The sequence below is a fragment of the Euleptes europaea genome, chromosome 5, assembly GCF_029931775.1.
Source record: "Euleptes europaea isolate rEulEur1 chromosome 5, rEulEur1.hap1, whole genome shotgun sequence".
Classification (NCBI taxonomy): Eukaryota; Metazoa; Chordata; class Lepidosauria; order Squamata; family Sphaerodactylidae; genus Euleptes; species Euleptes europaea.
This window is the reverse complement of record NC_079316.1, coordinates 112,533,116-112,820,672: the sequence shown is the minus strand read 5'-3', so window position 1 is coordinate 112,820,672 and position 287,557 is coordinate 112,533,116. Positions and strand designations below refer to the sequence as shown.

The window sequence follows — 287,557 nt, the reverse complement described above, 5'->3', positions numbered from 1 at the left end:
GTTAATAATCTCCTTCCCTTCCCCTCCCCACAACAGACACCCTGTGAGGTAGGTGGGGCTGAGAGAACTGTGACTAGCCCAAGGTCACCCAGCTGGCTTCGTGGGGAGGAGTGGGGAAACATATCCAGTTCACCAGATTAGCCTCTGCTGCTCATGTGTAGGAGTGGGGAATCAAACCCGGTTCTCCAGATCAGACTCCACCACTCCAAACCACTGCTCTTAACCACTACACCACGCTGACTGAAGTCCTAGAGTGACATTACATCTCCACTGAACTACACCCCCCCCCCGTCCCTAAACTCCGCCTTCCTCAGGCACTGTCCATAACCTCCAGGAATTTCCAAAACCAGAGTTGGCAGCCCTAGATTATTGGAGGGGGGTTAGCAAATGTTATCTTTTCCTCCTCCCCAGATGTCATTAGGCAATTGCTGCACAATCTTAGTCACTAAATTAGATGAGGTGCGGAAAATCAATGATGAGGAACCACCTTAACATTTTTTATTACTTTAATGTGAGGGCCTGATGGAGGGTTAATCTCGGGTTGCCAACCACCAGGTGGGGCCTGGAGATATCCCAGGATTAAAACTGATCTCCAGACTACAGACATAATTTTCCCTGGAGAAAATGACTGCTTTGGGGATAGGGGTTGGGTGGGCTCTAGGGCATTATACCCTACTGAGGTCCCTCCCCTCCCCAAGCCCCACCATCCCCAGAGTCCAGCACCAAATCTCCAGGACTTTCCCAACCCAGGGCTGACAACCCTAGATTATATTCCTAACAAGTACAGTGTCCTGTTTTACAGATTTATTTCATGTTTCAGGGAGGTAAATGACATGGAACAACCATTTCAAAACTATTTTCTCTGATATTTAAACTAATAATAAAACTAACCCAGTTTTAAACAGGTGAAGCCATATATCAGAAGGAAGAGGAAGAAGAGGAGGAGGAGGAAGATGGTTTTTACACCCTGATTTTCTCTACCTTTAAGGAGTCTCAAACTGGCTTACAATCACCGTCCCTTCCTCTCCCCACAACAGACACCTTGTGAGATAGGTGAGGCTGAGAGAGCTCGAAGAGAACTGTGACTAGCCCAAGGTCACCCAGCAGGCTTCATGTGGAGAACCAACTCGGTTCTCCAGATTAGAGTCTGCCGCTTATGTGGAGGAGTTGGGAATTGCATCTGATTCTCCAGACTGGAGTCTGTCGCTCCTAACCACTACACCTTGATGGTGCATCACATCTTTCTGCCATAATATACTATATGAACATTATGCTATTACAATGAAAATGTGAGTACAGTTTCATAATTTTTGAAAAACTATGATTCTGGAAAAAGTTACTAACAATTTTGAAAGAGTTTTCTTTCCTGATGTTTCGCCCACAGCTGTGGCAGGCATCTTCGGAGGAGTAACACTGAAGGACAGTGTCTCTCTGACACTGTCCTTCAGTGTTACTCCTCTGAAGATGCCTGCCACAGCTGCTGGCGAAACGTCAGGAAAGAAAATACTAAGACCACGGTCACACAACCCGGATAATCTACAAGAACCGATGAACTCTGACCGTGAAAGCCTTCGACAATATTCTGAAAGAGTTTATGACCAACTTTTCAAAAGCTGCAGGATTCCCAAGAACCTGGCAATATTCTTTAGGAAAAATAGGAAGCAGAGAGTAGGAATCAATGGTCAGTTCTCCCAATGGAGGGATGTGAGCAGTGGGGTCCCTCAGGGATCTGTGTTGGGACCGGTGCTTTTCAACCTGTTCATCAGTGACCTGGAGTTGGGGGTAAACAGCAAGGAGGCCAAGTTTGCAGATGATACCAAATTATTTAGGGTGGTTAAAACAAAATTGGACTGTGAAGGGCTACAAACTGGAGGAATGAGCATTAAAATGGTAAATGAGATTCAATGTGAGCAAGTGTAAAGTGATGCATACTGGGGCAAAAAATCCCAACTTCACATATCCACTGATGGGATCTATGCTGGCATCGACAGAACAAGAAAGGGATCTTGGGGTGGTAGTGGATAGCTCAATGAAGATGTCAACCCAGTGTGCGGCTGCTATGAAAAAGGCAAATTCCATGCTGGCCATAATTAGATGAGAAATAGAGAATAAGACTGCTGCTATCATACTGCCCTTGTACAAATCTATGGTGAGACCACACTGTCTTGGAATACTGTGCACAGTTCTGGTCACCACACCTAAAAAAGGATATTGCAGAGCTGGATAAGGTGCAGAAAAGAGCAACCAAAATGACCCGGGGGCTAGAGCAACTGCCCTATGAGGAGTGGTTGAAACGCTTAGGGCTGCTTAGCCTGGAAAGAAGGCGGTTAACAGCCCATTCCTGAGAATGGGGCTGAAAGCCGATAGGAGGCGGCATGACCTGGCCGCCGGAGTAAATGCATGTAATCACACGATTACACGCATACACGCCGGCGGCAAGGCCAGTCCCGACAGTGGTCAAGCTCCACAGGACCGCACCTCCCTCCTCCGCTGGCACGGCCTCTCCGTGGCCCGGCAACGATGTGGAGAGGCCACACTGGCGCAGGGGGGTGTTCCGGGGGCGTTCCGGGGGGACTAGACGGCAGTTAGGCGGCTCCCTATCCCCTTTCAGCCACATCCGCCGGAGACAGGAATGGTGGTGCTGCCCCTGCTTTTTAGCAGGCGCAGCCTCGCTGTTCCCTATGGGGCGAAAGGCCCTAGTTAAACAGAAAAAAGCCGTTTTTTTTTTTGTTTAATGGCGTACGGGGATCAGCTTAGGAAGAGGCGCCACTGTGCCTCTTCCCCGCCGTCCCCATAAGCCTCAGCTCAGGAATGGGCTGTTAGGGGAGACATGGTAGAAGTCTATAAAATTATGCAGGGTATGGAGAGGGTGGACAGGAAGAAGCTTTTCTCCCTCTCTCATAATATCAAAACGCGGGGTCATCTGCTGAAGCTGGAGGGTGAGAGATTCAAAACTGATAAAAGGAAGTATTTCTTTACACAACAGATAGTTAAATTGTGGAACCCTGCCCCATGATGTGGTGATGGCTGCCAACTTGTTAAAAATTATTTAGAGATCCCAAAAAAGAGGAGTGTTTTCAGTGTCTGTTTGGGAAGCAATGGGATAGGGTACTACTTGGTTAAAAAAAATCTTAATAAGTGTTTTCTTTATAGTGTTTTCCCCAGCAGTTAAAATGTCTAGGTTAAACTATCACAATCAAAATTTAATTAAAATCTGGATCTCGGGACTACTAATGCAAGCAGAGAGATAATGTTTGATACTAAAAGTATCCCAAATATTCAATACAGAATAATAACCTCATATTTTGAACTTTTAAAATCCATAATAAAAATTTTAATGGCACTTAACTTGGATATGTCCATACAATTGCAAGGGGGAGAGAACCGGCTACCTGTTAACTATTCTCTGGCCCCAAACAAATTTTGCAGCGTGAAAGTACTGCACTGTCTTTGACAACTCTATAACTTCCAGAACTCTATAACTTTCCAGAACTTTTGTTCTGAAGTGAACTGTCTTCCGGTTAACTTATTGTCAGTTCGTTAAAAATCATAGATTCAGCTTTGTCCTTCTTTCAGGAACTTTAAAAGGTATGTGCTGCCCCAGCAGAAAGTGAAATGTTACATAGAAAAATGTTTGTAGTAGTTAGCCCTTTAAGACTTAGAATCGTGGGGAATGTAGTCCAGACCAACACTAGGTCAGATGTGTCTGAACTGCACGCTAATTGGCTATCAGAGCTTCTTCTTCCCACAATTCCCTCCGGCCCGGGTAAATTGAAATCCTTTGTTCTACCGTGACCGAGACAGAAGAGAAAATAGGCTCCCAATTCATCTGTTTTTTCACGGACTCTAGACATGTTCTGCATCTACCTCTCCTGTTCAGTGATGCGTGAGTTGAGAGATTAATCCTTATGCATTTGTGTGAAGAAATATTAAAGATGTAATCTTGTGGACATTAAGAGTTCTGTTGTCACTGCTCAAAAAGGGTTTGGAGTGCCGAGCTCCAGGAGCTGGACGAGACAGTGAAAAAACAGTGACTATTAAGAGCCTACGGATATTTTGGGTTTATACAGACAGACTGTATCAACAAACTTTATAAACTTGCATGCCTGCTCTGCAAACTGCTTCAGCCCATGCAAGCGGCTTGGATTTTAAAAGGACATTTTTCGTGTGTTTGAAGCTGGTCTAGTCTGCATGTGAATTGCAAGGAGATTGCCTATTTGCATTTGTATATGTCTCCAGCTTACTCTCTCCAACTAGCTGAAGAAAGGGCGGGGGAAACAGATCTCCCTGCAGTTTGAACAGTTTAAAAGGTTTTTAGTCTGCATGCTCCTGTTTGCAATGTCTACAGCATTCAGCTCACTTCTCCTCTAAGCAACCCCTGGCCTTTAACCTAGCCCACAAAGACATTAAGGCAGGAAGTCTCTGGCTCCCTGAAAGCAAAGCACGCCCCGGTCACTGGAGCCCCATACAGCTCAGACAGCTAACGAGGTCCAAGCACCAGATGGCTACCCCTTTGCAAATCAGGAAAAGCTCCCTGTTGTAAGTTGGATTCTAAGAGGCCAAAAGAGAACCAGGGAGTGGGGAATCAGGATCCCAACATCAGCATAGAAGGAAAGCTTAGGATCATCGCCGCCTAGTGCCAGCCAAGAGCAACTGAAGCCCGGCAACCCACTCACCCAAGCAGACCAGAACAGCTCGACCTGGTGGACGGCAACGGTACTGCGCCCCCAGAGAGGACAGCACCACCTGGAGGACAGGATGTCCACCAACATTGCAGCCATGGGAGATCAGTCTAGTGATGACACACTCCACTTGGGAGCTGACAATCCCCGACCAGGAGCTGAAAGCCTGATCGTGGCTCCAGACGGAGCAGACAGCAACCTGTCCACCTCTGCAGCAGCAACAGATCAAACGCACGGAACGACCTCAGTGCATTGGGTGCCAGTGCTCACAGCCAAGATGAGAGACTATCTGTAGAGCCAAAAGGACAAGCTTCGCGATAAGGCGGAACGCACATGGCAGAAGGCGCAACGAGAACTACAGAAAGACACTACTAGCTGCAGCGTAGAGGAACTGCGCGGCCTTCGGGCCCGTCGTGTACAGCTGTACTCACAGTGAGGGGGGGAACGAGGATCGAATTTCTATTATCCTGGCCCAATTGGGCTCAGAGGAGGCACCACAGTTCAAGGACAAACGGGAGACCCGAGATAGATTCTTCGAAGGGGCTGCACGAGACCTAGACATCCGCATTAAGGCAGCAGAAAGGGGAACTCGACCACACAGCTCCCCTCTCCACCATCACACCTGGCATCGGTGAAAGACGTGCCTTCGACAGCCCACTCCCTTGTTTCTTCAAAACGGCAGTCTTCCAAGGCCCTCTCCCACGTTTCCGGAGGTACCCGCAAGTCCGGGGCCTCTATTGCCTCGAAGGTTTCTTCCCACGCTGCTAAGGGCTCCCACAGGTCAAGACCTGCCACCTCGAAGGCCCGTTCTCATGTTTCTGGGAGCTCCTATAGGTCAGGATCAGATACTAGCCTGGCATCCATAGCGCTGGAAGCCAAAGCTGATACGGCGGCAGCAGCCAAACGAGCAGTTTGCCAGGAAGGAAGAAGGCATGAGAAGGGAAGCAGCATTACAACAAGCTGAATATGAGGTTCAGCAAGCCAAACAACAAGCAGAGCAAGCCAAACTCCGTGCGGAGTCTCCAGAAGCGAGACTACGGACGTTTGCTCGGGAAGGTGAGGCCGCAGAATTGGAGGCCCGGGCTCGGACCTTCGATTTGGCAGCGCGGCTGGATCTGGGTTTCCGGCCTGAGGAGCTAGAAGAAGAGGATGCACAGCACCGCTTGCTGTCCTTCGTACAGGAACAGATCTCTCTCATCGGCGTACCAGTGGACATCAGCCAACTCGCTGCTCCTGCACCCCAGCCATCTGCTGTTCCTGCAGCTCAGCCACTCAAATCACCTGTCACTCCTTCAGCCGCTCCAGTCCCCTGCAGAACAGAACGCTCTCATCGGCGTACCAGTGGAGGGTGGGTCCGAACGCAAAGTGGACATCAGCCAACGGGCTTTGAATCCAAATACTGCAACGTTTGCTCCCACTGTTCTTGCACCCCAACCATCTGCTGTGCCCGCAGCTCAGCCACTCCAGTCACCTGCCTTTCCTGTGACTAGGCTCACTGCTCAGTATCCCACACCACTCGTGCATGCCGTTCCGCTCCCAGCCCCTACCCACCTCGCCCAGTACAGTGGCAGCTACCTGGATCATGCAATCTCAGGAAGAATTTGTCCGAGCAGGGTGTACAGAAGTTCACGGATCGCGTGGAGGACTACTTCTTGTGGAAGGTCATCTACCAGAGGGTCACGGGGGAGATGGGACTGCGGGCGGATGAGGAGTTAACGCTCTTGATCGCATGGCTGGGGCCAGCTTCTTCAGATGCAGCCAAGCGACTCTATGCAGCGCACGTCGAGAACCCTGAAACGGCACTCAGGACAGTGTGGCAAAGGCTTGACGAACGCTATGGCAGACCTACAGACATCGAAAACGTTTTCATGTGGAAACTGGAGGACTTCCCTAAACTGACCTTGAAAGACACTCCCAAACTATGGGACCTACTGGATCAAGCTGCCTCTCTTGCTGCGAGAGAAGTGGGGCACAGAAGTGGCTACCTTCAAGGTGAACAACAATAATGCCTACCCCCCTTTTCGTTTCTCGCTGACTTCATTAGGGGGACAGCTAGAGACAGGACCGACCCTCACATTGGTTTGGATAAACTCTACGGCGGAGCTCATGAAGAGAAGTTGTCGCCTAGAGACATGAAAGTCAAGGCCACTATCTCTGTGCAGAAGACGGAAGTCTCAGCTGCCACGCTGCGACCTAAGATGGAGAGGCCTATGGGAGCTTTCTGCCCACTGCACAAGAAGCCGCACTCGCTCAATAAGTGCAGAGAGTTCGGGCAGAAAGGGCTGGACGAGTGGAAGGCTCTGGTGAAGGAATACAGATTGTGTTACAAGTGCTGCGAGTCTAAGGACCACTTGCCTAGGGATTGTCCAATCAGAGTTCTGTGTTCGGCCTGTGGCAGCGACAAGCATCCCACAGCTCTTCATGCTGACCTCATCTTGTCACAACACCCTACGATGGGCGCCACCACACAGACGTTACTGGAGCCTGCAACGAGCCTCCCTGCAATGGCGGCGGCAGTGACTACTGCCCCAACTCAGGACAATGCTGTTAGCACCCAGTGTACTCGTATCTGTGGTGCTCCGACGAAGCAGAGAACCTGTCATCAAGTGTGCCTGGCTAGGGTTTTCCCTATGGAATGCCCTGACGAGGCTGTGAAGATGTATGTGGTGCTCGATGTGCAAAGTAATCATTCGCTAGCCAGTCCTGCATTCTTCCAGCTCTTCCACCTGGATGGTGACGAGATACAGTACACCCTCAAAACGTGTGCTGGTGTCCAGCTCACGGCGGGGAGGATTAGCTTAGGTGGCAGAGATCTTAGATTAACCAAGATAGTTTCACAAGGTAGCCATGTATGCCTGCAGTACAACAGCTAGATTTGAGTCCACTATCACCTTAGAGACCAATAAGATTTTCAGGATAGAAGCTTTTGAGAGTCTGGTTTAATATTTGTGTTCAAACTCTCAAAATTGCTCTGCTCAGGGTCTTAATTTTCCTGCATTATAAAAATACATACATATTTAGGTGGGTAAATTTTTCAGTTACGTTTGCACATGAAATTATTTTGTCTAATTTGATTATTTCTGAAATTGATCCCAGTTAAGTTATTTCCCCCTCAAGACTATTTTTGTAACCTGAAATTCATTGATATGTTCCTCTAAATTATCACTTCATCTTTCAACATTAGTTAATATACTATTATATCATCAGCAAATAAACTGAATTAAAACTGGTTCTGGCTATTTGTATCCCTTTAATACCTTTTGATCAGCTAATGAATACTGCAAAGTATTCAGCTGGAAAAAAACATGTTGACCAAAAGACTTGGGTATGTTGGACTTTACCAATATCCTGGCTGCAAGATAAACATCGATAGCTCTGATGTGCCTTAAAAATTCCCTCCAAAATTGAACAATATTTGCTATAGTATAACCAAGCAGTTCAGAACATTTGGTTAAGACGTTGACAGTGCAATCCTAAACACAGTTACACCTTTCTAAGTCCCTTGAAGTCAATGGCATTAGAAGGGTGTAACTCTGCATATGATTGCAATGTGAATTGTCTAAGATAAACCGAAAGCATCCTTTTGGCTCAAACAAGATTTTACAGAAATCTCTGTAGAAGTCTTATTTTGGATTGGAATTTTTTTTTAAAGGGAAAGGTGTTTTTAGGACATACATCAGTACAAAAACAATTATTATCTTAATGGGATATGTAGATTCTAAGTCCTCCTAACATAGCTAAAAAGGCAAATGCAACTTTGGGTTGTAGCCTGTATCAACAGAAGCTACATATGCCCAGATCATATGAAGAGATGGTATCGTTTTACTCTGCTCTGCTTAGACCTCACTTGGAGTACTGTGTTCAGTTTTGGACACCACAATTTAAGAAGGATGTAGACAAGCTGGAACGTGTCTGGAGGAGGTCACCAAAGATGGTGAGGGGTCTGGAGACCAAGTCCTATGAGGAAAGGTTGAAGGAGCTGGGTACGTTTAGCATGAAGAGGAGAAGACTGAGAGGTAATATGATAACCGTCTTTAAGTACTTGAAGGGGTGTCATAGAGAGGATGGTGTGGAGTTGTTTTCTGTTGCCCCAGAAGGTCAGACCAGAACCAATGGGTTGAAATTAATTCAAAAGGGTTGTGGTGGAGGGGTAGTGCTAGAAAAAAATGCATGAAACAGAATCCCCGGGAAGACATTTCAATTGCCATACCAAAATATAACAAATGCACATTAATTGCACATACATCGCTTGGGACTTGGATGCAATTGCAATTGTCCAGGGTGAACAGACAAACACTGGTTAAAGCATCTTGTGCTCAGAAGTGGCTTGATATGGCCTAGACCAGAAGTTGGGACCAGCGGTAGAGGAAATGGGCGGCTGGGTCAGTGGGAGAAGTTCTACCTTGCATTTACAAAGCCCCAGGTTCAGTCTCTTGACATCTTCATTTTAAAAGGATCAGGTGGTGTAAAACACTTGTACCTGAGACCCTACATAGCACCATCAGAGTAGACCACGGGTCCCCATAGCCCCGGCCTACACCTTTCCTGGCACCTGCTTCATGTTTTTAGAAAGTTGGCAGGGCCAGGTGGAGCTGTTACCCAGCAGGATTTCTGATTGGCCTTTCGAAACTGATTGGCTGTGCAGATTTTTTTTAAAAAGGTTGATTGAGCAGCAGCTGCTACCACAACACAAGGATCTTTACTGAATGACAGAAGGTAAGCAAGAAAATATATTTTAAAACTGTAGGTTTTTTAAAAAGTATCCTGTTAAACAGAACTTCTGCCTGAAAAAGTAAGTTACTATTGGCATTATGCATGAAATCACTCCCTGACATTTTGTGGTTGGTGTAGCCAGCATGATGTAGTGGTTAGGAGCAGTGGACTCTGGAGAACTGGGTTTGATTCCCCATTCCTCCACATGAGCGGAACTCTAGTCTGGAGAACCGGGTTGGTTTCCCCGCTGAAGCCAGCTGGGTGACCTTGGGCTAGTCTCATTCTCTCAGCCCGTCCTACCTCACAGGGTGCCTGTTGTGGGGAGGGGAAGGGAAGGTGATTGTAAAGACAGTGTGATTCTTCCTTAAGTGGTAGAGAAAGTCGGCATATAAAAACCAACTCTTCTTCTTCTGGCTTCCACCTCCTGTGACGGCCATTGTGTGTCTGCCCCCACCACAATGTGTCAAAATTCCAAAGGTGCCCCCAAGTTCAAATAGACCAGGGACTCCTGAAGAAGACAGTTCTGACCTTGATAAACCAATGGTCTGATCTGGTATGAAGCCGATCCATGTGTAGGGAAGTAGCTTTGCAGGGTGGGGGTCAATGGCCGAAGGTCACAGGTTTGATCCCCGGCATCTCCAGTTTAAAGTAACGTGAAAGACCTCTGCCTGAAATCCTGGAGATCCGCTGCCAGTCAGAGCAGACAGGTCAATACTGACCTTGATAGACCAGCAGTCAGACTCAGGATAAGGCAGCTTTGTGGATTCCTGTATACCACGACCAGGCAACTAACCTTTCTGGCTGATTCACTCACTTTCTCCTCTCTAGCAATTTGTCACAATTTCTGACAAACCAAGCCAATTAATCATGTTTTCAAAAAATGAGATGCCGCAAAAGTAGAATATTTGTCTCTGCCAAAGAAGGGATAATTCAATTAGCTCCCTTTTACAAACACTTATCAACTAGTTTTGGTAAATGATCCTTTCTTTTTTTTAAAAAAAGTAGCTTTACTCTTAGCAGATTTGCTGTATCATTATGCTCACACAGTCATTTATTAAGCCCAAAATTGTCATTGTCATAGGGACATTTAGGGCCAGATCTAGGGGGAGCGAGGGGTGACAGCGGCCCCCCCAGTGGCATGCAGAGGGGGCAGCAGAACATCATCTCCTGCCCTGCACAGATGTGCCCTGCCCCTCACTGGAACGCCCTTCCTTCCTTGACCCTTCTTGCTAGCAAGCAACTTGATAGATGCTGGGGAAGGAAGAGAGCTGCCCAGGTTGCTCTCCGCTGCTGCCCAAAACTTAATCACCAGGATCTCCCCCCCTTCTCATTACCTCCTCAGATTTTGCATGTCCTTGGCTCATGTGCAAAAACCCACTCAGACGTGCTTCACTTTTCTGTTCACTTGGTCTTTGTTTGGGCACAACTCCTACTAAGTTCCATGACGCTCACTCCCAGCAAACGAGCTTTAAACTGCAAGTCCTTGTTTTAGAGTTTTAGGCCTTTTATTCGTGGGTTCTTTCCGTTGAATATGCTGCTGTCTCGATGCACAGTATTTGAACTCATATTCTCAAATCACTATGCACAGGGGCTCCCCCCCCCAAGAAATTTCTGGAGTATTTGGGGTTAAATGTATGCATCACCAGTGAAAATGTGGAGCTTCAGGACTTCTCACTAGCATTCTCACTAGTTGCAAACAATCAAACACCCCCCCCCCATGTGCTATCAGACCGAGGTCTGAAACTGACGACACACACTGTGAAACTGACCAAATAAGCAGCCGCATAGGTCGTTTGTGATTATTTCAGCGTTTTTGCTACTCGCAAACAAAAAAATGTTGGATCAGGCTGAGGTCTGAAACTGACGACACACACTGTGAAACTGACCAAATAAGCAGCCGCATAGGTCATTTGTGATTATTTCAGCCTTCTGGCTACTCACAAAAAACAACAACTGTTGGATCAGGTTGAGGTCTGAAACTGACCACACTCACTGTGAAACTGACCAAATAAGCAGCCTCATAGTATTCCAGTTTTATGGGGAGGGGTTGGATGAGGGAAAAGACAAGTGGGAGGGAGAAGCAAGAATGGGCATGGGGAGAAAACCTTAAATTGACACGTATGCACAGGACCAGCTTTTGATTTGGGATCAAGGCAGACATTAAACTTGGGGTAAAACAGCATCCACAAAACACAGAGAAAACATGAGGGGAGAGTGAGGTGACTTCTAAAGGTTTGGAAATACATGCATAATGAAAACAAAGCCCCAAAGTACTCGGGGCTTGATGGTGACAGAAACAATTTGTGCATAAAAGGCCATTTTAATGTGATATGTACTGAGTACTGTGAATGATGTTCAGGATGCTGCTGCAGTTGTCTTGTTTGTGGGCTTCCTAGAGGCATCTGGTTGGCCACTGTGTGAACAGACTGCTGGGCCTTGGTCTGATCCAGCAGGGCTTTTCTGATGTTCTTATGTTTGATGTGAGCCGCTCTTAGCCTGGCCTTGGCTGGGATAGAGTGGGATAGACATTTATATATATATATATATATATATTTAAAATACTTTAAAAATGAACACCAAGCCTGATTCCAGAACAAAATAACCCACAAATGCATAATCCAGATACATGCATGACCTTATGGTGTTCAGCAGCCTGCAGCTGTTAAAGCTGAAAATGCCTTTCTTAATATTTGGAAGGAGATTTGATGGAGAAGTCGACCACACTGCATCGACATGGATGGAGCTGCTCGAGAGAATCCCCATTCCTTGTTCCAGCTGGAGGACCTTCTGAGCCAGAGCGTCACTTGCCAGAAGACAGGGCCCGGGTGTGAGTCAGTGTTTTAAGTATGGGGTGGACTGGAATTCCAATCCTAAATTTAATGCTGGAAACGGAAAGCACAGCCTCGGTCTGTTCACAGATCAAATGGGGGGTGGGGAGACAGAGAGCCTCCCTACATGATGAAAAGCATGTGTTTTCACAAGAGGAATGTGCAGTTCCCCAACCAAACATTATGTTTAGCAGCCAGGCATTGCTCAAACGGCTCCTCTGCCCAGCATTTCCCTATCCTGAAGCTGCACCAGAGAATTTCTAAGTTTAGAGCATGTTCTGTGGTGTAGTGGTGTTGCAAAGAAAAGAAAAAGAGGGGAGAGGAAGCTCTATTTGCGCAAATGCGCCCGTGACGAACACATGTGACTATATTGCTCTGCTTGCAAGAGGCAGAAAGCAGTGGTTAACTACAGTTAAGTGGGCTGTTAGCCCAAACGGAGCAGCCAGAGCTGTGGAGGAGATTTGCTTCATATAAAAGGGCCCTGATCGGCTTGCCAACTCCAGGTTGGGACATCCCTGGAGATCTGGGGGTATAGTTAGGGGAGGGCAGCTTCTGAGAAGGGAAGGGAACTCAGTGACGATGCGATGCTATAGAGTTCACTCTCCAAAAGCACCATGTGGTTTTAGGAAATGGATCTCTTTCCTTTGGAGATCAGTTGCAATCCCAGAGATTAGAGTTTAGGGCTGTTTAGTTTAGAAAGAAGGCAGTTAAGGGGAAATATGATAGAGGTCTATAAGATTATGCATGGTATGGAGAGTTTGGACAGGGAGACACTTTTCTCCCTCTCATAATACCAGAGCGCAGGGTCATCTGCTGAAGCTGGAAGGTGAGAGATTCAAAACATTTCTTCACATATCACAGAATTAAAATGTGGAACTCCCTGCCCCAGGATGTGGTGATGGCTGCCAACTTGGAAGGCTTGAAGAGGGGAATGGACATGTTCGTGGAGGGCTATTCATGGCTACTAGTAAAAATGGATACTAGTCATGATGCATACCTATTCTCTCCCGTATTGGAGGAGCATGCCTATTATATGAGGTGCTGTGGAACACAGGGAGGATAATGCTGCTGCAGTCGTCTTGTTTGTAGACTTCCTAGAGCCACCTGGTTGGCCACAGTGTGAGCAGACTGCTGGACTTGGTGGGCCTGGGTCTGATCCAGCAGGGCTTTTCTTATGTTCTTATGAGATTTCCAGGCTCCACCTGGAGGTTGACAACCGTGTGTGTGTGTGTAAAGTGCTATCAAGTCGCAGCCGACTCATGGCAACCTCTTTTGGGGTTTTCATGGCAAGAGACTAACAGAGGTGGTTTGCCAGTGCCTTCCTCTGCACAGCAACCCTGGTATTCCTTGGTGGTCTCCCATCCAAATACTAACCAGGGCTGACCCTGCTTAGCTTCTGAGATCTGATGAGATCAGGCTAGCCTGGGCCATAGGCCCTGAGAAATGTCAGTCACCAGTCATGTGTGGAACAAACCTCAGGTAGACATCAAGCGCTGATTTTCAGATCAAGTGCTGGCGTGCTTACCTGCCCAAGGAAAGGCGTGCATTGTCTGACCGGTCCCCTAAGTTGTGGAACCTGATATAAATGGTCCTGTCATGGGGGGTGGGGAGCAGGAATCAGGAGGTGATATGAAAGACCTCAGAACTAAGACCTGGAGAGATGCTGCCAGTCTGACTAGGAAATACTGCCCCTGACGGCCCAGGGGTCCAACTCAGCATCAGGGTGCTTCATGTGCATCATGTGAATTGCAGCATTCTTGCTGAATCACATTTTTGGGAGGGGGGCCGTGGCTTAGAGGAAGAACCTCTGGTTTGTATGCAGAAGGTCCCAGGTTCGATCGGGAGGTGACGTGAATGACCTTCTGGAGATCAGTTGAAATGGCAGGAGATCTCCAGCCACTACCTGGAAGTTGAATAAACTTACAACTCTTGGTGTATTTCCAATTTTATGTGGGCATTTAACATTCATGCCCCATTTTTGGGGGTGCAGATCCCAAACTTTGAACGGAGCTTCAGACAAGCCTTCTTAAGAGACCACCCAAGTTTTGTAAACATTGGGTCAGGGGGTCCTGAGATATGGGCTTTCCCCTTTTCCCTATTGGGATGAATGGGATCCTGTATGCATCTCCTTCAGAGCAAAACGTCCGGTGCCTAAATAGAAACGTCTTGGATTACCCAGTCCTCCCCAGCCCCTCCTGATGGAACAGAAGACAGCCACAGTAAGACCCCTTTGGGGGCTTTAATCTATAATTTTTCTCGTGTGTGTGTGTGTGGGGGGAAGCAGAGTCTGTGTGTGTGTGGGGAGGGAGCAGTTTCTGTGGGTGGTGGTGGGGAAGCCAAAGGGGGCTTTTGCCGGTTCTGCCTGGGGTGTGTGTTCCCCCTCGAGTCTCTCTCTCCCTGGTTTGAGGGGGGGTTTCAGTTGTGTCTTCAGGTTTTCCCTCATTCATAAAAAACTTCTCAGCTGTTTGTCCGGGCTGGGAGCTTTGTGCGTGGGCGGCAAGCTCTGCTCAGAGATGCACATTAAGGGTGGGGGGGACCCCTTTCGGGGCCCATATCTCAGCCCCCCCGACCCAATCTTTACAAAACTTGGGGGGTCTTTCAAGAAACGTCCTTTGAAGCTCTGCTGAAAGTTTGGGACCTCTACCCCAAAAAATGCCCCCCCCAGAGCTGTGGAAAGGCACTGTTGTGTTTTTAATGGCTTTATTCGGCCGAATTTTTTTCCGAACTTTGAATTGCACGGACCCGAAGTGGGGGAGTTTGGACTTCGGCATATGCCGAATCTAAACGGGCTGAATTCAGCCGAATCCAAACTATACCGAATTTTTTTTTTAATTCAACAGCCCTAGGCCCAGGGGTCTGACTCAGCATTGCACAGGTTCCTGTGTGGATGCATTTATTCCTTTGCCCAATTTCGGAGCCACTTTTCCGGTCGCTACAAGCAGTGTACAAAGCAGCCAGCATGGTGTAGTGGTTAAAACAGAGAGGTGGTTTGGAGTGGTGGACTCTAATCCGGAGAACTGGGTTCGTTTTCTCATCTCCTCCACATGAGCGGTCAATGCTAATCTGGAGAACCCGGTTGGATTCTCTGCTCCTCCACCTGAGTGGCGGACTCTAATCAGGAGAACCGGGTTCGATTCTCTGCTCCTCCACCTGAGGGGGCTCTGATCTGGAGAACCAGGTTTGATCCCCCGCCCCTCCGCACAAAGCGTGCTGGGTGACCAAGGGCTAGTCACAGCTCTCTTACAGCTCTCTCAGCCCCACCTACCTCACAGGGTGTCTGTTGTGGGAAGGGGAAGGGAAGACGATTGTAAGCTGGTTTGATTCTTCCTTGAATGATGGAGAAAGTTGACCTATCAAAATCATCTCTGCTCCTCCTCCTCCTCTTCCTCCTCCTCCTCTTCTCCTTCTTCTTCCTTCTCTTCTTCTTCTTCTTCTTCTTCTTCTTCTTCTTCCTCCTCCTGCTCCTCTTCTGCTCCTTCTTCTTCCTCCTCCTCTCCTCCTTCTTCTTCCTCCTCCTTCTCTTCTTCTTCTTCCTCCTCCTCCTCCTCCTCCTCTCCTTCTTCCTCCTCCTCCTCTTCTTCTCTTTCTCCTCCTCCTCCTCTTCCTCCTCCTCTTCTTCTCTTTCTCCTCCTCCTCCTCTTCTTCCTCCTCCTCCTCCTCCCCCTCTTCTTCGGTCATCGCAAATGCAAGAGCCGGGGCCGACAGCGGCCAGGCGGGGCGGCTCGACGCCCCCCACCCCGCGCGCCTCCCCGCCCCTGCCGGAGCGCTCCGGGCGGCCACAGCCGGGCGGAGGAGAGGCGAGGCGAGCGGAGCGGAGCGGGGCGGGCGGCGTCTGCAGCTGGGGAGGGGGCCGCTTCTGCGGGCGGGCTGGGCTGGGCTGGCGGCGGGGCGGGGAGCCGCGTCGGGGCCGGGGGCGTCCGTCCGTCCGTCCGTCGGTCGGTGCGTGGGTGCGGAGGCCGAGCCCGACGGCCATGCGGCGCCTGGTGCTGGCGGCGGTGGCGGCGCTGCTGGCCGGAGCGCCCGGGGCAGGTAAGAGCGCGGCGCGGCCCCCCACCCCGACACCCCCCACCCCCGGGGGGCAGAGGGGCCGGCCCCCGCCCCCTGTCCCGCCCCTCTGGCCCCCGGGGGGGTGTCGGGGTGGGGGGGGGCGCGGCGCGGGGCCAGGGGCGGCTCCGGGGCGCGGGGGAGCCCGTCCGTCCATCCCTCCGTCCGTCGGTCCGTCGGTGCGCGCCCGGCCTGCGGGGCTCGCTCGGGCTGCCCGGGCGCGGAGGCGCCGCCCGGCCCCGGGGCCACCCAGGCGGCTAGCTGGGCCAGCCGGCCGGGATCGGGTCCCGCGTTGCCAGCCCCCAGGTGGGGCCGGGAGATCTCCCGGAATGACAGCTGGCCCCCAGCCCGCAGAGGGCGGTTCCCCTGGAGAGGTGGATTCGACGGCGCCAGACCCCTCTGAGGCTCCTTGGCTTACCGAACCCCACCGTCACTGGGGTTGCCAACCTCCGGGTGGTGGCTGGAGATCTCCCGCTAGGATGTCTGATCTCCGGGCGATGGAGATCAGCTCCCCTGAAAGAAAGGGCTGCTTTGGAGGGGTGGGAGGCTCTATGGAATCACATCCCTGCGGAGAACGCCCCCCTCCCCAGGCTCCATCCCCCCAAATCTCCAGGAATTTCCCAGCTAGCAACCCTGTGACCGTGGCCCAGAGTTGCCTGCCTCCAGGTGGGGGCTGGAGATCTCCTGAAAATGGCAGCTGACCTCAGACTAGAGAGATCAGCTCCCCTGCAGAATGATGCCCTATTGCAGTCCCTCCCCGAACCCCACCCTCCTCAGGCTCCCCTCCCCCCATCTCCAGGTATTTCCCAACCTGGAGCTGACAGCCCTACCTCCAGGTGGGGCCTGGAAATCTCCTGGAATGACAGCTAACCTCCAGGCTACAGACTACATCAGCTCCCCTGGACAAAAGGGCGGCTTTGGAGGGTGGACTGTAAGGCATTATTGAGCTGCCTCCTCTCCCCAAATCCTGCCCCAAATCTCCAGGAATTGACCAGCTGGGTTGACAAGTCCAGCCTGGTGGTTGTCTAGCTTCACTCCAGATGTGGACATCTGCCAAGTCAGAAGAACCCATTATTGTGAGTCCTGCCCTTTGCAGTCATCTCCCATTTGGCCCCAAGAGCTGGTAACTGATGTTGTAACCAGAGGGTGGGTGTTGCCGATGTAATGGGAAGGTGCTCCAAATCATGAGCCCACCTCTCAGATCATAGATCTGGTTCACGTATGGACTATTTGGGGTGAGCAGATATAATAGGGTATACGCTCATCGGGGGCTTCAGCAGCGCCTTTACAAACCAATAGGTGAAAGTCAACAAGTGTATTGTAGCCACTGAACATTCAAGTGAATTAGCCGTGAATATTGTAGGCTTAGACTCTTCCCCCGCAAGAAGTCATCAGTTTATTTTGGGGGGAAGATTGTCATGTGTGCCCATACAATGTTTCATTTCCTGTTTGGGTCACATATTAGGACCAATCGATGCATGTTTCTATCAATGAATCATTTGCAAATCAGGAGCAATCTTAGTTGTGTAAAATAGAAGACTAATTGTGTAAAAAGTGGGAATCTGGAAATAAGGTGTAAAGAAATGAGCAATTTTATCTACACACTATGAAAATAATGGTTTATTTAGGATCATTTTGTGTATATTTGTGTTTCTCCTTTCAGTGTTTTTAGGGTTTTGCCCCCCCCCCTTGTTTTCTCATTGAGGTTTTCCTATTTGAGTATCTCTTTGTGTGTATGACGTCTGGATGTGTAACAAAAAAGTTCATTAAAAACCCATAGTTTTCAATGGGGAAGAATTTTTATGGAGGATTTCAAATTATACAAAGTGCTGAAATTATACGTGCTGATTCTCTCAAGTAGTCAGGGGAATGATTTGACAGTTGCACGAAGAGGGTGACGGAAGGGGAAGGAAATGAGCTAATAGTAGCTGTGGGAGTGGTTTCAGAGAGACACCGGAGAGGGGACGATAAAGATTATTTTGTCTGAGTTACAGCCATGTTATTAACAAACAAATGGGTATAGGCGAGAAGGCCTTTTGGAGCTCTCCATAGGGAAGACGTACAACTGAGACTTGGAGTTGCTGCAGAAAGAGAGTTTTAAAAAAGAAAAGGATTAAATAGGGTTGAAAAAAATGTGGACGATGTGATAAGTTTAAAATTGATTGAGGTGGACATTTATTGAATTATAATGTCCATGAGTATGACAATAGAATGAGTGAAGGGAATGGGGTCTTGGGATAGAAACGTTCAGCCTAAACTGTTGCTGAAACACAAGCTGAGACGCAGACTCGCACATTGGGCTGGCCATCATAGTTAGGGTTGCTAGGCGGGAGGGCTGTGGGGGGACAGAGTCCTGGGAGAAAAAATTAAAAAGAAAAAATAAGGCCACTTACTAGAATTTCTGACCACTGAGTTCCTGGCGATTCCTAGAGTTACCCTTGGTACTTCTTGGTAGCTCTAGGAATCACCAGGAACTCTGTGGTCAGAATTTTCAGTAATTGGCCGAATTTTTCTTTTTCATTTTTCTCCCCAAGACGATTGTTCTTCCCCTACTTTGGCCCCAGTTTCCATCCACTGATCAGCTGAGAAAGGGCTACCATTGGCTGGAGGTCTCCCGGTATAAGCGGGCAAATGGGAACCCGGATCACAGCCTCCGCTGCGGCTTAAGAATTTCTTGTAGCTTTCGGTTTTGAAGTAGACAAAATGTTGTGCTAGAATCTCGAGCCGGCTTGTTAGGTCAAATTCCAGCCCTGGCCAATAATCTTTCCAGATATTTAAGGAATTTCTCAGGTAGAAACTGGATGCTTTCATCTTCAGGAATTGTCGAATTGTCTAAGTTCTTTGGCTATGCCTGCCAATGTTCAGTTGTTCTCTGTTCAGTTCTGCAATGGAGGCCCCAGCTGCAAAAATAAGGTTACTGTGTTTGATTTCCAATGCAGGTACCATAACTCTGCTGTTGCAAACGCTAATCCCAAACACACCGTGTATCTGATTCTATTTTATTTTGGCTGTACTTTTGGGGTTGTGATTGTTTCTTGCTGATTTGTGTGACCGGTTAGGTTACTTTGACATTAGTTACTATATTGTTTTCAATACGTTTACTGGTTTAAATGCCTCTTGAATGCTTTTAATGATGAGGGTAGGGCATCTGTTTTATAAATGAAGATCTGATATCTTTTCCCTCTTGGTGGCTGGGTTTTCTCATTCATGTGCAAGTTAATTGGTGGGGGAAGTGGTGGGTTGAATGCAGACTGCGTTTTAAGAATAATTCTGGCATGCACGTCCCATGAAAAGCAATGGAGTAGCTAAGAGGGATGTCAGGCATTCAGTGTTTTATTTATTAATGTTGTTTATAGTTTGCCTTTCTCACTGGTACTCAAGGTAGATTACACAGAGTGAGTCAATACAATCAGGAGGATGGGACAGAGGCGCAATAGGATTTGTAGAAATCTGGAACCAAGCAGGGTTTCGTTTACTGCATATTTTAGAATTTTAAATAAAAAGGATTTTAAACATAATGTATATTATATTTGCTAAGATGCCTTGTACTATCTAATTTGTTGTATTTTGAGTTGTGAGCTGGTTGGGAAAGGGCGGGATAGAAATCAAATGGAGAAATAAAATAAATATACCGGTATATTGCTGTAAACAATTAAACATTGCCAGTTTCCCAAGCCTTGGAAAAAAGGTTCTCTGATCATTCCAGGATTGCTTGAGCCTATGGAATGTGGTTCTTACTACTACGACTACGACTACTATTACTACTACTGTTGCTGCTACTGCTACTACGATTGATTAATTAATTAGGATTTTAGCCTGCCCTCCCCAGCACCGCCAGGTTCAGGGCAGCTTACCACAGAATGAAAACATGTAATATAAATACACAATGAGTAAAACATATCATACAGAAGTTTAAAACCAGACCCAGTTTAGCATAGATCAACGCTGGCCATCTTCTGCTTGCCAGACTGATACTACAGCATTTTTACTTGTTAATTTTTCTTATCAAAAGTCAGTAGCAGGGCTGATAATATATAGGAATATATATATTGGCTGCACAGCTTATGAGCTTGCTAATGTTTGAACAATAATTTTTAAAAAATAATTTGATCGGTGGCTTAGCAGAAACAACAGGAAGAAAAATGTGGTTATTAAAATAAGAAACCCTGAAGGCTCAAAAATTAGTCTAGCTCCTACATTTGGGGGCCAGCTTCTCAAGTTGAAGAAAATTTGTCAAGGCCTGCTCTAGCATTGGGTTGCCAACCTCCAGGTACTAGCTGGAGATCTCCTGCTATCACAACTGATCTCCAGCTGATGGAGATCAGTTTCCCTGGAGAAAATGGCTCCTTTGGCAATTGGACTCTATGGCATTGTGGTCCCTCCCCTCCCCAAACCCCACTCTTCTCAGGCTCCACCCCAAAAACCTCCCGCTGATGGCAAAGAGGTTGCTGGGGAGGCCTGGTTTTATGCAGGGTACTAGCTGGAGATCTCCTGCTATTACAACTGATCTCCAGCCGATGGAGATCAGTTTCCCTGGAGAAAATGGCCACTTTGGCAATTGAACTCTATGGCATTGAAGTCCCTCCCCTACCCAAACCCTGCCCTCCTCAGGCTCCGCCCCCAAAAGCTTCAGGTGTTTCCCAACCTGGAGCTTGAGTCCTATTGTAAGGTCTGAGTTCACCTGTCAAATCCCAATCAACAGACGTCCAGACAGAGTCGTCTAAGAAGCAGTTTATTTGGGAAGCATAAGGTGTATAGCGGCAACTTACAGGAAAAGGTACGAGGACTCAAGTGGGGGGAAGTGGGCAGGTTGAAACATATACATCAGAAAGGCACCGTTGGATACCAGGCTGAGCCTGGTTCCCATGATAGATTACAGTTATCAGCAGGCCGTCATAACAAACCTCTGAGCTTCTTGACCTTGACTCCAGCTGCGCTCTCAGCCTGGAGCTCACACAACCCTGTTCTAGCACTCGTCTCAGCAGCTTCTGGGAGGAGGGCGGAATCACAGTTCGATTTTACCAGCAAGCCTGGGTTGTCTGCGGATATTATTTATAGGCAGACTTTCCACCGGCATTGTTATCAGGTAGGCAAATGAAGTAAAAATTGCAGGGGGCTATTGCAAATCGATGCAAAATGCTTCTAACAATACCAATCATACTAAAGCAAAATTGATGGCTGATTTGACCTCTCCTTTTGCTGCTGACGGTTGATATTCCATGGTGGAGGACGAATGCTGGAAAATGTGACATCCTAGAAATAAAACATGTAGCCTCTATGGAAGATTTTAAAGCCAAGCCTCCCTTCTCTGACTCCCATAAAAGAGTAATGCCCATGTGTGTGTTGTGCATAGGGATCAGAGCCAGTGTGGTGTAGTGGTTAAGAGCACTGGACTCTAATCTGGAGAACCAGGTTTGATTTCCCCACTCCTCCACATGAGCGGCGGACTCTAATCTGGAGAACCGGGTTTGTTTCCCCACTCCTGCACACGAAGCCAGCTGGGTGACTTTGGGCTAGTCACAGTTCTCCCCGAACTCTCTCAGTCCCACCTCCCTCACAAGGTGTCTGTTGTGCAGAAAGGAAGGGAAGGCGATTGTAAGCCAGTTTGAGACCCCTTAAAGGTAGAGAATGGCGGTTACCGCACTTGTATTCCCACGATGTATTAAGAGTTGGAAAATGCTATAAAAAATACTATTCGCACTTTCTATGTATTCCCAGCGATGTATTAAGAGTTTGAAAACGTTATAAAAAATACTGTTCGCACTTTGTTTGGCCCCTTTAGCTGTGAAGACGTCTTCCAACCATTTATAAGCCGTGGTATCCAAAACCCCTTTTAAAGCAATGTTTTTTTATAACATTTTCAAACTCTTAATACATCACTGGGAATACAAAGTGCGGTAACCCCCAATATCAGGGTATAAAAACCAACTGTTCTCCTTCGTCTTCTCCTTCTTGACATTGTGATCTTCTTCTTAGATGCATTGATTTGTTCTTTCCTTCGCAGGCGTCTGTGGCGCTCTGAACGTGACCGTCTCACCAGGACCCCGAGTGCAGTACGCGATAGGAGAAAACGCTACCCTGTTTTGCCACATTTCTCAAAAGAGACGGACCGAGAGCCTGCTAGCCGTCCGTTGGGTCTTTGCCCTCCCACCTTCCCAAGAGTATCTGATGATCAAAATGACTAAGTACGGGGTAGTCCAGTACTACGGAAACTACACGCGTCACTTCTATAAGCAGAGGCTGCTTCTTCTGGAGGAAAGACATAGAACAGTGTACAAATTTTTAATCTTGAATCTCCAACAAACGGATCAGGGGCACTATATCTGCAAAGTCCAGGAGATTGGCAAATACAGGAGCAAGTGGACTGTGTGGTCAAATGGCAGTGCGTCTACTGAAATCCAAGGTGAGGAAACACCAGCTCCTGCTGCAGTCTGCCCTTCGTGTCTTGTTTTTTTGTGTCTGTGTACCGGATACATCCAGAAAGAGGTCAAAATTTGTCCAGAACATAAAGAAAATTGCTGAGAACTGATCTTGCCTTCCTAAATATTTGTTAACATGCTGCGGGTGCGTTTGTGAGATCAACCAACACTCGTTGTGGAGGGAACTTGGGTGCTACAGATTTCTGTATATGAAGAAAGTTTATGAATCTCTTGCCCAGACAAATGTTCACTTTTCAGACATAAGGGTGATAATTTTATTTATTTGTCACAAGTCGGGGTCACGAGATGACGGGAATCTGCTGGCACACGCCAGTCGCTCTGTGCTTCCATGGGAATCCTTGGAGAGCAGGAAGGTGTCCCGCGGGAGGTTGTCTTTTGCAGAGTGGATGTGTAATTCCAGAGGATGCTGCTGCTACCTCTATGCGGGGTGTGTGTGTGTGCTGAACAGCCACGTCTCTCCAGTCACTCTTGTGTGACCTTTTGACGTAATCCGCATGACTGATCCAACATTTCCCTCTCTCTCTTAAATGGAAGCAGTGAGGCCCTTTTAACAACCTGCCTCAAAGAGTTGTGGAAATACCTCTTTGTAAACAGAGTTGTGGAAATACGTCTTTGTAAACTGACATCTGCTACGTGCAGTGTGATTTCAGCCTGCTTAGCTTTTAAGTGTTTGTAATTGTACTAATGTTGTGTACTTGCAAAAGAGCCTCCAGAGAGCCAGAGCTCCTTGAATTCCAGTCTAAACCTTATGAACTTCCTAAGCCTTTCCTTTTGTGTTATCTCAAAGCTATGCAACTGTTTTTTTTAATGATTTTTTGCCTGCTTCTTTCTTGCAGCCAGCATAGATGAATAGGTAAGCTGAACCCGTGTCTGTGAATACCTCCACGGCCTCCTTACAGTATCATGGGTTGAGATCATTTGTGGTATAGGCAGTGCTTTTTTTTTTTTTTAAAGTGCTGGTTGGTGCTCATGATGTTTGCTGCTTTGGGGACCTTGTTCGGGTGGAAGGAAGCGGCAGGTGGGCCAGCAGAGAAAGTGGGGTGCAGCTGATGTCCTACATCAGTTGGTGCGATGCTGGGGTGAAGGAAGGGCCTAGAGAAGGAGGGAGCATGCTGGGTTGCCAGGTCCCCCCTCACTTCCGGCGGGAGGTTTTTTGGGCAGAGCTGAGGCAGGGATAGCGTGTGGGCGGCCGCACTGACATGATCGCGTCACTTCCGGTTTACACGGGCTGTTGCGATGTGGCGCTTCCGGGTGTAAACCGGAAGTGACGTGATCGCATTGGTGCAGCTGCGCATGCGCGCGCGATCCCCACTGGAGCTGACGACCCTACAGCATGTCAAGCTGGAGATGCTGAGGACTGGCCAACCTGTGGCTTCGGAGCAATTGGCCCGGCCTGGTCGCAGCACAAAAAGACAGCCCAAGCCCTGGAAGAAAGAGGGGCCAGTACACCTCACCAGTGTGTACCAGCACCAAAAAATCCCGGGTATAGGCAGTGTTGAGGAGGCTGGAGTTTACGGGCCTGGCACAGATAGGGTTGCCATGTGTCCCCTCGCCACTGGCGGGAGCTTCGTTATGGTGGAGCTGGGGGGGGGGTGATCGGCGCAATAACATCACTTCCTGGGTTCACCCTGAAAGTGACGGGGACACTCTAGCACAGTCCTCCAAAAAACTCTATGGTTTCCATGCAGTTTTTTGGAGGAATGTGGTAAAGCGTCCCTGTGACTTCTGGGGTAAACCCAGAAGTGACATTAATCCCCCCCCCCCTTCAGCTACCCTGCTTCCGCCCACCAGCCAGCTCCCTTAATTGGCGGGCAATTGCAGCCATGACCTGGTATCTGGCTACTCTAGGCACAGAGTTAGGCCTAAACACCTGCCCATCAGTAGGGTTGCCAGGCTCCTCTTCGCAACCAGTGGGAGGTTTTAGGGGCGGAGCCTGAGGAGGTTGGGGTTTGGGGAGGGGAGGGACTTCAGTGCCATAGAGTCCAATGTCCAAAAGCGGCCATTTTCTCCAGGTGAACTGATCTCTATTGGTTGGAGATCAGTTGTCATAGCAGGAGATCTGGAGGTCGCCAACCCTACCCATCACCCTCTGCTCCTGCTACCTGTGCCCTGCCTGTTGAAGGCAAACCTTCTCGAACGTATTGGGAGGGAGGGGCAAACTGATATGTGTCCGGGTGGCCCCCTTCTACTCTGGATTTTATGGCACAGTTGCTTAAACAGTTGGCCATCCCTGCTATGGGATGTTTGGGTGAAAACACACCTGTTAAATGTGGCAGAGGTGGTTTGAACTCACACCTTGCTGCAATCTGAGGACAGTGTGTGATTAGGCTGCTCTCACACCCTGCTTCCAAATGTTACATCTGTCATAATCTGATTCTGGGAAGTTTAAAGCCACAATCAAAACTTCCCTGCCAGCCTCTACAAGTAAGCTACAACCTAGAGCAGGGGTGTCAAACATATGGCCCCGGGGTCGAATCCGGCCCCTTGAGAGCTCTTTTCCGGCCTGTGAGCCAGCTGAAGCAGCCACCACCACCCCAATCTCGATCTGGGCTGGCGAGGCCTGGCCCGGCCCAACCAAATGACATTTATGTCATATCCGGCCCTCGTAACAAATCAGTTCGACACCCCTGACCTAGAGAGGACGTGATCTAAGCCCTGGTTCAGCTTCAGAAACGCTTCTTGAGATCTAGAATTGTGCCAGTGCCAGCTCTAGTCCCATGATAATCCCATAAACAGACATCCGTAGACAAGTAGTCCAAAAGAGAGTTGATTTATTGGGAAATCCACAGGTTAATAGAAGCTAAGAGTCAAATGGTCACTGATGAAAACTATAAGAACAGTACAGGGCATATATGAAAGAGCATCGGGCAAATCAGGGTAGATCTGGATGCCATGGCACCCCCCCTCCCAGGAGCTGTCAGGGAGGCAGGATTCTACCGGCATTCCCACAGAGCCCAGTCAAAACACGTTGTTTGCAGGGCTAGAGCTGGCCTTGGCCAGCACCTGGAGAAACCACAACATCTTTTTCTCAGGCCATGCCTGACAGCCAGAGAGTACCAGCTGTGCTGAGGAATATAAATAAGGAGGGCCTTTTTTATTCCCATCACGTAGTGACAGTCACCTCCTACCGTAGTGGGATTAGGGGAAGGGGCTCCCGAACTGGAGGGTGTGGCTTCTGGGAGAGCTTGACTCCTAACACCAACAGGCAACAAAGATGACTCGTGGCCATACCTGTTGGCTTTGGGGGTGCTTCAGTGTAACGTGTCTGACTAGTCCACCAATGCTCCTTTATTTTTATTTTTATTTTTTCCATGTGTGTACTTCCTTGCAGTGATTTCCTCTAAAGTTTCAGACGACTCTGCAGCTGGGAAGAACCACAAGGCCTGGAAGTTTTTTGAAGGTTAATTATACATTTTTCCCTTCTTTGCTTGTGTGTACAAAGATGCTCGAATACATGAACACATGAAGCTGCCTTATACTGGATCAGACCCTCGGTCCAACAAAGTCAGTATTGTCTGCTCAGACCGGCAGCGGCTCTCCAGGGTCTCAGGCACAGAGGTCTTTCACATCACCTTCTTGCCTGGTCCCTTTAACTGGAGATGTCGGGGATTGAACCTGGGACCTCCTGCATGCCAAGCAGATGCTCTACCACTGAGCCACAGCCCATCCCCAATGTGCACCCTCAGCTCAGACGAGTAGAATATTGCTCCTCCGGCCTTCCTTTGAGGCAACCCTGGACTCCTTATGAGTAAGAAGGAGGGTGCGCCTTAGTTCCCAGCTTCCTTACTTGCTGTTCACTGAGAGAATCTGATGTTGAGTGACGCAGGTTTGGTTGTTCAGCTTCCACCATAGTCCCAAAAGTTATGGAGAAGCGAACTGTGTCCGGGATTTCTTTTAACCATGGTCCCACCAGTTACTGCGATCCAGTTTGTATATCCATCTTGTTTATTTGCCACTAAAGAACACTGGAATTATATTTTTTTACGACAAACGTTTCTTTCAAGCTTGCAAAAAACAAGGATTCTATCATGTTATGCCATAGTCAGTTCCAACGTGGTGCAGTGGTTAAGAGTGGTGGTTTGGAGTGGTGGACTCTGATCTGGAGAACCGGGTTTGATTCCCCACTCCTCCACATGAGCGGTGGAGGCTAATCGGGTGAACTGGGTTGGTTTCCCCACTCCTCCACATGAAGCCAGCTGGGTGACCTTAGGCTAGTCACAGTTCTCTCCGAACTATCTCAGCCCCACCTACCTCACAGGGTGTCTGTTGTGGGGAGGGGAAGGGAAGATGATTGTAAGCCGGTTTGATTCTTCCTTAAGTGGTAGAGAAAGTCAGCATATAAAAACCAACTCTTCTTCTTTTGAGTCCTGAAGTTTTTATCCCATTTTTAAAAAACATTCCCTTTAAATGTTAAGTCTGAGAATAAACAACAAATGTATTGGTTTTCCTCTCTTGGAGAAGCACATTTAAACAAACAATTGTAAAGGTGGTCTGTTAAGAACTAAATCTCATTTTGAAAAACTAATTGCAAATTAGGCCTCTTTAAATATGAAGCGTGAACTGCTATTGTTTGCCATTAGTTTTTCAAAATGGGATTTGGTTCTTAGTGAATTATATTTACCATCAAGTTTATTTAAGCATGCACATTCCTGCAAGGAACAGTATGAAGAAGCAGCTTTCCTCTCTCACAGCTGGTGAGAAACAATATTCTTACCTAAATGCAGAGCCATAAAACACTACTCTTTCAAAGTCCATAATCTCCCTATACGGGGGGCGGGGTGGGGTGATAAAAAAGATGAAGATTCTGTAGCCAACAAAAAGAAAAAGTGTGACTGTGCAGAACAGAGGAAAAAATGAATTGGTTATGGTCCCGTGAACCAAAGTGGATCCAGTTAGGTGAACACTCAGTTTGTGTGTAAAGTGCTACCACTTTATGGCACAGTTTGTATGATTTATAGTAACCCCAGCAAGGAGGTTTTGAAGCAAATGCTTAAGCAGAGGTGGTTTGCCATGGCCTTTCTCTGCAGAGTCTACCTTGGAGGTCTCCCTTCCAGGTAGTGACCCTGCTTAGTTTCTGACTTACAGTGACCCCAGCAAGGGGCTATCAAGGCAAGGGAGAAGCAGAGTTGGTTTGCCATTGCCTTTCTCCACAGAGTCGTCCTTGGTGGGGCCCCCATCCAAGTACAACTCTGCTTAGTTTCCGAGATTTGACATGATTGAACTATATTATTCTGCCTTCCCTCCCAAGACAAGGAGAACATTATGTAGGTAAGTGCCACCAAGTTATAACCAACTTATAGCAACCCTAGCAAGGGGCTTTTGAGGCAAGTGAGAAGCAGAGGCGGGTTGGCCATTGCCTTCCTCTGCAGAGTCTTCCTCAGAGGTCTCCTTTCCAAGAACTGACCCTGCTTAGCTTCCAAGATCTAATGAGATCGGGCTATACCATGCCACCTTCCCTCGAACACTCAGTAGGTGTTAATATATTAACTTGAACAAAAATCTGAGAAATTCTAAAGGAAGGAAATGCATAGGTTAGAAAAGTAAAACAGAAATTGAGTGGCACCTTAGGTTATAAAAGGAGACAGACGATAGCACGGGGGGGGGGGAGGATTCATCAAAGCGAGAGACATGCTGGTTCTTATAAAGTGACAGAAAATTCCTTGGGGATCAGAGAGTATGATTAGAAAAATGCTGTATTGAACTATAAGCAATTTTATCCAAAATAATGTCTTTGGATTATTTTCCTCGTTTGCGTGGGGTCAGGGACAAACACTCTCCTTTGGCACTTTTTATTTTGGCATCCAACTATCATCCAAAATTTTGAATTTCTCCCCAACGATATGTATTTTTTTAACCCCAATAACAATTGTTTCTGCTATTAAATTTGAATGTGAAAATCTGTATCCAAGTATAGAGAATTTGCAGCATTTGGAATGTGTGCAAAATGTCATTACATCTCCAGAATGGCTATAAGCGTTTCAAGCTTCTCTTGTGCTTCTCTCTCCGATTCCTGTCGGATCCCTTGTGGAACAGACTTGCAGTAATATCCTTCTAGGGAGGGAAGGCAGGAGGGCTTAGTCCGATCTTGTCAGATCTTGGGAACTAAACAGGGTCTGTATTTAGATGGGAGGCCACCAAGAAGGGCTCTGCAGAGGAAGGCGATGGTAAAACCTGCTTCTCACTTGCCTCAAAAGTCCCTTGCTGGGGTCGCTATAAGTTGGTTGTAACTTGATGGCACTTACCTACATAATGGTCTCCTTGCCTTGGGAGGGAAGGCAGCATAGTATAGTTCAATCTTGTCAAACCTCAGAAGCTAAACAGAGTCCGTACTTGAATGGAGACAACCAAGGACTACTCTGCAGAGGAAGGCAATGGCAAACCAGTGCTCCTTCCTCCTTGACTGGAGAGCCCCTTGCTGTGGTCACTATACGTTGGTTGTAACTTGATGACACATATGTACGTAAGGTTCTCCTCGCCCTGCTTCTCTTACTGATGTTTGGGGGCCCAAGGACCACGTGCGCTCTTGAGTTTGAATTAAAAACTGTGTGCTTTTTCTCCTGGGACACCGCCAAGGCAAAAGACTGACTCATTCATTGTTTCTCCTTCCAGATATGTATGTCTACGCCGTGTTTGTGTGCTCCATAGGCATCGTGAGCATTCTGCTGTTCACTCTGGTCATCCTCTGCCAGACCTTAATCAACAAGAAACGATCTCGAGGTAAGCATAAGACCAGGATAGGCCTTGCTTTTGGAAGGCTGGAGCCGGCAAATAATAACCTACCGGTGATTCCCGGCCCGAAGAATGTCTGGCTGTCCTCAACCAAGGCCAGGGCTTTTTCGGCCCTGGTCCCCGCCCTGGCTTGGTGGAAGCTCTCTCTCAAGTGAGACCAAGGTCTGCAAGATGTAGTTGAATTCCACAGGATCTGTAACACAACTCATACTTAAATTGTGGAATTCCCTGCACACAACTCATAGGCCAATTACGCTTGAGAGGTTTTGCCTTGGATTTGCTGCTCTCTGGATGCACGTTTTTCCCATCCGAATTCTCCAAACTCAACAGTAAGCCCCAGGCAGAGTTTACAGAATTCGGATGGGGAAAATGTGCACCTAAGCAGTGGTTCCCAACCTTTTTTTGACCAGGGACCACTAGGACTTTTTTGTTCAGTGCAGGGACCCCAAGGTTCAAAATAAAAATTCAGAGAATTTGAAAATAAACTTTAATCATAATGTTAGTTAAACATTAAACTTAGAATAATATTTGAATATATATATATTTATAATAGAGAACTTTTAATTGAAAATATTAATTTATTATGGGTTTATAACTTTGTTTCGCAGACCTTAATTTAGTTCTCGCGGACCCCTGGGGGTCTGCGGACCCCCGGTTGGGAACCAGTGACCTAGAGAGTGGCAAATTCAAGGCAAAACTTCCCGTGCGTAAATGGCCTTCGTTAAATTGTGGAACTCCCTGCCCCAGGATGTGATGGGTGCCATTTTGGAAGGCTATAAGAAGGGAGTGAACATGTTCATGGAGGATAGGGCTATCCATGGCTAGGGCTGTCAAAAAAAAAATTCGGTACAGTTCGGATTCGGCCGAATTTGACCCTTGTGGGTTCGGTACATGCCGAAGTCCGAACTCCCCCGCTTCGGATCCCCGGTAATTCGGGGGGATCCAGAGTTCGGGGGGAAATTCGGCCGAAGCGCGCCTTCAGGGATTCCCTGAAGGCGCGCGGAGGCCCTTTAAACTGATCTGAGCCTCCCAGCTGGGAGGCTCAGATGAGTTTAAAGGGCAGCCCGCCCCCCTTCAGCGGGCTCCGCTGGAGAGGCGCGGTTGCCTTTTAAACTCATCTGTGCCTCCCGGCTGGGAGGCGCAGATGAGTTTGAATGACAGCCGCCCCCCTTCAGCGGAGCCCGCTGGAGAGGCGCGGCTGTCATTTAAACTCATCTGTGCCTCCCTGCCAGGAGGCGCAGATGAGTTTGAATGACAGCCGCCCCCCTTCAGCGGAGCCCGCTGGAGAGGCGCGGCTGCCCTTTAAACTCATCTGTGCCTCCCGGCCGGGAGGCACAGATGAGTTTAAAGGGCAGCCCCCCTTCAGCGGGCTCCGCTGGAGAGGCTCGGGCTGCCCTTTAAACTGACCTGCGCCTCCCAGCTGGGAGGCTCAGATCAGTTTAAAGGGCAGCCCGCACCTTTCAGCGGAGCCCGCTGGAGAGGCGCGGCTGCCCTTTAAACTCATCTGCGCCTCCCAGCCGGGAGGCGCAGATGAGTTTGAATGACAGCCGCCCCCCTTCAGCGGAGCCCGCTGGAGAGGCGCGGCTGTCATTTAAACTCATCTGTGCCTCCCGGCCGGGAGGCGCGGATGAGTTTAAATGACAGCCGCCCCCCTTCAGCGGAGCCCGCTGGAGAGGCGCGGCTGCCCTTTAAACTCATCTGTGCCTCCCGGCCGGGAGGCGCAGATGAGTTTAAAGGGCAGCCCCCCTTCAGCGGGCTCCGCTGGAGAGGTTCGGGCTGCCCTTTAAACTGACCTGCGCCTCCCAGCTGGGAGGCTCAGATCAGTTTAAAGGGCAGCCCGCGCCTTTCAGCAGGCTCCCCTGAAGGGGGGCCGAATTGGCCGAATTTATTCGCGAACTCCCGAACTCGCTGAATTCGCCCCCCCCCCCCCCGGTTGCCCGCCAGTTTTGTGTTCGGATCCGTCCGAACAGAAAATCACCGAATCAGGGGAAATTCGGTTGATTTTCAGTTCGGACCGAACCGAATTGACAGCCCTATCCATGGCTACTAGTCAAAATGGATAGTAGTCTTGATGTATACCTATTCTCTCCAGTATCAGAGGAGCATGCCTATGATATGAGGTGCTGTGACACAAAAGCAGGACAATGCTGCTGCAGTCATCTTGCTTGTGGGCTTCTTAGAGGCACCTGGTGGGCCCCTGTGTGAACAGACTGCTGGACTTGATGGGCCTGGGTCTGATCCAGCAGGACCTTTCTTATGTTCTAGTAGCAAAGGGGCTCCATTCTGGCCCGCAGCTGCTCGTGGTGGGGAAAAAGTTCTTGTGGGAGACCCTGCTGATCCTCACAGCAGTTTGTCCTACAGGGAAGAGAAGGGAGCAGTTCTCAGAGTAGGACTCTTGGTTTTCCCTCCCAAGAAGAACATCCCCAGATGAGTTAAATTGAACCACCTCTTGAAATCTTGTGAGAAAATCCACAGCGCGGAAAGACCGTTCTTGAATAGGCCTGACTGTTTCCTATAGCTTAGCCTACCACAAGAGTAGGCAACCTTTTTTTGGCTACCCAGGTGCTGAAAACTACATCTAGTGGAGAAAAGGTGAGAGAATTCTGTCATGAACCTTGGGCAAAAACTGAGCCCCAGGTCAGCCCATGTTTGTAACTGCTTAAAGTCCTTCTTTAAGGCAGCAGGAAAAGAAGAAGACCCAACAAGAGATGGATGGACTCAATAAAGGAAGCCATGGCCCTCAATTTGCAAGATCTGAGCAAGACTGTCAAAGATAGGACATTTTGGAGGACTTTCATTCATAGGGTTGCCATGAGTTGGAAGCGACTTGACGGCACTTAACACACACAAAATCCTTCTGGAGAGGGGCTGTGGCTCAGTGGTAGAGCATCTGCTTGGCATGCAGAAGGTCCCAAATTCAATCCTCAGCACCTCCTGTTCACAGGTGATGTGAAAGACCTCTGCCTGAAACCCTGGAGAGCTGCTGCCAATAATATATAGTCTGAGTAGACAATAATGACCCTGATGGACCAATGCTCTGATTCGGTATAAGGCAGCTTCAGGTGTGTTTGTGAAGCCGCTTCGTGCCTGGGGACGTCTTCCGATTCTATCGCTGTGTTTTTCTGCCTTGTTTGGCCATTTTTGCTGGCTTCCCAAGCATGCAGATCTCACTATCAGGGTTTCAATGGGCTAGGACAAGATGTCAACCCTTCACCTAAAAACGTGAGTAAATGTGGAGGATACTTCTTGCAGAACATTTCTTGATAAGTTTATTTGTTCTTTCCTCTCCCCTCCCTATCACTGTTTCCCGCAGTAAAACATTACTTGGTGAAGTGTTCCCAGAACAGGTAGGAAAACAAGTTTCTCTTACGGATAGTAGTATCAATTTTATTTGACTTTCTTTCTCTAAATACGTCATGCAGACTGTTTTTACCTGTTTTCCATTTTAAGAACAAACATTTGGAGAGTTCTTTCCAGTCTCTTTAGTCAGTACTACCTGGTGTCACTAGGAAAATGGCTTATAATAGAGGTTATTTACCTCAGCTTTTACCATCAGGATTAAACTCACCCTAATGTTGGAAGTGCAACAAAGAAGTAGGTTCATTTCATCATATGTGGTGGACATGTGAAAAAGCAAAAAACTTTTGGGTCATGATTTACAATGAAATAAGGTTGATTGTACAAAACAATATACCAAAAACACCTGAGATGATGCTTCTAAGTATGATACCAGATTCTATTGTAACTCAAAGATCCTTCCTGATATATGCAACAATAGCCGCCAGATTGATATATGTAGCTAAATGGAAATCAAATGAGATCCCAGACAAAAATGACTGGATACAAAAGATGTTAGAAATGGCGGAAATGGCAAAACTTACAGCTTTGATAAACCAAAAAGACAATGCTCAGTTTTTGGGCGAATGGGAGGCATGGAGGGCTTATTGTGAGATTGAGATTTATATGGGGAAACTGTAAGGTTATTCTTTGTTCTAATCCATTGACTGATAAGATATAGTTTAAAAATTGCAATACTTAAATGTTAATTCCATAGTGAACAGTTGGTCCTAAACTTTTTAAATGCATTGGTTCTTGTAGGTTATCTGGGCTGTGTAACCGTGGTCTTGGTATTTTCTTTCCTGACGTTTCGCCAGCAGCTGTGGCAGGCATCTTCAGAGGAGTAACACTGAAGGACAGTGTCTCTGTTCAGTGTTACTCCTCTGAAGATGCCTGCCACAGCTGCTGGCGAAACGTCAGGAAAGAAAATACCAAGACCACGGTTACACAGCCTGGATAACCTACAAGAACCAATGAACTCTGACCGTGAAAGCCTTCGACAATATTTTTAAATGCAATTGATTAAACATGTAATTAGAAAGATGGAGGAGGAGGATGGGGAAGTTTTTACTTATTTAATTTCTTAATTAGGAGGTACTTTTAACAATTATATCTAGATATCTAGATATGAATGTTTATGCAGATATTTTTGAGTATTTGCTGAAAAGAGTATATATGATTTTATGGAAAACAATAATTTTTTTTTTTAAAAGGATTAAACTCACCCTAAACCATGTCATCCATCAGTAGTTCTGCCGTACTCTTATAAGTAACGGAGAGGGATGAGGCTTTGAGATTCATGTTCAGGATTGCTTTTCTTCAGATCATAAATAGGATGTGACCACAGCCTATATTCCTCATAAAAATTAGGCAACTCCTCTCCCCAAAGTTAAGATCCTACTATATGTTTACACAAAAGTCCCATTCAATAAAGGTCCCCCTTCTCACTGCCCCACTCCTTTAAATTTTTCTTTGCTGCTCATGTAGAGGATTCTTAATCAGTAGGGTTGCCAACCTCCAGGTGGTCCGCAAGAAATGAAGGCTCCGTGCTGTAAGGATAATTGGAGTAACCCAAAACAGCACTATGACAATATAAAGCAAATAAGTGAATTTTATAAAGTGCAAAGTGAATAAATATATACAGCATATACAAAAGGAGTACAACAAGATACACAATTTACAATAACGATCCAATAAATATGATTTATCCAAAGGATGCCAAAGGTCCTAATACAAAATATAAGAGTTTTTCCTGTGGCTTTGCTCCAATAACTAAACCTAAAAAATAATTTGAAAGATTCAATAAAAACTCTTATATCAAATGATACCCTTATTGGTTGTATACTCTAACTTACCTGTTGTATTAGGACCTTTGGCATCCTTTGGATAAATCATATTTATTGGATCGTTATTGTAAATTGTGTATCTTGTTGTACTCCTTTTGTATATGCTGTATATATTTATTCACTTTGCACTTTATAAAATTCACTTATTTGCTTTATATTGTCATAGTGCTGTTTTGGGTTACTCCAACCTCCAGGTGGTGGCTGGAGATCTCCTGCTATTACAACTGATCTTCAGGAGATAGAAATTAGTTCCCGTGGAGAAAATGGCCGCTTTGGCAATTATACTGCAGAGGTTCCCAAACTGTGCTCCGTGGAGCACTTGGTCCTCCGTGAAACATCTCGTAGTGTTCCGTGAAGAGATTGGAAAGAAAAATACTATTGTCATTCGGTTTGGTTTATAGGTGCTAGGTGAAAATTAGTGCTCCATGATGCAAAAAGTTTGGGAACCTCTGCTCTATGACATTGAAGACCCTTCCATCTTCAAACCTCACCCTCCTCAGGCTCCACCCCAAAATCTCCAGATCAAAAAATGCATGTATAATCAAAACAAAGCCCCAAAGTAGTTGGGGTTGGGGGTGACCACAAGGGAAACAGCCATGCATGAAAGGCCATAGACTTGGGTAGGTTATTCTGCATGACTCTGCTTCCTGCAGGCTTTCCTCACCATTCTCTCTCTCTCTCTCTCTCTCTCCAGCTTAGGGGAGACAGGCAACGGGGTAACCAGCGTGTCTCTGGCGGAGCCCCTAAAAGTCAAAAGGAAGAAGGAGAAAGCGGAGCAACCTCCTGCCGTTCCAGCCAAAGGTTGGTGTTAGCCAGCTGGCAACATGCGACACCCACAATAAGTCTTGATAGTTCCAGGGGGAGTAGGGTTGCCAGCCTCCAGGCGGTGGCTGGAGATCTCCCGCTATTACAACTGATCTCCAGGCAACAGAGGTCAGCTCCCCTGGAGCAAATGGCCACTTTAGAAGGTGGACTCTACGGCATTATACAAGTTCATCCCTGAGCCAAACCCGCCCTCCTTAGGCTCCACCCCCAAAATCTCCAGGTGTTTCCCAACCCGGAGCTGGCAACCCTAGGGGAGAGAGAGAGAGAGCGCCTGAAGAAAGAGTCTGGAGATGCACATTTCAAATTGAGCCCCCCCCCCCGACATTCATTCACCCACCAGAATACTGTAAGCTCTTAATGCAATTTGTGGTTGTATCAACAGATGTATAGTGTCCAGATCACACAAAGTGATGGTATTGCTTTATTCTGCTCTAATACTGTGTTCAGTTTGGGGCACTACAGTTCCAGAAGGATGTAGACAAGCTGAAACGTGTCCAGAGAAGGGCAACAAAGATGGTGTGGGGTCTGGAGACCAAGTCCTATGAGGAAAGGTCGAAGGAGCTGGGTATGTTTAGCCTGAAAAGGAGAAGACTGAGAGGGGAATTGAGAACCATCTCCAAGTACTTGAAGGGCTGTCATAGAGAGGATGGTGCGGGAGTTCTTTTCTTTTGCCCCAGAAGTAGGGCTGTTGAATTTAAAAAAATTCGGTATAGTTCTGATTCGGCTGAATTCAGCCCGTTTAGATTCGGGATATGCCGAAGTCCGAACTCCCCCACTTCGGGTCTGTGCAATTCGGCGGGAATTCAAAGTTTGGGGAAAAAATTCGGCCGAATAAAGCCATTAAAAACACAACCGCACCTTTCCGCGGCTCAGGGTGGGGGTATTTTTGGGGGTAGAGGTCCCAAACTTTCAGTGGAGCTTCAAAGGACCCTTCTTGCCAGACTCCCCAAGTTTTGTAAAGATTGGGTCAGGGGGGGCTGAGATATGGGACCCGAAAGGGGTCCCCCCACCCTTAATGTGCATCTCTGAGCAGAGCTTGCCGCCCACGCACAAAGCTCCCAGCCCCGACAAACAGCTGATGAGAGCAAGGGCAGGGCAGGTGCAAAGAAGTTTGCAAAGCAACACAACTGCAAAGCAACACTGCAAAGCAACACAACTGCAAAGCAACACCTTTGCAAACATGCAAAGGGCGGGGCAAGTGCTAAGAAGTTTGCAAAGCAACACAACTGCAAAGCAACACTGCAAAGCAACACAATTGCAAAGCAACACCTTTGCAAACATGCAAAGCAACACCTGACACCTGGGAGTTTGCAAACCATGGAAAGGGACAGAGGCAGCTAGCTATGCATAATGAGCAGGAGGGGTGGAATTTCCCCTTTTGCATGGGACTCGGGACCAGGCAAATGCATTCTTTAAGTCACCGTTTGAAAACCAGTGTTAGCAAGCATCAAAATAGACCTAACCGTCGTATGAATGAGGGAAAACCTGAGGACATACAACTGAAGCCCCCCCTCAAACCAGGGAGAGAGAGACTCGAGGGGGCACACACCCCCAGGCAGAACGGGCGAAAGCCCCCTTTGGCTTCCCCCCCACCCACAGAAACTGCTCCCTCCCCCCACACACACAGACTCTGCTTCCCCCCCACACACACACACACAGGAGAAAAAGTATAGATTAAAGAACCCAAAGGGGTCTTACTGTGGCTGTCTTCTGTTCCATCAAGAGGGGCTGGGAGGAGAAATGGGTAATCCAAGACGATTCCATTTAAGCACGGGACGTTTTGCTCTGGAGATGCATACAGGATCGGGTGATCCATTCATCCCAATAGGGAAAAGGGGAAAGCCCATATCTCGGGGTCCCCTGATCCAATGTTTATAAAACTTGGGGGGTCTCTTAAGAAGGCTTGTCTGAAGCTCTGCTGAAAGTATGGGGTCTGTACCCCCAAAAATGCATCCCCTGCAGCCACGGAAAGAGAAAAGGGGGGGAGCCGATATTTCTGCCCCCACTGAACCCATCTTTACAAAACTTGGGGGGTCTCTTAAGAAGACTCGTCTGAAGATATCCTGAAGGTTTGGGGGCTGCACCCCCAAAAAAGCGCCCCCTGCAGCCACGGAAATGGAAAAGGGGGGAGGGAAAAGGGGTGGAGCCCATATCTCGGGACCCTCTGACCCAAAGTCTACAAAACTTGGGGGGTCTCTTAACAAGGCTCGTCTAAAGCTCCGCTGAAAGTTTGGGGTCTGTACCCCCAAAAATGCGCCCCCTGCAGGCACAGAAAGAGAAAAGGGGGGAGCCCATATCTCGGGACCCCCTGACCCAATGTTTACAAAACTTCAGGGGTCTCTTAAGAAGGCTTGTCTGAAGCTCCACTGAAAGTTTGGGGTCTGTACCCCCAAAAATGCGCCCCCTGCAGCCACGGAAAGGAGCGAATGTGCACAAGCACCCCACCCACACACACACACTAGGATTTCTCTCACTCTCTCTCTCTCCCTGGCCCGGCCACGCAGCAGCTGATTCCTCCAGTACTCAATCCTGACTGATTGGCCAGAAGAAGACCCAGCTTGGCCACCGATTGGCCGGGGGAGGAGAATGCTGCTTACTGACGGTTATGATGCTTACTGACGGCCCCGAATTGGCCGGATTTATTCGTGAACTCCCGAACTCGCTGAATTCGGCTCCCCCGGTTTCCTGCCATTTTTGAGTTCGGTTCATCCCTAACTAAAAACCGCCGAATCGGGAAATTCGGCTGTTTTCGGGTTCGGGCCGAACCGAATTGACAGCCCTACCCAGAAGGTCGGACCAGGACCAACTGGTTGAAATTAAATCAAAAGAGGTTCTGGCTAAACACTAGAAAGAACTTTCTAACAGTTAGAGCGGTTCCTCAGTAGAACAGGCTTCCTCGGGAGGTGGTGAGCTCTCCTTCCCTGGAGGTTTTTAAGCAGAGGCTAGACGGCCATTTGTCAGCAATGCTGATTCTATGTCTTTAGGCAGATCATGAGAGGGAGAGCAGGAAGGGTTGCATCAACGTTTGGCTCTCATGGTCCTTTCTTACATGCCCAGGGAAATGCCCATTGCCACTTTGGTGTCAGGAAGCAATTTTCTGGAAGGAAGTGAGCATCCTTGGACCATGTCTAGTTTTGTTTTTTATTCGTGTTTTTTGTGGGGTTGTGGTGGTGGTGGTCTTTTTATTTATTTATAAAAATATTAGGATACAGAAAAAAGAGGGGGTAAGAGGAAAGGGATTAGATGTCACAAGATTTGCATTTCCGGGCCGGTCTAGAGATAAAAACAGTAATGAAAATAAAGAGAGAGCAAAAGAAACAAAAGTTGAAAAATTATATGTTTAACTGAAACAGATCTTGAGCTAAAATCTAAGTTATACTCATTAATAGTCTTTCATTTTCTTGATAACATACAGTTACGGCTTCATTTTGGGTAAACATTCCTTACTCTGGTACACTGAAAATAATCTTACTACAAATTTCATCTATTATTCTAAAAAGTATTTTTTTTACTGTAGACGTCGTGATCGTAAACTAAGGAAGCCTTACATTTAGTACTACATTAAATATGGTTACTTCCCCGTTTCATCTACAGTTATAGAAAACTAATTTTCACTTGTTTGTATGATAGCTGTACAAGGGCTGCCGCCATTTCTGTTCAAATTCTTCTACTGGCTTTTGGTCCACCAATTACGTTAACCTTGGCCATCAAAGCGAAATCCAACAGTTTGTCGATCCATTCTGCAGTTTAAATGTTAGACTTCCAGTGTTTAGCATTCACAATCCTGGCAGCTGAAGCAGCATACTGGTAAAGCTCTTTGTATTTGGAATGGGGTGATGGTCTTAGTTTATGAACTTACATTTTCCTATGTGCCTGGGTATGAAGAAATCCTCTCTCATTTGTGGGTGGCCCTGTTTCAAAGTTTCCTGATGCGCGTGGGAGCATCAGGTGATTTATTACTACGTATGTATCCTGGTGTTCCTCAAAGAAGCCTGCTTGGCATCAGTGTGGTGGTTTTCCCAGAAATATCTTCATAAAAACCCTGGGAGTGGGGGAATCGGTTTGGTCAATGAACCCAGTTGACTTTCACTAAACTCTGAGACTTGGGCTCAACCGGTTCAAATCCGCCGTTTTGTTGCTTAATGAGGTCTCTAAACATCTATTAGTCACGAAAACAGAACAAAACTATATCATCCTGGCTATGGTCTTTTATGCATGGCTGTTTCACTCGCCGTCACCCCTCCTACAACTTCGAGTCTTTCCGTTGATTACTCATGCTGTTTCCGCCCGTCAGAGGTCACCTCACTCTCCCACTGCCTTCCCCCGCGTTTTCAAATTTGAGATAAAACAGGTCTCGCCGATGGAAGAATTTCAAAAGAACAGAAAGCTGTACTATGAATTTGTAGCAAAATAATGTATGTGTAGAGAATATGCAGATTAATAAGTTACTATAAACTTAAAACATTCATAAGCGGCTTTTCAGTTATAAACCATATATGTTGGGTATCGTTCTAGTAGATGTGTATAGATGTATGTTATTAGCTTAATAATGATAAATCAGCAGTGTTATTTGCTGTTTAGATATATATATATATACTGGTTAAAAGGTTTAGCAAATAGTATTAGCATATTAACATAATATAGTACAAGTTGCGTAAGTCAGTTAGATTTTACAAAGCTAGTAAAATGTGGGCTGGACACTGCTATTGTTAGGTGGATTGGTAACTGGTTGACCAACCGAACCCAAAGGGTGCTCATTAATGGCACAACTTCATCCTGGAGAGGAGTGACCAGTGGGGTGCCACAGGGGTCTGTCCTGGGACCGGTACTATTTAATATTTTTATAAAGGACTTGGATGATGGAATAGAGAGCATGCTAATGAAATTTGCAGATGACACCAAGTTAGGAGGGGTAGTTAATACCCCGAAGGGTAGGGTCAGAGTTCAGAATGACCTCGATAGACTAGAGAGCTGGGCCATAAGCAATAAAATGGATTTCAATAGGGAGAAGTGTAAAGTACTTCACCTAGGCAGAAACAACGTAAGGCACAGGTAAAGGATGGGAGACAGTTGGCTTGACAACAGTACATGTGAAAGAGATCTGGGAGTCTTAGTGGACCACAAACTGAACATGAGTCAACAGTGTGAAATGGCGGCTAAGAAGGCCAATGCAATTCTGGGCTGCATCAATAGGAGTATTGTGTCTAGATCAAGGGAAGTAATACTACCACGGTATTCTGCATTGGTCAGACCTCACTTGGAATACTGTGTCCAGTTTTGGCCTCCACAATTTAAGAAGGATGTTGACAAGTTGGAGCGTGTCCAGAGGAAGGCGACCAGAATGATCAGAGGTCTGGAATCCATGCCTTATGAGGAGAGACTTAAGGAGTTGGGTTTGTTTAGTTTGGAGAAGAGAAGGTTGAGGGGAGACATGATAGCCATGTTTAAATATTTGAAGGGACAAGCTGGAACGTGTCCAGAGAAGGGCAACAAAGATGGTGAGGGGTCTGGAGACCAAGTCCTATGAGGAAAGTTTGAAGGAGCTGGGTATGTTTAGCCTGAAGAGGAGAAGACTGAGAGGGGATATGATAACCATGTTCAAGTACTTGAAGGCTGTCATATAGAGGAGGGTGCCGAGTTGTTTTCTGTTGCTCAAGAAGGTCGGACCAGAACCAACGGGTTGAAATTAAATCAAAAGAGTTTCCGTCTAGACATTAGGAAGAATTTTCTAACAGAGCGGTTGCTCAGTGGAACAGGCTTCCTCGGGAGGTGGTAAGCTCTCCTTCCCTGGAGGTTTTTAAGAAGAGGTTAGATGGCCATCTGTCAGCAATGCTGATTCTGTGACCTTAGGCAGATGATGAGAGGGAGGGCATCTTGGCCATCTTCTGGTCACTAGGGGTGTGGAGGGGGGAGGTAGTTGTGAATTTCCTGCATTGTGTGGGAGGTTGGACGTGATGGCCCTGGTGGTCCCTTCCAACTCTATGATTCTATGATTCTATATCAGTTGATGAGATGGCTCCGGTATTCTCCTTTTACTAACCGGCTGTAAAATGAGAGGCTGGGAGACTGTGATTTGACCTTTCGCTGTTGTCGAAGAGAAGGCTAACCAGAAGTGGAAGCACGGAGCTGTTTTCTGGTGCCAGAACCGGCTGTCCTTTCTGCCCTAAATCTGGGCTGGGTAATGCAGTTTGTATTCACTGCCCTGGTAATGAGACAGGAATCCCAGATCTCTGTTCAATCCCAGAGAATGCATCCCTTCATTATTAGTTGTAATTCAGCAGCCACTATTATTATTATCAGCATGGTTTTTGGTTTGCATTTTGACTCCCTTCTGAGCCATCAAACATGCATAAATCAAGCAGTTGCATGTATTGTAGAGTTGCCAGACACCCCCCCCCCCTCTGGGGCAGGAAATTCTCCGCTTTGGGGACCGTCCCCTGGCGCCGTTTAGCCGGGCGGTGGGGAGGCTCACTAGCAGCAAACTGAGGCCTAGGCCTCTGTCGCCAGTGACATGTCGACGTCACTTCTGGCACTTGCCAGAAGTAACATCATCATGTTGCCAGGGATGCTCTGGCATTTGGGCAAAAAAATTGGGTGAAAATGGCTTCTACTGTAGAGATTTTGCCCAAATAGAAGAAGAAGAGTTGATTTTTATATGCCGACTTTCTCTGCCACTTAAGGGAGAATCAAACCAGCTTACAGTCACCTTCCCTTCCCCTCCCCACAACAGACACCCTGTGAGGTAGGTGGGGCTGAGAGAGCTCTAAGAGAACTGTGACTAGCCCAAGGGCACCCAGCAGGCTTCATGTGGAGGAGTGGGGAAACCAACCTGGTTCTCTAGATTAGAGTCCGCCGCTCATGTGGAGGAGCGGGGAATCAAACCCGGTTCTCCAGATTAGAGTCCACCGCTCCAAACCACTGCTCTTAACCACTACACTACGCTGGCTCTCTACTAGAGTGTCCCCATGTTGCCAGGTCTCAGTTTGCTGCTGGTAAGTCCCACCTACCCCGCACCAGTCTCCAGGGGGGTACAAGGCAACCCTAATGTATGGCCTTCCCACACTGCCAATTGCAGTGCCCACGGACTGCATCGCCGCCCAGTTCTGGAGGCTGCCAGAAGTCTGGATGTGAGTGTGTTTTCCCTGCCTGGGGGTTGGAATTTGGGAAGCCACTAAATGTGTCAGAGTAGGAAGAAAGTAACATTTGGAGGTTTTTAAGCAGAGGCTAGTTGGCCATCTGACATCAGTGCTGATTCTGTGAATTTAGGAAGAACGTAAAAGGGAGGGCAGGAAGGGTTGTGCCCGTGCTTGGCTCTTGCGGTCCTTTCTTACACGCCCAGGGTTGTGCTGATCGCCACTTTGGAGTCAGGGAGGGATTTTCCTCCAGGCCAGATTGACCAGGGATCCTGGAGGTTTTTTTTTTTTTTTTTGGCCATCTTCTGGGCATGGAGTAGGGGTCACTGGGGGTGTGCGGAGGGGGCAGTTGTGAATTTCCTGCATTGTGCCGGGGGTTGGACTAGATGACCCTAGAGTTTGGGTCATCTAGTCCAGTAGCACCTCAAAGACTAACAAAATTTCGGGACTAGATGACCCTGGAGTTGGTCCCTTCCAGCTCTATGATTCTATGATTTACTGTGATCCTGAAGCAGGAAGAGTATCAGCCAGCTGCTTCCAGCGGGTCTGGAGAGACAGCATTTTCTAAATAAATGAATAAATGTGTCCACTCTTCCCATGCCAAGCAGCTGATGGGCATGGTTACTTTTGGAAGACGTCGCTCCAGCAGCTGACGGAGAGACAGGAAACACGCTCTTACAACACCTGTTTGCACGATGTGTTCCTTAGCCAGCTAGGGATACGTGCCAGGAGGCCCCGTTTTGGCCCCTAGATGGGTCAGAACACTGGAATGTCTGCTTTTTCCTGTGTTTTCAGACACCCCCAGTTTTGTGTAAGACCTTTTAAGCGCTCTCCATGTGCCAGCATGACACATCCTTTGCACAAAATGCTGTGGCTGGAAAATCATGCTTTTTATAGCAGATGACATATTTTTATTAGCCAAGGCAGTGCATTCCTGAGCACGGGCCGTGTTTTGAACTGGAGCACGGTTAGCCTTCTGAGTCCATCTGTTTTGTTGGCTTGACATAAGTCTGGCATCGGAAGCCAGAACGTTCAGAAGCCAGTGGGGGACGTTTTAACCTCCCAGGACATTCAGTTGCTGATTTAAGAGCAGCAGTTCTCTGACAAAGGGATTTCAAAGGGAGATTAGAAAGAGAGACTGCTGAATTAGGACTAATAATGAAACTCAAGACAATGCATTTTCCTGGACTGAATAGAGATCTGAGATTCCTGTCTCATTACCCGTACTGATTTCTCCACGCCTACTACCCCCAAGCTAGCCTGATCTTGTCAGATCTCAGAAGCTAAGCACGGTCAACCCTTGTTAGTATTTGGATGGGAGACCACCAAGGAATAACAGAGTTGCTGTGCAGAGGAAGGCACTGACAAACCACCTCTATTAGTCCCTTGCCATGAAAACCCCAAAAAGGGGTCACCATAAGTTGGCTGTGACTTGAAGTCACTTTACACACACACACACACACACACACACACACACACACACACACACACACACACACAAACACAAACACTACCCCTCTGCATATCACACCTAATTCAATCACGCCTGCTATTATTTACATTGCCATTGGGTGTCTGAATTCACTCTTCTCTACTTAAGGCTAGATAGACCCACATTATAGCTGTATCTAAAGAAGTGAGCTGTGGCTCACGGAAGCTCATACCCTGCCAGAAATTTTTTTAGTCTAAGGTGTTACTGGACTCTTTGCTCTTTTTTACAAACTTTTGTTGCGCACCAAAGCCTAGAAGTATCCCAGGACCTAGAAGCAGGAAGTAATTTTGCTTTGTCCTCTGCTTTCTTTCTTTTTCTTTTTTAACAGCACCAATATCCAACACTTTCCCGAAGCCTAAACTTCTGAAACCGCAAAGGAAAGTCCTGCTGGTGAGTAAGACAACAGAGCTTGTCTTTCCCTCTTAATTCATTGTCTTCCCTCTGTTTGATGTGTGACCTCAAGCAGGGTGTCAGGGTGAGTCTGATGAACACATGAAGCTGCCTTATACTGAACCAGACCCTTGGTCCGTCAAAGTCAGTATTGTCTACTCAGACCAGCAGCAGCTCTCCAGGGTCTCAGGCGGAGGTCTTTCACATCACCTACTTGCCTGGTCCCTTTAACTGGAGATGCTGGGGATTGAGCCTGGGACCTTCTGCATGCCAAGCAGATGCTCTACCACTGAGCCCCAGCCCACTCTTGTTCTATTGCCACACCCACCTTATGGGCTGGGCTGCTGGAGAAAGCACGGTCAAATTCCTCTCTGCAGATGTTTAGGAAGAAACATAAAACTGTTTTTTGTTTTGTTTTCAAGGACTCCCAATTATGTTAGAAGTTTTTCATTCTCAATTTTACTGGGTGGGTTATTCCTTTGGGATACAGCATTTTTATTGGAGTGGCTGGGTGGATTATCCCAGTTGGGTCCAGAAGCAAGAATTCTGGAGGACAGCTGTGGAATATTCTAAGCCTTGGGAAGACCAGAATAAACGAAACTTGCCTTGTAAACTTTTCTTCTGTGTAGGAGGAGCTGAAATCATCATTTTGTTTCTTCCCCGTGGTTGAGATGTTCCAGTACTTACAGGAACACACATGAAGCTGCCTTATACTGAACCAGAGCCTCGGTCCATCAAAGTCAGTATTGTCTACTCAGACTGGCAGCTGCACTCCAGGGTCTCAGGGCAGAGGTCTTTCACATCACCTACTTGCCCAGTCCCTTTAACTGGAGATGCCGGGGATTGAACCTGGGACCTTCTGCATGCCAAGCAGATGCTCTACCACTGAATCACGGCCCCTCCCCACGTTATACTGCTGTTGTATAACGTGATATTTGCTAGAGTTTAAAGAGATGGCAACATCTTTGGCTGCCCATAGCATTTCCCCAAGACTTCCCGTTCTCAACAGCCGCTTTCTGTAGCAGAGAGAAGACATTTTTGTCACCAGCTTCTAAGTGCAACGCAACAGCACATTAAAATTTGCCCACTACTTCCTTCCCCGAGGTGCTTTTTTTGTTTCCGTTGAAGCTGTTCCATGTCTGGGAAGAAAAAAAACTTTTCTGGAAAAAGGCTGCCCCTCTCTACAGAGCAAGTTTCTCTTAAGTTAGAAGCTCTGTTTTCGACTGCACATACTCACCCAATATAATTAAACACTCACGCACACAGCTTTTCCCACCCCTCTTCTGAATTCTGCCTGGAAAGAAGGGCTGGGAAGAGTCATATCGTCTATGCTCATTTATTACACATCCTTTGTCAGGAACTCCATGCGCTCCACAATTTTGAGCCTCCCGTGTGTTCCTTCATATTTTCAATCAAATTATTACATACTGGAAATATGCATAAGGGAAATTATTCTACACATTTTATGGTTCACGGTTGCTTGCAGCAGTAATTGAAGTACCTTTTCCACTTATGAAAGTACTAATTTTATTTGCTTTTATTGCTTTTCTAGATGCAATTATTTATTTAGTGTGTTTTGGCTTTATTAAATTATGTTTACTATAGGAACATCATAAAAATGTATGAAAGTAACACATCAGCCAGCGCTGCCCAGTGACCTGTATTGGAGGAATCGAGTGTTATTTTTCACATCCAAACTTAATAGAATAAAGTAAGAATAAAGAGATAATCTACCCTAGAAAACAATGCAATTTCTAGATAATATAATAATACACCTGGACAATATGATTTCATAAATCTTAGCTCTAAAATTTACATGAGCTGGGTGTTACAGAGCCATTGTAGGATTCAAGGTGTTTTTGAGTGAAATTGGAATGAGAAATGTAATTAAAGCAGGGAACAGAAGAACTTCAGGAAAGCCCTGCTGGATCAGACCCAGGCCCATCAAGTCCAGCTGTCTGTTCACAGAGGGGCCAACCAGGTGCCTCTAGGAAGCCCACAAGCAAGACGACTGCAGCAACATTGTCCTGCCTGCGTTCCACAGCATCTAATATGATAGTCATGCTCCTCTGATACATCATGACTAGTACTAGGTATGCATCATGACTAGAATTAATTTTGACTAGTAGCCATGGATAGCCCCGTCCTCCATAAGAACATAAAAAACGCCCTGCTGGATCAGACCCAGGCCCATCAAGTCCCACCATCTGTTCACACAGTGGCCAACCAGGTGCCTCCAGGAAGCCCACAAGCGAGACGACCACACCAGCATTGTCCGGCCTGTGTTCCACAGCACCTAATATAATAGGCATACTCCTCTGGTCCTGGAGAGAATAGGGATGCATCATGACTACTATCCGTTTTGACTAGTAGCCATGGATAGCCCTCTCCTCCATGAACATGTCCACTCCCCCTTTCAAGCATTCCAAGTGGGCAGCCATCACCACGTCCTGGGACAGGGAGTTCTACAGTTTAACTATGCAGGGAGAGCAGGGGATGAGCCAGTTTTGTGTGGTGTGAACAGACTATTTGGGTAAACTGCATGCGCTAAATGCACCCAGGTTGGTTTCCCCACTCCTACACTTGAAGCCAGCTGGGTGACTTTGGCCTAGTCACACTCTCTCAGCCCCACCTACCTCACAGGGTGTTTGTTGTGGGGAGGGGAAGGGAAGGTGATGGTAAGCTGGTTTGATTCTTCCTTAAGTGGCAGAGAAAGTCAGCATATAAAAACCAACTCCTCCTCCTCCTCCTCTTCTCTCTTCTCTCTTCTCTGTTTCTCTTTTTCTCTGATCTTGGGGGGGATGTCTGACTGCAATACTTCTTAGCAGTAACTACTTTCCAATGCACCTTCTGTTGTTTTAGTATGATTATTTATGATTGATTTCATTGTTTTAATGAATATGTATTATTATTGTGTCTGTAAGTTGGTTTTAATGTTGTTACCCACCCTGAGCTTGGCTTCTGCTAGGGAGGATGGGATAGAAATTTATGAAAATGAATAAATAATTACATGAAATATAAGGGAGCTTCATGTCTTTCATGTGTTCATTTTTTTGTCTGCAAAAAGGCAGCCTGCCAAATTCCAAATTCCTACGTATGGACACTTCTCTGACTTTTGTTTTGCAGCCCAAAATTGCGGAGGAGAATTTAACCTATGCTGAACTGGAGCTCCTCAAGCCCTACCAGAAGGAGAAAGGCATCCCGACAGTGACTGTCTATGCTCAGATCCTCTTTGAGGAAAACAAGATGTAACGCCTATCCAGGACAGGTCCTGTGTGTCGGCTCGTATTTAATTCTTCCTGCGTAGTGTATTTATAAAACGCCATAGAAATGTCCTTTTCCCCCTTTGCCTGGTCTGTTTTTATATGATTTGTGAAAACTGTATTTTAAGGGGATTTGTGTTGCTCAGCAAGATACAGGGCCTGACACTTTGAACTGGGGCTTGTTCAACCCTGTGACGTTTTACCTGTTTTTTTTTTCTCGTAATGCTAAATGTGATGATGATGATTATTTTCTTTTGCTGTTGTTGTGATCCGCTACAAAGTGGTCCAAGTTTGGGTGCATCCCAGTTTTTTAGCTGAGCCAAGAAAGCTGCAACAGATGTCCAGTTTTGCTGATTCTGCATTTTAAACACAGGAGGGGCTTCCTTCTGTGCCCCCTCCCCGGTCTCTGCCTTGGGGCTAGGGTTGTGCAAAACAAAAAAAATAATTGGTAAATTTCAGGTTTGGGTTTACTGGGACCCATTTTTCCCCCTGGTAAACCCAGAATGAGCTGAATACCCATACTGGTAAATATGGGTATTTGGCTTATTTCCAGGTTTACCAAAAAAAAGTGGGCCCATTATAGTCTATGGGGATTTTTTCCGAAGCTCCTATGGGGGCATTTTTGGAGGTAGAGTCCCCAAATTTGCAGCATAGCTGCAAGGGACTCTCCTTAGACTGTCAACCAATATTTATTTGGCTTTTTCAGGAATTGCCTATTTGGCTTTGGGGAGATCCCCAGGTTTTGATGTTCGGTAAAACTGAAACCCAATTATTGCTGAAATGGCTAATTTTTTTTTCAGTTCGGGATTATCGATAAGCACAAGTCTACTTTGGGCATTCCGACCCCTGACACCAAAATGGTATAACTGACATGGGGGAAGGCAGCAAGCGTCAGTGGGGGAAAGTATATGATAGAAGCGAGCGGAAAGTGAGGAGGCCGGTCAAAAACTACTGTGTGAAAGAGAAGAGAACAGGGAAAGAAGGAAGGGGAGTTGGGAACGGCACGCCCCTGCTATGCAGAGGCAGGCAATGGCAAACCACCAACGAACCTCTTTTGCCTTGAAAACCCTACAGGGTCGCCATAAGTCAGTTGCAACTTTCAACGCTCACGTATGGCGTTCATGACGTACTTTCTGTGGGAACTGTCCCAAAAGCTCATTGGCTGCAGCATTTTACCATGGCAGGTAATAAGCTCTCTGTAACACTAAACCAGGGGAAAGTTTAGCAACTAAATTAAGACACGTTAAATGCGTCTCATGTAAAGAAAGTTATTGCAAATTAAACATGCAAAATATGCAAGCATTAGACCAAAAAAATAATAATCCAACTATTTTTTTTATAAATAAAGTGCAGGATACAGACCTAACCAAGAAACGTCAGAGCTTTAGTGTGAATTTCCCAAGTTGCCGAAATATACTTAACAGCAGCTTCTGTGAGACTTTGTTTGTTAGCCACAAGAATACTTAGAAGGTGGTAGAAGATCTGCAGAACAAAGGAGGAAGGTAGCCAGGACAGGATAAAGGGTATAAAGAGAACAATGAAGGCAATGGGCCTCAGCTTCCGTTTTCTAGATTTGTCTACAGCAGGAGTGTCAAACATACAGCCCACAGGCCGGATCCACACTCTTGAGAGCTCTTATCTGGCCCATGAGCCAGCCAAGGCAGCCACCGCCCCCCACCCCCAGTCTCGATCTGGGCTGGCGAGGCATGGCTTGGCCCAACCAAGTGACATTTATGTTATATCCAGCCCTTGTAACAAATGAGTTCGACACCCCTGGTCTATGGCATTGGTCACCAGCAAACTTGGGGTCTCCTTACACAAGACATGAAATCCCCAGTCCGACTTGCATTTCACATTTCAAGTAATGAAAGCCAGCATGGTGTAGTGGTTAAGAGCGGTGGTTAGGATTGGCGGACTCTAATCTGGAGAACCGGGTTTGATTCTCCACTCCTCCACACGAGCGGCAGAGGCTAAGCTGGTAAACTGGATTTGTTTCCCCACTCCTCCACATGAAGCCCGCTGGGAGACCTTGGGCTAATCACAGTTCTCTTAGAACTCTCTCAGCCCCACCTACCTCACAGGGTGTCTGTTGTGGGGAGGGGAAAGGAAGGTGATTGTAAGCCAGTTTGATTCTTTCTTGAGTGGTAGAGAAAGTCGGCATATAAAAAACAACTACTACTACTACTCCCTCTCCTCCCCTCTCCCTCTCCTCCTCCTCCTTCTCCTCCCTCTCCTCCTCCTCCTCCTCCTCTTCTTCTTCTGACCTTCATTGTTAGCCTCTCTTTAGTCTGCTTCATTCCTAAATTATTTGTTCCAAAGCCATTTAGATTTTGTCGAAGGCTTTCACGGTCAGAGTTCATTGGTTCTTGTAAGTTATCCGGGCTGTGTGACCGTGGTCTTGGTATTTTCTTTCCTGACGTTTCGCCAGCAGCTGTGGCAGGCATCTTCAGAGGAGTAACACTGAAGGACAGTGTCTCTCAGTGTCAAGTGTGTAGGAAGAGTAATATGTAGTCAGAAAGGGGTTGGGTTTGAGCTGAATCATTGTCCTGCAAAAAGTATCAAAGGTAATGTGCTAATCATTGTCCTGTAAGAATCTAGATGATGTGCTAATGAGGGTGTGGTATGTTAATATGGAACCATTGTATCCTGAAGTGATCTGTTAACATGTGAAATCCAAAGCTAATCCGCATGGCTATTGTGGACTGCAGTCTTTGTTAGTGTGGAGGTTTTCAGGACAGGAAGCCAAGCCTTATTCATTCTTAAACTCTCTTCTTTTCTGTTAAAGTTGTGCTGATGTTTATGAATTTCAATGGCTTCTCTGTGCAATCTGACAAAATAGTTGGTAGAATTGTCCAGTCTTTCAGTGTCTTGGAATAAGACCCTGTGTCCTGTTTGTGTCAGTCCATGTTCAGCCACCGCTGATTTCTCAGGTTGGCCAAGTCTGCAGTATCTTTCATGTTCTTTTATCCTTGTTTGTATGTTTCGTTGTGTGGTCCCGATGTAAACTTGTCCACAACTGCCTGCCACAGCTGCTGGTGAAACGTCAGGAAAGAAAATACCAAGACCACGGTCACACAGCCCGGATAACCTACAAGAACCATTTAGATTTATTCCACCCTTCAACTGTGGGATAGCACTTGACCCTTGTGCGAACTGCGGATTCAGGTGGGGAGATCTTTGACTAGACACCTGTTTGCATTCAGAGAAAAATCTTTCTTGCGTTGTGACTCTACTCGGCCTACTACTAAAGAGACCACAATTGCAATGACAACTGGAAATGAAATTTTGGAATATGAAAAAAGATTCTCAGGGACGAAACTGGAAGAGCAAACATGAGCGGACCCTTCTCTGTACCAGGAGCCACTAATGAGGCAAATCATCAGCCGCATCTGATGGTAGGGCTGCTGAGAGTGAGCACAGACCACACAGATCACAGAGTCCTTTAGGCCTTGCTCACAGGCCCCAAATGTTGTTTTAGGGAAGGGGCTGTGTGGTGTAGTGGTTAAGAGCGGCTGACTCTAATCTGGAGAACCAGGTTTGATTCCCCACTCCTCCTTATCAGTGGAGGACTCTAATCTGGAGAACTGGAGTTGTTTCCCAACTCCTCCACGTGAAGCATGCTGGGTGACATTTGGGCTAGTCACAGCCATGTCCGAACTCTCTCAGCCTCACCTACCTCACAGGGTGTCTGTTGTGGGGAGAGGAAGCAAGGTGATTGTAAGCTGGTTTGAAACTCCTTAAAGGTAGAGAAAAGCAGTGTATAAAAACCAACTCTTCTTCTTCTTCAGTGATAATCTGTTTGGCATGTGATGATGTGAAAGACCTCAGCCTGAGACCCCAGAGACCCGCTGCCAGTCTGAGTAGACAATACTGACCTTGATGGACCAAGGGTCTGATTCAGTAGAAGGCAGCTACATGCACATTCATGCTCATGCGCACCATATGAAAATGGATCACATGACTCGCTGGCCTCTGTGGGCATGCACACAGAACGTGGCCCATGCAGTGTGGTCCCCTGAGCCCCCCAACCTCTTGGAAGCCCTGTCTGAGGGTTTTATTGCTGTGACTGGAAAGCTATAAACATAAAGCCTTTTTCAAATTAGCCATTTTATCCCATAAGTTATTTTGCTCTGCAGCTGACACATTCCTTCTGGGGCCCCAATCCCTTTGATCGGCCCGCAAGACGGACACGATCTAGTCGCGGCATCAGGATAGGGCCGAGTTTTGCGGAAGGGGCTGATGCTATGAACCACTTATGAGCTTCTTCGATAAGCTTTTGCAGAAACCCGGCGTGCCGTTCTTAAGCTCCACAAGGATGGTTTTCCAAGCGATGGATCCATTGGTGAAATAAAACCACTAACACATGTTTTCATCTACAGGAAACACTTTTTGTTAAATGTTTTCCTTTTCTATGTGTATCCTCATCTATGTCTCATTTATGTGTAATTCCCTGTATCATTTGGCTGAAATAAACGACTTAATATGTTAGTGTGTGAGAGATTTCTTAGGTATGACAACGAACTCAAAGGGCCATTTTTGTCTGCATTTAGCTCTAGAGCAATATCTTTCATTTCCCTCTCCATCCCCTCCCCCACCAGTTCTTCCTTCTCTCCCCTGGCAGCCCCTATAGCTTCTCCCCTTTTCCTGCATTCCTCTTTTTCCCACCCACCAGTCAACCTATCTTAAGCTGCCACCCTCCGCCATCTTCAGCTTTCCCTCCTTGTCTCTCCCTAGGAAAAGCCTAACCAAGTTGCAACGATTGTGTCATGGCGACTGGCCCTGAGTCTTCCATTGGGACATGACGGGTGGAAAATGACCTTTTCCAGGGCTGTTTTGGCCTCCCGATCCACCCCAGCTCTCCCCCACATGGTTCGTTTATGCCAGGGAGTTTTACCTGAGGTTCGTTGCTGGCTGGACCCACACTTTCCTGTTGGGAGGCTATGCACCAGCAGTCTCCAAGCTCATCAGGAAGTATTTGAATCCCCACCCCTTGAAATGCTGCTTTATAATTTGCTGTCTGCTTGCCTTGAGAGAAACCAAGCTTCTGTTTCAAGCGGACTGAGCTCAGGGGAGAGGGAAGAATCGGGTTATTAGAGGGACGGGAAGTCCCGTGATTTGCAAGGGCTGGCAGCAAGGTCATCTCTAATGGACAGAAAACTTGTGCATAACTCCAAGGAACAACCGAGACATACCAGGGGTGAATGGGAGTGAAAGTTCCCAAACTACGGCTTTGCTTTACAGAAACCAAGGGTTGGAAGGCTCACCAGTATTGTTGTGGTCTCCTAACAACCCCCAAAATTGCCACTGAGAGCTTTCTTAAAGATACAGGCGTTGTTTCTGTTATTTTGGGGGACTTTAAATCCCCAGATGTTGGTGTTTATTTGTTGCTGATTTTTTTGTTGGATTTCTGATTTTTCTGCATACCTGGGACTTCAGGTTTGTAGAGATATCCCCTCTGCCTACGCCTAGCTTGGAATTAGGTATAACAAGTGTGTGTGTGTGTGTGGGGGTGTGTGTGCAAGGATGTAGAGGGCATCTCATTTGCATCGACAACCCCCTCCTCCACTATCCATCTCTCCTTCCTCTGGGAACCCCCAAAGCCTCTCCCCTCTCCTTCCCACCCACCAGCCAACCTGTCTTTGTCTCCCCATCCCCATCTTCCATTTACCCTGCTTCCTTGCCCCCTGGAAGTCTTTTCCTGGGAAAAGTTTGGCTGGTTGTGAAGTCGCTGTCACTGGGTTTGGCCGAGTTGTGCAGTAGCAGCTGCTGAGCCCAGCCATATTGTGCGGGGAGTGAGTCTCCAGTGATTGTTGTTGGGCCCACCACCTACAGAAGTCCTTCCGCAGAGGGGGACATGATGGGAGGGGGTGGGGGCTTTTCCAGGGCTGTCTTGGCCTCCCCATCCACCCCAGCTCCTTGCCCCAGCTTTGCTTTACATCAACCAAGGCTTGAAACACCCACTTACACCTGGCCTCGGCCGCTCTGGATCCACCTGGATCCATGCCATGGTAACATAGAGACTAGACTACTGTAATGAACTCTACATAGGGCTTCCCTCAAAGTCAACTCAGAGACTCCAGTCGGAGCAGAATTCTGCAGCTTGTTTATTGTCAGGAACTTCACAGGCATCCCGGATGGGAGAAGATCTGCGAGAAGCAGCCTTCAGAGACCCCAGGATCCTGCCAACACCCATTGTGGAAAGGAGTCAAAATGGCCCATAAATTGACTAGATGGTAGTAGAAAAGAGCAAAAGGCCAGTATTGGCTTAAAGAGTCCAATAGCACCTTATAGAGTCCAGTAGCACCTTAAAGACTAACGCAATTTCTGGCACGGTATAAGCTTTCATGAGCCATAGCTCACTTCTTCAGATACCTATCTTAAGAAGTGAGCTGTGACTCGCGAAAACTTGTCCTCTGTCAGACATTTTGTTAGTCTTTAAGGTGCTACTGGACTCTTGCTCTTTTCTAGTGCTACAGACAGACTCACATGGCTGCCTATTGTTGACTAGCTATTGTAAGAGTCACTTCTTCGAACTGACCTGTGTTACAACTGGCGTCCAGACCAGAGGCTGTAAAAGGTGTTTTATCAGCAAAAAAGCCTTTGCAAAAGGAGGACAACTAATCACCTGTCCCTGAGATAATAAGAAGCGCACCCTTCCCCCTGTGTGCAAAACGAACGGCACCAGGTAACCTCAGCAGTTGCTGTCGCTTGTCCTGAGCAGCGTTGCATCGGTGAGCCACAGACTGCAGCAGCTTCCGCCCAGTCCAAGTTCCTCCCCTCTTTTCACCTGCACTGTGGGATGCGTCCTTTAAACAATCAGCATCTTGCGCAGACGATAGTGTCTGGTGAGGAACGGATGGTTCCTTGGGAAGATGTCAAAGGCACCCAGTGAATTTCAACTGAAGCCAATATGAAACTCGCCTCCCCCTTCCCATTTTACCACGTGCTCTTTTAAAAAAAAGCAACTGACATCTGGGGTGGCAGCTGTAGACATGAAGCCTGGAAGTGGGGGTGGGGGAAAGCTGTGGGAAGAAAGTTGTACCACGAGAGAAAACAGTAGTAATGGGGTACCCAGACATATCCAAAGCCACTGGGAGCCATCCAAATGAGGGTTGCCAACCTCCAGGTGGAAGCTGGAGATCTCCAGCTATTGCAATTGACCTCCATGATACTCAGGCGTAAGAGACCTAGGCCCTAAATAAAGGTTCAGACCCTCATACTGGATGAAGGTTTCATTAAGCTCAAAAGTGCATAGCAAAAATGGCTAGGGGTGCCATCCTCCAGGTGGGGCCTGGAGATCTCCCAGAATTACAACACATTTCCAGAGACAGAGAGCAGTTCCTCTGGAGAAAATGGCTACTTTGGAGGGTCGACTCTATGGCGTTAGACCCTGCTGACCCATCTGCAAGCCCCAGGTGCCACCCCCAAAATCTCCAGGAATTTCCTAACCTGGAACTGGAAATCCTACCAGTGGCAGAGCACATGTGTGTGTGTGTGTTAAGTGCCATCAGGTCGCCTCCGACTCAGGGCAACCCTATGAAGAGCGCATACTTTGCATATATAACATTTCTGATCCAGACACCAGTACCGTCAGTGATGAGATTTTGGCTTAGAGAGCCAGAGTGGTGTGGTTTGGAGTGGTGGACTCTAATCTGGAGAACCGGGTTCGATTCCCTGCTCCTCCACATGAGCAGCGGACTCTAATCTGGAGAACTGGGTTTGATTCCCTGCTCCTCCACACGAAGCCAGCTGGGTGACCTTGCGCCAGTCACAGTTCTCTCCGAAATCTCTCAGCCCCACCTACCTCACAAGGTGTTTGCTGTGGGGAGAGGAAGGCGATTGTAAGCTTGTTTGAGACTCCTTAAAAAATAGTGAAAGTCGGCATAGAAAAACCAAGTCTTTTTCTTCCTCTTCTTCCTCTTTACGACAATGGCTGTCACGCGCCTGCGTAGGAACAACCTGCTTACCTGCAGGAAGCAGTAGATCTGGGTGAAAGGCTCGATGCGGACCAGGTAGGAGGCCACGATTATGGCCGAGGAGTCATCGTCGTCGTCTTCTTCGTCTTCTTCTGCTTCTTCTTCTGCTGCTTCTCCTCCTCCTCCTTCTCCTCCTCCTCTTCCTCCTCCTGGCCCTTGCATCTTTGGCAGGTCATTGCTAAGAGGAACCTTGGATATTGGGCAAAACAAGCCAACGGAACGACTCGGTATAAGGCACCAACGCATGCATGTGAACAGCTGCCTGTGTGAGTGGATGAAAAAGAAAATCCACGAGTGGCGCATGGTGAGTGCAGTGTCAACCTGAGGCGGCTTCTTCCGTCTGGCATGGGAAGCCATGCCGCCCAGCAGTGGAAGAGTTGCCAGCACCATTCACGTTTCACACAGGTGGTCAGATGTCCTTTTGGCAGACCTCTGGTGGGGCGACTCAGCACCGGCCCAAGTTGCTGAGTCATGATGTCCCTCTGCCTCCTTCCGCAGTCATTACTGCACCGCCCGGATGCCGAGAGGGAGGGGACGTGCTGCTCCATTAGCTTCTCCCCAATTTAGCCATAGGTTGTTAATGCTAATGTCCTGTCCTGTCCTGCAGTTTCAGGAAAGGGAGGCATCCCCACCGTTTTAGTGAAACACGCCTTGTTCTTCCACATTAAACTTTATCGCCGTCAGCAAGTAGGAGTAAATCACATTAGCGTGGGCAGGTGTGGGTGGGAGGGGGCCGCGGGGAGCCGAGATTGCCTGTCCAGGAATCCTGGCCCAGGGGGTGGTGAATACGCTTTGCTGCACCTCTGTAATTGGCTTGCAGGGCTTGGAAGGCCCCTTACAAGCAAAGTCTCTTTTCCTTCTTGAAATAACTGTAACATCTTTCTGGGGCTGCCGTCATTCTAAAAGGCAACCAGTGAATTTGCTGGGAAAGGGAGGAGGAGGAGGAGGAGAAGAGTTGGTTTTAATATGCTGACTTTATCGCTTAAGGGAGACTCAAACCAGCTTACAATCACCTTCCCTTTCCCTCCCCACAACAGACACCCAGTGAGGTAGGTGGGGCTGAGAGAGCTGTGACTAGCCCAAGGTCACCCAGCTGGCTTCATGTGTAGGAGCAGGGAAACCAATCCAGTTTACCAGATTAGCGTCCGCTGCTCATGCGGAGGAGTGGGGAATCAAACTCGGTTCTCCAGATCAGAGTCCACCGCTTCAAACCACAACTGTTAACCACTACACCATGCTGGCTCTGAAGAAAAAGGAGGAGGAGGAGGAGAAGAGTTGATTTTAATAAGCCAATTTTCTCTACCATTTAAGGAGTATCGAACCAGCTTACAATCGCCTTCCCTTCCTCTCCCCAGAACAGATACCTGAAGGACAGATGGACTCACAGTTTAGCTGTATCTGAAGAAGTGAGCTGTGACTCACGAAAGCTCATTCCCTGCCAGAAATTTTGTTAGTCTTTAAGGTGCTACTGGACTCTTGCTGTTTCCTTCGGAAGATACCTCAAGGTACCTCAAGAAGATACTGAACATACCTGAGGAAGTGAGCTGTGACTCTTGAAAGCTCTTACCCTGCCAGAAATTTTGTTCCTCTTTAAGGTGCTACTGGACTTTTTGCTCTCTTCTACTGCTACAGGCAGACTAACACAGCTACCCATTGCATAATATAGTTTTTATAAAATTTTGTATGTCAGAATTTGGGTCAACAGAAAGGGAACAGCGCACACAGCCGTGGAAGACCCATGTTGTTGCCCAGCTCTGATCCAATAGCGTGTGCAGAACCTATCTTTAAAAGATGACATCCTGGCAAACAGCCCTTTGGAAGGGGAAGCGTTAGGCTGGATTCTGTTCGCCCATTTTGCCGCTCTGCCAAACAGCTGTTCAGTAGAGTTTGGCGGTAGAAAATGCCCTCAAGTTGCAGCCCGTTGCCTGCCTCGGCATAGCAACCTGATATTCCTTGGTGGTCTCCCATTCATGTGCTAACTAACCAGGGCCACCCCTGCTTAGCTTCTGAGATCTGATGAGATCGGGCCAGCCTGGACCAACCAGGTCAGGGAAAAAGATGTTCAGAGGTGGGTTGCCATTGCCTGCATCTGCATAGCCATCCTGGACTTCCTTGGGGGTCTCCCATCAAAGTACTAACCAGGGCCAACCTTGCTTCGCTTCCAAGATCTGACGAGATCAGGCTAGCCTGAGACATCCAGGTCAGGGCAGAGGAATGTTGAGGCTTTAAAAAAATAGTCCATGCACAATCCAGTGGATCAGGGCGTGTGTCTGAGCGCCGAAGGCCTGCTTTTGTGCTGTGTCCTGTCTTGACGGTAACTTCAGCAAAGAGCTCCCAAGGTTTCTGCAGCACAGAAAACAGGATTCTCTGATGAGAGCTGGCATGGCCAGCGCGTGCGCCAGCATCACAGGATAGGGAAGCATGTCTCTTTTCCAAGATGGGGCGCTGTACTCTCTACACAGGAAGGATGCGTTGCCTACAGTAGCCACACTGGGAACATGGCATTCTTATAGAGTTTCCAGCTTCGGGTTGGAAAATACCTGGAGATTTTGGGACAGAGCCTGAGGAGGGCAGGGCTTGGAAAGGGGAGGGACTTCAATGCCATAGAGTCCAACTGCCCAAGCATCCATTTTCTCCAGGTAAACTGATCTCTATCGGCTGGAGATCAGTTGTAATAGCAGGAGACTTCCAGCCACCACCTGGAGGTTGGCAACCCCACAGAAGGTAAGAACGGAAACAGATGCCTGCCGGGCAGACAATAGAGTCCACACAATGGGGGAGGAAGCCAAAGGCCATTTCTATGTATCACTATAAAAAATAACATTAATTGGGATGCTTTGCCATTTCCTGAACAACCCATAATTAGGTTAGATAAGAAACTAGCGGTGTCTAAGAGCTATAAATGTCTAAATTAAGTTATTTTGAAAGTGGCCCAGCACTTTGACATTTGGAGAGTTCAGAGTAATTGAGGGATTGAGATAAAATTGCTCCTGTTATTTAAAAGGTCATTATCTTCTTCAGTTAGATAGATGGAGGCTATTTTCCACTCTAGTGAGCCGTTCTATTTGGGGGCAATTAGCCAGGCTTGAGTAGATTTCCACCGGCTCCACTCCCACTTATCACTGCCCTGGCCGTGAAGCACAGGCAAGGATTGTAAATACGGGCTCCAAACAGCCCATCTGTATTCAGCTCACAGCCGAGTGCCGCAACCCTTGATTGACAGGGACTCCGAGGCCAGGCGTCAAAGGGCCCCGCATCCATGTGTGTGTGTTAAGTGCCATCAAGTCACTTCTGACTCATGGCGACCCTATGAATCAATGTCCTCCAAAATGTCCTATCCTTAACAGTCTTGCTCAGATCTTGCAAACTGAGGGCTGTGGCTTCCTTGACGGAGTCAATTCATCTCTTGTTGGGTCTTCCTCTTTTCCTGCTGCCCTCCAACTTTTCCTAGCATGATTGTCTTTTCCAGTGACTCTTGTCTTATCATGATGTGACCAAAGTACGACAGCTGCAATTTAGTCATTTTAGCATCTAGGGTGAGTTGAACACATGAACACATGAAGCTGCCTTATACTGAATCAGACCCTTGGTCCATCAAAGTCAGTATAGCCACAGCCCCTCCCAGTTCAGGATTGATTTGATCTATAATCCAATGATTTTTGTGGCATTCCCACGGTATCCGTAACACCCTCCTCCAACACCGCTTTTTTTTTCTTCCCCCCCCCATCCAAATTCTCAAAACTCAAAAATAAGCCCCCGTGCAGAGTTTTGAGAATTCAGATGGGGAACATGTACATCTAGAGAGGGGCAAATCCAAGGCAAAACCTCCCATGCATAAATGACCATACAGTTGGAAGGAACCACCAGGGTCATCTAGTACAGCACCCTGCACAATGCAGGAAATTCACAACTACCTCCCCCCTCACTCCCAGTGACCCCTACTCCTTGCCCAGAAGATGAGGAAAAACCCTCCAGGATCCCTGGATTAAGTTCTAATCAGGCTCCTTGATTAAAAACATAAACCCATTCACATGTGTGTGTGTGTGTGCAATATTTTCCATGCTCTGATTACAAGAGGAAACTCCTTTTAGCCAGAGGAGAGATTTTATTTTCTTTTTGCATAAAACCCACATGTATTCCTTGCACTAGACTCTCCAGGAAAACACATAATCCGCCCACAACTCAAGCCCATTTAGGTGCTGTAAAACACAGGCAGGATGGTGCTGCTGCAGCCATCTTGTTTGGGATCTTCCTGGAGGCACCTGGTTGGCCACTGTGTGAACAGACTGCTGGACTTGATGGGCCTGGGTCTGATCCAGCAGGGCTTTTCTGAAGTTCTTATGTTCTTAACCATGTTTCCCAACATTATTTCTATCAGTCCCTCCAGCCATTACACTGGATCCTAAACCAGATCTGTGGTCACTGCCCTGGGGGGGCCTCGTGGGAAGATGGACTTCTCAGTGGCTGAATTCCGGGTTGTGACCAAGGAGGAGACATAAATCTGGGAGGGGACGGAACAGGCGCAGATCCTTCCAGAGCCCCACACTGGCTCCAGCTGGCCATTCATGTTGCTGTAGCCGTGTGTCGAAAGACTCCTGCATCTCCCTGTATGGATGCAGACGAGGCTAGGTTGGCTGGTGATGTGACTTCTTACTCATCCACTGACCAACAGAAGATCTTTCCACTGTCATCGCCAGCAAGGAGCTTGGAGTAATTCCTTCAGGGAGAAGAAGAAGAAGAGTTGGTTTTTATATGCTGATCGTCTCCTCCTTTTAAGGAGAATCAAACCAGTTTACAATTGCCTTCCCTTCCCCATTACGAAGTAGGTGGGGCTGAGAGAGTTTGGAGAAACTGTGAGTAGCTCAAGGTCACCCAGTAGGCTTCAAGCGGAGGAGTGGGGAATTGAACCTGGTTTTCCAGATTAGAGTCATAGAATCATAGAGTTGGAAGGGACCACCAGGGTCATCTAGTCCAGCCCCCTGCACCATGCAGGAAATTCACAACTACCTTCTCCCCCCAACACTCCCAGTGACCAGAAGATGGCTAAGATGCCCTCCCTCTCATCATCTGCCTAAGGTCACAGAATGAGCATTGCTGACAGATGGCCATCTGACCTCTTCTTAAAAACCTCCAGGGAAGGAGAGCATACCACCTCCCGAGGAAGCCTGTTCCTCTGAGGAACTGCTCTAACTGTTAGAAAATTATTCCTAATGTCTAGACGGAAACTTGATTTTATTTCAACCCGTTGGTTCTGGTCCGACCTTCTGGGGCAACAGAAATAAACTTGGCACCCTCCTCTATATGACAGCCCTTCAAGTACTTGAACATGGTTATATCCCCTCTCAGTCTTCTCCTCTTCAGGCTAAACATACCCAGCTCCTTCAACCTTTCCTCATAGGACTTGGTCTCCAGACCCCTCACCATCTTTGTTGCCCTCCTCTGGACACGTTCCATTTTTCTACATCCTTTTTAAATTGCGGTGCCCAAAACTGAACACGATACTCTAGGTGAGGTCTAACCAGAGCAGAGTAAAGCAATACCATCACTTCGCATGATCTGGACAATATACTTCTGTTGATGCAGCCCAAGACCACGTTTGCCTTTTTAGCTACCGCATCACACTGCTGACTCATATTCAGTGTTTGGTCTACTAAGACCCCAAGATCCTTTTCGCATACACTACTGCTCAGACAAGTCTCCCCCATCCTATAATTATGCATTTGATTTTTCCTACCCAAATGCAGAACTTTACATTTATCTTTGTTGAAGTGCATTTCATTAGTTTTAGCCCAGTTCTCCAGCCTGTCAAGATCATCCTGTAGCCTGGGTCTGTCTTCTACTGTATATGCTACCCCTCCCAATTTAGTATCATTTGCAAATTTAATAAGCATCCCGTCTATTCCTTCATCCGCTCATGAGGAGGAGTGGGGAATCAAACCTGTGTGAGCCAGTTCAAATAGTGAAATATCCATGATATACAACAATAAGTGACAATGGGACACACAATCATAAGATTATTGCTTTATAGCACACCTTTTACATGTATTTCTGGATGTGTCTATAATAATTGTAACTGTATATATGACCACTGAAGAAGGTCGTACAGGCTGAAATGTATCTGGTTGTTTATTGGTCATTTATATTGGTTTTTACCATCAACAATGTTGGAAAGTTAGTAATTATTTATATATGTTCTTTTAATTGATAAGCCTGTATATAAGGCCCAGTGTTTTTATTTCTGTTTACACCGTATAATAAATATTATTATTTTGTTATAACTTTCAGCTCAACTGTCAGGTTCTTTGTTTAGCCCCAGCTCCACCCCTAAACCTCCAGGAATTTCTCATCCCGGAGCTGGGAACTGATCTCTATCTGCTGGAGATCAGTTGTAATGGCGAGAGATCTCCAGCTAGTACCTGGAGACTGGAAACCCTAAGCGTAGCCCAAACTCTGAGGTGCTGGCCTGTTCGTCCAGCCATCAAAAAAATAACAACAGAAGTGCCAACATGTGGAGGAGACCCCCTCCTCTGGTGCCAAGTTCACAAGAAAATCCTGAAGACCCCCAAATTCTTGGCTAGCGTGCCCTCTCGTGGCCACACTGGGTACTCTGACAAGAGATGATTACCTGGAGACTGCCAGGGTGGTGACAGATGCCGCCGCTCTGCCAGGCCTCTCCGGCGGAGTCGTGCTGAGATCCAGCTCTTGGCAGAGAATGAATGGGATCTCCGCCTGGCTGCCCGTTGCTGCTGCTGCGTGGTTTGAAAAATAAATATTCAGGGAAAAGTCCGGGGAGGGGGGGGAGGCTTTCTTTTGGGGAGGGGCATGGGCCTGGGCGGTGGCAAAATGTTATTATTTATGGTCAGCGACTTGTTAAACGGGGAACAAATATATTTAATCTCGGCCAGCGCCATTGGCGGTAGGGCCCGTCCCAATTGAATTTGCCGGCTATGATAGTTACATGTGCTGACGTGTGGCGGTATCAATTGCGGGCTAAATTGGATTTGTGTATTATTGCTTTCTAAATTGCATGCCGAGTTCAGCAGAATTGTTCATCGGTGTTTACCGGCTCTGGGCTTAATAAGATGCCCCAGAATACCTTGCTGCCGGGATATAATGCAGCCCTGTAATTGCCCAGTAAAAAAACAAATTACGCCAGGTCCTAGCATTATCAACTTATCTAAATCGGTTCATAATACAAGCAATAATTAAATGCCAAGTACACTCTGTAACAAAAAAGAAAAGAAAAGAAAAGGAAGTCAATCATTCTGTCTGCAGGCATTGGGATGAACACATTGTGATGAACACAAATCCAGCAAGAAGAAACCAGTTAGGTTTGGGTTAGGATTGCCAGGTCCCTCTTCGCCACCAGTGGGAGGTTTATAGGGTGGCGCCTAAGGAGGGTGGGGTTTGTGGAGGGGAGGGACTTCAATTCCATAGAGTCCAATTGCCAAAGCAGCCATTTTCTCCAGGTGATCTCTATCAGCCGGAGTTGGGTTGTAATAGCAGGGGATCTCCAGCTAGTACCTGGAGGTTGGCAACCCTAGGGGAGATGTTGAGCAAACGGGGGCTGTGCTTGGTATGCGTGCTGATGTGAGACCCCCTCCCCCGCCCAAACTTATGATGGTTCTGAAAGCGTTGTTCCCCCGTGCAAACTTCCAGCTAGCTTCAGCTCAATATCAGGTGAATAAAAACTCTTCCAAAACTCTTTTAAAGGCGACTCTCTCGTTAACGGTGCGCTGAGTAAATTGTGTGTCTCCTAATGGAACGACAGAGGATGCTTTTGGACACAGAAAACCCATTTGCCAACGGGCAGCTTTGCGGGGGCTCGCGCATGTGTCTGCACGCGCCAATCGTCAAGCGCTTGCGGATGCCAAAATGAGACTGCTGGCAGCGTTTGTGAGGCAGCGGAGCTGAGCTGGGGGGGCATTTATTTACATATTATTAAGTGCTGGAATTTTCATCCCCTCTCCGCTGCGTCAGCTCCCCTTTCCCTTGACTCCAGATCGGCAGAAAATGCAGGGCTATGGACAAGCGCGGAAGAAACCTTGGCATTGGGGGGCCCCCTGCTGGCATCCTGCAATCCGAGAGACCGGGCCGTTTTATTCTGTGCAGCCTTGCCACTTTCTTTGGCCATTGACACATGGGCATGTGCGGATTTATTTGTCCCTCTAATATAGCACAATTTCCCCCAAACGCTGCACGCATGGGGAATAAAGGAGCACCTGGCTGGAGCTGCTGCCGCCCTGCGTGCCTCTACCCCGCCATCCCCGGGCAGAGGTGAGGGGAAGCGGGGAATGGAGGCTGCTGCGGCGCGCACTGGCCAGAAGCCTGGCCTGCAGGGGAGTTGTAACCCACATGTTACAATCCAGACATTCAGACAACACAGGACTATCTGAGATTAACAACCGAAACATATCAGGAGCTGTTAATGCCTCAGGGGGAATACCGAAATCAATGACAGATTGATTTTTCCAGGTTTTTAAAATAGCCAGACCAGGTTGAAAGACACCCCTTTGCCCAGGGCAGGTAGGCATTTCTGCCACCTTGTTCTCTACAGAGTGATTTGTGTGCACGGCTCTCCCCCATTTGGCCTGCACAACAACCCTGCAATTTAGGACTGACTAAGCAAGAACGACCTGCTCACAGTCACCAAGAGAGCTTCTCTCGGCCACAGTGGGCCACCCGTGCATATTCCCTCCTTGTGAGGAGGCCCTCAGAGCTCCTGCTGTGTCCTTCGGAGGAACAGAGCAAGTCTGGCTCCTGCTGCCGTAGCTCAGAGGCCTGGGACAGGAGCTTTGCTGGGGGGCAGGGAGTGTCCGGTAAAAGGTGGCAGGTGGGAGTGGAAAGTTCCAGCTCCTTTTCAGACCCTCCCCCGGTCTATGTAGAGCCATTTTGCTTCCAAAGAGGCACGGCAACCACAATGCCCTTACCCTGCTTGGCCGAGCTTTCCCGGGAGTTCGTACCGATGTCCTGGCGCCAAGCGGGGGCATTCTCAAGCTTCCAGACCTGTAGGAGCAAGAGAAAACAGGCTGACAGGTCCACTCTGTGCACGCTGCCAGGAAGAGGCTGATGTGCTCCACACCGGCAGGATGGAGGCACATCCGCCCCGCCAGAGACCGGCAAAGCGATGTTCTCAGGCAGATTCCAATTCAGGGCTAGCCTGAAGAAAGGAAAAAGACACTGAGCATCGCTGGGAAGAAGAAGAGGAAGAGGAAGAAGAAGACTTGGTTTTTTATATGCCAACTTTCTACCATTTAAGGGAGTCTCAAACCGGCTTACAATCTCCTTCCCTTCCCCTCCCCACAACAGACACCCTGTGAGGTAGGTGAGGCTGAGAGAGCTCTAAGAGAGCTGTGACTGGCCCAAGGTCACCCAGCAGGCTTTATGTGGAGGAGTGGGGAAACAAATCCAGTTCTCCAGATTAGAGTCTGCCACTCATGTAGAGAAGTGGGGAATCAAACCTGGTTCTCTTGATCAGAGTCCACCGCTCCAAACCACCACTCTTAACCACTACACCATGCTGGCTCTCCAGTGGACAGCCAAGGGAATCTGCCTGTTTGTTTATTTATTTTATTACATTTCTACCCAGCTCTCCCCAACCCAAAGGTTTCCTCCAACAGGCCCCGAAAAGCCACACCCCTGGAAGCAGAGCCCCTCCCCTGGTAAGTCGTACCTGCACACGGCCCCCTGTGTCACCCGCCACGATCAGGCCGGGCACATCCCCATCCATCACCTCCATGAAGCAGCAGCAGGACAAGGTGGAGCCAAGCCGGCAGGCCGAGTTGAGTCTGGCCAGGGGCTTCCCATTGATATTCCATACGTAGAGAGTCTCTCCGGCACAGGAGGCGATGTTCCCCTGAAACACACCGCAGGGCATCACTGGAGAAACGGGGCGACCTCAGGCAGAATCCCTCCCCCCCCCGCTGCACAGCCCGCACAGAAACACCACAGGTGTCTCTTGACATGACTGGGCTGCTCACTCTCTAGCCTACCTCGCAAGGCTGTTGTGCGGATCAAATAGGACGAGATGCTCCTTGAACAAAGGGTGGGATAAAAACAAAGAGGACTGCCCGCTTTGCACACGCCCACAGAGAATGGCCCGCTGCACAAAAGACTCCATCCAAGCTATCCAAGGATCAATGTGACACGCTGCCACTCCTCAGCTCCTACCCAAGCTTGCCTGGCCCCTCACGGATATGCTGGGGTCACTTAATTATCCCTCAAAATGCACCATAAAACTTCCCCTCTCAAGCCTGGCCTGGCTTATCAAAGGGCAGCGCTCTTCACTGACAATGGCGTTTTGTGCACGGTCTGTTTCTGCTGGATCTGCCGCTCTTTAACTACACAGTATTTGCAGTCAAATACTCAAAACACTATGCACGGGGGCTTTTCACCCCGAAGAAATTCCAGGAGTACTTTGTGATCAATTACGCACTCCCAGTGGAAATGTGGAGCTTCTGAACCACATGTGAGCCCCTCCCCCTTGAAAACGCTGCTTTGTAATTCGCTGTGGTGTGTTTTTTTTTTAAAAAAATATGTCACCAGCCCCCGCCAGCCCTGCAGCGGGATTCTTTCATTTGATCTGAACCGTGAGGCTATTTTACAGACAAAGCAGAGAAGGGTCTGGACAACCCCCCTCCCCGGACCACTTTGTTTCTGTGTAACTTAATGCAGGGGTCATAAGAACATACAAACACTTGCACGGTCATTTGTGATGTTCATCGTTCCATTGGTAGTCTTGCATTCGCAAACAAACAAACAAACAAACAAACAAAAAAGGCTTTCATGCCTATAAGGACTCATATAAGGGGAGGGCGGCAAATCAGCCCAGCTCTGTTCCATCCTGCCGAGAACTGGAATTGACCCACGCTCATTGTGAAACTGAACAAATAAGCAGCCTCGTGGTCGTCTAGTATTATTCTTTTGCTAGTGCACTTGATCATGGCTTTGAGGGGAGGGGTTGGATGAGGGGGGCAGACATGTGGAAGGAGAAATGAGAATGGGCATGGGGAGAAAAAAAACAAGGGGACAGGTATGCACAGAACAGGCTTTCGATGTGGGATCGAGGCAGACTTTAACTCAGGGTAAAACAGCATCTAGAAAATGCGGGCAAAATGTGTGAAAACTCGCGGGGAGAGTGAGGCGACCTCTGACGGTCAGAAAAGGCACGCATAATCAAAGCAAAGCCCCGAAACAGTGGGGAGGGGGTGACCGTAAGGAAAAAGCTGCGCATAAAAGGCTCCATTGCTCTTCAAGCATGTTGAAAACGACATCAGCCAGCAGCTTCCAGCAGCTAAGAGGGCCTGAAAGAGAAGGCTGGGTACTGATTCGTACAGCTCCAAGAGAAGACAGGTGTACTGGAAGTCTTGGGAGTAAGGCTGCCAGGCCACGTCTGGCCACTGGTGGGAGGTTGGGGGGGGGCGGGGACATGGGTGTGTGTGCAATGCTGCATGATATCACTTCTGGGAACACCTGAGTGTAACATCTGGCAGCTCTGAGAAAGGGAAACAGGAGCACAGCTTAGCAAAGCGAAGTGCGTCAAGGGGAGGCTTTTGCAGGGTAAGAAGAGACATTTGGAACGTGTCCAGAGAAGGGCAACAAAGATGGTGAGGGGTCTGGAGACCAAGTCCTATGAGGAAAGGTTGAAGGAGCTGGTTATGTTTAGCCTGAAGAGGAGAAGACTGAGAGGGGATATGATAACCATGTTCAAGTACTTGAAGGGCTGTCATATAGAGGAGGGTGCCGAGTTGTTTTCTGTTGCTCAAGAAGGTCCGACCAGAACCAACGGTTTGAAATTAAATCAAAAGAGTTTCCGTCTAGACATTAGGAATAATTTCTAACAGTTAGAGCGGTTGCTCAGTGGAACAGGCTTCCTCGGGAGGTGGTGAGCTCTCCTTCCCTGGAGGTTTTTAAGAAGAGGTTAGATGGCCATCTGTCAGCAATGCTGATTCTGTGACCTTAGGCAGATGATGAGAGGGAGGGCATCTTGGCCATCTTCTGGTTACTAGGGGTGTGGAGGGGGGAGGTAGTTGTGAATTTCCTGCATTGTGCGGGGGGTTGGACTTGATGGCCCTGGTGGTCCGTTCCAACTCTATGATTCTATGATTTGAGCGTGATTGAAAGTCGGGGGGGGGGGGAAAGGAGGGAAAGAATGGAGATGCGGGGGGGGGGAGCTCAGGTGACCCTGCAGGAAAAAAGTAAGGGAGGCTTTAAAGAGGGCATGGATATCCCTCTCCTCCATGAACATGTCCGCTCCCCTCCTAAAGCCTTCCAAGTTGGCAACCATCACCACATCCTGGGGCAGGGAGTTCCACCATTGAACTCTGTGCTGTGTGAAGAAATACTTCCTTTTATCTGTTTTGAATCTCTCACCCTCCAGCTTTAGCAGATGACCCCGTGTTCTAGTGTTATGGGAGAGGGAGATAAGCTTCTCCCTGTCCACCGTCTCCAAACCATGCATAATTTTATAGACCTCTATCATGTCTCCCCTTAACTGCCTTCTTTCCAAGCTAAACAGCCCTAAGTGTTTTAACCGCTCCTCATACGGCAGTTGCTCTAGCCCCCTGGTCATTTTGGTTGCTCTTTTCTTTTTAGCCCCCTGACTCTGCTTCTCTGATCTCAAATGGACTGAAAGTGGTTTTTATCAATTTTAACAGCAGGTTCTTCTTTTTACATTTTTTTTAACGAGGGTGATGTCATCTCTGGCCCTGAGGGGTGTGTTTGCGGCAGCTGTTTTCTTGCACAGCCTTGAGGCGGCGGCGGGAGGGGGCACTCTCCAGAAAGCTGGGCTTTCCCTCTCTGGTGAGAAGACAGCTGTGGGGAGAAGCACATTGGGGGGGGAGAGGGGGGCTGCAGCGACTGTTTTGCCTGGGACCTGGCCCACGAAAGAGGGCTGTGAGGACCCAAACGCAGAGCAGGGCGGAAATGGAAGCCGAGGCTGCTTCCTGTTCCAAAGATCTTACCTGCTTCTTGTGAATGTTTAACTGTCCCCCAAATTAGAATACTTTCCACCAAGGCTAGATTAAGTATAGAAGAAGAAGGTTTTTTTATATGCCGACTTTCTCTACCACTTAAGGAAGAATCAAACTGGTTTACAATCTCCTTCGCTTCCTTTTCCCACAACAGGCGTGAGGTAGGTGGGACTGAGAGAGTTCGGAGAGAACCGTGACTGGCCCAAGGTCACCCAGCTGGCTTCATGTGGAGGAGTGGGGAAACCAACCAGGTTCACCAGATTAGAGGCCACCGCTCCTAACCGCCGCTCCTAACCACCACACCACACTGGCTCTCTACCACTGGGGGAGTTAGCAGGCAGGTTTTCAGGGATCCCTTTCCCTGAACGGTTTTGCAATTGTAAATCAGGTAATTTGGACAATGTTTGGCATTTTTTAAAAATTGGTTGTTAAAAGTATGATCTCGCCAGAGATAAATGGATTACAGTGTACTTTCAGAGGTACGGACCTCCTCTAAAGCAAGAGATAGCAGCAAAGTTATTGGCTGATCACTGACCCAAATGCAACCCTTGCTGCGGCAAAACTTTTCTCTGGGGCTTTTAGCGATCCTTCCTTCTAACTGTATATTCTGGATTTTGTGTTTCTTTTATGTTTGATTATGTCTGTATTACTGAGCTTATTGGATTTGTTTTGCTCATGACCTGTTGGTCCGCAAAAATAAAGGACAGAAATAAAGGAATAAAGGAAAGAAGTGGAGGTTGTCTCCTCCTCCTCCACCCCGCTGCCTCAGAGGATGCTTTTAGTGCCTTCTCTCAGCATTATGGATACTATTAAAAAGCAAAAAAATCAATCTGTCACGTCTCGGGATGGTTCCTCTCAGGAAAGGGCACCCATTAAGCCGTCGTGAAACGCTCGCTGACGTGTCAGGAGAAAGATGATGAATGCACATCTTACCGTGGAATCGTTGACGGCAACCGCCGAGAGGCAGGCCTGGTGGGCGGGAAGCCGGGTGAGGCGCGTCAGCCGGTGCAAGTCCCAGATGATGCCGGATCTGTCGGCGGAGCCGCTCACCACGATGCCGTAGGAGGCCGAGGAAGCCAAGCAGGTCACGGCCCCACGGTGGCCGTACAAAGGCTGAGGGGAGAGAGAGAGAGGAAGCAAAGGCGGCAGCCCGAGGAATACGCTCATTGAAGAAGAGGAAGAGTTGGTTTTTATGTGCCGACTTTCTCTACCACTTAAGGCAGAATCAAACCGGCTTACAACCACCTTCCCGTCCCCTCCCCACAACAGACATCCTGGCCATTTATGCAGGGTCAATTTTGATGCTCGCTCAAAGCTCTTTTTAAAAATGCGACTTCAAAAATGCTTATTCACGGTCCCGACACAAAAGGAGAAATTCCACACACACACACACCACTCGCCTGCTCCTTTGTTCCTTCCATTAGCCAACCGCCGTTTGCATAGCTAACACGCGGCTGTCATTTTGCATGGTTCCTTGAAGGGATTCCTCGGTGTGGGGGCAGAGTTAAAGGGGCTCTTAAGAAATGCGAAGTGGGTATGCGCCGGCTTTGCAGTCACTTCCTGAATGGTGGTTCAGCGTGAAAAACTCAAAAAAACATGCAGGGCAGCTCAGCCTGGAACGTGCTGCTAATTACCAAGCATAAATGGCCCCTGTGAGGTAGGTGAGGCTGAGAGAGCTGTGACTAGCCCAAGGTCACCCAGCTGGCTTCATGTGGAGGGGTGGGGAAACCAACCAGGTTTAATGGATTAGCGTCCACTGCTCATGTGGAGGAGTGGGGAAGTGAACTCCCCACTGGTGAGCCTAAGACGGCTGCCCCAGTTGCAACTGCAAACCCCGTTCCCCAGGGAGGGAGATTCTTTCCCCAAGGAGCAAAGAACCAGGAGCAGGGAGCAGATAAGTGCCTCCCCTTTCATGTCAATAGACCGGGGGCCCCCCAACCTTTTTGGGCACACTCCAAAAATGGCCACTGTGGGAGGGAAAGCCAGCCACAATACAGCCACCACCGCTTTCTTGCAGTCACACCACGGAAGGTCCTTGTGTGGTGGTGGCAGCTTCTGCCAAAGCAATGGTTTTAAAAATCTGCACAGCCAATCCAACCTCCAATGGCCAATCAGAAGCCTTGCTAGGCTAAAGCCCCCCCCCCCCCAGCCTTGCCCACTTTCTATTAACGCTTGGCGGGCACCAGGAAAGATGCCACCAGGGGCCCACAGGCACAGCCTTGGGGGGCCCTGCAGTGGAAGAACCAGGTGTGAAGGGTTTACAGAGCATCACAGCACAGCCACTGTGCAATTGAGGCCCCCGCTCTCAGGGGCAACGTCATTCCGTACACGTTGCTAGAACAAACTCCCTGCCATAAGACCTGGATTTGAGGATGTGCCAGGGTGGTTGTACTGGTTAAGAGCGGTGGTTAGGAGCGGTGGAAGCTAATCTGGTGAACTGGGTTGGTTTCCCCACTCCTCCACATGAAGCCAGCTGGGTGACCTGGGGCTAGTCACAGCTCTCTCAGAACTCTCTCAGCCCCACCTACCTCACAGGGTGTCTGTTGTGGGGAGGGGAAGGGAAGGAGATTGTAAGCCGATTTGATTCTTCCTTAAGTGGTAGAGAAAGTCAGCATATAAAAACCAACTCTTCTTCTTCATTCAAAGGGATCCAACATGTTACGTTTTAGCCTACTAATGGTGACCTTGAAGTCAAGGGAGGAGCAGAGGTGGTTTTGCCATCGCCTGCCTCTATGTAGCAACCCTGGACTTCCTTGGTGGTCTCCTGTCCAAGGACTAACCCGGGCCGACCCTGCTTAGCTGCCGAGGTCTGATGAGATCAGGCTGGCCTGGCCCCTCTCTGTCAGTGGGACCTTATCCTTTCCTCTCGCCACAGCAAATATGTGTTGCGATAAAAAAAAAACTCTCTGTAATGTCACCAAGTCCAAAGCAGAGGCTGCCGAAGATGCAAGGAAATGGAATCAATGACAGGCCAGTAAGCAAGACCCCTCCCCCAGGACCTTTCCAGTGGGTTCTCCCTGGAGGAGAGCATCACCAAATTCATTGACTCGAAGGAAACATTGGTGCTGCAGACAGCAATTGCTGAGAGGGGCCCTGCACCGGCTGACTTGTGGCTCCGAGACGGATCGTTTCAGGGGTCCAAAACCCGAGCAGAGATGCTCTACCTTCTTGAGGCGCAAGCGGGCAGCTCCGTCACTGGCCACGAAGAGTTCCCAGGTGCATACCACAGAGCTGCTGCCTGAGGTGATGAGCGTTGTCGGCGTGGGGCACACGGCACAGAAGGAAGACCCCCAGTCCACAGGGGCCTCAAAGGTGGCCATGTTCTGCAGAAAGAAAGAAAGAAAGAAAGAAAGAAAGAAAGAAAGAAAGAAAGAAAGAAAGAAAGAAAGAAAGAAAGAGAGAGAGAAAGAAAGAAAGAAAGAGAGAAAGAAAGAAAGAAAGAAAGAAAGAAAGAGAGAGAGAAAGAAAGAAAGAGAGAGAGAGAGAAAGAAAGAAAGAAAGAAAGAAAGAAAGAAAGAAAGAAAGAAAGAAAGAAAGAAAGAAAGAAAGAAAGAAAGAAAGAAAGAAAGAAAGAGTCAGGGGAAGCTCTGAAAAGAAGGGCAGCTGGTTGCCACCTGGAATGGGCAGGAATTCTTTTCCAGTTATAAAACAGAATGTCCTGGGAACATTTCCCCACTCCTCCACATGAGCGGCGGACTCTAATCTGGAGAACTGGGATTGATTCCCTACAAGCTGGAACGTGTCCAGAGGAGGGCAACGAGGATGGTGAGGGGTCTGGAGACCAAGTCCTATGAGGAAAGGTTGAAGGAGCTGGGTATGTTTAGCCTGAAGAGGAGAAGACTGAGAGGGGCTATAATAACCGTCTTCAAGTACTTGAAGGGCTGTCATAGAGAGAGGAGGGTGCCGAGTTGTTTTCTGTTGCCCCAGAAGGTCGGACCAGAACCAACGGGTTGAAATTAAATCAAAAGAGTTTCCGTCTAGAGATTAGGAAGAACTTTCTAACAGTTAGAGTGGTTCCTCAGTGGAACAGGCTTCCTTGGGAGGTGGTAAGCTCTCCTTCCCTGGAGGTTTTTAAGAAGAGGTTAGATGGCCATCTGTCAGCAATGCTGATTCTGTGACCTTAGGCAGAGGATGAGAGGGAGGGCATCTTGGCCATCTTCTGGTCACTAGGGGGGAGGTAGTTGTGAATTTCCTGCATTGTGCGGGGGGTTGGACTTGATGGCCCTGGTGGTCCTTTCCAACTCTATGATTCTATGATTCCTCCACATGAGTGGCGGACTCTAATCGGGAGAACTGGGATCGATTCCCCACTCCTCCACATGAGCGGGTGGACTCTAATTTGGAGAACGGGTTTCGATCCAGGCCAGAGACGTGCAGAGGTGGTTTGCCGTTGCTTTCCTCTGCATAGCGCTTATCTACATGAGCACATATGTTACTTTGGAATTCATACTAAAATGCTGAAGTAGAGGTCCGTCTTATTATGGGCAGCGGAGGGGTCTCCCCTTACGGATGTTTAGCAAATTCATGGCAGAGATGAGATTGAAATGGCAGGTTTTCCAAACTCTGTTTCGTTGTCATTAAACACAATATGTTTGCACATTAATACTGAAGTGAAATGAAAGATAACGGGCACCGAAAGATCAAATCCAAGTACAGAGGACTGGATGTAAAGGGAAAATACAATTCAATACAATATCCTGAAAGTGGAAAGCAGAAACTTACCCAGATGTAACTGAATGGACAAGCAAAGGTCTTTTATGCATGGGAGTTTTTCACCTGGGGTTCGATGCTTGCTTGACCCACACATTTCTGTTGCGAATCCAAAAATTCTATGCACCAACAAACTTACCAGCTCAAATCTGGAAGTGTTGGGGTCCCCGCCCCTTGAAAATGCTGCTTTGTAAGTGGCTGCAGTGCTTACTGTGAGAAAAAAGTCACACACACACCCAGCTCCCCTCACCAGTGCTTTGGCTTATGCATGGAAATGGGAACGATTTGACCCGGGCTGATCTCAGGGGAGATCATAGAATCGGGTTTTAACAGCATCAGGAAGACCTGGACATTGCAATAGCTGGGTGCGAGGTCATCTCTGAGGGACAGAAAACTCATGCATAACTCCAAGGACCAACAGAGTCAGTCCAGGGGGTGAATGTGAGTCCAAGGACCCCTGCAAAAAGGACCCAAGCGGCAAAATATGCAACCACGGCTAAATTAACGTCTTTAGTGCATAACAGATCAACCTCTGAGTTCTATGAAAAATGGAAAGTATTCCTTGATTATATAGCTGTTAACCAATACAAATAATAATAGAATGTAAGAATTTAAGAAATGCCTTGTCAGATATGCAAATATAGCAACTTACAGAAGGTATAATTGATTTGCAATTATAAAGTAAGTTCCAATACAATGTAAGAATTTGATGTTTATGTCTGCATGTTTGTATGTTTTGTTTCGTTTGTTTGGGAAAAAAAGGAAAGGATGCTAAAGAAGATGTATGAGGGAAGGAGTATAGTTGCCATCCTAGGTTGGGAAATTCCTGGTGATTTATGGGTGGAGCCTGGGGAGAGTTTGTTTCGGGGAGGGGAGGGACCTCAGCAGGATATATACCGAAGAGTTCACCCTCCAAAGCAGCCATTTTCCCCAGGGGATCTGATTTATCTTGTCTGGAAATCAGCTGTAATTCCAGGAGATCTCCAGCCCCCACCTGGAGGCTGGCAACCCTCAGAAAGAGGTACAAGCAAACAGAAAGTAAGGGAAGAGATGGCTGAGAAAGATGCAATCACAGCCCACCTAATGTCAAGAATGACACCCGGACTATCAGTTCTCCATCAGACGTTGTCTTTTTGTTCCAGGATACCAACCTCAGACTTAAAAATGAGCCCTCTCCAACTGTCCGGGCCACACGTCCTTCCTGCTCCTCCCCCCAATCACTCGAGTACCTTTCGACCACAGTCCAGGAGTACCCCCGCATCCCAGAAACCTGCCTTGAGTTACCTTGTCTGATCCATAGCTGGCCAGGCAGCAGGTGAAGTCATCAAATCCCCAACAAAAGACTTTGTTCCACTGTGGAGGGAGCAAAATTTTGTTCTTCTCCACAGCCAAAACCCCCTTGTCTGTGCACACGATGTGACCCACAGGTCCTTGAGGTGCGTCTGCATAAGAAGAAGGAAGATGAGTCTATCTTTCATTGCTAGAAGAAGACGGCGGCGGCGACTTGGTGTTTATATACCCACCACCTCCTGAGGAAGCCTGTTTCACTGAAGAACCACTTTATCAAAAAGTTCTTCCTAATGTCTAGACGGAAACTCTTTTGATTTAATTTCAACCCGTTGGTTCAGGTCCGACCTTCTGCGGCAACAGAAGGTTATCTGAATGACTTCTGCCTTCTGCTTCTTAATCTTCCACAGCTCAGGATTGGGCTTAGCCGTGGGAACGTCTGAAGCAGTCCTCTGGGCAGCCTTGCTTTAGGTCAAGGGGCTACAAAGACTGCTCAGAAGGGCCGCTATTGCCAACCGATGCCCAGCTCAACATGTCTCATGTCTCCTTTTCTGGTAGGGAAACCTAAGCCCAGCAAACAACTGTGCCTTAAAGAGTCCAGCGAGTCCAGCAGGGCGGATCGCCTGGTCCTCGTGTTACACTCGGGTATCCTGGCAGTGCCTACCTCTGACGGGAACCGAGGAGAACTTCAAGTTGTGGAGGCTGCTAAGCGGTGGAAGGAGTTGCCCAGCAGGGAGGGAGAAGCGGAGGCCGTCTCTGCCCACTGGATGCTTCCCCAGGGCATTCCGAGCTGGGTGTGGTTTGGTAAAGAGCTGCAAAGAACAACAGCAAACAAAAATAACGTAAAAACAACACCAGCAGTACTGGAGGTGTTCTCTCGGACAATATTTGCCGATTCTACTTCCAGTCCTAAGCACATGAACTGTTCGATCTCTTTGCGTTGTCTGAAATGTTCACACAAACTCAGAGTGGTGGTGAGAATTTTTTTTTTTTTAAATGGATGTTGGGCATCACTTCAGGGGGGAACTCAGAAGTGATATCACACCTCTCTAAGAATCACCAGAAACTCCATGGTAAAACCATCACAGTTGGTGACGGCCACCCCACCCATATATCTCTGCCCCCCTCCGCAGTGTCCTGCTAGTTGCCAGGCTGGGCCGACCAATCCTAGAAGAAGAAAGAGGAGGAGGAAGAGGAGGAGGAGAAGAGTTGGTTTTTATACCCCAATTTCTCTACCATTAAGGAGTCTCAAAGTGGCTTACAATCGCCTTCCCTTTCCCTCCCCATAACAGGCACCTTGTGAGGTAGGTTTCCCCACTCCTCCACATGCAGCCTGTTGGGTGACCTTGAGCCAGTCACAGTTCTCTCTGAACTCTCTGAGCCCCACCTGCCTCACAAGGTGTCTGTTGTGGGGAGGGGAAGGGGAGGCGATTGTAAGCCAGTTTGAGACTCCTTAAAAGGTAGAGAAAATCGGGGTATAAAAACCAACCTTCTTCTTTTACCCCAGCATTGTTCAAGCAACCAAGGATCCGTGTTTAGCATCCAGCTGCTGATTTCTCAGGCAATTCTATAACACCAAATCCCACTCTGGGATGAAGATGAGCATCCCACTCAGTGATTCCAGAAGCAGCTCACCCCCTTCCCCTCCCCAGCCCGGCCTGCCACTGCACCTGCTTTGGGATTTGTCCAAAGTTGCTGCTGAATCCCAAGACGGTGTTTTTGGTGAGGGGGTCACTGATGCTGTCCAGGTGGACCTGGTCACCATAGAAATACGGGTGGAAGACATTGAGGGCCTTCACTGCCGCCGGGCCGTGCTGCTTGTGACCAAAGATGAGGTCTATCCAGTGATGGAGGTGGCTGCTGACGTAATCGCTCTCCAGTGCCTGGAACCCGACAGGCAGCATTTGTTCAGGGTTATCCTCTCAGCCGCAGCACCCTCCCCACCTTTGACCTCAGGGGCAGACTCCCCACCGGCCTCTGTGCTCTCACTGAATGCACCCTGCTTGGCAAGGGTTGCCAACACCCAGGTGGTGGCTGGAGATCTCCTGGGATTACAACTGATCTCCAGGCGACAGAGATCAGTTCCCCTGGAGAAAATGGCCGCTTTGAACGGGGAATCTATGGCACTGAAGTCCTTCCCCTCCCCAAACCCTGCCCTCCTCAGGATCAACTGGCAAAATCTCCAGGTATTTCTCAACCCGGAGCTGGCAACTTAGACATAGAGGCCTCCCTCGAGCATACACAAAGCCTTCCTTTCACACTTTGTACTGACCTGCCTGTTCAAGCTAATGAACCTATGCGGGCTTCCTTCTGCCCAGGGTGGCAGCTCAACATCCCCCAGCAGAGTCCCGTCCTGCAAGCTTCCTGCAGAAGAGAAAATGCAAAGAGGAACCCCTGAATCCTGGACCTCATTTGGGGCATGAACAGGTTGCCTCCCCCCTCTGCCCCTCAGATTCAGAGGACACGAGAGACCTCCCAAGAGGTTCGAATTAACTCATCGCCAAAGCTCAAGGCCTGTTAGCTGGCAATCCTTGTTCTCAGAAGCCGCTCTGAACCACGGTCCCAAGCCGGGCTTCTAGCTAGGGCTGCCAACTTCCAGGTGGCGGCTGGAGATCTCCTGGAATTCCAACTGATCTCCAGGCAACATAAAACACTCCCTTATTATTGATTTGTTTATTTAAAACATTTACCCCACTTCTCCTGGAGATAATGGCTGCTTTGGAAAACAGACTGATTGTCATTATTCCCCTCAAAGGTCCCTCCCCTGCCTAAACCCCACTCTCCCAGGCGCCACCCTCAAATCTCCAGTTATTTCAGAACCCGGAGTTGGCAATCCTACTTCTAGCCCATAAAGCAGGGAGGCTGACTGACTAGGGTTGCTGCCAGCCTCCACCTGATCTCCAGAGGACAGAGATCAGTTCCCCTGGAGAAAATGGCTGCTTTGAAAGGTGGACTCTATGGCATTATACCCTGTTGAAGTCCCTCCCCTCCCCAAACCCCACCCTCCTCAAGCTCCACCTCCAAATCTCCAGGTATTTCCCAACCCAGAGCTGGCAACCCTACATCTGACCCCCACCCCCTTGAAACATGGCAGACACAACAGGGCGCAGTCTTGGCCAGTCCTGTGGTGTTGGAAAGTGCTGTTAAGTCACAGCTGACTTAGGATGACCCCATAGGGCGTTCGAGGCAAGAGATAGTAAGAGGTGGTTTGCTTTTGCCTCCCTCTGCGTAGAGGCCCTGGACATCCTTGGAGGTCTCCCATCCATAGGGCTGCCTGCTGAAATACCTGGAGACTTTGGAGGTGAAGCCTGAGGAGGGCGGGGTTAGGAGAGAGGAGAGGCTTCCGTGGGGTAGAGTATCATGCCATAGAGTCCACCTTCCAAGGCAGCCATTTTCTCCAGGGGAACTGATCTCCATCGCCTGGAGTTCAGTTGTAATAGTGGGAGATCTCCAGCTACCGCCTGGAGGTTGGCAACCCTACCTACCCAACTTCGAACCAGGATCGGCCTGATGATATCGGGCTGGCCTGGACCATCCAGGTCACGTCAGGGCCAAACCTAGTTTCGCTTAAAGCCAAGCACAAAACCCTTGACTCCATACAGAACAGAGGAATGACGGCTAGAGGGACTCGTCTGCAATTTGTTAACGACGATTTCATAAAGTCTCTAATAATAAAGAAAAGCCTCATAGAGAACCGTCACAAATTAATTCAGTGTAACTTCAAATAATTAAAATGTGTGTGATGATGCAGATCTTCCACAACGCGCCGTCTTAATAACCACTCCGTGTATTTATAAGTCAGAGCAGGGAAACCGTCTCGCCACTCGGCACTCAGTATATCGGATCCCATTACAACATGTTCTGTCCACATGTCCTGTTTGCTCCTCTGAATAAGATCGAAGGCTCTTCTGCTTTGAGGATAAGGATGCCGGACACAATTTCTCTTGAGGCTGCTCTCAGAGAGCTTCATCCACAGAGATAGCCACAGCAATGAAATGCTGCAGCGATAAGTCGGGTTGCCAACCCCCAGGTACCAGCTGGAGATCTCCTGCTGTTACAACTGATCTCCAGCCAATAGAGATCAGTTCCCCCATAGTAAATGGTCGCTTTGGCAATTGATCTCCACGGTATTGAAGTCCCTCCTCTCCCCCACCCTCAGGCTCAGCCCCAAAAACTGTCAGGTATTTCCCAACCTTGAGCTGCCAACCCTATTGATAAGTGAGCTTGTGAGCACAATTCTGGCTCTTCCTTTCCATCGCTTTTCCTGCTCACACTTCCTCTCTGTGGCTTGGGCCTAGGGTTGCCAATAGGGTTGCCAGGTCCAGGTTGTGACATACCTGGAGATTTTGAGGGTGGAGCCTCAGTAGGGTGGGGTTTGGGGAGGAGAGGGACTTCAATGGGGTATAATGCCATAGAGTCCAACTGTCCAAAGCAGGCATTTTCTCCAGGTAACTGATCTCTGTCTCCTGGAGATCAGTTGTAATAGCGGGAGATCTCCAGCCACCACCTGGGGGTTGGCAAACCAGGCTGCACCCCCAAATCTCCAGGAATTTCCCAACCTGGAGTTGGCACTCCTACAATATTCAAAAAGGCTGGGGACGCCTTAGCTATATGGTACCCATAACTATGTGCCGCCCCCTGACTGGCTGGAAGTTAAGGCTGTTACTCTATCCGTAGTTTATTAACAGCCGCTTTGAAGATACACCAAAGTTATGTTCAAGTTACGCCTAAATGCTCATTTGCATACAGATGCTTTTTTTTTTTGCACTGGGCTGGGATTCTGTAAAGAAGGAGAAGGCTTAGCAAACTTGGGCGGGGGGGGGATTAAAGCTTTTGCAGATCAGACTGCAAACAAGCATGGGGGGAAAAAGATATTTTTAAAAAAATATATAAAGATCAACGATTCATTCCCCTCCTTTACGGAACAGCTGGAAAATTCTGGGCCCTTGGAAATCACATTTTGTTACTTTGAAATTTTTCCCAGGGCAAAAACAAAAGATCGTCCTTACCAAACTCGAACTGGTTGCAGTTGGTCAAGAATTCAGGCAGGTAAAAGAATTCGGGGGTGAGTTCTCTCACGTCGGTCATGTTCTGCCTGGAAACGGAGTCCCAGGTGCTCTTCAGGCTGTGGAACATCCTGTCCGCGACGTCGAAACCTCCTCCCTGTTGGCGAGAAAGGAAACGGAGAGAGAAGCACCCAAGTGGGAGCTGGAGCGGGACTGCAGGAGGGCTACCCCTGCTGCCCTCCGCTCACCCAGGAGGCGGAAAGGCCTCGAACTGCAACCATCACACCGCAACCATCACACCGCAGTCGTTTTTTCTGTGCCGACTTTCTCTACCAAAGCAGCCTACAATCACCTTCCCTTCCTCTCCCCACAACTGTGAGGCAGGTGGGTCAGAGACAGCTGTGACCAGCCCAAGGTGACCCAGCTGGGTTAATGTGGAGGAGTGGGGAATCGAACCCGGTTCTCCAGATTAAAGTCCACTGCTCTTAACCGCTACACCATGCTGGCTCTGTCAGGGCCAGCCAACACCAGCAGACTATCCCCCCCAAGGGCTGCCAACCTCTAGGTGGTACAAAGAAGAAAGACTAGTGCTGTTCTGATGGATAATATAATAAACTCACAGCCGCTATGGCCAAACCACAAAAGTAAGTAGTAAAAAATAACACATTAATTTATAAATGTTGCAATGCAGCATGTGTGTTAGAATCATACATTGGAATTACTTCAATATACCAAATGCAACAACATTGAGAAACATCTCTCTAAGTGCAACTACTATAACTGAAGATGATGAAATTGTATTAGCACAATAAGCATAACAAACATATGGAACATATGCAATAATTGTCCAAACAGTGCCAAATGTACAAACGGTTATTAACAACACTATGTTGTAGGCAGGAACAGGCTGCCAGTATTTTCCTGCTTTCGTGGTCTTCTTCAGTCGCCAATCAGTTAATGGTGTTAACAATGTGTCAATTAGCGGGGTGCCAAAGGCATATCCCCTCAAGTCCGGTATCCGTCGTCTGTAGAGTCGTTGTAAAGACTAGGAGTGCCAAAGGCGTGCTCCCTTGCAGGCGTATCATAGAATCTTAGAGTTGGAAGGGACCACCAGGGTCATCTAGTCCAACCCCCTGCACAATGCTGGGAGTTCACAACTACCTCCCCCCCACACACACCCAGTGACCCCTACTCCATGCCCAGAAGATGGCCAAGATGCCTTCCCTCTCATCATCTGCTTAAGGTCATAGAATCAGCATTGCTGACAGATGGCCCTCTAGCCTCCGCTTAAAAACCTCCAGGGAAGGAGAGCTCACCACCTCCCGAGGAAGCCTCTTCCACTGAGCAACCGCCCTAACTGTTAGAAAATGCTTCCTAATGTCTAGACGGAATTGTGCTTTATCGCCATCTAGTGCCTATAACTATCCCACAATTCACAGACTACAGAGATCAGTTCCCCTGGAGATCACGGCTGCTTGGGAGGGTGGGCTCTAGGGAATTATACCTTGCTGAGATCCGTCCCCTCCCCAAACCCTGCCACCCCCCAGACTCTACATCCAAATCTCCAGGAATTTCCCAACCCAGAGCTGGCAACCCTAAGGGACAGGTTGGACCTGAACAGATAATGGGGGGGGGGAGAGAGGGGGGGGAGAGAAGAGGCTGCTTAACCCTTTCCCCTCTGGTGGTTTTTCAACACTGCAGTCACTCGTTCCAAACTACGTCTTCATCCCTAAGGGAAAGTGTAGGAGGAAGAAATAGGGCCTTTTTATCTGTCCCCACAAAACCCAACAAGCCAGTTGGGAGGGTGGTTTTGACTGAAAAACAGGAGAGGAATAGCGTATTTTTCTGTGTATAAGACACCCCCTTGTATAAGACGCCCCCTATTTTTTTGAACTCAAAATTAAGGAATTAGGGGTCGTCTTATACATGGGGACGTATGGAAAAATACTGGCGGGGAAGAGAACGGGGACCCTCAGAAGGCCGGTCGACGGCGGGCCAGGCTGACCGGCTCTTCCCCGCCCGCTCTCTTCCCCGCCCATCAGCTGACAGGTGGGGAACAGAGAGGAGACCACGGGAAGGCTGGTTGCTGGCCGGCCAAGGCGACCGGCTCTTCCCAGCCCGCTTTCTTAATCACCCCCATCAGCTGAAGGATGGGGAAGAGAGTGACCTTCCGTGTATAAGACGACCCCCAATTTTTTTCTAAATATTTTTTAGAAAAAAGGGTTGTCTTATACACAGCAAAATACGGTAAGTGAATTCAGCCACAAAAAAGAACTAAATACTAACAGCCTAGAAGAATAGAAATGCTTGTACTTCATGCCCAAATGTTACGGTGCCTGGCATAATAATGGCAGGAAAGACATTCCACAAAACATGGAATCACCACAAAAAAGACCCTGCCGCATGTGACCTCATACATAATTTATTTATTATTTATTAAATATAAATAAATTATATTTAATTTTCCCTTTTGGCTCAAGGACGCTCTGAGAGAATTCTCTTGAAGAACTCTCAGGTGTATCCACGTTATCGACACCATCTCTTCTCTATGAAGGCTAGCTATTTAGCTAACATAGTTTTGCATTTTACTAATTTAGACTATTTTCCTTTTTTATTATGTATATTTATAACTATTAGAGGTAACCGTTGACATGTTTGTAATGGCCTATGGCTACATGCAAATAAAACTCATTCATTCATTCATTCATTCATGAAGGTTAGCTATGATGAATGGTTGAATCGCTCCGGAATGTTTTCAAAACAGTTTTTTCTGTAGATTGGAGCCGCTAATGCATGGCTCGTTTGTCCCTGCTCAATCTCACTTTTATTGATCCCGCTTTCCCAAAAATCAAAGGTATGGTGCGATGGAGGCGAGGCGGCGTGGCACTTCTCCACCCCCCAGACCCTGCGCCCTCTCTCTCTCCCGCACCTCGACCACCAGACCGCCTCTACCCGCCCCCAGCTTCCTCTTGACTCTGCCGTCCTCGGGGTAGAGGCAAGGGGAAGCCAGCGGCGGCTTGAGGTGGCGGCAACTGGTTGAAGGCCCTGCTGCCACTCCTATGTCCCCTGGGTGGAGGCGAGGGGAAACTGTGGCGGGTGGAAGTGGCGGTGACTGGCTGAAGGCCCTGCTGCCGCTCCGACATCCCCTGAGGCAAGGGGAAGCTGCTGGCAGGTGCAGGCTCCGCCTGTGATGGTCAAGACGTGGGAGCGGGGAAGAGAGAGGGTGCAGGGTCCAGGGGGCGAAAAGGTGCTGCAGGCCGGGAAATAGCTTCTCTGGGCGGGGAGTCAACCTGGATGTGCACATGCACCGGCAAGCTCTTGCAGTTGCAGCGCAGCTGCAGTGAAAATCGGGAGAAACCAGGATTGAGATAACCAGGTGAAATTCTGGAAGTTGGTGGGTTGAACATTCTGGAGGGAGACGGCCATGCGTGTTCACAAAGGAAATTCACTTCATTTGTGGGATCAGCGCAGGGAAAAACAGCCATGCGTTTTCGGCCTGGGGCTGCTTATGCATGGGTTGGATGTCCCTGGTCCGTCCCTCTAATGTCTCACACTTTGATATCCCGAGATTAGATAACCTTATCCATGGTGTTGCTTGTTGTTAAGAAAGTCTGGGACAGTCTCTTCAGCACAGCATAATCACAAGGGGGAACTCAGGAAGCGCCCGTGTTCCCGACCCTTTAAATGCTGCATTGTCATTGGTAGTAGTGCTGACTCTGACAAAAACATCATGCTGGGGAGTCAGAGAGACCCAGCAGCCCCCTCACCTGAACACATGAAGCTGCCTTCTACTGAATCAGATCCTCGGTCCAACAAAGTCAGTATTGTCTACTCAGACCGGCAGCGGCTCTCCAGGGTCTCAGGCAGGGGTCTTTCACATCACCTACTTGCCTGGCCCCTTTAACCGGAGATGGCCCTGGGGATTGAACCTGGGACCTTCTGCATGCCAAGCAGATGCTCTACCACTGAGCCACAGCCCCTCCCCAGTCTTTTCCTTGCCCTGCATGAATGTCATTGATGTGTTATCTGTATAATCTAACCAGGCATCTCTAAGGGAAGAGAGAACTCTCTTGGGACGTCTGCTGCCATTGAGCGGTTCAGAAGGGAGCTTCTGCCATTCAATCTCTCCTGAATTAATAATGGACAGATGGGTGTTACAGGAAGTTTAATCAGGCTTCCTTTCCCCGGTGCTCGGGTAGAGTTTATGGCTGCCAGTTCGTTGACTTCTGAACTAAACTGAACATAAGAAAAGCCTGCTGGATCAGACCCAGGCCCATCAAGTCCAGTGGTCTGTTTGCACAGCAGCCAACCAGGTGCCTCTAGGAAGCCCACAAACAAGACGACGGCAGCAGCATTATCCTGCCTGTGTTCCACAGCACCTAAGATAACAGGGCATGCTCCTCTGATACTGGAGAGCATATGTATGTATCATGATTACTACTCATTTTGCCTAGTATCCATGGATAGCCCTCTCCTCCATGAATATGTTCACTCCCCTCTTTAAGCATTCCAAGTCAGCAGTTATCACCACACCCTGGGCCAGGGAGTTCCACAATTTAACTATGTGTTGTGTGAAGAAATACTTCCTTTTATTTGAATCTCTCACCCTCCAGCTTCAAACAGATTCAAACCAAACACTGAACATGAGTCAGCAGTGTGATGCGGTAGTTAAAAAGGCAAATGGGATCTTGGGCTGCATCAACAGAAGTATAGTGTCCAGATCAGGTGAAAGGATGGTATCACTTTACTCTGCTCTGGTTAGACCTCATCTAGAGTATTGTGTTCAGTTTTGGGCACCAAAATTTAAGGAAGATGTAGACAAGCTGGAACGTGTCCAGAGGAGGGCACCAAAGATGGTGAGGGGTCTGGAGACCAAGTCCTATGAGGAAAGGTTGAAGGAGCTGAGTATGTTTAGCCAGAAGAGGAGAAGACTGAGAGGGGATATGATAACCATCTTCAAGTGCTTGAAATGCTGTCACAGAGAGGATGGTGCCGAGTTGTTTACTGTTGCCCCAGAAGGTCAGACGAGAACCAACAGGTTGAAATTAAATCAAAAGAGTTTCTGTCTGACATTAGGAAGAATTTTCTAACAGAGCGGTTCCTCGGTGGAACAGGCTTTCTCGGGAGGAGCTAAGTGCTCCTTCCCTGGAGGTTTTTAAGCAGAGGCTAGATGGCCATCTGTCAGCAATGCTGATTCTATTAACTTAGACAGTTCATGAGAGGGAGAACATCTTGGCCATCTTCTGGGCATGGAGTAGGGGGCACTGGGAGGTAGTTGTTAAATTCCTGCATTGTGCACTGGGTTGGACTAGATGACCCTGGTGGTCCCTTCCAACTCTATGATTCTATGATTCAGCAGACAACCGCGCATTCTGGTATTATGAAAAAAGGAGAAAAGCTTCTCCCTGTCCACTCTCTCCATACCATGCATAAGGCCTGGGTTCCAGTCTCTTGCCACCCTTATAGAGGAGGCCCATTTGGGCCTCTTGTGTGACACCTTTGACTGATAGAGAGTTTGCTGCTGAATTTGTGCATGTTTGGCCCAAGTCAGATTGGTGCTGCAAACTTCACTTGCCCTTAGTGGAGTGGCCTGGAGTTGGTATCCTTCCCCCCCACCCCCAAGCTGGGGAAAGATCATTGTTGTAGGAGCACGCACTGTGCCAACCAGAAGTAGGCCAGCATGGTATAGTTCTTAAAAGTGACAAACTCTAATCTGGAGAACCAGGTTTGATTCCCCATGCCTCCACATGAGTGGTGGAGGCTAATCTGGTGAACCAGGCTTGTTTCCCCACCCCTCTGCATGAAGCCAGCTGAGTGACCTTGGGCTCTCTCAGCCCCATCTACCTCACAAGGTGTCTGTTGTAGGGAGAAGAAGGGAAGGTGATTGTAAATTGGTTTGATTCTCCTTTTTAAAAAAATGTAGAGAAAGTCGGCATATAAACATCAACTCTTCTTCTAGGAAAAACTCTGATGGCCCTTAGAAGTAGGAAATCTCCTAGCAACTAAACAAGATAACCTAAAGCACCCCCCCTCCCATATTTTGGAACTGGAATTAGTTCGCATCATCCTGACTGCAAAGAGATGGACATTCAGTGTGAGTTGAGATCCAGAGAATCTCGCTGGTGAGTCCAGATGCCTAAATTAGGGTTACCAACTCCAGTTTTGGAAATTCCAGGAGATTTTGAGGAGACACCTGTGGAGGGGGAATTTGAGGAGGGATTTCACCTAGAGTCTATGGTATACCATAGCGTCCCCCCTCCAAAGCTGCCATTTTCTCCAGGGGAATTGATCTCTGCCATCTGGAGATCAGTTGTAATCCGGTCTTTCTTAACTGGCCATTATAACTTACTACTCCAAACCACCAATACTTTGAATCATATCTGATTGTGCTCTCAGTCACAGTGGGCTGAAACTGTCCCGTGGTTGTTGAATGAAATGTAAGAGGTCAAGCCAGGGTCCTGGCCAGGTCACTCTGAGCGCTACAACCAGCTGAAGACCCAGGGAGTCGCATTTCAATTGAAATTAAAAGGCATTCGAAGGAAGTCAAGACTATAAATAAGCCACCTGTTATGTCTGTCTCTCCTTGACGCCTCTTGAAAGAGGCTCATACTTCATCTGCACAAATAACTGTGCCCTGCCCAAAGCGAGTGACTGACACTTTTTCATCTCCTGTTGCAGCTTTTATGAGAGCTGATGGTAATCTCCGGAGAAACAATGTGATTTGTAATAAAAAGGTTACCTGTATTAAATAAAAATAATATCTACATAGGAAATGTAGTTAGTGCCGCAAATCCGGTTAAAGATATTACCATCCGGAAAAAAATGTAATTTTTTGCAGCTGTCTAATGCGTTTTGGAGGAAGTAATATCTTTAAAACGCAAGCCTGTATTATTTATAAAGAAAGCAATAACTGATTTGCAGGATTTCTTATATTAATAACTTTATTTGCATATGTTTATATCAGAATTAATAGGTTTTCTTTTACTGCAAAAACACACACACACAAAAACACCTGTGCAGAATGGGAGAGAAGAAAACCCAGAACAACTTTACAAACTGTTGGGAAGAGAAAGCAACAACCCATGACTCTTCTTCGGGCTGCCAGATGGAAGACAGCATGCGGATCCAAGGTCCTGAATTCATAGTGTTTTTCACCCAGGAGTCCAAAGAAGGGTATTAGGTTGTGAGTGAATGGGTAAAAAAGGGGGGTCAAGGAAAGAGCAACCAAAATGATCAGGGGACTAGAGCAACGGCCCTAGGAGGAACGGCTCAAACGCTTAGGGCAGTTTAGCTTGGAAAGAAGGCGGTTAAGGGGAGACATGAAAGAGGTCTATAAAATTATGCATGGTATGGAGAGAGTGGACAGGGAGAAGCTTTTCTCCCTTATAATACCAGAACGAGGGCTCATCTGCTGAAGCTGGAGGCTGAGAGATTCAAAACAGTTAAAAGGAAGTATTTCTTCACACAACACATAGTTAAATTGTGGAACTCCCTGCCCCAGGATGTGGTCATGGCTGCCAACTTGGAAGGCTTTAAGAGGGGGTGGACATGTTCATAGAGGAGAGGGCTACCATGGCTACTAGTCAAAATGGATAGTAGTCATGATGAACACCTATTCTCTCCAGGATCAGAGGAGCATGCCTATTATATTAGGTGCTGTGGAACACAGGCAGGATAATGTTGCTTCGGTCGTCTTGTTTGTGGGCTTCCTAGGGGCACCTGGTTAGCCATTGTGTGAACAGACTGCTGGATTTAATGGGCGTGGGTCTGACCAGCAGGGCTTTCCTTATGTTCTTGTGTAAGGACATCTAACCTATTTATTGGACTAGCCAATCCTCTCCATGGTGTTTCTTCACTGAATAAGGGAATCAAGATGTTCCCAGGCCCAGCTGGGCCTTACCCATATTCTGTGCTATCCCAACTTTCTCACGTGACATCTAGCTTGCCTGTTTGCCACACTTCCCTTCTGTTTTGTTCTGCCCAGCCAAACATCTAGGGTTGCCAGGTCCCTCTTTGCTACCAGTGGGAGGTTTCTGGGGTGGAGCCTGAGGAGGGTGGGGTTTGAAGAGGGGAGGGACTTCAATGCCATAGAGTCCAATTGCCAAAGCGGCCATTTTCTCCAGGGGGACTGATCTCTATTGGCTGGAGATCAGTTGTAATAGCAGCAGATCTCCTCCACATGACCGGCAGACTCTAATCTGGGGAACGGAGTTTGATTCCCCACTCCTACAATGACCTTGGGCTAGTCACAGTTCTTTCCGGACTCTCTCAGCCCCACCTACCTCACAGGGTGTCTGTTGTGGGGAGAGGAAGGGAAGGAGACAGTAAGCTGGTTTGATGCTTGTTAAATGCAAGTTTTAAATAGCAAGTGCTATTAGATAAACCTTTTAGAAGTTAGAATATGGTCCATTTCAGAAATGGGATTTTATTGGGATTGTGTCGGTAATTTTTATCTATGGATTTGTTGAGTAATTAATATTGTTTTATGGTGATTGTATGCTATTTTGATTTGGTCAAATTAAATTAAAGATTGATTGATTCTCGTTAAAAGGTAGAGAAAGTCAGCATAGGAAAACCAACTCTTCTTCCTCTTCACGGCAATGGCTGTCACCCGCCCTATGTGGGAACAGCCTGCTTACCTGTAGGGAGCAGTAGATCTGGGTGAAGGGCTCGATGCGGACCAGGTAGGAGGCCACGATTATGGCCGAGGAGTAGTGGGTGCAGTAATGGCACTGGGCGGAGAGCTCGCCTGCAAAATGGGAACAGAGGGCCATTTGAGGGTGGGGTGAAACATCTTGGAATATTAACTGAGTGACATCAAGTTGCAACCGACTCATGATGACCCCAGGGCTTTCAAGGCAAGAGATGAGCAGAGGTGTGTTTGCCATTGCCTTCCTCTGCACAGCAACCCTGGACTTCTTTGGTGGTCTCCCATCCAAGTACTAACCAGAGCCGACTTTGCTTACCTTGCGAGATCTGATGAGATTGGGCTAGCCTGGGCCATCCAAGTCAGGGCAAAGGACATTCAGTGGTGGTTTGCCATTGCCTGCTTCTGCACATCAACCCTAGACTTCCTTGGTGGTCTCCCATTCTAGTACTAACCAGGGCTGAACCTGCTAAGCTTCCGAGCTCTCATGAGATCAGACTAGCTTGGGCTGCACAGGTCAGCACTATCAAGTCGCAGTCAACTCATGGCCACCCCTCCTGAGGTTTTCAAGGCAAGCGAGGTGCAGAGGTGATTTGCCATTGCCTTCCTCTGCACAGAGATAAATCATGATGGGTAGTCATGTTCGTCTGTTGCAGTAGAAAAGAGCAAGAGTCCAGTAGTACCTTAAATTTCTGGTGGGGTATGAGTTTTCGTGAGTCACAGCTCACTTCTTCAGATATCTGAAAAACTGAGCTGTGACTAAGGTTACCAGCTCCAGGTTGGCAACCCTACCTCAAACCACCAGACATCAGAGTAACATCAGAGCAGAAAACTAGTTAACAGTTTTCATATGTTCATTCATTGGCCTCTTCAGGTACACAGTCTCATTATAATGCCCCTTTATTAGAATCATAGTGTCGGAAGGGACCACCAGGGTCATCTAGTCCAACCCCCTGCACAATGCAGGAAATTCACAACTACCTTCCCCCACACACATCCAGTGCCCAGAAGATGGCCACGATGTCCTCCCTCTCAAGAACTGACTAAGTTCATAGAATCAGCATTGCTGACAGATGGCCATCTAGCCTCTGCTTAAAAACCTGTAGGAAAGGAGAGCTCACCACCTCACGAGGAAGCCTGTTCCACTGAGGAACCGCTCTGTTAGAAAATTCTTCCTAATGTCTAGACGGAAACTCTTTTGATTTAATTTCAACCCGTTGGTTCTGGTCCGACCTTCTGGGGCAACAGAAAACAACTCGGCACCATCCTCTATATGACAGCCCTTCAAGTAGTTGTCCCATTAACCTTTGCAACAGTCTCTTGCAAGGCTTGACTTTTTTTGGCCTTAAGCTGTCCTAAAGCTTTCTGAGCATACGGCTCTCAGGGGACACTAAACATACCTTCAGTCTTCTCGATGTCTTTATAGCGCTGGACGAACTTCTCTTTTCTCTCGGCTGTCTGTGCCCCCATGGGCTTCGACAGGTCACGGAAGACAGCGGGATTGGTCAGATCCAAAGTCTGGAAGACAAGTGTGAAGCGGTCTGGTTCGTACAGAGAGCCAGACACAGACAGCCACGAAAATGCAAGTGGTTTCTCAAAAGCGTGGCAGGCCACCATCCTGAAAAAGAGCAAGCGACTTGGGGAAATGTCTCACCTGGGAATGATAGTCAGCCAGGATCCACGGGAAGACCGGGTACTGCATGAGATCGCTGTAGGTCCGTCCAGCCAGAGTGTTCAGGTACATGAGGTACTCAAAGTTGCTGATTTCCCTCCTCTGCCACGTCATGGAAATAAAGATTACTTCAGTACTGAACCATTCTCCATGGAAATGCTTCAGAAGGTTTCAGCAACAGGTTGTAATTAAATCAAAAGAATTTCTGGCTAAACGTTAGGAAGAACTTTCTGACAGATCAGTTCCTCAGTGAAACAGGCTTCCTCGGGAGGTGGTGAGCTCTCCTTCCCTGGAGGTTTTGAGGCAGAGGCCAGATGGCCATCTATCAGCAGTGAACCAGGATGAAACCAGACTGCTGGCACATAACATGAAAAACGTGGCAGACTTTTCAGATTCGAAATAAATCGTCCCTGAAAACATGGGCAAAACGCAGGCAGAATGCAGGGGGAGAGCGAGATGACCTCTGAAGGTCGGAAACGGCATGCATAATCAACACAAAGACCTGAAGTCATCGGAGGGGGGACGGTGAGTGAAACAGCCATGCATAAAAAAGACCTTTGACTCTCAAAAGATTATACCCCGAAATTCTCATTGGTCTCTAAAGTGCTTCAGCTGGACTCAAAACTAACGGTTCTAATTAGGATTGTGCAAAGAAAAAAGAAAAAAGAAAAAAAAGGTAAATTTCGGGTTCAGGTTTATTGGGCCCAATTTTTTTTGGGGGGGGGGTAAACCTGGGATAAGCCGAGTTCCCACACCAGTAAAGAGGTATTTCGGTTTTACTTCTGGATTTACCTAAAAAATTAGGGGCCATAATAGTCTATGGGGATTTTTTCCCGAAGCTCCTGTGGGGGCATTTCTGGAGGCAGAGTTCCCAAATTTTCAGGGTAGCTTCAAGGGATTCTCCTTGCATGAACCCCAAAGTTTGGTGAAGATTGGGTCAGGGGGTCCGATTTTATGGGGTCTTGAAGGGGTTGCCTCCCTCCATAGAGAAGTATGGTAAGGTTTAAAATGCTTCTCTATGGAGGGGTCGACCCCTTCAGGACCCCATAAAATTAGACCCCCTGTCCCAAACTTTACCAAACTTTGGATTTCATTCAAGGAGAGTCCCTTGCAGCTACGCTGCGAATTTGGTGACTATACCTCGAAAAATTCCCTCCCCAGCAGAATTTTAAAAGTACTTACCCTCTGTAACTATCTTTTCTGAAGGGGTATCACATCAGAGTGTATAAAGCTATAAGAATCCAGGGGGAGGGGGTAAATGTTGCTTCTTAACTTCCCTGCATTGTCTGTTTCTTTGCACCTGTGAGTAAGCCAACCTTCAGCCCCACTTGGCTGATTATACAGGACTAGCGGCCTTTATTTCTTCAAAAATCATTGAGGGGTGTGTCTCACTTTACCTGCCACTTCAAGAGCATGTTCTTCTCTCCTCCTGTGCTTCTTCTGAAACAAACAAAACAGAACATTGTGTCTGATCACCAATGAAGGAAAAGACAGCCGGGGATGCAAACCCAGCTCAATCAACCTGTAATTATTCTCTTTTATTTATTTATTTCGTTTTTCACTATCAGGTTCATGCAGCATTATAGTATTGTGGAGCTTTTTTCACTGACTATGAGATCCGCAGTATTTAAATCAGGGGTAAACAGCCTTTTTTTGTAGGGAGAAGAAGGAGTTGGTTTTTAAACCCCGATTTTCTCTACCTTTAAGGAGTCCCAAAGCATGTTACAATCGCCTTCCCTTCCTCTCCCCACAACAGACACCTCGTGAGGTAGGTAAGGCTGAGAGCGTTTGGAGAGAACTGTGACTAGCCCAAGGTCACCCAGCAGGCTTCATGTGGAGGAGTGGGGAATAAAACCCGCTTCCCCAGATTAGAGTCCACCGCTCTTAACCACTACACCACGCTGGCTCTCTGGGAGGGAATGTGGCATAGTGTAGCCCAGTCTCATCAGATTTCGGAAGCTCAGCAGGGTTGGTACTTGGATGGGAGACCACCAAGGAAGGCTCTGCAGAGGAAGGCAATGGCCAACCCACCTCTGTTTCTCATCTGCCTTGAAAGCCGCTTGCTGGGAGTAGCTGTAAGTCACTTGTGAACTGATGGCAGATTGTATGTACCAGGGTTATTTTGGGTGGGAGGCCCTGCTTCCATTTCTCCCCTGCTTGCTGTTTCAAAGTTGCATTGTTTGAATTTTGGGTTTTTCTCTGCTTCACGTCTTGCTAGCTTTTACCGAAAGGAGGGGGTGATTTGATTGTTGGGGGGGGGGCATTGCTTTGTTGTTGTTGTCGTCATCATTCTCATAGCTGAATTTAGAGAGAGGGGTATTTTTTGGCAGTTTGGTGTCTTCTTGTGTGAACTTTGCAATGTTTTCCTATGGGGAATGGGGCAACCCCTTTAAAGGTAAAGGTACCCTGTGCAAGCACCGGTGGTCAATCCTGACCCATGGGGTAACGTCACATCCCAACATTTCCTAGGCAGGCTATGTCTATGGGGTGGTTTGCCTGTGCCTTCCCCAGTCATCTTCCCTTTACCCTCAGCAAGCTGGGTACTCATTTTACCGACCTTGGAAGGATGGAAGACTGAGTCAACCTTGAGCCGGCTACCTGAAACCAACTTCCCTTGGGATCGAACTCAGGTAGTGAGTCCCTTTGGGACCCCATAAAATTGGATCCCCTGACACAATCTTCACCAAACTTCAGGGTTCATGCAAGGAGAGTTCCTTCAATCTATCCTGAAAATTCAGGAACTCTACCTCCAAAAACGCTCCCACAGGAGCTTTGGATGTTTTTTCCCCCATAGACTATAATGAGCCTGAATTTTTCATTAAACCCAGAAATAAGCCGAATACCAACATTTATGGCTGTGGGTATTTGGCTTGTTTTGGGTTTACCGAAAAAGATTAGGCCCAATGAACCCAAAATTTACTGATTTTTTTTTTTTGCACAACCTTAGATGTACATAAGCAGCCTTTTTGACCCAAGCGCCCCTCCCCCCAAAATGATTCATTTTCCTGTGAAGATGTTGCTGGGTGGGCATCTCCCTGCAAATGGGCAAAACCGACCCCTGCCCATCCACGTGCCTTCTCCGTTGTGGCCCCCGCCTTATGGGATGGCCTGCCTGAAGAGGTCAGGAAGGCTCTCACTCGCCTGGCTTTCTGCAAACTATGCAAAGCTGAATTATTCAAGGCAGCTTCTCAGCACAGGCAAGAGGGTTGCGCTGTACGTACCGGTCCACCAACTTACTTGGAGGGACTGTGCTCTCTGCACTGCTGTGTACGGCTTGTTGTAAGTCTGATCCTATTGCTTAATTATTGCACAGCGTAATGTGCCATGTTAATGCTTAGGCTATGTATGCTTCAGCTCTTTCCAGTTGGTTCCATTTTGCTGACACTACTGACTCACTCTGTGGCCCTGAGTCCTCGTGCGAAAGGCAGGCTATAAATAACATGAATAAAGAACAATAAAGAAAAGAAAATAGGGGGGGACTAGGGTTGTACTTGAGGACATGCCAAGCCCCAGAGGCACTACAGGCAGATGACAGGCATGACGTAGTGGTTAAGAGCGGCGGACTCTGATCTGGGGAACTGGGTTCGATTCCCCACTCCTCCACATGAAGCCATCTGGGTGACCTTGAGCCAGTCACAGCTCTCTTAGAGCACTCTCAGCCCCACCTACCTCACAGGGTGTCTGTTGTGGGGAGGGGAAGGGAAGGAGACTGTAAGCCCGTTTGATTCTCCTTAAAGGTAGAGAAAAGCAGGGTATAAAAAACAACTCTTCTTCTTCTTCTTTCTTCCTCCCATGCCACCAGCCCCAGAAGCATCGCCAGTTGCTTGGGCAGAGATGTGGGGCCCTGCGTGCCGCGCAGCAAGATGGCCCGTTATGCTTCACGGAGGGGGTGCCTGCCTGGGTTTGCGCACCCCACTTTCTGGCTGGGCCCCAGCCTGTGTTTATGTCCTTCGCACACATAAACTCGTTGCCAGTGTCGGGCACGGGGTAGGGATGATCTCCAAGATGCCAGGCCCCCCCACTGATCACCAACAGGGGATGGGGGGAGGATAGGGTTGCAAGATCCAGGTTGGGAAACCACTGGAGATTTGGGGGTGCCGCCTGGTGAGGACAGGGACCTCAGTGGGACACAATGCCACGGAGACCACCCTCCAAAGCATCTGTTTTCTCCAGGGGAACTGATCTCTGTAGTTTGGAGATGAGCTGTCATTCCAGGAGAGCCAGTGTGGTGTAGTGGTTAAGAGCGGTGGTTAGGAGCGGTGGACTCTGATCTGGAGAACCGGGTTCGATTCCCCACTCCTCCACATGAACAGCAGACGCTAATCTGGTGAACTCGGTTGGTTTCCCCACTCCTCCGCATGAAGCCAGCTAGGTGACCCTGGGATAGTCACAGCTCTCGTAGAGCTCTCTCAGCCCCACCTACCTCACAAAGTGCCTGTTGTGGGGAGGGAAAGGGTTCGATTCCCCACCCCTCCACATGAACAGTAGATGCTAATCTGGTGAACTGGGTTGGTTTCCCCACTCTTCCGCATGAAGCCAGCTAGGCTTCATTGTAAGCCGGTTTGATTCTTCCTTAAGTGGTAGAGAAAGTGGGCATATAAAAACCAACTCTTCTTCTTCTTCAGATTCCCAGGTCCCACCTGGAGGTTGGCATCCCTACTGATTCCCCCGGGGCTTTCCCTCTGCAATAAACACAGATCTCCATGCCGTGACACTGGAGAAGGGCCCTGCAGGGAAGAACCTCCCGAACCTGTTCTGCTTCCTGACCCAGGGCAGTTTCTCCAAGTAGGCAGGTGGGTTGCCGTCTGGGTTACCTCGGACCTTGGCTGCGCAAAACCAGGCATTATGCTAATGGTCTCCGAGGGCTTGGAATTCCCCGTTGCTTAGGAACAAAAGTTTCACAGGCGGCATCACAAGAGCTGGCTGGACTATCACACTCCCAGGGTAAGTCCCCCCTCTCCCCAAGCAGGCTGCCCGGGTGTCCAGTTTCCAGGGTGGGTCTGGAGAAATCTGTGGGTCTGTGGAAACGGGGAGGCCGGGGAGGGAGAGATTTGCCGGCCAGCCCTGCAATTCCTTTCCAAACCCGAACCAAGGAGCGACCCTGATCTAGGAGCTGCCCCTGTTCCGGCACTTTGCGGGCTGTGTGTGTGTGTAGCACAAAGCCTCTTTAGGTACCAGCCGGAAAGGCAGTCGTCTGTTGTCGTGTGGGTGCTTAGCAACACCCCCCCCCCAGAGCTATCTGGATGGCCCCTTTTGTGAATTCTCCCTGCACGGTGCCTGGTGGGGGTTGCCAGGACCCCCGAGGCGGCCGCTTCTGAATGGCAGGCTCCATTTCATCGAAAGCCACGGGGAGCAGAAAGGAAAGTGAATTAATCGCTGAAATTCTATCCACCGGTAGCGAAACTGTAAGCGTGGGCAGGAAAAGGCTTGTCTTTCCTGATCTGCTGCACAAGTTTTGATTCGTGACTCCCCCTCCTCAACCCGTGGGCAATTCAGTGGCATAATCCGTCGATTGATTTATTTTATGCCTTTATTCCCTTCATTTATACCCCACCATTCTCCCCAAGGCGGCCTACATATCCCTCCATTTTATCCTCACAATTGGGTTGCCAACCTCCAGGTGGTTATGCCAATAACTCACTCTACTGTAAATAGTAATGATGCAAATAAAACAGTAGTAGGCAAAATTGAATGAGACAATAAGCAATGGATAGCAGGCAGCAAAACAGCGAAGGCTGTAACTATATTACAAAGAAATAAATGTACAAATGAAGCTAAGCAGGTGGTGGCTGGAGATCTCTCACTATTACAACTGATCTCTAGGTGACAGAGACCAGCTCCCCTGGAGAAAATGGCTACTTTGGCAATTGGACTCTATGCCATTGAAGTCCCTCCCCTCCCCAACCCTTGCCCTCCTCAGGCTCCGCCCCAAAAATATCCAGGTATTTCCCAACCCGGAGCTGGCAACCCTACCTCACAACAACCCTGTTAGGTAGCTTAGGCTGAGAGTGTGTGACTGGCCAAAGATCGCCCAGCAAAGCTTCTGGGGCAGAGTGGAGATTCGAACCTGGGTCTCTCAGATCCTAGTCCATCACTCTAACTACTACACCACACTGTCTCTTGTGGATGTTGTGGGTGCTCCCTCCTTGGAGGTGTTGAAGCAGAGATTGGACATTTATATGATAGGGGTTATGTTAGGTTGTCCTGCCTGGTGCACAGTTTGGAATGGATGGTCTTTAGGCCCCTTCCGACTATGTTTGGAAACCGCTGCTGTAGCGTAGAATAATAATCACACTGAGCGGGATAGAATCCTAATGCTCCGTGAAGAGACTGGAAAGAAAAATACCACTGTCGTTCGGTTCAGTACGGTGGTGATAGGTAAAAATCAGTGCTCCGTGATGAATTTCTCTCCTGAAAAGTACTCCATGACTCAAAAAGTTTTGGAACCGCTGCGCTACAGGAGTGAGGAAATGACAGCTCATCTGTTAGGGTTGCCAACTCTGGATTGGGGAATACCTGGAGATTTTTGGGGTGGAGCTCGGGGAAGGTGGGGTTTGGGGAGGGAGAGAAACCTCAGCAGGGTATAACGCCATAGAGTCTGTCCTCCAAAGCAGGCATTTTCTCCAGGTGAACAAATCTCCATCATCTGGAGATCAGTTGTAACTTGTGGAGATCTCTAGGCCCCACCTGGAGTTTGGCAACCCTACCTGTACTGTTTCCTACCATGAGAAGGTGTGGAAATGATGATTGGGCTAGGGTTGCCAACTCTAGGTTGGGAGATCCCCGGAGATTTGGGGGTGGAGCCTGTGGAGAGTGGGATTTGGTGAGGGGAGGGACCTCAGCGGGGTATAACACCATAGAGTCCACCCTCCAGAGCAGCCATAACCTACAGGGGAACTCATCTGTGGAATCTGGAGATCAGTTATAATTCCAGGAGATCTTCAGGCCCTACCTGGAGGTTGGCAACCCAACTTTTGCAGTCTGGAATTTTTTTTTTTTTGGTCCTGCTCACCATGTTCTGCTATCCTGAGATACCACCGACCAGATGAGCATTAGTGGGCATCAGTGACAATTACCACAAGTTTGCCCGCCATTAGCAGACACTTGGGTAAGCCCAGCTTGCAAAGGCCATTTCTGCATGGCTGTTTCCTTGTGGTCACCCTGATGACTCTTGGGGGGGAGGGGCTTTGCTTTGATTATGCATGCTGTTTCCAACCGTCAGAGGTCGCCTTGCTCTCCCCCTGCATTTCTGCGTGTTTTGTCAATTTTCTTGATTTGTATTTAGCCAGCATCTAGAAAACATGGGGAAAACACGCATAAACATGCGGGGAGACCGAGGCAACCTCTGATGGTCAGAAAACGCGTGCATAATGAAAGCAAAGCCCCCAAGTTATCGGAGGGGTGACCATGAGGAAACAGCCATGCATAAATGGCCAGAGACATTGGCTGGACTTTGATATCCCTTTTATTACCTCTTGCGCAGAGAAATGGTGCAAACTTTATTCATTTTATTTTTTTTGCTGTCAAGTCACAGCGGACTTAACAGCAATCCCTGGTGAGGTTTTCAAGGCAGGAGATGTTTAGAGGTGGTTTGCCATTGCCTGCCTCCGCAACAGGACCCTGGTATTCCTTGGAGGTCTCCCATCCAAATACTAACCAGGGCTGACCCGGCTTAGCCTCTGCACTCTGATGAGATCGGGCTAGCCTGGGCGGTCCAGGTCAGGGCTGCAACCTGATACCTGCACCGTTTTGAATGTTCATGTCTGCTCAGCATATGCAAACAAGGCAGGCCTTGAACATCTGGGAAACTGAGACGTCTGTTTTCCTCACTCCCACCTTCTTCTCTAAAAAACAAAATTGCAAGATTGAGCCTGATGAAGATTTCTGCTGGGCTGAAAAGCTTGCATGCTGTACTGTGTGTCATTTTGTGGTTCCTACACAAAAGATGCTGCGTAGATCGTGCGCAAGGTTTGGGATCCCACGTTTCAGTCTCCCAGCAGGAGCCACCAGGTGGCGATGTTGGCACACCAGGATATCCATTCCCTCAGATGAATATTAAAAACAACAAATGGCTATCTGAGATTTATGTAGTTCTTTAACATTTATATAGTACTTTTAACTACCCAAATTACCAGATAATGTACATTACCTAGCCCTTACAAAAAAAATCTACAAGGCAGGCCAGGACTATTTCCCCCAAGAACTTAGGGTTGCCAACCTCCAGGTGGTGGCTGGAGATCCCCCACTATTACAATTGACCTCCAGGCGACAGAGATCAGTTCCCCTGGATAAAATGGCTGCTTTGAAAATTGGACTCTATGGCATTGAAGTCCCTCCCCTCTCCAAACCCCACCCTCCTCAGGCTCCACTCCCTAAATCTCCAGGTAATTACCAACCCGGAGCCGGCAACCCTAGCTGACAACCTCCAGGTGGGGCCTGGAGAGCTCCAGGAATTACCACCCATCTCTAGATGACAGAGATCAGTTCCCCTGGAGAAAAATGACTGCTTTAAAGGTAGACTGTATGGCTTTATAGCCTGCTGAGGTCCCTTTCCTCCCCTTCCCAAACCCAGCTGTTCCCAAACTCCACTCCCATAATCTCCAGGAATTTCCCAACCCTGTGTTGGCAGCCCCACTGAAGACTGACTACAGCAGCTGCCATCAGCCCTTTCTGAGCTGGGTTCCCCTTTCGTTCCCAATCTGGGGGGGGGGGGGGCTTTTAACTTGTTGAGCTTTCTGGAGATCAGTTGTAATAGCAGGAGATCTCCAGCTAGTACCTGGAGGTTGGCAACCCTAGGTGCAAAGGAGTATGGCGGGGCTTTGTCCCAATCACAGTTGGAAAACAGTGACATGTGCCGAACGTAGGGTTGCCAACCTCCAGGTACTAGATGGAGATATTCTACTATTACAACTGATTTCCAGGTGGAAGAGATCAGTTCCCCTGGAGAAAATGGCTGCTTTGGCAATTGGACTCCATGACATCGAAGTCCTTCCCTCCCCAAACCCCACCCTCCTCAGGCTCTGCCCCAAAAACCTCCCGCTGGTGGCAAAGAGGGACCTGGCAACCCTAGCTGAACACACCTCTGGGTGCTGAGCCACCTGCGGGAGTGCAAAGGCCCGAGGGGAGAGCTGAAGAGGGGGCATCCCAGTTCTCAGGGCCCTGGAGATCTCCCGGAATTACAACTGGTCCCCAGACTAGAGAGATCAGTTTCCCTGGGGAAAAAGGGATGCTTTGGAGGGTGGACTCTATGACATTACACCCTGCTGAAGCCCCACCCCCCCACTCCACCATTTCTTCCACCGTTGCACTTAATTTTATTCTGCATTTGCACAGCAGCAAAACATCTGCTTCGGCTGCCTGATGCCTAGCGCCTGCAAACAGAGCCCTCCGAACCTAAGAAGGCGGGAGAGCAGAGGCCTGCATGCGTTTGCTTGCTAAATCCTAAATCCACTTTGAGGAAATCCTACTGAAAACTACTGGACACATTCGTTGCAACTAAGGACCAAAGTACCTGTGTAGCGCTGCAGTTTTATGGGGTGGCTTTTTCCCTCCCCCACACCGCCCCGCAGTCCTTTGCAACTCCCAAAAGTTGATTCCAGGGGTTTCAGGGTGAAGCTCTGCCCATAGGAGATGCAGGAAGGGCAATTTCGCCTCTTTCCCACTCCTAGGGTTGCCAACCTCCAGGCACTAGCTGGAGATCTCCGGCTATTACAACTGATCTCCAGCTGATAAGAGATCAGTTCACCTGGAGAAAATGGCTGATTTGGCAATTGGATTCTATGGCATTGAAGTTCCTCCCCTCCCAAACCCCACCCTCCTCAGGCTCCAGCCCAAAAACCTCTCACTGGTTGCAAAGAGGGACTTGGCAACCCTACCCCTTCCTCCCAGCAGCCTCCCGACTCCAAGGGGATCTGGGAACCCTGCGAATTACTTATCCTGGGCCCAGAAGGGACCCTAACCGGAATATGACAGGGTAGCCCAATCTCAGATGTTAAGCAGGGTCGGCCCCGGTTAGTACTTGGATGGGAGACCTCTGAGGAAATTGAGGGTCGCTGGGCCAGCCAAACATTCTCTGTCTGACCTACCTTACGGGGTTGTTGTGAGGATAAACTTGAGGAGAGAAAAATGTAAGACAGTTTGGGGTTCCCATTTGGGAGAAACATGGGGTGTAACTGAAGAAACTAAAAATATGATTGAGCAAGTATTGCACAACACACACACCCCCAAGTGATTTTGGCTCACACAGTCAGTGCAACATATTTTTTGGACGCTTTCCCCAAGCCCGTAGCTGTACAGGAACGCCAGAAAGGGAGGGCAGGAAGGGTTGTGTCAGTGTTTGCCTCTTGTGGCTTCTCCTGACATGCCCACGGTAATGCCGATCACCACTGGGGGGGGGGGAGTGTCAGGAAGCAATTTTTCTCCTAGGGTTGCCAGGTGCCCGCTGGTGGCGGGCAACCCCCCGGCAATTTACCCCTCTACCACCTGAGGGTCGGTGGGCAAACGTACGTGCAAGCGCGCGTACATACCGCACACACGTCACTTCAGGTTTAGAACCCAAAGTGCCGCCTTGCAAGGGGCCTTATATCACTGAGTAAAGGGCCGTTTTACCACTCAAACTAAGAGGTATAAGGCCCCTTGCGAGGCGGCACTTCCGGCGCATGCACGCACATTCCCGAAAGCAGCCGAATAGCCTCCCGCCGGAGGAGGGTGGGGGGACCTGGCAACCCCAGTTTCTCCAGGCCAGATTGGCCAGGGATTAGGGTTGCCTCCCGGTAGTAGCTGGAAATCTGCTATTACAACTAATCTCCAGCCAATAGAGATCAGTTCACCTGGAGAAAATGTTCATTTTGGCTATTGGTATTGAAGTCCCTCCCCTCCCCAAACCCTGCCCTCCTCAGGCTCTGCCCCAAAACCTCCCACCGGTGCCAAAGAGGGACCTGGCAACCCGACCAGGGATCGAGGAGGGTGTTTCTTTTATTTGGCCATCTTCTGGGCATGGAGTAGAGGTCACTGGGGGTGTGGGGGGCAGGTAGTTGTGAATTTCCTGCTTTGAGCAGGGGGTTGGTCTAGAACCGTGTTGGCGAACCTATGGCACGGGCGCCACTTCCGGCACGCGTAGCCCTCTCTGCCGGCACGCGTGGTTCCTCCAGGCTGCTGGCCATTCCGGCTCTGCCCTGCCCCGGATGGGGGAAAATGTGCATCTGGAGAGTGGCAAATCCAAGGCAAAACTTCTCATACTTGAGTGGCCTCTTTCTTTCTCCGTCTCCCTCCGTCCTTTTCTTTCCCTATTTTTCTTTCTCTCCCTCGCTCCATTTCTTTCTCCCTTTCTCTTTTTCTTTCTTTCTTTCTCTCCCTCCCTTTCTTCCCTTTCCCCCTCCCTTCCCTTTCTTCCTTCTTTCCTTCCTTCCGTCTTTCCCTCCAGAGGCTTCTCCGGCGCCCTCTGGGTCGGTGCGGGCGGAGGGGCGTGCAGTCCTTTTCCACCTTTGAAGTGGCCACAAGCCATCCTCCAAACACCTTTCCATTTGTCTTGATATGTAGAGAGAAAACACTAAGGAACTAGTTCCCAATCTCCAGGTACTAGCTGGAGATCTCCTGCTATTACAAGTGATCTCCAACCAATAGAGATCAGTTCCCCTGGAAAAAATTGCCACTTTGGCAATTGGACTCTATGGCACTGAAGTCCTTCCCCAAACCCCGCCCTTCTCAGGCGCCACCCCAAAAACCTCCCACTCATGACAAAGAGGAACTTGGCAACCCTAGCCTCTCCCTCTGGGCCCCCTCTGGGGGTGGTATTCAGGTTAAATTGCCGCATTGGCACTCGGCGATAAATAAGTGGGTTTTGGGTTGCAGTTTGGGCACTCGGTCTCTGAAAGGTTCGCCATCACTGGTCTAGAAGAACCTGGTGGTCCCCTTCCACCTCTATGATTCTAAAGGTCCGTTCCTTTCTCTAAACTGTCCCTCACCTCCCATCCAGCATCGCTTTCTGTCGGCGGGGAACGTCACCGAAATGAGCTGAAAAGCATTATCTCCCGTCTGATCCCCTCCTCCGTGTACTTGCACATGATTAATGAGTAGCCAAAAAAGCCTGAAGGGCTTGTAATGAAACCTCTCTAATGGAGAAGTGTGTTACAGACAAATCTATATCCTTTCCCAAACAATCATTCATCAAAGCATGATTCCACTCTTCACAATTAAACACCGGAGCTCTCTCGGATCAGCTGGGGACCAGCCGACTGGAACCCGCGCTCCGCTGCTCTCTCTTCCCAACAGCCACCGACACCACCACAAACTCATCTCTAGGAAGTAGCGCTTTTCCTTCTCGCCAACCTACCTGGGATTAGTTGTACTTCGAAGAACAGGCAGCCCTGAATCAACCAAGGAGATAAATAGGGTTGCCAACCTCCAGGTAGTGGCTGGAGATCTCCTGGGATTACAACTGATCTCCAGGTGACAGAGATCAGTTCACCTGGAGAAAATGGCTGCTTTGTATGGTGGGCTGTATGGCATGATGCCCCATTGAAGTCCCCCCTCTCCCCAAACCCCACCCTCCTCAGGCTTCAGCTCTGAAATCTCCAGGTATTTTGTCACCCAGAGCTGGCAACCCTAGAGATAAAGGGTCCCTGGACGAGCCTTTGGATTTAGAGGAATGGGGGCTAGTTCTTCAGCCTTGATTGGACTTGGGACTTCCACATTGGGTTGCCATACTGGTAGCGGGGGTGGGGGGGCATTTCCCATCCCAGGTTCCCATTTCCTACCAATGCCTAGAACTGCAGCAGGAGAAAAAAATGGCAGTCGGACAACACCATGATGTCACTTCTGGGTAAAACCTGGAAGTGATGTCAGTCATCTCTAGGAATCACCACAGAAAACTATAGAATTTCTGGCAATTCCTAGAGACGACTGATACTGCTTCTGGGTATTGCATAGAAGTGATGTCATGCTATGGCCAATGGCCACTCCTGTATCACCATCCCCCCCAACCCAGTTTCCCCTTGTCACACCCTGCCTCACAACCCTACCTCCACCTCCTAGATGCTAAAGTAATAACTGGCAGCATCATCTGAATCTCTTATTTGGGTGTGAAAAGTACCATCAAGTCGCAGCTGACTTATGGCTACCCAGTAGGGTTTTCCAGGCAAGAGTCTAACAGAGGTGGTTTGCCATGGCCTTTGTCAGCATAGCAACCCTGGTATTCCTTGGTGGTCACCCATCCACATACTAACCAAGGCTAACCCTAATCTCTAGTTAGGGCAGGGGAATGAACATAACCTGGGGAAAAAATCTCCTATAACTCCCTAATGCACAGATCTAAATTATGAAGCAGGCAAACTGTTCAGTGCTAGGGCTACCAGTTTGCCAAGATAAAACAAAACACCATCACCAAGAAAACTGGCTAAACACGAATCCAGAAATTGCAAGCAAAATGGATGGAAACTTGTGAGGAGAGCGAGGCGACCTCTGACACTTGGAAAATGCATAATCAAAGCAAAGCCCTGAAGTGGTCGGCAGGGTGACCACAAGGAAACAGCCAGGCATAAATGGCCTAGGAGTTTATTTCTGACTGTTCTTGCCTGTCCTTTAATGTGGAAACCCTGCCCAGGGATAGGACAATCCCATGTAAAGACATTGGTCATGTATGCATGGGCACACTGTCACTCACGCTCACCCCCCGATTGTCTCGGTTGTTCCTTGCAGTTATGCATAAGTTTTCCCTCCATTAGAGATGCCCTCGCTGCCAGCCCTCACAAATCTCGAGACTTGCCATTCCTCTCTTAACCCGATTCTTCCCTCTCCCCTGAGCTCAGCCCAGGTAAAATCCCCATGCATAAGGCAAAGCGCGGGACACAGAAGCTTGGTTTCTCTCACAGCAAGCGGACAGCCAATTACAAAGAAGCATGTCAAGGGGCGGGAATTCAAATGTGTCCTGCTTCCTCTGAGTTTTTTCTCAGCAGAAGGCTTTTAATAATGAAGCTTGGGTTTCTCCCCACCCCACCCCGTTCCTTTCAAATAGCTCCGTTTTTTGTTTTTAAAATGCTCTTTAAATGCTTTTTTATGCAGCAATTGGGTTTCGGGGGGGGACAACTTTTCTCTTACTTCAGTCAATTACAAAGCAGCATTTCAAGGGGCAAGGATTCAAATACTTCCTGATTTGAGCTTGGAGACTGCTGGTGCATAGACTCCCAACAGGAAAGTGTGGGTCCAGCTAGCAACGATCCTCAGGTTAAACTCCCATGTATAAGAGACCATTAACAGCTATGTTTGTGTTGTGTTTGTCATTAAGGTTCTGCGTTAAAAGCAGCAGCAGCCAATCTCGGGACTCCTTCCTAAGACAACGACTCCTCTTCGCCCGTTCCATCTTCGCTGGATTCTTTTCGTGCGGCATGGCCAAGGGGAAAGGCCCCAAAGGGAAAAAGGTCACCTTGAAGGTGGCGAAGAACTGCATCAAGATCACCTTTGATGGGAAGCAGCGCCTGGACCTGAGCAAAATGGGCATCACCACCTTCCCCAGGTGCATCCTCAAGCTGGCCGACGTGGACGAATTGGACCTCAGCCGAAACATGCTCAAGAAGATCCCGGACTCCATTGAGAAGTTCCAGAACCTCCGCTGGCTCGACCTGCACAGCAACCAGATCGAAAAGCTGCCCGAAACCATCGGCAATCTGCAGAGCCTCGTCTTCCTCAACCTCTGCAACAATAAGCTGACGGCCCGCAGCTTGCCGGTGGAGCTCAACCAGCTCAAGATCCTCCGAAACCTCAACCTGGGCCTGAACCACATCGACAACCTCCCCACCACCCTGGGGGCTCTCAAAGAGCTCCAGGAAGTCGGGGTCTTCGACAACTTGCTGACCATCATCCCCAACAGCATCAAGAAGCTCCCCAAGCTGAAGAAGCTGAACACCAAGAGGAACCCCTTCCCGGGGCCCACGGAAGAGGAGGAGTTCATCGACAGCATCAAGCGTCTGGAGAGCCTCTACTTGGTGGAAGAGAAAGACCTTTGCTTCCCCTGCCTGAGGAAGTGTCAAGAAGAGCGGGAGAAGCTGAACAAGCTGAAGAACACGGTGCCCGCCCCGGCCCGGAAGCCAAACTTCTCCAACCTCATGACGCCCAACTCTCTGGCCAAGGACAACCAAGCGGACTGGAGATGAAGCCACCCGGCCCTAGCAAAGGGGGGCCGGGGGGGCACAGGGCCTTTGCGTCCGGTCCTTGTAAACAATCCCAAGTAATAAAGTGGCTCTTGGCGGCACTGAAAGAGGAACCGATTCTTCTGAGCATCTCTTGTCAATCTGGCAAACAAAACTATGTCCCCATGTGGATCCATCTTGAGTAAGGTTGCCAGCTCCGGATTGGGAAATACGTGGAGATTTTGGGGGTGGAGCCTGAGGAGGGTGGGGTTTGGGGAGGGGAGGGTCTTCAATAGGGTATAATGCCACAGAGTCCACCTTCCAAAGCAGCCATTTTCTCCAGGGGAACGGATTTCTATCGCCTGGAGATCAGTTGTAATATTGGGAGATCTCCAGCCACCCCCTGGAGGTTGGCAACCCTATGGGTGGGGCTTCTGATTGGCTGTGCAGATTAAAATAACATTGTTTCCATGGCAGCTGACCAACAGTGTTGGGTTCATTACCTCTCTCTCCTTTCATTTTTAAAACTTACGTCTTTTGTCGCCTACATTTAGGCTTCCTCTGTGTGTGTTTGTGTGGCTCTGCCTCCTGTGGCCGCCATTTTGTGGCTGTGCCCACAACCCCTCGGTCAGAATTCCCAAAGCGCCCACGGGCTCAAACAGGCAGGGGACCCCTGCCTGAGGTGACATTGCCGCAGCCACATGCTTGGAAGTACTTCTCCATACTTCATTCCACCACACACCACCCTTTTCCCAGCTAATACCCAACTAGACAAAAGTTAGAACATATGAACATAAGCAAAGCCCTGCTGGATCAGACCAAGGCCCATCAAGTCCAGCAATCTGTTCACACAGGGGCCAACCAGGTGCCTCTAGGAAGCCCACAAACAAGACGACTGCAGAAGCATTCTCCTGCCTGTGTCCCACAGCACCTCATATAACAGGCATGCTCCTCTGATCCTGGAGAGAATAGGCATGCATCATGACTAGTACACATTTTGACTAGTAGCCATTAATAGCCCTCTCCTCCATGAGCATGCCCACTCCCCTCTTAAAGCCTTCCAAGTTGGCAGTCATCGCCACATCCTGGGGCAGGGAGTTCCACAATTTAACTACCGGTATGCATCATGTGAAAAAATACTTCCTTTTATCTGTTTTGAATCTCTCACCCTCCGGCTTCAGCAGATGACCTCACGTTCTAGTATTATGACAGAGGTTACTTGCGTCCCAGCCAAAGGAGGCCATATATCTGCTTGTACGAATTGTTTCCTTGGGTCTAGCAGTCGCATGTTTCCACTGGTCGGTGCTGCAGAGTTAAGTTGCTCCAGAAAATGTTACCAGCACGTAAACTTGACAAAGCGGACTGACCCCCGACAAGGTTCCTAAAGTGTGGGCACCGGGCGCATCAGAATTCTGATTTAAACCTCTCCACGAATTCCAAAGAGAACATACTTCCAAAGTTAATTCTCTTTCATGATCATCTACACATATTTTCCAGCAGTTACCTTACATTGATGGACTCTTCTGTGATTCCTCTGGATTTCAAACTGGGCTTCTTTGACCAAAACCTTCACGCGGGAGAGAAGAAAGTACAAAAACCATTAAAAGCTGATCATGCACTGGAAGGATTTTAGAAACTTTGCTTTAAATCAAAACACTGAGGACAAAAGACCATATTCCCCTCTCTCCCACAACGGACCCTCTCGAGTGGAACTCTCAGGTCGCTGCTCCCTTACCTCTTAGGGCCAAACTACACATTTGAGTTTCTACGGGTTCGCCAGACTCCCAGATCCAGCCCACAGCCATGGTGACTAAAGGGAACCTCCATGTTCAGAAGCAGTCAACCCATGAATACCAGAGCTAGAAGGTGACATCAGGGAAAGGCCTCTTTGCCCTGTTATTGTGTCTCTAGGGAAACTGGTGGGCCACAAGGTGATCCAAGATGATGGACTAGACGGACCACTGGTCTGATCCAGCAGGGTTGGTTCTTCTGATGTTCTTATCAGGGGAAGGCCTTGATGTCTGTGCCCTGTCGTTGGACCTCCAGAGGAACTGGCTGGTCCCTGTGTGTGGCGGGATGCTGGATTGGATGGACCCTCCCTGGGCTGATCCATCAGGGCTCTTCTTACATTCTCGCTTCCAGAATATTGGGATAGTTCTATAGCCTTCTTTTTCCTCATATCCATGTAAGAGAAAGCTGGCCACAAAAGGGCAGGGAACGGAGGTAATAATCCCCAAACAAACGTCAAATCAGTGAAGTGACAAACTTTATTATTACCTCCATTCCCTGTTGTTTGAAAGAGTGAACACATGAACACATGAAGCTGCCTTATACTGAATCAGACCCTTGGTCTGTCAAAGTCAGTATTGTCTACTCTGACCGGTAGCGGCTCTCAGGGTCTCAGGCAGAGGTCTTTCACATCACCTACTTGCCTAGTCCCTTTAATTGGAGATGCTGGGGATTGAACCTGGGACCTTCTGCATGCCAAGCAGGTGCTCTGCCACTGAGCCACGGCCCCTCCCCTAGCTAGGCCTGGAAAATAACTTGGGGCTAGGCTCTCTGGCCCTTAAGGGGGGGCGTCTGTGTTCTCATGGAAGGTACCTTTTCAGGGGTTTTTTCCGGGCACTGTTGTGGAACGCCAGGAACACGGAGTAGCCACTTCGGAAGAAGATTTCCACGGCCACCTCCTGTGATGACAAAATCAATGACACCATGGTGAACTTTCTAAAGGGCTGAGAAATGCTTCTCCAAAAGGGATTTGGCCCAAAGACTGTACTCCCAACATTCAGTAACCATCACCAGCCAGCTCTCTCCAGTACCCTGGGCAAAGCACAACATGTCTACAACCACCCATTAGGTGTTAAGTATCAAATGTGGATGATCCCTACGAGGGGACGGTCAGAAATCATGAGGGCCAAAGCAGGGACCCCTTAGATCTGTGCACTGCTGTTCAAGTGGTAGGGTTGCTAGCTCCAGATTGAGAAATACCTGGAGATTTTAGGGGTGGAAACTGTGGAGGGTGGGGTATGTGGAGGGAAGGGACTTCAGTGGGGTATAATGCCATACAGTCAAACTTCCAAAGCACCATTTTCTCCAGGGAAACCAAGTTTGATTCCCCATTCCTCCACATGAGTGGCAGACTCTAATCTGGAGAACCTGGTTTGATTCCCCACTCCTCCACATTAGCGACGGACTCTAATCTGGAAAACCGGGTTTGTTTCCCCACTCTTCCACATGAGCAGCCGACTCTAATCTGGGGGGCCGGGTTTGATTCCCCACTTCACTACATGAAGCCTGGTGGGTGACCTTGAGCCAGTCACAGTTCTCTCCAAAATCTCTCAGCCCCACCTACTTCACAAGGTGCCTGTTGTGGGGAAAGGAAGGGAAGGTGATTGTAAGCCACTTTGAGTCATCTTAAAGATAGAAAAAAAGTTGGGGTACAAAAACCAACTCTTCTTCCGATCCTAAAGCCCTTCCCCAGCATCTGCCATTGACTCTGGATCAAATTGTGACAATCTTCCCACATCACAAGTAGGTTTATGCAACCAGATGATTCCTACCTGAAGAAGAAAGCGCATTGGGTGGATCTCTTTAATGTCATCGTATGAGTAGCAGGAACACGCAGGCTGCCCCATGGCTTGGTCTTTGTAGCATAAGGTATAAATGAACGAATCGCTGATGCTAGGAGGAACAACGTGAGAAACGAACCTTAGAGAAACACTGGAACCTGGAGATGGCGAGCATTTCCACCTGTGATCACTTTATGTACAGCTAAAATGAGATTCCCCATATCTGTATGGCTCAGGCTAGCCTGATATCATCAGATCTCAGAAGCTAAGCAGGGTCAGCCTTGCTTAGAACTTGGATTTGAGACCACTAAGGAAGTCCAGAGTTGCTATGCAGAGGCAGGCAATGGCAAACCACCTCTGTTCTTCTCTTGCCTTGAAAACCTTACTGGGTTGCCATAAGTCGGCTGTGACTTGACGGCACTGCACACAAAATGAGATTTGGTACTAATTCAAATCTGAAAGTCATTCCAAAATCCAAATGGAAAGTTTAATTTTAGGGGAGGCTAAATCCTACTTTTCATCAATAATTTTCGAGGTGTGTATTAGTCCCTGGAAGGAAGTAGAAATGGCAAAGTGTCAGAGTGTTATCGGTATTTATAAACACCTGGAATGTGCCAGATGTTGAACAAACACAAAAGGGTATGTACTCAGTCACAGTCTGTATTTGACCAAATAAACCAAGAAAGGGGACCACAGAGAAAGGCATTGATGCAGAAACACGGGCGAAGACTGAGAGGGGATATGATAACTATCTTCAAGTACTTGAAGTGCTGTCATAGAGAGGATGGTGTCGAGTTGTTTTCTGTTGCCCCAGAAGGTCGAACCAGAACCAACGGGTTGAAATTAAATCAGAAGAGTTTCCATCTAGACATTAGGAAGAATTTTCTAACAGTTAGAGCGGTTCCTTAGTGGAAGAGGCTTCCTCGGGAGCTGGTGAGCTCTCCTTCCCTGGAGGTTTTTAAGCAGAGGCTAGATGGCCAACTGTCAGCAATGCTGATTCTATGAACTTGGGCAGTTCATGGGAGGGAGGGCATCTTGGCCATCTTCTGGGCACTGGGTGTGTGTGGGGAGGAGGTAGTTGTGAATTTCCTGCATTGTGCAGGGGGTTGGACTAATTGACCCTGATGGTCCCTTCCAACTCTATGATTCTATGATAGGCAGACAAAAGTGCAGTTTGACTTATTTTATTTACGGCAGAAACTTCTCTGACCAAGGTCAAAGGAATTTCTCCACCCCAAAAACTTTCTCCTTTCCCCCTTCCCTTGTCTTCCCTAGCTTTTACTTCTGATAAGGGAGACAAAAAACGGGGTTACCTCCCGGAAACCTCAGTATTAAGTTTATTTTCCCTAACATAAAATGGCCTGAGCCCAATTGCATAGCCTGTATTTCTCTTTGCTTTGGTGCCCAGCCAAAAGGTGCCTGTTATCAGATTGTGAATAATGTGAGCTATCTGACATAGACAGGCAGGGATTGATGTAACATTAAATTAGGTAATGTTTTCTTTTCCGCTTGGAATAATTAGACATGTTCTCAAGATGGTAGATTAAAAAAAAAAAAAAACAGCAAAAAACTTCCTTGGACGATTAGTCCGGGCAGGAATCCAGGCGGATCTCCACCTTCTCATGGGCTCTGCATTTGTTGTCAAACACAGTAAATCACACTCAGCCAGTAGATCCATCACAGTAGCAGGGATTTGGAATGAGGGATGCCAACCTCCAGGTGGTGGCTGGAGATCTCCCAGAATTACAAATGATCCCCAGACTACAGACATCAGTTCTCCTAGAGAAAATGGCTGCTTTGGAAGGTGGACTCTATGGCATTACCGCTGAGGTTCCTCCCCTCCCCAAGCCTGCCCCCCAAACCTCCAGGAATGTCACATCCTGGAGTTGGTAACCCTATTTGGAATTTCAGAAGGCAATGTCGATCAATCCCCACAGGTGTCGGTCCTGCCATATACTTTATAACTTGTTTTACTTCTCACATATAACATCTCAGATGTTTTTTGGGGCTTTGCAAAAACAAAACAAAACAAAAAAGGTAAATTTTGGACTCAGGTTTATTGGACCCAATTTATTGGACCCAATTTTTTGGGAAATCTAATATCCATGGGTATTCCGGCCTTTTAAAGGTTTTCCTGAAAAAATGTGGGTTTATTTTAGCCTATGGGAGTTTTTTACCGTGAAGCTCCTGTGGGGACATTTTTAGAGGTAGAGTTTCCAAATATTCAGGATAGATGCAAGGAACCCTCCTTGCATAAACCCCAGTTTGGTAAAGTTTGGGATAGGGTGTCCAATTTTATGGCTCCCTAAGGGGTCACCCCTTTCTCCATATAAAAGCATTGTGTGAGTCCCTGGCAGCTACCCTGAAAAGTTGGTAACGCTATCTCTAAAAAAAATTCCCATAGAGAAAAGCCTTGGGGAAGCCAAAGGTGATCGGCGATCCGGCTTAGGCTTTATTCTATATTTCAAATATAGAATAAATCACACCTTCTATTCTATATTTCAAATATAGAATAAATCACACCTTCTTTCCAGACTACAGAGATCAGTTCCCCTAGAGGAAAAGGCAATTTCAGAGGGCAGACTGTGGTATACCATGGATTCTATGAGAAACTGAAGTCCTAGGGTGACGACATGTCCCACACTGAGCATTCTTTCCACCCCAAAACACCATCTTCCTAAGGAACTGTCCCAAACCTCCAGGAACTTCGCAGGCCTGAGCTGGAACCCTACCAAGAGCTGCTCAAGAACAGTCCATCACTTACCTGGATAAGCAGTGCCTTGTGCAGTAAACCTCTTGCGGGTGAGACAAGGTGAAGTACTCGCAGATGTAAAAATGCTTCTGACCAAAGAGAAGCACCCCTTCTAGGGCCACATGCCCCTGGACAATCACCACTGATTCTCTACCTGTAACCTAAAGAAAGGGGGAGAGAATTCATGTCCCCTGCAGAGCTGTGAGCTTCTTTCTGCAAATTCTTCGCCATTTCGCAGAGATGAAAACAGGGATAGAAGAAGAGTTGGTTTTTAAATGCTGACTTTCTCTACCACTTAAGGAAGAACCAAACTGGCTTACAATCACCTTCCCTTCCCCTTCCCACAACAGACACCCTATGAGGTAGGTGAGGCTGAGAGCGTGACTCGCCCAAGGTCACCCAGCCGGCTTCATGTGTAGGAGTGGGGAAACAAATCCAGTTCACCAGATTAGCCTCCACAGCTCACATGGAGGAGTGGGGAATCAAACCAGGTTCTCCAGATCAGATTCCACTGCTACAAACCACCACTCTTAACCACTGCACCACGCTGACTGTTATACATCTCCTATTCTCCCATCCAGAATAACAGAGTGCTGAATGCTTTTCTTGACCAGCTGTACATTGGATCCACGTACTCTGCAAGGTCTGAAACTACCAGTTTCAGATAGGATTACCAGTCCCCCCCCCCATTGGGGGTAGGGAAACCCACCACTGCTCTGGGCGGTGGCAGGAGAAATAGAAAATGAAAAATGGCCACTGGGCCTACGATGTGACGTCACTTCCACGGAAAACCTGCAAGGGACATCACACCTCTCCAGGAATGGCTGGAAACTCTGTGGTAAAACTAAAGAGTTTCTGGTGATTCTCAACACTGCCTAAGCAAATGCCAGGAGATTTGTGGGTGGCACCTGGGGAGGATGGAGTTTGGGGAAGATGTGATGCCACTTCCAGGTGAAGCTCTAGGAATGTCCCCTAATGTCTATGATAAAGACCATAAGAGACATGGGGAGATTCCTAGAGCAACCTTGAAGGACATTTTTTCCCCTCCTACTTCTCTGTTGCTCAAGAGAAGGAGATTTGGGCTGGGGGCAAGGAATTCCACACCAGGCCTGGGCAAATGGGAAGAGCGCTGCAGGGACAGGGTCAGAGAAAAGGGCTGCCAAGAACAGTTGGTGCAAGGGAAATAACATTCTAATAAGTTCTGTAACCCCAACGCGTTCTGTAACCCCCCCCCCCCCCAGGCCCACCACAACGAAGCTCCCACCGGTGGCAAGGGAGGACCTGGCAACCCTAGGCAAAGGTGAGAGAGTACAAACTTCTGCCCTGGGAGATTTTCAGCCTCGTGTAATTGCTGCCCATATGCTGAATCAACTTGGTTTAAATCAAAGCCCTTCCATCAATGATAACGCACATGCACACACAAAGGTAAATAAAGCCATACAGCTCAGCCATTTTCCCCAGTCAGTGATTCCAGTAAGAGCCGTCCCGGACACAAACGAGGGAGTGTTATCCAGGTATGCTCACCGGGGAATTGTGTAGTTGTTGCCTAATGAAGCAACCCAGAGCCTGAAATTAGCACAGATTAACTAAGGCTGCCTTTTGACAGAGCAGAACGGCGCCCCAGCTCGCCGCTTGCTAGAACGATTATCCGGTGATGTAAAGGTGACATTAAACAATTGCATAATTGCCTCCAAAGGTATTTCCTGGGGCGATGTGTTGCTTAGGGATGCAGCAAAGGAATATCATTTGGACAGAGCAACGTGCGTTTTCCACTGAAAACAAATAACCGAGAAAAGAATCGAGTAACGTGTTCTAATTCTAATACAGAAAAAAAATTATCAAGAACAAAATGAACCCAAACCAACCTCAATAAAATTTCAGCACATCCCTTACATGTAACCTTGTCATACGGTTGCCAACCTCCAGGTGGGGTCTGGAGATTTCCTGGAATTACAACTGATCTCCAGGCAGCAGACATTACTTCCCCTGGAGAAAATGCCAGCTTTGGAGGATAGATCCTTTGGCATTATACCCCACTGAGGTCCCTCCCCAAAGTCCACCCCTAAATTTCCAGGAATTTCCCAATCTGGAGTTGGCAACTGTAGCTTTTGATACTGTGGACCTGGTATCCTTCTGGATCTTAGAATCATAGAATAACAAGTTAAAGGGGACCATCGGGGTCTTCTAGTCCAACTGCCCACACAATGCAGGAAGATCACAACTCTCTCTGTAGCCTGGAGGTCAGTTATAACTCTAGTAGGACTCCAAGCCCCTCCTGGAGGTGGGAGACCCTATCTTAGATCCAGTCTCATTGTTGGAAACTCGATATGAAGCAGGGAAACGTCTATGCAGTGTGCTATTTTGTGTTGTAAAAAGTCGGTGGGAGAAAGGCATCAATACGAAGGTGTGATATGCCTAGGAAATATTGTCTGTACTGAATGTACTCTGACTGGCTGAAATCGGCTTAAATTATGAAAAGGGGCAACTGGAGAAAATAAACAGCAGAGTGGCAGAAACATAACGGGTTTGCACTGAAGAAAGGGTGGCTGAAGAAGAAGATAACTGAAACAGGGAGAAGCTACCGGAAACCTGTACCACCCATTCGTTTGGACTGCTGCTATTATTATCTATTATTATTGTGAATGAACAACAATATTGAGGCCACTTTTTGCATCGTTTGAAAGAATGAGGATGCACTTGTAATTTTGCTTACTTGTATATGAAGACTTCTTTGTGAATAAAGTTTAATTTTGTGAAGCTGTGTTTTGATTTATTGTAAGGGTTAAATTATAAGGGTTATTATAAGGGTTTATTATAACTCTTATTTATTATAAGGGTTATAAGGGTTAAATTTATGCCACAGTGGCTGCAACCTCCAGGTGGTGGCAGCTACTACAACTGATCTCCAGGTGACAGAGATCAGTTCACCTGGAGAAAATGGCTGCTTTGGCCATTGGACTCTATGGCATTGAAGTCTCTCCCCTCTCCAAACCCTGCCCTCCTCAAGCTCCACCCCCAAGATATCCAGGTAATTCCCAACCCAGAGCTGGCAACCCTACTCTGAGAAGCTGAAATGTACAAAGCAAACACACAACAAATGGTAGATTCTGAAACCCAGAGTTTTTAAAAAACGACAACAAACTGCCTTGCTGTAGTGACTGAAGCCATCAAACAGCTGGATGATAGCAGTGCCCTAGGAGAGCTTGTTCTGGCTCCATAGTTAGCAGACAAACCAAATCGTCACCTACTAACTAAGCGTACAACAGCTACTATGGGCCCCCTACTGCTTTAACAAAATCCTGCCTCTGCTTGGCCGCTGCTCGCGGAGCTTGTCTGGCATTTCTGACGGCTTCCCGCGGAGCAAGAAGGAAGCAGGAATGTTGGCGGCGAGTTGATGTGTGTCAAGGCAATCGGAGCCCGTCTGGTTGATGGCTCGGCCTTCCTCTTCTGCTGGGAGCAGCTTTAATTGAGCCGTCATGCTCTGCAAGGAATCTAACGCTGTAATAAGGGCACGCCAGGCTGGGAGTGCTGAGGAACTCTGTGTAGTTACAAGGAGTTCCTCTTCCCTCTGAGAAAATGGCTGCTTTGGAGGGTGGACTCTATGGCATTGTGTCCCTCTGAGGTCCCTCCCCTCCTCAGGCTCCACCCCTAAATCTCCAGGAACTTCCCAACCTGGAGCTGGCAACCCTACCGCCCCCCTGCCTGTGGCCTGGAGGGGGGGATCTGTCAACCCTATGCTGGTTGCAGCTTCAGGCTGGTAACCCTAGACAGGCCTTATTAACACAGTTAAAAGGACCAGGCAGCAGGTGATGGGAAAGGCCTCTGCCTGAGGCCCCAAAGAGCTGCTGCCAGCCTGAGTGGACAATACTGACCCATGGTCTGATTCAGTATAAGGCAGTTTCAAGTGTGTCCAACTGCCTCTGGACTAGGGTTGCCAACCTTCAGGTACTAACTGGAGATCTCCTGCTATTAGAACTCATCTCCAGCCGATAGAGATTAGTTCACCTGGAGAAAATGGCCACTTTGGCAATTGGACTCTATGGCATTGAAGTTCCCTCCCCTCCCAAACCCCGCCCTCCTCAGGCTCCACCCCAAAAACCTCCCGCCGGTGGTTAAGAGGGACCTGGCAAGCCTGCTCTGGACTCCTGTTGTGGGGAAGGACTGTGGCTAAATGGTACAGCATCTGCTTGGTATGCAGAAGGTCCCGGGTTCAATCCCCGGCATCTCCAGTTGAAAGGAGCAGGCAGTAGGTGATGTGAAAGACCTCAGCCTGAGACCCTGGAAAGCCGCTGCCGGTCTGAGTAGACAATACTGACCTTGACAGACCAAGGGTCTGATTCAGTATAAGGCAGCTTCATGTGTTCATGTGCTGGAGGCCACAATTGGAGAGCTGACACACATAAACATTGCCACTGTGGGATCTGATCCAAGGGGCCCCGTGTCACAGGGAAATTATTCTGGAGCTGGTTTCTTGCTCACGGCCATCAGTGGTCCTCTGGGGCAGCAACCCACCAGGAAATTCCCCTGTACATGAAATGGCCAGTCTGCCCCGCCAAAAGATGTCTTGGAAGTCTTCCCTGCCCCCATTCTGTTTTACCTTTTCATCCTCTGCAAACTCTTGCAAGATGATTCTTCTTTCTACGCACACCTCCAACAAATCTTCTGAATAACTTTCATGCAAGGCAGGGAAGAATGTCAACTGGCCACAATCCGCCACTCTTTCTCCTTTACTTGGCTGGTGCTTTTCTGCATGAATATCAGGGACAGGTATCAGCGGAAGCTAAGAAATAACTTTACAACAGAAATACATTCTGCCCTGGGAACTGGCGGGAGATTTTGGGGGGCGGAGCCTGAAGAGGGCAGGGTTTGGGGAAGCGAGGGACTTCAATGCCATAGAGTTCAATTGCCAAAGCGGCCATTTTTCTCCAGGTGATCTAATCTCTATCGGCTGGAGATCAGTTGAATTAGCAGATCTCCTGCTACTACCTGGCAGTTGGGAACCCAACCCCCCACCCCGGTATTATTCGAACTTGGGTTTAACAGCCCTGACAATTTTTGAAAAATCAGAAAACAAACAAACACCCATACCGGCTTTCTTGGGATATTCAAAATTTTGTGGGTCTATTAAACCCAAACCTGAAAAATTCCAGCTGTCGCCAAACTCCACGTGGGTCTCGGAGGTGGTGGCAGCGCAGAGCTGAAAGCTAGGCCCGGCCTGCAACTAAGTAACAAGTGGGGGAGGTGAGAGAGGAAGTTTTTAAAAAATGGGGCTGGGCCAAATCAGCCCGAATAATGTCGAAAAATATTGGCATTATTTGGGACCCACTTTTCGGTTCCCATTAATCGCTGCCATTTTTTTCACAGGTTCTTTTGTGTTCGGCTTGGCCAAATGCACACCCCTAAAGGGAGCCAGTTTTGTGTAGAATGGAACTGGAGCTTTTATATACATTTTCAGTCACAGAAATACAGATACAGGGGAGGGGCCGTGGCTCAGTGGAAGAGCCCCTGCTTTGCATGCAGAAGGTTCCAGGTTCAATCCCCTGCATCTCCATTTGAAAGGACCAAGCAGTCGGTGATGTGAAAGACCCCTGCCTGAGACCCTGGAAAGCCGCTGCTGGTCTGAGTAGGCAATACTGAGTTTGATGGACCCTCAAGGGTCTGATCCAGTGTAAGGCATAAGAACATAAGAAAGGCCCTGCTGGATCAGAACAAGGCCCATCAAGTCCAGTAGTCTGTTCACACAGTGACCAACCAGGTGCCTCTAGGAAGCCACTAACAAGATGACTGCAGCAGCACCATCCTGCCTGTGTTCCACCGCACCCAAAATAATAGGCATGCTCCTCTGATATTAGAGAGAATAGGCATGCAGCATGACTAGTATCCATTCTAACTAACAGCCATGAATACCCCTCTCCTCCATGAACATGTCCACTCCCCTCTTCAAGCCTTCCAAGTTGGCAGCCATCACCACATTCTGGGGCAGGGATTTCCACAATTCAACTATCCCAATCCATTTGCCAACATGGAAGGCTTTAAGAGGAGAGTGGATGTGTTCATGGAGGCCAAAAAACGGACTGGGTCTGTGGTGAGTGGAGCGAAACCGCAGACCCCTGCAGATGGTTCTGCAAAACCCAAGGCTCCTGTGATGGTGAGTGAGCTGGCAGAGACTGTATATGTAGACATCGTGTTACAACATTCTAGCAAAAGAGCCCCCCAATTACAAGTCAAAGCTCTCATAGACTCCGGGTGTGCCCGTTCTTTGATTAATGAAGCCACCTTTAAAGCGCTGAAAGTTAAATCAGTGCCCCTACTGGCCCCTGTTCATTTCGCCCAGATGGATGGCAGCGACTTTAAAGGTGGCCCGGTGGACCGTCGCACACGGGGAGTGGCGATGGGCATAGGCCACCACTGGGAGCAAATTGACTTCACTATAGCTCCCAACATCCGTTACGAGGTGGTACTAGGGATTAACTGGCTTAAAGGACACAGCCCCTCCATTGACTGGGGGGCAGAAACATTATCTTTTTCCGATCTGGGCTGTGACCGGCATCTGTACGAAGCGGCTGTCAAAACCGTACTCCCCCCACCTTCAACTCCAGCCTTAGCTACTGACTCACCCCAACTACCTGTTGAATATTCAGATTTCGCGGATGTTTTTGATGTACAGGAGTGTAATGTGTTACCCCCCCACTGCAGGACGGACTGTGCGATTGAGGTGGTGGGGGACGGTCCACTGCCCAAGAGTAAGATTTATCCCATGAGCACTTCTGAAAAGGCCGTGCTGCGAGAGTTCTTAGATAAGAACCTAGCTAGAGGTTTCGTCCAGCCCTCTACAGCCCCTCACTCAGCTCCCGCTTTCTTCGTGCGTAAGAAAACTGGAGACTTACGGTTGTGTATTGACTTTCGGAAACTTAATGCAGTCACTCAAACCAGTGCATATCCCCTTCCTTTGATTTCGGATCTTTTGGGGCAACTCAAAGAGGGACACATTTTTACCAAGTTAGATTTGGTTGAAGCCTACTATAGGATCCGTCTTCGAGAGGGGGATGAGTCCCTAACAGCCTTTTCTAGTTGCTTTGGTATGTATGAATTCTTGGTGATGCCTTTCAGATTGAAAGGGGCCCCGGGGGTCTTCATGCAGCTCATTAATGAGATTCTACATGACTTATTGTTTAAAGGAGTGGTGGTTTATTTAGATGACATACTTATTTACTCTAAATCTATGGATGAGCATGTCGCCCTGGTTAGGGAAGTGCTGCAACGTCTACGAGACAATCAACTCTATGCAAAATTGTCCAAGTGTGAGTTTCCTCAAAAGCAATTGACTTTTCTTGGCTATATAATCTCACACCACAGACTCACGAAGGACCCGGAGAAAGTTCAAGCCGTAGTCAATTAGGAACCACCCTCCACTCGCAAACAGGTCCAACAGTTTTTGGGGTTTGCTAATTTTTACAGAGGGTTTCTTCCCCAGTTCACTCAGATTGCGCTTCCCATTACAGACCTCCTTAAGACAAAAGGGAAGGGAAGCACAGCCACCTTGCCCTCGGCTAAAGTACACTGGTCCCCTCAGTGCCAAACTGCTTTTGATACTCTCAAACGTCTGTTCACCTCTGAGCAGGTGCTACAACACCCCGATAATGAGAAAATGTTTGTGGTCCAAGTGGACGCTTCGGACGTAGCCATGGGGAGTGCACTGCTACAGCAGGGGTCGGACGGTCAGCTGCATCCATGCGCCTACTTCTCCAAAAAATTCACGCTGTCCCAACTAAACTGGCCGATTTGGGAAAAAGAAGTGGCGGCAGTGCAACATGCCCTCACGGTGTGGAGACAGTTCTTGGAATTGTCCAAAACCCCTTTTGAAGTATGGAGCGATCACAAGAACCTGGAAGCGTTAACAGGACCCCATAAACTGTCCGCAAAACTTGTCCTTTGGGCAGACTTCTTTGCCCAATTCCGCTTTGTGCTCAAGCACGTACCTGGGAAACGGAACGTACTGGCTGATGCCTTATCTAGACTGCCCCAATATCCTACCAAGCTTGAGGGCCCCCCAGAATCTCTGTTCACTCCATCTCAGAGAGGTTTGCAACCAACTCTAGCGGTGCAGACCCGGTCGCAAACCAACTGCCCTGCGCCCCCTCCGACAGGGGGACCCATCCAAAGTCCGACCACGTTGAGCGACCCAGCCACTCCACTCCCCCCTCCACCACCACCGACGTCGGTTCCTGCCCCTCTGAAAGCGCCCGATAGCTCTGAGCCCACAACTCCGGCTGTTGAAGGTCTGACCGAATCCTTCAAAGAGTCCCTTCAGCGTGCTTGCCAAGCCAAACGTTCCGCGCAAGCCCTCCCAGCTGCCCTGACGGAACGAGGGGGGTACTGGTTCAAAGATTCTAAGCTATATGTACCCAAAATACTATGGAGGGAAGTACTGGGACTAGTCCATGGAGCCAAAACAGCTGGTCACTTTGATTTACTCAAAACGTTGCATTTACTAAGACGACAGTTTTGGTGGGGGGCATGCGTTCAGATGCGGACTCCTTCATCCGCGCTTGCCCGGTTTGCGCTGCTGCGAAACGTCTCCAGGGCAAACCGCCTGGACTATTACAGCCCTTGGAAGTCCCCACCAGACCCTGGGAAGTGATTGCTATGGATTTTATGACTGACCTACCACTTGGTGAGGGGAAAACTGTATTGTGGGTAATCACTGACCTTTTCTCTAAACAGGTGCATCTAGTACCTTGTGCAGGTATGCCTTCTGCTCAGGAGTTGGCCCGCCTATTTGTGTCACATGTCTTCCGACTACATAGTTTTCCGTGCAAGGTGGTCAGCGACCGCGGCAGTGTTTTTGTTGCTAAATTTTGGAAAGCCTTCTTGAAATTGGTTGGGGTGGAACAGGGGTTGTCTAGCGCCTTCCATCCCCAAACAGATGGTCAAACGGAACGAGTGAATGCTGTTTTAGAATGTTACTTGTGTTGCTATGTTAATTACCATCAAGATGATTGGGTTCAACTGTTACCGTTTGCTGAGTATGCGTATAACAATGCTGTACATCAGTCCACTGGATTTAGCCCTTTTCGAGCTGTCTATGGTTGCGACTTTGGCCCCGTTGCAAGCACGTGATGTTTCCACCCCTCGCCTGGTAAGCGAGTTCCATACAGCTCACCCTCATCGACCGACGCCCGAGGGGTGATGGGGGGGCCTTTGGGGGGGCAGAATGTCAGGCCTTGCTTCTGCAAACGGTTTCCCAGCACGGCCTGACACTGTTTTGTCTTCCTCCCAGGTGCCTAGTCAAGGCCGTTTCCCTAGTTATGCTTTCCTGCTAGCTTTTGAAGTTCCTGTGAATTTGCCTCCCTACTCCAGGGAGGGGGTTTCATGCTCCCCTTTGATGTGTTCCTCCACATGCCTTATTATACCCTGCTTTGTGCCTTAGTTCTTTGTAAGTGCCAACTTATCTGCAGCAACTGTATGCCTATGACTATTCCAATAAATCAACTCTCTTTTGGGCTTTTGTTCTGTGGATGTTGTTTTGGGATCGTTTTGGGTTTAGTGCTCACAGAGGGAGAAAAACAGCTTCATGTGACCCCTTTTGACCAGAAATGCCAATTTCTTTGTATCTGAAATATTAAAATCTTTGAGGTTCGATAAGACTCCTGTGTCTTTCTGACTAGATCGCCCGTGGTTTTGTAAGTGCACTGTTGTGGGGGAAGTAGGGTTGCCAACTCAGGTCTGGGAAATTCCTAGAGATTTGGGGGGGGGGGGTGGAGCCTGGGAAGGGAGCTCAGCATGGTCTAATGCTATAGAGTCCATCCTCCAAAGCAGCCATTTTTCTTGAGAGGAACTGATCTCTGTCAGCTGGAGATTAGAACTGATCTGCCGCTGGCAGAGATCAATTCCTCTCAAGAAAATCTCCAGATCTCCAGGCCCCACCTGGAGGGTGGGTTAGTGAAGCTGGATGGGAAAAGGGTTAAACCAAACATCCCCTCTTTCCTAGCTATTTTGCCAACCCAGTTCACACACACAAACACCCAGCACATGGTTGCTTTGCACGTTAAAAGGTACTATAAGAGGATCTTGTCCAGTTTGGCCCTGGAAGTGACTTATCTGAAACGACCTGACCTAGATGGCCAGATCTCGGAAGATAAACAGGGTCGGCCCTGGTTAGTACTTGGATGGGAGACCACCAAGGAAGTCCAGGGTCGCTACGCAGAGGCAGGAAACGGCAAACCACCTCTGAAAGTCTCCTGCCTTGAACATCCTATGGGGTTGCTATAAGTCAGCTGTGACTTGACTGCCGATAGAGATTAGTTCCCCAGGAGAAAATGGCCGCTTTGGCAATTGGACTCTATGGCACTGAAGTTCCTCCCCTCCCCAAACCCCGCCCTCCTCAGGCTCCACCCCCAAAATCTCCAGGTATTTCTCAACCCGGAGCTGGAAACCCTACTCCTCCATATGGCCCCATGAGTCATCAGAGTACTCCTCTTACCTTGACTTTCCTCAGGAGTTGGAGTAGATGTGCTCTCCTGTGACTGCTGAGCCTGAGAGAAAGAGAGTATACAACTGCAATGGAGCAGACGACAAGACCACTCCATCATAGGGTAGCCAGGTCCCCCCTCCCACCGGCAGGAGCTTTGTTGTGGCGGGGCTTGGGGGGGGGAGATTGGCGCAATAACATCACTTCCAGGTAGGGTTGCCAACCGCCAGGTAGTAGCAGGACATCTCCTGCTAATTCAAATGATCTCCAGCCGATAGAGATCAGATCACCTGGAGAAAAATGGCCGCTTTGGCAATTGAACTCTATGGCATTGAAGTCCCTCCCCTCTCCAAACCCCGCCCTCCTCAGGCTCCGCCCCAAAAATATCCCGCCGGTGGCGAAGAGGGACCTGGTAACCCTACTTCCAGGGTTTCTATACAGTTTTTGGAGGAATGTGCTAGAGCGTCTCCATCACTTCCAGGTTTTGCACCGACACAATATTGCAGGGATGCTGTAGGTTTCCATGGAATTTTTGGCACAACATGCTATAGCACCCCTGTCACTTCTGGGTTCACCCCAGAAGTGACCTTAATTGTGTGTGTGTAAAGTGCCATCAAGTTGCAGCCGACTTATGGCGACCCCTTTTGGGGTTTTCATGGCAAGAGACTAACAGAGGTGGTTTACCCCCCTTCAACTGGCCTGCTTCAGCCCGCCAGCCAGTTAAGGGGCAGCAGGCAGCCCCCTTAGTTGGCGGGCAAGTGCCCGCCATCACCTGGTATCTGGCAACCTGAACACACCAGAGTGTCAGACCACAGAACTGTCCAGAGAATCCCGATGCATGAACAAAGCACACTCTACCCTGGAATCAAGGCCTGGAAGTAAGAGCTCTTCCCCATGTCCTCAGGGATCTACTGCTAACAAACATAAAAGGACCACTTGGCTATCACGGCTAACGTCTGCCGGTACATTATCTTTCCAAACATCGAAGACCTTGGCCATCGCTGCATCTTGCTACAGCTGCAAAATGCAGTCGATGAAACTTCACCACGCCCTCCCCTTTCCAAACCCTACTATCCTCAGGCTCTGCCCCCCAAATCTTCAGCTATCTGGTGATCTGCCTTCCAAAATCTCCACTTAAGGAAGAATCAAACCGGTTTACAATCACCTTCCTTTTCCCTCCCCACAACAGACACCCTGTGAGGTGGGTGGGGCTGAGGGAGTGCTAAGAAAGCTGTGACTAGCCCAGGGTCAAATAGCTGGCTTCCTGGGAAAACAAATCCAGTTCACCAGATTAGCCTCTGCTGCTCATGTGGAAGAGTGGGGAATCAAACCCGGTTCTCCAGATCAGAGTCCACTGCTCCAAACCACCACTCTTAACCACTATATCATGCTGGCTCTCATGGTAAAATATTCTGAGGACCATTTTCTCATGAATCATAGAATTGGAAGGTACCACCAGGATTATCTAGTCCAACCCCCTGCACAATGCAGGAAATTCACAACTACCTCTCCCACACACACACCCAGTTACCCCTACCCCATGCCCAGAAGATGGCCAAAATGCCTTCCCTTTCATCATCTGCTTAAGGTCATAGAATCAGCATTGCTGACAGATGGCCATCTAACTTCTTCTTGAAAATCTCCAGGGAAGGAGATTTTACCACCTCCCAAGGAAGCCTGTTCCACTGAGGAACCACTCTAACTGTTATAAAAATTTTCCTAATGTCTAGACGGAAACTCTTTTGATTTAATTTCAAACCATTGGTTCTGGTCCGACCTTCTGGGGCAACAGAAAACAACTCAGCACCATCCTCTCCATGACAGCCCGGCAAGTACTTGAAGATGGTTATCATATCCCCCCTCAGTCTTCTCCTCTTCAGGCTAAACATACCCAGCTCCTTCAACCTTTCCTCATAGGACTTGGTCTCCAGACCCCTCACCATCTTTGTTGCCCTCCTCTGGACACGTTCCAGCTTGCTAACATCTTTCTTAAATTGCGGGTCCCAAAACTGAGCACAGTACTCTAGGTGAGGTCTAACCAGAGCAGAGTAAAGCAATACCATCACTTCGCATGATCTGGACACGATAAGCCGGCTACCTTGCTCTTCGTTCCCACAGCTGTGTGCCGGGTGACGCCGAACCAAATCTTCTTCCTCATCCGGGCAGGGCCTTCATGCCTATCCAGAATCCATCTTGAGGCAGAGGGTGCCGACATGGCCCCCCCAGGGCCTTCTCCCCCGAAAAGCTCTTCCTCGAGTTCTGACCAGGCTTTTGCTGATTTATTGTGGATGCAGAGTAACCTCTGTGTGTGTGAGAGAGAAACCTCCTTCATTCTGCAGCCATTTTGAGAGATGTCATTGCGCTGTCAAAACCCTGGACGTGGCAACCCAGAATTTAGAGTTGCCAGCTTCCAGGTGGGGCCTGGAGATCTGGAATTTTAGCTGCCCTCTAGGATGACTGAGTTCAGTTCCCTTGAAGGAAATGGTGGACTCTATGGCATTGTACCCCACTGAAGTCCCTCCCCTCCGCAAATCTCACCCTCTCTAGGTCAACCCTAAAATCTCAGGAATTTCTCAACCTGGAGCTGCCAACCCTTCATGCCTAGGGGTTGCCAGCTCTGGGTTGGGACATACCTGGAGATTTGGGGGCAGAACCTGAGGAGGGCGGGCTTTGGGACGGGGAAGCACTTCAATGCCATGGAGTCCAATTGCCAAAGTGGCCATTTTGTCCTGGGGAACTGATCCCTGTGGCCTGGTGTTCAGTTGTAACAGCAGAAGATCTCCAGCCACCACTTTGGAAGGTGGGCTCTATGGCATTATACCACATTGATGTCCCTCCCCAAATCCCACCCTCCTCAGGCTCCACCCCCAAAATCTCCAGGTATTTTCTAACCTGGAGCTGGTCAATCCTAGGTTGTCCTAGGAAGATGAGCTTGTGGTTCCTTACCTGCGCGTGGTCCTTGCTCAGAATTGCATAGAGTTCTTGGCCACCTCGCCTATATTTCTCCAGATGCAATACAAGGTCCTGATGAACGCACAAAATAATAATAATAATAATAATAAAATTATACAATTAAAAACGAATACAATAAATAAAAACAAAAATCGCTATGCTTCTGTTATTTGCAACATACAGTGGCCTTCCCACCTGAGCTGGTTTCCAAATCTCAGGTGTGAAATTGAAAGCAAACTCCCAGAAAATTTTGGGAATTGTGTGGGCAAAGCATTGCAGTGCTCATTTTCTGACCCCACATCCTGAGCTTTGAAAAGAAATCTGTATCTCAAAAATTTCTTATTCCAAGTGCGGATTGCTAAAGAATGGAATTTATTTAAATAATAAAAGTAGAAAGTCAACTTAAGAATATCAAAGACTCTTTTTTTGCTAGGAACTGTACGTGTCGCCTAAGTTTTATCAACTGCCTAAGTATTATCGTTTTACTGGCACAAAATGGTGGTGGTGGCTGGAGATCTCATGGGATTGCAGCCGATCTCCAGGTGAGAGATCAGTTCACCTGGATAAAATGGCTGCTTTGGCAATTTGGAAGGAGAAACCTATGGCTTTATACTCAACAAAGTCCTGCCCCTTCCCAAACCCCGCCCTCATCAGGCTTCACCCCCAAAATCTCCAGGTATTTCCCAACCTGGAGCTGGCAACCCTAAAAACGAGGTATCTTAGAGGATGAAAACAAAACAAAACCCAAAGGTAGCTTCTAACTCAAGATGGCAGAGTAATCATTGCAGGGACAAAAATATTAAAGTTAAGACCACATTTGTAATGTTATTTTTCTTGTTGTTCATCTCACAATATCGTCAAGGAATGATTTCTGCTCCAAAATCATTGATGGCGTTTAGGCAAAACTGAAACAATATCTAAGAGATCTGAGATTCCGGTCACTCCAAAGAAGAAGAGTTGGTTTTTATATGCTGACTTTCTCTACCACTTAAGAAAGAATCAAACCAGCTTACAATCACCTTCCCTTCTCCTCCCCACAACAGACACCCTGTGAGGTCGATGGGGCTGAGACAGTGCGACTAGCCCAAGGTCACCCAGCCGGCTTCACGTGTAGGAGTGTTGAAACCAAACCAGTTCACCAGACTAGCCTCCACCACTCATGTGGAGGAGTGGGGAATCAAACCCGGTTCTCCAGATCAGAGTCTACCTCTCCAAACCACCACTCTTAACCACTACACCACGCTGGCTACTAGCTTCAACGAAGTGACCCTAAGAGATCTTCCTGGCTTACTGTTCCCAACAGTTCCAGCACAGTAGCAGCCATGACTAGCTATTTAACATGTTAGTCTGTTTTAAGAAAAGAAGGCAATTGTTCCCAGGCCAGGGTGGTCAAATTTAGTCCAAAGTTGGAAGTCTGAGAAGGAAATGCCAGCCTGGCTTTCTCAACCGGTGGCTTTTCAGCATGCTGAGCCTGTGCCCCGTGCAGGGACATTCTTCACAGCAAACTGCCTGGCTGCCGCTTGCGCTGGGCTCTAATTAAGTTAATGTGCCGCAAGGTCTATGTGGTGCCAATCGATGCTGGCTGAGGTCCAGCGCCGTGCCCGTGCTCGACCCAGCGCTTGCCCCGCAGGAAACGCAGTGGCGGCGGCATTGATGGAAGTCATTATGCTTCTGTTTGCTGAAAGCCTCATTAAGCTTGTAAGCACAGTTGTGGCCTCACAAAACTGTTCCATAACTCACACCAAAGTCCCATCAAGAGTGACCTAGAAAGCTACAGCGGCTTGCCTTTGCGAGACGGAGGGCCAAGCCAGCGGGAATCAGCCGCGAATCCGGCCTCAGAGGTTAACTATGCACACAGGTCCCTGACATGCACGGTCTCAGAGCTGCATTCTCCACGGTGTGATCCCACGCTGTGGAGGAGTTGGTGTGAATTTAGATGGTGTTGCAATGTGCGTGTGGACTAAACTGACTGGGTCTTTCCATCTGACTAGCATCTCACTCCCTGCCCCAGGATGTGGTGATGGCTGTTAACTTGGAAGGCTTGAAGAAGGGAGTGCACATGTTCATGGAGGAGAGGGCTATCCATGGCTACTAGTCCAAATGGATACTAGTCATGATGCACACCTATTCTCTCTAGGATCAGAGGAGCATGCCCATTATATGAGGTGCTGTGGAAGACAGGCAGGAGAATGCTGCTGCAGTCGTCTTGTTTGGGGGTTTCCTGGAGGCACCTGGTTGGCCACTGCGTGAACAGACTGCTGGTGTAAGATGTAAGAGTAAGACTGTATACCATCAAAATTTGACCGTCAAAGGAGAGATTCAAAACAGTTAAAAGGAAGTATTTCTTCACACAAAACCTAATTAAATTGTGGAACTCCCTGCCCCAGGATGTGGTGATGGCTGACAACTTGGAAGGCTTGAAGAGGGGAGTGGACGTGTTCATGGAGGATAGGGCTATCCATGGCTACTAGTCAAAAGGGGTACTAGTCATGATGTGTACCTATTCTCTCCAGTCTCAGAGGAGCAGGCCTATTATATTAGGTGCTGTAGAACAAAGGCAGGATGCTGATACTGCTGCAGTCGTCTTGCTTGTGGGCTTCCTGGAGGCACCTGGTTGGCCACTGCATTAACAGACTGCTGGACTTGATGGGCCTGGGTCTGATCCAGCAGGGCTTTTCTTAGGTTCTTATGTTCTTACACAGGTATTGAATTCACACATATGCTCCAGAAGAGTAGAATCACACCACATGGAAAAAGGTTTTCACATTAGAGAGGAGAGTTGCCAGCTCTGGGTTGGGAAATTCCTGGGGATTTGGTGGAGGAGCCTGGAGAGGGACCTCAGAGGGGATATATTATTATTATTATTAGTAGTAGTAATATTTACAATTAAAAACAAATAACAAATAAAAATAAAGACCTTTCAGTGTTTCCAAGGAGCTACTAGTCCCTTCTGAAAGATCGAGCCACAGAAGATGACCCTCCAGATGAAAATGCATTTGGGGTCTCTGCACAAACTTATAAAAAGTGACTGCGTACTGATTCACGCTCAGTTTATTGCTGATAAGGAATGCGTCCATTCTCTCTGCAAAGGCTTGTGGGCAGCTTTGAATGTACGTTATTGGCTTTTTAATAATACAATATATATTTTTCTATACAATTCTGCCTCTCAGATCCTTGATTGGGTTTTAGCAGCTCTCCGTAAGGTTGAACACAGAAGATGAAATTGCCTCTTCCCTCTCGCTCCTTAGGGACAGCCACAGACCTGGTTGATTTCCCTGCTTTTCTTCCATACCTTGGGGATGTGGCTGTTCAGAATCTGTAGCAAACGTTTGTTCTGCAGCTTCCGCTATCAAGTGCCTCATAGAAATGGACCCTCTAAGAGGCTAATGGGCACGGCTAAGCATGCTTCATTCCTGGAACCCCTATAATATGGTTGGGGAATAGCAAACAGAATGGAAATAGCCATCCATCCCCCCCACCATAGCTCCTCAAACCATTCTTATAGGAGTAGCAGTATAGAGGAGAAACTACAAGCCAACGTGGTGTAGTGGTTAAGAGTGGTGGTTTGGAGCGGTGGACTCTGATCTGGAGAAGCGGGTTTGATTCCCCACTCCTCCCCATGAGCAGTGGAGGCTAATCTGTTGAACTGGATTTGTTTCCCCACTCCTACACACAAAGCCAGCTGGGTGGCCTTGGGCTAGTCACAGCTCTCTTAGAGCTCTCTCAGCCCCACCTACCTCACAGGGTGCCTGTTGTGGGCAGGGGAAGGGAAGGTGATTGTAAGCCGGTTTGAGTCTCCCTTAAGTGGTAGAGAAAGTTGGTATGTAAAAACCAACTCCTCACCCCCCCAGGTATTCTTGGATGAAGCATTTTTTCTTGGCACTTCTTCCTCTGGCTTTTGGCCTGGTTATGAGATAGATGTCACGTTGGTAGCTTCAATCTTTCTCTGCTGATCTGCTACTTCCCTGTCGATCTTGTTGGATCTCTCTGAGGTTTTCAATACGGAATACTACACTCCCCTTTTGCTCCATCTAAGACATCTAATCCCTCGCTTGCTTGGTGAATTTTGGACAAGGTAGGACTCCACCTTAGCCTGTCCCTCAAGGAGTCAGAGACCTCAGGAAACAATTAGGAAAAAAAAACCCAGCAGGAACCAAGCCTCACTCTCAGTTTTTCAGGGCAGACAGGCATCCATTTTTAAGATTACCTCTTTAGGGTTGCCTGCTCTGGGTCAGGAAATACCTGGAGAATCTGGGGGTGGAACCAGAGGGGGACAGGGTTTGGGGAGGACTTCAATGAGGTATAATGCCAGAGTCCACCTTCCAAAGCAACCAAATCAGGGGAGCTGAACTCTATCGTCTCGAGATCAGTTGTAATTCAGGGAGATCTCCAGGCCCCACCTGCAGGTTGGTAACCCTCCCATCAAACCCCTTCACATTTTTTACTTTCAGAATAACTTCAATAGTTTTGCAGAAATTTCCTGACTGGCTGTTGCCATACCACAGTATTTTTTTTACTATGATCCAGTTATCAAGAAAGGCAATTGGGCTGTACTGGGGGAAAGAATTTAATCTAGCTCGTTAATAACAAATTGCCTGGTTTCACTGAAGGAAAAAAAAAGAGAGTAGCTATGAGCACTTTTGAAATGAATATCAGATTCAAAACTTCCCTCGTGTATTTAATGGCATGCTAATTTACATTTTAATTACTTCCTAAGAAATCAAAGCATTTGTTGACAATTGAACATAATGTCAGCTTCACAGTGCACCGTTGGTGGATGCTTAATGAACTTAATTAGATAATTAGTGATGTTAATTATCCTTCTATTACGAAGATAAAGATGTTACACAAAAGATGCACTTTGCACAGATATATAATTCTATGTTTACCAGTTGAGCTGTGTTTCCTTGAAAGAATGGAAACAAGATTTCAATACTTCCTTTTGTCAGTTTGAATCTCTCACCCTCCAGCTTCAGCACAGTCTTGAAAGGGATTTTGACATCTGTAGCCTGCATGCTTTTTTTTGGGGGGGGGGGTTCAACAATGCTTTGGGGAAAGGGTTGTGAGCGGATGGACCCTTTCATGCTGCTACAACATCTCTGTGGGATGAATCGCTAACTTTTTCGAACACAAATGTTCAAAACACAGAAACACTGTGACATAGGCATGAAGTGGGCTGCCTTCTTATAAGAACATAAGAAAAACCCTGCTGGATAAGACCAAGGTCCATCAAGTTCAGCAGTCTGTTCACACAGTGGCCAACCAGGTGCCTCTAGGAAACTCACAAGTGACTGCAGCAGCATTATCCTGCCTGGGTTCCACAGCACCCAATATAATAGGCATGCTCCTCTGATCCTGGAGAGAATAGGGATGCATCATGACTAGTACCCATTTTGACTAGTAGCCATGGATAGCCCTCTCCTCCATGAACATGTCCACTCCCCTCTTCAAGCCTTCCAAGTTGGCAGCCATCACCACATCCTGGGGCAGGGAGTTACACAATTTACCTATGCGTTGTGTGAAGAAATACTTCCTTTTGTCAGTTTGAATCTCTCACCCTCCAGCTTCAGCACAGACCCCAGCTCTCTCCACACCATGCATAATTTTGATAGACCTCTATCGTGTCTCCCCTGAACCGCCTTCCTTCCAGGCTAAACAGCCCTAAGTGTTGCAACCGCTCCTCATAGGGCAGTTGCTCCAACCCCCTGGTCATTCTCTTGGTCCTGCTGCAGCTGAGGCAACCCAAGGAACAAGAGAAGTGCCAGGGAGCAGCCCTGGGCCTCTGCTGCTTGCGACAGGTGACAGGACGCTGTGGCCTACCCTGACCATCTCCAGGCCTAACCTGGAAACAAACTTGCCCAGTGGCTCTGGCCTGAATTATGGGGCAATGCTAGGGCTGTCACCTCTTCCAAATAGTAGAGGGATAATTTTTTTTTTTAAGGAGATGTCAGCTGTATTGCTACATCACTTCTGAGGAAAACCCAGAACTGACACAGGGTAGCTCTAGGAATCACCAGGAACTCTATGGTAAAACCATAGAAAAATGGCTGGAAACTCTATACTGGAACATTTTTTATGTCATTTACTGATTGTATTCTACTATTGTTCTGTGTGTCAATGGATTGATGTTTTTATTTCATGCTGTAAACTGCCCTGAGCCTAGCTATTGTGTGCGTGGGGGGGAATAATAATCCCTTGCTCTAATGACTAATAATAATAATATCATGATGCCCTCGCTCTAACGGCTGATAATAAAAATAAAAATAACAATAATAATATGATGCCCTCACTCTAACGACTGATAATAATAATATCAGGTCGCCCTCGCTCTAATGATTGATAATAATATCATGATGGCCTCGCTCTAATGACTGGTAATAATAATAATGATAATAATATCATGATGTCCCCATCATCCCAAACCCCGAGACCCACTGGGTGGGGCCTGATGATGTCATGTGTGGAGTACTACAGCTGGCTGATGTGGAATCCCTCTACCTGCTACCTGCCATTGGGTAACCCTCTCACTGCAGGCTTCACCTGGCCCCACGGAAAGTGGAAGGGCCATACAAGACCTTCTGAGAGCCATACTTCTCACTAGGGCTACACACCTGGGAATGGCACTAAAGAAGATACAATTCACCTCTACAAAGTTTTAAAACAAATGTTTCTAATGACGCCCTTGCTCTAACAACTGAAACCAACAATGACTGCTTTTGAGCTCTAACCCGTTTTTCAATAAAGAGCACTGGAAACTTATTGGGGGGAAATATCTGGCTTGTCTGAGACAGGAAATATTGCATCAAAACAGGAACATTATAGAGGTCGATTGTAAATTCAATAAACAAACTCTTCCACCGGCTCCCCTGATCAAACAGAGCTGCTAGGCTAACTGGCGGGGCACAAGTTAAGTCAGGGTGGTTTCATAGGGTTGCCAACCTCCAGGTGGTTAGCAAACTGAAGTTAGCGTGCTGACAACAACTTAGCAAACAAAACAGCAATAATATGTGAAGAATACAGGTGGTGGCTGGCGATCTCCTGCTATTACAGCTAACCTCCAGGATACAGAAATCAGTTCACCTGGAGAAAATGGCTGCTTTGGAAGGTGGACTCTCTGGCATTCCCCTCCCCTCTCCAAACCCAGCCCTCCTCATGCTCCAATCCCAGAATCTCCAGGTATTTCCCAACCTGGAGCTGGCAACCCTATGGTTTATGCTGATTTAGAGCCAAACTAGACGTTACAGTGGCCACAGGATCCAGCGCTTGAAAAGGCATAGGGGGTAGGGGGAAGCAATCTGGTTTCCCCACATGGCAGGCCCCATGGCATGATTGGGCCCTCGTGGCATTTTTTTCAAATGGCCAAAATCTTCTCTAAAATGGCTGTAGTGGCCACGGCCGCAGTAAGAAGAAGAAGAGTTTGTTTTTATATGCCGATTTTCTCTCCCTTTTAAGGAGAATCAGACTGGCTTACAATCTCCTTCCCTTCCTCTCCCAACAACAGACACCTTGTGAGGTAGGTGGGGCTGAGAGAGCTTGGAGAGAACTGTGACTAGCCCAAGGTCACCCAGCAGGCTTTGTGTGGAGCATCAGGGAAACCAACCTGGTTCACCAGATTAGAGTCCACTGCTCATGTGGAAGAGTGAGGAATTGAACCACGTTCTCCAGATTAGAGTCCACTGCTCCTAACCACTACACCACAGCTAGAGGAGACCAGTTTGGGCCTTATCAGCAGGAAGAATAACACTGCACTCATCAGTGGATCCTTCCTGTCCCCCGCCTTGGGGATGTCCTGTGACTCTTAATCGAGCAGATCTGCCCCCCCCCCAAAAAAAAACTCGCTCAAAGCCAGAACCGCCTGGAGAGGCAAACATTTGGAGTCTTGGTTTCACATCACCCGGCAAAGAACAATTTGCCAGCCTGGGAGCTGTCAGGCGCTGACATGATCAGGAATAACACAAAATGAATAATGTTTCCCCCAAACCCAGCTCCTCCTTTAATTATCAGCCTTTTCCCTTTCAGGAGAAACAGAGAGAAAGAGAGACAGAAGACGCAGAAACACCAATTTCATGCATTTGTGCCTGAATAATGTCTCTCTGCTCTGTTTTCCAGATGGCAACCTCTTCCCCTGCAAGAACTAATGATGTGGGCATATTTAGAGGGGGGGAAAACCAATAACGGAGTCTTTAACCTTCAACAGCAAAAAGCATGTTGTACAAAATGTTCCTTGGGATGCATTAACAAATACCAATTACTTTGCTCACTGAGGTGCAATCAGCTGTAATCATCAAAATTAATTTTTAAAAAATAATTAAACAGACCCCAAGGCAAATAGTCGGTGCCGGCACGGAATGGCATCCCGGACTCCCGACACACCTGGAAACGGGAGAGGGGGCTGCGCAGCCCTGGAGTTGGCGGCAAGAGAGAAAGGACGAGCCCAGAGGTGGCTTGTGGAGGGCTGGCCCTCCCTCGGGCCGAAAAAGAGCCTGTCCGGCAGATGGGGAAGGGCCTGAGAGAGGCCTCCAGGGCTGGAAGAGAACCCTTCTCATTCAGGTTTCCTTGTTGATCTGCTCTCGGTGCAACGGATCCTTTGCCCTCTCAGTTTTGGGCACCACAATTTAAGAAGGATGTAGACAAGCTGGAACGTGTCCAGAGGAGGGCAACGAAGATGGTGAGGGGTCTGGAGACCAAGTCCTATGAGGAAAGGTTGAGGGAGCTGCGTATGTTTAGCCTGGAGAGGAGAAGATTGAGAGGGGACATGATAACCATCTTCAAGTACTTGAAGGGCTGTCATATAAAGGAGGGTGCCAAGTTGTTTTCTGTTGCCCCAGAAGGTTGGACCAGAACCAACAGATTGAAATTAAATCAAAAGAGTTTCCGTCTAGACATTAGGAAGAATTTTCTAACAGAGCGGTTCCTCGGTGGAACAGGCTTCCTCGGGAGGTTGGTGAGCTCTCCTTCCCTGGAGGTTTTTAAGCAGAGGCTAGATGGCCATCTGTCAGCAATGCTGATTCTATGACCTTAGGCAGTTCATGAGAGGGAGGGCATCTTGGCCATCTTCTGGGCATGGAGTAGGAGTCACTGAGGGTGTGGAGGGGGAGAGGTAGTTGTGAATTTCCTGCATTGTGCAGGGGGTTGGACTAGATTACTCTGGTGGTCTCTTCCAACTCTATGATTCTATGGTACTTGAAAGCCAATCCCTTGCATGGTCCCTCGGGAGAAGCGTGCCATTACTCATGACGCATGTAAGTGCCGTCCAGTCAGAACTGATTTACAGCAACCTCAACAGAGGGCTTTCAAGGTAAGGGAGAAGCAGAGGCATTTGGCCATTGCCTTCCTCTGCAGAATTTGTCTTGGAGGTCTCCTAAGTAGTGACCCGTCTTAGCTTCTGACTCATGGCGACCCCAGCAAGGGGGCTTTCGAGGCAAGTAAGACGCAGAGGTGGTGGTTGGCCATTGCCTTCCTCAGCAGAGTCTTCCTTGGAGGTCTCCCTTCCAAGTACTGACCCTGCTTAGCTTCCAAGATCGGATGAGATCGGGATACAGTAGTAGACATCCCTGGGTTTACTTTACACCTCAGCTGATCTGATCATGCACAGCTGGCCCTCACAGCTGTAAGTGCACATCAAGTCTCAACTGACTGATGGCGACCCCAGCAAGGGGCTTTCTGGGCAAGTGAGAAGCAGAGGTGGTTGGCCATGGCCTTCCTTGGCAAAGTCTTCCTTGGTGGCCTCCCTTCCAAGTACCAAACCTGCTTAGCTTTCAAGACCAGACAAGATCAGGCTATACCACGCTGTCTTCCCTCCTCTCGTTATTCATAACCTACCATGAAAACAGTGGAAAGAGAATGGCTAGATGGTATAAGAGGCCCGTTGTGTAACTGTGAAAACTGGATGAAACAGTCAACTAAAGTCAACAGAAGCAAAAGGCATACACGTAGGACTGGGTCGGGAGACTACAGTCTTTTGTGCACTGGTTGTTTCCATTGGATATGCTGCTCTCTTGATGGACAGTAATTGCAGGCAAATTCTCAAATCACTCTGCACAGGGGTCTGAAACTGACCCACACTCACTGTGAAACTGACCAAATAAGTAGCCTCTTTGGTTGGTTGTGATCATTTCAGCATTCTTGCTAGTCCCAAACAAAAATAAAACTGTTGGATCAGGGGGAGGTCGCTGTGACCAAATAAACAACCTCACAGTATTCCAGCTTCCAGGGGAAGGGTTGGATGAGGGGAAAGACAAGTGAGAGGGAGAAGTGAGAATGGGCATGGGGAGAAAAACCCGAATTGACAAGCATGCACGGGACGAGCTTTCGATTTGGGGTCGAGGCAGACATTACACTTGGGGCAAAATAGCATCCACAAAACGTGGGGAAAACACAAGGGAAGAGTGAGGTGACTTCTGATGGTTGGAAAATACATGCATAATGAAAACCAAGCCCCAAAGTACTGGGGCCTTGACGGTTACCTACAGCAAGTTTTTTGTTTTTTTTTAGCACAGAATTCCATATCCTCTGGTTCGAATGGGGCTGAGCGTGTTGGCATTGGGAGTCTAAAACTGCACATTACCTGTGCGTGGTATCCCATTTGCTTGATGTTTTTGTGGGCTGCGAGTTTCATTGCTGAAGATAAGCTTCCGCTCCATGGGCGTGTTTTGCTGCAAGTCTGGGCTAGAACCTTATTCTGAGGAGTCTTTTTTTCTGATGCTAAAGATAAGAGAGAGAAAACAAACAAAAAGGTGAAATCCAGGCAAACTGAGATACCGAAGTGTAGGAAGAAGATCCATAGGTTCTTGGATCATGACCCCTAGACGTGTCACAGAGACTAAAGGCCTTTTATGCTTGGTTGTTTCCTTTGCCATCACCTCTCTGATAACTTTGGGTCTTTCTTGTGATTAGGCATGCCGTTTCTGGCCGTCAGAGGTCGCCTCGCTCTCCCTGCTCGTTTCTGTGCATTTTGCCCGTGTTTTCAGGGACCTGTTTTATCACTAATTTGAAAACGTGGGCAAAATGCATGGGGAGAGCGAAGTGACCTCTGACAGTCGGAAACATCATGCATAATCAAAAGAAAGACCCAAAGTCGTCGGAGAGGTGACGGCAAGTGAAACAGCCGTGCATAAAAGGCCTAAAGAGGCACTTAAGAATCAGGGATTTATAATTCCAGAGGAGAAGGGAGTCTCTATTCTAGGCCTTGGGATCTCTCATAAAATAAAGTTAAAGTCAATACAACCACATCAATATAAATAGTACATAATACCGTATATACTCGTGTATAAGCTGAGTTTTTCAGCCCAAAAAAAGGGCTGAAAAAACCCAACCCGGTTTATACGCGGGTCAATACGGTAGGGGGGGAGGGAGGGAGGGGGAACTTACCACCACCACCGCCGCTGCTGCCGGCCCGTGCGCCTTCCCTGCGGCCTGGGAGCGGCCAGCGGGGCCTTCCTGCGCGCAGGCAGGGCCCCGACGCCGCCTCCAGCTGATCAGCGGGCCTCGTCCTCCTGCCTCTCCCGGTGAGTAGGGGGTTCAGGGGCTCTTCCCCCTCCCCCCCTAGAGTGGCGCTGGTGTCGGGGTGGGTCTGGAGGGCCCGAGCGGGAGGGCGACCCGGGGCAGGGGCGGGGCGTTGTATAAGCCGACCCTCGGCTTATACACAGGTGCCTAATTTCCCCCCATTTTTGGGGTGAAATTAGGCACCTCGGCTTATACGCGGGTCGGCTTATACACGAGTATATACGGTATGCAACCGTTGATACAAATATTATGTCGTGTTAAAATTATTTAAAATAAACAAATGGATTATTGACTAAAGATCTTTTTTAAATTATCTCAAATTACCTTCTGAGTATGGTATGGGGGACTGAACAATACAGGAAATATAAACAGTTTATAACGAGAACCTTTGTATAAAGACAAAAAAAGAGACCTAAGAATTGCTGCCACGCCTTCGCCACGGTTTCTTCCCACTGTGGCGTGAGGTCCCCAATCTTCACTTTCCAGTCTCCTCCTCCCACGCTCTCTACAGACAGAGCCATTTTGTACGCATCTTCCAGGTCTAGTCTCCGCTGAGAGAGAAGCTGGTTCCAGATGTCTTCGGTGGACTTCCAGATCTCTTCCTGGACTAGAAACAAAGTACACGGGGACTGGGTCGAGTCTGAGACTGTGAAATGCCAGCCCAGGAGTTAAGATCACAGGAAGAGGCCCTCCTGACTGCCCTGTGAAGCAAAGAAACTCATCTGGTGGTCACACAAGAGAGGGTCTTTTCAGTGGCAGCCCCACAATTCTGGAGTAACATCCCCACTGAGGTGCGCCTGGCCTCCTCGCTTTCAATCCTCAGGAGGCAGCTGAAGATGGTTTTATTTAGGACTGCATGGGAAGCTCGGATGCCCAGTGGGCTAAAAAGCTGCTTACAGACAAAAATCCTAGGGTCTCTGTTGACGTGCCGCAGCTATTAAAATCTGGCAAAATTTGTTTGGCAAAGTTGCTACAAATAATTCTACGATTGACTAAAAACAGATTTTTCATAGCAAGTGTTTCAAGGAACAATTTGTGTAACATTATTGTAGGATCACTCTTGTTTTATTGTATTTTTATTTGTTTGGGCTGTTGGAAATATGTTTGGCTGTTAGCTGTATTTTAATAAAGTGAAAAAGGACTGTGTTGGATTAAAACAGTCCTAAACTGTGATTTTAAATTTTGGTTTTATGCATTTTTATGTAATCTATTTTATGTATTTTATTTATATCATAAGCTGCCTGGAGCTCTGTAAGGAAGAAAGGTGGCTAACAAAAGTTTTGAATGAATGAATGAATGAATGAATGAATAATAGCATTTGCAAATATTTTTAGAATCAGGGCCCAGGACAGCTAGTTGCTGGCTTGGCTGAGGTCCGGATACGTCTGCCCATCTGCAGGCTGAAAAGTGGATAATTTCCTATAGATTCCCAAAATCTGGTAAGGGATGAATCTGGCAAGAGGCAGTGGTGTGGTTGTTACGATATGGAGCAATTAGGCTAAAATGGTTTCCTCATGCATTTGTTGACGCGGGCACTTGCCTATGAAAGCAGATGCCATAATAATACCACAATCTTAAACAGAGTTACACCCTCTGATGTCCATCAACTCCAATGGACTTAGAAGGGTATGACCAGTTGGTCATTCAGCCACCGTGAGGCTGTTCGTTGATATGTGCTGATCTGTCCATTTTTTTAAAAATGTACATTATTTATAGTCTGCCTTTCTCACTGGGTACTCCAGGTAGGGTTGCCAGCCTCCAGGCGGTGGCTGGAGATCTGCTATTACAACTGATCTCCAGGCAATAGAGATCAGTTCCCCTGGAGAAAATGGCTGCTTTGAAAGGTGGACTCTATGGCATTGATGTCCCTCTAGGGTTGCCAGGTCCATCTTCACCACCAGTGGGAGGTTTTTGGGGCAGAGCCTGAGGAGGGTAGGATTTGGGGAGGGGAGGGACTTCAATAGAGTCCAATTGCCAAAGTGGCCTTTTTTTCCAGGTGAACTGATCTCTGTCGGCGGGAGATCAGTTGTAATAGCATGAGATCTCCAGCTAGTACCTGGAGGTTGGCAACCCTATGTTCCTCCCCTCCCCAAACCCCACTCTCCTCAGGCTCCATCCCCAAAATCTCCAGGTATTTCCCAACCTGGAGCTGGCAACCCCCCCTTTCTTGCCTCTGTGTTTTGTACCCATCCGCTTCACACATGTAATGAAATGGGCTACGGCCAGGCAAGCTTGGTCGTCTTTGGCATTAACGCTGTTGTTCCTGCCGGATTTGCATTTTGAACAATTCACTCCTGGCCAGGGGCCTGCACGGGGCTGCCCATAATTACCATTCTCGGGAACAGGTAGATGGTCTGTCCTCTGCTCCCCCTGGCCGGGGGCCTGGAAGATACGCTGAGCAGATGGCATTCTCTGCTTTGCGTCGCACTGCTTAGAAGAACTGCAGCAAACAGAATAATTAATTAGCTGAATAAACTGCAGTTACCCATCATGCTGATAAGGAAGAAGCCAGCCATTGCCCTGAGCTCACTCTCCACGTGCAGAACAACCCACACTAGGGTTGCCAACCTCCAGGCACTAGCTGGAGATCTCCTGCTATTACAACTGGTCTCCAGCCTATAAAGATCAGTTCACCTGGAGAAAATGGCCACTTTGGTAATTGGACTCTATGGCATTGAAGTCCCTCCCCTCCCCAAACCCTGCCTTCCTTAGGCTCCGCCCCCAAAACCTCCCGCCAGTGGCAAAGAGGGACCTGGCAACCCTACTCAGGCTGGACCTTGGCGGTTGCCAGAAACCTTGGGGAAGCGCTGGCAAGATAAAATGGGCTAGATCAGGGGTGTTGAACTCATTTGTTAGGAGGGCCGGATATGAAATAAATGTAATTTGGCTGGGCCGAGCCATGCCTCGCCAGCCCAGATCGGGACTTGCGGGGGGGGGGGGGCTGCCTCAGTTGACTTGCAGGCTGGATAAGAACTCTCAGGGGCTGGCTCCCGGGTCGTATGTTTGAAACCCCTGGGCTAGATGACTTAATGCCTTATACCGAGTAGGCATGCATATGTTTCCCCAAGGGAGTCATTTCAGATTGGGATAACAATGCAGGAGAGAAGGCATAAACACCCCCCTCCCCCCATGGTCCCGATCCGGATTGGGCCTCCGTTCACCTGGGAATTGAGTTCCCAGTGAGGAAGCTGCAGTGCATATCTGCTTGGAAGTCCTCACAGTAGACTTGGACACAAAACATGTAGTTACGTGTTTTGTCTTGTTTTTTTCCTTTTCCTTTTCATGGAATTTTAATGAAAATCACCAAGGGAGTCTATTTTATTCTTGCATCTTTCCAAAATCGTTATCTCTCGTTCTTGAAAGTCCAATATTGATAGAAAAAGGTTTTCATTAAAAAAAATAATTTCTGTTGCATTATTCGGGGCATAAATCATTGCTATAAACCTTGCCTTCGGGGAGTCTGATTTTCAAAATGACGTAACTTCCTCCTTGGTCTTTTAATTCTTCTACAACATTTAATTATGGATTATTTACATAAACTGCAACTCCTCTTTTTCAAATTATCTGCTGAGGATATATACATTTTGCCCAATTTCTTATTATTTGAGATGTTTTCATGTTTTTTTCTTAACTGTAAGTCAACAAGTGTTGATTCCAGGTGACTCCAGGTGGTGTCTGGGAAATCTTATCCAGTCTGAGACCTTAGAGCCAAACTAGGCGAGATGTTTGGCCCCAAGTCGGGTGGTCTCATCTTATCTCCTCTCAGTCCAACTTTGATCATGTCATGGCCAAACGTTGTGCGTGTGTTAAGTGCCGTCAAGTCGCTTCCGACTCATGGTGACCCTAAGAATCAATGTCCTCCAAAATGTCCTATCTTTGACAGCCTTGCTCAGATCTTGCAAACTGAGGGCTGTGGCTTCCTTTATTGAGTCAAACCATCTCTTGTTGGGTCTTCCTCTTTTGCTGCTGCCTTCAACTTTTCCAAGCATGATTGTCTTTCCCAGTGACTCTGGTCTTCTCATAATGGGATCAAAGTACGACAGCCTCAGTTTAGTCATTTTAGCTTCTAGGGTCAGTTCAGGCTTGATTTGATCTAGAACCCACTGATTTGTTGTTGTTGTTGTTTTGGCACTCCACAGTATCTGTAGCCCTCTCCTCCAACACCACATTTCAAAGGAATCTCTTCCTATCAGCTTTCTTCATTGTCCAGCTTTCACACCCAGACATAGTAACAGGGAATACGATGGCACAGATTAACTTGATCTTGGTGGCCAGTGACACATCCTCACACTTCAGAATCTTTTCTAGCTCCTTCATGGCTGCCCTTCCTTGTCTCCATCTCTTTCTGATTTCTTGGCTGCACTCTCCCTTTTGGTTGATGGTGGAGCCAAAGAATAGAAAGTCTTCAACAATTTCAATTTCCTCATTGTCAACCTTAAAGTTGAGTCATTCTCCTGTAGTCATTACTTTTGTCTTCTTGATGTTCAGCTGTAGTCCTGCTTTGGCCAAACGTTACTTAAGGGAAATAAAAGTTGGAAAGCATCCTGGGGCCCAATACTGCCCCCTTTTCAAACCTGCAGTAGGGTTGCCAGATCCAGGTTGGGTAATACCTGGAGATTTTGGGGGCAGAGCCTGAGGAGGGCGGGGTTTGGGGAGGGGCTTCAATGCCATAGAGTGCAATTACCAAGGAGCCATTTTCTCCAGGTGAACTGATCTCTGTCGCCTGGAGATCAGTTGTAATAGTGGGAGATCTCCAGCTAGTACCTGGAGGTTCCAAAAGAAAAGAAAGGCTCTGTGCCGTATGGTAAGTAACAAGCAAAAGAACAGCACAACAAATTATATAAAAGTGAAAATCTATAATATAATAGTGCCACAACAGGTGTACAAATAAACCATACAAATGCACAAACAATATGACAAAATAGGACTATATGCTCAAATATATAGAGCAAAGGAAACGGTTTTTCCAGCCTATATACAATGTAATCAGCAATTGGATGGAAACAATGTATTAAACTTCACAACAGATATTGACCAATATTGACCCTATATAGTCTTATGTTGTTAAAGACTTGTGTTTTCTCTTTTTTCCGCAGAAGGAAACAAAACAGAGGCTTGAAGAAATCCTCAAATCAATCCATAGCCAAGCAAAAAAGGACGTGTCGTCTAGATCATGTGACCACGTTTCGCTATGGGCTTCATCAGCTACATAATCTGTGCATAATAAAATACAATGAAATGCGTTGCATTTTATTATGCACAGATTATGTAGTTGTGTAGAAGTCACAAGTCTTTAACAACATAAGACTATATAGTGTAAATGTTGGTCAATATCTGTTGTAAAGTTTAATATATTGTTTCCATCCAATTGCTGATTACATTGTATATAGGCTAGAAAATCCCTTTCCTTTGGTCTATATATTTGTGCATATAGTCCTATTTTGTCATATTGTTTGTGCATTTGTCCGGTTTATTTGTACACCTGTTGTGGCACTATTATATTATAGATTTTCACGTTTATATAATTTATTGTGCTGTTCTTTTGCTTAGTACCTGGAGGTTAGCAAGCCTAGCCTTTGGAATTCTAGCACATCAAGCTGGACACAGCACAGAATGGCTGCCACAGGAAGTGGAGCCAGCCACAAAATGGTTGCCACAGTTTACCGTCGGTCACACAGTGAAGATCCTTGTGCTGTGGTGGCAGCTGCTGCTGAAGCAACATTTAAAAAAATCTACACAGCCAATCAAATCTCCAGTGGCCAATCAGAAGCCTCGCTGGGCAAAAGCTCCACCTGGCCCCGCCTACTTTCCACGTTGGGGACCCCTGGGTTAGACCCTCAGCCCCTCATCTGGTTCAGCGCCTACCCTCTCGCATCCATTCCAGCAGCCGAATGCTGCCAGGGCTTGTCAAAAGATCAAAGTTGCGGGGCTACCTTGAGCGCCTCAGCTGGGAGAGGCAATGCAAAAGGCAGGGGATGAAACCCGGACTGGAGTTCTGCGTTGCAAAGATGGTATCCCGTTGCTGCTGCAGGGTCCGGAGGATGCTGAGGAGTCTTGGCTGATCAGAAGTGGAACCGGACAGGCTGCAGAGGATGGCTCGGTTTAAGCTGCCGTATAGAACGCTGAGAATCGTTTCCGTGTGGAGAGGCACCTTCTGCAAGGCCTGTCAGAATAAGATCAGGATTAGGAGTCGTGGGGATCTTACTGAGAACCAGCATTTTTCTCCCCCTGGCTTAGCAGGCATCCCAGCCATTCAGATCCGGGGTATACTAAAATGTTGCTTGTAGATGAAAATCCACAGGTTACAACAGGAACAACAAAGTTTTGTGCGGCAGCCTGTAGAATCTGCCAGACGCTGCTGAATAACCTCAGTATACCAACAATCTTAATGGGTAGTATAAATAGCTTATAATAACTGTGCCAATAACTCGTTTAGTTTGTGTAAACCTGTGGCTAGAGTCTAATACTAAGGGTTTTCTGGAGGTAAATTGTGAAGAGCTGTGCTGATCTATGCTTATTTTAATTAAAGATTGATTGATTGAACCAGCATTCTTTCTGGCCCACTACTGGAACACAAGATTTGGGACTTAGTACGCAACAGATAACACATTTCTCCATGGATAAAATGAGGGAAGGTCTTTTTATTCAGGACAGAAACGCGCCTCAAATACTTCTGAGGAAAACATCTTTGCTCCTGGTACATTACTCTGTGACAGACTGACTTTTTGTAGCATAAAAAGTTATGTAGAGGCTTGAGCAATATACAAGAACTGGAACGAGTGTTTAGAATATTGGGGGGGGGGATTGTGGGGACCGAGTTGCGTAAAAACACAGTTCTCTGTCCTTTGCCCACACAATCCTCTGCTTGAGAACCAACAAACTAACCTCTGCTGGTAGAAGAAGGGATGTGTTAAACCTGCCCAGTTATTTCCACAGAGGTTTCCTCTTCTCTGCAGCTGTGGAGTACCCAGAATCACCTTGCCCTGAAGGACCACAGGGATCTAAGGAATCCGAAGGCAGAATGCTGCCTCCCAATTTCCAACCCACTCCCCCCATGCAAAATCACACAGAATCAAAAAGAAGAAGAGTTGGTTTTTATACCCCACTTTTCTCTACCTTTAAAGAGTCTCAAAGCATCTTAGAATCGCCTTCCCTTCTCCTCCCCACAACAGACTCCTTGTGAGATAGGTGGGGTTGAGAGAGTTCAGAGAGAACTGTGACTAGCCCGAGGTCATCCAGCTGGCTGCATGTGGAGGAGTGGGGAATTGAACCCGTTTCTCCAGAGTCCACCACTCGTAACCACTACACCACGCTGGCCCAGGACAACTGTAAGTATCTGCAGAATGACGATATCCGGGGCACTGTTTATTAAATTTTTATCAGTGCCCTTTTGTCCAAGAAGTGCAGAGCAATGGACATGGTTCACCCCCCCACACACACACACACACCATTTTATGGGCACAACCCTGAGAGGTAGGTGGGGGTGGAAAGTGCTATCAAGTCACAGCTGACTTATGGCGACTCTGTAGGGTTTTCAAGGCAAGAGACGAACAGAGGGTGTTTGCCATTGCCTGCCTCTGCATAGTGACCCTGGACTTGGTTGGTTGTCTCCCACTCAAGTATTAACCAGGGCTGACCCTGCTGAGCTTCTGAGATCTAGTGAGGTCAGGCTAGCCTGGGGCATCTAGGTCCAGGCAAGGGATTGGCAGAGGTGGTTTACCATTGCCTGTCTCGGCGCAGTGATCCTGGACTTCCTTGGTGGTCTCCCCTCCGAGTACTAACCAGGGCTGACCCTGCTGAGCTTCTGAGATCTGATGAGATTGAGCTAGCCTGGGCCATCCAAGTAGGGGCAAGAGGTAGGTAGGTTGAAATAAGCTGACCAGCCTAAGGTCACCCTGTGAGTTTCATGACTGGGTAGGGATTTGAACCAGAATTTCCCCAAACTTAGACCAAACACACTTACCATTACCCCACACTGCCTCGCCTGCATCCCTGGCTAGTATGCTGCTGTCAAACAGATCATTCTGATTGGTGCTGACGAAAACCTCTTACCATGCTCACTTGCTCCACGAGGAAGACAATGATCTTTCTCGGGTCTCCCACAAACGCTCCGGCAGAAAGCTTCTCTACCAGTTTCTGTGTTAAATAAGAGAGGTTCACAAGAAGAGTTGGCGTAGTTGGCTCCAAAGTGTTTCTGGCTGCATCGTTCCCTGTATGGAAAAAGAGAGGGTGATATTTCTTTAATTTAAATAAAGATGATGGGGACAGGACACCTTGAAAAATGCAGGTCAGTATTGAGGTCGGATCCTGGATTTCTGAATCAAATTCACCAGGCAGAAGACTAGCTCCTTAACAGCCACTCCTTAACAGCCATTCCTGGGATAGGGGGCAATGCATTTTAAGTAATTTTGTCTGCATCAGAACCCTAAAAATGAGTCTCTATGGCTTTATTATGACAAACCTGCATGCTTAGGGTTACCAGCTCCGGGTTGGGAAACGCCTGGAGATTCTGGAGGTGGAGCCTGAGGAGGGCGGGGCTTGGAGAGGGGAGGGACTTCAACACCATGGAGTTTACCTTCCAAAGGGGCCATTTTCTTCGAAGGGAACTGATCTCTGTCGCCTGGCAATCAGCTATAATAGCGGAAGATCTCCAGCCACCACCTGGAGGCTAGCAAACCTATGCATGCTGCTCTACAGAGACCGAATAGCCATGGACTCCAATGCTGAAACTGAACATAAAATTTGTTCTTTGCTAGTCTAGCAGAAACAGAAACGAGAACCCATGCGCCACGTGGGCAGGGCTGAGCAGATTTCACTCTTCTATGACCTCCTTTTTTATTTAACACCCCCCCCCTCCGCCCCCGGGGATGGATTGACTCAACAAGGAAGCCACGGCCTTCAGCCCACCAACTGCTTCAGGTCTTTGCTTTGATTATGCTTGCATTTTCCGATGGTCAGAGGTCGCCTCACTCTCCCTGCACGTTTCCCCACATTTTCTGGATGTTGGCTAAACACGAATCCAGAAAACGTGTGGGGAGAGCGAGGCGACCTCTGACAGTCAGAAAAGGCAAGCATAATCAAAGCAAAACCCTGAAGTAGTTGGGGGGGGGGGCAAGGAAACAGCCGTGCATAAATGGCCAGACAGTCCATCAAAGTCAGTACTTTCTACTCAGACCGGCAGTGGCTCTCCAGGGTCTCAGGCGGAGGTCTTTCACATCACCTGCTTGCCTAGTCCCTTTAAGTGGAGATTCTGGGGATTGAACCTGGGATCTTCTGCATGCCAAGCAGATGCTCTACCACTGAGCCATGGCTATGGTTGCCAACCTCCAGGTAAGGCCTGGAGATCTCCTGGAATTACAACTAATCTCTGGACCACAGAGATCAGTTCTTCTGGAGAAAATGGCTGCTTTGGAGGGTGAACTCTACGGCACTATGAGCTCCAGAGGTCTCTCCCCTCCCTCAAACCCCACCCTTCCCAAGCTCCGCCCCCAAATCTCCAGGCATTCCCCATCTTGGAGTTGGTAACCCTACCCACACCCCCCAGGGTCATCTATTCCAACCCTCTACACAATGGTGGAAATTAACAACTACCTTTCCCCCCTGCTCTAGGCCCAGACAGCACAGCAGAGGTATAATTTCCTTCAACAGTCAAGACAGAACTCATCTACAATAACCGAGTCTAAACACAAATCCTTGGTTAAGGGCTTAAGAAGTGCACAGATGCATTAGCAGTTTTTTTGGGGGGTGGGGGTGGGGGTTGCATGTAAGTAAACTGTGTGAACCTGGCCAGTGCTTTACAGTTTACTTTCTGCTCAATGATGGGGTAGATTCGGGAAGGAAGGTGGCACGGTATAACCAGATCTCGTCAGATCTCAGAAGCTACTTGGATGAGAGACCACCAAGCAAGACTCTGCAGGGGCAGACAGTGGCAAACCACCTCTGCTTCTCACTTGCCTTGAAAGCCCCTTCTCGGGGTTACCACTAAGCGTCCATGATGGCGTAGACATACTTATGGGGCAGATTCAGGCTACACGGTGTTCTGGGTATTGGTACCACTCACGTCCTAGGCTGCAAGTCCTCTTCTCATCCTCTTGGACAATTATGGGGAACACATCCATGATGGAAACCAACATCTCTGTCTGGAAGTGCTTCCTCTGATCAGCGGTGGAGCTCTCTGCAGAAGCCTGCACAGAGACAATTACACAAGCTATCAGGACTGCAGAAAGCCCCTAGAGGGGATTCCTACTCTTAATCAGGCTTATCTTACAGAATATTTGGGGGGAAATGCTCGATGAGGACCCCACCGCCCCCCGGGAGTGTTTAGTGCGGTTGCCTGATGGATGAGACCTCGAGAAGCATCTCCATGGGGTGCCAGTGCCTGTGTGCCGGAACCACAAGCAACATTTCCATCAGGAGACGGCAGGTGAAGTCCCACACCGGCTTCCTGGCAGGGTCCAAGGTGAAAGGAAGAGGAAGGCGGCTGGTGGATGAGTCACTCTCGGGGCTGCCCTGTGGAACGAAGAAGGAGAAGGAGAAGAAGAAGAGTTGGTTTTTATATGCCGACTTTCTCTACCACTTAAGGGAGACCCAACCCGGCTTACAATCACCTTCCCTCCCCCTCCCCACAACAGACACCCTGTGAGGTAGGTGGGGCTGAGAGAGCGTGACTAGCCCAAGGTCACCCAGCTGGCTGCGTGTGGAGGAGTGGGGAAACAAATCCAGTTCACCAGATTAGAGTCTGCCACTCATGTGGAGGAGGGGGGAAGCAAACCCGGTTCTCCATATCAGAGTCCACCGCTCCAAACCACCACCAAACCACCCTTAACCACTAAACTTGATTTACTTTCAGTCTGTGGGCTCTGGTCCGACCTTCTGGGGCAAAAGAAAACATTGAAAGGTACATCCCTCCTACTGTAACCTGGATGGCCAAGGCTAGCCTGATCTCATCAGATCTCGGAAGATCTTGGCCCTGGTTAGTGCCAAATTAAATCAGGAAGAAGAAGAAGAAGAAGAGTTGGTTTTCTCTACCACTTTTCTCTAGCTTTAAAGAATCTCAAATCGGCTTACAATCACCTTCCCTTCCCCTCTCCACAACAGACACCTCATGAGGTAGGTGGGGCTGAAAGAGTTCAGAGAGAACTGAACTGTGAATACCCCAAGGTCACCCATCTGGCTTCATGTGGAGGAGGAAACAAATGCGGCTCACCAGATTAGAGTCCGCCCTCATGTGGAGGAGTGTGGGAATCAATCCCAGTTCTCCAGATTAGAGTCCGCCGCTTTTAACCACTACACCACACTGGCTAGCGGTGAGACTGTCTGACCATGATCAGCATCCACTCTTCCATTCCCACAGTGAGGAAAGTGAAGGTGCAGAAGACCCTGAAGGGAATGTTCCTTCAATCCTGAAGAGTGATGGACAAGGACCCTTCAGGTTGAGGGTTTCCTTGGGCCAGGATTTCTTGTGCTGACAGCATGAGAGGCAGGTGGCAGTCTTCTGATCACTTCTCTGTATGGAGGATGTGGTGGTGGTTGCAGCCAACGTACGGTGACCCCTCATGGGGTTTTCAAGGCAAGAGATGTTCAGAGGTGGTTTTGCCATTGTCTGCCTCTGCAGAGCAACCCTGAACTTTCTTTGAGTTCTCTCATCCAAGCACTAACCAGGGCCAACCCTACTTCCGAGATCTGATGAGATCAGGCTAGCCTTGGCCATCCATGTTACGGTAGGAGGGATGTACCATTCATTGTTTTCTTTTGCCCCAAAAGGTCTGACCAGAGCCAACGAACTGAAATTAAATCAAGAGTTTCTAGCTAAATGTTAGGAAGAACTTCCTCATGGTCAGAGCAGTTCCTCAGTGGAACAGGCATCCTCAGGAGGTGGTGGGCCCTCCTTACCTGGAGGTTTTAAAGCAGAGACTAGATGGCCATCTGTCAGCAGTGCTGATTCTATGAACTTTAGGAAATTCATGAGAGGGAGGGCAGGAAGGGTTGCATCAGTGCTTGGCTCTTGTGGCCCTTTCTTACATGCCCAGGGAAATGCCAGCCACAGGAAGCAATTTTCCTCCAGGCCAGATTGGCCAGGGATCCTGGAGGGTTTTTGTTGCCATCTTCTGGGCATGGAGTAGGGGTCACTGGGAGTGTGGGTGGGGGTGGAAATTGTGAATTTCCTGCCTTGTACAGGGGGTTAGACTCTATGATTCTATGATTCATTTGTTAAATAAACCCAGCCATTCTCAAACTTTATAAACGCTCTGAATTGGAAGGTGTTGGTTTCTGACTGTAGGTAGGTCTTGATTTGATTCAATAAAAGAAACTGGGGTTCTGAGCCCCTTGCTTTTCTAGAGGAGCTCTACCTCACAGCCTTTCCCCAGGCAATAGCCCAAAAGGGCCCTGCTTTGCTAGGAACAGAGTTTAGCTGCTCATACCTGGGGTGAGGGGAAGACGACCAATGCCAAGGCTTGGAGGAAGTCTGAGTTGCACCAGAGGGGATCCTGGGAGTGTCTGCGATGGACCATACAGAAGAACTGCATGATATGCCCGAGGTAGCTGAGCTCCCAACAATCCTCTGCATCTGCTGGAACCTGAAAAGAGAAATCACAATGTAGCCAACAACATGTTTCTTTGTGCGCTTCCAACGGAAACACAAGAAGTTTTTAACGGGGTCACTTCTCCTGACCTCTTCGGCCCAGAATTGCAGCAGCTTCCAGCTCCGGCTGCAGTCTTGGAATTGGAATGTGAGAGGTTTCAACTCAGCCCAAAGGGCAGCAAGCGGCATGAAGCCACTAACCAAAATCTAGGGCACAGGTCCCCAACCTTCTTGTTCCTGCAGGAACCTTTGGAATTTTGACACAGCGCGGTGGCAGCACCCACAGTTCGAGATAAAACAGGTCCCTGAAAATGTGGGCAAAGCATGGGGAAACGCAGGGGGAGAGCAAGGCGACCTCTGACAGTCGGAAACGGCATGCATAAAAACATCAGAAAGGCCCTGCTGGATCAGACCAAGGCCCATCATGTCCAGCAGTCTGTCCACACAGTGGCCAACCAGGTGCCTCTAGGAAGCCCACAAACAAGACGGCTGCAGCAGCATTTATCCTGCCTGTGTTCCAAAGCACTGAATATCATAGGCGTGCTCCTCTGATCCTGGAGAGAATGGGTATGCATCATGACTAGTAGCCATTCTTACTAGTAGCCATGGATAGCCCTCTCCTCCATGAACATGTCCACTCCCCTCTTCAAGCCCTCCAAGTTGGCAGCAATCACCACATCCTGGGGCAGGGAGTTCCACCATTTAACTATGCCTTGTGTGACGAAATACTTCCTTTTTTCTGTTTTGAATCTTTCACCCTCCAGCTTCAGCAGACAACCCCACGTTCTGGTATTATGAGAGAGGGAGAAAAACTTCTCCCTGTCCACTCTCTCCACACCATGCATCATTTTATAGACCTCTATCATGTCTCCCCTTAACCGCCTTCTTTCCAAGCTAAACAGCCCTAAGAGTTTTAATGGCTCCTCATAGGGCAGTTGCTCTAGTTCCCCTTGTAGGCGTAAAAGGCCTACAAGTCAAAAGCAAATCCTTGACCAAGGCCAGGACGGCTCTTACCCTGTTCACCGTGGCCTTCACCATCTCCAGGAGCAGAACCGCCGCTTCTGGGCACAAGCCCACTTTGGCAATGGAGTCCGCCATGTGGTTCCGTAGCAGCCACTGCAACATGGCGTCCAGGTCGGCCTGAAAGACAGGCATTTTATGAAGCTGCAGAAGGAAGAGGTCTCTGATGTCTCAGTGGCGTGGCACACCCCGCCTGTGGCCCAGGATGTCTGGCTTACGCCTGTTGAAACTACGGCTGCCAGCTCTAGGTTGAGAAATATCTGGAGTGTTTTGAGGTTCAACCTGGGGAGTAGGGTTGCCAACCTCCAGGTGGTGGCTGGCGATCTCCCAGCTGATCTCCAGGCAACAAGATCAGTCCACCTGGAGAAAATAGCCGCTTTGGAAGGTGGACTCCATGGCATTATATCCCATTGAAGTCCCTCCCTTCCTCAAACCCTGCCCTCCCCAGGCTTCACCCCCCAAATCTCCAGGTATTTCCCAACCTGGACCTGGCAACCCTACTGGGGAGAACGAAATTCAGGGATGGGAGGAAGCTCAGCAGGGGTGTGATGCCATATAGTCTACCCTCCAAAGCAGCCATTTTCTCCCAGGGAACTGATCTCTGTAGTCTGGAGATCAGTTGTAATCGTGGGAGAACCCCAGGTACCCCAAATCTCCAGGCATTTCCCAACCCAGAGTTGGCAACCCTAAGCGTCCCTCAAAGCTTATTGTAAATAGGAATAATAAGAAGAGTTGGCTTTTATATGCTGCCTTTCTTCACCCTTTAAGGAGAATCAAACCAGATCCCAATCTCCTTCCCTTCCCCTCCCCACAACAGGCACCTTGTGAGGTAGTTGGGGCTGAGAGTTTGGAGAGAATTGTGACTGGCCCACAGTCACCCACAGTTGGCTTCATAAGAACATAAGATAAGCCCTGCTGGATCAGACCCAGGCCCATCAAGTCCAGCAATCTGTTCAAACAGTGGCCCACCAGGTGCCTCTAGGAAGCCCACAAGCAAGACTACTGCAGCAGCATTATCCTGCCTGTGTTCCACAGCACCTAATATATTAGGCATGCTCCTATGGTCCTGGAGAGAATAGGGAGGCATCATGACTAGTATCCATTTTTACCAGTAGCCAGGAATACCCCTCTCCTCTATGACCATGTCCACTCCCCTCTTCAATCCTTCCAAGTTGGCAGCCAACACCACATCCTGGGGCAGGGAGTTCCACCATTTAACTATGCACTGTGTAAAGAAATACTTCCTTTTATCTATTTTGAATCTCACCCTCCAGCTTCAGCAGATGACCCCACATTCTAGTATTATGAGAAAGGGAGAAAAGCTTCTCCCTGTCCACTCTCTCCAAACCATGCATAATTTTATAGACCTCTATCGTGTCCCCTTAACCGCCTTCTTTCTAAGCTAAACAGCCTTAAGCGTTTCAACCGCTCCTCATAGGGCTCTAGTTTCCCCCTGATCTTGGTTGCTCTTTTCTGCACCTTCTCAAGCTCTGCAATATCCTTTTTTAGGTGTGGTGAGCAGAACTGTACACAGTATTCCAAGTGCGGTCTCACCATAAATTTGTACAAGGGCAGTATGATAGCAGCAGTTTTATTCTCTATTGCTCTCCTAATAATGGCCAGCATGGAATTTGCCTATTTCACAGCAGTCGCACACTGGGTTGACATCTTCATCGGGCGATCCACTGGAGGAGTGGGGAACTGAACCCAGTTCTCCAGATTAGAGTCCACCACTCCTAACCACTACATCATGCTGTCTCTCTGCTTGACTTAAAGGAAGCTTGACTTAAAGACTCAGAAAAAAAGAGAATGCAGCAAGGGAGATTCTGTCCCAAGAGCGGCCTGACTAATCTCTCGAAACCAGTCAGACGGCACACCTGCCTGACCGAGTCCCTCTGCCGAGATGGTGTGGAGGCCAGTAAAGGGGTTCCGGCGGACTGACTTGCAGACATGTTTGTCTGCCTCATGCTTCTCCGTAGGGAGCTTACCTTGGGTTCCTCTGGTGGCTCACACACCGGAGTGGCCAGAAGTAGTCCCGACAGCAGAAAATAAATCTCAGGGATGTGGACACAATTGCTCAGGAACGCCTTCAGCTCTACAAACCCATACAGCAGGTATGGACTGCATTCAGGGACCTGTGCGCCGCTCTTTAAATTGTCTAAGGCAAAATAAATAAATGCATGCATAAATCCTTAGCCCTCCTTAGAAATGGTTGAGGAAAACACCTTGTGGACCCAGAAGATGAATCCAAGCAAGAGAAGAAACTGTCAGACGAAGGCTGGCTCCATGCTCATTTTTGTAGTTCAGCGGCGGAGTATCTGCTTGGCATGCAGAAGGTCCCAGGTTCAATCCCCGGCCTCTCCAGTTAGAAAAGACTAGGCAGTAGGTGATGTGAAAGACCTCTGCCCGAGACCCTGGAGAGCTGCTGCCAGTCTGCATCGACAAAACTGACCTTGATAGACCGAGGGTCTAATTCAGTATGATCATGATGGGTAGCCGTGTTAGTCTGTCAAAAGCAGTAGAAAAGAGCCAGAGTCCAGTAGCACCTTAAAGACTAACAAAATTTATGGCAGGGTGTGAGCTTTTGTGAGTCACAGCTCACTTCTTCAGATACCAAGAGTCCAGTAGCACTTTAAAGGCTGACAAAATTTCTGGCCATAGCTTATACCTTGCCAGAAATTGTTGTTAGTCTTTGAGGTGCTACTGGGCTCTTGCTCTTTTCTACTGATTCAGTGTGAGGCAGCTTCATATGCTCAATAAGGGACACTGCCTCGTGCAATCCCCCTAAGCCCCTCGGAAGAACGGCAGGATACTAATGTGACCGAAAGAACAAGAAGCCTTTCAAAGGCACCTGGCCTTAGTGGTGGGGGCAGAAAGTGCCCTCAAGTCTCAGCTGCCTTACAGCAACCCTGTTTTCAAGGCAAGAGATGAGCAGAGGTGATTTACCATTGCCTTCCTCTGCATAGCAACCTTGGACTTCCTTGGCAGTCTCCCATCCAAGTCCTACCCAGGGCCTAGGCCTACCCTGCTTAGCTTCTGAAATTGGGTTAGCCTGGGCCATCCAGGTTGGGGATCCGTTCCTCAGTAGCTGCCTCATAATCACATCACTGATTTCTTTCCTTTCCTTAGATTTAACAGCCATTGGCTATTCAACGACCATTTCACACTTTTAAAAAAGAGGGGAAATGAAAACTAATTTTTTCTTGATGCTATAAAGAGAAAAATTGCCACATCTCTCACGCAATTCACCGATTGACTTGACAGCACATCACGCAGTATCCGCTTCTCAGAAAGTGTCATTAGCTGATTTATCCGGGGAGTGATATTTATTTTGGTTCTGGAGAGTGCAAGGCAGATGCTGCTACTGAGTTTCTCATTTAGTCTAACCTGGAGAACAGGGCTCGATTCCCCACTCCTCCACACGAGTGGAGGACTCTAATCTGGCGAACCGGGTTTGATTCTCCACTCCTCCACATGAGCGGCTGACTCTAATCTGGTGAACCAGGTTCAATTCCCCACTCCTCCACATGAAGCCTGCTGGGTGACCTTGGGCTAGTCACAGTCCTCTCTCAGCCCCACCTACCTCAAAAGGTGTCTGTTGTAGGGAGAGGAAGGGAAGGTGGTCGTAAGCTGGTTTGAGATTCCTTTTGGTAGAGAAAATCGGGGAATAAAAACCAACTCTACTCCTTCTTCTTGTCCCACCTGGCTATCGTTTTCTTCCCTCCTCCTGACCTCAGGGCTCTGACTATGGGACAATTGTGGTGGTCGACCCCTAGTGACATGGTAACAAGGCAGGTAGAGTACATACCCATCAAGACGCTGAGACCCCTTGAGCTGTTCTCTAGCCACAGGCCAGCCATCATCCCTTCCTTGAATTTGCACAGCAGTGAGCGGTTGTGCAGGAAGTGGAGCAGCAACCTGACCACCAGGACTACCGTGCTCATGTGCACATGGCTTTGTATGAACATCAGGAACCAGTCGGGCCCCAGGGCCTGGAACACGTCCTCTCGCATCCTGCGCGGCGAACACCTAGACGAAAATACACAACACGGGCTGATTGTCTGTTTATTTACTTTGTTTATACTTAAGAACATCAGAAAAGGCCCTGCTGGATCAGACCCAGGTCCATCAAGTCCCGCAGTCTGTTCACACAGTGACCAAACAGGTGCCTCCAGGAAGCCCACAAGCAAGACGGCCGCGGCAGCAGCATCCTGCCTGTGTTCCACGGCACCTGATATAATAGGCCTGCTCCTCTGCCTTTCTCCCTAGTGAGGACCTACCAGCAGCTAATATTACATTATCATGTTATTTTATGACAAACAAATTCCAAAAAATCATTAGCATACACAAAACTTTTTTTTCCTGGCAACTCTGAAAGTTTTAGAAAATTCAGATTCTGGGCAACAGCAGTGAGGCTAACAAGTCTGGCATCAGGGCAGCTAAAATCCAGTCCTGCCTCAGGGACGTCAGGATATCTGAAAGTGTTCGTCTCAATGGGACTGCTGCCCATGAGAACCTGTGTATGGCTGGATGCAAGACAAGCCTTTTTGGTTGGAAGTCCCGGCCAGCTAAATGCCTTTCTTGGTGCATCTCGAAAGTAAAGAAACAATTGGTGCAAAGGGAAAGAAAATTTTAATAAGTTCTGTAACCCCAATGCATTTCACATGAGCTTCTTCGGAGGGAAACTTTTTCTACTTCAGCGTCTTGTGCAAGCAATAAAGCCACCACCCTAAATCATTTGGTGTCATCTGCAAACTCGGCCATCTCATGGTTCACCCCCAACTCCAGGTCATTGATGAAGAGGTTGAAAAGCACCGGTCCCAACACAGATCCCTGAGGGACTTCACTGCTCACATCCCTCCATTTGGAGAACTGACCACTGATTCCTACACTCTGCTTCCTATTTTTCAGCCAGCTCTCAATCCATAAGAGAACTTGTCCTCTGATCCCGTGACTATGAAGTTTGCTTAGCAGTCTTGGGTGGGGGACTTTGTCAGAAGCCTTTTGGAAACCCAAATACACAATGTCCACAGTATAGTGTATAGTGTAACGAAAGTGAAGAAATAATAGGTGCAAAAGAAATAATATCTTAATAAATTCTGTAACCTGATGCGTTTTGCATATGCTTCTTCAGGGGAATCATGGCTTTATTGCTTACATGGGACACTGAAGTAGGAAAAGATTCCCCCTAAAGAAGCTCACACGAAACACGATGGGGCTACAGAACTTATTAAAATATTATTTTCCTTGCACCAATAGTTTCTTTGCTTTTGTTCTGCTTTGGTGCACCCCCCCCTTTTTTTTCTTCCTTGGTGCATCCTACCTAACATGCTGCAAAAAAATCCATGCTCGTATCTCAGCCTTGCACATGTGTAAAGCGGGCCTAAGCCCAACTGGTTTTAGAGGAGCTTTCCTCTCATGGGCCCTTGTTGTGTTCAGCACGTTCAAATGCCACGGGGCACTGCACATACTGGCCACGTCTGCTTGAGGGTCTTTACGACAGCTCCATTAAGTAAGATGCAAGATTCAGTCCAAGGTGAAGGGGAAATCTAGTGAGAGCCAAAGCCCAGACTCACTCAGAGGACGGATGAAGCTGGTCAGAGCACAGCACGTCCAGCAGCATCTTCAGCAGCTGGTTTCGGAGCCAGATCCTGTTTCCAGATGTTTGGCTCAAAGCTAAGGAATCAAAATATGGAAACAAGAGATGCATGAAAGTCTGGGCTAATGAACAATCTGGGTTGCACTGGAAGAAGAAGAAGAAGAAGAAGAGGAAGAAGAAGAAGAAGAAGAAGAAGAAGAAGAAGAGTTGGCTTTTATATGCCGACTTTCTCTACCACTTAAGGAAGAATCAAACTGGCTTACAACCACCTTCCCTTCCCCTCCCCACAACACACACCTTGTGAGGTAGGTGGGGCTGAGAGAGCTCTAAGAGAGCTGTGACTAAGCCAAGGTCATCCAGTTGGCTTCATGCGGAGGAGTGGGGAAACCAACCTGGTTCACCAGATTAGAGTCCACAGCTCCTAACCACCACTCTTAACCACCACACCATGCTGGCTCTCAGTATTTTTGCCAGGAGATGACTGATGACAAAAACTTAAGCCCCCCCACCCCCACAAGCTTTGTTTGGAGAAGCCTGAAATACAACTATGGCCTTTTATACAGTAATGTTTCCCTGCGGTCACCCCCGCCAACTGCTTCGGGGCTGCCTTTTGATTATGCAGGCCTTCTCCGACCCTCAGGGATCACCTCACTCTCCCCGCGCATTTTGTCCGCATTTTCCAGATTCTGGCTAAAACCCAGCATCCGGAAAACACAGGCAAAACATGCGGGGAGAGCGGGGCGACCTCTGAGGTCAGAAAAATCATGCATAATCCAAACAAAGACCTGAAGTTATCGAAGGGAATGGGGAAAGATCCCTGCTTAAAAGGCCAGTGATCTGAACCCTCTGTTCGGCAGGCATACACACTGTGAAAACTCGCATGTGCAAAACCCTAATTGTACTAGTAAAGCAAAGCTGCCTGTCGAACAGCCACAAACAGATGGACGGCCCAACAAACCCAGTGCCAAAAAATCAGGTTCCTGCTTGTGACTGGCAAAGAGGACATGAGCCAAACCGGCAGCTGGGGGTTCACCACAAAGTTTGATCCATCTTAACATATTTGCGAAGGTGTCAATCAGATGTGAGTCATTTACCTGATCTGTTCAGTTGATACCGAACAGCTATGGATGCCTTCGAAGGTGGTATGTTCAATTGTTGAACATGACAGCCAGTGTGGTGTAGTGGTTAAGAGTGGCACACTCCAATCTGGAGAGCCGGGTTGGTTTCCCCACTCCTCCACATGAGGGGCGGACTCTAATCTGGAGAACTGGGTTTGATTCCCCACTCTTCCACATGAAGCCAGCTGGGTGACCTTGGGCCAGTCACAGTTCTCTCCAAACTCTCTCAGCCCCACCTACCTCACAAGGTGTCTGTTGTGGGGAGGGGAAGGGAAGGAGATTTTAATCCTCTTTGAGACTCCTTAAAGGTAGAGAAAATCGGCATATAAAAACCAACTCTTCTTCTTGGTAAACGTCACAGCATAACTAATTTGGTACCCAAGCAAGACACACCCTTTGGCTCATCAGGACGTAAGAAGAGCCCTGCTGGATCAGACCTGCGTTCCATCTAGTCCAGCATCCTGTTTCATGCAATGGTCAGCCAGTTCCTCTGGAGAGCCAAAAACTGGGCACAGAGGCCGAGGCCTTCCCCTGATGTTTCCTCCTGGCACTGGGATTCAGAAGCTGACTGCCTCTGAATGTGGAGGTTCCCTTTAGTCATCATGGCTCATAGCAGAATGTTGTTGTTTTTTTTGCAAATGTTTTGATACTACTGAACAAATGGCCACTTTCACGGGAAAAGAACCTTCTGGAATTTTTACATAGCGCGATTTCTTACCATCTCCCAACGATTCCGGGACTTGGTCCAGGCAGATTTTATTTTCATCTACAGAGAAGGGGCTTAGAGTGTAAACCAAGAACAAGCTGATCCTTTCAAAGGAAAGAGAAAGGCCAGTTAGTAAGGAGGTTGCCGGTTCTAGTTGCAGGCAGGCCCAACGGCTAGGACTGCCAGGTCCCTCTTCTCCACCGAGGTTTTTGGGAGGTTTTTGGGGTGAAGCCTGAGGAGGGCAGGGTTTGGGGAGGGGAGGGACTTCAGTGCCATAGAGTCCAATTACCAAAGTCGCCATTTTCTCCAGGGGAACTTATCTCTATCAGCTGGAGATCAGTTGTAATAGCAGGAGATCTCCAGCTACTACCTGGAGGTTGGCAACCCTACCAATGGCCTGCATTTCTGTTCAGATGAATTCACACAACAATGTTAAATATTAACAAAGCCAAGCTTATCAGCATAGGCAGAAAAACAGATGTGGGGCCTTCAAGGTTATATGCACCCCTCTCTACCCTTCTGTCCTATTAAAGACTCAAGATTTTCATCTGCTTGTAAGCATGCCCTCTTGAGATTGGGTTGCCTCTTCAGATGGCATTTGTTCCTGATTATCAACTCCACGTTTTCCCTGGGTACAATTTCTGAGCCTATCCAGACGTACACGTTGGCCACAGAACTGTCCAGCTTGGCCCCGCTGTGGTTTGTCTACACTTATCTGTTTCTGGGGAACCAAAGAACAGAACAACTCAAAATGTTGTGGTTGAGGTTGGCCTGGCCACAGAAGATAATTGGCTGAGAGGAGGCCTTTCCTCCAATGCATGAGATGCATGGAGTGCATCTTATAACATGGTACCACCCAACTGTCATTTTGGTAGCTGCTGCTTAAAAAAAAAATTACCATGGCCAGTGCCAAACCCAAGAGTGTCTTCTCTCACTAGGGTTGCCAACCTCCAGGTGGTGGCTGGAGATCTTCCACTATTACAACTGATCTTCAGGCAACAGAGATCAGTTCCCCTGGAAAAAAATGGCCGCTTTGGCAACTGGACTCTATGGCATTGAAGTCCCTCCCCGCTCCAAACCCCGCCCTCCTCAGGCTCTGCCCCCCAAATCTCCATATATTTCCCAACCTGGAGCTGGCAACCCTATCTGTCAACAATCTCCATCTCAGCATTTAAAGTATAATTCCCAAATTTTAAAAAATGCACACACAAATACGAATGCATATAGATTAGAGTTTCATCAGATCAGTCAGTGGAACACCTTTTGACTGCTTTAAAAAGTGCCCTCAATTGACAATCCTAAATGCAATCCAAAAGAGAGTTACCCCAGTCTAAGCCCATTCATTTCAATGGGCTTAGACTGGAGTAACTCTGCATAGGATTGAGCTGTGAGCCACTTTTAATACAAGTAGTTTCAACAGCTGTGAGTAGTCAGTGGTCATTTATGCATGGGTCGACTGCCCCTGGTTTGTCCCTCTCTTGTCTCACACTTTTATATCCTGGTACTGGAAAACCTTATGCATGGTATGGCTTGTTGCAGGAGAAATGCATAATCACATGCAGTAATTAGAAAGCATCTGAGTCCCCGCCCCTTGGAAATGCTGCTTTGTAATTGACTGCAGTGCTTAACATGATAATAACATCACCCTGCCAGCCTCCTTTCCCTCCCCCCCCCACGAGTGGCCGCTTCACAACCCATTTCTCACAATGGAGGACTGCCAAAACCCATAAGCGTCTGCCCCGCACCTTGAAAACACAGCTCTACTCAGAAAAGGAAAAGGGGGGGATGGAGACTCTTCACTCATGTGTGATTCTGTGAACACAACAAAGTTGAAACAGACGGGAGAAGGCGCTGGGGGGGGGAGGGATCTTCTCTGGGCTTCTTTTTTTCTTCCTGCTGGTCGGATGGCATATTGATACAGCATTAACTTATCTAAAACCCTAATCAAAATCACAGAGAAAGGTGGTGGGGGCTAGGATTGGGCGCTCGCTGGCCTCCCCACAGCATTTGGGTGATGAGTTATCGGTGGGGGGGGGGGGTTGAGCGAGCAGAAGATCCTGGTCAAGAAGTTGAGGTCCCTCAATTTCTTGGGTTTCATGATTTTCTTGGTTCAGGCTATACGCCTATGATTTTTGTGAAATGGAAACAGTACAAGTGTTTCTTTTGAAAACTGCTTTGGTGGAGGGAGCAAAATAGGCCCCAGCTGGTTCTTGTTAAGGCCTTCTCTCCCCTTTTGGAATGCAAGGCCGTGCGTTGTCACGGTAACTAATCGGTCAGCCACTCTCTTAATGTTTGTGACGACATTCAGGTGCAGGGAGTTCCGCAGGCTTCACCACCTGAATTAGTGAGTCAGCATTCTGACCAAGCAATTACTAATTAACCACCAATTACTTTCGTGTTCTCATTAGCTCTTGAGCTCACGCCATTGGGAACATGGCCATAAAGGCAGATCAGTTCTAAGCCAAATTATGCACGCTTTGGGGTACAGCAGGAGAGCCGTGCTGGCGGCATCAGAACCCATTCGATTTTGGCCCTTGAGGGGGAAACTCTGGTCAAACTGACCTTTTGGAGAAACCTTTGGATAACCTTTCGAAACTCTTGTATGCTGAAAGAACTCTTGAAACTGGTAACTATTTGGACGTTGCTTTAAGAAGCCTTGCCAATCTTTGGAACCTTAGAAACCTAAATGTGTAAGTTAAGCTATGCTAAACTATTTTATTATTTTCTTGCTTAACACTCCATGAAACCTTTTCTTTCCTGTAACCAGCATAAATCTTATAAAATAAATCAATAGCCTTTTAATTGGCTGTGTCTTTTGCCTTTGGGCTTCCAAGCCTAAATCTAAGTGCCTTGTGTGTGTGTGAGACCACCTACCAAAACCTAAAACATTTTTGGGAGTGTAATTTTTCCCTAGCAAGGCCTCTACCTTGCAGGGTAAGCGTTGCACTTAATTTGGCAGCAATACCCATTGGGCCAGGGAGGAGTCCTGGGTCCAGTGCTCTGGTTTTTGAAAGCAACTTTTATTTTGGCCTCATTTCACCCCGAGGAGGTGACCCTGCCTAGCCGAGGCTGGGTAGGTTCTTTCTCCTTGACAATCCTATCCTCCGCTGCCTCTCTCTGCGATTTTTTTCATATTTTAGATGATTTAATGCTATATCAATATGCCATCAGACCAGCACGGGGGGAAAGCGCCCAGAGAAGGAGGCGGCCCTCCATCCCCAGTATGGCTTCCTGGGGCACCGCACAGGGAAAAGATGAAGGCTAGCTGGAGGAGGAGGCACATGGAGAATGGGGCATATTGGGGTATGTAAGATCGACCCGCCACAGGACCACGCACCTTCCTGTAACTGAATTAAGCTTGGAATAAAACGTACTTTCGGGATAAAAAACCCAGGGAGGTAAGTGTGTGCATATCGATAAAGCCGAACTGAAAATAAACCCAAAATTAGCCATTTTGGTAAATTTCCCGTTCAGGTTTATCGAATGCACAAACCTGGGGAGAAAGCTGACGCCGAATATGCAATTCCGGAAAAAGCCGAATAATTATAATTTTTATAATTCTTATAATTGCGTTCTTAAGGAAGGAAGGAAACGGCCATTACAAGTGTGGGAAAACTCAATTTCCCATAATGAACAGCAACCTTGCAATCCACTATGAGGGAGGGAGGAAGTAGACCGGCAGCCATTACTGAGACAACAAGTCTGAAAAGGTCAATAAATTTAAAATTCTCCTGGGGGGCATTTTTTGTTTTAGAGCCCCCAAATTCACAGCGTAGCTTGAAGGGACTCTCCTTGCACGACCCCCAAAGTTTGATGAAGATTGGGTCAGGGGGTCCGATTTTATGGGGTCCAGAAGGGGCTGCCCCCCTCCATTGGCAACCATTTGCAAACTTCGCAATGGTTGTCGATGGAGGAGGGGGGGTGACCACTTCCGAACCCCATAAAATCGGACCCCTGACCCAATCTTCACCAAACTTTGGGGTTGGTGCAAGAACCGTCCCTTCAAGCTATACTGTGAATTTGGGGAATCTACCTTAAAAATGACCACCACCCCCAAGCCGAATTTTTTTGGAAAACCCGGAAATAAGCCGAAAAAATCTGGCCCAATAAACCCAAACCTGAAATTTAATGGTTTTGGGTTTTTTTGCACAGCTTTACAGGAAAGTCTTGAGTTGGAAGCGAGCTGAGCCCTCGGGGAGGAGAATATCATGCATAACCCCCGAAGAGAACTGAGACAAACCCCCGAAGAGAACTGAGACAATCGCAGGAGAATCAAGAATCTGACATGACTGGTCTCGTCTCAGAAGAGGCATTTCCCTATCTCACACACAGGGGCTTCAGCATGGTGAAGTGTTTAGACTGCCAGACTCGGATCTGGGAGACCCAGGTTCGAATCTTCACTCTGCTATGGAAGCTCACCAGGAGTCCCTGAGCCAATCACCCCCTCTTTGCCTAACTTGTGTTCGTGTAGGTTGTGGATAAAATGAAGGAGCGAGAGGCAGATAAAAATGCACTGCGCCAATGTCGAAAACCTATGGTTCCTGCCTACTGTTCCATTGTATGAGATTGAGAAGGGGTGTTACCGAAGGGTATCTTGGATGCTGAAATGGCCCTGGAGCAAACCAGAGAGGACAGCACAGATCTTGCTGACTCGGGAGCGTGGGACCTTGGCGTCGAAGAGAAGCAACAGTTTGGGTACCATTTGCATCTGATGAGCAAGTTTCGCGTTCCAGTGCCCATCCCTGCAGCAGACAAAAAGGTTTGTTAAAAGCTTTTACTGGAAGAAAAGAGAGGAGGAAAAAGAAAAACCACAGCTGCATTTCTTCTACACCATTCTCTACTCATGAACTTTTGGCTTCTGACGTTGCCTTGGCAACCCATCAAAACACTGCCAGACAAATCGAATGGTTTTACGGTGTCAGCCGGGGAGTACTGTCATCCTGTTCCCCTCTCCCTCAATGTCCCCCTCCCCAATAGACATTGCCCTGCCTCAAAGAGTTCAAAATCGATTTCCAGAGCCATACATTGGTGGAAATAAATGCAGTTCTTGTAAAAGCCAGTCGTAGAAATGATCGGGACCCTGGGAGACCTTCTACGAACAAGGAAATGGAATGGGCAGGCCTCTGACTTCTCAGCAAAGAAATACAGCAGGGCAAGAGGAAAACACAAAGGACTTATGCTAGGGGGTTGCTTGCATAGGTACAACAAACTGCTAATGGACAGTTTTCTTCTTTTTTATCTTAGTTAACTGTTAAACTAGAACAACAATTTTTAAAAAATACCAGAGACAATTTAGATGTAAGAACAACATACCAAAGTCATTTTGTAACTATATTTTATTGAAATCATTTTACAATTGTGTTTTGTTTTTACCATGCTAACATTTACCCCTTTCCCTTTTTCCTTTCCTGTTTCCTCAATGACATAAAGAAAAAAAAAAGAAAAAAAGAAGTAGAAGAAGAAGAGGAGAAGGAAGACGAATTGGTTTTTATACCCCAAATTTTCTACCTTTTCAAGGAGACTCAAACCGGCTTACAATCGCCTTCCCTTCCTCTCCCCACAACAGACACCTTGTGAGGTAGGGTGGGGCTGAGAGAGTTCAGAGAGAACTGTGATTAGCCCAAGGTCACCCAGCTGGCTTCATGTGGAGGAGTGGGGAAACCAACCTGGTTCTCCAGATCTGCCGCTCATGTGGAGGAGTGGGGAACCAAACCCAGGTCTCCGGATTAGAGTCCACCTCTCTTAACCACTACACCACGCTGGGTATTTATTTATTATTATTTATGGGCAGCAAGTTCGGTATAAAAGCTCTCTGAAACTTAGCTACTCTGGGAACCTCCTGGTAGCATTTCTATATAGATCCTCCTGATGAAGCAGAGGCAAAACTCAAAGGTGTTGTGAAGTTTCTCCCCCACTGCAGCAATTGCTTTTTGCCATTTCTTGTTGAATTCATAGAAACACTGTTGTTACATTTTTCATCTCACAAAAGGGTAGGATTGTCAGCTTTGAGTTGAGAAATACCTGGAGATTTTTGGGGTGGAGCCTGCGGAGGGCAGGGTTTAGAGAGGGGAAGGGCTTCAATGCCATAGAGTCCAATTGCCAAAGCGGCCATTTCCTCCATGGGAACTGATCTCTGTCGCCTGGACATCATTTGTAATAGCGGGAGATCTCCAGCCACCACCTGGAGGTTGGCAACCCTACAAAAGGGGTGGAGTATATTTGTTCCTCAGCAGCCTGATCTGTCCAGTTTGGGCCATGCTCATCAGGGTTTGGGATGGTCAGGACTTGGATGGGAGACCACCAAGGAAGACTTGGGTTTCTGTGTGGAGGAAGGTGATGGCAAAACCACCTCTGCTCACCTCTTGCCTTGAACGCCCCATGGAAGAGGTCGCCATGAGATGAACGCAACTCAACAGCACCTTCCAGACCCAGGACGCGTGAATTTACTGATCAGCTTAGCTTATAAGCATTTTGTACCTTGAGGGTTGCAGAATTTCTGTCAGGTGAGTGAAGAGGGAAAGGTCCAGATTTTCAGGGCCGTGACACCACAGCTGAAAAACAAGTGGAAACCAAGCATTCAGGACACTTTGATGGGGTGTTAGGCACATAATCTGCAGAGGTCTGTCTCAGTTTTAAAATCCCTCACAGCTCTTCCTGTAGTGAAAGAACTTAGATTTGAGCAACTGCAGCAGAATTCTCTGCGCAAGTCTTCTAAAGAAGACAGACAGGAAGCTCATTTTTGATATTTTATGCATTTTTGATATTTTATGCTAAAAAACAAACAGCGGCTATCTTCGTTTTCACCCTGAGTTCCAGAAAATGCTGGAATTTAAAAAAAAGTTATTTTTGTGTGAGGAATAACTGTGGCTCAGTGGGAGAGCACCTGCTTTGCACGCAGAAGGTCCCAGGTTCAATCCCCAACCTTTCCATTTAAAAGATCAAGGGTTGGTCCTGGTTCATACTTGGATGGGAGACCACCAAGGAAGTCCAGGGTCACTATGCAGAGGCAATAAATGGCAAACCACCTCTAAATAAAACTGCTGCTATCATACTGCCCTTGTACAAATCTATGGTGAGACCACACTTAGAATACTGTGTACAGTTCTGGCCACCACACCTAAAAAAGAACAATGCAGAGCTTGAGAAAGTGCAGAAAAGAGCAACCAAAATGACCAGGGGGCAAAAGCAACTGCCCTATGAGGAGCAGCTAAAACAATTAGGGCTGTTTAGCTTGGAAAGAAGGCAGTTAAGGGGAGACATGATAGAGGTCTATAAAATTATGCATGGTGTGGAGAGAGTGGACAGGGAGAAGCTTTTCTCCCTCTCTCATAATACTAGAATGAGGGGTCATCTGCTGAAGCTGGAGGGGGAGAGATTCAAAACAGACAAAAGAAAGTATTTCTTCACACAACTCATAATAAAATTGTGGAACTCCCTGCCCCAGGATGTGATGATGGCTGCCACCTTGGAAATCTTGAAGAGGAGACTGGACATGTTCCTGGAGGAGAAGGCTATCCATGGCTATTGGTCAAAATGATCTCCAGGATCAGAGGAGCATGCCTATTATATCAAGTGCTGTGGAACACAGGCAAGATAAATGCTGCTGCCGTCATCTTGCTTGTGGGCTTCCTAGAAGCACCTGGTTAGCCACTGTGTGAACAGACTGCTGGACTTGATGGGCCTGGGTCTGACCAGCAGGGCCTTCCTTATGTTCTTATGTAAGGACATCTAACCTCCATATTGGACTAGCCATGTCAGGCCTGCTTTCCCCAGCTCTAAGCAGCCTGTCAGACTCTGACTGTTTTACTTTCGATTCTACCAGGTGCCTCTCAAGGCCAGACTTGCTAACTGCTAAATTCCTGTTCCAGTGCTATCTCCCATGGGAACGACTCCCCAGTAGAAGGGGGGGTAATAGGCCTACCCCATGCTCCCAGTTGCCATTCGTGCCAATGTACCTGTAAGCTCTGCATGCCTGTATGTTTTCCATTAAATCAGCTCTCTTTTGGACTCTTTGTCTCTGGATGATGTTTGTGGGATGACCACGGGACAAGTGCTCACAAGCCAATCCTCTCCATGGTGTTTCTTCACTGAATAAGGGAATCAAGATGTTCCCAGGCGTATTGGTTTTTAAGAGTAAGGTGTATTGTTTCTAACCTGTTGCTGGATGCTTATACTTTACCTCAAAGTTGCAGAGGACATACTGGAAGGCCTCTGGGTTCTTGATGGTTAAGGATTCTATGCTGGTCTCTGCGATGCCCCCGATGGATAGGATCAGTTGCAGAATTCTGCTGTTCAACAGATGGATCTTCCTTTGGAGAAGGTAGGCTAAGATCTGCCAAGGACAGTGTTCATTTAGGAACTACCCCAAAATGCCCCAAATCCTCCCCATCTCCGATCTTGTAGTCCTGACAGGCAGGCCAACCTCTTACCAGATGGGTCGAGAGTTTGCAGAGCAAAGCTTCAGTTAGTTTGGGGAGGGGCTGTGGTTCAGCGATAGAGCATCTGTTAGGCATGCAGAAGGTCCCAGGTTCAATCCTCGGCATCTCCAGTTAAAGGGACTATGCAAGTAGGTGACCTCTGCCTGAGACGCTGGAGAGACACTGCTGGTCTGAGTAGATAATACTGATTTTGATGGACCAAGGGTCTGATTCAGTATAAGGCAGCTTCATGTGTGTTCGTGTGTACAAGCGTGGCCTCTGGGAAGAGCTATTTTGAATACAATAGCTGTTGGAATTCATACTTCTGCCCCATGTCCAATTTCTGCCCACGTTTTGGGGACATTCCCTCCCTCCATCCATCCACTGGAAAATTCAAGTGTGCCCGCATAGCACTAGTTGTGGTTACAAGGCTCTAGCATTCATACAAACTCTGTGGTTTAATCACAGAGTTTTGCCCAAATGCCCCCAGTGAATGACGACACCACCTCCAGTTGCCATGAAGCTCAAAATGCGAAGGGTAGTTTACCTAGTTAGATGACACACACAGCCATCCGTTTGAAAAGAGAAGGTACACTCCTTCAGTACTGAACAAAGGTTCCATTGTTAAGATACTATAGGATCGCTGGGCTTGAAAAAGCAAACGCGAAATGGGGACTTTACCGGAAACCCATAGAATTCGGCTTCTGTGAACTTTAAAAGCGATTATATATTCACATCAAGAAGGACATATTCAGCATACTATATATGGGTATGAATTTATTCTGTATGTACGTAGCTACTTGCTATATGAATATTGTTTGAAGATTGTGGATATGTAGTATTTTACTCAGTTTTGGAACTTTGTGAAAATAGTTATAAGTTGCTGCATAACACTGCTTTGTCTAATTTTTATATTGGGCTTAATAGCATACATGAGCCGTAAGTGTTCTGTGTTTGATTTCCAAAATTCTGTCTTGAACACTAGTTGTTAAAATTGAATACTAAAACCTCCAGGCGGTGGCTGGAGATCTCCCACTATCACAACTGATCTCCAAGTCATGGAGCTGCATCTTGATGACTGACTCCTTCCTAGGTGTTCTGGGGAAAATTAATGGGTATGCACTAGCTGGGGTTGCCAACCTCCAGGTGGTGGCTGGAGATCTCCTGCTGTTACAACCGATCTGCAGGTGACAGAGATCAGTCCCCATGAAGAAAATGGCCACTTTGGCAATTGGACTCTGAGGCATTGAAGTCCCTCCTCTCCCCAAACCCTGGCCTCCTCAGGCTCCGCCCCCCAAATTTTCAGGTATTTCTCAACCTGGAGCTGGCAACCCTATCTCCTGCAGAAGCGGGTGACCTGGCAACCCTATTTAATCTGTACAGCACGGATTCCGGGCAAATATATTGAAGCATCAAGCAAGCTGATTTTAAAAACTTTGTAAAGGAGGACTTCTGTTTGGCAGATGCTCCACCTCTGTTGGCGAGGGGAAGGATTTCTCCTCTCACCTGGTACCCGCCGATCTGTCGCATCTGATTTTCACTCATTGTGCTGCTGCTGAGGACGGAGTGGAGGGCTTTGACCGTGGCGTACATCGAGCTATCGTCTCCAGCCAGCGTAAGGAGGCCGAGCAGAAGAGCTGGCCCTCCGATGTAGTTCAGGCTGACGGCTGCGGGGCATGTCTGGAATACGCGGGTCCCTGTAAAGAAGGCAAGAAAATGTCCCTGTTCAGCAGCAGGAGGTCTCGCTGTTACTACTGCTGATTTAGTCTGAATCAGGGGTGTCAAACATAAGGTCCGTGGGCCGGATCCAGCCCCTTGAGAGCTCTTATCCGGCCCATGAGGCAGCCATCTCGATCTGGGCTAGTGAGGCCTGGCCCGGCTCAACCAAGTGACATTTATGTCATATCCAGCCCTCGTAACAATTCAGTTCGACACCCCTGGTCTAATTAAAGGAGACGGGGACGGACTTTCCTGATACTGGCTCAGAACAAAAAAGAACACGGACGACGGTCTCAAGAAACAAAACCAGAACAAAAAGGGATCAGAAAGGTAGGCAGGACAATCAGGTCTCTAGACTGCATGCAGAAAGCATCTCTCCAACTTCAGGGCTACTTTTTTAAAAAGCTGAAGACAGATTCCGGCTGTGACTTCTTTCCACAATTGCTCTATCTACGCTGGAAAAATTATTTCTCATAAAATAGCCCATTAAACTTTGTGTATGGTCGTTTATGCGTGGGAGTTTTACTTGGGGTTCAATGCTTGCTCGACCCACACTTTTCTCTTGCGAATTCAAAAATTGCTATGCACCAAGCTCAAATCCAGAAGTGTCTCCCCATCCCTTGAGAACACTGTTTTGTAATTGGCTGTAGTGCATACTGTGAAGGAAATGTCCACCACCACACACACACACACCGCGGAAACATAAGTGCCATGGTAAAATACATTTCTCAAAAAGGAGCTCCTTTAAGGGAATGGAATGGGAGGCAGAAACCCCAGTGTCATTTTTAAACCCATTTTTATATGACAAAGAACTCTGGCTGGGAGATGAAAAACCAGAAAGCATCTGAGTCCCTGCCCCTGAAACGCTGCTTTGTAATTGGCAGTCGTGCTTATTGTAAAAAAAAGTCGCCTCCTGCCACCTCCACTCTCCCACGCTTTGGATTATGCATGGAGAGGAGGATGATTTGACCCAGGTTGATCTCAGGAGATTGAAGAATCAGGACTTAACAGCTACGGGAAGACCCGGGATTTGTGAGGGAGGGCCTTGAGGTAATCTTTAATGGATGGAAAACTCACGCATAACTCCAAGGAACAACCGAGTCAGTCCGAGGGCGAATGTGAGTCCAAGTACCCATGCATAAACAACCTTGGACTCTTCTTTCGTGCACTTCTTTGTTGGAACTGAACATCAGCAAAAGGGCCAAGCCCCAAGATCAATTCTTTCAACCAATTCAAGCTGGATTATGGAACTAACCTGGGGGAGGGGGCTTGGAGCTCAGCTATCACTTGAATCTTTTTGTGTGTGTGTCTCTGTGGCCAAAACCTACAGAGAAACACAGACTTTGCCACACATTCCAAGCGGAGACAAAATCACATCAACTTGCTTGTTGCCTCTTCCATGTGCCCTCTGGGATTCCTTTCTAGCTTGCCAGAAATAACTGCAGTGCTTCATTCCCTCTGGTGGTTCCTGGATGACTAACATTTATGGGACCCAACGTCACAGGTGGGAGCTAGCCATGCGACCATCCGCCGTGAGACAGAGCTACATGATTTAAATTCACCCCAGCGATGTGGGAGCCACTAACAGAAAAATGGCTACACTATGGCTGGTATTTAAAGGGACTCTTCTTGAGAGATTCAGGGGTTCTTGTCAGGACATAAACTTTTGCTATTCTTCTGCACATCTGCCCTGAGTACACTGGGTCATGTGCTTCAGTGTTAGGTGCTACATTCTGTACATACCATACTGGCCCACAGCAACGGCTCCAATAGTTCTTAAGGGACCGGGAAGCTTTCCAGCAATATTTCGAGCCAGGTAAACTGGCGTCATACCATCACGAGAGGAGAGCTCCAGCTAAAAGATACGGAAAACACTGAAACATGAGAGGAGAGTAAGGAGAAAGCAGGAAACAACCGTTTAGGAAAGGGAGGGGGGAAGAGAATTTTGAGAAAACTCTGTTACAGCCCATTATGGAGATTGACTCGGATTTCCTGGGGAGGGGCAATGACTCAGCGGTACAGAGAGCATCTGCTTGGCATGCAGAAGATCCCAGGTTCAATCCCCAGCATCTCCAGTTGAAGCATCTGGCAGCGGGTGATGTGAAAGACCTCCACCTGAGACCCCGGAGAGCTGCTGCCAGTCTGAGTCAACAATACTGACCTTGCTGGATCAAGGGTCTGATTCAGTATAAGGCAGCTACATGTGTGTTCATTCCCCTCCCCACACCAGCGTGACATGGAAATAGCTTAAATATTTGCATGCTGCCTTTGCGGAGGTCTTTGCATGGTTCCACATACCCTCGATGCCGCTGGTATGTCTAGGATCTTCAGTGGTAGAATCTGTTTATAGTGTAATCTGTGAGCCTACAACATCAGCCCTAGTGTATAAGATCATCTATAACTTCTCTGTCCAGCAAAACAGCCCAAAACCTTACCTCTTTGGCTATCAGGCGTCCATCCACCTCTCCGTAGTGGTCCCTTATGCCTCTGATTGTGGTGTAGCTTGAGCTCATCACATTGATCCCAAAGGAAATCTTTTCCTGTGCTACTAAGGCTCCAGTCCGGACCTCGTTACTGGATCCCTCTCCTAAAGGCAGAGATGGTCAGAGGAGATGGGGAAGAAGCAGATGATGAGAGGGAAGCATCTTGGTCATCTTCTGGGCATGTAGTGGGGGTCACTGGGGGTGTGGGGGGAGGGTAGTTGTAAATTTCCTGCATTGTCCAGGGGGTTGGACTAGATGACCCTGGTGGTCCCTTCCAACTCTATGATTCTATGATTCTAAGGTATCCATAGGATGAGCTAAAGAAACCTGCCACCCCTCCATGGTGCTTCTGTAATTAGACCTTTCCTAGGCAACGAGGGTCTTTAACACATGGCTGTTTCCCTTGCCAACATCAGGTCTTTGTTTGGATTACGCATGCCGTTTCTGATTGTCAGAGGTCGCCTCCCCCTTCCCCTGCCTTTCCCCCATGTTTTCAGAGACCAGTTTTATCTCAAATTTGAAAATGTGGGCAAAATGGGGGGAAACACATGGTCTGCCCAGCCCCCCCCCCCAAAAAAAAGACCTGTAGCCAGCCTTATAAAAAGTAAAGCAGCTTTATCGTGAGGGAGCAGGAGCCTAAGGATCATAGAATCATAGAGTTGGAAGGGATCACCAGGGGTCACCTATTCCAACCCCCAGCACAATGCAGGAAATTCACAATTACCCCCACCCACACTCCCAGTGACCCCCTACTCCATGCCCAGAAGAGAGAGATCTTCAACTGAGGATCAGAAATTGCTTGGTCTAACATCTATGTATCTGTGATACCACCCAAGGATCCACCACAGTTTCTATGATTTTGGAAGAATCCATGGCCAAGGCCTGTTAGGGTTGCCATTCCCCCACCAGTGGCGGGGAATTCCCTGCTCCGAGCCCCCTCCAAGCCCCCTCCTCCTGGCGCCGTTCAGCTGGCCAGCGGGGGAACTTACTAGCTGCAACGGAAGGAGGGCATCAACACAACAACCTCACTTCTGGAAGTGTTGTCATCCCATCTCTGACAATCACGGGGACACTCTGGTATTTGGGCAAAATGCTGTGTTAAAAACCAGCTTCTGCCATAGAGTTTTTGCCCAAAACCCAGAGCGCCTCCACGATTGCTGGCGGCGTGGCGGCGTCACTTCTGGAAGTGATGTAGGCATGTCAATGCTGGCCTCCATTTACAGCAAGTAAGTCCCCCCAACCCCATCCCCCTCCAGTTGCCGGGGGGGAGGGCTGGCAACCCTACCTGTTAGAGCTAACTGGCACCTGTCAAGGCCTTTCTATAGGCCTTTCTATAGGCCTTTCCCAAACTGTGATGGATGTTTCACTCCCAGATAGGGTTGCCGCCTCTGGGTTGGGAAATACCTGGAGATTTTGGTGGCGGAGCCTGAGAAGGGCGGGGTTTGGAGAGGGGAAGGACTTCAATGCCATAGAGTCCAAGGGCCAAAGCAGCGATTTTCTCCAGGGGAACTGATCTCTATCAGCTGGAGATCAGTTATAGTAGCAGGAGTTCTCCAGCCACCACCTGGAGGTTGAAAACCCTACTCCCAGAACTAGTAAGCTGGAGCACGTCAAATGAGCGCTCAGCCCAAGGGATGTCCCTCCCTCCCTCCCTCCCTCCCTCCCAGCCTCATTCAAAAGATGGTAGATTTCAAGGACCACAGACTGGCCTTTTACCTCCAAGCTCCACGTCCTGGAAGCTGCCACAGTACCTCGGACCCAGACTGGAAATCCGCTGCAGAGTCTCGACGGAAACGGCTTCTTCAAAGAAGTGTATCGGGCCCTGGCGCCACGTCAAGGGAGACTTCTGGTTCCAAACCCGTGGGGTGGCCATGTAGCCGTAGACATCAATAAAGGAGGAGGGGTCCATGGACACAAAGTTACCTGGAAACAGCTGGATATACTGCATCTGCAATGGAGGAAAGGAAACCATTGCCACCTCTGGGTGTAGGGTTGCAGCCCTGAGAACACATTCCTGGGAGCAAGCCGTGTTGAATAAAACAGGACTTAGGGTCGCCAGCCTCCAGGTGGTGGCTGGAGATCACCTGCTATTACAACTGATCTCCAGCCAATAGAGATCAGTTCACCTGGAGAAAACGGCCGCTTTGGCCATTGGATTCTATGGCATTGAAGCCCCTCCCCAAACCCCACCCTCCTCAGGCTCCGCCGCAAAAATCTCCAGGTATTTCCCAACCCATAACTGGCAGCCCTATTTGCATAGTGTTTTATTAGCAGACTTTCTTTCTTTCTTTTGACATTTCTGCTGCCTACCGTGGAAGCTTGGCATGGAAGCTGAAGCCTCAGAATCTGAAGTACAAACAGATTTCATTTCTGCCTCCATGCAGGGTCCCAGCCTGCTCGGATAGGGTTGCCATTCTCCAGGTGGCAGCTGGAGATCTCCCACTATTACAACTGATCCCCAGGCAATACAGATCAATTCACTTGAGGACAATGTCGCACTTGGGAAGGTGGACTCTATGGCATTATACCCCATTGAAGTCCCACTCCCTCCCCAAACCCCGCCCTCCTCAGCCTCCACCCCCAAAATTTCCAGGTATTTCCCAACCCGGAGCTGGCAGCCTTAGGCTTACTTTTGAGTAGAACAGTTTATGATTGCTCCCTTAGTCACCTGTGACTGAATGCTTGATACCACTCTCCCCTCAAAAAAACCCTACCCATAAAATAGTATCCTTCTTCCTGTCACGCTAGCTTTCTATATGAAGATATATATATATATATATATATATATATATAGATAGATAGATAGATAGATAGATAGATAGATAGATAGATATAGATAGATATAGATATATATAGATATATAGATAGATATATAGATATATAGATATATATATATAGATAGATAGATAGATAGATAGATAGATAGATATTTGCATAGAGGGGCTTTCAACACCATGAGCTTCCGCTGCAGTCTGAAGCGGTATAGGCCAAGGCCTTTCTCTTAACCACTACTCCACGCTGGTTCTCACTAACTGCAGACCTGAATGGGAAGCTGTTACCTTAGCGGACCCGAGTAGCTGCCCATCTAGATAGGCTGAAACGATACAAATCCTCTTCGTTTCTGTTGCCGCCGTCACTGCCAGGTGATGCCACTGCCCAGTAACTAGCAGCCCAGCACAGCTGAATTGCACTCGAGAGAAGGCGGAGGACTGCCCAACGTTTTCACATTTGGGTTCCATCAGGTCTGCAGTGATGGAAAGAAGCCAAATCACACACCACAGGTGTAAGAGCGATGTATCGTAGATTGGGCATGACCAGGCTTGTCAACCTCCAAGTGGTGGCTGGAGATCTCCCGCTGTTACAACCGATCTCCAGGTAACAGAGATCAGTTCACCTGGAGAAAATGGCCACTTTGGAAGGTGGACTCTATGGCAGTGAAGTCCCTCCTCTCCCCAAACCCTGCCCTCCTCAGGCTCTTCCCCAAAAACCTCCCACCGGTAGCAAAGAGGGACCTGGTAACCCTACCCCTGCCCCAAATGGGTCATGGCTGCTCCTTTTATTGTGCAAAAAAATGACAGTTTGTCTGATGAGACCCTCAGACGGAGCAGAAAGAGGCTCAGGTGTTGGATGTGTGTTGAGACTTGCGGAGAAACACATGCTGGCTCAGGCTTTCAAAGTGACTCGTAGAACTAGCAGGCCTCAGGGATCTTTCCACTTAGCCCCCCCCCCCCATGAATACCCTTTTATTTTGTCCCTGCCCCCACCCCATGAAAGCATAGCCAGAAGCCCTACCGAGGGGCTGGAGGGGCGTTTCCTCTGTGGAGACGGTCAGGCAATCGCTCTCAGGAGAAAAGCTGACCGAGAAGCAGACAAATTCTTCTTCCGTCCGTGCCATGTGGCGCACCAGCGTGAGGAAGCGCAGCGGGTGGGGGGCATCATGAGCAGAGCCCCTCTTGCTGACCAGGAACCAGGAGGAGAAGGTCAGGCCATCCGGCGAGGGGAACAACCTGGGCCCTAGAGCCGGGAAGGAAGAGGCGAGTGTCAGGCTCTGCTTGGAGCAACCTGGCTGGGAAGGAACCTCTCTTGAGGTGGGGCGTTATCACCGTAGGGTTGCCAACCTCCAGATGGTACCTGGAGATTTCCCAGAACTGCACCTGATCCCCAGACTATATGGATCAGTTTTGTTGGAGAAAATGGCTGGTTTGGAAGGAGTGACTCTAAGGTCTTTTATGCATGGTTGTTTCCCTTGCAGTCACCCCTCTGACAAATTCAGGTCTTTGTTTGGATTCTGCATGCCGTTTCCGACCGTCAGAGGTTGCCTCGCTCTCTCCCCCCCCCATTTCCCTGCATTTTGCCCGCATTTTCAAATTAAAGATAAAACGGGTTCCTCAAAACGCGGGCAAAACACAGGAAAAGGCAAGGGGAGAGCGAGGTGACCTCTAACGGTCGGAAACGGCAAGCGGAATCAACACAAAGACCTGAAGTCATCGGAGGAGTGACGGCAAGGGAAACAGCCATGCATAAAAGACCTATGGCATTGTACCCTGCTCAGGTCCTTCTCCCTTCCCAAACCCCGCCCTCCCCAGGCTCCAGCCCCAAATCTCCAGGAATTTCCCAACCCAGAGCTGACATACCTACCTCACAGGGAACCAAAGCAGAAAGAAACAAGACTCAGAAGGTGTGGGATCTTCTGGGAGCAGTTTTACGTGAGGACAAGTGGTTCTAGGGACCTTGGTTTGAATTAACTATGGACACCTTTATACAAGAGCCAAGGATGCTTTGGCAATTAGCTAGCAAGATTCCTTCCAACTGTTCCTTCGGCCACCAAAGGACCACATGAAACATTATCATGAAACCACATTTTACAGAAAAAGTACAGGAACTTGCTCAAACTCTTGTTGAAGTCTTTGGGGGCAGGGGAAGGAAGGGGCTGGGAAAAAACAACTGGGCATGTAGAGTCCTGGTGGAGAGATGTGAGCCCTTCTCGTGGTTTGCAGCGGATCCAGTATTAAGCTTTGGTTGGTTTTAAAAGAAATGGGTGTGCCACAACATCTGACCATTTTGATGCGCAACATGTACTCCGGGCAAGAGGCCTATGTTAGGACAGAATATGGAGAAACAGGACGGTTTCCAGTTGGCAATGGTGTCAGACAAAGATGTATTTTATCTCCCTAGCTGTTCAATCTACTTTATATGCAGAACATATCATAAGAATGCTGGATTAGGTTTAGATGAAGATGGAGGGAAAATGGGTGGAAGGAGCAATAAAAATGTGAGATATACAGATGTGAGATATACAGATGAAAACAAATTACGGGCAGAAAATAATGAAGACTTGAGATGATTACTGATGAAGGTTGAAGCGGAAAGTGCCAAAGCAGGATTATAGCTGAACATTTAAAAAAACAAACAAAAGTAATGACTACTGGGGAATTACACGGCTTTAAGGCTGACAATGAAGAAATTTAAATTGTTCAAGATTTTCTATCCCTTGGTTCAATCATCAACCAAAAGGGAGATGGCAACTGAGAAATCAGAAGGAAATTGAGACAGGGAAGGGCAGCCATGAAGGAACTAGAAAAGACTCTGAAGTGTAAGGATGTGTCACTGATAACCAAGATCAAGTTAATTCATGCCATAGTATTCCCTGTTACTATGTATGGGCTTGAAAGTTGGATAATGAAGAAAGGCTGAGAGGAAGAAAGTTGGTTCATTTGAAATGTGGGGTTGGAGGAGAGTGTTACGGTTACCATTGACAGCCAAAAAGACAAATCAGTGGGTTCTAGATCAAATCAAGCCTGACCTGACCCTAGAAGCTAAAATAAGTAAACATAAGACTATTGTACTTTGGTCACATTATGAGAAGACAAGATTCACTGGAAAAGGCAAGATTGCTAGGAAAAGTTGAAGGCAGCAGGAAAAGAGGAAGAGCCAACATGAGATGGATTGACTACATAAATGAAGCTATGGCCCTCAGTTAGCAAGACCTGAGCAAGGCAGTAAATAAGAACATAAGAAAGGCCATGCTGGATCAGACCAAGGCCCAACAAGTCCAGCAGTCCGTCCACACAGTGGCCAACCGGATGCCTCTAGGAAGCCCACAAACAAGATGACTACAGAAGCATTGTCCTGCCTGTGCTCCCCCGCAACTTAATATAATAGGCATGCTCCTGATACAGGAGAGAATAGGTACGCATCATGACGAGTATCCATTTTGACTAGTAGCCATGGATAGCCCTCTCCTCCATGAACATGTTCACTCCCCTCTTAAAGCCTTCCAAGCTGGCAGCCATCACCACATCCTGGGGCAGGGAGTTCCACCATTTAACTATGTATTGTGTGAAGAAATACTTCCTTTTGTCTGTTTTGAATCTCTCGCCCTCCAGCTTCAGCAGATGACCCCGCATTCCAGTATTATGAGAGAGGGAGAAAAGGATGTTTCGGAGGTAATTAATTCACAGGGTCGCCATAAGTCAGAAGGAACTTGGGGCACTTAACACACACACACCTACCTTAAGGTAGAAACACCTACCCTTTCCAATTCCTCCTGAGATGGAGTGTTCAGCATTGGGACCCAGAACCGTAGCCAAAGTTGGGAGAAATAAACAGCTGCAACGTAGAGAGAAATGGGAACATAAGTCATCTTTTTCGGGGGGTGGGGGGAATAAATACAGAGATGCACTGGGGGGAAGAAAGTGAATATATCTTTCAGTGGGGGTGTGGACTGGCATGCCATCGCACCAGTCACTGGGGAGGGGACCGCGCCCAGTTTTTTCACCTGTGCTCTGCAACTGAATGCCTTGGAATTCTGGTCCCTTTAGCTTCCCCCTCCTATTTCCCCCTCCTTTCTGTTTGCACCTGTGTCTCTTGCGTTTCATGCATTTAACAGAGAGGGTTTACCCTTACAAAACTCACACCACGCTAAATGGGCCAGTGAACACAGTATTTCCCTGACCCAGAGGGCACCTAACTCAAAGACCCACCCTTCCACTAAAGGAGTGTTCAGTGGGCAAAGACAATTTAGGCAGACTTCCCATCCCACGCTGCAAAGGGAATCACAGAATCATGGAGTTGGAAGGGGCCATCCAGGCCATCTAGTCCAACCCCCTGCTCAATGCAGGATCAGCCTAGAGTATCCCTGACAAGCACTTGTCCAGCCTCTTCTTAAAGATTGCCAGTGAGGGGGAGCTCGCCACCTCCCTAGGTAGCCAATTCCACTCTCCAGCAACTCTTACTGTAAAAAAACTTTTTCCTAATATCCAGCCAGTACCTTTCTGCCTGCCCTGACCTGGATGGCCCAGGCTAGCCTGATCTTGTCAGATCTCAGAAGCTAAGCAGGGTCAGCCCTGGTTAGTATTTGGATGGAAGACCACCGAGGAATACCAGGGTTGTTGTGCAGAGGAAGGCACTGGCAAACCACCTCTGTTAGTCCCTTGCCATGAAAACCCCAAAAGGGGTCGCCTTAAGTCGGCTGCGACTTGAAGGCACTTTACACACACACCTTTCTGACTGCAATTTAAACCCATGATTGCTATGATCCTCTGCTGCCAGCAGGAACAGCTCCCTGCCCTCCTCTAAGCGGCAGCCCTTCAAATACTTCAAGAGAGCAATCACGTCCCCCCTCGACCTCCTCTTCTCCAGACTGAACATTCCCAAGACCCTCAGCCTTTCCTCGTAGGGCTTGGTCTCCGGACCCCTGATCATAGGAAGCTTACACCGATTGAAGTGCCCTGGGTTGGAGACATCGTCTAACTTTGGGCACTTTCACACACACCGAATAATGCACTTTAAATCCACTTTCAATCCACTTTGAAGCTGGATTTTACTGTGTGATCTGTGTGATGGTTAAAGTTAAAGTGGATTGAGAGTGCATTATTTGGCATGTGTGAAAGTGCCCAATTCCAGTCTGCTAACGTGCACTTTATGCCTTAGAGGAATGTGAGCGGCAGCAATAGAACAGCACAGATCTGGCCAGTGCCATCTCTGTGAACGGAGCTGGTGGGGACAGAGACCAGGAGGGTTGGCATGCCGTGCAGGCAGAGGAGGTACCCGTATCCTTTCAGGGACATGTCAAACTCCACAAAGGAAGGTGCGAGGCAGGCGCTTTGTGGCTGGAAGTTGCGCGGAGCAGTCATGGCGATCAGACTGGTGGCTGCCTCGAGAGCCGCCACTGAGTTCTCGGACATCCGTGACACGACCGAAACTGGGGGAGCCAGGTGACAATTTGCAGGATCGCTCAGTGAACCTGGAACAGAAAATGTGCGGGGTCATCCATGCTGCTCTGGAGCGACAGTGCTACCTTCAAGTATGAAAGCTGAGGCAGCCACAGCAGTGAGAGACAGAACCCTGAGCAGAAGAGCCAAACAGCATCATTTCAACCAGAGCTAGTATGACCACATTGGCAAGAATTGCACTCTGTGTGTGCCACACCTTAAAGTCAGAGGTGGTGGAATGTCCAACCCAAACACAGTTGCTGTTCAGTTATAAAAGCCCTGTAATCTGAACTGTGCCTCTATGGTGGGGGTCCTGTGGGAAGAGATTCCAAGATCTTCTTGTCCAACATTGTGGTTCTGACCCAGGCCAGAGAGTGGGTTCCTGGATACCCATAAGGAAAGCAAGAGCCCATCCCGACCAATTCCCCCGCCCCTTCCAGCCTGCATCCACTAGTCAAGAGTTTCCATTTACATATTCTGGCTTTTTGACACTCCCAAACTGTATGAGCTTGAATCGACAGCTGAGTCTATCCTTTATAGAGGTGCACCCCTCAATTTTGTCCTGGGAAATTCTTAAAGAAGCATGAAGAATGTTCCACATCCAAGGGATGCCAACCCCAGGATGGGAAATTACTGGAGATTTGGGGGTTGGAGCCTGAGGAAAGCAGGATTTGGAGAGGGAGCTCAGCGGGGTATAATTGTTGGAAATACAATGTCTAGTGCACAAAGATTGATTAAAGAAAGGAAGATCAGCAAGGGGCAGCAAGTGTGAGAGTTGGATAGATAGAAAGGTTGTGATCCTTCTCCCTTTTCTTCCTGTGTTCTTGTTTGTTCCCATAATGCACCCCTACTCTTCCTTCTAGTTACAGTGAAAGAGAGGAGCAACAGGCTGCATGTTGCCCTGTTAGTTATGGACCCTAGTTAGAAATAAGCCTGTCTCTCAGTCGTTTACCAAGTTTGTGATTTCTGAATAAACTCACTTTGTTTAGTCCTTAATCAGACTCAGGATCATTCTTAAGAAAAACTCAATTTCCTTCAATAATGCCATAGAGCCCACCCTCCAAAGCAGCTGTTTTCTCCAGGGGAACTGATCTCTGTCACCTGGAGATCAGTTGTAATTCTGGGAGTTCTCTAGGCCCCACCGGGATGTTAGCAACCATAGTCTTAAAACAATCGCTGAGAGACATATCTTCAGAACTGACTGTTCATAGTAAATCTGCTTTTCTCTGCCTTTAAGGAGTCTCAAAGCGTCTTACAATTACAATCCCTTCTTCTCCCCACCATAGGCACCTTGTGGGGTAGGTGAGGCTGAGAGTGTTCGGAGAGAACAGTGACTAGCCCAAGGTCACCCAGTTGGCTTCATGTGGAGGAGTGGGGAAACGAACACGGTTCTCCAGATTAGAGTCCGTCACTCATATGGAGGAGTGGGGAATCAAACCCATTTCTCCAGATTAGTGTCAGCCACTCATGTGGAGGAGTGGGGAATCAAACCCGGTTCTCCAGATCAGAGTCCACTGCTCCAAACTACCACTCTTAAAGCTGGTTGCCAACATCTAAGGAGGCCCAGGGGTCACCATCTCTCCTTCCCATAGGGTTACTAGCCTTCAGGTGGGGGCTGGAGATCTCCTGGAATTACAACTGATCTCCAGACTACAGAGATCAGCTCCCCTGGAGGAAATGTCTGCTTTGCAGGGTGGGCTGCAATGACATCACATCCTCACTGAGCTCCCTTCCCTCCCCAAACCCCGCCTTTACCAGGCTCCACCCCCACAATCTCCAGGAATTTCCCAACCTGGAGCTGGCAACCCTCCCATGAAAGTGACAGACCATCTCCTCCTGCTACCTTCAGCTGATCTCACCTTCTTCCCAGGTTTTTCGGAAAGAGCCATTCTTGCGTCCCAGAGGAGACGGGACCGGGCTTACACTGGACCCCGACTCTAGAGGTAGCAACGGGGTCCTGAGGCAGAGAAACTGTCTGGAAGAGGGCAAGGAAAAGAGATGGCGGTCAGGCAACGAAGCATGTACAGAGGCATCCTCACATGAACACCTGCAGCTGCCTTCTACTGAATCAGACCCTTGAGGGGCCATCAAAGTCAGTATTGTCTACTCAGATCGGCAGCGGCTCTCCAGGGTCTCAGGCTAGAGGTCTTTCACATCACCTACTTGCCTGGTCCCTTTAACTGGAGATGCCGGGGATTGAACCTGGGACCTTCTGCATGCCAAGCAGAGGAACTACCACTGAGCCACGTCCCCTCTCCAAGGCTCTCCAGGGTCTCAGGCAGGGGTCTTTCACATCACCTACTTGCCTGGTCCCTTTAACTGGAGATGCTGGGGATTGAACGTGGGACCTTCTGCATGACAAGCAGATGCTCTAAAGACTGCACTCCGTTTGTGTAAGAGCCGCTGGACATGAGGGGTTGGAGGTACTCTGAGGCTTGGGGAGAGAGATCAGTTCCCCTGGAGAAAAATGGCCGCTTTGGGCATTGGAGTCTATGGCATGGAAGTCCCTCCCCTCCCCAAATCCTGCCCTCCTCAGGCTCCACCCCAAAAACCTCCAGGTATTTCCTAAACTGGAGGGGGCAACCCACCCCTCCCATGCATTTCATTCAACAGATGCCCCTCCCCCGCCAAGTCAGAAGAAACACCTCATGGACCGCTTTTGGCCGAGATGACACTGCTCCTCAAGCAACTAATCCAGGGAAACGATGCTAACCAGCCACAGAGGAAATCATGAGGGCAGGAGACGTAGGACTGAGGTGGGCCACACAGGCCTGCCCCCAAGCGAATGGAAAGATTCCCCCATGACTAGGGTTGCTAACCACCAGGTGGTGGCTGGAGATCTCCCACTATTACATCTGATCTCCAGGTGACAGAGATCAGTTCCCCTGCAGAAAATGGCCGCTTTGGCAATTGGACTCTATGGGATTGAAGTCCCTCCCCTCTCCAAACCCCGCCCTCCTTAGGCTCTGCCCCCAAAATATCTAGGTAATTCCCAACCCAGAGCTGGAAACCCTACACATGATGTCATATTGCTGGGGGGGTGGGGGGTGGAAGGGAAGCTCTGCCTTCCATGGGCCTTTAACCACAGCTGAGGAAGCAGATCCTTCTGGGCTTAACAGGATCTAAAACCCTGTTTCCTGAAAGATGGGGGTACCTTAAGACATCCGGCTCGATGGATTGGGATGCCAGCTTCTCAAAGAGCCTGAGGAGAGGAAGGTGCAGGAGATTGTGGGCATCGCGGAGCTCATCTTGGCAGCAGGAAACCACGATATCCAGCAGGCCCGCCCCACAGGCCACTTGGCGGTTCTTCTCCACCCTCATCAAGGACTGGATGTGACAGGCCACCGCGAGCTGGATTTCCCACGATAACTGAAACAAGCAGGGAGGAGGAATGATGGCCGCGTAAGGACAGCCCGCTCTGAAATTTGATTTCGCTACAGCTAAAATGACCTTTCAGTTGCTTGGTTGGCCACCTTGAGTCTCCACCATGGTGCCCATGTAGGGTTGACAACCTCCAGGTGGTAGCTTGAGATCTTCCGCTGAATCAGACCTTCGGTGCATCAAAGTGTCAGGCTGCTATCTCGGTTTCGTTATTGCCTCTGTCTCTGTGCTGTATTGTCTGCCCCCCAAGGTCGCATACCTAGGCCTGGGAACTCAGCTCCTGGGAAACTGTATTCATGCGTGTAATCTCCCGCCTTTCCTACCTTATAATATCTCCCAGCTAGTGAGCCTTTCATAGCTGTCATTTTATTCGTTTGCACTGTATGCCTATTTGATCAGTAAAAGCCATCTGTTTGGACTCTATATGACTTTGTGGTGATTTCTGGTTCTGTGGGCCAAGGGCTGACATTATGACAGCTATCACTCATCTTCACCGTTCTCCTAGCCAGGCTGGAGCCCAGGGGGGTTCGCCTGCCACTTGGATGGGAGCTGTGCAGCTCTCCAGGTGATCTACTACCCTGGAGCCCTTCTCAGAGGACCCTACTCTGTTACAAGACTTAATCGCTGAACTTTTCCAGACGACCCGAGAGGTTTGCCGCTTGAGGGGACTGGTACAGGCGCAGTGGCAATCTCTTACAGGACGTCTCTGGATGTTAACATCGGAGGATACTGATGCTCGTTTAGATCTTCTGGACTTGGATCAATTACTGGACGATGCCCGATTGGCGACTGAGGATTTACAAATATTAACTGGACTTTTGGATAATCTTATTTCTCGACAAACTCTTTCTACCATGGCGGGAGCCCCGCCGGAGGGTTTTTCCCTGATCCCGGATGCGGCCAGCTGCCAAGCTGAGGCCAAGCGAGTCGCTATTAGCACCGCTCTTCTCCTTGTGGAATGTACAAAGGACACCCCGGTAGCCACCTTGGCTCAAGTTTTGACCCCGACGTTTGGAGCCGAGGCATCCGCACTGGCGGTTCGAGTACAACCTCTGCTGGGCGGGGAACCTGACCCCATACTCTTGCTCCTCGAGACAGAACTTTTGCCGCGCATTACGGCAGAGGCTGCCCTAAGACTTGAGAACGCCAAAGTTCTTGCGGATCAGCAAGCCGCCGAAGCGGCTAGGGTCGCAAGAGAGAGAGAGGCGGCGGAAGCAGCCAGGGCGGCTGCAGCAAGGATTAGGAATCAGGCGAACGTGGACACGCGCCCCAAGGACTATGTACTGGGACTATCAGGTCTGACTTTTTCCCCGGCGTTTGTCCCGTCGCGTGCGACCCAACGCGCACGCCGTTTGGCGGACCGACGTCGAGACTCAGATGAGTCTGAAGACGAGGATTTATATGGGGATAGCTCTCAATGGGCCACGAGCTTCCGAACCAGTAAGCCTCATCTTACTGGTGGCCCAAGTGAGGAGGTTCATCTTTTACGAGCCCAGAATCGGGAGCTCTCCGACCGTGTTGATCAACTCCAGGAAGTAATGGAACTTATGCTTCAAGAGAACAGGCAATTACAACAAACCCTGATAGCTCAGAGACAGCCCGTTCCGATACCGGGTCCGGGGGTACCCGTACAACCACCCGCTAATGTGCCTGCTCCACCCTTACCTCCTGGAGCTCCTGTTGCTCCTCCGCCCGGACCACCCGTGCAACCACCTGCTAATGTGCCTGCTCCACCCTTGCCTCCTGGAGCTCCTGTTGCTCCTCCGCCCGGACCACCCGTGCAACCGGGTCAACCCGCGCCCGGCCCTTGGAAGCAACTCAAATTGAGGACTACGTATGACGGATCTCTTGAGACTTTGCCTTGTTTCTTGCATCAAGTGGACAGTTATATGCGAGAACAAGGTCAACTTTTCCCCACGGAAGATAGCCGGGTGCGGTACGTAGCTTCCCTCCTGACAGGCAAAGCGGCTGACTGGATGGTCCTCCAGTTTGACACCCGCTCTCGTGCGATTCGTTCCCTCAACAACTTCATGACTGCCCTGAGAAGGAGGTTTGAGGACCCCTTCCTGGGGGAAAGAGCCAAAACGGAACTCTTACAATTAAAACAAGGCTCTGCTACAGTTCGGGAATTTGCCGATGAATTTCAGCGACTGGCAAGTAAAATTGTAGGTTGGCCCGAGACCACCCTAATCCATCATTTCAGGGAAGCCTTGCATCCTGACATTCTGAACTGGTCTTACATGCGGGGCGATCCCGATACCCTCGAAGGCTGGATCCTATTAGCCGAGGAAGTGGAAAGCCGCCGCCGCTTTATTTCTCTCGTCCGTCAAAAGCACAAGGAGAAGGGCACCCAAAAGCCTCAACCCAAGGCACCACTGCTCGTCCCACGAAATCCCCCACGTCCGCTCCAGGAACGTGAAGCCCGATTTCAGAGGGGTGCCTGTCTTACATGCGGAGAAATGGGCCACTTTGCAGCCGTTTGCCCACGCCGCCAGGAATTATTTCGTCCCAGCACGACAACCCGCGCCCGAGGTCGTCCACCACGCAGAGGCACCGCGGCCACCCGCAGCGCAGCTCCGGGAAGGCCCACACCCTCTGCACTCCATGCCGGGGACCCAGCCTCCCTGCCTGCTTCCAACGACCCCGCCGGGTCTCGGATTACAAGTGCCCCATTGGGGGACAGCTTTCCCTCTTCGGATGAGGAAAATCCTTGGATGTCTCCAGCCTTAAACCTGGAATCTCCCCTCGACTTATCAAAAAACGGCTCCGGTCTGTGGTGAATGGAGCATCTCCACAGACCTCTCAGGATCTTCCTATCAAACCGAATGCTCCTACCAAAATCAAAGAAGTGGACTCCACCGTCTACGTGGATGCAGTTTTACAACAACTTAACGGAGGTCCACAAATCCCCGTCAAAGCACTAATTGACTCCGGTTGCTGTCGCACTCTCATAAGCGAAGCCACGTTTGCTGCACTCAAAGCCGACTCAGAGGCTTTACCCGCCCCCGTCCAATTTGCTCAAATGGACGGGAGCCAATTCCAGGGGGGTCCAGTTGATCACCGCACCATAGGGGTGGCAATGGGAATTGGTTCCCACTGGGAACAAATAGACTTCACTATAGCTCCTATCCGATTTGAAGTGGTCTTGGGAATTAACTGGATTAAAGGACATAGTCCCAGTATTGATTGGGAAACAAACACTATCTCTTTCGCTAGTCCCACCTGCGACCAGCATCGGCAAAACTTTGCTCTGCCATTTCCGCCCGTTCCAGCATTAACCTCTACTGCCCCAGTACCACCGGCTCTACCCGCTGTATACCGGGACTTCGAAGATGTCTTCGACCTTAGGGAATGTGATGCCTTACCCCCCCACCGAGCCTCAGACTGTGCGATTGAAGTAGTAAAGGACTGCACATTAACCAAAAGTAAGATTTACCCTATGAGCGCTTCCGAGCGCACTGTCCTCCGGGACTTTTTGGACAAAAACCTCGCCAGAGGGTTCATTCGCCCTTCGAATGCCCCAAACTCGGCCCCCGCGTTTTTCGTCCGGAAAAAAGAGGGCGACCTTCGCCTGTGCATTGACTTCAGAAAGCTCAATGCGGTTACCCAGACCAACGCCTATCCTATCCCATTAATATCGGATATTTTGGGACAATTACAGGAAGGCCGTGTGTTCTCTAAATTAGACTTGGTGGAAGCCTACTACCGAGTCCGTATCCGCGAAGGAGATGAACACCTCACTGCCTTCTCTAGCTGTTTCGGAATGTATGAATTCCTTGTAATGCCATTCGGATTAAAGGGGGCCCCGGGGGTCTTCATGCAACTCATCAATGAAATCCTACATGACCTTCTATATCGTGGGGTGGTGGTCTACTTAGATGACATTCTCATTTATTCGAAAACTATGGACGAGCATGTGACACTGGTCAGAGAAGTTCTTCAACGCCTGCGTAACCATCAACTGTTCGCTAAACTAGCTAAGTGTGAATTTCACCAAAGCAAACTCACGTTTTTGGGATACATCATCTCCCATCAAGGTCTTCGCATGGACCCCGCCAAAGTCCAAGCCGTCCTCGATTGGACTCCCCCCACCAACCGTAAGCAAGTACAGCAATTTCTGGGATTTGCAAACTTCTATCGGGGATTCATCCCTAACTTCGCCCAAGTGGCTCTACCCATTACAGACCTGCTGAAAACTAAGGGAAAAGTAAGCTCGGCTGCCTTGCCCTCCGCAAAAATCCTATGGACTGAGCAATGCCAAGCCGCCTTTCTGGCCCTCAAACGCCTCTTCACTTCGGAGCCGGTGCTACGGCACCCAGACCCAAATCAAATGTTCATTGTGCAAGTCGATGCTTCCGATGTAGCCATGGGAGGGGCTCTCCTCCAGCAAGGACCGGACGGTCTTCTTCACCCTTGCGCTTACTTTTCAAAAAAATTTGCGCACGCCCAACTAAACTGGCCCATCTGGGAGAAAGAGGCCTCTGCGGTTCATCATGCACTAACTTTATGGCGGCAATTCTTGGAAGGGTCTAAAGTACCCTTTGAAGTTTGGACCGATCACAAAAATCTAGCTGCCCTCACGGGGTCCCATAAGCTATCGGCGAAACAACAACGGTGGGCGGAGTTTTTTGCTCAGTTCCGTTTCACCCTGAAGCACGTCCCTGGGAAGCAGAACGTTCTCGCGGATGCCCTCTCCCGTTTACCACAATATCCGGTAAAACTCGAAAGACCCACCAACTCTCTGTTCACCCCTATGCAACGTGGGGCCCTACCTATGCTGGCTGTGCAAACCCGATCCCAGCATCAGCACACCTTCCCTAACTCGCAAGCTCCGCCAGCCCAACCGGCTGCCCAGCCGCCACCGCAACAGACCGGAGTTCCCGCCCCTCCTACCCCTCCGACCGCTCAGCCGCCTGCAGTCTGCGCGCCGCCGCACGTAAGCACTAACCCTATAACTGTTTCTCAGACCGACGGGGGGGCTCCCTCCAAAATCCCCATCTCCGAATCCTTTTTAACTGTCCTTCGGGACCAGTGCCTTTTAGAACGTTCCGCTCATACCCTACCTCCTGGTGTTTTGGAACAAGGGGGGTCCTGGTACAAAGACTCAAAATTGTATGTACCCAAAGCTCTCCGGAAGGACGTTTTACATTTAGCTCATGGAGCCAAAACAGCTGGGCACTTTGGGTTTCTGAAGACCCTTCACTTATTGCGCAGACAGTTCTGGTGGGGGGGAATGCGTTCCGACATTGACTCCTTCATCCGCAGCTGTCCCGTTTGTGCCGCTGCGAAACGATCGCAGGGCAAACCCCCGGGACTGCTACAACCTCTTGAAACGCCCAGCAGACCTTGGGAAGTGATTGCTATGGACTTCATGACTGATCTCCCTCTCAGTGGGGGTAAAACTGTGTTGTGGGTTGTTACTGATTTGTTTTCTAAGCAAATACATTTGATTCCATGCGCAGGGATCCCCTCTGCTCAAAAACTGGCCCGCCTCTTCGTGACGCATATCTTTCGTTTACATTCGTTTCCGCGTAAAATAATTTGTGACCGCGGAAGTGGTTTCGTTTCTAAGTTTTGGAAAGCTTTCCTCAAGTTGGTGGGGGTGGAACAGGGATTGTCTAGTGCATACCATCCTCAAACTGATGGTCAAACTGAACGTGTCAATGCTGTACTTGAATGTTATTTGCGTTGTTATGTTAACTACCACCAGGATAACTGGGTGGAACTGTTACCTTTAGCAGAATATGCCTACAATAATGCCATGCATCAATCCACAGGTTTTAGCCCGTTTTTTGCTGTATATGGACAAGATTTCAGTCCCATCGCTCCTACAGATGATGTAGAGGGGGAGGGGAACCCCGACATTGCCTCCTGGGCACACGCCCTCCGTACCACTTGGCCCTGGCTCGTTAGCAACCTCGACCGGGCCAAACGTAAATACAAAGCGCAAGCTGACAAACATCGCTCCCCCGGGGGTGACCTGCAAGTGGGTGCTTTGGTTTACCTTTCCACCAAAAATCTCCGTTCCACCCAACCGTGCCATAAGCTCAGCGCCAAATTCATTGGCCCTTTCCCCATTACTCGGGTCATAAACCCTGTCACAGTGGAACTGGCTCTCCCCAAATCCTTGAGGCGTGTGCATCCTGTTTTCCACATAAGCCTCCTCAAACCCCATGTTGCTTCTCCACGGTGGCATCCGGACCCACCGCCTGCGCAACCCATCATGGTGGGGGGGGAAGAACACTTCGAAGTCTCCAAGATCCTCGACTCCCGTATTCACCATGGCAATCTGCAATATCTAGTTCGTTGGAAACATTTCCCCCCTGCCTATGACGAATGGGTGCGCGCACGGGATGTCTCCGCCCCCGACCTCGTCGACGCCTTTCACATTGCTTACCCGGACAGGCCAGCCCCCTTGCGAACTGGGAGGGGGCCTTGAAGGGAGCAGAATGTCAGGCTGCTATCTCGGTTTCGTTATTGCCTCTGTCTCTGTGCTGTATTGTCTGCCCCCCAAGGTCGCATACCTAGGCCTGGGAACTCAGCTCCTGGGAAACTGTATTCATGCGTGTAATCTCCCGCCTTTCCTACCTTATAATATCTCCCAGCTAGTGAGCCTTTCATAGCTGTCATTTTATTCGTTTGCACTGTATGCCTATTTGATCAGTAAAAGCCATCTGTTTGGACTCTATATGACTTTGTGGTGATTTCTGGTTCTGTGGGCCAAGGGCTGACACAAAGTCAGTATTGTCTACTCTGACCAGCAGTGGCTCTCCAGGGTCTCAGGCGGAGGTCTTTCACATCACCTACTTTCCTAGTCCCTTTGACTGGAGTAGGGTTGCCAACCACCAGGTACTAGCTAGAGATCTCCTGCTATTACAACTGATCTCCTGCCAATAGGGATCAGTTCCCTTGGAGAAAATGGCCACTTTGCCAACTGAACTCTATGGCACTGAAGTCCCTCCCCTCCCCAAACCCCGCCTTTCCCAGGCTTCGCCCGAAAAACTGCCAGTCGGTGGCAAAGAGGGACCTTGCAACCCTAAACTGGAGATGCCAGGGATTGAACCTGGGACCTTCTGCATGCCAAGTCAATGCTCTACAGCTGAGCCACAGCCCTTCCCCAAACTGTAACTGAAGTGTAAGACACTAATACAACCGATCTCCAGGTGACAAAGATCAGTTCCCCTGGAAAAAAATGGCCGCTTTGGAACGTGGACTCTATGGTATTATGCCTCGCTGAGGTCCCTCCCCTCCCACCCTCCTCAGGCTCGGCCCCAGAAATCTCCAGGCATTTCCCAACCCAGAGCTGGCAACCCTATGCCCAAGGCCGCCCACCACCACATGGCGTCCCCCTGGCACCCACCAAGTGTTTTTAGAAAGTGGGCCGGGCCAGGTGGGGCTTGTCTGCCGCAGGGCTTCTGACTGCCTGTGCAGATTAAAAGATGCCCTGATGAACAGAGCTTCCGCTGTAAATGCATTACTATGAGAGTGATGTATAACCTCGCTCTCTGATGCTTTGTGGTTGGCTCCACCTCCTGGGGCAGCCATTGTGTTGTTGTGTCCACCATTCTGTGTCAGAATTCCCAAAGGTGCCCACAGGCTCAAAACACACACACACACAACAACAACAACATTGAGGACCTCTGATCTAAGGAAATAAGGTGAGATGGAAATATTTAAATAAATAAATCCCCCTCCCAAATTCAAAATTTACCAGATATTCATAATGCAAATATTCAGACTTCAGCACCGAATTCTGACCTTGAAAGTTGACTTGGAAAATTGACCTGAAGTTTTTTGTTTGATGGTTTTCTGTAACTTCAAAATTCATTAATAGGTCATCTGTGTTATACTATGTGCCACAGAACTGTTTTCAAGGTCGCGCCCTTGATCTGGGAATCATTCACAAGGATGGTGATTTTCCTTTCTAGAAGATGGTATCCCTCCCAAGGTTCATTTATTTTTATCTTCCAGAACCACCTTCAGGCTTAAAGATTCTCAGGGCCCCTCCATACATTTCTATTCCTACTTCCACCATGATTTAGGAAAATGTCCCACATCAATGAGCAGGGAAATTTGTGCCCCACAAGTAGAATCCCCCTTGGTTGGCATGGTTGGCAGTGACCACATATTTTTAGGAGAACTTGACCATGGAGATCCCTTTGAGACAGAAAAACAGGGCGTGTGAAACTTGCGTGACTTCTCGGCACAGTAGAAAAGAGCAAAGAGTCCAGTAGCGCCCTCAAGACTAACAACATTTCTGGCAGGGTATGAGCTTTCATGAGTCACAGCTCACTCCTTCAGATATCAGACAGACTAACATGGCTACCCATCGTGATCTGTCTCGGTACAGAACATGGATGGGGCAAGTTCAATAACCTTGTTGGAGCAAGTTCAACAACCTAGTTACTTCTAACTTGTGTGAAACCAACTCTTGAGAGCCAGCGTGGTGTAGTGGTTAAGCGTGACGGACTCCAGTCCGGAGAACAGGGTTTGATTCCCCACTCTTCCACATGAGCAGCGGTCTCTAATCTGGTGAACCGGGTTGGTTTCCCCACTGCTACACATGAAGGCAGCTGGGTGACCTTGGGCTAGTCACAGTTCTCTCCAAACTCTCTCAGCCCCATCTACCTCTCAAGGTATCTGTTGTGGGGAGAGGAAGGGAAGGAAGAAGCCAGTATGATTCTCCTTAAAAAGACAGAGAAAATCGGCATATAAAAACTAATTCCAACTCCTCCTCCTCTTCCTCTTCTAGCAAATTCAGCAACCTAGTTACTTCTACCTTGTGCGATACCAATTCTTCTGCCCACTACCAAACTTCATTCGCAGTAACGTCAACCAATAACACTGATGTTCCGTTCTATTTTCTCCAGGGGAACTGATCCCTACCAGCTGGAGGTCAGTTGTAATAGCAAGAGATCTCCAGCTAGTACCTGGAGGTTGGCAACCCTAGAGAAAAAGCATCTTGATCTAGACATTTCAAAGTACCTTCCAATGATTTTCACATTTTAGATGTTGCCATTCCACTTCCCAACAATTATTTCACTTCAGAGATCACCAAGGTCAAGGGAAGAAGAAAAAACAAAAACCCGAGCAACAACTATGTAGACCTTTGCTAAGTAAATCAGTATTTTCTTCCCAAATAAATTCAATATTAACCATAATGGAATACAAGGAATTGATTGCTCTCATTATGACAGCGGCCCTGCCAATAACAAGATTACTTCGTTTTGAATAAAATGTGCTGTTTTCAGGGAAGCGCATTCCAGTAAAATGGGGTTTTAGAGAAAATATTAATGGTGACAGGAAACGAAACTCTGTTTCCCCAGCGGCACAGATTGATTTTTGTACCGACCTCTTCCTCAGCTCGTCAGGGATCTTGGCGGTTCACAGCTCTGCGCCAGGGAGGACTCAGAGGCCAGAGGCGTCACTCAGGAACCAGCCAGATGGTTTTAAGTAGCTCTTACCTTCGCCTCTCCTTCGCTTTTCAGCGTTTCAGAGCATTAGGAGTCGCGTTTTCTGCCCCAACTTTGACTCTACTGCCTCCTTCATCTCAAAGAGAGAATGCAATTTCTGCAGAAACTTCTCTTTCTCCAAAACTCAAATTAATAAGTGCTTCTTCTTCCTTAGTTCTTTCTAACTTTAATGCATATTAGTTATTTTAAAACTTTCGACCGATTTGTCCTCCTTTAGTAGGGTTGCCAACCACCAGGTAGTAGCAGGAGATCTCCTGCTATTACAACAGATCTCCAGCTGATAGAGATCAGTTCACCTGGAGAAAATGGCCGTTTTGGTAATTGGACTCTATGGCATTGAAGTCCCTCCCCACCCCAAACCCTGCCCTCCTCTGGCTCTGCCCCAAAAACCTCCTGCTGGTGGCAAAGAGGGACCTGGCAACCCTATCCTTTAGGCTTACCACAGGGGTGAGGGCTAGGGCTGCCAGCTTGTCACAGGGGGTGAAGTATTTCCCGGACCTAGGTTAAATTGTGGAACTCCCGGTCCCAGGATGTGGTGATGGCTGCCAACTTCGAAGGCTTTAAGAGAGGAGTGGACACCATGGCTAGTAGTCAAAATGGGTACTAGTCATGATGCATACCTGTTCTCTCCAGGTTAGCAGGAAGTTCAGAATAAATGACACAATTAACTTATGGAATCCACTGCCACATGATACAAATAGATCACTATGGATAGCAGTGTCAGACTGTCTGTAGCAGTAGAAAAGAGCCAGAGTCCAGTAGCTCCTTAAAGACTAACAAAATTTCTGGCGGGGATGAACTTTCTGAAGACGTGAGCCGTAGCTCACAAAAGTTCATCCGCTGTCAGAAATTTTGTTAGTCTTTAAAGTGCTACTGGACTCTGGCTCTTTTCTACTACAAGATACAGAGACAGCTGGTGGTTTAGCTGGCTTTTACAAGGGGATTAACAAAATCCATGCACACATTTAAATTATGGATGTTTCATGTTATGTACATGAGCAGCAATTGGGAAAGTATCAGGTTCTGGTCTACTCGTGTTTTGCCAGAAACGTCACGATTTATATACACAGGAACCCTCAGCAAATGGCACACACGTGTTTTGCGCTAGTAAATTGGTTCCTTAAAGAGAATGTAAGCAATGAAGCTTGCAAGGACCAAACCTCCAGGTATCTGGATTCCAGGCACTTACATTCGGAAGGCTCAGAAGGGCATCAATGCAGTCTACTACTAAGTCTGGCTAATTGCCTGCCAAGTTTCCCCAGCAAGGTTGACAAATGATGCAAAATGTAGAAGAAGAAGAAGAGTTGGTTTTTATATGCTTTCTCTACCTTTTAAGGAGAATCAAACCAGCTTACAATTACCTTCCTTTCCCCCAACAGACACCCTGTGAGGTAGGTGGGGCTGAGAGAGCTCGAAGAGAGCTGTGACTAGCCCAAGGTCACCCAGCTGGCTTCATGTGGAGGAGTGGGGAAAGCAACACAATTCTCCAGGTTAGAGTTTGCTGCTCGTGTGGAGGAGTGGGGAATCGAACCCGGTTCTCCAGATCAGAGTCCACTGCTCTTAACCACTACACCACGCTGGCTCTCCCGGAATGACAACTGAACTCCAGACTGTAGAGATCAGTTCCCTCAGAGAAAATAGCTGCTTTGGAGAGTGGAATTTATGGCATCATACCCCATCCCAAGCTACCCAGACTCCACCTCCAAATCTCCAGGAATTTCCCAACCTGCAGTTGGCAACCTTGGGCAAACTACAGGAAAGCTTTCCAGAAAGGGATTACTAACCTCTGGGTAAGCGTCATTGTAGAGCTCGGGAAGCAGCCGTACCATAACACCAAGAGCTCCCGGGTGTACCAGCAACTCCTCCCCACAGGCTGACCTACAGGAAACAGACAAGGGGAGACCTCTAGCAGTTGTGAAGATAAGAAGATCCCTCCTGGATCAGAGCAATATCCTCATCTTTTCCAGCACTGGCAGCCAGAGCACTCTGGAATCCCACAAATAGAGCAGAGATCACTTTGGTTCATTGTATAGGCTGGGGAAGCACGCTCTCTCTGAGGATGGAGATTACCATAGAATCGTAGAGTTGGAAGGGACCAACAGGGTCATCTAGTCCAACCCCCAGCACAACGCAGGACATTCACAACTACCTCCCTTCACACACATGCAGCGACCCCTGCTCCATGCCCAGAAGATGGCCAACCCACCTCCCCCAGCATCCCTGGCCAATCTGGCCTGGAGGAATATTGGTTCCTAATGCCAAAGTGGCAATTGGCATATAGTTGGGAGTGGGCTGGCAAGAACATATAGACGACCTGTCCAATACTGCTTGCTGTGTTCAAGATGCCACTTGGAATGGTAGAATCACAGAGTTGGAAGGGACCTCCAGGGTCATCTAGTCCAACCCCCTGCACAATTAGGGTTGCCAGGTGCCCGCTGATGGCGGGCAAACCGCCAGTAAAGTGCCCTCTGCCCGCCAACCAGCTGAGGGTCGGCGGGCAATCGTGCACACGCATGCCAGCCAGGAAGCCTCTCCCCTCCCTCTCTCCCCGGGGCGAGCGGGCCGCCTGCTGCAGCCCCGGTTTACAACCGGAAGTGCCGCGTTGGCACGCACACACAACTGAACAGAAACCTCCTGCCGAAGGTGAGTGGGGACCTGGCAACCCTATGCACAATACAGGGAATTCACAACTACTTCCCCCCCCACACACACACACACCCAGTGACCCCCTACTCCATGCCCAGAAGGTGGCCAAAAAAAGCCCTCCAGGATCCTTGGCCAATCTGGAGGGAAATTGCTCCCTGACCCCAAAGTGGCGACAGGCATTCACCTTTGCCTTTTACAGACAGAGGCTGTTACCGCACTTGTATTCCCAGCGATGTATTAAGAGTTTGAAAACGTTATAAAAAATACTGTTCGCACTTTGTTTGGCCCCTTTAGCTGTGAAGACGTCTTCCAACCATTTATAAGCCATGGTATCCAAAAACCCTTTTAAAGTGATGTTTTTTACAACATTTTCAAACTCTTAATACATCGCTGGGAATACAAAGTGCAGCAACCCCCAGAGATGAAAGCTGCTGGAACTTAGTACAGCAGCTTTCAGGCACCAGATAGTGGGGGTGGGGGAGTTAATCCCCCCCCCCTGTTGCCACTGCCACTGCCACAAGGGAGTTAGGGACTGAACACACATGAAACCACTTGCTACTGAATCAGACCCCTGATCCCTCAGGGTTAGTCTTTTCTACTCAGACTGGCAGCAGCTCTCCAGGGTCTCAGGCAGAAGGGCTTTCCTATCACCTCCTGCAACTGGAGACGCCGGGGATTGAACCTGGGACCTTCTGCATGCCAAGCAGATGCTCTGCCACTGAGCCACGGCCCTTCCTCAGCAGAGAGGGCCTCAAATGCAGGCTGCAGCGAGCAAGCCCTACCTAGCACAGCAGCATTTACTTCTGAGTAAATGTGCAGTAGAATCAGGCGACCTCAGGTGTGTTAATCTATGCAGCCGGCAGAAGAGAATGAGACATGCTTGTAGCATGTTCATTCTGTGCTTTGTATTCGAAGTATACAATATTGTCTAAAAAAGGGCCTTGATAATACCATTAAGTCCTTTGGGAACAAATTTGGATGCCTGTAATGCTCCCAAGGGCATCATCTGGGGGAAGAGTTGCTGAGAATCCCCCAGACAAAAGTTCTTTTATGCATGGCTGTTTCCCTTGCGGTCACCCCTCTGACGACTTTGGGTCTTTGTTTTGATTGTGCATGCCGTTTCCAACCGTCAGAGGTCGCGTCGCTCTCCCCCTGTATTTCCCCGCGTTTCACCCGTGTTTTCAAATTCGAGATAAAACAGGTCTCTGAGAATGGTGGGAAAGGCAGGGGGAGAGCGAGGCGACCGCTGACGGTCGGAAACGGCATGTGCATAATCAACACAAAGACCCAAAGTCATCAGAAGGGTGATGGCGAATGAAACAGCCACCCATAAAAGACCAAAGTTTCCTGCCAAACTCCTATGCATACATTTTGAAAACCAGAAAATTAAGAGAGGGGAGTACACACAGTGAGAAAAGTATACACACAGTTGTGTATAGGAAGAGAGCAAAGAGACTCAAGAAGAAGAAGGAGGAGGAGGAGGAGGAGTTGGTTTTTCTATGTTGACTTTCTCTACCACTTAAGGGAGACTCAAACCGGCTTACAATCACTTTCCCTTCCCCTCCCCACAAAAGACACCCTGTGAGGTAGGTGGGGCTGAGAGAGCTGTGACTAGCCCAAGGTCACCCAGCTGGCTTCGTGTGTAGGATCGGGGAAACCAACCCAGTTCACCAGATTAGCCTCCGCCACTCGCGCGGAGGAGAGGGGAATCAAACCCAGTTCTCCAGATCAGACTCCACTGCTCCAAACCACCGCTCTTAACCACTACAGCACGCTGGCTCCCAGAGAAGAAAGAACACAGAGATTTCAGCTACTAGCCAGGACTAACAGATTTCATCCTCCCTTCTCAATCCCCCCAGAGGACTGAGGTCCGGGCTCTGGGAATTTCATACCTTAGTCCCAAACTATGCCCAGTGTCCCTGTCTTAGGCACAATTGTGCTTTCAAAGTTCAGAATTTGGCCGGGGGGGGGGGACCCAGCTATTTCCTGCATTTTTATTTGCTTGGTTTTTGGATTAACCAAAAACAAACAAACAACCCCCCTCCAACCTCACTAGAAATAGTATTTCCACGCTTCAAAAGTTAGTTTATAACCCAGTATCATTAGAAGGAGATTGTGGAACGCTCACCCACGTACACACACTGCCCCCTAGTGTTGGAAGGCTCTTACATCACTCTGAAACAAACATTTCTCAACTAGACGCGCTATGACAAATACGAGATTCCATTAAAACCATTTCAATTATCATTGTTCAAACGCAGTTAGTCAAATCTAGAAATCTCACATAAGTGCCAATAATTTAATGCAGTTGCCAGATGACTGTTCACACCAGAGATTACTATAAAGCTCACACATTTAATCTGTAAGCCTGAAAAAACTGCCTTTGATGCACTTCTTCTGGACTTTTGAAGTTCCAGCCATTAATAATAATAGTACAGATTGATAGGGCTGCCAGGTGCCTCTTTGCCACAGGCGGGAGGTTTTGGGGTGGAGCCTGAGGAGGGTGGGGTTTGGGGAGAGGAGGGACTTCAATGCCATGGAGTCCAATTGCCAAAGTGGCCATTTTTCTCCAGGGGAACTAATCTCTATCGGCTGGAGATGAGTTGTAATAACAGGAGATCTCCAGCTACTACCTGGAGGTTGGCAACCCTATATGAATATCCCTTATATGGACAGATTGGGCCCAGAAGTAGTCCCTATTTCAGATCTTTCTGTATTTTGGAATTATTGATTATACATAATGAGATATCTTGGGGATGGGACCCAAGTTTAAACACAACATTCATTTATGTTTTATATATGTTTTATATACACTTCATGCACAGAGCCTGAATGTAATTTTGAACAATATTTTTAATAATTTTGTGTACATTGAACCACCAGAAAGCAAATTGGCATGCTGCTGAGGGCCTGTGAGTAATGCCTGCATACCAGCTCATAAAGTCGGGTTTTTGGGTCAGTCCGGATATCGGATGTCCAGATAAGGGATACTCAACCTGTACTGAAATAATGTTTTTTTTTTTAAAAAAAAAAATCTCAAATGTATTTGCTTGACCACTTCCTTGCCTTCTACTCCTGATGGCTTAAACAATAATTAAAAAAAAAAAAAAAAAAAACACAAGAGATAAACCAATTTATTTATTTAGAAAAATATCATGCCAATTCTTCAGGGAACTTGCCCGAGATGGCTTCAAAAAACAAAATGTAATAAAAACTAACAAACAAACAAAAGTTGAAACCCAGCATTAAAAACCCAGCCCAAGCATAAAATTGTTTAATTCCAGGACCAGCTCTTTTTAAAAAAATCATTTTAATTAGGTAGATAGACAGACAGATAGATAGACAGACAGATAGATAGATAGATAGATAGATAGACAGACATAGCATAGAAGAATAAGAATAGAGAATAGAAAAATAGTCCTTCTCTTGTTTTCTTTGTCTTCCTAGTCTCAGATTTTTGACCAGAGGTCAGCAACCTGATTTCTTGGAAAGCGCATTGAACACTGAGTCATAATAACAAGAACAACAGAAAAGATTTGTGTTTAAGAGCATAATATTTCACAAAGTATGCCATCAAATGGTTCCTTTCGTGCATCTGATGATATAAGTGTTGTCCCATGAATCTCACACTTCTTTCAAGGAATTCGTTTCTTAGTATATGTGCTGCCAAGGTGTAATGTGTTAGACTCAGCCAAGACACAAAGGAGATACAATAAAATTATGGCAGAAGAACGAAAATGCCCATTTTGTCCAGATCAAGTAGACTTCCTAGCCCACATTGTTTTAACATGTTCACAAAATAATATTGCATGAAATAAATGTATCACTCCCTGGATAAAACAGCTAACGACACTTTCTGAGAAGTGGATATTGCGTTATCTGCTGTCAAGTAGATTGGTGAATTACGTGAGAGATGTGGTAACTTTTCTCTTCTTAGTGTCAAGAAAAAAATCAATCTTCATCCCCCCCATGCCCCATTTTTAAGTGTGAAAATGCAGATAGCCAATGGCTGTTAAATCTAGGGAAAAGTGAAATAAATCATTTCTGTTATGCCATTATGCTGATGGTGATTTTTTAAATGATTTTTTTTCTCCTGTTGGTCAACATAGTGGAGGTTGCCGGCAGGAGGTCTCCCAACATAACGGGAGAGACCTGGCAACCTTGCCAGCTCAAAATTGCAAAGTTGTGGTCCATCGCCCCCCACACTGACTTTTGGAATGGAGCCAGCAGGTGCACCAATTAGGTGGACCCTTTGAAGGATAATGCAGTTATAGACTGGTTGTTTATGCATGGGAGTTTTACCTAGGGTTCAAAGATAGCTCGACCCATACTTTTCTGTTGCAAATCCAAAAATTTCTATGCACCAGCAGTCAGCAAGCTCAATTCAAGAAGTGTTTGAGTCCCCGCCCCTCGAAACTCCACTTTGTAATTAGCTGTGGTGCTTACTCTCAGAAAAATGTCCAGTTCCCCGCTCCCCCTGGCCGAAACCCAAGTGCCATTTTAAAAACTAACAGAAATCTTTAAAAGGAATGGGAGGGGGGAGAAAAAACCAAGCGTTGTTTTAAAACCCATTTTTATGTAACTGATCTGAAAAATAGAACACCATGGGGGGGCCAAAAAGCAGGAAGATCTGAGTCCCCGTCCCTTGAAATGCTGCTTTGTTTTTGGATGTATTGCTTACTGAAAGCGAAAAAATCACACACACTCCAGCTCCCCTGTCCCACACTTTGGCTTATGCATGGAGATTTCACCCGGGGTGATCTCAGATCGAATAATTGGGTTATAACAGGAAAAGGAAGACCCGGGATTTGCGGGGGCTGGGCACGAGGAGGTCGTCTCTAATGGATGAAAAACTCATGCATAACTCCAAGGAACAACTGGATCAGACTGGGGGTGAACGAAAGTACCCATGCATAACAGATCACTCTCAGAGGTACTTGCAGGTGGCAGCACATGTTACCCATTTGGTTTTTGGTACCGCTAGGGAGTGGAGACTTGAGATGGCTGCACAGTTTTTCCAACCACCTGAGGGTAAATGAGATGGAACAGGAGGGGCTTGCAAGCCTCTTTATTAAAAGTCAAACATACCTTTCTTTGGGTTCCAGCCACTGGCAGTCAGCCGTTCCCTTATCGTCCACTTGCTCACTGACGTCTTCAGTCTCTTCTTGGTGATTTCTGGCAGTCAACAGCAGCTCCTCTACCCCTAGCTCCATCTTGGTCGAGCAGCTCCTGGGGCGGAAGAGACTCCCCGTGGCCATCTGGTCAAGGAACCGGAATATCCACATGCAGCTTTTCAGGCAGGGAGGGAGAAGCTCCGCCGACCCGACAGCTGCGTTCAGAAATTCGGCAAACGACCTGGTCTCGCCGAGCCCCATGAAGGTCAGCCTCCCCTTCTGCCCCGTGAAGCAGCCCAGCAAAACCAGGTCCTCGGCCAGCTTCTCAAAGAGGCCGTTCTTGCGGAAGAAGTCGCTGTTGACGGGGTCCGAGTGCAGAGCGGCTGCCAAGGCATGCAGGGTGTGCGACAGGAGCTCCATGGTGCGGGTGCGGCCGAAGGAGCTCCACGGGGCCGACGGCGGGTCACGCAGGGCACCCTCCATATCCGAGAGAAGGGACAGCAGCCCGTTAAAGCCGCTGCTGGTTCGGAAGGCTGAGCGGCCCCTGTGATGCTCCAGCATCCTCAGGAGAGACTTTGGCGCAGGAGAGAAAGGAAGACAACATGCACTTAATCACGATGTTCCTGCCTGGGCAAATTTCCGGACTCATTCTCAATGTAATAATAAAGCTGGCAAATACGATTTATCGAGAATGGATGTACGCACATCCAGAAATATTGTTAATTCTGTACCAGACTGGGTGAGCCACTATCCACGTGGCAAGACCCGCGATCTGGGTTAAGAGTTTAAGAACATAAGAATAGCCCTGCTGGATCAGCCAAAGGCCAGTCAAGTCCAGCAGTCTGTTCACACAGCAGCCAACCAGGTGCCTCCAGGAAAACCACAAACAAGACGAGTGCAGCAGCACCGTCCTGACTGTACTCCACAGCACCTAATATAATAGGGCATGCTCTTCTGAGACTGGAGAGAATAGGGATGCATCATGACTAGTATCCATTTTGGCTGGTAGCCATGGATAGCCCTCTCCTCCATGAACATGGCCACTCCCCTCTTCAAGGCTTCCAAGATGGCAGCCATCAGCACATCCTGGAGAAGGGAGTTCCACAATTTCACTATGGTTGGTGAAGAAATACTTCCTTTTGTATTTTTTTGAATAAGAACATAAGAAAAAGCCATGCTGGATTAGACCGAGACCCATCCAGTCCAGCAGTCTGGTCACACAGCGGCCAACCAGGTGCCTCTAGAAAGCCCACAAACAACGCAACGGCAGCAGCATTATCATGTCTGCGTTCCACAGCACCTAATATAATAGGCATGCTCCTCTGATCCTGTAGAGAATAGGGTTGCATCATGACAGGCAGGGAGTTTACATCAAGCCACACAAGATATCAGATAAAAATATCTCATACAATGCATTTCCGGATGTGTTTTTAATTCGTTTCTGTATTTATGACCACTGAGGAAGGCCTATTCAGGACAAAATGCATATGGTCCAGATTTGGGGGTGAAGCCTGGGAAGGGTGGGTTTTGGGGAGGGGAAGGACCTCAGCAGGGTATAATGCCACAGAGTCTACCCTCTAAAGCAGCCATTTTTCTCCAGGGGAACAGATAGCTGTTGACCAGAGATCTTCAGGCCCCACCTGGAGGTTGGCACACTCATCCCACTTGACATGAGGGCTCACAAGACATCTCCTCTATCCAAAAATTGTATCTGCACCCCAAAAAACCAGTATGTCAGTGTGAAGGATAGACCAGAAACCTCTGCTCTGATTGCCTACCTTTCTATATGTAGATAATTTATTTATTTTAAACATTTATTAACCGCCTTTCTACCATGCGGAACTCAGGGTGACTTACAATGTAAATAAAACAACAATTATTTAAAAAACACATAAAAGGGTACAATTTAAAAACTCTAATTGGGACTCTAATTAAAACTCCAATAAATTAAAATTAAATTAGTCAAATGCAGGTAGGGTTGCCAGCTCCGGGTTGGGAATTACCTGGAGATTTTGGAGGTGGAACTTGAGGAGGGCAAGTTTTGGGGAAGGGAAAGACTTCAATGGGGGTATAATGCCATAGAGTCCACCTTCCAACGCGGCCATTTTCTCCAGGGGAACTCTTCTCTGTCACCTGGAGATCTGTTGTAATAGCGGGAGATCTCCAGCCACCACCGGAGGCCAGCAACCCTAAATGCAGTTTTCAACTGCCTCCTAAAGATTGAAAGTGAGGGGGCCAGGCTCATCTCCGTGGGGAGGTTGTTACATAACTGTGGGGCTGCCACTGAAAAGGCCCTGGCGTGCCTTTCTAGTAACCCAGGGAACCTCTGTCTTGTCAGGATTTTCAGCTTGTTCACCCTCATCCAGGTCATTATTGACCCCCAGCACCAGTTCAAAACATCAACAGCAGCCTTGGAATTAGGAGGAAAAGAGAGGCAGAAGTGTCATCTGCACTAGGGTTGTGCAAAAAAGAAAAGAAAATGGGGGGTTGGGGGTTTATTGAGCCCGATTTTTTTCAGTAAACCTGGAATAAGCCGAATATCCATACTGGTAAATTTGTATTTTGGGTTTATTTAGGAGTTTACTGAAATGTCAGGTCCATTATAGTCTATAGGTTTTTTTTTTTTTTAAGCTCCTGTGGGGGCATTTTTGAAGCACCTGGGCAAGCACCGGGTCATTCCTGACCCATGGGGTGACGTCACATCCTGACCGACCTCGGAAGGATGGAAGGCTGAGTCAACTCATTTGACCGACCTCGGAAGTATGGAAGGCTGAGTCAACCTTGAGCCGGCTGCCTGAAACTGACTCCCATCATGAGCAGCGCTTTTGACTACAAGTGCAGCTTAACTCTCTATGCCATGGGGCTCTTTTTTATTTTTATTTTTGGAGTTAGAGTCTCCAAATTTTCAGGGTAGCTTCAAGGGTCTCTCCTTGCATGAAGCCCAGAGGTTGGTGAATATTGGGTCGGGGGGTCCAATATTATGGGGTCCGGAAGGGGTTACCCCATACATGGTAAGGTTTACAATGCTTTTCTATGGGGAAGTGGTCTACCCATTCTGGAGCCCATAAAATCAGACCCCCTGTCCAAAACTTTACCAAACGTTGAGGTTCATGCAAGGAGAGTCCCTTGCAGCTACTCTGCGAATTTGGTGACTCTACCTTGAAAAATGCCTCCCCCTGGGAGAATTTTAAAATTACTTTCCTTTTCACAGTAGGTAATGGCTGCCTGCTTGAAAACTCAGTCTCATCACTGCAATGGGAATCATTGCAATGGGAATGCGCAATTGTTTACCGATATGCGCAACCCTAATCTGCACATTGGGGACACCACAGCCCAAACCTTCTGGTGACCTCCCCCAGCGGCATCATGTAGATATTAAATAACACGGGGGATGAGATTGAACCCTGTGGATCCCCACAGGTCAACGGCCATGAGGCAGAGCAGGGATCCCCCAGCACCACCTTTTGAGACCGCCCCCGTAGATGGGATTCGAACCAACCTAGCAGAGCATGTCCCAATCCCAGTTGTCACTCCCAAAGCCCTGACGAAGTCAAAGAATCCACCTCTATCAAATCCTCTGCATGTAAAGAAGAAGAAGATGAAGAAGAGTTGGTTTTTATATGCCGACTTTCTCTACCACTTAAGGGAGAATCAAACCGGCTTACAATCACCTTCCTTTCCCCTCCCCACAACAGACTCCCTGTGAAGTAAGTGGGGCAGCTTTAAGAGGGTTGTGACTAGCCCAGGGACACCCAGCTGGCTTCATGGGTAGAAGTGGGGAAACCAACCTGATTCACCAGATTAGCGTCCGTTGCTCATGTGGAGAAGTGGGGAATTGAACCCAGTTCTTCAGATTAGAGTCTCCTGTTCATGTGGAGGAGTGGGGAATCGAACGCGGTTCTCTAGATTAGAGTCCACTGCTCCAAACCATCACTCTTAACCACTACACCACACTGGCTATCCAGAGGTGCCTAGCTCCTTCTGCATGCAAAATGCTGCTGTAGGAGTTCTACCACTTTGCAAAGAGTTAACATCATATCAGTTGCAAGTGCCTCTGAGTGAGTTATTGTCTACCTCGTGAGGAGGGGGCACATTCTTTGCACCACGCCGCCCTCGCCTAATTCTCCAAAGAGGTGAAAAGGGGTTTGCTAGAAACACAGACGGAAGACTCTATTACTGTCATTCAGTTTTGCATGCTAATGTATCAAACCAGGCAGAGACCCCGGAAAGGGGCTCAAATTTAATAAATTGGACCTCAAAGTATCGGGAGGGCTGTGGCATGTATCTGGAGAGGTCAGCTTTAACTGCATTTCTTCTGGCTCTAACTCTGTTACCATTTAATCGCCTAAGAGTTAGCATCCTTCTGGCTTTAATCTGTAAAAGGCCCGCCTGCTGGAAAACCCCTAACTCAGTTACAGCTAACGGAATTTATTTTCACATCCCATTATTCGTTATTCCTTATAATTGCCTGCCGCGTGCCACTATGGGATACTGTGGGGCTAATCGCATTTGAGCTCAGGATTTAACAGCTAAATATATATTAGCAAATCAATCTGAATTTACGCATAATGTAATCACAGTCCCGAAGGCGAGAGATAATGAATTCATTTTCTTACATTATATATTAACACAGTTATAATTTATCAGAATTAGGAGTCGGAGCCGCATTTCTTTTTTTTTAATACCAGTTTAGGCGGGCGATAAACTTAGACTTAAACATGATTGTTCAGGCTACAGCAATAACTGTTTTTGCCTGTGCTTTGCTTCTTAGTCAAGTTCTTAATTTGACTCCAAAATCCAATTTCTCCCCGCTCCCCCACTACCACCCCACACACAAAGGGCTCACTGGATGGCCACATAATGGGAAAACAGCCAGTTACCAACATTCTCTCTTTTTGCCACATTCTAGCACAGTAGGGTAGCTCCGGGTTGAGAAACACCTGGAGATTTTTGGGGCGGAGCCTGAGGAGGGCAAGGTTTGGAGAGGGGAGGGACTTCAATGCCATAGAGGCCAATTGCCAAAGCAGCCATTTTCTCCAGGGGAACTGATCTCTGTCGCCTGGAGATCAGTTGTAATAGCTTATGACTTCCATCGCAGCTGACTTATGGCGACAGAGGTGGCTTGCCATTGCCTGTCTCTCCATAGAAACCCTGGACTTCCTTGGTTATCTCCCATCCAAGTACTAACTACAATCGACCCTGATCAGATCGGACTAGCACGGGCCATCCAGGGCAGGGCAAAGACAGAGGTGACTATCTTCTATTGTCTTTTGCCCCATACTTGTCTTATTGAATTATGCATAAAATACCCTAGCCTTTTGCTGATGCATATTCAGTACCAACAAAGGCAGAAAGGAGCAAGCAGAACGACCAGACACTTTCCAATAGAAGGGTAGGGGGAAGCCTCCCTCCCCAACAGATGTGAAGCAGTCTTTCTCACCTTCAGCAGATCGAGCTTGAGGTCCAGTTCCCCTTGGGTGGAAGAGCAGAGGGCCCCAACAACAATGCTCATGTATTCCTCGGGGTTCACCACCGACAGCTGCTCCAGGATGGTCAAAGTGTCGCTTCGATACAGTCTATCATCCAGGAAAATCTTGATGTAGGGCACCATCCCATAATCCCGGAGAACCACTGAAGGATGATGATGAAGAAGAAGATGATGATGATGAAGAAGAGGTGGTTTTTATATGCTGACTTTCTCCACCACTTGAGGAAGAATCAAACTGGTTTACAATCACCTTCTCTTCCTCTCCCCACAACAGACGCCCTGTGAGGTGGGGGGGGGGCTGAGAGAACTGTGACTAGCCCAAGGTCACCCAGCTGGCTTCATGTGTAGGAGTGGGGAAACAAACCCGGTTCACCGGATCAGAGTCCACCGCGTAAGGTAAGAAAGAGTAACGAGTTCATTGGGCCATGCTCACATCCAGTTACTGGTCGATTGCAATTTAATGTCAACGTTTTGAATACTGACCCAGATTGCTTTGAACGCAAGCCCTCAGATGACCCTTTTTTTAGATCCAGGAAGGGTGGGAAGAAAGAGAAGAGAAGAAATGGGCCTGACAGACAGATTTATGGGAGATAAGGAATAACAAACTACATACAGTATGCCCCCCAGAGAGCGCTAAGCTCCACTAATGCCAACTTATTGGTGGTCCCCGGACAGAGAAGTGTCCGGCTATCCTCAACCAGGGCCAGGACTTTCTCGGTCCTGGCCCCAGTCTGGGGGAATGCTCTCTCTGATGAGACTAGGGCCCTGAGGGATTTAAAGCAGGTCCGCAGGGCTTGTAAGACCAAATTGTTCTACGAGGCCTCTGGTTGAGGGCAGCGACCATTTCCATCATTGCTGGCCTCCCTCCCTTTCCCTTTTCATTTTGTATCTTTTATTAGATCTAGGGCTGTGCATTAGGTAAAACCCGCACTGAAAAAATACCCCCTCCCCCAAAGCCATTTTGGTAAATTTCGGGTTTGGGTTTACCGAGTCCCTAAATCTGGGGAGGATGGCAAAGCCGAATTTGCCATCCCCAAAAAAGCCAGATAACTATCTGGCTTTTTCGGGATTGGCTTTCTGTGGCTCCTGGGGGGGGGGGGTATTGGCCCATTGTTTAAAGCTGTGGGTTTCCCCGGCTCCTCCATTGAAAAATACTAGCAGATTTCACAATAGAGATTCTGACTACAGCACTTCACTATTGCTTAACTTTTCTATTGAGGAGAATTGGCGGGGCAACCCCTTCCAGACCCCATAAAATTGGACCCCCTGACCCAATCTCCACCAAACATGGGGGAACTTGCAAGGAGAGTCCCTTGCAGCCACACTGCAAATTTGGGGCCTCTACCTGCAAAAATGCCCCCCAGGAGCCATGGAAAGGCTTTACTGGACCCGAATTTTTACGGGAAACCTAGAAAAAGCCGAATTCTCAGTATGGGAATTAGGCTTATTTCGGGTTTACCAAAAAAAAATCGGGTCCAATAAACTCGAACCTGAAATTTACCGTTGTTGTTTTTTTTTTTTTTGCACAGCCTTAATTAGAACACTGAATTGGGGACACGGACTGCATTTTCTGGGCTAGCAAGGGATCCTGTAGGCTGATATTTGAGCGCCTATGCATTTAGCTTTAGAATTATTGGTTTTAATCTGTGCTGGAATTAATTTTGTGTTACCATGTGTCTTATGATTTTATTTATGTCAGCCGCCCTGAGCCTGGCCTCAGCCAGGAGAAAGGGCAGGATAAAGGTTCAAAAACAAACAAACAGATAAATAAGAATAGTTTTCTACACGTTTTCTGGGTGCTGGCTAAACACAAATCCAGAAAATGGGCAAAATATGTGGAAACGCATGGGGAGAGCGAGGAGACCTCCAACAATCAGAAAATGCAAGTATAATCAAAGCAAAGCCCCAAAGTACTTGGCGGGGTGACCGTGAGGAAACAGCTACGCATAAATGGCCCAAGTGAGATTTGGGCTCCTCTTACCAGTGTTCCTAACTGACCCCACAAGGAGGACGTTCACCATCTTCAGCATCCTACTGATGAGCTCCCTTTCTGTGGTGTCCTCTTGGCATCCAGGTATGTGGGCCCCACCTGTGTACAAAGAAACCAGACCAATCTCCTGAGTGTTAACCCTGAGGGTAGGTTTTTGAAAGTGCTGAAAGCACATGGGAGGAGACCCATAACTCCTCAAAACGAACCAAAGATGACTCATTTTTGTGAACTAGATAGATGATAGATAGTTAGATAAATAGATGATAGATTATTGATAGATGATAGATAAATAGATAGATAGAAAGATCATCTTTCTATCTATCATCTATAATTATCATCTATCTAGGGCCGTGCTGAGTGGATCCTCATTCTCCTTGATCAGACCCTGCTTTGATTATCTATCTAGATGATAGATAAATGGATTGATAGATAGATGATAGGGGATAGATGATAGATAGGTGATAGATGATAGATAGATGATAGATGAATAGATAGACGAATAGATAGATGATAGAGGAGATAGAGAGGGAGGAATGTACCTTTCCTCCTCAGTATCTTTGCCTCTTTGCGCAATTGCACCAGCAGCATCCCCAAGAGCCCTGAGTCTCGAAAGATATCCGTAAAGAGCGCATCCTTTTGGGCGATGTTCCGGAGGCAGCACAGAGCCGCAGAGGTGCTGAGGGGGTCTGCATTCTCCTTGATCAGACCCTGAATCTCCTTCAGGATATCGTGAGGGATGTAGGAGAAGTCCAGAACCACTGACTCGACCAGCTGGAAGAACTGAGTCTGGACCTGGGGCGGCTTGAGGGGGAGGAGGCCGACAAACTGGGCAATGGGCTGCAGTGACCATTCGAGGAGGAAGAAGTTCACGGGGTCCCAAGTCCAGATGGACTTCATGGCCAGCAAGATACGCTGGCTGAGGGCCGGGTTGCTGGTCTTCCGAAAGAGGGATTCTAACACCTGGAAAGCCTTCAGGTTTCTCACTCTGTTTCCTGAGGAAACAAAATCAAGACCAGCTGTTTCTGCCAAGGCCTCGCTGGATGAAGAGTTCCCCACCAGCCCCTTACCCAAAACACAATGGAGAAAATTCCACATGCCCAGTGGCTGTGGAAATGCCTTAGAAATGAATAGAGGCTAAACATCAAAGACCACCTCAGCAAGCAACCCTGAGGCTTCTGGGACGATTGCTATGAAGTTTGGAGTCCACACAGCAAGACAAGGGTATAAATCATTGGAGCTGCAGCACACAAAGCCCCAGCCTGGCATCCAGCTTGGAAAAAGTCTCCACATGCCCCGACCTTCCCTAGGTGCAAGTCGGGTTTGACTGCTCAATGTATCTGCTACTCGGCCATTAGGAGGCAACAGGAACATAAATTACTCAGGGTTGCCAACTTCAGGTTGGGAAATTCCTGGAAATTTAAGGGTGGAGACTGAGGAGGGCGGGATTGGGGGAGAAGAGGGACTTCAGTGGGGTATAAAGCCATAAAGTCCACCTTTCAAAGCAGCCATTTTCTCCAGGGGAACTGATCTCTGTTGCCTGGAGATCAGCTGTAACAACAGGAGATCTCCAGCCACCACCTGGAGGTTGGCAACCCTAGCTCCAGGCAAAAATATTTTATTTTATTTTTAGTTTTCATTCCCACAGACACTCTTGGAAGCTTTGGGAGTCCATAGAGACTGAGCCGGGCACACTCTTTCAACTCCTAGGACGTGGCTAAACTCCCAAGCGCTCTCCTCCATGAAACACCCTCTTTTCTACATTGTGCGCAGCTAAATTATCTTCTCACACCCTGCTGGCCTCCAGATACATACCAGTGGAAGGAGGCTGTTCTGCACTGAATTGAGGGAGCTGAGGGTGGGCCATGTTGCCTGACACCTTCAGTTCCATTTGCCCACAGACAGTGAGCTGCGTCAGGATGTCCAGGGTTTCTTGGAGACTCGTGTCTTCTTTGCCATCCAGCGGCCCGTCGTACCTGGAAACAGGAGGATCGTGTCAATATATCCACCCAGGACTTATGGAAAGTGCTGACTGACAGGCTGGTGCCTCAAAGTCTGGGGGCTGCCTTCGTATCTGGAGTGCATGATGCTATGCAAAGTAGCTTCCAAACTGAGGAAAATGGCTTAAATGCAAGGAAAATAAGACATAGAAAACATTTATTTGGGTGGCAAATGACATCCTCTGACAGTCCTTTATTATGGTCATAAAAAATCTGATTTCAAGATATGGTCATGGTGTGGAGAAACAAAGCCTCTACTCGGGGCAACCTACTTTTGGAAAGGAGGTTTTCATGGGGTGGGTGGGTTGTGATATCAGCCGAAGTCTTGACCATGGGGGCTGTCTGAAGGAGATTACTCATCTGCATGGGTGAGGGAGTCTCCTTAGGAAGCCTAGTGGTGTAAGCAGCTGTTAAAGCTGGTTCTTTTTAGTTGGAGGGTATATTCCTCCGGGCAGGACTTGGTGAGCCCCGTCTTTTAAAAAACCCTTATGCTTGATCCAGATCAACCCACTGAATGGTTGGTCAGACCAAGTTGGCTCCGATTACACAACCTCAACCTCAAAAAGGAACTCGGGGCCCTAACAAAACCAGTTTTTAAAAAAAAGGTAGATAGATAAATGGGAAAAAGTATAGAGTCATGCATCTGAGCAAAGGCAAATAGCGGAACCCGAAAAAGCCAAATAATTATTAAAGCAAAACTTCCCACATAGATTCTCACTCTGACGCAGGGAGCAGGTGGCATTTTCAATGCCAGCTGGATAGATCAATTATTCCAAATTAATTTTCTGTCTGGTATTATCCAATTTTCTTGGTGGAAAAAATATCGGTGGACAGATGTACGAACTCCTGCGCATTCTGAACAGGAGGTCTGAAATATTGGGGAGGCCCATCTGAATTGCACACCCAATCAAAAGCAAAAAAAAAAAAAACGGCATTGAGAGCCAGCGTGGTGGCTAAGAGCGGTGGTTTGGCGTGATCGACTCTAATCTGGAGAAGCAGGTTTGATTGCCCACTCCTCCACATGAGCGGCGGACGCTAATCTGGTGAACTGGGTTGGTTTCCCCACTCCTCCATATAAAGCTTGCTGGGTGACTTGGGCTAGTCACAGCTCTTAGAGCTCTCTCAGCCCCACCTAGCTCGCAGGGTGTCTGTTGTGGGGCGGGGAAGGGAAAGTTATTGTAAGACGGTTTGATTCTTCCTTAAGTGGTAGAGAAAGTCGGCATATAAAACTCAATTCTTCTTCCTTCATTTGCATCCAGATACCCCTCCCATTAAAAAATAAGGGACAACATCCACACTAGATGGATTTTCTGATGGACTTCTTATTTACGCCTACAGTTCATTTCCTAAAGACAAGAATATTTGAGAAACCCCACCAAGTCACTGTGGGGGTCTAGAGATGTCCTAAGGGCTGACAGGTCCCTCTTTGCCACTGGTACAAGGTTTTGGGGGTAGAGCCTGAGGAGGGCGAGGCTTACGGAGAGGAGGGACTTCAGTGACAGAGTTTAATTGGCAAAGCGGCCATTTTTCTCCAGGGGAACTGGTCTCTATTGTCTGGAGATCAGTTGTAATAGTGGGAGATCTCCAGCCACCACCTGGAGGTTGGCAACTCTACTATATAATGACCTCAAGTAATAGCATTATGAAGTATATTTCCAAAGCAGCCATTTTCTCCAGGGGAACTGATCTCTGTATTATGGAGATCAGCTATAACTCTAGGAGATCTAGGGTTGCCAGGTCCCTCTTCGCCAGTGGTGGGAGGTTTTGGGGGAGGAACCTGAGGAGGGCGTTGGTTTGGAGAGGGGAGGGACTTCAATGCCATGGAGTCCAATGGCAAAAGCGGCCATTTTCTCCAGGGAAACTGATCTCTATCGGCTGGAGATCAGTTGTAACAGCAGGAGATCTCCAGCTACCACCTGGAGGTTGGCAACCCTACTCAAGGCCTTCCTAACTAAAAAGGTTAAACCCACAACCTCAAAACCCTACTAAATGAACTCATTCTGAGATTCCCCCTAAAAGGCCTCCCATACTGCTTGGCACAATAGGTCAGGGGTTCCCAATAGGGTTGCCAGGTCCCTCTTCGCCACCGGTGGGATGTTTTGGGGGCGGAGCTTGAGGAGTGTGGGGTTTGTGGAGGGGAGGGACTTCAACGCCATAGAGTCCACCTTCCAAAGTGGCCATTTTCTCCTGGGGAACTGATCTCTGTCGGCTGGAGATCAGTTCTAATAGCAGGAGATCTCCAGCTAATACCTGGAGGTTGGAAACCTAGCTCCCAGCATAGTGCTCGTGGGCATCACAGCACGTGCTAAGGCCATCCTGGCTGCTCGCCAGGTGTTTTACAAAGTGGGTGGGGCCAGGTGGGGGCCTTGCCCAGCAGGGCTTCTGATTGGCCACTGGAGATCTGATAGGCTGTGCAGAATAAGATAACATTGTTTCAGGGGGTTGGTTTTATTCACTACAGGGTTGGTTTTATTCTCTCCCACACTCCTTTTCCCCAGCATATATTTTTTAAAAAAATACTCCTCTTGTCCCCTGCACTTGGGCTTCCTCTGTGCTCCGCTTCCTGCCGCAGCCATTTTGGGGCTGTGCCCACCACCCTATGTCAGAATTCCAAAGGTGTCCCCAGACTCAAAATTTTGGGGACCCCTCCAACAGGGAGATACATAAGGGAAAGGGTTGCCAGGTTCCTCCTGGCTAAGGGTGGGAGCTTTAGGAAGGCCGGTTCAATGACATCACTTCCAGTTGGACACGGAACCACTGGCATCACACCAGGAGGACACTTTTGCACTTGCTCAAAACTCTACGGTTTCCATACAGTTTTGGGGGGAGAGAGCTAGAGCTTCCCCTTGATGCTATGCCCGTGCTTTCGTGTCATGCCGGAAGTGACACCATCACGCAGGGGGTGCTGATCACTCTACCCCTTCTGCCAGCCTGCTTCTGCCAGCCAACCAGCTGATTGTCGGCAGGCAGCAGTGCAAATCGGCAGGCGATTGCCCGTCATTAGTGGTAGGGTTGCCAGGTCCCTCTTTGCCACCCGTGGGAGGTTATGGGGGCAGACCCTGAAGAGGGTGGGGTGGGACTTCAATGCCATACAGTCCAATTGCCAAAGCAGCCATTTTCTCCAGGGGACCTGATCTCTATTGGCTGGAGATCAGTTGTAATAGCAGGAGATCTCCAGCTAGTACCTGGAGGTTGGCAACCCTAATTAGCGGGCAGTTGGGAACCCTAATAAGGGAAGGTGTTTGGGGTTTTAAAGATCAGACTAAGTATGCAATAAAGGAAAATGTGGTATTCCATTCTATTGTTCTGAACAGAAGAATCTCATCTTTTGCTTGGTTACACATAGCAACGTCCAAAATTCAGAAGAGAAAGTTCTAGAGGAAGAGGAGGGAGTTTGAGTGTGAGAGGCAAATTCTGGATTGGGCAATGTCTCTGTCAAGCGCCTAGTTAGTAGAAGCAGAACACTGTGACGGAGTTGTTTAACGGAAATCCCCCAGTGTTAAAGTGAAACCCACAATAGGGAACACAGAGAAATTAAAAACACACACATACCTGATACCAAGCAATTGCTGGGGAAATCAAGCACAACCTGACAACAGGGCAGAAATCGTCCGTCTTGGCAGGCAACTAGCTACACCATGACTTTCAAGTGATTTCGACTACTCTTCCTTCTGAAAAGGGGTTTTAAGTCTCACTGGGTATGGGGGAGATTAGACACCTGGAGAGAACTGTTGCTATGGAATTACCTATGGAGACCACCATATGTTGGCATGCAGAGTTATTAACATCATGACCTGAATATCATGCTTATCTACATATGTATGTGCCTTCATACAATTATAGGCTAATAGAATCATAGAGCTGGAAGGGTCCATAAAGGCAATCAGGTCCAACCACCTGCTCAATGCAGGAACAGCCTAGAGCATCCCTGACAAGTGTCTGTCCAGCCTCTGCTTGAAGAATGTCACCAATTTATGGCAACCACAGCAAGGGGCTTTCTGGGCAAGTGAGAAGCAGGGGTGGGTTGCCATTGCCTTCCTCTGCAGAGTCTTCCTTGGTGGTCTCCCATCCAAGTACCAACTTTGCATAACTTCTGAGATCTGATGAGACAGGGCTGTACCATGCCACCTTTCCTATGAACACGATCCTTAAGATCGTGGTTTTTTCTCCTTTTATTTTGTAACTGCTGGCCTGTTGAAGAGCTCTAGCAAACTTGGAAGCTTGGCCTGGCCCTAATAAAAGGGAATTTGGGGGTGGTGTTTCTGGCTTTTACTTTTGGGCCCATGTGGCTGTAAACAACCAATCAACAGACTTGCCTGAGAAAAACTGTCAGCAGCAGCTGGTACCCCCCGTTATTCTCAAACTCTGAAAGCAAGGCCGGGGAGACCGTGTAGGAGTTCTTCACAAAACACAAGAGTATGTTGAGGACTTCACATACGTCACATGGCGACAAGGAGTCCATCAATTTTGACAGGTTCTGAATGGACATCTTAACACAGTCTGTAGCTGGAAATAAAGCAACACACACTTAGCAAGGGATTTTCAGTACACAGAAGTCGGTCCTTTGGCTGTCAGTCACAGAATCATAGAACCATAGAGTTGGAAGGGGCCATACAAGCTATCTAGTCCAACCCCCTGCTCAATGCAGGATCAACCTAGAGCATCCCTGACCAGTATTTGTCCAGCCACTGCTTGAAGACTGCCAGAGAGGGGGAACTCACCACCTCATGCACTTTCAATCCACTTTCAATGCACTTTGAAGCATGGGGAAATCTACTGATGTGATACAAGCATCTATGGCTGCCCTTGGCTGAGTCAGCTGAAAAATCCCTGCAACAGAACACTGTACTCTCAATGGACTTCACTTAGCAAGATCCAGGAGGAGTTTGTTTGGCAGAAACCTGGGCAGATTCATCAAGAGGGCTTTAAACTGTCACCACAAAGGGAAGGAGACCGCCAGCATGGGGATTTCAATGAAGGAGAGCAAACAGCAGATGCCCAGCTGGGAGGGCCGGGTCAAATGGAGACGAAGCTGTGGGACTTCAGGAGTCCAGCAATGCCCAATGCTTGGGCAATAAGAAGGAAGAGCTTGAGCTTCTAATGCAGTCAGAAGGATATGTTTTAGTAGGCATTACAGAGACTCAGGGTGAAAATGCATTGTCGCTTTATCCTCCTTTAACCCCTGTTTCAGCCAGGATTCAGACAGGATCTAGCACATGCGTTTCGCTTAATGTGTGTTCGATCCTGGCTAAAACAGGGATTAAAGGAGGATAAAGCGACCATGCATTTTCGCCCTCAGTGAGATGATTCCCGTGACTGGAATGTAGTAGTGGATAGATATGAGTTGTTCAAGAAAAACTGTAAAGGTCAGAAAGGAGGTGGAGTGGGGCTGTACATGAGGATAAGGTTTGCTTGTCAGGAAATCCTGGAGGAGGAGGGTGACACCCCAGTGGAAAGTCTCTGGGTGAGGATAAGGGGAGGAAGGACAAAGAGTATTGTGGTTGGAGTCTGCTGCGGACCTCCTGACCAGGGTGAGGAGGTAGATGCTGCCCTCTTTGATGCTGCCTGAAAGGTTGAATTGCTCCTGTTGAGTTATGCATAATCTCACTCCCAGGCATATTGTTGATGGTTCTACCTCTGCCAGCAGCCATTTCTGGGTTTACCCTAGAAGGGAGAGGGATGCTCTAGGACATCCCTCCCCCCCCAAAAAAAAAAACACCTCTATGGAAACCATAAGAGTTTTTTGGAGGATGTGCTAGAGCGTCCCCATCTCTTCCAGGTCAAACCTGGAAGAAACACAATGGGCACTTTCACACATCTTAAATAATGCACTTTCAATCCACTTTCAGTGCACCTTAACGATCGTTTGCAAGTTGATTTTGCCAGTTCACACAGTAAAATCCACCTTCAAAGTGCATTGAAAGTGGATTGAAAGTGCATTATTTGGGCTGTGTGAAAGTGCCCATAATTTTGCCACATGCGCAGTTGGCCCCTCCCTTCAACTGGCATGCTTCCACCCGCCAGCCAGCTGAGGGGCGGTGGGCAGGCCCATTAATTAACTGGCATATGGCAACCCTATATTTGAGGCATGAGAACAGAGAGGAAGAACGGCCGTTACCTTGCAGATATGAAATGATGTTTTGGGACGGGACCTTTGAAATTGCTCGCAGGACGCAACTTGTGGGTCCCTTCCAGGAAGGGCTGCCTTGATTCCAGAGAGAGGCCGTTGCTATGATCAGAGACTGCAGGTCAGACGTCATGAGAAGCTGTTCGACTCCTTGCTCTTCTGCACAAAGATTGAGCATTATCTGGAAGCAAAACACAACACTTGGGGGAGTTAGATATACTTCACAAAGCACACTCTCCTGGCCTGAAAGAAAGAGGTTCCCCTTCTAGGGTTGCCAACCTCCAGGTTATGGCTATTACATCTGATCTCTAGGCGATAGAAATCAGTTCACCTGGAGATAATGGCCGCTTTGGAAGGTGGATTCTATGGCATCATGCCCCACTGAGGTCCTTCCACTCCCCTAACCCCGCCCTCCTCAGGCTCCACCCCCAAATCTCCAGGTATTTCCCAACCCGGAGCTGGCAACCCTAGCCCCTATCTATAGGCTACGATTACCAACTTCCAGATGTGGCCTGGAGATCTCCCAGAATTTCAAGTGATCTCCAGACTACAGAGATCGGTTTGCCTGAAGAAAATGGCTGGGCTGGAGGGCGGAATCTATGGAATTATACCTGGCTGAGATCCCTCCCCTCCCCCAACACCATGTTCCCCAGGCTCTTCCCCCAAAACCAAATCTCCGGGAATTTCTCAGCCCACCATTGGCAACCCTACCCCCATAGGCACCAATACACCCTGCACCAAGCTTCCGGCTCCTTTTTACCTGCACAAGTACTTCCTGCACCTGCCGTTCCCCTTGACACGTTCCACCGCCATCTTCGTCCAGGTGAAAGGCAAAGAAGAGGTACAGGCACTGCAGCAGAGTTATTGGGAGCCCTGACTGGATAATATCATGTCGGGTCCCTCGTTCCTACACATGGGAAAGCAAGCCAAACGTGTGAGCCTCCTTTCAAAACTTCTGTCCAGGCTGCCTTCCCTATATAATAGGGTTGCCAGCTCCAGGTTGGGAAATAACTGGAGATTTGGGGGACGGAGCCTGAGGAAGGCAGGTAGGGTTGGCAGGTCCCTCTTCTCAACTGGTGGGATATTTTGGGGGCGGAGCCTGAAGAGGGGGGGGTTTGGGGAGGGGCTTCAGTGCCATAGAGTTCAATTGCCAAAGCAGCCATTTTTCTCCAGGTGATCTGATCTCTATCGGCTGGAGATCAGTTGAATTGGCAGGAGATCTCCTGCTACTACCTGGCAGTTGGCAACCCTAAGGGCAGGGTTTGGGGAGGGACTTCAATGCCATAGAGTCCAAAGGCCAAAGTGGCCATTTTCTCCAGGGAAACTGATCTCTGTCACCTGGAGATCAGTTGCAAGCAGGAGATCTCCAGCCACCATCTGGAGGCTGGCAACCCTACTATATAATGACCTCAAGTAATAACCTTCTGGAGTATATTTCTGGCCCATCTGTTAAGTATTGGCCACATACAGGTGGGGCGGCGCCTGAGAAAAGTGGGGTTTGGAGAGGGAAGGGGACTTCAATGCCATAGAGTCCAACTGCCAAAGAAGCCATTTTTTCCAGGGGGACTGTTTTCTATAGCCTGGAGATCAGTTGTAATAGCAGGAGATCTCCAGCCTCCACCTGGAGGTTGGCAATCCTGGTCTTAGCTGATTTTACTGCTGACTGAGTAGAGAACAGTGATTAGGCTGCAATCCAAAGCACACTGACTGGAGAGTAAACCCCATGGAGCCCGCTGGGAAGTGCTTCTGAGTTGACATAATACCATTCTATCTGTCCCATGATCAAGAGAAGAACCACGACTCAGCTTCAGCCCGGCCCCCAACAATGGCTGGTAAGCAAACTGGAGAGCCAGTGTACTGTAGTGGAGTGTCAAACTAGGATCTGGGAGATCCAGGTTCGAAACCGCACTCTGCCGGTGCCCTGGGCCGGTCACACCTTCTCAGACTAACCTACCTCACAGGGTTGTCATGAGGATAAAACAGAGGAAAGGAGAAAGATGTAAGGTACTTTGGGTCCTAATTGGGGGGAAAGGTGGGGCATAAGTAAAACAAATAAGACAGGAAAAATACATACGCAGTGGTCATTTTTCCACTAGGGAAAAAGGGCATTTGGTTGTGGCTACCGCTGAAGGAAAAAGAGGCATCTAGGGTTCCCAACTCTAGGTTTAAAAATTCCTGGAGATTTGGGAGCAGAGCCCGGGGAACGGGAGGTTTAGGGAGGGGAGGGATCTCAACAGTGTATAATGCCATGGAGACTCCACCTTCCTAAGCAGCCATTTTCTCCAGGGAAATGGATCTCAGTCATCTGCAGACCCTAGAGTTGGGAATCCCAGAACTCTTCCCTTTCTCTTCAGCTGTATCAGCAACCAACCAGATAGACAGCACAATCAAAGTGAAAACTGAACTGAGAAAGGTAAGAAATTGTTTCACAGCCATCCGTACACAGATCTCTCGGCAGCCATCTGGAAGCAGTTTAGGAAAGCAAGCAGAACCCTAAGACGGTGTTCATACTGTCTGCCTGGATTGGGGAAAGGGTTGCATGTAAGGTTGCCAGCTCCTAGTTGGGAAATACCTGGAGTTTTGGGGGGTGGAGCCTGAGGAGGGCGTGGTTTGGAGAGGGGAGGGACTTCAATGCCATAGACTCCAATTGCCAAAGCGGCCCTTTTCTCCAGGGGAACGGATCTCTCTCGCCTGGAGATCAGTTGTAATAGCAGGAGATCTCCAGCCACCCCCTGGAGACTGGCAACCAAAGTTGTGTGGAAACCATTTATCTCACCAAGGGAGCATGCAAGAGCACGTAGAGCGCTCTCAGGAGCACATAGCCGTGGATTTCCTCTTCTGCTTTCCCCTGCAGGAACCGCCACACGCTCTGTCGGGCTGCTTCTGCCATCGCAATATTAGAGAGAACATAACATAAGAGAAGCCCTGCTGGATCAGACCCAGGCCCATCAAGCCCAGCTGTCTATTCACACAGTGGCCAACCAGGGGCCTCCAGGAAGCCCACAAGCAAGACGACTGCAGCAGCACCATCCTGCCTGTGCTCCACAGCACCTAATATAATAGTCATGCTCCTCTGATCCTGGAGAGAATAGGGATGCATCATCATGACTAGTATTTAGGGTTGTGCATATCGATATACCCGAACTGAAAATAAGCCTCAAATTAGCTGTTTCAGTAATTTTTGCTGGCTGGACCCACACTTTCCCGTTGGGAATCTCTGCACCAGCAGTCTCCAAACTCAAATCAAGTCCCGTCCCTTTAAATCAGTGGTTCCCAACCTTTTTTTGACCAGGAACCACTAGGACCTTTTTGTTCGGTGCAGGGAACCCCAAGGTTCAAAATAAAAATTCCGGGAATTTGAAAATAAACTTTAATCATAACTGTCAGTTAAACATTAAACTTAGAATAATAGTTGAATATATATTTTTATAACAGAGAACTTTTAATTGAAAATATTAATTTATTATAGGTTTATAACTTTGTTTCGTGGACCTTAATTTAGTTCTCGCGGACCCCTGGGGGTCCACGGACCCCTGGTTGGGAACCAGTGCTTTAAATGCTGCTTTGTAATTGGCTTACTTCACAGTGCTCCCCATCAGAGAAGATTTCCCTCCCCCACAAAAAAACCCAACTGCCGCATAAAAAAGCATTTTAAGAACGAAACAAAACAAAAACCAGAGCAATCAGAAAGGAAGGGGGGGGGAATCCAAGCCTCGATTTTAAAAAGCCTTTCTTCTGCTCAGAAAAAGCTCTGAGAAAACAGGAAGGCGGAAGTATTTAAATCCCAGCCCCTTTCCACGCTGCTTTGTGATTGGCTGTGAGAGGAAGCAATCTTCCTGTGGCCCGCACTGAGCCTTCTGCATGGGGATTTCACCCAGGCTGACCTCAGGGGAGAGGACAGAGTTGGGTCAACAGAGGAATGGGAAGACCCGGACAATTGTGAGGGCTGGCAGCAAGGTCATTTCTAATGGACGGAAAACTCGTGCATAACTCCAAAGAACAACTGAGTCAAACGGGGCGAACGTGAGTCCAAGTACCCATGCATAAATGACCATCCTTTTTTAGGTGTGGCGACCAGAACCGTACACAGTATTCAAAGTGTGGTCTCACTATAGATTTGTACAAGGGCAGTACGGTAGCAGCAGTTTCAGTCTCTATTACTCGTCTAATTATGGCCAGCATTAGGGTTGCCAACTGCCAGGTAGTGGAAAGAAAAAAGACACCCCTGTGCGTATACCTGAAGGGTTTGGAAATCAGCACAGAAGCGAATGAATATAACGAAGTGCAAATATTTATATAAATTGCTACAACATATAACTGTGAGGGCCATCTGGTTTCCATCTGGTTTTAGCCCTTATCCGTTGCTATCTCTACCCCTTTGAACTCGTACAAGCAGTTCGCACCTCTATGCGTCTTCCTGAGTCCCCCGCCTCGTCCATCTTGCCCAGGTGCCACCTCTCCTCCCCTGCTGTGCTTTCTGCCTTCACTCCCTCGGGCCGAGTCCGGCCTTGAAATGCAGATAGCCCTCACTGTCTCTCTAGGACTGTTTGATGTTTTGTGCTGCACCGATTTGCCTTGTAACCTCCCATGCCTCCCAAGCGTGTGAACCTTCGTGCCCTGTAGTAGATAAATACTGTAACCCCGATAAGCTAGTCACTCGCAACTTTGAATCCATGAGCCTGTCTTCTCTATCTGAAGCCTTCAATAAATCTTTTGTTTCTGCATCCAAGTCTGAGCAATTGATTTGGCGAAGTTTGCCCAGCTAGGTTGGGGACTCTCACATTAAGTTGCGAGTCCGTGCCTCTTCGTTCTGCACCTGTACCCTACGGGACAGCCATGTCAGGCGACGAGGAAAAAACTACCCCTCCGGCTTCGCCGGACGGAAGCGGTGCACCGGACAAGCCGGCCCCGAAGGACAAACGGGACCAGAAGGTGCCAGGCGTGCCCCACCCGGGACCGGGACCGGGCACACGTCCCAAGACCACCTTTAACACTTGGCTGGATTTGCCGAAAGGTTGGTCACTTTCCCGGACTGAGGCAAAGCACCGCCGCTTGGCCTTAACTGGTACGGGGTTCGAGGACGACCCCGCTCGTCGGGACGCTCTGATGGATGAGGAGCGGAGACAGTGGCAGGAGGAACGCCAAGCGATGGTGGAGCGCATAGATGCCATGCAGCTTGTGATGGAGGAGATGGCCGCTGCCATGGACGCGCTGAAGGTACAGCCCCCGCCGGGTAACCCTCCGGGTGGGACACCGGCGGCTCCCCCCGCGCCTCCTCCCAGCACCCCGGCCCGCCGGGACTTGAAAATCACGTATGATGGGTCGGGGGACCAGTTGACCTTTTTCATGGTCCAAGTGGACATTTTTATGCGGGAGCAGGGCAGGACCTTTACCTCCGAGGAGTCCCAGGTCCAGTATGTGGCCTCCCTCCTGCAAGGCGAAGCGGCCGCGTGGATGGTGTTACAGTACGAGCTCCGCTCCCCTGTGCTACGGAGTTTGGATGACTTTATGATCGCACTCCGTAACCGGTTCGAGGACCCGAATCTAGGGGAACGGGCCAAAGCCGCTCTGATGCAACTGCGCCAAGGGACCAAGTCAGTGGCGCAGTATGCGAGCGAGTTCCAGTCCTTATCGAGTCGGATTCTGGACTGGAGTGAGGCTACCCGGGTGCAGTTGTTCAGGGAGGGCCTAAACCCGGACCTGCAGCATTGGGCCTTTATGCAAGGTAACCCCCCTGACGTTGAGGGTTGGGTGCGCCACGCCGCCGATATCGAAAATAGGAAGCAGCTCCTGAACCTGTCCAAGCAACGTTCCGGCCGCGACTTCAAACCAAGAGGAGACAAGTCAAGTGGGATCCGTGACCCTCGCACCCCAGGCGGTGCCGGCCCCATGTCAGCGGAGCGCCGCAAGCGCTTCGAGGCAGGGGTGTGCCTGGTCTGTGGAGGAAAGGGTCACTTCACCTCCCAATGCCCATCCCGCTCCGGACGCCTGGCTTCCGTTCGTCCCGTTCCGAGCGAACCTGAGAAAGCCCCCGCAGAGGGTCAACCGCGACGCCGAAGCACCGCTCCAGGATGACGGAGCACTCCCTCGGCACTACACGCGCACGCCCTGGATGGGACCGCCAACTCGCCCGGTCCATCGGGACCCCGGATTACCAGTGCAACCTCTGACTCTGCCGAGTCACGGATTACAAATACCTCGTCCCCCTCGTCCAGCGAGGAGGAAGAGTGGGATGTGCCGGCAAAAAACGCCGTCGGTCTGCTGTAAGGGGGGCTCCTCAGCAGACCGCACCGTCCGTTGTGCAAGGAGCTCCACCGATGGTAAGCGCCCAGGAAGATAATGTTTATATCCGGGTTCACCTATCCCTACCCAAGGGGGGTCCAGCTTTAGAGTTCCCCGCGCTCGTGGACTCGGGGTGCGCCCGCACTTTAATTAGTGAGGAGGCGGCCCGGAGTTTGCAAGTCCGCCGCAAGCGCCTCCCGGGTCCCCTCCGCTTCTCCCAGATGGACGGGAGTGACTTTAAAAAGGGGCCTGTCACTCACCGAACTACCGCAGTAGTCATGACTGTAGGGGAGCATTGGGAACAGCTGTACTTTACCATTGCACCCATAGTTGCCCCTGTAGTTCTGGGGATGAACTGGCTGCGGGGGCACAACCCTTCCATTGATTGGGTCAAGCGGACCCTTACCTTCCCAGAGGATCCCTGCGCCATGCATGACAGGGACCGCATGACCAGCACCCCGGCGGCCGCCCTAGTGGGTTCCCCAGAACCCGTTTCCAATACCCCCAACCTGCCCTCGGAATACTCCCAATATTCGGACGTATTTGATGTGCGGGAGTGTGACGAACTGCCACCGCACCGGGAGACCGACTGTGCGATTGAAATTGTTGGGGACGGCAAGTTATCCAAGGGAAAGGTGTACCCCATGAGCCCCAGTGAAAAAGCAGTGTTGCGGGACTATTTGGACACCAACTTGGCGAGGGGCTTCATCCGCCCCTCCAAAGCTCCGTACTCCGCCCCCGCCTTTTTTGTCAAAAAGAAAACGGGTGACTTAAGACTGTGTATTGACTTTCGGAGACTCAACGCTGTCACGCAGTCTAACGCTTACCCCCTCCCTCTCATTCCAGACCTGCTAGCACAATTGAAGGAGGGCCGGATTTTCACCAAACTGGATTTAGTGGAAGCCTATCACCGCATCCGCATAAAAGAGGGGGACGAACCAAAAACGGCTTTTTCGAGCTGTTTTGGCATGTTTGAGTATTTAGTAATGCCGTTCGGACTTTCTGGGGCTCCGAGTGTGTTCATGCAGTTAATCAATGAAGTGTTACATGATTTACTGTTTCGGGGGGTGGTGGTATTTTTGGACGACATACTCATTTATTCTGAAACCATGGAGGAGCATGTCCGGCTGGTGCGGGAGGTCCTTCAGTGGTTACGGGACCACAGATTATATGCCAAAGTATCTAAGTGTGAATTCCACCAGCCTTCCATTACCTTTCTAGGCTACGTAATCTCCCACCAGGGGTTGGAGATGGACCCCGGGAAGGTTCAGGCAGTGCGGGATTGGGAACCCCCTACTACGCGCAAGCAACTGCAGCAGTTTCTGGGGTTCGCCAACTTCTACCGCAATTTTATTCCTAACTTTGCGCAAGTGGCTCTCCCTCTTACTTCCCTTCTGCGCACTAAGGGAAAGGGTGCCAGTGCCGCTTTGCCTTCGGCCCGGTTGCAGTGGTCCCCCCCCTGCCAACGGGCTTTTGAGGACCTGAAGCTCCTCTTCTCGTCCGAACCGGTCCTGGCCCACCCGGACTGCACCAAACCGTTTGTAGTCCAGGTGGACGCCTCCGATGTGGCTATGGGAGGGGCCCTCCTGCAGCGGGACGAAAGTGGCGCTTTAAGGCCATGCGCCTATTTCTCCAAGAAGTTTACCCAGTCCGAAATCAACTGGGCCATCTGGGAGAAAGAAGCCGCGGCAGTTAAGCACACCCTCACCGTGTGGAGGCATTTTCTAGAGGGGGCAGAATTCCCGTTTGAGGTGTGTACCGATCATAAAAATCTAGAGGCCCTTAAAGGGGCTAGAAAGCTCAACGCCAAGCAAATCCGTTGGGCTCAGTTCTTCGCCAAATTTCGGTTCACCCTCAAACACGTGCCCGGCAAGGAAAACGCCCTAGCGGACGCTCTATCCAGACTGCCCCAGTACCGCAACGATTTTGACCGTCCTGTGGACTCTCTATTCACTCCTGAGCAAAGGGGAGAGATCCCTGGCTTGGCGGTCTCTACCCGGTCTCAAACCCGCCACCCCAGTGGTCCCTCGCTCAGGGGAATCCCGGAGGCTTTTCAGCAACGCCTCCGGGAAGCGTCCCTACAGGAAGCGGAGCTGCAGACGCTCCCACCCGGTATGGAACAGCAAGAGTCCTGGTGGGTGCAGGGAGGGAAACTCTATGTCCCAGCCTCCCTTCGCAAGGAGGTTTTGGGACTGGTCCACGGAGCCAAGCTGGCCGGTCACTTTGGATTTGTCAAGACGTTGCATTTGGTACGACGGCAGTTCTGGTGGCCGGGCATGAGAGGGGATGTAGAATTGTACGTTCGCAGTTGTCCCATATGCGCCACTGCCAAAAACAGGGGGGGGGGCAAAACCCCAGGGCTTCTGAAACCTCTGGAAATCCCCACCCGGCCATGGGAGGTGATCGCCATGGATTTCGTCACCGATCTACCCCCCAGCAGGGGCAAAACTGTACTATGGGTTGTTACAGATCTCTTCTCCAAGCAGGTCCACTTTGTCCCCTGCACTGGACTCCCGTCAGCGCAGGGGTTGGCCAAAATGTTTGTCACCCATGTCCTCAGGCTTCACTCGGTCCCTAGGAAGGTCCTCTCCGACAGAGGGGCTCAGTTCGTTGCCAAATTCTGGCGGGCCTTCCTGAAACTTATGGGGGTGGGGGAACAGGGTCTCTCGTCGGCCTACCACCCTCAAACCGATGGTCAAACCGAACGGGTGAATGCCGTGATCGAGTGCTACCTCCGATGCTATGTCAATTACCATCAGGATGACTGGGTAGACCTGTTACCTTTCGCCGAATACGCATACAACAATGCCCCCCACTCCTCCACGGGGTTTAGTCCTTTCCGAGTGGTATACGGAACCGATTTCGGCCCTTTCGGTGCCGCCCCCGTCACCCCCGAACTCGAGGCAGTGCCCGAGATGCAGGAATGGGTACAGGCGGTTAGTTCCACTTGGCCCTGGCTACAAAAGAACCTTGAACGGGCCAAGCGGAAATACAAGGAACAGTCTGACAAACACCGGTCGCAGGGGTGGGAACTTCGGGTGGGAGAACAGGTTTATCTTTCCACGAAAAATCTGCGTTCCCTCCGACCCTGTAAAAAACTCAGTGACCGTTATGTGGGCCCCTTCCCCATTACCCGGGTGATAAACGAGGTAACTGCGGAGCTGGATCTGCCCAAAACTCTTCGGGGAGTACACCCCGTTTTTCACATTAGTCTGCTCAAACCATTCGTCTCCGCTCCCCAGTTCCACCCCCCTTCCAAGCCTGAAGTGCCCACTGTTGTGGGAGGGGATACCCACATGGAAGTATCCAAGGTCTTGGACTCCAAGTGGAAGAAGGGAAAGCTGTTTTACTTTGTACAGTGGAAACATCTGGGCGCTGCGCACGATGAATGGGTAGCAGCCCCCCATATGGCAGCCCCCCGGCTCGTACACGAATTCCATTGCGCTTATCCCGAGAAGCCTCGACCTCCTGAACTCGCGGGAGGGGGGCCTTAAGGGGGGCAGAATGTGAGGGCCATCTGGTTTCCATCTGGTTTTAGCCCTTATCCGTTGCTATCTCTACCCCTTTGAACTCGTACAAGCAGTTCGCACCTCTATGCGTCTTCCTGAGTCCCCCGCCTCGTCCATCTTGCCCAGGTGCCACCTCTCCTCCCCTGCTGTGCTTTCTGCCTTCACTCCCTCGGGCCGAGTCCGGCCTTGAAATGCAGATAGCCCTCACTGTCTCTCTAGGACTGTTTGATGTTTTGTGCTGCACCGATTTGCCTTGTAACCTCCCATGCCTCCCAAGCGTGTGAACCTTCGTGCCCTGTAGTAGATAAATACTGTAACCCCGATAAGCTAGTCACTCGCAACTTTGAATCCATGAGCCTGTCTTCTCTATCTGAAGCCTTCAATAAATCTTTTGTTTCTGCATCCAAGTCTGAGCAATTGATTTGGCGAAGTTTGCCCAGCTAGGTTGGGGACTCTCACAATAACATAGTCACAACTATATACTTATTGACCAAACAACCTAAATTATCTGTCCTATGTACAATGTACTGTATATTACAACAATCAAGTTGGAACAAACCAGACTTGAAAATTCAAAGTATAGGTTCACCTGCTGGCTTTCCGTTCATGCTCTTCTTGATTTCTTTCACCAGCAGATCAGAAGCCTCGCTAGCGAAAAGGTGGATGTCAGGGAAAGAAATTTCGCCCTCCAACTGCTCCCAGGCCTAAAACAAATTTTAAAAATGAGATCAACTTGGCGTTAAATGTATCATCTTCCTTTGCGTACATGAATCTGGTAATGTTCCAAACCCCCAAGACTTTGGTCTGTTGTGCTCCCAACAATCTGCTATGCACCCTTCTAGCTGGGCCAACCATATGTAACACTTAGGGTTGCCAACCTCTAGGTGGTGGCTGGAGATATCCTGCTATTACAACTGATCTCCAGGTGATAGAGATCAGTTCCCCTGGAGAAAATGGCCACGTTGGCAATTGGACTCAATGGCACTGAAATCCCTCCCCACTCCAAACCCCATCCTCCTCAGGCTCCGCCCCCCAAAAATCTCCAGGTATTTCTAGAGTTGCCAACCTCCAGGTACTGCTACAAAAAATCAGTACACAGCCAGCTAACAAAATACTATTTCATTAATAACAACATACAAATGCAAAAATGTCACCATACATATACTTAGTGAATGAAAGTGAACAAACAATAAACATACAAGGGACCAATACAATCATATACAAATCACGCAGAAGCTGGGGAAATTTTTTTGAAAAGTGGGCTAACAAGCCTCAATGAAATTGACACAATTGATGTCTGCTACAATAATAAAGCTCAGTATAATATGCAAGTAAGGGCGCAGCTAAGATGAGTGCCAGAACGTTGCACAAAGTGTCCCGACGTAGCATGGACAGGAACACCATCCGGATGAGTAGCATTTTCCCAAAAAGTTTTGGCTTCTTCAGCCAGCGCTTATTTTCGTTCTTGGTACGGGACCTATGGACTCGATGGGCTAGGTACAGCTCTGCACCACGCGTCTCTTATGCTCTTATGAATTCTAGAATTCATTTCAATCTGGGAGAGACCATAACTATTTCCCTATGTCAACCCTATCAGCAGCCCTAGTAGTATGATTTTGCACTGCATAGATATACTGGCTTGTAGTACAACCTACCTTCAGGAAGAGGGGCATGAAAGCAAAGAGACGTCTTCGCCGTTCTTCTGGACTCAGAACATCTGCCATCTCCCCGTATTCCTCGAACTGTCTTCCCAGGGTCTCCCAAAGAACCGGACGGCACCGGCCTGAATCCTCCCCGCTGGGATCACCATGCTGGACTCCCATCTCACTCTCCTTGCTCAGGGCTGGATCCTGACCATTGTTCTCATCTGCGGAGACTTCCTTCTCCTCGAGTCGTTCTGGGAACTCCAGCGCAGCCTCCATGCTTTGGTCAAGCTGTTCTGAGGGCCAAGTGAAAAAAAAAACATCCTTTTCTTGAAGACCGTCTAAGATGAACACCCAGCTTCACAAGTTGTGGTCCTGAGGCAATGGTTCAAAGGTTCAGGCATATGGTTGCCAGCCTCCAGGATGGGACCCAAATTCATTTATGTCTTATATACGCTTTATATGCATAGCCTGAATGTATTTTTAAACAATATTTTTAATAACTTTGTGTATATTGAACCATCAGAAAGCAAAGGTGTAACTATCTCGCCAGAATACCTGTATCAGCTGTTAAAAAAGAGCAACAAACAAACAAGCAACGGCTGGCTTTCAGTCTCCACTTACGATGCAGGGTACGCGGTATTTAATTTTTTTTAAGGTGAGAGAAAACGTTGAAAGCAGGCAGCACGGATCTACCTACATGCCGGCTTGAAGGGTCCAGTTTTTGGATCAGTCCAGATATCGGATGTCCAGATAAGGGATACTCAACCAGTACAATTAATCTCCAGATGACCAAGCTCAGTTCCCCTGGAGGAAATGGCTGCATTGGAGGGTGGACTTTATGGCGTTGCACCCCTGCTGATGTCCCTCCCCTCCCCAGGCTCCACCCCCCCAAAAAAATCTCCAGGCATTTCCCAACCCAAAGCTGGCAACCCTAGTCACTGGACAGAAAGGCCCATGCCCATGTCCTGGGCAGCTGAAGTCTTATCTCAGTAGCTGCAGCAAAACTCCTTCTTCTGCAACTATGGCCATGGAGAAATCTCATAGGTTGTTTACGCATGGGAGTTTTGCCTGAGGTTCGTTGCAGGCTGGACCCACACTTTCCTGTTGGGAGTCTATACACCAGCAGTCATAAGGCTCAAATCAAGTTCCCTCCCCTTTAAATGCTGCTTTGTAATTGGCTTACTTCACAGAGCTTACTATGAGAGAATATCCCCCCAACCCAATTGCCGCCTTAAAAAAGCATTTTAAGAACAAAAAACAAAAAACAGAGTAATCTGAAAGGAAGGGGTGGAGAAATCCAAGCCTCGGGTTTTTCTTCTGCTCAGAAAGAGCCCCCAGGAAGCATGAAGCACGAAGCATTTGAATCCCCATCTCTTTACATGCTGCTTTGTGATTGGCTGTGAGAGAAACCAAGCTTGTGTGTCCCGCACTTTGCCTTATGCATGGGGATTTCACCCAGGTTGAGCTCAGGGGAGAGGAAAGAGTTAGGTCAACAGAGGAATGGGAAGACCCAGACAATTGTAAGGGCTGGAAACTAGGTAATTTCTAATGGATGGAAAACTCATGCGGAACTCCAAGGAACAACCGAGTCAGACCGGGGGTGAACGTGAGTCCAAATACCGATGCATAAATGACCATAGAGTGATATAGTTGGAAAGGACATCCAGGGTCATCTAGTCCAACCCCCCTGCACAATTCAGGAAATTCACAACTACCTCCCCACACACCCCCAGTGACCCCTACTCCTTGCCCAGAAGATGGAGGGGGAAAAAACCCTCCAGGATCCCTGGCCTGGAGGAAAATTGCCTCCTGACTCTAAGGTGGTGATCGGCATCACCCTGGTCATGCAAGAAAGGGCCACAAGAGCCAGATGCTGATGCAACCCTTCCTGCCCTACCTCTCATGATCTGCCTAAGTTCACAGAGTCATCCTTGCTATCAGATGGCCATCTAGCCCCTGCTTAAAAACCTCCAAAGACACAACAATTAGACTGTGGTACACATTTTTTGAAAGCTGTGAATTCTATTTACACCAATCAAAGAGCAAGACTTTTGATCAACAGGATGTTAATGGATAAATTAATGATACAAAAAGGAACAAGACAGGGCTGTTCATTGTCACCGCTGTTGTTCAATTTGTCAATGGAGTTAACAGCAAATAGGATAAAGAATGATCCTAAAATATAAGGAATAAAATACGAAGACCAAGAATATAAAATAAGAAGCTATGTAGATGATGTGGTGCTAATATGTCGAAAGCCAGAACTTTCATTGATCGAAATTCGGAAACAGATTGATCTATTCAGTTATTACTCAGGATATAAGCTCAACAAAACTAAAACTAATATGATTCTTTATAACGTTTCAGAAGAAGAAAGACTTTATATTCAAAGTAGATTTCAATGGTTCACACCAAAGAAGAGTGTGAAGTATTTGGATGAAGATACCAACGAGATAGGACACACTCTTTGATTTAAACTATAAAGAAGTATGGGGGGAAGATTGAAGAAGATCTACAAAGATGGAATAGACTTCAAATTTCACGGTTGGGCCGAATAGCAGTATTGAAAATGAACGTTATGCCAAGACTCAACTTTCTTTTTCAAACAATTCCAATTGACTTAAGTCCAGTGGTAATGACTAAATGGCAGAGAAGAATGAATAAATTTATTTGGAATGATAAGAAACCCAGAGTAAGATGTGCAGTGTGGCAAGACGAGAAAAGTAGAGGAGGACTGAGTCTACCAAATTTCAAATTATATCATCAAGCAGCCACACTTGCTGCACTGTCAGACTGGATTATCCGCCCAGAAGACCGAATGATAAGACTAGAAAAAGCTGACTTTGGACATGGATTTCATCAACGACTTTGGACTAAAAAAGTCATAACCAAACTCAAGAATGTAAACACAGAGAATTTACCAACACAGATGATGAAGATATGGAACTCACTTAAAAGATTTCTCAGTCCCTCACCAGGAATGATGTCTCCTATTGAAGCATACACAGACTATGCAAGTAGGATCAAAAATGGCTTATTCACTTATAACGACTTAGTCAAGAAAGATGGTAAAATAAAATCATTGCAAGAACGTCAGGAAGAAAACGTAAAAATCTCTTGGTTTACACATCACCAAATAATTCATGCATTAAGAAAGGACTATCTACAGGAGCCAAACAAAGAAAACTGACAGAATTTGAAACTTTGATTACGAAAAATCAGGATCATCTTCTGTCAAATATTTATAAAATATTGTTGGCTACAGACACTGCATCAGAACAAGTAAAGACATGCATGGTGAAATGGATGCAAAACTTTGGAGAGATGATCCCAATGCAAATTTGGGAAAACTGTGGAAAACAGATATCAAATTCTCTAGATCACAAGCAGTAAGAGAGAATTGGTACAAAATGTTTTTTACATGGCATCGTGCTCCGAAAGATCTGCAGAAGATGTAAAAAGCAAACCAGGCTAACTGTTGGAAGTGTTCACAGAAGGAACATACTTTCATCAATGGTGGACATATAAAAAAATTCAAACTTTTTGGAAAGTCATACACAAAGAGTTGATGAAAACGAGCTTTCAACTGGAAGCTAAATACTTTTTATTGGGAATAATTCCAACGCAAATACCTGCAAAGTATAAAGAGGTTTACCATTACACAATGACGGCTGCCAGACTGTTAATAGCACAGAAATGGAAGGACAAGGAGATACCTGACTTAAAGATGTGGATTACAAAAATGCATGCATATACAATGATGGCAAGACATTCGGCCATACTGCACTATGAGATGACTGAAGAACACAAGCAAAGATGGCAACCTTTCTATGACAGATACTGATGTTCAGAAAAATGTTTTTAGACAGAGTTATTAAGAATAATTTATATTCAAAAAAAGAAGAGATGATTTGAATAAATAAAAAGCAAGTTCTAGTAGGTAAAAGATTTAAAGAAGGAGTATTAGAACGAAGAATTGATGTAGTATTAGAGAATTGTATTAGATGTAGGAAATAAGGACATTAGTAGGCAAGAGAGACATCAAGTCCCTAATTCTATGTAAATGATGAAGTAGTCTGTGCGCCGGTGAAAAGTAGTGAATGTAATTCTATTTTCCTTTCACCTTTGTATTTTGAAAAACATAATAAAAAAATTATTTAAAAAACAAAAACAAAAACCTCTAAAGATAGAGAGCCCACCACCTCCCAAGGAAGCCTGTTCCACCGAGGAACCGCTCTAACTGTCCGGGGGTTCTTCCTAATGTTTAACCGGAAACTCTTTTGGTTTAATTTCAGCCCGTCAGTTCTGGTCCAACCTTCTAGGGCAACAGCAAACAACTCCGCACCGTCCTCTATACGACAGCCCTTCATGCTTGACACAACGACATTCCCTCTGCTGGGAGCAGATCTCAGCTCACACATATACCACTTGGGAGTGGTGTGAGAGTCTCACCCAGCCCTAAGATTATACCCCAGGCAACTGCCAGATCCAAATGTCAATGGATTCCACACACAATGGATTCCATGTATTGGGGCTGCAGGACCACCAATCGCCTAGGGCAGAAAGAGGTTCCAAGTAGTTCTCTGCAGCTAATGGGACAGAACCATCCACTTATTGGAAGCCATAGCTGCTGCAGCAAAAATCTCTTGGGGCCGCTGCAACCAATGATGCCAACTTGTATTCTACTTCTGTATTATTTCTGCACCCAGACAGGTCCTGGATTTTCCTCTGAAGAAGCTGGAAGGAGATAGACATAAGGATTAGGTAGGATAGGGTTGCCAACCTCCAGGTTGTGGCTGGAGATCTCCCGCTATTACAACTGATCTCCAGGCGACCGAGATCAGTTCCCCTGGAGAAAATGGCTGCTTTGGAAGGTGGACTCTATGACATTGTACCAGCTGAGGTCCCTCCCCTCTCCAAACCCCGCCCCCCTCAGGCTCCACCCCAAAATCTCCAGGTAATTCTCAACCTGTAGCTGGAAACCCTAAGGCAGGACCAAGTGGGGGTACAATGGTTAGAGTGTCCAACTAGGACTAGGCAGACCCGAGTTCAAATCCATCTTGGATTGGCTTGCCATAGTGTTGGGTTGACAACTCTGGGTTGGGAAATTCATGGTGATTTAGGAGTGGAGCCTGGGAAGGAGAGGGACTTCAGCGGAGCAGAATGCCACAGAGTCCACCCTCCAAACCAGCCATTTTCTCCTGGGGAACTGATCTTTGTTGTCTGGAGATGTTATAATTCCAGGAATAATAATTAATCTCTAGGCAATTATCCCTACAATATTGTGTAAATGAGTGCACAGCTCTCTTAAGACCAATGTGGGGGGGGGGGGTTTCATGATAGCAATGCAGCGTCGTCAGCATAAAGAAGAAGGGGAATGTGTTTATCCACAAACTTTGGTGAATGGAACTCTGATCTAGTCAGGTATGAGACCAGATCATTAATATAATAATTAAACAAAAGAGGTGCAAGAATACAGCCTTGTTTAACCCCGTTCTCTGTTCTTATAGCCTCTGTCAAATGGCCTTGGGGGTTACATCTTATCCTAATAGAAGTATTTTCATGTAAGGCTTGGATCAGAAATAATAGGCGTCTGTCAATTGTGGACACTTTCAATTTATCCTATAAGATTATTCTAGATATTGAATCGAAAGCCGATTTAAGATCTATGAACACTGTATATAAAGAGACAGTGGATTTGGAAGAATATTTTGCTATTAAATGATCTAGTATCATACATTGATCCAAACATGAACGTCCCTCTCTAAAACCAGCTTGCTCATCTGTGAGGCAGCCCTTCTAACCAATCTCTCCGCTTCCACTGAAGGTGTCTAGCGTACAACTTGCTAATTGTACTAAGTAAACTATTTGGTCTATAATTAGATGGTTCTTCCTTTCTTGTAAATGGGCACTATTATCGCCACCCCACCCCATTCACTAGGTATTCTCCCCGTTCTGTCAATTGCCGTAAATAAGGATGCCAGAACAGGAACCCACCAATCCAGTATAATTCCAAGAGATCTCCAGGCTACACCTGGAGGTTGGCAAGCCTAGGAGGAAAGGTGGAATAAAAAAAACAGATAGGAGTGAAACTATGGAAATTCATGCTGTATGTCCACCTATAGCAGAACTGAGGCTGGGGGGGGGGCTTTGGTGCCCCCCAGTGTTGTGTCCCACCCTGAAATTTCATTTTTCATTTTTCAAGTAAGTATCTAGCCCTTTTTGTTGCAGAGATATAAGAGAAAATATGCAGGCCATTTTCTTTCCTCATTGTCTGGAAGGAATGGGGGATGGGCAGCTGCAGGTCAGCTGGAGCTTATTCCCTGAACCCTTCCATGACCACATTCCTCCTCGCCTGCTCTGCATTTGTTTTGGCTGTGCACTGTCCCTGTAACAGGTTAACCCAAAAGGCCTCAGCTGGTCTTGTGTGAGCAGGGAAGGAAAACATTTCCTTAGCTGGTTGCCTGTCGCAGTGGAGGATCGGCACAAGATCTTCAAACTCAGGACAGGAACCAGGAAAGTGGTTGCTAAGTACTTGTTAGCAAGTCAAGTGGTCCGCTCTGGATTTCTGAGTAGCTAAAGAGTTAGAAGTTGGGTTTTGTGTTGCTGCACTTAGAAACAGTTGCTGCCTTCTCTTGTTCTGTGCAGCAGTAGCAAGCGAGGGCCCTGGGCAGAGAACTGGAGGGAGATTTATGCCATTTGGAGGGACCTGTGCCTCTTGCTTGCAGTGGGGAATTTGTCTCGGGGATCCTGGACCCCGTGAACGTGCAGCAGGAGGAGAGGAAAATGAATGCCCAGTTTCACCCCACCGAGTATCTGGCCTTTAATCATTAACTCCAAACCACCTTGCTGTCACTTGCCTGTGTGAAGGAGTCCATACCTCTGAGCATGTGCAGAAAACCTTTGACTCCCTAATGAATAGCCGCTCTCAAGCTCCTGTCTTCCCTCTTCCTCCCCCACGCCCCAAAATCTTGGATTAGTGCTAAAGGATAATGCTCAGGCAGGATTAAACTCCAGCTCCTCCCTCTACTTTACTACTGAAGGCTGGAGGGCTGCCAACTCCGGCCAGGGAAGATTTTGGAGATTTGGAGGTGGGGCCCGTGGAGGACAGGGACCTCAGTGGGGTACCATGCCATAGAGTCCACCCTGCAAAGCAGCCATTTTCTCCCGATGAACTGATCTCTGAAGATGATGGCTTGATCCACCAAGTCTGTCTTTCCAGGGCTGAGCTTAACTCAGTTGGGAGTAGGGTTGCCAACACAGACTGGGATCTGTGGGGTGCCATTCAAAGCCCTTACCTGCAGAACCCCTCAGGCTCCTGCAGGTGTGCGTCTCTCCGTCGGGTAGCCAAGCAGAACTTTTCTGTTGACTTTTGCCCCACCCGTTTCAGGAACGTCCCCGTGCTCTTTGGCATGCTTCAGCTTTCTCTCTTTCTTTCGTTTTGACTTTTATGGACAATTATGCCTGCACAGAAGCGATGGTTGCGGAGACTGGGGAGAGTCACCGTCAGAGAGTGACCTGTGCTGCCTCTAGAGTTGCCAACCTCCCAGTGGGGGCTGGAGATCTCCTGGGATTACAGCTGAGTTCCAGGTGAGAGAGATCAATTCACTTGGAGAAAATGGCCACTTTGGAAGGTGGACTCTATGGCATCGTGCCCCACTGAGGTCCCTCCCCAAACCCTGCCATCCTCAGGTTCCCCCCCAAAATCTCCAGGTATTTCCCAACCCAGAGCTGGCAACCTTATCCAAGAGACAGTGTTGAGTTCCCTTGGAGAAAAAGGCCACTCTGGAAGGTGGACTCTATGGAATTAGACCCTACAGAAGTCCCTCCCGTCTCCAAACCCTGCCCTCCTGAGGCTCCACCCCAAAATCCACAGGTCTTTCCCAACCCGGAGCTGGCCACCGGAGCTGCCTCCCACAGTCTGGTGGGGCGGGGGAAAAAAATCTGTGTTTCTGTACAGTCAGAGACTGAAATAGGGACAGGCGAGCCAGGTATTAACCAGGCATTAGGAAAGGGAACCATAAATGGGCGTGAAGCATGCATGCCTGGGAACCTCAAGGCACCAGTTTGGCGTGGGCACCCTACCTTTCTACGTTGTCCGTCAGCTTTTGAACAGGATGCCCGCACAGAACGACAGCCACCCTCCGACCACATGTGCACACCGCAGGACTGAACCTGCTTTTAGTTTGAAAGAAAGTCACCGGGATGTGCATCAGCGTGGCGGGCAACACAAAGGAAGCCGGCCGAGGCAACCCCCCCGAACAGAGAATGAGAAGGACACCCTGAATACCTGTCCTGCCCTTTCCTGGCACTGGCGGTGAATCTAGCCGAAGGAATCAGCCACATAATCCGAATTGCCGGACCCTCTGAAGTGCTCCCCACGCCTTCCTCTCGGCTCTGCAACTTTCCACCGTGATCCACTTGACTAAATAGCTGTTGTTGCTTATTTCCTGGCAAAAGGAGAAGTAGTGACACGCAAAACAGACCACAAGCCCTGCCGGAGTCAAAAAAAAGAGCCCCAGAGAGAGGGCTCTTCAAACTAGGGTTGCCAACCTCCAGGTAGTAGCTGGAGATCTGCTATTACAACTGATCTCCAGCTGATAGAGATAGTTCATCTTAGGACTGCCAACCTCCAGGTGGTGGCTGGAGATCACCTGCTATTACAACTGATCTCCAGGCGACAGCAGTCAGTTCCCCTGGGGGAAATGGCTGCTTTGGAAGGGGGAGTTGTGACAACCCCACCTTCCAGGACAGCTGTAGTAAGATAGAGTACTTTGAACATTCTGAGGTGCTGAGTATTATTATGGTTATTATTCGCCAAAGGATTCATGGGGGCTCTACCTGACCCCGTTCCAGACCTCTATGGCCCCTTACCCTCTGCCCGCTGTCCTCACTGCCGCTCCGCAGGGCAGTGGGGGGAAAATAGGATGGGGGAAAGACATTGCACCAGTGGAAACCCGGACGTGATGTCATCACATTGGCATGAGACGGTGCCTTCACTTTTGGATTTGTGCCGCCGGTAAAGTCATACTGTTGTTCTAGGATCACTCCCCCCCACACGCACACACACAAATTTCCTCCCCCCCCCACACACACAGTTACAATTCAATCCAGCTACTTTTGTCGAAGGCTTTCACGGTCAGAGTTCATTGGTTCTTGTCGGTTATCCAGGCTGTGTGACGGTGGTCTTGGTATTTTCTTTCCTGACGTTTCGCCAGCAGCTGTGGCCGGCATCTTCAGAGGAGTAACACTGAAGGACAGTGTCTCTCAGTGTCAAGTGTGTAGGAAGAGTAATATATAGTCAGAAAGGGGTAGGGTTTGAGCTGAATCATTGTCCTGCCAAAAGTATCCAAGGTAATGTGCTAACCATTGTCCTGTAAGTATCCAGATAATGTGCTAATGAGGGTGTGGTATGTTAATATGGAACCATTGTATCCTGAAGTGATCTGTTAATGTGTGAAATCCAAAGCTAATCTGCATGGCTATTGCAGGACAATGATTCAGCTCAAACTCAACCCCTTTCTGACTATATATTACTCTTCCTACACCCTTGACACTGAGAGACACTGTCCTTCAGTGTCTCTCCTCTGAAGATGCCTGCCACAGCTGCTGGCGAAACGTCAGGAAAGAAAATACCAAGACCACGGTCACACAGCCCGGATAACCTACAAGAACCAACAGTTACTTTTGTTTTATCATAGCTAACGCCCTATGAATTCTCCTTACAAAAAATTATGATATTGTAATCTATGAAGCCCAATTTGAGTCTATGACCATTTATACCAGGTTGTTTCCCTCGCGGTCACCCTACGAACTGCTTCGGGGCTTCCTTTTGGCTATGCGCGCCTTTTCTACCCGTCAGAGGTCGCCCCGCCCTACCCGCACGTTTTGTCCGTGTTTTTCGGATGTTGTTTTAGCCAGAATCCAGAAAATGCGGGCAAAACGCAAGAAAATGCGTGGGGAGAGCGAGGCGACTTCTGACGGTCGGGAGAGGCCTGCATAATCAAAAGGAATCCCCGAAGCAGTCAGGGGGGGTGACCGTGAGGAAAACAGCCGTGCCCAGATGGCAGATGGCAGAATTGTCTTCTCTTATCATATAATTAAATAGATTACGTCATATCATCCACAGTAGGCTGTGCTGGTCATTGACCGTAATAAAGAATTGTCTGTCTAGCCACAGTAGGAGGGCAATCATGGACATTTCCACAAAGGTTATTTGCTGTTTTAGTGCTTTGGGGAAGTTGGGGTGGTTGTTTTTCCTGTTCCCTCACGCTATCATGGTACATTTGTGTGCATCCTTGACTTTCCCTGGGGTTTCTGTGATCTTTCCCCAACCAACTTAGCTGCAAACATTTGGGAAAGATGAAGCCTGGGGGACCGCTCTGTAGGTGAAGAAGTTTGAATTCCCATGGCCCTGCACACTTGGTAGCCATTTTCCCAGCCCCAGCACCCCAGCATCCCCATGCCACCTATCCCCATGCCACCAGGACATTTAAAATAACTGTCAATTGAAAGTTGTTATAAATGCTATAACAACATGTGTATCTTCTTCTCTGAATTCTCAGCTTTCATTTAAAAAAAGGTCACAAGCAACTTTCATTGCAGAGATAAAAGGGGGAAAGCATACCTCAGCAGGTACAGAATTCACACGCACAGAGCAAAGTAACAAGCTTCAATGATATTAGTTGGTTTGGATTGCACCTTTGGTTGTCAACCTCCGGGCAAGGCCTGAAGATCTCCCAGAAGTCCAGCTTATCTCCAAACTGCAGAGATCAATTCCCGCAGAGAAAATGGCTACTTTGGCGGGTAGACTCTATAGAACCCCACTCTTCCCAGGATCCATCCCCAAATCTCCAGGAAAACATTAACCCCCAATTGGTAGGGTTGCCAACCTCCAGGTGGTAGCTGTAGATCTCCCGTTATTACAACTGATCTCCAGCCGTTAGACATCAGTTCCCCTGGAGAAAATGGCTACTTTGGCAACTAGACTCTATGGCACCGAAGCCCTTCCCTTCCCCAAAGCTTGCCCTCCTCAGACCCTACCCCCCACAATCTCCAGGTATTTCCCAACCTGGAGTTGACAACCTTAATAGTTGGTAATCCGATTAGACTCCTGAAGGGAAACGCAATTAAGGTTGAGAAATACCTGGAGATTTGGGGGGCGTAGCCTGAGGAGGGCTGGGTTTGGAGAGGGGAGGGGCTTTAGTGCCGTAGAGTCCAATTGCCAAAGTGGCCATTTTCTCCAGGGGAACTGATCGCTGTTGCCTGGAGATCAGTTGTAATAGAAGGGAGCTCCAGCCACCACCTGGAGGTTGGCAACCCTAAACGTAAGATATCCTCTATAAATATATACATGTTATCATTTTTTAAATCAATGGGGTCCTTCATTTCTATAATTGTTCTAGGATAATATTCCAAATGTTTTTCCTCATTAATCATGAAAAATAACTCTTTAAAAAAAAAAAAAAAAAAAAAGGAAAAAGGAAAAAAGAACAGTACTCTTTAATGATCGGTTTCTGACCCATGTTCCTCCAGCATTTTAAAATCTAAATAATTCTCCCTCTCTTCTGTGTAGCCCCCTCTATGACACTGATATAGAGTACAGGCATGTCCTCTTTCAGCTTCCCTTTTTGTAAACTTAAGTCACGTCAGAATAAGCTATTTTAATCTCTGCTTGCAAAAGAAACTCTCCATCCCTTCAGGCGCTCTAGAAATTCCACCTTGTGATAGTTTAAATCCGCCCCTTCCAGTTGGGCAACTGGATAATGCCGAGCGGGGTTGCAACAGCAGTGAATTTCTGAAACGAAACTGCCTCACATGATAAACGTAGGGTTGCCACTTTCCATTACAGCTGGTCTCCAGATGACAGAGATCTGTCTCCCTGGAGAAAACGGCTGCTATGGACAGTGGACTCTATGGCATTATATCTCCTGCTATTACAACTGATCTCCAGCTGATACGGATCAGTTCCCCTGGACAAAATGGCTGCTTTGGCAATTGGACTCTATGGCATTGAACTCCCTCCCCTGAGGCCCCTACCCTCCTCATCCCTCACCCTCCCTTCATCCCAAAATCTCCAGGAATTTCCTAACCTGGAGCTGGCAATCCTGTGGTCCCCCTCTTTGCAGCCATTTCAAACTTAGCCCCTGCAAGGGTCTTCATAACTGGAAGAGCAGAGATGGCGGTAGATTTAATTCTTGGAATTCTCCAGGAATTAAAACTGATCTACAGAGATCAGTTCCCCTAGAAGATAGAGAAAAAGACTTTTAAAGAATGGCAAACCGCCCCCCCGCCCCCAAATCATCTTATGGAATGGGAAGAGACCAAGAGTAAGGTTTAAAGTACTACAAGATGAGAAGATAAGAGGAGGGCAAGCTGTACCAAATATTAAATTGTATCATCAGAAAAAAAAATCTGTCTCACCCCCTTCACTTGGGAATTTCACTATGGCAGTTTAAAACTTCCATCTAAATGGGTTGTTGATAGAACCTATTAAAGAGCATTTTGTGTGATGCTTGGATCTTTCGGTTAGTTGCAAGAGTAACTCAGCAATGCTTGCGAGGGAGGGGGGAAATCACCCTTTCTGTAAATAGCCTCCATGCTCGGGCTTTAGCCTGATGCTCAATGGTTCAAAGAGTGCAGGATGCAAGCCCCCCACCCACCACCTCCACCCCCACACACAGATATTTGCATTTTTCCACAGGAGCAGAAGTGGGCGAACCAACAAAGTTTCACTTCATGTATGAAAAGGGTTCCCAGAGAGTTCTGTGTCTTCCGCCGTCTGCCCCTCATAACCCTTGGGGTTCCAGACCACATCGGTCAGTAGGAGTTACTACAGGCTGAGAAATTAGTGGCGGTTTAGGGGTGGGGGCCTTGGGAGGGAGGGGTTTGCAGAGGAGAGGGACCACAGTGGGATATAATGCCATCAAGTCCCCCTTCCAAAGCAGCCATTTTCTCCAGGGGAACTGATCCTTGCTGCCTGGAGATTAGGGTTGTCAACCTCCAGGTAGCAAATTGAATAAAAAACAGCACACAGCTCAATGCAATAATAGTTCAACGAAAAGACATGAACAAGAAAGAACAACAAACGTGGAGTAAAGACAATATATACAACAGAGAGTGAAGTAACAAGGAATGTAGTACAAGGAATGCACAAACACCTGAACTATTACAGTTAGAGTTATAGTCGGCATGGTATTATCCATTGGCAACAGTCAATGTACTTTTCTGAGAGAAGATGCAGCCTTATAGGCGCCCAGGAGGACAATAAGCTTCTATCTTTAGATTCAAGGTATGAAATGTTAATAAATATTTATATTAAATTGTATAAAAACGTGATAAAAATAGATATGTTTTCTATGAATGATACTTTTTGCATGTTATTTGCTTTTTACAGAGGACATTAGTAGTAAAAAAACATAATTATTTTAAAAATGCTAAAAAAAATAAAAACATGTTAAAACTATATTATTATTAATAGCTGAATAAGCACTACAGTCACTTATGGAAGTTATGTGTATATATTTTTATTAGGCTGAAGAAGAAAATTCATTGCGAAAACCGTTGCAATTCCGGAAGGCGTTTTCCATCTCGTCGCATTGGGAGACCCTCTCCCTTGCTTACCACGTCAGCTATCGTCACCTCATACATACCTGGACTTTGTTTCTTTGGGGGTTTTCTTTACTCCCCCTCCTTGTGCTACTTGAAGTCTTTTTAGACAATTAATCAAGTTCTGTTGAACTACATTCCTTTTTACTTCACTCTCTGTTGTATATATTGTCTTTATTCCACGTTTGCTGTTCTTTCTTGTTCATGTCTTTTCATTGCACTGTTATTGCATTGAGCTGTGTGCTGTTTTTTTATTCAGTTTGTAACCTAGTTACAGCGCAGGTGATTTTTTGAATTGTTGAACCTCCAGGTAGTAGCTGGAGATCTCCTGCTATTACAACTGATCTCCAGCCAATAGAGATCAGTTCACCTGGAGAAAACGGCCGCTTTGGCAATTGGACTCTATGGCACTGAAGTCCCTCCCTTCTCCAAACCCTACCCTCCTCAGTCTCCACCCCAAAAACCTCCTGCTAGTGGTGAAGAGGGACCTCACAACCCTACTGGAGATTAGCTGTCATTCTAGAACTCCAGGTCCCACCTTGAGGTTGGCAGTCCTACCTGTTGGCAGGGTTTGGAGAGGGGAGGGACTTCAATGCCATGGAGTCCAATGGCCAAAGTGGCCATTTTCTCCAGGGGGACTGATCTCTGTCACCTGGAGATCAGTTGTAATAGCGGGAGATCTCCAGCTAGTACCTGGAGGTTGGCAACCTTAGCTCCGTAGTATCCAGTGTCCAGTGTTGATAGAGATCAAAAAATTGAAGGGCAGGAACTGAAATCGCTGAACAAAGCCAGGATATCCCAAATGTTTATAAAGGGAGGGGGTGGGGTCTAAAGTAGGGTTGCCAATCTCCAGATGGGGCCTGGAGTTTTCCTGGAATTATAGCTGATCTCCTGACTGCAGTTCCCCTGGGGAAATTGGCTACTTTGATGGATGTGGCGGGGGGGGGGTCAAACACAAGGCTCGCGGGCCGGATCCGGCCCCTTGAGAGCTCTGATCTGACCCGCAAGCCAGCCACCCCCGACTCTCAATCTGGGCTGGCAAGGCATGGACCGGCCCGACCAAGTGACATTTATGTCATATCTGGCCCTTGAACAACTGAGTGCGACACCCCTGCTCTATGGTATTATATCTTGCTGAGGACTCTCCCCAAACCTCCCCTCCTCAGGCTCCACCCCATATCTCCAGGAATTCCCTCACCTGGAGTTGGCAACGGGAGAAGCCATCAAGGCAAGGAGGGGACAGTAACTTCCTAATCTGAAATAAGTCCCGATTTCAGCCGTGTTCATTTGTTGTATCTGAGACAACACTGACATCACGTGGCCATGTGGCCCCACTACAAGGAAGCATCTCCTGAACACGGAGGCGCACCTGCTGGCAACATCTCCCAGAAGGCGAGTCCAGGCAGAGGGAAGTGTGAATCCAAGGGCACCCTGTGGGCCTCCTCGTGCAGTATGTTTTTTGTGCACCGGAGGATGGTGACACTTTTATCCTGATGTTCCTCTGAGGCGGGTGCTTGTTGTTCATTCCCATAAGAATATCAGAAAAGCCCTGCTGGAACAGACCATCAAGTCCAGCAGTCTGTTGTTCACACCGTGGCTAACCTGGTGCCTCTAGGAAGCCCACAAGCAAGACGAGACGACTGCAGCATTATCCTGCCTGCGTACCACAGCACCTAAGATAGCAGGCATGCTCCTCTGAAATGGGAGATGATAGGGATGCATCATGACTAGTAGCCATTTTGACTAGTAGCCATGGACAGTTTAAAAGGGATCACGTCAGAGCTTCATACCTGGTCAGCATCCCCTTCCACAATCTCAAAATAGCTTTAACCTCCCTCTGGTTTCAAACTGTGCCAACGGCTTTGTTATTGGGACATTACTCCCAAACACCATGGGCCTCTCACCTATGTGTTTGTGGAGCCCAAGTTCCAGAGGACCTAACGCAGCACACCTTATTCTCTTTATACAGAGCCCAGATCTAAATCTCTTGCAGCCTTTCTAAAGGGCCTAAATTTGTTTCCAGGTCCAGAGAAGCTGCTCTTTCTCCTATCAGATGCCAATCCTGAGGTTTCCTACAAAGTGTCACTCTTTGCTTTAGCAGACAAGAAAATCTGGGCTAAAGCTGTTTTTAACCAGGGTGTTTAATATATTGACAGCCCATTCTTGGGGGGGGGGGACTCTTAGGAGGTGGCCTGACCCCACCGCCGGCATAACTTTGTGTAATGAGATTACACGCACTTACACCGGCAGGGAGGGTGGTTCTGCCGGCGCCCAAGCCCCGCAGAGCCGCGCCTCTCCCCTCCGCTGGCATGGCCTCTCCGTGGCGCCAGCAACGGCGTAGAGAGGCAGCACTGGTGCCGGGGGGCAGGCCGGGGGGAGGAGCCGCTGGTTAGGCGGCTTCCTACTCCCTTTCAGCCACTTGCACCTGCAGCTGGACCGGCTTTGCTGCGCCTGCTATTTTCAATGGGCCGAAAACCCCCAGTTAAACAAAAAAAAGCTGCGGAACGCCTTTTGTTTGTTTGTTTGTTTGTTTAACTGCATACGCGATTCGGCTACTCCACCTACTCCACACCTACCCTGCCTACTCCACATGCCGTATTTTCAGGAATGGGCTGTGAATTACTAGCTTCTTGGTGGGTGGGTGTGTCAGACTGTTCTAATTAGGGTCGCCAACTCCAGGTACTAGCTGGAGATCACCTGATCTCCAGCCGATAGAGATCAGAAAAAATGGCTGCTTTGGCAATTGGACTCTATGGCATTGAAGTTCCTCCCCTCCCCAAACCTCGCCCTCCTTAGGCCCCGCCCCAAAAAACTCTCGCTGGTGGCAAAGAAGAACCTGGCAATCCTAGCTCTAATGTTGTTTCAATGTTATTTTAATGTTTTGTATGATAGATTGTGCTGGCCTTTGGCCACAAACAATAAACTCTTATCATATCATAAGAGGAGATTCTGTTGGCCAGTGACCAGATAACAGAAGAACATCAGAAGAGCCCTCCTGGATCAGGAATTTTGGACAGGGCAATATTTGACTAGCCAAAGGGGAACAAAAAACAGGTACCATCCCTAATAAATCGGGACAATGTCCGGAGATCCTTCCATGATGTGGATGTAACTTGGACCCTCCTGCTCTGATGCTGTTCCTTTTAAACAGGGCTCCCTCCTTCAACGGGCTCCAGTTTCCTTCCGGAGTGTCTTTGGGCAGCAATTGCTTACGAAATGGCAGCGCGGTAAGTGTGGCTGGCCCGTTTGGAGCCAGGACACATTGCACCTGGCAGAAGAGGAAGGCTGCCGTGCTAAATTCCCTCAGAAATAGTCTTGTAGCCAAGCAGACCAATGAGTCAGCACAAGCCAGGCTCAGAAAGGTCTGCTCCTCTCGAACTCAGTCCCCAGCCTGTCTCCTGAGCAGAATGTGTAAACTTACGGGAGTCTTCCTGCCTACTCTGGATTGGTAGGGTTGCCAACCTCCAGGTACTAGCTGGAGATCTCCTGCTATTACAACTGATCTCCAGCCGATAGAGATCAGTTCCCCTGGAGGAAATGGCAACCGGACTCTATGGCATTGAAGTTCCTCCCCAAACCCTGCCCTCCTCATGCTTTGCCCCCAAAACCTCCCTCCGCTGGTGAAGAGGGACCTGGCAACCCTATGGATTGGGGTTCTCAAACCTCTGCCCCCTAGGGGTTCTCTCGGTCTGATTCGCTCCCAGCCGGGACAGACTGGCCACCTGTGGTGCCAGGAAGGGAGAGATGGGGCAGGAGTACAGTTGCCAGCTCTGGGTTGGGAAATACCTGGAGCTTTTGGGGGGTGGAGCCTGAGGAGGGCGGGGTTTGGAGAGGGGAGGGACTTCAATGCCAATTGGCAACCCTAGGTAGGAAGGTCTATTTGAACACCTCCATTGTGGAAAGAGTTTGTGCTGGCTTTGGGGGCTTGCCAGCTCCAGGTTGGAAGCTTCCTGGGGATTTGGAAGGCTTGCCAGTCTCCAGGCGGTGGCTGGAGATGTTCTGCTGTTATAACTAACCTTCAGGCGACAGAGATCGTTTCCCCTAGAGAAAATGGCCGCTTTGGCCGTTGGACTCTATGGCATTGAAGTCCCTCCCCAAACCCCGCCCTTCTCAGGCTCCGCCCCAGAAACCTCCCACCAGTGGTGAAGAGGGACCTGGCAACCCTACCCGAGGCCCAAATGGTGGAGAACAGGGTGGTGGGGTGGAGTCCTTGAAAATGGGCCATACAGTGATGAAATAAAACTATAGAACTATTAAGCTGTGCACCAACAAAGCATTTGAAGATACAGCTGCCAAAATGTAGGCTATGAATAGATTCTGGCGAGCTCAGAGAGCCCTTACAGCTGGGGGTTCGGGTGCTGCAAGCCCCCAATAAAATTTGGAAATTTGACCAATTACAGGGATATTTTGAGGCCGTATTCTCAAGTCAGTATTAAGTACTTCAACCCATTGGCTTATGATTCTATCACTAAAAAGCTCATTAAAATAAAGTTGCTTCAGGGGCCTCCTCCAGGATTAGGGGCCCTGAAGCTTAAGCTTCATTAGTTTCACAGTAGATCCGCCTCTGGGTATGCATCATGACTAGTATCCATAAGAACATAAGAAAAGCCCTGCTGGATCAGACCAAGGCCCATCAAGTCCAGCAGTCTGTTCACACACATGAAGCTGCCTTCTACTGAATCAGACTCTTGGTCCATCAAAGTTAGTAATGTCTACTCCGACTGGCAATGGCTCTCCAGGGTCTCAGGCAGAGAGGTCTTTCACATCATCTACTTGCCTAGTCCCTTTAGTTGGAGATGCCAGGGATTGAACCTGGGACCTTCTGCATGCCAAGCAGAGGCTCTACCACTGAGCCACAGCCCCTCCCCACACAGTGTTCACACAGTGGCATGCTCCTCTGATCCTGGAGAGAATAGGCATGAATCATTTTGACTAGTAGCCATGGATAGCCCTGTCCTCCATGAACATGCCCACTCCCCTCTTTAAGCCGTCCAAGTTGGCTTCATCAGAGTTGGGACACTTTGCCAGGCTGCAGTTTTTGCATTCAGCACCAGCTGGCAAAGGCAGATGGGTCAGGTCAGGAGTGGAAGCGCCACTACCCTACCAATTAGTGGGCGGATGAAGCTGGAGCAGCCCTCAGCCTGATTTATTGATGCAAATTGCCATGGCCCTGCGTAGCTGCTTCAGATGGGAAGTCATTCTGGCCTGCGGGATAAATAATGCATGCCGGCTTATCGAGCTAAATGCACGGCAGCGGAGAAGGGGGGGTTGGAGCCTGCTGTGAGCGGGTGCGGTGCATGAAATGTTGTCAGGAGGAGGCACAGGGTGAAGAGGACAGCATGGGGAAGGCACGGCATGCTGGCAACCAGGAGGGTGATGCTGAGTCCTAAGATAAAACTGTCCCGGCGGGGTGAGTAGAACTGGGACTTGTGTCTTGTATTACCTTGGGAGAGGGAGGCAGAAGTCTGGCTAAAGCAGCATTCTTTTTAGGTCAGGAAAAGATATTATTCCTGCTCTCCACACACCCAGTAGAAATCTGTCCCAGTTATAGCTGGGCATGGTGTTGTCGATATGGCCCTGGCATATTCTGCAGTAAAAATTCCCCATTGCAAAAACCGTTGCTGTCCAAGGAGAGGGTAGACTGTGGCTATCCAGTGGGGTTGCTAACTCCCCGTGGATTCTGGAGATCTCCCAGAGTTACAACTGATCGCCAGAGGACAGAGATCAGTTCCCCTGGAGGAAATGTAGGGTTGCCAACCTCCAGGTGGTGGCTGGAGATCTCCCGCTATTACAACTGATCTCCAGGCGACAGAGACCAGTTCCCCTGGAGAAAATGGCCGCTTTGGAAGGTGGACTCTATGGTATTTCCAAATCCGACCCGAAGGAAATGGCTGCTTTGGAGGGTGGACTCTATGGTATTGTACCACGCTGAGGTCCTTCCCCGCCCCAAACCCTGCTCTCCTGGGCCTCCACCCCACCCCCACAAATCTCCAGGAATGTACCCAACCTGAAGTTGGCAACCCTAGGGACAGATGTCAATTCCTGTAGGGGCCCTTGCCCATTTTATGATCACAGCCTTATGTCATGGCAAAGAACCTGATTCTGCCATTCCGCATGTTCACTGTTAACTGTTTGCCTTATGCGTGCAATCACACGGTGGTGTGTCCACTGCATTCTTCTCTCAGTCTAATAGCCTTTCAAGTCCTGATTTCATTAAATATGGAGGTTGTTGGGTGTGGCCTGGAGATCTCCCAGGATGACGACTGATCTCCAGACTGCAGAGATCAGTTCCCCTTGGAGAAAATGGTGGATTCATAGAATTGTCGAATCATGAAGTTGGAAGGGGCCATACAGGCCATCTCTAGTCCGACCCCCTGCTCAATGCAGGATCGGCCCAAGAGCATCCCTGACAAGTGTTTGTCCAGCCTCTGTCCAGTGAGGGGGCGCTCAGCACCTCCCTAGGCAGCCGATTCCACTGCTGAACCACTCTTACTGTAAAAACAAATTTCCTAATATCCAGCTGGTACGTTTCTGCCCATAATTTAAACCCATTATTGCCAGTCCTATCCAATGCTACCATCAAGAAGACCTCCCTGCCCTCCTCTAAGTGACAGCCTTTCAAATACTTAGCAATCCCATCCCCCCCACAATCTCCTCTTTTCCACAGTGAACATTGCCAACTCCCTCAGCCTTTCCTCGTAGGGCTTGGTCTCCAGGCTCCCGATCATCCTCACCGCTCTCCTCTGCACCCGCTCAATTCTGTCCACACCCTTTTTGAAGTGACAGAGAAAATGGCTGCCTTGAAAGGTGGACTCCATAGCATTATACCCCGTTGAAGTCCCTCCCCTCTCCAAACCCTGCCCTTCTCAGGCTCTACCCCCAAAATCTCCAGGTATTTTCCATCTCAGGGCTGGCAATCCTAAGCAGAAAAGAAGGACTCTTTAAAATAAATTAAATATGGAGTCCATGAGCAGCTTCCACACTATCTGCCACTTCTAGTTTGGACTTGTCAGGTTAACAATTTCCAGATGGGCACTGGAGTTCTCCTGGAATTATCTCCGTTCTCCAGACTACTGAGATCTGCTCCTTTGGAGAAAATGGCTGCTGTGGGGGAAGGGCCGGCGTCAGCATACCCCGAGGTTGGACACCTACCAGGGCCCCGGGCTTCTGCGGGAGTGGGGGGTCCATTTCTCCTAGGATTGTCAACTTCGGGTTGGGAAGTTCCTGGAGGTTTGGGGATGGAGTCTGGGGAAGGCAGGTTTGGGGAAAGAGACCTTGGTAGGGCCTAACTCCATAGAGTCCATCCTCCAAAGTGCCCATATTAGGGTTGTCAACCTCCAGGTACTAGCTGGAGATCTCCTGCTATTACAACTGATCTCCAGACGATAGAGATCAGTTCCCCTGGAGAAAATGGCTGCTTTGGCCATTGGACTCTATGGCATTGAAGTCCCTCCCCTCCCCAAACCCCTCCCTCCTCAGGCTCCGCCCCCAAAACCTCCCACTGGGGGCGAAGAGGGACCTGGCAACTCTAGCCCTCATTCTCCAGGGAAACTGACCTCTGGCTTCCTAAATGTATTTGGTAAGCATTATTTAGGTAACTTGGTTGCTTAAATGTTAGTTTCCAGGACAATGTCCGTAAAACAGCTGAATGATGGCTTGTAGGGAGGTTCTATTGGGACAAGATTTTATTCTGCTAGTGTTTCAACCTTTGGGCCAATATTCATTTGCTTCATTGCTATTCTGCTTTTCTGCCAGGTACTTTTTTCCCCAAATGCAGAAGTATCTTCTGACAGTCTATGAGACTGACGCATTAACTTGTCTTCCCACTAAGAAGATCAGAATAACTATATGGCTGTAGTTCCGTCCAGGACAAAGGTCTAGTTGTGGTGGTTTGAGGCTAGAGTTACCAACCTCCAGGTGGTGGCTGGAGATCTCCTGCTATTACAACTGATCACCAGCTGAGAGAGATCAGTTCCCCTGTAGAAAATGGTCACTTTGGCCATTGAGCTCTATGGCATTGAAGTCCCTCCCCTCCCCAAACCCTGCCCTCCTTAGGCTCCGCCCCAAAAATCTCCAGGTATTTCCCAACCCAGAGCTGGCAACCCTTTGGGAGGCCTTTGCACAACTCCCTGTCAGTCCCAACATTGACTTGTTTCTTAGTCCAATTTGGATGCGGTGGAAAGAGCTGTCAAGTCACAGCCAACTTATGGCGACCCTGAACGGTTTTCAAGAAAAGAGATGAACAGAGGTGGTTTTGCCATTGCCTGCCTCTGTGTAGCACCCCTGGACTTCCCTGTTGTCTCCCATCCCAGTACTAACAGGGCTGACCCTGCTTAGCTTCCGAGACCTGACGAGTTCAGGCTAGACGGGGCCCATCCTGGTCAGGACCCAACTTGGATACATCACTAAAATTTTCTCATTTCCAGTCTGGAAGCAAAGCCGACCACTGCGCACAGGGACAGACAATGGCAATTCAATTTCCTTCTGCTGAATGAGGAATGTGAGTTAAAAGAACCTAAAAGTCACAGCAACCAGAAGGAAATCTTGATGTGATGAGATCACATTAAGATCCCCCTTTGCACCACCATTTAGTAAATGTGTCTCTGCCCATTAGCCGCCTCACCTGTGAGGAAAAGCAAAACATGAACTGAAGATGGTAACTAACCATTCATGCAACAGTCTGAAAATAAGGCTAGTGACAAGGAAATTGCAACTGTTAGTTAGGTTCAAAGAAGAGGTATAAATCCCTACTAACATCTGAAGAATTAATTGATTGATTGATTGATCATGATCAAGATTGATTGATTGATCATGATCAAGAAAAGCATCTATTCTGAAGAAAGTTCATGATGCCAACAACTTTACAGGCAAAAGCATGAGTAGATACAGACAAAGTGACATCAGGATATAGCAGAATTTACCATTAAACCATGACAATTTCAGCATGGCAACTCAATACTGCAACAAACTGTAACCAATAGAAAAGCAACGTATGCTGCCTTCTTAATGTACTTTTAAGAATATCACTACCTTATCTATCTCACTCTGCTAGTGTAACTAGCTGACTGCTATGCTAAAAAAAGAGAATATGTGTTAAAAATCTAAGGGTTATGACAAAAACAGACATTGCAGATAGGATTGTGAAATTCCTGGAGATTTGGGAGGTGGAGTTTGTGGGAGTGTGTGGATTCTAGGAAGGGGAGAGACCTCAGCAAAGTATAAAGCCATACAGTCCACCCTCCAAAGCAGCCATTTTCTCCAGGGGAAGTGATCCCTGCCATCCAGAGATCCATTTGTAAATCCAAGAGATCTCCAGGCCCCACCTGGAGGCTGCAAATGAAGCAACTCACACATGCCTGTTTCCCTCGCCACCACCCCTCTGATAACGTTGGGTCTTTGTTTGGATTATGCATGCCGTTTCTGACCGTCGGAGGTCGCCTCGCTCTCCCCCTGCATTTCCCTGTGTTTTGCCTGCGTTTTCAAATTCGAGATAATACAGGTCTCTGAAAACGTGGGCAAAATGTGCGGAAATGCAGGCGGAGAGCGAGGGAACCTCTGATGTTCAGAAACGGCATGCATAATCAACACAAAGACCAGATGTCGTTGGAGGGGTGACGGCGAGGGAAACAGCCATGCATAAAAAGCTGTGAGAGTCTTGGCAAACCAGAGGGGGTGTTACTTTTCCGTGGCCTCTGCAGAGCCATCCTCATTTGTGAAAGGCACAAGCGAAAGGCATCATGAATTATTCACCGTTCTGTTCAATCTGCAAAATATCTGGCGAGCTTTCCCTCAACCCACCTGCACTGCTGAGCAATGGATCCTACTTTATGGAAGTGGAAGTGAGTCTGAAAACCACTGAGCCCAAAGCTCCTCCACCCCAAGCAGGCGGCACGGGGGAACGGAAATGGTGGGGGTCCAAATGCAGCAGACCTTCAGCTAGGGTTGCCAGGTTTTGGGGGCGGAGCCTGAGGAGGGCGGGGTTTGGGGAGGGGAGGGACTTCAATGCCATAGATTCCAATGGCCAAAGTGGCCATTTTCTCCAGGTTAACTGATCTCTATCGGATGGAGATCAGTTATGATAGCGGGAGATCTGCTGCTAGGGTTCCCAGCTCCAGGCTGAGAAATACCTGGAGATTTTGTGGGTGGAGCCTGGGGAGGTCGGGGTTTGGGGAGGAAGAAGGATTTCAATGCCTTAGAGTCCAATTGCCAAAGCAGGCATTTTCTCTAGGGGAACAGATTTCTATTGGCTGGAGATCAGTTGTATTAGCAGATCTCCAGTCACCACCTGGAAGTTGGCAACCCTAATGGAAACCCTGGGAACTGATCTCTGTATCCTGGATATCACTGGCAATCATGAGAGATCTCCCAGTCCCACTGTGATGTTGGCAGCCCTTGCACTTAGCTGGGATCCAGTTAGGGTTGCCAACCTCCAGGTACTAGCTAGAGATCTCCTGCTATTACAACTGATCTCCAGCCGATAGACATCAGTTCCCCTGGAGAAAATGGCCACTGGCAATTGGACTCTATGGCATTGAAGTCCCTCCCCTCCCCAAACGCCGCCCTAAAAACCTCCCACCAGTGGCGAAGAGGGACCTGGCAACCCTAGATCCAGTGCCACTTGTATATGAGAGGACTGCCCTTTCCTTGGCCTTATCCTGGGTCCTCTGCTTGTTTCCAGCCCGGTCCAAGAGTCTGGTGATGGGAGAGCATCACGGCCTTCCCTTCCGGCCTGGCCCACTCTGCCCTCCAGAGCGGGTGCTGAAATGTGGCTGGTTGAAGAAGCAAAGAAGCCTCATGAAGAACTGGCAACAGCGCTGGTTCGTGCTCCGAGGAGACCAGCTCCTCTACTACAAGGATGAGGACGAGGCCAAGCCACAGGTAAGGAGCTCCAATGCTTTGGGCCCACCTTGCAGGTAGGGTTGCCTGTTCTGGGTTGGGAAATACCTGGAGATTTGGGGGGTAGAACCTGAGGACGGCGGAGTTTGGAGAGGGGAGGGACTTCGATGCCGTAGAGTCCCATGGCCAAAGCGGCCATTTTCTCCAGGAGAACTGAGCTGAAGATCGGCTGAAGATCAGTTGTAATAGCAGGAGATCTCCAGCCACCACCTGGAGGTTGGCAACCCTACTTGCAGGAGAAGCCAAGTTGGTTCCTTTTAGTCTAGATTTCTGCTTTGCTTCAGTCTGCAGCAGTGGGAAAGTAATCTTCACATAATTTATAGACTTTGATCAATTTCGGGGAGCCTCATGACGCAGAGTGGGAAGCTGCAGTACTGCAGTCAAAAGCTCTGCTCATAACCTGAGTTCGATCCTGATGGAAGTCGGTTTCAGGTAGCCGGCTCAAAGTTGGCTCAGCCTTCCGTCCTTCCAAGTCGGTCATATGACTACCCAGCTTGCTGGGGGTAAAGAGTAGAGGACTGGGGAAGGCAACTGCAAACCACCTGATAATCATAGTCTGCCTAGTAAATGTCGGGATGTGACGTCACTCCATGGGCCAGTAATGACCTGGTGCTTGCACAGAGGACTACCTTTACCTTTTCAACCTCCAGGTGGGGGGCCTGGTTATCTCCGAAATTCCAATTTATCTCCATACCCCAAAGATGAGCTCCCCTGGAGAAAATGGCCACTTTGGAAGGTGGACTCAGTGATATTATATCCTACTGAAGTCCCTCCCCAGTTTTGCTTTCCCCCCCCCCCCAGGATCTGCCCCCATATCTCCAGGAATTTCTCAACCTGGAGCTGGGTACCAGACAAAGTGCAGGTGAAATGTCCTTTCTTGCTGGGTAAAGTAACTGTGTCTAGGAAGAGATGTCATGGGCAATTGTGGTCTTGTTGAATCCTCGCTTGTGGAAGGTTCTGCCTTATGATAGAAACTTCCACCTCTCCATGAGCTTATGAGAACTCCTGCTGGCATCGGGCAAGACAGCGAGAATTTCCCTTGCTTGGAACGGCTCAGCATGCAGCACGTTTCTCCCTATTCATGAGAAGACAGGGGACGAAGCAGCAGTCTGAATGACACGGGAAGTCAGGAGGACAAGCCGAAATAAGTGCATTCAGCCGATGAGTCAGATATTATGCTCCATTTGGAAGTCTGCTGCCGTTCTGGAATCGCTGGTGGGTTAAATGTTTCCTGCTCTGGGAAGGGAATCTAAACCTAATTTGCTTATACTTTATGCCAGATGACCTGTGATTTCATTGCTACGTCGTCATCGTCCCCGGAGGGCATTATTTCCTAAAGGGGAAGGTGTGAGGGTGTCTGAACAGGAATGCCAAGAGGTGGGGAATTGCAGTGAATAGTACCCATTTTTTACAAGGCATAAATGGAGCACCATGCTTTGCTTTCCAATCCCCATCTCATCCCAACGATTTGGGTTATTCAAATAACATAAAAACTGTAAGCCAACAGGATTAATTCAGAATGATTCTCAATAACAACATAAATGGTTTCTCAGCCAGGATTGGCTATTTCTAAGTTTTTGAAAGTGGTGTCAGAGTAGATTACGGACCGTGGTGGGGGTTAGGCATAATTATATCTGTGTTTCCTGTATTGCTGTATTGCTGTAAACTGGAAGCTGTCCAGATTAGGGTTGCCAACCTCCAGGTAGTAACTGGAGATCTCCTGCTATTACAACGGCTCTCCAGCCGATTGAGATCCCCTGGAGAAAATGGTCGCTTTGGCAATTGGACTTTGTGGCACTGAAGTCCCTCCCCTCCCCAAACCCCGCCCTCCTCAGGCTCCGCCCCAAATACCTCCCGCTGGTGGCAAAGAAGGACCTGGCGACCCTAGTTACCCAGCTGGCTTCATGTGGAGGAGTGGGGAATCGAACCTGGTTCTCCAGATCAGAGTCCACCACTCCAAACCACCACTCTTAACCATTATACCACGCTGGCCTACTGGACTCTTGCTCTTTTCTCCTGCTACAGACAGACTAACACGGCTACCCATCCTGATCTATGGCAGAAGATGTTATCTAGGGCTGTTGCCTAAATACATTGAAAGGTTTTTAAAAACATTGCAAAAATTGTATAAGGGAGGATTCTATCCAGCGTTAATTGCCTACCATTACACAAGCTGTTTAAAAACAGTATAAATGTCAAAATCACTCCATAGTGTCTTGTAGGGCAAAACATTTCTGTGACTCCTCTGAGAAACATCTCCTGTGACATTTTTTTTCTTTGTTAAATGGAAGGGTTTTTGATAAACATAACCTTATCATCATAGGGTATTTTTTTAAAAAAATATTTCATTTACAAATGTTTACCTTTTTTCTCTCCTTTTTCATCAAAATCATATGGAGACCATAAGCCTTGGATTTTGTACAGTATTAACCAGATCTATACGAGTAATGCAAACAGGAGAAAAGAGTTTGTATTCATTCAAAAACTAAAAAAAAAAAGTTTTAGTTAAGATATTGTATTATAATCTAGATAAGAAATAGAATTCTAAGAAACAGTCTGGCTGATTATGAAAGGATATTAACTGATAACAGGTCATCAAATAGTCTTTTGGAAAGAAAACACAATTCTTATTAGATTTAAAGGAAATGGCTTTAAATTAAATGGATTAGGGCAATCAGTGTAGCAATACCTCTGAATGACTGGTGAAAAGATCATTTCAAAAAGATCCCATAACATCATCTTGCATAAATAGGGCTGCCAACCTCCAGGTGGAGGCTGGAGATCTCCCATTATTACAACTGATCTCCAGGCAACCGTGATCAGTACCCCTAAGGAAAATGGCCACTTTGGCCATTGGTCTCTATGGCATTGAAGTCCCTCCCCTCTCCAAACCCTGTGTCACATGCCCCCAACACACACAAACCAGACAGTTTCAAACCTCACAAGGGCCAGTACAAGGGTATACCAAAAGCCAAGCCTGAGGGTTCAAGCTGAGGTCCAGATAAGGCAACAGTTCACATCAAGGTTAGGAGTGGATAGATGAGTTGCTTCCACACAAGCTGATTATAACAGGACACCACTCTGTAGGGTTGCCAGCCTCCAGGTAATGACTATAAGCTAGATGTGCACTGAGATAATACTGTGGAAAAATCCAATGTAGGAAATTTACTTTCAGTACACAGCCACTAATAAAATTAATGACACTAAGGGTGTTATTGCAATATTCTATTATGCCCTTAACATTACACCGTAAAATAAACCATCACAGTGGATAGTAATACAGTGACTCAAATGCACAAACGGAACTAAACATAACATGAATAGTCCATGTATCTGAGTCCATATGGTAGACGTTTAGATGAAAAACAATATCCAATCACTTGTAAACACTGTGGTAACTTCTTTGAGCACCAGGGGAAATGATTATAACTTATCCGGCAGTATAAGCTCTCTGTGCCGAGATGCACTTGATCCCGCGGTCAGCTGGTGGTTGCTGGCCAATCCCGTGCTGTAATTGGGAATCCTGCTGCTGTGTGTAACTAACACAAACACGCTGCTGAAAAAAAGCTATGCGTTTACGCTGCTGGAAAAGCTATGCGTTTCACAAACACATAGAACACTGCTGGAAAAAGCTATGTGTTCTATGCACATAGAATGTGGTGACAAGATCCTGGTTTCATCTTGTTTCGCGTTGTAATTACATTGGCTTGAAAATTCGCTGGCTTCTTCAGAGTTTGTATTCGAACATCCGACTGCAATTTTGCAGTTCATGAGAATGACATCGTAGTCCCTTTGTTTAAACATTACAACATTAAAGGAGATCTCCAGCTAGTACCTGGAGTAGGGTTGCCAACTGCCAGGTAGTAGCTGGAGATCTCCTGCTAATTCAACTGATCTCCAGCCAATAGAGATCAGATCACCTGGAGAAAAATGGCCGCTTTGGCAATTGGACTCTATGGCATTGAAGTCCCTCCCCCCAAACCCCGCCCTCCTCAGGCTCCACCCCAAAAATCTCCTGCTGGTGGCGAAGAGGGACCTGGCAACCCTAACCTGGAGGTTGGCAACCCTGTTCATCAGAGGAGTCATCGGTGTCCCCTGGATCCGGCTGGACCACGACAGCCTGCCCTCCTCAGGCTCCACCCCCCTAAAATATCCAGATAATTCCCAACCCGGAGCTGGCAACCCTATTTGCCTGGGAGTTAGAGGCTTTGAGATGCAAAACGATGCTTTTTAATCCAAGGTAAAGAAAAGGCTGTGAAAGGCCTGATGTTTATCCCTCTGGGATCTGTGAAAAACTCCGAAAGGAAAGATCGTCATTACAGGCTGGTTTGATAATCAGTAAAGTTTTCCAGAAGTGAAACGAGTGCAAAAGTGAGTAGGTTGAAAGGCAGGAAAGAAAGACAAAGTAGGCACAAAGGGCGGATTCTGAGGAAGAGGCCTAGAAAGCAGAGCAAGGCTCTTCCTGTGTTAGGGTTGCCAGCTCCAGGTTGGGAAATACCTGGAGATTTTGGGGGTGGAGCCTGAGGAGGGCGGGGATTGAAGGGGAGGGACTTTAATGGGGCATAATACCATAGAGTCCACCTTCTAAAGCGGCCATTTTCTCCAGGAGAACTGATCTCTTTCACCTGGAGATCAGTTGTAATAGTGGGAGATCTCCAGCCACCACCTGGAGGTTGGCGAACCCAATCCTGTGTGCTGTTTTTCTTGCATCCCTGGATGTCCCGGGGCTGTATTCCTGATCCTCCACTGATGGTTGCTGTGTTGATTTCAGGGGTTCATCTTGTTGCGAGGCAGCCAGGTGCGAGAAGTCCCCCCGAATCCGGAGGATCCAGGGAAGTACCTCTTTGAAATTGGCCCAGGTAGGCTAACCTTTCTTGCTCGCTGTGGCTTCCTGTTGCAACTCTGCTTTCTGCAACCATCCTGGGGGTAGGGTTGCCAGCTTCCAGCTGATGTGGCAAAAATACTAACAGCATTATGACCATAAATCAACAATACACGTGGTATTGTATGCCAAACATTTATAATGCATAAACATGTACCTACTATACTAAATACAAAAAACTAGAGTAGTGTCTAAAACATATAGTGTTACAATATATATGCACACAACATCCACAATACACATGCAATGGACTGGACACAAAAGTATAAACGATGTTACTAACATCAGCCCCAGCCGGGGCTGTGGGTCGCTGCTTCTCCCTGGGCCGCTGTGCAAGATTTAAAGAGACATGGTCCTGTAATATAGAAAGACTTGTCCACGGCTGGAAACGGCTGCTATGAGAGCATGATCTGGTATGATATGGAAGTTTTAATCCATGCAAAATAGAGATGGATCCAATAATTCTATTTCAATGTTACTTCTTCAGTTGCATTTATGTTAGTCAGAACTGACTGTTATGACATTAACCTCGCTGAGGCACAGAGCAATTAACCTCGCTGAGGCACAGAGAACCCATAGGGGTCTTGTTCTCTTCTATTGTGGTAAGCTAATATTATTTTTTGGCATGTTATTTTGTTAACATTTATGTTGTAACAATTGAACATTGTAACCAGATTGTATACTTGTATATACATTTTTAGAGGCTTGTTCGTCCACTTATAACTTGAGAACACCGACTAAAGAAGCTACACTTTGCGAAACGGCCACAGATCTAGAGGGGTCGTCTTTGTTCCGTTCTCCATTTTGTTCCTTCCCAACTGGATGGCAGCAGCCTATCATTCGGGATACAAGGGACTTATTATTTTGAATTTCTTACCACCTTCTCATTTGGCTTTATTCGGACTTGCTTTAAGGGTGACGTAACCCGTTCTTCAGGACTCATTGTCTCCGGACTTGGGTGACATAATAACCCTACGGGGGAATTTTCATTTTGGTTTTCTAGTTACATTAATAGTTTGTTTATAAGTATTTTTTAATGTGTGATATGTGAACCAGTCAGTAAATTTGACGATATTTCTATGAGCCTTATGCTATTGTTTATATGCTTACAATACCCATATTTAGCATAGGTTATAGGTTTAGTTAGAAAACTTCCAGCTGAGGGCTGGAGATCTCCCAAATGCCAACTGGATCCCCAGATGACAGATATCAGTTCCCCTGGAGAACATGGCCGCTTTGGAGTGGGGGACTCTATGGCATTGCACCCCCAAGTTCCCTCCCCTCCCCAAACTCTGCCCTCCTTCCCCACCTCCACCTTTCAAATCTCCAGGAATTTTCCAGCCCAGAGCTGGCACCCCTAGGGGTAGTGTTGCCAACTTCGAGGTGGCCTCTGGATATCTCCTGCTATTACAACTGATCTCGAGGTGATCAAGATCAGTTCCCCTGGAGAAAATGGCTGCTTTGGAGGGTGTACACTTTGTATCCCTTGAGGAACCTGTTACAGCCTTTTGTAAGAAGCTGTGCATCTGGTCTTCTGTAAAATTCTTGAGACTACTGTACTACAGATTTTTATAAAACTTGAATACGGCAAGACCATGTATCCATAGGAGGAACTTGTTAATTTTCATTGAAGTGAATACCTACACTTATGGTGAAATATGTGGGACTGAAGAAGACTCCGAAACGATCGTATCCCAGCATTCCATTTTGTTCTTCAGTAACATGAACGAACATCTACCTGCGTTTAGGATATGAAAAATATATGCCTAGATTGCTGTATATGCTTATGGCAATTTATGTACATAGCACTTCACTGTTCTGTATATAGCACTTTGCTGTTGTTGTTTGTTTGGTTCTCCAATACAAACTGTTTTTGCAGATATCCCAGCATATTTTTGTACTAATTTCCTAACCTATGGTAACAGTACAGAGATGTTTATTTTTGTTGGTGACCACCTGGAGGCTGGTAAGCCTAACCTGACACCTTTGTGCATGGCATAGCTCTCTTTCTGCTGTATGCACACCCAGGTAGAGAGAGGGTAGCTTTTGGTACCTAGATGGAAACTGAGGTGTGTCTTCTTTTCAGGTGGTGCAGAGGAGCATGATAAGATGCCCATCAACCATGAAGCCTTCCTGCTCATGGCTAACTCCCAGAACGAAATGGAAGACTGGGTCAGAGCCATCCGGCGGGTTATTTGGGCACCCGTCTGTAGAGGTACTGCTCACCGCTCTCATGCGCATAACCTAAATCATTTCCCACAAGGTAAACTGTACTCCTGTGGTACTCGGGAGGTGGTGGTCTCTCCTTCCTTGGAGGTTTTGAGCAGAGGCTGGATGGCCATCTGTCAGCAAGGCTGATTCTATGAACTTAGGCAGACCATGAGAGGGAGGGCAGGAAGGGTTGTGTCAGTGTTTGGCTCTCGTGGCCTTTTCTTACATGCCCAGGGAAATGCTGATCGCCACTTTGGGGTCAGGAAGTAATTTTCCTCCATGCCAAATTGGCCAGGGGTCCTGGAGGGGTTTTTTTTTTTTTTGGCCATCTTCTGGGCATGAAGGAAGGGTCAATGGGGGTGTGAGGGGGAGGTAGTTTTGAATTTTCTGCGTGCAGGGGGTTGGACTAGATGACCCCAGGGCCCTTCCAACTCTTTGAATCTATGATTCTGTGATTCGTGCTTGAGTTCCACTGAGGATCGTTGAGAGGCCCAGAGTGGGATTTCTTTTAGGACCTTACATTGGCCTTTATTGCAGTGCAATTAAGAGTGTGGAAATGTCATCACCAGCGATCCATGCGTGGCCAGGACTGCCACCCGGCCCCTGTGGTAGCCTTGCCACACTGGGAATGAGATTAAGAAAGCTCCCTGCCCCAGAAGTCTGAGTTCGAGGCGGGGGAGAAGTAGGTTTTGCATGGGGGGCAGTATGCATTCCTTTATGCCAGTATCCGAGGGAGAGGGGAAGCTGCTCAGCATCTTTTAAGTACACTGTTGCTCAAACACACACACACACATACCCACAAGAGCAACTGGTTTTCAGTTGGCATACTGAAGTTGTTCTGCTGCCTCTGAATACGAAGTTCCATTTTACTTCTTTGGCTAAATTCATTAACAGAACTGTTCTCCATGAATTGGTCTAGTGTTCTTTTTAAGCTTTCTAAGTGGTACCCGTCACCTTCTCGTGTGGCAGCAAATTCCTTATATCAGTGGCCTAAAGAAGTGTCTGCCCAAATGCCCATCGATTTTGTTCAGTGCCATTCCTGAGTTCTAACATTTTGAGAAGAAGCTCTCTCTATCTCCTTTGCCTGCCCTGTGCATGATTTTATAAACTTCGACCACGTCTCCTTCACTTCATCCCCCCCACCCCCCATATCTTCTTCCCCATATGATTTCCTCTTTCTCTTCTCCTGGCAGTCACCATATCTGCTCCTCTTTCCCTTCCTCTCCTTTCTACTCACAACCACCCCTTCTTTTATCTTCCCCCTAGTTTTCATCTTTATTTATTAGTTATTTACTTCATTTATATCCCACATTTCTCTCCAGAGGGGGCCCAAAACAACTAATGTCATCCTCATCTCATCTATCCTCACAAACAACCCTATGAGGTAGGTTAAGTGGAAAGAAGGTGACTGGCTCAAGGTCACCCAGCGGGCTTCCACGGCAGAGTGGGGATTTGACCCTGGGTCTCCCAGATCCTAGTCTGACACTCTAACCACTCCACCACACTGTCTCACTGCTTTCCCTCCTTCCCTCCCCATGGGAACCTCTCCCTGTGAAAACTTGTGGCCAGGTTGCAAAAGTCATGCAGCAGCAAGTGGTTTAGGTGAACTGTGTGGTGGTCAGAAGTGGACTGGAGGTCACAAATAGTCCTGGAAAGGGCCTTCCCCCTTTCCTTTTACTGGTAGAAACCAAGGTTTGAATGCTGGCAATATTCTTGTGGTTGCTAGCAACCTGTGCAGCGGCCACTGAGATCTCAGAGGGCATTAATTGCTTAAATGGACAGGGGCTGTTTCTATTATTTTGAACGGCGGCTGTTTCTGTTATCTTTCAAATCCCCCAATCTATTTATTTAGACATCTCAGATTTTTCTGCAAACTTGAGGCTTTTCTCCGCTTCTAGAAAGATCTGTCTTGACTGTTCATGACTCCAGTCTCTGAATCTAATTATCCACAGATGGGGCCCTATTGAGAATTAGGTATGTTGATAGGCAGCACGTCTGGCTGAAAGTTCAGGTTAATGATCAGGCAAAGAAACAGAGCCACTGGTTTCATCCCTCTCCAAGGGCAAGACAGCATCTGAGTGCAGACGGAATGTTTTTGGGTGGAGCAGCATTCCATCACGTGAACCGAACCAGCAGTCTGAAATGGTCCAGCTCAGACACGGGTCTCCAGAGAACTTTGGGTCCTCAGCATCAAAGGCTGTGCATAAACAATACAAGATCTGTGCAAGATCAGTATTTCCAGTTCTTGCTCCTAGGTTCAGGTTACTGGAAACCTCATGAAGCTGCCTTATACTGAATCAGATCCTTGGTTCACCAAAGTCAGTAATGTCTACTCAGACTGGCAGTGACTCTCCAGGGTCTCAGGCAGAGGTCTTTTCCATCATCTACTTGCCTAGTCCTTTTAACTGGAGATGCCGGGGATTAAACCTGGGACCTTCTGCATGCCAAGCAGAGGCTCTACCACTGAGCCACGGCCCCTCCCATAAAGGGCAGTATTGTCTATTCAGACTGGCAGTAATTCTCCAGGGTCTCAGAAAGAGGTCTTTCATATCACCTACTTGCCTAAACCCTTTAACTGGAGATAATGATGAAGAAGAAGAGTTGGTTTTTATATGCTGACCTTCTCTACCACCCAACGAAGAAACAAACCGGCCCGCAATCACCCTGTGTCCATGTTTGAAACCTCGGCATGCACCAAAGTGTTCAAGGCACTGAGCAGGTGGGCAGATAAGGCAAACACCCTTGGAGCTGCACTCATTACAAGCCCAGAAGAATTCCACTTAAAGATCTGGTTCCTGCTTGAGATGCAGTTTTTCAGCCCCTGGCTCTTCAGTCTGGTAATTTGTAAGCAGGAAAAAAGGCCAAGTTTGCTAAGAGGATTTTGCAAGGTTGGCTTGAATAAAACACCCTTGAATAAAACAGCATGGTGACTTGCCTGCCTGGTGCAAAGGTTGCGGACATTACCCGTCATATAGGTAGTCTGGTAGGTAGTGCTGGGGAGGAGCCAGTGATTGTGGTGCATGTTGGCACCATCGACGTGGGGAAATGTAGTCCGGAGGTCTTGGAATCCAAATTTAGGTTGCTAGGCAAGAGACTAAAAGCCAGGACCTCCAAGGTAGCTTTCTCAGAAATGCTACCTGTTCCACGTGCAGGACCAGCTAGGCAGGCACAGTTGATGAGTCTCAATGCGTGGATGAGACGGTGGTGCAGGGAAGAGGGCTTTAGATTTGTAAGGAACTGGGCAACATTTTGGGACAAGCCGGGCCTATACAAAAGGGATGGGCTTCACTTGAACCAGAATGGAACCAGACTGCTGGCGCGTAATATAAAAAAGGTGGCAGAGCAGCATTTAAACTGAACCTGAGGGGAAAGCAGACAGGAGCTGAGAAGCAGCCGGTTCGGGCAAACTCAGTGCATACGGACAAAGGGAAAATTGCTTCAGATTGCCCACATAGGGATTACTTAAACATGAAAGGGAATGGGAAAAAAATGATGGATAGCCACTTAAAGATGCCCAAAGACACATGCCAGGCAAGTCGAAAGAGAGAAACAGTGTGGAGGTGTTTCTATGCTAATGCTAGAAGCCTCCAAGCAAAAATGGGGGAATTAGAGTGCATGGTTTTAAGAGAAAACATAGATATAGTGAGCATTACAGAAACCTGGTGGAGGGGAGAGAACCAGTGGGATACAGTCATCCCTGGTTACAAATTGTATCGAAATGACAGGGAAGGACGTATTGGAGGGGGTGTTGCTATGTATATTAAGGAAGGCATAGTGTCTAATAAGCTAGAGACCATAAAAAGGGCAGACTCGTCCACAGAATCCTTATGGGTGATGATTCTGGGCCCCAAAGGAGATTTAGTACTGGGGACGTTCTATCACCCCCCGACCAAATGGCTCAAGGTGATCATGAGATGGAGAATGAAATTAGGGAAGCATGTAAAGGTAATGAAGTAGTAATAATGGGAGACTTCAACTTCCCTCATATTGATTGGATAAATGTATGCTCTAGTCAAGCCAAAGAGATAAAATTTTTAGACATCCTAAATGACTGTGCCCTCGAACAGTTGGTCATAGACCCAACCAGAGGGGAGGCGATCCTGGATTTAATACTGTGTGGTGCTGCCAGTGATTTAGTGCGGGATTTGGATGTAGTTGAGCCAGTTGGCAATAGTGATCTCAATGGCATCAAATTTAATTTATATGCAAATGGGAAAGTGACTGGGAAATCTCACACAATTACCTTTGACTTTAAAAGAGGGAACTTCTCTAAAATGAGAAAACTGGTAAATAGGAAGTTGAAAGGAACACCTAGGAGGGTTAAATCTCTTGAAAAGGCTTGGGGGTTACTCAAGTCCACATTACTAGAGGCTCAGCTAGCTTGTATACCGCAGGTCAGGAAAGGTAGTAATAAGTCCAAGAGGTCACCACCATGGCTAACTGGTAAGGTGAAGGAAGCAATTAGAGAAAAAAAGTCTTCCTTCAGAGACTGGAAGGTTTGCCCAAACGAGGCGAACAGAAGCAAACACAAACTTGCACAAAGGAAATGCAAGCAGTTAATTAGAGATGAAAAAAAAAAGATTTTTTTGACGGTATTCATCCTAGAGTTCTTCAAGATCTCAAATGGGAAATTGCTGAACTTCTAACAAAGTTATGTAATATGTCCCTTCGATCAGCCTCAGTACCAGAGGACTGGAGAATGGCCAATGTAACACCCATTTATAAAAAAGGTCCCAGGGGGAACCCAGGAAATTACAGGCCAGTTAGCTTAACGTCTGTTCTGGGTAAATTAGTGGAAAGCATTATTAAAGATAGAATTGTCAAGCATATAGAAGGACAAGGTCTGCTGGGCAAAACCCAACATGGCTTCTGTAAGGGTAGGTCCTGTCTCACTAACCTATTAGAGTTTTTTGATAGCGTCAATAAGCATGTGGACAGGAATGAGCCTGTGGATACTGTGTATTTGGATTTCCAAAAAGCTTTTGACAAAGTCCCCCACCAAAGACTGCTAAGCAAACTTCATAGTCACGGGATAAGAGGACAAGTCCTCTTATGGATTGAGAGCTGGCTGAAAAATAGGAAGCAGAGAGTAGGAATCAATGGTCAGTTCTCCCAATGGCGGGATGTGAGCAGTGGGGTGCCTCAGGGATCTGTGTTGGGACCGGTGCTTTTCAACCTGTTCATCAATGACCTGGAGTTGGGGTTAAACAGTGAAGTAGCCAAATTTGCAGATGACACCAAATTATTTAGGGTGGTTAAAACAAAATCAGACTGTGAAGAGCTCCAGAAGGATCTCTGCGTACTGGAAGAATGGGCATTAAAATGGCAAATGAGATTCAATGTAAGTGTAAAGTGATGCATATTGGGGCAAAAAATCCCAACTTCACATATACACTGATGGGATTTGTGCTGGCAGCAACAGACCAAGAAAGGGATCTTGGGGTGATAGTGGATTGCTCAATGAAGATGTCAACCCAGAGTGCGGCTGCTGTAAAAAAGGCAAATTCCATGCTGGCCATAATTAGACGAGGAATAGAGAATAAAACTGCTGATATCATACTGCCCTTGTACAAATCTATGGTGAGACCACAGTTGGAATACTGTGTACAGTTCTGGTCACCACACCTAAAAAAGGATATTATAGAGCTTGATAAGGTGCAGAAAAGAGCAACCAAAATGATTAGGGGCCTAGAGCAACTGTCCTATGGGGAGCAGCTAAAACGCTTAGGGCTGTTTCGCTTGGAAAGAAGGTGGCTTAGGGGAGACATGATAGAGGTCTATAAAATTATGCATGGTTTGGAGAGAGTGGACAGGGAGAAGTTTTTCTCCCTCTCCCATAACACTAGAACACGGGGTCATCTGCTAAAGCTGGAGGGTGAGAGATTCAAAACAGATAAAAGGAAGTATTTTTTCACACAACGCATAGTTAAATTGTGGAATTCCCTGCCCCAGGATGTGGTGATGGCTGCCAGCTTGGAGGGCTTTAAGAGGGGAGTGGACGCATTCATGGAGGAGAGGGGTATTCATGGCTGTTAGTTAGAATGGATACTAGTCATGCTGCATACCTGTTCTCTCTAGTATCAGAGGAGCATGCCTATTAATTTTGGTGTGGTGGAACACAGGCAGGATGGTGCTGCTGCAGCCGTCTTGTTTGTGGGCTTCCTAGAGGCGCCTGGTTAGCCCCTGTGTGAACAGACTGCTGGGCTCAATGGGCCTGGGTCTGATCCAGCAGGGCCTTTCTTATGTTCTTACCCTGGAGGGATTGTGCTAATAAATGAAGGTGTGGCCAGACTAATTTGGGAAAGAGTGCTCACTTACAGATTGCGCTGCCAAAGTATAAAATGCATATATGTTACCAAGCGGACTGGCAGATACAGCTTATTTTATTGTTTTTTTTAAAAAACCCGAAAAGCAACATGTGTTCTTGTCAATTATGGGAGAGGTTCCCAACATGGCACCGTGGTCGCCATGGCACCTACAGACACCTTTCTTGTTGCCCACAAAATGCTTTTAGAAAGTGGGAGGGGCTAGGTGGGGCTTTTGCCCTGCAGGGCTTCTGATTGGTTGTGAAGATTAAAAGGCATCCTGTTAAACAGAGCCTCTGCCTGAGATGTCAGAGAGTTACTATTCGACTTACCCAGGACCACACTGCCTGACAGTTTGTGGTTGTCTCTGCCTTTGTTTTCATTATTCATGTATTTTCCGACCTTTAGAAGTCACCTTTCTCTCCCTTCACATTTTCACCACATTTTATGGATGCTGTTTTACCCCGAGTCGAATGTCTGCCTTGTTCCCAAACCGAAAGCTGGTTTTGAGCATACTTGTCAATTTGGGGGTTTCTCCCCACACCCATTCTTGCTTCTCCCTCCCACTTGTCTTTCCCCTAATCCAACCCCTCCCCTGGAAGCTGCAATACCAGGAGGCTGCTTATTTGGTCAGTTTCACAGCGATTGTGGTCAGTTTCAGACCTCAGTCTGATCCAACAGTTTTTTTGTATTCCACTAGCGAGAACGCTTGTGAGAAGTTCTGAAGCTCTGCATTTGTCCTGGTGATGCATACATTTAACTCCAAGTACTCCGGGAATTTCTTTAGGGGGAAAAGCCCCTGTGAATAGTGATTTGAGAAATCGAGTTCAAATACTGTGTATCGAGAGGGCAGCACATCCCGCTTAAACTATCCATGCATAAAAGGCCCATTTCACATTTGAGGTTTTCTTTTTTTAAAAGAACTTGCAAGTGTATGATTTCCAGAACCAGAGAGGGAGTCTTGTTCATCTGCAGGAGTAGAATAAAACAGGAGTCCAGTGGCCCTTTAAAGAGTTATTCCAACATCTGGCAAAGGGAGCTCTGACATGCAAGAAATTCTGCTGGAATAAATGTTAAGTCTCCAGGGTGTCCCTGGACCCCCTTTTTTCCTCTCAAACCAAATATTTGTTATTTTTAAAAAAATTATGAATTAGTGTTAGCACTTCCTTTTTTGTCACCTCTGTTTGAATCAGTTCATCAGATGCCTTCCATGGAAAAAAGTGGTTGGATTGAGGATGGCTGTTACCGCACTAGGTATTCCCAGTGATGTATCAAGAGTTTGGAAATGTTATAAAAAACATCACTCTAAAAGGGGTTTTGGATACTACAGCTAAAAAATGGCTGGAAGACGTCTTCACAGCTAAAGGGGCCAAACGAAGTGCAAACAGTATTTTTTATAACAGTTTCAAACTCTTAATCCATCAGTGGGAATACATAGAAAGTGCGAACAGTATTTTTTATAACATTTCCAAACTCTTAATACATCGCTGGGAATACCTAGTGTGGTAACAGCCGATATCTCTCCAAGATCTTCTGCAGGGAAGACATATTCAAGGGTCTTTTTATGCATGGCTGTTTCACTCACCGTCACCCCTCCAACGACTTTGGGTTGATTATGCATGCCGTTCCCGACCATCAGAGGTTGCCTCGCTCTTCCCCTGCGTTTCCCTGCATTTTGCCCATGTCTTCAAAACAGGTCTCTGAAAATGTGGGCAAAAAGCGGGGAAAGGCAGGGGGAGAGCGAGGTGACCTCTGACAGTTGGAAACAGCATGCATAATCAACACAAAGACCTAAAGTCATCAGAGGGGTGACGGTGAGTGAAACAGGCATGCATAAAAGACCAAGGCGTTCATTTAGCCACTTGGCACTTTCAGGTATGATTGACCCAAGGGTCCCAGGCAAGTTAGCGTGGCCAGTTTCACCACTGCAAAATGATCCGTAAAAGTGTGGAACTTGGTATAGTGCCAGAAATCTCAAGAGGGAGACCAGTTAGTATGACTTTTATATGTAAGAGTAGAGAAAATAACTCAATTTATGTGTCAGCACCTGAAAGGAAATTAGAGCAATGTTTAGTAGTGGCAGCGATCATGTTGCTCGGTCACATGGGAGTGCTGCCACCAGGAGTGGCACCACTGTGCCCCACCCACATGCCCTTCCTCAGTGAGCATGGGGGAGCCATGGGTATAGGCAAGTGGCAGTGAAGGTGTGTGTGTGGGGGTGGGGGTCAGCAGCAGTGGGCACCACCAGAAGTTCTGGGCCCTGGCAGCTGCCTCATCTCAGGGTGTGCAGATGCTGGCCCTGCTTTGGTGCTTGCTGACATCGCCATGATCTGCTGGGGATTGTCCTGGCTGTCACTTCTGCCCCCCCCCCCGAGCCACGGAGAGGCTGCCTCAGCTGACGCATGGAGTTTAGCTGCAGGGACAGTTTGATGGCCAGCACCTTCGTCTCTGCAAGGGGCAGAGCGAGCACCGTAAGGAACCCCCTGCCCGTCTTGCCCTGTGCTGACAGCTCCCCCCAGAAAGGGATCTGATAAGCCACCGGGGCCCGCATTTCTCCTGAGGGGAGGCCTTTGTTAAAACTTGCGACCTCGGGCTGAGCAGCTGTTTACCTCGGCTGCAGCCGGGAGGAGCGCGAAGAGTGGGCAAGACTCTGCCTGCCTGCCTCCCGTGCCGTTGCGGAGGGAGCTGGGGAGCTCTGGGTTTTCATTGGATATTTCGGATGCTTTCGGCACCCGTCATAATTCATGCCGAGCAAGTCTTGGGGCTGCAGCCAGGTGCACGGCGGTGATCACCGGCAGCCACCTGAGTGCCAAGTGGCGGCGTTCGGCGGAGGAGGCCTTGTGGACGGGACGGGCCTCAGGATGTGTCTCATGCCCGGAGCCAGGGCCTTCCTCCGCTGCCACGGCTGCTTTCTTACCTTGCCAGGTTTCTGCTGGAAGTTGGACGTCTGCCACGCGCCTGACTGCTGTGCCAGGACCAGAGGTGAGCGGCAGGGAGGGCTCGCCATGCCAGTCTTTCCCCCCACCCCCAGGACCAAACATTGCAAGACCAGTCCCAGGCAACCCACTTCTGCCCTGAGGAGGATGAGCCAGAGGTGTGGGGGTGGGGGGGCTAAAAGCCTGCCTTAACTCCCCATGCGGAAAGCTCTCCGCTGTAGATATTTGGGGAGCAACTTGAGGCTGGGCTGGGAGAGTGATTCCCAGCTCTGTCACGGACTTCCGCTTGCTTGGGGTTCTGCCCTGGTTCATCTTACTGACTTTGCTCCTCTGTCTTCCTTGGTGCCGCTTTGAGGGTTGCCAGCTCCGGGTTGGGAAATTCCTGGAGATTGGTGTGTGTGTGTGTGGAGCCTAAAGAGAGTGGGGGTTTGGGGGGGAAGGGACCTCAGCATGGTGTAATGCCATAGAGTCCACGGTCCACCCTCCAAGTTAGCCAGGGAAACTGATCTCTGTGGTCTGGAGACCAGTTCAAATTCTGGGAGATTTCCAGGCCCCACCTGGAGGTTGGCAACCAAAGTATGACTTTGAACATTGCCAGCTCTGGGTTGGGAAATTCCTGGAGATTGAGGGGGTGGAGCCTTGTAAGGTTTGGGTTTGGGGGGAAGGGACCTCAGCATGATGTAATGCCATAGAGTCCACCCTCCGAATCAGCCAGGGAAACTGATCTCTGTGGTCTGGAGACCAGTTCGAATTCTGGGAGATGTCCAGGCCCCACCTGGAGGTTGGCAACCAAAGTATGACTTTGAACATTGCCAGCTCTGGGTTGGGAAATTCCTGGAGATTGAAGGGGTGGAGCCTTGTAAGGTTTGGGTTTGGGGGGAAGGGACCTCAGCATGGTGTAATGCCATAGAGTCCACCCTCCGAATCAGCCAGGGAAACTGATCTCTGTAGTCTGGAGACCAGTTCGAATTCTGGGAGATTTCCAGGCCCAACCCAAGCACGACTTGGATTTTTTTCCTGTCAAGACCACGGCATTCTCTCATGGGCCCAACAGAATGATGTGCTTATGCATGTGATTTGGGGCCACCATGGCTTGTTCCCAGTATGGAAATCTTACTGTGTCAATCAGAAAGGAGTGCTTCCTACCGTATGGAAAGATTGACGGGCCCAAGAGGATTGTTTTCCCTTTTCCAGTATCTCACCTCCTGCCTTTGAAGCCGGGCTTGGACCAGAGAATTGTGAAGACTCCGCATATTTCTGACATGTTCAGACTTTGTTCTGCCAGGCATTTAGTGAACAACTGATCACACGGGGAGAGAAAAAATCTTTCTCCCCATCCGCCAGTCACAGAATTGCCCTTGCCCTGGCGTTCTCTGCTCAGATCTGTCTTGGAGAGCGGTCTAAAACCTGCTTCCCCAGCTCAGCTGGCTTAAGAGTCTGCTGTCGGGTTGGATCTCACTCCACAGACCGTTTTTATGGCTCTGAAACCCAGGCAAAATAACCTGGGCTTCTGCAGAAAGCAGGTCTAGAAATTAACTCTTTGGTCACCAGAAGCATCAGGAACTATCGTACTCGACTCTGATCTGAACCGGGTTTGATTCCCCACTCCTCCACGTGGCTAATCTGGTGAACTGGGTTGGTTTCCCCACCCCTACATACAAAGCCAGCTGGGTGACCGTGGGCAAGTCACAGCTCTCTTAGAGCTCTCTCAGTCCCACCTACCTCACAGGGTGTCTGTTGTGGGGCGGGGAAGGGAAGGTGATTGTAAGCCTGTTTGAGTCTCCCTTAAGTGGTAGAGAAAGTAGGCATATAAAAACCACCTCTTCTTCTTCTTCTTCTCCTTCTTCATCAGGAGGGACAAAGTTAGGGTCCTAACTAGCTGAGAGAGAGAGAAAGAGAGAGACGACAGCCTTTTATGCAGGGACCTTTCCCCACGGTCACCCTACCGACTGCTTCAGGGCTTCCTTTTGATTATACATGCCTTTTCCACCTGTCGCCTCACAGGGAGGTCACCTCACTCTCCCTGCGTGTTTTGCCTGTTTTTTTCCAGATTCTGGCTAAAACAGCATCTGGGAAACACGGGCAAAAACACGCAAGGCGAGCAAGGCGACCTCTGACAGGCGGGAAAGGTGTGCATAATAAAAAAGGAAGCCCTGAAACAGTCGGCGGGGGTGACCGCAGGGAAATGCCCCTGCATAAAAGGCCTATGCAGGAAACATCTGAGAAGAGGCAGGATCTTGCCCTAAGAGTAGGGCAAGACAGATCTGGAGACAGACCTGAAATGACACTTAACAGGAGAGAAGATGCTGACCTCGCTATCTGGTCTAATGGTCTTCTCGCTGCCCCCTGCAAGGTCTTCTTCTCTTCTTTGAACACCAGACATTGCCTGTTCCAACATTCACACCCTTAATCCTTTTCCGCATGTCCCCACCCCACCCCGGGTCAGTTCTGGCCCCATACTGCTTTGGTTTCTCCCCTGATTTCCGCATGCATTTTTGGATTTTCACGTTGGATTTTTTTTGTTTTGTTTTCCCCTGGTTTTTTTCTGGCATTTTTGAGACCACTTTGACCCCAGTCTTCTTTCCAGAAGCTGATTTTTAGTCTGCTTTTCCCTCGTGCGTAATGTTTCTGTTGGTTTTCTTTGTACCACCCAGCTCCAGCCCTCTCCTGCCCCTCTCCCTGAAGACAAGTGGTTTTGATTTTTCTTTCTTTCTTTTAAAAAAAGACTCTAAAATATCAATATGTAGTTGTGACAATGGGTTTAGTGGGTTCTCTGTGCTCCCAGTTTTTATTTTTTATTTTGTTTTTTAAAAGAAGTCTCCTCCTCCTCCTCCCCTTGCAAAGATATGCCTTTTTCCTTATAGGGAAGGGGCTAGAGCAGGGGTGTCAAACATACAGCCTGTGTGGCTGGATTTGCCCCCGAGAGCTCTTATCCAGCCCGCAAGCCAGCCAAGGTAGCCACCCCCCTGTTCCTGATAGGGTTGCCAACCTCCAGGTACTAGCTGGAGAGCGCCTTCTATTACAACTGATCTCCAGCAAATAGTGATCAGTACACCTGGAGAAAATGGCTGTTTTGGCAATTGGACTCTATGGCATTGAAGTCCCTCCCCTCCCCAAATCCCACCCTCCTCAGGCTCCACCCCCAAAAACCTCCCGCCGGTGGTGAAGAAGGTCCTCCATGCAAGAACCGGGTCATTACTGACCCATGGGGTGACGTCACATCCCGACGTTTCCTAGGCAGACTTTGTTTATGGGGTGGTTTGCCAGTGCCTTCCCTGGTCATCTTCCCTTTACTCCCAGCAAGCTGGGTACTCGTTTTACCGACCTCGGAAGGATGGAAGGCTGAGTCAACCTTGAGCCGGCTACCTGAAACCAACTTCCATTGGAAACCGCAGATAATCACAGATAATGTTTGTTTTCCCCCTTTGGTAGGCATCTTTGGTCAACGCTTGGAAGACACCATCCAGTATGAAAAGAAGTACGGGCAGCACCTGGCTCCGCTCCTGGTGGAGCAATGTGCAGATTTTATCCGGGAGCACGGCCTCTCGGAGGAAGGGCTATTCCGTATGCCTGGGCAAGCCAATCTGGTTAAAGACCTGCAGGAGTCCTTTGACTGTGGGGAGAAGCCTCCTTTGGACAGGTGAGTAGGCATCTTTTAACGAGTCCCGACGGAGAGATTCAAAGCCCTCCACATATCATAGAATCATAGAGTTGGAAGTGACCACCAAGGTCATCTAGTCCAACCCCCTGAACAATGCAGGGAATTCACACTATCTCCTCCCCACTCCCCCAGTGACCCCTACACCATGCCCAGAAGATGGCCATTAAAAAATCCTCCAGGATCCCTGGCCTGGAGAAAAATAGCTTCCTGACCCTAAAGTGGTGATTGGCATTATCCTGGGGATGTAAGAAAGAGCCACGAGAATCAAGCACTGGCACAATCCTTCCTGCCATCCCTCTCATGAACTGTCTAAGTTCACAAAATCAACATTGCTGTCAGATGATCATCTAGCCTCTGCTTAAAAACCTCCAGGGAAGGAGCACTTACCATCTCCTGGGAAAGCCTGTTCCACTGAGGAACCGCTCTAACTGTTAGAAAATGATTCCTGATGTCTAGATGGAAACTCTTTTGATTTAATTTCAACCGGTTGGTTCTGGTCCGACCTTCTGGGGCAACAGAAAACAACTCGGCACCCTCCTCTACATGACAGCCCTTCAAGTACTTGAAGATGGTTATGTCCCCTCTCAGTCATCGCCTCTCCAGGCTAAACAATACCGAGCTCTTTCAACCTTTCCTCATAGTACTTGTTCTCCAGACCCGTCACCATCTTCGTTGCCCTCCTCTGGAAACGTTCCAGCTTGTCCTTCTTGAATTGTGATGCCCAAAACTGAACACAGTACTCTAGGTTAGATCTATCCAGAGCAGAGTAAATCTGCAAGATCTACTGTTTTCTTCTTACTTTGGATGTAACTTCATCTCTGAATGCCATGCAGAAATCAGAGGCAGCTACTGAGTCAGTATCAAATTACCTATATACCTAAGTGCCATCAAGTCTCAACTGGCTTATGGCGACCCCAGCGAGGGGCTTTCAAGGCAAGTGAGAAGCAGAGGTGGTTTCCCTTCTAAGTACCGACCCTGCTTAGATTCCAAGATCTGACAAAATCAGGCGATACCATGCCACCTTCTCTCGTAGTATCAGATTACTCAATCTGATCTGACCCCAAATCTCGCCCCGGAAGCTCCTCAGAGAACCATAACCATCTGACACAACATGCCGTAGACCTTCTTCCACCATTTCCAGACATGCACCACTGATGCACGCAAAAGCAATTCTGACACATTTTTTCCTAACAGCTGTCCCTGCCCTCAGCTCTCTCAGATTTGTTAAGAATTCCTCTGAATGCCAGCCTCTGTAGTGACCCTGGACTTCCTCGTGGTCTCCCATCCAAATACTAGCCAAGGCCGTCTCTGCTCAGCTTCTGAGATCTGATGAGCTTGGGCTAACCTGGGTTATCCAGGTCAGGGCTCCTAGAGTACCTGGAATTAAAAAGGTGTGAAATGTAGTCTAAGGCAACATTCAGGAGTGGGACAGGGAAAATCTGATCACCCCAGAAGATGGCAGCCTCTCTGTTTCAGACTGTGTTCCTCTCAGCAGCCACTGAAGCATCTTTGTGTGGATGTAGGAGATTGATCCTCAAGATTAGGTTTGCTCCTTAAGATTAGGTTTGAAGAACACTGGACATTTGGCGTGGCATCAGGCGAAGGGGATATTGGTCTGGTCAACAACAGTTTCCTTTCATTTTCCATCTCTTCTATTGGTGGCAGGAAGAAGTGATCCGTTGCATGGAAATGGATGGAAGGAGCTAGGCTTACCAGGTCCCTCCTCTCCTTTGGTGGGAGGTTTTTGGGGTGGAGGGTGAGGTGTGATCATTCATGCACGCAGCCATGCCGACGCGATTGCAGCACTTCCGGTTTACACCCGGAAGTGCTTCATCGCAACAGGGCTTTTACCACTCTAACTGGGAGTTGGAGTGGTAAACAGCCCCTTGTGATGCGGCGCTTCCGGGTGTAAACCGGAAGTGACATGGCACCTCCGGCAGGCGCGTGTGCACCTGTTGATGAGCTTGGTCGGTGGGCAGCCAGGTGGCACTTGGCAACCCTAGAAGGAGCTTTGGGCAGAGCCAAGGATCTTGCCCACCTAATGTGGCTGTTAGGTCGGTTCAAGAATCTTAGAGGCACAGAAATGCAGTCAGTCAGAGCGATATCTGCTGCCAGACCTGGTTTGCTATGAATTTAGAGTATGGAATATGCTCAACTTGAGCAGGGCTATTAAAGATAGGACATTTTGAAGGACATTGATTCATAGGGTCACCATGGGTCGGAAGCGACTTGACTGCAATTAACACACACACAATATTCTCAATGTATGGCCTAAACTATGAAATTGGGGCATTGTAAAGAGCCAGCGTGGTGTAGTGGTTAAGAGCGGTGGACTCTAATCTGGAGAACCAGGGTTTGATTCCCCACTCCTATTCATGAGGCCTGCTGGGTGACCTTGGGCTAGTTCTCTCTGAACACTGTCAGCCTCACCTACCTCACAAGGTGTCTGTTGTGGGGAGAGGAAGAGAAGGAGATTGTAAGTTGGTTTGGTTCTGCCTTAAGTGGTAGAGAAAGTCGGCATATAAAAACCAACTCTTCTTCTTCTTCTTCTTCTTTTTCTTCGTGATCTCTGCAGCCAGCCCTGGCGTCTATTGCTATAAATTTAGAGCATGGAATATTCTCAATATATGGCCTAAACTATGAAATTAGCACATTGTAGGTCATAGTTATGACATGCAATCTCAGGCTGAAATGAGAATGCAGTTTTCTGACGCTTTTCTCAACAGTTGTTTAAAACCCAGAAGCTGCACCCAAGTGGGAAAGTGGTACACAAACTGAAGAAGTCAACTCCCGTTAATCACTCTTCCCAAGAATTTTATTTCCCCTTGGGGAGAAGATATCGGGAGTCGGGACTTCCTCACATCCTTCCCTCTGCAGGAACTGATGGGAACAGGAAAGGAGTGAGCGGTCTCTCTCCAAATGCCTTTCTTCCACTTGAACATAGAAATCCTACTCCCACAGCTCTGGATCAAAACCAACAGAGCAGACAACTGAGGAGAAATCACAACACTCCTCTATGTGTAGTGTGAAATTGGAGCCTTTCTCTCTCTGTGTGCCTTGTGGACCAATTCAAGTCATGTCTTGAAACCCCCAGCTTGGTGTTGTGAAGGGTTTTCTTTGAGGCCTCACATCCTTCAGGCAGCTGTAGAAATTATAGACTAGAGATACCAACTCTGGGTCAAGAAATTCCAAGAGATTTCGGAGTGGAGCCTGGAGAGGTCAAGGTGGGGGAGAGGAAGGACCTCAGCAGGGTGTAATGCCATAGGTCTTTTACGCATGGCCGTTTCCCTCATGGTCCCCCCTCCGACAACTTGGGGTCTTTGTTTGGATTACGCATGCCGTTTCCGACCATCAGCGGCCGCCTCGCTCTCCCCCTGCGTTCCCCCCTGTATTGCTGGCGTTTTGAGGGACTCATTTTATTTTGAATTTGAAAACACGGGCAAATCATGGGGAAACGCAGGGGGAGAGCGAGGCGGCCTCTGATGGTCAGAAACAGCATGCGTAATCCAAACAAAGACCCCAAGTTGTCGGAAGGGTGACCATGAGGGAAACGGACATGCGTAAAAGCCCATAGAGTTTACCCTTCAGAGCAGCCATTTCCTCCAGAGGAACTGAGGTCAGTTGAAATTCCAGGGGATCTCCTGGACCCTCCAGAGGTTGGCAACCCTATTCTGTGCAGGCTTGACTCCTGATTAGGGGGCTAGAGCAACTGCCCTATGAGGAGCGGTTAAAACGCGTCGCTTAGGGCTGTTTAGCTTGGAAAGAAGGTGGCTGAGGGGAGACATGGTAGAGGTCTATAAAATTATGCATGGTATGGAGAGAGTGGGCAGGGAGAAGCTTTTCTCCCTCTCTCATAATACTAGAACGTGGGGCTCGTCTGCTGAAGCCGGAGGGTGAGAGATTCAAAACAGATAAAAGGAAGTATTTCTTCCCGCAACACATAGTTAAATTGTGGAAACTCCCTGCCCCAAAATGTGGTGATGGTTGCCAACTTGGAAGGCTTTAAGAGGGGAGTGGACATGTTCATGGAGGAGAGAGCTATCCACGGCTACTAGTCAAAATGGATACTGGTCATGATGCATATCTAATCTCTCCAGGATCAGAGGAGCATGCCTGTTATATGAGGTGCTGTGGAGCACAGGCAAGAGAATGCTTCTGCAGCCAACTTGTTTGTGGGCTTCCTAGAGGCACCTGGTTGGCCCCTGTGTGAACACACTGCTGGACTTGATGGGCCTTGGTCTGATCCAGCAGGGCTTTTCTTATGTTCTTACGTTCTTATGTTCTGGTGCTGACCCCCACCCCCTATTCCTCCCTTGTCCTGTTGCAGGAATACTGATGTCCACACAGTTGCATCTGTTCTTAAGCTGTACCTCCGGGAGCTTCCAGAGCCTGTCATTCCTTTTGCCAGATATGAAGATTTCCTGTCCTGTGGGCAGCTGCTCTCCAAAGACAGAGGAGAGGTTGGTGGGCTCAGTCTATTGAACTTCATTGCACTGGGAGAGGCTGGGCTGTGTGTGTATGTTTTATGAGCTGATATGATATTATTATTGAGGGACAGCATGGTGTAGTGGTTAATATTGGCAGACTCTAATCTGGTGAACTCCCAACTCCTCCACATGATTTGATTCCCCACTCCTCCACATGAACGGCAGACTCTAATCTGGAGAACTGGGTTGTACTATGCCTATTAAAGGTTATTGAACTGAACTGAATTGAACTAGGTTCGATTCCCCACTCCTGTACATGAAGGCTGCTGGGTGACATTGGGCCAGTCACAGTTCTCTCCAGCTCTCAACCCCACCTACCTCACAAGATGCCTGTTGTGGGAACGGAAGGAAAGACGATTGTAAGCCACTTTGAGACTCCTTAAAGGTAGAGAAATCCGGTGTATAAAACCAACTCTTCTTCTTAGAATCATTGAGTTGGAAGGGGTCATGCAGGCCATCTAGTCCAACCCCCCTTCTTAATACATAATCAACCTAGACTAGAGCATCCCTGAAAAGTGTTTGTCTAGCCTCTGCTTAAAGATCACCACCTCCCTAGGTAGCTGATTCCACTGTCGAACAACTTACTCTAATTCCCCCCCAATATCCATCCAGTACCTGCAATTTAAACCCATTATTGCGAGTCCTATCCTCTGCTGCCAACAGGAACAGCTCCCTGCCCTCCTCTAAGAGACAGCCCTTCAAAATACTTCAAGAGAGCGATCATGTCCTCCCTCAACCTCCTCGTCTCCAGACTGAACATTCCCCAACTCCCTCAGCCTTTCCTCGCAGGGCTTGGTCTCCAGGCCCCCGATCATCCTCGTCGCTCTCCTCTGCACCCACTCCATTCTGCCCACATCCTTTTTAAAATGGAGCCTCTTCTTCTCCCTGGCCAGCTAACTGTAGCCCAATCAGGACTTTCTGGTCTTATGCATGAATGACCAGTTAGACGCCCCAGGTGAGAACTTTGACTACAGTCTGAGATCTTTAAAAGGAAAAGGTCTTTATTTACTAGAATGCAATCTCAGTCCAGTACAACGCACCGGAAAATGCTATGCTAAAACAACACAGTGTTACAGAACTAAGAAAAGAAAGGTAAACATGAGATTCAGTTGTACAGTCGCTGGCGTTGCCTTGGCATTCCCTTCCAGGGAATGGACGCAAGCCCACTGGAACGTTGAAAACAGAGGCTGGTGAAGGCTGGCTCCACTCCATTTCTCCTCTCATTCCTCAGTTCTTGGCTTGCACCCCACTGACAGGGTGTCCAGACCTTTTAACCCTTCCTGTCCCAGCTGTGATGAGTCCCCACATGTGCTAGCTGGCTCCTTTTCTCCGATCAAATTAAGGCGCAAGTCCCCAAACCTTCATCAGAGTATCCAAATAGCCATCTGTCTTGCTTCTTCCTGGCAGGTGGAGAAATCCTGCCTGTTTGTCTCCGTAAAGGAAAACTCATCTCCTCTCAGCCTGAAATCAGAGTAGTTTTTATGGCTCTGTTCCTAGGAAATAACAGTTCCTCTGAAATCAGGAGGAGGAGGAGGAGAAGGGTTTTTATATACCGACTTTCTCTACCGCTTAAGGAAGAATCAAACCGGCTTACAATTACCTTCCCCTCCCCACAACAGACACCCTGTGAGGAAGGTGGAGCTGAGAGAGCTGTGACTAGCCCAAGGTCACCCAGCTGGCTTCATGTGTAGGAGGTGGGAAACAAATCCAGTTCACCAGATTAGCCTCCGCCGCTCATGTGGAGGAGTGGGGAATCAAACCCGGTTCTCCAGAGTCCACTGCTCCAAACCACTGCTCTTAACCACTACACCACGCTACACCAGGATACGTTAATCAAGGTATCCTGCATCCCTCTCTTATAACAGTGAGAAGGCTCCAGGGGTTAGTGTTTACCCAAATAGGTCCCCTTTGGAGGAGGAGAGCAAGTCTAGGGGATATTCTGGTATCTTTGTCATATTTCCTTTATTTACACAGGTAGGAAAACAGCGCAGGGGGGCAGCAAAGATGCACTGCTGGAGGGCTGCAGCTCTAACAACCCACATTAGATCACCAGAGAGAATGACCCTTAGGCCCAAGATGTTTCACCCTTCTCATCAGTGGCGGTCTGAGATTCGTTTGGGCAGAGTGGAGAGTGTGCCCGAGGAAGGCCAGTGGAGAAGAACGAACCATAGACATTGAGAACCAGGGAGGAGACCCCTACAAGATAGAGGCTGGGAGTCACAATGTGCACTGTAAGACAGGGGTGGGTGCCCCCCCCCCCATAAAGGCACACTGTGTGTGTGTTGGGGGGATTACTAGGTAGCCGGCACTGTGATACCTAGAATCACAGAACCATAGAGTTGGAAGGGACCACCAGGGTCAACCCCCTGCACAATGCAGGAAATTCCAAATTACCTCCCCCCCACACACACCCAGTGACCCCTACTCCATGCCCAAGATGCCTTCCCTCTCATCATCTGCTTAAGGTCATAGAATCAGCATTGCTGACAGATGGCCATCTAGCCTCTGCTTAAAAACCTCCAGGGAAAGAGCATCTACCACCTCCCAAGGAAGCCTGTTCCACTGAGGAACCGCTCTAACTCTTAGAAATTTCTTCCTAATGTCTACACGGAAACTCTTTTGATTTAATTTAAACCCGTTGGTTCTGGTCTGACCTTCTAGAGCAACAGAATACAACTCGGCACCCTCCTCTATATGACAGCCTTCAATTACTTGAATATCGTTGAAGGGTGCTTGGCCATATATTGACAAATGGTCTCTGGAGCCCTTTGTTGATGCTGCCACTATGGTCTCTTCTTTCAGGGTACCCTGGAACTGGCCCGGCAGGTGAAAAATCTTCCTCAGGCCAACTACAACCTTCTCAAGTACATCTGCAAGTAAGTCATGCTCCTGAGAGCTGGTGGGATCTCTGGCTCAAGTGGCAGGCGTTGTCTTCATGACCGCATGTCCTCCCTCTCCCTGCCCTGGAACGTGATTTGTGCAACATTCTTCTGAGTGTCTCACCTTTCCCTCAGAGAGCACAGGGAGGTAGCCCTGACGGAGAGATGTTGAGGCCTGGCAACTATTACAGGTTCCTATGGAATTCAACAGGCTGCAAGTGCGGCCCCCTCTCTGCTCCTGCTCTGCTACGGGGAGGGTGGGGGTTTCAATGTTTCCCCCTTCCTCTCCCATTGAAAACGACTGCCTTTGGCTACAATTTCAAATGTGCCGTATTTGAAAAGTACTTGCCCCCCAGTCTTCATTCCCCAGTGAGCGAAACCATTTCTGGGGCAGAATTGCTCAACTTGCATCAAACGTTATGGAGGGGATCCAGCCAGGGTTGCCAACTCTAGGTTGGGAAATGCCTGGAGCTTTCAGGGGTGGAGCCTGAGGAGGGTGGGGTTTGGGGAGGGGAATGTCGAGGGCTGCCAATCTCCAGGTACTATATAACTATATAGAGATCAGTTCACCTGAAGAAAATGGCCGATTGGGCAATTGTACTCAATGGCATTGAAGTCCCTTCCCTCTCCAAACCCCACCCTCCTCAGGCTCCACCCCAAAAACCTCCCACCGGTGGCAAAGAGGGACCTGGCAACCCTAGTTATGGATGGGATCTAGGGTTGCCAACCTCCAGATAGTAGTTGGAGGTTTTTAAGAAGAGGTTAGATGGCCATCTGTCAGCAATGCTGATTCTATGACCTTAGGCAGATGATGAGAGGGAGGGCACCTTGGCCATCTTCTGGGCATGGAGTAGGGGTCACTGGGTGTGTGTGGGGGAGGTAGTTGTGAATTTCCTGCATTGTGCAGGGGGTTGGACTAGATGACCCTGGTGGTCCCTTCCAACGCTATGATTCTGTGATCTCCCGCTATAACAACTGATCTCCAGCCAATAGAGATCAGTTCACCTGGAGAAAATGGCCACTTTAGCAATTGGACTCTATGACATCTAAATCCCTCCCCTCTTCAGGCTCCGCCCCAAAAACCTCTCGCCGGGGGCAAAGAGCAACCTGGCAACCTTAATGGGATCCAGGTAGGGTTACCAGCTTCAGGTGGAGCCTGAGGAGGGGGATATCCAACATTTCCCATGATTCATTGAGCAGGAAGGAAAGTCCAGCTGGGACTTCTGAGCCCAGATAATTATCCTCTGCCCACTCTTATTGTGAGAGGAGTTGGCAATAAGTAAACCTCTTACTTTCTCTGTCTTTTCCCCCCCTCTTTGGTGGGGGCTTTTCAAGATTTCTTTATGAAGTGCAGACTCACTCCAGCTTTAACAAGATGAGTGTCCAGAACCTGGCTACCGTGTTTGGTCCCAATATCCTCCGCCCCCCGAAAGAAGACCCAGTCACTATAATGGAAGGTAGGCATGCTACGATCCTCAGGTGCCCGATTACGAGTGAATGCGCAAAGCCCAACAGCTCCAGAATGTGAGGGGACTTCCAGACGTTTCACCTAAAGACCGTGCTGAATGTACAAGCAGAATTGTGGTGCAAAATACTTGACATTTGAAAAGGACAATTATTTATCGATCTGCACGGCTAACAAGAACTTTAGTTACTTGCTTCATTTACAGGCTTCCTTTCTCAACGAGACTCAAGGGTAGGGTTCCCAGGTCCCTCTTCGCCACTGGCAGGAAGTTTTTAGGGTGGAGCCTGAGGAGGGCGGGGTTTGGGCAGGCGAGGGACTTGGATGCCATAGAGTCCAATTGGCAAAGCAACCATTTTCTCCAGGGGAACTGAGCTCTATCGGCTGGAAATCTCCAGCTAGTTGTAAGCACTTGTCCCCATGGTAGTCCCACAAACAGCATCCAGAGACAAGGAGTCCAAAAGAGAGCTGATTTATTGGAAAACACACTGGTATGCAGAGCTTACAGGTCCATTGGCATGAATGGCAATTGGGAGCACAGTGCAGGCCTATAAGGAAAAGTATTAGTCACAATGGGTCAAGGCGGCCCCCCTTTTACCGAGGAGTTGTTCCCATGGGAGATAGCGCTGGAACAGGAATTCAGCGGTTAGCAAGGTCGACCTTGAGAGGCACCTGGTGGAATCGAAACTAAAACAGTCACAGTCTTACAGGCTGCTGAGAGCAAAGGAAAGCAGGCCTGACACTAGTACCTGGAGGTTGGCAACCCTAGACATCCCCCTTTCCAAACCTCAGGCTCCCTAATCAAGGGGGATTACAAAATCTAAAAACTATGCAATAAATAGGGTGGTCAGGTCCCCCCTCTCCTCCAGCGGGAGGGCTGGGGCAATGATCCCCCGCACGACGCGTTGACATCACTTCTGTGACAGGACACTTTAGCATTCAAACCACCCAAAACGCTAGCTGGAGTTGGTGAACCTAATTCCTGCCTTTGTCCCTTGCCTTTCCTCCAGGATTTTAGCTTCATCACCCTGGCAGGGAGGTGAAGCTGATATCCGTGTGGACCCGGGACCTGGCAACCCTAGAGTGGACCCCATAATGCCAATGTCTTGCTCTGAAATGCTGCCCGTCTTCTCTCCTGACAAGCATCCTGTTTCCCACCCAGGCACTTCCCACATTCAGCACCTGATGACTGCCTTGATAGGTGAGCATCGACAGATCTTCGGTGCCTCTTCGGCAGTTCTGGCTGACAGCCCCGCCTCGGACTGGATCTCGAAGGAGGGCAAAGGTGGGAGCCAGTGGGGAAATACCCTTTCCGGCCTGGTTTGCTTGCCTTCGGTGGGCGCCCCTTCCCCGCTCAAGGCCCCGACCCTGGGCAATCAGCCTGCCGTGAGTCCTGGCATGCGAGAACAGACTTCACCCACCGGGAAACACTCCTGTTGCCAACCAGGAACCAAGTCGCTCGGTCCCAAAGAGGACAGCTCTTCTATGGACGTCCCCAGTTTACCTTCTGGTGGGAACGGGCTTCGGAACGGATTGTCTTCTCTTCAGAGCCAACTAAGAGCCCCCTCGCGAGGGCCGGCTAGAGACTCCAGTTCCTCACACAGACTCTCCATCTATGACAACGTCCCCGCCACCAGCCTCTCCGGCAGCATGCAGGGCAGCGCCGGCACCTCCTGGGGAGGCTCTCTGGCCGGTGAATCTGCCAGCAGCTGTGCCGCCTGCAGGGCGAGCGACTCCTCGGCTCTAAGCTCCCTGCAGACCGAGTGGGCTGCGCGGGGCTCCTCCCTGCACAGTGCCGGCTACCTGGAGAACAGCACCGAGCGCTCAGACACGTGCTTCAGCGGCAGCAGCGAACGCCAGAGCATGGTAGCTGCTTCCAGGGACTCAGTCGCCTGCTCAGGAGCCCTGCAGAACCTGGTGGTGGAACTGAAGGCAGAGCTGAGCAAGCAGAGCATTGACTACGAGGCCAGCCTCCGAAGGTAAGAAGAAGACTAGACGGGGGTTGGACTAGATGACCCTGGTGGTCCCTTCCAACTCTATGATTCTATACGGAGAAGAGTTGGTTTTTATACGCTGACTTTCTCTACCACTTAAGGGAGACTCAAACAGGCTTGCAATCACCTTCCCCTCCCCACAACTGACACCCTGTGAGGTAGGTGGGGTTGAGAGAGCTCTGAAAGAGCTGTGACTTGCCCAAGGTCACCTAGATGGCTTCATGTGGAGGAGTGGGGAATCAAACCCAGTTCTCCAGATCAGAGTCCACCGCTCCAAACCACCGATCTTAACCACTACACCATGCTGGCTCTCGAGGTTTGGCTCTAAGTTTGCTCTGGAAGGCAGAGGAGCAGATGGGAGAGAGGTAGGGTTGCCAGCCTCCAGGTGGCAGCTGGAGATCTCCCGCAATTTCAACTGATGTCCAGGTGACGGAGATCAGTTCCCCTGGAGAAAAATGGCCACTTTGGAAGGTGGGCTTTATGGCAATATATCCCATTGAAGTCCCTCCCCTCCCCAAGCCCCATCCTCCTTAGCTCCACCCCCAAAATCTCCTGGTATTTCCCAACCTGGAGCTGGCAACCCTAAAGAGAGGCCAGGCATGACCCAGTGGGAAATGTGGGAGAGGTAGGGATGCCAGGCCCCAGTGGGGAGTGGGGAATCCCCTGCCCCTGCCACCATTTTGCATGCCAGCAGGGGGGCTTACCAGCAGCGGGGGAGGTCTATACCAGCATCTCAGCGTTGTCGCCGGGAATGCAGCGGCATCATATCTGGCAAGCACCACAACTGATGCCGGGGCGCTCTGCTACTTACTTAGGCGAAACTAAGTGCAAACTGAGGGGAGCAGCCAGAATCTAACTCCTGTTTTCAGAAGAAGGTTGAGAACAGTGAAGGGGTACAGCCTAGATACAGACTGCTGTTCAGCTCCCAGGTCTGCATCTACCGTATTTACTGGAAAGGAAGGCAACCCTGGATGTAAGACGACCCCCTCCCCCTCTCCCCATAAAATTGTTATACCCAAAAAGATTTTTATTATGGGACCATAACGGTATCTATCACTTGTATGAAAATTGAAGAGGACCCTCCCTTTTTTTGATGAGGTGGGGGGGGGGAACTAGTTTTGCTTTTCAGTAAACACAGTACAAATCCCAACTGTGTTTTTTTAAAAAAATATTCTATATTTTATCTATGTTGTAAGCTGCCTTGAGCGCCATGAAGGAGGAAGAAGGCTAACAAATGTTTTATATATATATATTTTTAAAAACCACTCTGTAGGCAAGGGGTTCCCCAACCTTTTCCAGCCTGAGGGGGCACCTTGGGAATTCTGACTCAGGGCGGTGAGCCCAGTTACCAAATGGCGGCCACAGGAGGTGGAGCCAACCACGTTCTTGTATAGCTGTTCCATTTTGCAGCAGTGCAAATGAGTATAGGGAAACCTTCCTCACATCTCTTGAAAGCTTCAACTTACGGAGAGCGTTTGCAGCGTATGTAAGCATGCAGTGAAGGGTCAGTGTCACTGATTAAACATAAAGTTGCCTTTACTGAGGGAACCACGTTTTAGGATAGGGAAGCTGAGAGACAGAGCTTTGCACACTAGACATTGCAACTGTTCTAACACAACCTTCACTGGCAACGAAACATTGCCAGGGACAATGGACTGATTGCTCTTTGATTACCTTAGAACCAGTGTCTGGACCGAGCACCTCTGTATGTCCTCTTGCAGGGGACAGTAGTTCCCTATTCAAAACCTCTTTGCAATACAGGTTTCGGGGGGGGGGGGGCAAAAAGAAGCCAGTGGTGCCAGAACCGGTGTTTGGACCGGGCACCGCTGTATGTCTTCTTGGAGGGGACAGTCTCTGGAGTGTGGAAATGTATCATTTGAGGTGGTCCAAAGATTATTTGGGGGTGCAGCTGAGCCCCAGTGTCTGTATGTGCATCTGTCCTGGGTCACCCCCCCTTGGGAGCAGCTGGCACAAGAACCAGACCTTGGACCAGAACTCAGCATGCGCCATCATGGAGGGCACAGTCCCCTAAATGTGGGGGTGTCTGATATGTGGTGGTCCAATCCATATTTTGGGGTGCAGAGCTTTTAAATTGTCCTCAAAAAAATTCAGGAATTAGGAAATGTGAATAAGGAACTGGGAATAGGGAATGAACTGGGAATAAGTAACCAACTTCAGCCTCCTATAGGGTTGCCATATCTGGGCTGGGAAATACCTGGAGATTTTGGGGGATGGAGCCTGAAGAGGGGGGTTTGGGGAGGGGAAGGACTTCAGTGGGGCCAAATGCCCTAGAGTCCACCTTCCAAAGCTGCCATTTTCTCCAGGGGAACTGCTGTCTGTTGCCCGGAGATCAGTTGTAATAGCGGGAGATCTCCAGCCACCACCTGGAGATTGGCAACCCTAAGCAGAAGCTCTGTTTAAGAGGATGCCTTTTAATCTGCCCCAGTCCATCAGAATCCCTGCTGGTAAATACCCCATCTAGCCCCTCCCACTTTCTAAAAGCACCAGAAAAAGATGTCGGCGGGTACCATGGTGCCCATGGGAACCATGTTGGGGACCCCAGCTGTAGGCTTTATTTATTTCCTTATTTGGTGACTCCAACTTTCTAATGCCATCTCTCGGCTTTTTCTTTTAAGGGTTGAAGAAACCAGCGCAGAATTGAAGAAACTGGTAGCGAAGCTGGAAGAAGAGCTGGACCGAGAGAAGAAGAAATATCGGATGCTGGAGATCAAACTCAGGAACTCCGAACGGGCTTGTGAAGACGCGAACAAGAGAAACCGACTCCTGCAGAAAGAGATGGAAGACTTCTTTGCGACTTTAGGGAATTTAACGGCAGAAAGGCCAGCAGACGGAGCACCAAATTAAAATGGGTAGCAAGGCAATGATCCGTTTCTCCCCCCACCCACCCCCCGTGTGCCCTGTGCCATTCCGCTCCATTCTAGCAGAATGGGTACCCAGGATAACGCTTCGGCGGTATGCAATAGTGTTTGCTGTTCTACAGGTTTATCAAGACTGTGGCATTGGGGGCCATCAGGGAAATGGTTAGTCTGAAGGCGAATTAAGAGACTGCTGAGGACGAGGCAGAGGCAAGCTTCTAGTTTCAGAAGGACATGGGGCCGTTCTTTGGCCACGGTTGTGTTTGCATTCCGGTACCGTCCCTCTAGAAGTAGTGCCGGGCACGGTTGCAAAGGGCCCCCAGCCGACTCAGGGCACAACCCTCCGCCAAAGGCATGCGCATTCTTCTCTGGCCAGAGGGCACTGCATTCTCTTGGCCACGATGTTCTGCTGATCTGTTAAATTAAAAGGAGCTTGAAACTTTTTCTTTGACTCATTCCTGGTCGTTCGAAGTAGGGCTTGCATGAGCCACGAATAGGGTTGCCAATCTCCAGGTACTAAAACTGAAAAAAACAGCACTATTAACTGAACTAGAAAAATGCATCTATCAAATATAAAAAAGACTCAAGGTACTGGATGCTAAACATTTACTTGTGAAAGTGATATCAGTGTGAAAGCCCTGCCTATCTACACATATACCACAGGTACAATATATACAATACGTAGAAAATATACACTTCCAATGTACAATTTCAAACCAACAAGTACTGTAACTGAAGCACCAAAAATAGGAACGCTGTTCAGCCTGAGAACGGAAGGTTACCAGCCCTAAATCTTACTTCTCTGTGTGAAATAATCCCCAAAGCAATCCCGAGATAGTTACAGTTTTGAAAGTTCCCCTTTGTTAAGTTTGGGTTCCTACCTCCATATTGAGTCCCCCCGCCCGACTTCATATTAAGGCATCTGGGATAATTTGTATGTGACACCCAGTGTAGTGTAGAGGTTAGAGAGTTGGATGAATATCAGGGAGAGCCAAGTTGAAATCCCCTCCCTGCCACAGAAACTGGTAGGCTGACCTTCAGCGAAGAACGTGAGACAAGTGGTACATAATTCTGTTCAAAAAAAACAAAATCAGTTGCATCTGGTGGAAGCCAGAAGCATCCCCACTAGACTGTAGCAAGCCAAAGAAACGTAGTGCAGAAAAAGTGCTTGAAGATGTCCAACACACCACGGCCTGTTAGTGTACTTGGGGGTAGGGGGTTCTCCAGAAGGAGAGGAGGGCAGGATGCTCTCACATCTAGCAGTTCCCATCAGGTGTACAAAGGATGGTGTCAGGCTGTTATCTCGGTTTCTCTGTCGCCTCTGTTCCTTTGCTGAACTGTCCAGACTTCAAGGACAGCGTCACATACCAAAGCCTGGGAACGCTACTCCTGGGAAAGTGTGCTCTGTTTATGCTTTGTGTGGTCTATAATCACCCGCCTTTTTGAAGCCTTATATTGCCAACTAATGAGCTAGACCCTCATAGCTGTCATCTTATCCTATATGCACTGTATAACCTATTTGACCAGTAAAAGCCATCTGCTTGGATTCTGACTGTCTCTGTGGTGATTTCTGGTTCATTGGGTCAAGAGCTGACATTATGACAGCTATATCTACAACTCTTCTTCAACGATCCCCTAGTCAGGCTAGAGCCCTGGAGGGTTCGCCTGCCACTCGGATAGGAGCTAGGAGGTCGCTCTCCGAGTGAACCGGGACTACTACTTCCTGGAACCCTGGAGTCCTCATGTGGGGATCCTACCCTTCTACAGGACATAGTCGCTGAACTTTTTAGGACTACTCTAGAGGCTTGCCGCTTGGAGGGACTGGTACAGACACAGTGGCAATCTCTAGTGAAAGTTCTCTGGATGTTAACCTCGGATGATACTAATACTCGTTTAGATCTCCAGGATTTTGATCAGTTGCTGGATGATGCCCGGCTGGCAACTGAGGACTTACAGGTACTAACCGGATTATTGGACAAACTTATTGCCCGTGAGTCTCTCCCATTCACGGCCCCTACTAACCTGGGAAAAGGTACCATGGCAGGAGCCTCAGGTCTTTCCCTGATACCCGATGCAGCTAGTTGTCAAGCTGAAGCCAAGCGGGCCGCTGTCCATACGGCCCTCCTCTTTGCGGATTGTACAAAGGATACTACGGTAGCCACCTTAGCCCAACGTTTGGCCTCGACGTTTGGGGCCGACGCACCTGCTATCGCGGTTCGGATACAACCATTGCTGGGCGGGGAACCCGACCCCATACTCTCACTCCTGGAAACAGAACTTTTACCGCACGTTACCGCAACTGAAGCTCTGAAACTCGAAGCCCGAAAGGTTCTCGAGGATAAAGAAGCTGCTGAAGCGGCTAAGGCGGCGGCCGAAGCCCAAGCCGCAAGGGATAAGGAGTTACAATTGGCTGCGGATCGTGCGCGGACCGGCGGTCGCCCTAAGGACACTGTAAAGAGCGGCCCTCCGTTAGGTCTGTCTTTTTCCCCGGTGTTTGTCCCGTCGCGCACGACCCAACGCGCACGCCGCCTTGCAGACCGACGCCAAGACTCCGGAGAGTCTGCAGACGAGGACCTATATGGGGACAGTTCTCAATGGGCCACGAGTTTCCGGACAAGTAAACCTCATCATACCGGCGGCCCAGGAGAGGATGTTCACCTGTTACGAGCCCAGAATCGAGAGTTATCCGACCGTGTCGATCAACTCCAAGAGCTAATGGTACAAATGCTGCAGGACAACAGGCAGTTGCAGCAAGCCCTAATAGCCCAAGCACAGCCCGTCCCGGGTCAGGGGGGACCAGTCCAACCTCCTGCACCACTTCCACCTCCCGGTGCTCCCGTTTTACCTGCACCCGGAGCACCTGTGCAACCGGGTCAACCTGTGCAACCGGGTCAACCCATACCCGGTCCTTGGAAACAGCTCAAGTTGAAAACTACGTATGATGGATCTCTTGAAGCCCTACCCTGTTTCTTGCATCAGGTGGACAGTTACATGCGGGAACAGGGACAATTGTTCCCTACCGAGGACAGCCGGGTGCGCTACGTAGCTTCCCTTCTGACAGGCAAAGCGGCCGACTGGATGGTGCTCCAATTCGACACCCGATCCCGCTCTATCCGTTCCCTCAACAATTTCATGACTGCCTTACGTAGGAGGTTTGAGGACCCCTTTCTGGGGGAACGGGCCAAAGCCGAACTACTACAACTAAGACAGGGCTCTACTCCAGTCCGAGAGTTTGCCGATGAATTTCAAAGACTGGCGAGCAAAATTGTGGGCTGGCCCGAGGCCACCCTAATTCACCATTTCAGGGAAGCCTTACACCCTGACGTCCTGAACTGGTCGTACATGCGGGGCGATCCCGACACTCTCGAGGATTGGATTCTATTAGCCGAAGAAGTAGAAAGCCGCCGGCGCTTCATTTCCCTTGTCCGCCAAAAACACAAGGAGAAAAGCGCCCCAAAGCCCCAGCCCAAGGCACCACCCCCCGCTA

General features: G+C 48.4%; 4 protein-coding genes across 4 annotated transcripts; 3 read left to right on the top strand and 1 right to left on the bottom strand.

Annotated features, from left to right (window-relative positions):
- Positions 1 to 16,194: 16,194 nt before the first annotated feature.
- VSTM4 (V-set and transmembrane domain containing 4) lies at positions 16,195 to 47,711 on the top strand. Its single transcript, XM_056850161.1, has 8 exons — positions 16,195 to 16,252; positions 22,272 to 22,670; positions 26,039 to 26,107; positions 29,317 to 29,424; positions 32,750 to 32,783; positions 35,314 to 35,420; positions 44,398 to 44,459; positions 47,586 to 47,711. Exons 1-8 carry the CDS (start codon positions 16,195 to 16,197, stop codon positions 47,709 to 47,711), a joined length of 963 nt encoding a protein of 320 aa, XP_056706139.1.
- A 12,637-nt stretch (positions 47,712 to 60,348) lies between these two features.
- Positions 60,349 to 226,149, bottom strand: WDFY4 (WDFY family member 4). The gene is made up of 61 exons (XM_056850543.1): positions 225,883 to 226,149; positions 224,817 to 224,931; positions 217,213 to 217,319; positions 215,197 to 215,343; positions 214,428 to 214,617; positions 212,626 to 212,815; positions 208,139 to 208,285; positions 206,852 to 207,348; positions 206,304 to 206,411; positions 204,275 to 204,465; positions 198,809 to 199,407; positions 192,859 to 192,952; positions 181,375 to 181,589; positions 180,080 to 180,195; positions 178,057 to 178,252; positions 176,540 to 176,616; positions 173,800 to 174,021; positions 173,067 to 173,251; positions 171,724 to 171,955; positions 169,960 to 170,111; positions 169,268 to 169,379; positions 167,312 to 167,502; positions 165,568 to 165,720; positions 163,866 to 163,939; positions 161,972 to 162,130; positions 157,401 to 157,492; positions 155,542 to 155,641; positions 153,774 to 153,979; positions 151,954 to 152,123; positions 149,960 to 150,085; positions 148,785 to 148,940; positions 146,710 to 146,871; positions 146,423 to 146,546; positions 144,415 to 144,572; positions 142,296 to 142,525; positions 138,693 to 138,802; positions 136,775 to 136,969; positions 135,425 to 135,561; positions 116,523 to 116,655; positions 116,032 to 116,180; positions 111,447 to 111,595; positions 108,674 to 108,794; positions 107,715 to 107,800; positions 106,618 to 106,680; positions 91,389 to 91,431; positions 89,974 to 90,093; positions 89,720 to 89,837; positions 88,312 to 88,421; positions 79,676 to 79,829; positions 76,939 to 77,030; positions 76,337 to 76,549; positions 75,338 to 75,478; positions 74,664 to 74,846; positions 71,834 to 71,992; positions 69,603 to 69,782; positions 65,372 to 65,554; positions 64,629 to 64,704; positions 64,349 to 64,496; positions 63,468 to 63,613; positions 62,324 to 62,447; positions 60,349 to 60,415 (listed from the first exon to the last, which is right to left on the bottom strand). Exons 1-61 carry the CDS (start codon positions 226,147 to 226,149, stop codon positions 60,349 to 60,351), a joined length of 9,660 nt encoding a protein of 3,219 aa, XP_056706521.1.
- On the top strand, positions 104,373 to 105,137 carry LRRC18 (leucine rich repeat containing 18). The gene has a single exon (XM_056849584.1). The coding sequence runs from the start codon at positions 104,373 to 104,375 to the stop codon at positions 105,135 to 105,137; it is 765 nt and encodes a 254-aa protein (XP_056705562.1).
- Positions 226,150 to 244,857: 18,708 nt separating the features above from the next.
- On the top strand, positions 244,858 to 284,059 carry ARHGAP22 (Rho GTPase activating protein 22). The gene is made up of 10 exons (XM_056850542.1): positions 244,858 to 244,891; positions 250,160 to 250,359; positions 255,149 to 255,236; positions 257,346 to 257,474; positions 270,144 to 270,351; positions 274,700 to 274,832; positions 277,662 to 277,735; positions 279,074 to 279,195; positions 280,363 to 281,179; positions 283,831 to 284,059. The coding sequence occupies exons 1-10, from the start codon at positions 244,858 to 244,860 to the stop codon at positions 284,057 to 284,059; spliced, it is 2,034 nt and encodes a 677-aa protein (XP_056706520.1).
- Positions 284,060 to 287,557: the final 3,498 nt, after the last annotated feature.

Excerpts from the sequence above, each read along its gene's own strand:
- WDFY4 (XM_056850543.1), bottom strand. The coding sequence starts at position 226,149 with ATGGAGGCTGCGCTGGAGTTCCCAGAACGACTCGAGGAGAAGGAAGTC. Across the intron at positions 171,956-173,066 it reads AGCTACTCGGGTCCGCTAAG|ATGCAGTATATCCAGCTGTT; the intron begins GTAACAGCTTCC and ends CCTCCATTGCAG. Across the intron at positions 62,448-63,467 it reads TGTGTCCAAAAGCATCCTCT|CAGCAGCAACGGGCAGCCAG; the intron begins GTCGTTCCATTA and ends CAAACCACGCAG.
- VSTM4 (XM_056850161.1), top strand. The coding sequence starts at position 16,195 with ATGCGGCGCCTGGTGCTGGCGGCGGTGGCGGCGCTGCTGGCCGGAGCG. Across the intron at positions 29,425-32,749 it reads CAACAAGAAACGATCTCGAG|TAAAACATTACTTGGTGAAG; the intron begins GTAAGCATAAGA and ends TGTTTCCCGCAG. Across the intron at positions 44,460-47,585 it reads CGCAAAGGAAAGTCCTGCTG|CCCAAAATTGCGGAGGAGAA; the intron begins GTGAGTAAGACA and ends TTTGTTTTGCAG.
- LRRC18 (XM_056849584.1), top strand. The coding sequence starts at position 104,373 with ATGGCCAAGGGGAAAGGCCCCAAAGGGAAAAAGGTCACCTTGAAGGTG.
- ARHGAP22 (XM_056850542.1), top strand. The coding sequence starts at position 244,858 with ATGCTGAGTCCTAAGATAAAACTGTCCCGGCGGG. Across the intron at positions 255,237-257,345 it reads CCTCTTTGAAATTGGCCCAG|GTGGTGCAGAGGAGCATGAT; the intron begins GTAGGCTAACCT and ends TCTTCTTTTCAG. Across the intron at positions 274,833-277,661 it reads TCTCCAAAGACAGAGGAGAG|GGTACCCTGGAACTGGCCCG; the intron begins GTTGGTGGGCTC and ends CTCTTCTTTCAG.